The sequence below is a fragment of the Neovison vison genome, chromosome 9 (genome assembly GCF_020171115.1).
Source record: "Neovison vison isolate M4711 chromosome 9, ASM_NN_V1, whole genome shotgun sequence".
NCBI lineage: Eukaryota > Metazoa > Chordata > Mammalia > Carnivora > Mustelidae > Neogale > Neogale vison.
In genome coordinates, this window is record NC_058099.1 from 47,078,755 (window position 1) to 47,367,112 (window position 288,358).

General features: G+C 41.5%; 3 protein-coding genes and 2 long non-coding RNA genes across 8 annotated transcripts; 3 read left to right on the forward strand and 2 right to left on the reverse strand.

Moving 5' to 3' along the window:
• Positions 1 to 6,062: 6,062 nt before the first annotated feature.
• Positions 6,063 to 114,225, reverse strand: LOC122917559. Its single transcript, XR_006386403.1, has 3 exons — positions 114,095 to 114,225; positions 94,822 to 94,904; positions 6,063 to 7,131 (listed from the first exon to the last, which is right to left on the reverse strand). It is a non-coding gene; the product is annotated as an uncharacterized LOC122917559 (long non-coding RNA).
• CDKN2B (cyclin dependent kinase inhibitor 2B) lies at positions 113,519 to 118,489 on the forward strand. Its single transcript, XM_044265580.1, has 2 exons — positions 113,519 to 113,996; positions 116,488 to 118,489. Exons 1-2 carry the CDS (start codon positions 113,841 to 113,843, stop codon positions 116,746 to 116,748), a joined length of 417 nt encoding a protein of 138 aa, XP_044121515.1. The 5' UTR covers positions 113,519 to 113,840; the 3' UTR covers positions 116,749 to 118,489.
• A 9,335-nt stretch (positions 118,490 to 127,824) lies between these two features.
• Positions 127,825 to 155,958, forward strand: LOC122917560 (cyclin-dependent kinase inhibitor 2A-like). 4 transcript variants are annotated; one of them, XM_044265583.1, is made up of 3 exons: positions 127,985 to 128,007; positions 153,360 to 153,666; positions 155,820 to 155,958. In XM_044265583.1, the coding sequence occupies exons 2-3, from the start codon at positions 153,363 to 153,365 to the stop codon at positions 155,843 to 155,845; spliced, it is 330 nt and encodes a 109-aa protein (XP_044121518.1). In that variant the 5' UTR covers positions 127,985 to 128,007; positions 153,360 to 153,362; the 3' UTR covers positions 155,846 to 155,958. The 4 variants fall into 4 exon arrangements, with proteins under 4 accessions (XP_044121516.1, XP_044121518.1, XP_044121517.1 ...); XM_044265582.1 differs by lacking the exon at positions 127,985 to 128,007 and adding an exon at positions 128,047 to 128,106; XM_044265584.1 differs by lacking the exon at positions 127,985 to 128,007 and adding an exon at positions 149,713 to 149,913.
• Positions 155,959 to 177,760: 21,802 nt separating this feature from the next.
• On the reverse strand, positions 177,761 to 222,457 carry LOC122917561 (methylthioadenosine phosphorylase). The gene is made up of 8 exons (XM_044265585.1): positions 222,256 to 222,457; positions 210,525 to 210,611; positions 209,003 to 209,061; positions 205,683 to 205,850; positions 191,167 to 191,269; positions 186,468 to 186,707; positions 181,861 to 181,983; positions 177,761 to 179,257 (listed from the first exon to the last, which is right to left on the reverse strand). The coding sequence occupies exons 1-8, from the start codon at positions 222,286 to 222,288 to the stop codon at positions 179,219 to 179,221; spliced, it is 852 nt and encodes a 283-aa protein (XP_044121520.1). The 5' UTR covers positions 222,289 to 222,457; the 3' UTR covers positions 177,761 to 179,218.
• On the forward strand, positions 193,106 to 200,980 carry LOC122917562. Its single transcript, XR_006386404.1, has 3 exons — positions 193,106 to 193,488; positions 199,447 to 199,559; positions 200,445 to 200,980. It is a non-coding gene; the product is annotated as an uncharacterized LOC122917562 (long non-coding RNA).
• Positions 222,458 to 288,358: the final 65,901 nt, after the last annotated feature.

The following is a 288,358-nucleotide window of genomic DNA, read 5'->3' on the forward strand; positions in this document are numbered from 1 at the left end:
TTAATCCATAGGTTTCCATCTCTCATTGATTGAGGATTGCTCTCAAAGTTACCTTTCATAAATTTGGGGGCTCCATGTGGAGCTTTACAACTAGGATCTCATTACAAGCTGTAGCATGGATGAAGTCCGTGAGATACATGGTATTCATAAGAGATGAGACTCTGTTGTAATATGAGACAAATCTAGGCTAGAATCAGAGTTGAGACTTGAGAAGATATGGTTTTGGGTCTTAGAGGCTCTGATAGAGTCTACCTGAGTATCTAAGGAGTTTGGACTTAAATTGGTAAAACATAAGTAAATACCAAAGAGTTTTAAGAAAAAGACTGACATAATTAGGTTTGTATTGTAGGGAGATAACACCTGAGATGCTGAGGAGGATAAATTAGGCAGAGAAGGGGATGGCAAAGTAGTACAGGAGAACGTTCTGGAGATTCTGCCTATGGGTGATTGTACACGAGAACAGTGTCCATGAAGAAGGAGGAAGAAAGGAATTAATGAGCTACTTGAGATATTGAATCAATAGAGGGAAATTTGGGAAAAGCTTCCGACTGATAATTTGCTCAAAAATACTATTTTAACAAAGTATCAGCAACCAGACATTACCTGTCAGTTAGTAAGGAGTGGAGAGTTTGTTGACATAATCAATGTGGTTTCAAACTCAGATCAGTGAATGGATCATGATGCTAGACATAGGTATGTGCATAGGAAAAAGAGAAAAGAACTCATGTTAACTTTTTTTCCCAAGGGGGTGGGTAGAGGAGAAATTGATGTGATGTTTTATTTTCATTTTCTAAATTATCGTTTTTGTGGAATTTTTATCTTTCAACATGAGATAATAGTATTAGGTTCTAGAATCAGGGGCAGAGGGAATGAAGACATCAAAAATAAAAAAGAAATAGAACTTCTTCCATATACACACATGAAAAAAAAAAGATTGAGAGAGAGAGAAAATCTTGTCTCTTATGCCCAGAAAATTTAATGTTACATACTTGAAAGGGAGGTTTTTTCTTTAAATAAATAATATAAAAGAAAGTTCAAAAAATGTATGGAAAGAATAAACTGCAGGAACAAACCAAATGCCACCAAAATGTTGAAAGCACCAAAGTCTATCTATTCATATGATGTATGAATATATAAGTGATATAAGATGAAATAAGTAAAAAAAAAAACAAACCTTTAGTTTTGGGGTTTATCAGTTCCAGTGTGGTTTTGTGCTCTCCTCTGCATCTCTTCAGCTATTTTTGAACACTTAACAGATTCTATGCTACCTTTTTTTTTTCCCCTTTGTGGGATTTGTATTCCTTCAAAGACTAGCCCCATACTTTTCTATTTTATTTTTTTGTCAACGATATTTAATGAGCAGCTACTATATTATCACTGTGGTAGGGGCTGTGGATATTATCATCCCTACCATAGACATAGTACTTACCCTTCTGATAGTAATTACCTAGCTTTGTACCTGACTTTAGCACTTAGTTAACAGTATAACTTCAAGTAATTCACTTAATCTTTCTGAGCCTCAACTTTGTCATTGTTAAAGGGTGGGGAGAATATTGCATGTACAGGATAGCATTGAGATGGATATTATTCATTTATTCATGCATTCATTAATTCAATAAATATTTGTTAAGTGCTCTCTACATCTAATATGTATGTGTTTTGTGAACCAAAAATAGTATGTCTCTAGTGTAAATTTTTATTGTGTGTATGTAATAAACTGAACTAGCATTTTTTACTTTTACTTGCTGGTCTGTTTATTTTGTTTAAAAAATCTTTTTTAGCCATGATGTTCTATAAATTCAAGCACCAAAATGCGTCATCTTCTAGGTCAGAGTTGCTAACCATTTTCATGTCTAAATTCAACAAATCTGTGAATCTGATAATAGAGGATAACATTTTACTCAAAGTGGTCAGACACTCAGCCAACAAAACTGGAAAGTAAACAGAAGCAAGAAGAGAGCTAATGAATAATGAGAGCATAAAGGAAAGGAGGAAGTTTGAGGGATGGTTTTGAAATGTGCTTTCGTGAAATCACATGTGCTCCCTTTTTTCTATTAATATTTTGAATGTGAGGACTACAGGAAGAAAGGCAGATACCTCGCTGATAACCAAACTGCTTGTTGATTGGACTTCTGTGGACCATTTTATAAGGTGACTCAGCATGAGACGTCTGGAATATTTGTGTTCTGACATTCGCATTATTTGCTTTTGAGACTAAATCCCACACATATCTTTATAATATTTAATATAAGCAATAGTCATGGCAGAAAACCAATGGTACAGAAGCTTCCCTTACTTTGGTGAGAACATCAAACTTAAAGGAAGAGAAATATTTTATTGCAAAGCCCACAATTTTCACCCAACCTTACTTCTTGACAGATCCTGGTGGGATTAATTACACATAGACATTTTTCATACCATTTGCTACCTGCAATCTAATATTAGCTCTTCTGCTTGATCAAGGCTTCATCATACATATATGCACCTCCATATATATTTTATGACCTCAAGGAATTTGAGAATTCTCCCGTCTGCTGTCTGTTCCCTTTATCACTATGTCAACATCATAACTGATAACCAGGAACAAGAAGCAAACCTGGGTAGAAAATGTAGTAAAGGAAGAGTTAAAAGTCAGCAGACAGACTTAGTGACTTTGGAAATGAGGGGAGTCTCTGACTCACAGTAAAAAGTACAGCACATAAGTCCTTGACTCCAGATCAAAAGTTTTTCCACAGGAACAAGGATTCCCAATCCTGATACTGCTGTACATGGACCCTGGACTTGGCGGATGGTGGGAGCCCGTTGTCCCACTGGTGGTGTGGAAACATTCCAATAAGCAAGAGGGGGCTAAAATGATCCAAGGGGTGATGGATTGGAGTCAGAAACGTCAGTAGGAACTCACGTTTAGGTGGAAAAGCTAGTCTCGTCAGACAAATGCTGGTAAAAACGTCAGTGGTGCATAACCCTTTAGTATGTGTTCACAAGAGCCTTACATCGTTGTTCACATGTGACTTTAATAATCTACCCTCAGGGCTGCCAAGCTGTTTCTGTAAAGGCCTGAAAGCGAATATTTTAGGCTTTGTGGGCTCCATGGGCTCTGTAAAGACAATGCCATTCCGCCCCTTGTGGGACCTCCGCAGCCATCAACAAGCCTGTGGGTGAGAGAGCAGGTCTGTGCTCCACTCAGACAGGGCACCACACCTGACCTGTAGTCTGCCGACCCCTGATCTCTTCTACAGAATCAGAAAAGTGAAAGAAAATACTGCTGACCCCTGATCTCTTCTACAGAATCAGAAAAGTAAGAGAAAATACATGAACAGGACCACATGTGCTGTATGAGCTCAACACTGGAAGAAGTACTTGTAGAGAAAAATGTTAGCAGAAACTGCTCGGAAACATTAACCAGATTTTTCCCTGGGTGGTAGAATAAGAACTTTCCCCGCTCCTTATTCCTACCATTGCATTTTCATGTACTCAAAGTACGAAAAAGGAACCCAAAAGTCAGTCTCTGAATTCGTACTTTCATCAGAAAGCCAGAGATTCCCGGGTCAATTTAAGATTTGGAAATGTTCTTCTTGGTGACAGTTTTTTGAATATCCATTCAAAAAACAACAACAACAACAACAAAAAACTTGAGTTAATCTTCATCCAAGTCTCCATATTTGGACATTCAGAAGCCATCTTTTGCAATATTGCTTGCTTCCAGTCAACTCAGATTATGGTTTTGAATCTATCGTTAGTTATTCGTGAAATGTTTCACTTCTTCCAGAGCTTCTGAAGCTTTAGGAGGATCGCCTACAGGCACAATATTAGAAAATGTTGCCTGCACTCCTCAAGCTCTTCTTAATGACTCGTGTTCTTAATAGCCTCTGTTTAAGTGACAAAAGAACCAGTGTTGTTAGGAGGGATGTACAGTGCATTACACAAGTTTACCCTGGCAAGCCACAGGCCCTGATCTGGAATCCTGTGTCAGCACTTTTTAGTCCCACGAACATGGATACAGATGGGTGTGCAGGCTGCTCCCGGCTCTTCCCGGGGCCAACCAAAACATGAAAAACAAAGGCCTTTATAAGCTCAGTGCTGACCACAGTCCCTACAGCATTGCTAAAGTCACATTTTTCCTTTGACTTTCCATCTACAGAATACCTCTCACCTGAGAGAAATCAGATTGCATTCACAGGCCAGGACTCCAGCTTGTTCTAATGAGGGTATGTAATTGCTCCCTCTGGAAAAGGGAAAATGGAGCCTTTCTTGGTCTTTCTGTAAGAACTTAAAAAACAACCCAATGAGTCTCTGAACACAGGACACAAACCAAGGACAACTAGTTAGCCTGGAGGACAGGCACACAGTTGGCTGACACCATGCAAAGAACAGAAAATAAGGCCATTATCTGAGACCATTCAAGGGAGGGAAAGATACACTTTCTCAGCTTCACCAGCACCTCGAAGAGCCCCAACTTAGCCACCATAAAGTCATCCTCTCCTGTCTTTCACACCATCCATTATTCTCTCTCAGAAGGAATTTTGTGCTATTATAAGTAATCATCCTATTCTGGTTTAAACTTCTAGTTGCCTTACTAGAAACATGCTCTTTGTGAGGGCAGAGACCATAGTCCTTTTGTTTTTAGTTTTTGTTGTGTGTGCTGTTTTCTATAATAAATATGTGATAAACATTTGTTGAATGCATAGATGAATCACAGAATAATTGTAGAAAGACCCCAGATTACCAATCAGACAGTGTGTGTTCTAGTCTGGCTCTATCAACTGTGAGATATAATAATTAGGTTCCCAGCATGATGGGAACACCCACCCCAATCTTAGTAACTTACCTGGGAAAGCACTAACTTTTGCCCACATCACAAGTCTGCATGTTTGCTGAAGCTCTACTAGGCTTGGTTACAACCAGCCTTCAGGTTGGAGTCAGGCTGGCTCCCCACATCTCCGCATTCTGGGACAATCTTCTACTTGGAGCATGTTTTCATTGTGAATGGCAGAGGCATGAAGGGGAGAGAGGAAACACACATACCTCTTCAAGCCTCAGCTTGGACCTGACACACTGTCACTTCTGCCTACTTTCCATTGACCAAAGCAAAGCATATGGCCAAGCCCAACCTCAGAGAGCAGGGAAATAGACAACGTCACACAGTATTCCACAGCAAGGAAGAGGAGGGAAGGGAGAATTGTGGACAAATAATATTGCCTATAACATTAGACAAGCAAAACGCATAGTTTCAGTTTCTGGGGGAGGGGGAAGGGTGGGGAATGACAATTCTAGTCCTGATAAACACAGGGCTCTTCTGAGGGCCATATGTTCTTATGTAGACATTATGTAATTAAAATTGTTTAAGCAAGAGCCTGACATTGTGTTGGCACCAGATAATGATTGGAAATAACAAGTCATTTTCTTCTTCCTTTAGAAAAAAAGACGACAATCAAAATATAATACGATCGTTGCTTCACATAAGCTGTGTATAGAATATTGTGGGAACAGTAGATAGAGTTATAAAGTTGGCCTGAGTGATGTTCGTGATGTTCTTCAAGCTACTTTAAAATTAAGGAAGAACAGCCGTTGTGGAGAAGAGGGAAGTGGAAGTGTGTAGGAAGAGAGGAGGCGTTTGCTTTATCAGGAACATTTCCTTTTTAGAGTAAAGAGGAAAGATTTGAAACAAATTCGGCAAAAACCAAAGCTGTCATCTGATAAATCTAGATGTTGAAAAAATGGAGTCTGTTATGTTACTTTCAGTGTATGTGTGAACTATATGATAATCAAAAATTAGAATTTATAAATTATTATAAAATCAGTGCCTGGCAGACACACAAGGGAAGGAAGATATTCTGGGCAGAAAGAGGGCACGTGGTAGGAAAAATGACTTGGTCTTTTTTTTTTTTTTTTGAAGATTTTATTTATTTATTCAACAGACAGAGATCACAAGTAGGCAGAGAGGCAGGCAGAGAAAGAAGGGGAAACAGGTTCCCTGCTCAGCAGAGAGCCTGATATGGGGCTCAATCCCAGGACCCTGGGATCATGACCTGAGCCGAAGGCAGAGGCTTAACCCACTGAGCCACCGAGGGGCCCGGGACTTAATGGATAATAGAGCATGAGGGGAAACGGTGGGAGAGAATGAGACAGAGGAACAGGAAGGGACAGTATTAGTGTTATACAGCTGCGATACAAACACTGGGTGACTTAGAACAGAAAAAATTTATTGTTCCACCATCCTCTGTCTGAGGTCAAGGTATCAGCTGGGTTGTTTCCTTCTGAGGGCTCTGAGAGGAATCTGTTCCATGCTTCTGTCCTTGCTTCCAGTGAGGGCCAGTCATTCTTGGCATTCCTTGGCTCATACATACATCACCCCAATCTCTGTCTCCACCTTCACCTGGCATTCTCCTTGTGTGCCTCTGTCTTCACAGGGCCATCTCCCCACCGTACCCCCCTTTATGTCCAAATTCCCTCTTCACATAAGGACTTGTTGTCATGTTGGATTAAGTCGTGTTGGATTAAGAGCCCACCCTACTCCAGTTGAACCTCACCTTAATTTAACTAATGACATCAGCAACAACCCTATTTCTGAAAAAGATCACATTCTGAGGCACTGAAGATTAGGATCCCAACAGATCTTTTGGGGAGACACAATCTAACCCAGAAGAAATTGCTACTAATTTTTGGCTATTATCATCAGCAAATTTTTGTATTTCCTATGAAAATTCAAAGGAAGAGCATAGTATATTGTTAACCAATTGAAAGATCTCCTCAGGGAACCCATGTCTTAGCTGACTTGAAGGAAGGAAATCACCAGAAGGACGGTGCTTTCTGTGTTTCTTCCACTTTACTCTTCTTGTGCCTCCCAGACGAACCCCCACCAGGCTCTGCTTCGCAGAAGCTCACATGGGGTGACTCACCATCCTGCCCCATCAGTTCTGTCATCTGAAGAAAAAAGCCTCCGGCTACACCACCACTCTCTGGACTGCGGTGTTTGGCCCTGAAGTTAATTTTCAACCCTGGGCTCTACAGAAACGAAGTTGCACACCAAGATCCGGCAGCAAGATCTGCTTCCTGGTTTATCTCTGTTTTAGGAAACTTCCTAAATGGGCTCTTCATGACGCATGGACAGAATTTTCCATCCTTCATAATCTGTTTTCCGGTTTACAGCAAAAAAAAAAAAAAAAAAAAAAAAAAATGCCAGTGAGTTCCTTCAAATCAGTGCTTAGACCACTTGGCCCATCCCTCGTCCCAGCCAAATGCTTTTCCCCTCTAACTGAACTATGACTGAACTGTCTATCTCTCATCAACTTCTCTATCCCCCATTTCACTCCACTCTCTCCTTGGCTCCCTATTTTGTGAAAAACCACGTCCTTTTGTTCTTTGAGCATTCCCATGCCCTTTTTACCTCCAGGCCATTTCACAAGGTTCTTCCTCCAGCTTCTCAAATGTCAGCTCCCTCTGAAACTTCACTCTCATTCTCAATTAGCACTTCTTGGGAGAGGTCGTCTGTACCCTTCTTCTCCAGAATAGCTTCTTCAGATTCTCAGATTTCTCGTGTCATTTATTTCCTTTTAGAATTATTTGTTCATTTCATTAATTCCTGGCTGACTGTCTGTCTCCTTTAGAAAATGAGGAAATGTGTCCACCTAGTTCAATAATAGCCTCTGTACCTGGCACTTAATAAGGGCCTCATAAATGGAAATTAAATGAGAAAAATAAAACTTTGGGCTCAGGCCTTCTCCACCAAGTCTTCACAAGTTTAGGCTCTAAGCAGGAAAGGTAAGGCCACTTGCTTTAGCGGCCCGTTAGTGCCGGTGTCCCAGGTCTCTGGATTCTGTTTGCTGGGTTACTGATACCTTATTCTGAAGTCCCTAATCTTGGCTTTTGGATTTAGTTCCAAAATTCTGGATTCCAGACCCTGTTTACAAAAGACAGGACCCGAGGAGATCAGCTGGGCTTCTCCCTGCCTCTTCCTGCACTCAAGGTTTTGTGGGCTGGGAATGATACTTTCTGCTCCTACCTGGCTTAGTTAATAGCCACCGAACGGACCCCAAACCTCCGAAATCCCTCCTTGTCTGACTCGGTTCCTGTTCTCCCTCTCTCTCACGCCCATCTTTCCACTCTGAATCTTCCTTCTTTTTATTCCCACCCCAGTCAGACCATGACAACAAACATAAAGGTGTGGTTCCTACGAACACCACTTTTTAAAAGCTAATCATTCCAACTCCCAGCAACCTCTACTGGAGGCTTATGCAAAACTGCCAGTACACCGTTTCACTAAATACAACTAATCACCACATTAACAATTAGGATCGATGCATTTGCTGACTCCAGTACAGAAAGGGGTTACCCCTGTCACATTTTCAAGTTTGGGAACTTTTAGACAACTTTCAGATATGGATGAAACCATTTATAGCCTTGACAGTGGGGATGCCTTTAAGACTTCCCTCCACAAACTTAATTCTATCACTTTCTTTAAAATCCAGTGTCCGGAAGGCATTTGAGAAAAGCTACAGTGAGTTGCCTGGATATTGTCCAAGCTCTGGATACCATAGTTAGTCACACGGAATGTGGAATGGGCTAGACGTCTTGGAATTATTCTCGTTAAACGGGTGTAAGCGATTGACCCAAAAGCTTTAATAATCATTATTTGTTTAACAAGTTCCTGTGAGGAAAGCTATGCAGTTGTCTTGTGAAGTAGCTTCTTAAAAGGCTTTTATTTTGTCTGGATATGATAAGAATCATTACATGGTATGTCTAGCTGATGACTTAGTATTCTTGCAGCGCATAGAAACTTCTATGGGAAAAAGAATTAGACAATAAGCACCAATGACTTAATACATGCCATGTTTCCAATTCAATTTGCTTTGATAAAAATCAAATAATCCCCAGGAACACAAATATTTATCTACAGTGATTGGACAGTCTGTTAAAATTGGCATTCTCAGTCCCTCCAAAACATTCATTTGTCCTTTATACGACCCACACATTGTCAAGAGGTTAATAATGTTGAAAAATTCCTGTGGTGTTTCTAGTTTTTGTGCTATCTGGCAGAGAGCATCAGGATCCTTAATTTTGTTTTCAACATAGCATATTCTTTATTCACATTCAATGTTCCTCAGTCTTAATCAACAAAATAGGAAACAGATTGTTAAATTCTGAAGTCATTGTAAATTCATAGCATTTTTCCTCTGAGCAAAAATATTTTACATGACTACAATGAAATATGAAAAGAATCTGTATGATCAGGAAAAAAAAATTTGTATGGTCAGAAGGGTCAACAATTAAAAGAATAATAATGTGTCCTGAGTGAAACGGACCAAAATTCTAAAGGTAAACAGGTATTATTAAAGAGTTTAGTAAAGTGAGTTTTAAATGTGTTAGTGTTTATATTATAGAATATATTTCAGAATATGATCTAACCCTAAATATAATTATATACTACATTGCTTGTGCGCAAATATTATTCTTTCCTATTAGCATTGTTTTAGTTATGTTATTCTAAACACTTCAGCACCAAAGTAAAATATACCTTAAAAAAGATAAGTTAGGGGTGCCTGGGTGGCTCAGTGGGTTAAGCCTCTGTCTTCGGCTCAGGTCATGATCCCAGAGTCCTGGGATCAAGCCCCGCATCAGGGTCCCTGCTCAGCGAAAAGCCTGCTTCCTCCTCTCTCTCTCTGCCTGCCTCTCTGCCTCCTTGTGATCTCTGCCTGTCAAATAAATAAATAAGTAAAATCTTTTAAAAAAAAAGATAAGTTATCTACTCCAGTAAAATCATGGCAGATAAACCCTTTGATCAACTATGTCAACTATACGTTAAATCATAAAATCTCATAGGACTCACTATAGAGGACACCTTCATACTTTCAAGGTTACTATCTTCTTTAAAAGATTTTATTGATATAGAGAGAGAGACTACAAGTAGAGGGAGGGGCAAAGGGAGTGAGAGAGAGAATCCAAACCAGACTCTGAGCTGAGCACAGAGCCAGATAGATGCAGGGCTTGATTGATCTCAGGACCCAGAGAACCTGAGCCACAATCAAGAGTCGGACACTTAGCCAACTGGAGCCACTCAGGCATCCCTCATGGTTACTATCTTTTATACATTAGATTCCTAATGTGTTTCAAATAGGACTGGAAAAAGTAATTATTTATAGTGAGATATGGCAATAAATGATAGTCATCCAATTCAAAAGCATACATCGGCTTCACTTCCTTCAATAAATCTCAGGTGTTTAGAAGAAAAGTACAGTGAGAAGAAAATTCACATCAAAACAGCAGGTAGAGAAGTAAGACTCCCAATTTTAACCCGTCAGGGAGGTGGATGCCTCTAAAAACCGTAGGTTGTGTAGCTTCTTGTTAGTCTGTATGTTAAGCACATTGCTGTTAAAAAGCAAAGCAATAGACCACCATTTTTTCCTAAAGTGACATGTAGCTTGGAGATGTTCCCACTGTCCCCAACTTCTTTTTTGGACAATAATCTCCTCCACTACCTTTACTTACCTTATCCACTGACTCCTACCCCCATCTCTACCACTATTTTTCCATCTCCTTTGCCTCCTTCAGTCCCCTGAGCCCATCCTGACCAACCCCAACCAGCCTCATTCATGCCTATCTCCACCTTTATCCCTACAGCTTCACTCTCACGCATGGTCCCTCTGCTCTAGGCTATTTTGCCTTGGGTCCATGTTCAGTGGCTGGTGTGTGTGTGTGTGTGTGTGTGTGTGTGAGAGAGAGAGAGAGAGAGAGAGAGAGCACTTGTGTTTTGGAGTTATTCTCCCTGTGCTCAAACCCCAGCTCTGCTCTTAAACTGCTGTGAGGTGGGTCAGTAATGCCATTAAGTCACAGTGCCCCTTTCTGTAAAGTGAGGATTATAATGGAATTTACCTAATAGGGATATTGTGAGGCTAGAAGGAGATAATGGAAGTAAAGCACTCAATATAGTGCTGGTAAACAGTAAACACATAATAAATATGGGTTTTTATTATTTTTGTCATAGTTGTTATTTCACCCACACAGAGGTAATTCTCTTCAATGCAAGAGGAAAGTATTTTATATGACTTTGTAACACCCTGTAGGTATGACAACTGCACGTTTGAAATCAGGTCAAATGACCCAGCAAATCACACGCACTCATGCAGCAAAGAAACAGAAGCAGTGAAATAAAAACAGCCCCAGGTGATTCGGGATGGGAAAATCTCTGTGTCCGCAAGTCCTGTGCTTTGCTCTTTTCATAGCTTGAGTCCTCGAATGAAAGTATGCCTCGTTTACACAGTGAAGTTAATTACTTATTTGTTTGGGGTTGGATTCTGAATCCATAGGCAGATTAGAACAAGTTTTTTTTCCCCTCCCTGCATGAGATGCATAAACAGAGACAGCTATGCAGTTGTTGCTGTTAGAGAAAACCTTATCATCTCTTCCAACAATTTGTTGTGAGGACAATATCAGGAAAAAAAAAAAAACAAAAAAAAAAACCTTCCCAGTACTAGGGTGGGAGGGGTCAACAGACAGAACCCAGTGGGTGAAGCAGACGTGTTATCATGTGAAAACTGGTGCTGGGAGGAAGTTGCTGATAGAGCTGGAACCCCTGTTGACAAGGAGAATGGGCCAGAAGCTCTGTGATGTCCAAAGTCTTCAGTAATTGTCAGTAATTATATCTGAGAACAGACGGGATAAACACCTTCAAGTCTGTTAACTGGATTGTTTTGGAAAATCCCAGCTCCACTCTGAGAATCTCATCTGCCTAATTCCAATCTTGTCAATATTTTCAATGTGCATTTGAATATAAGAACCAGAGCCTTCTGAAACACTGCCATTTGGGTCAAACTAGGGAAGGACCAAGAGGGGAGTGGGGGAGGTGCGGGGCTGCAGATTGGTGGAACAAGAAAGCAGCTCCAGCAGAGACTGGCTGTCACAGAATGCCTTTCTATGGTTTTTAAAGGGAATTTCCAGGATGGACACACCTCATAGACAATGTAGGTAAGTATTGCAGTACATTCCAAAATCAAATACAAGTACTTTTTGTCATCTTCTATAATCCATGCCCCTGTTCCCAAGCATTTATGCAGATAACTGAAAAATGACAGCATAACACATTTCTTTCCTTGGCTCTCCATTTCTCTGAAGGCAGACAAGCTATGATACCGAAGGCAAACACACCACGTAACAAAGGAGATAATTGTGTCTCTCGGGTAATCCAGTGATTTTCTCCTGATGGTTGTGCCCTTTTGGTGCCCTTCCCAACATTGAAAGGAATCAACACACGTGCACCCACGGGAATAGAATGGCTCCAAATGGCCTTTTGTTCCCACATTCCTCACACTCTTCTCCTGGCCTTGCTACACTTTCAAAGTGAAATATATATATCCCTACTGTACCTTAGTTTGATAGCTGATCTATTGTTGTCTCTCACTGTGTTTTTTTAAGCCATCACTACTGATTATCCATTAACACTGTGTATTGGAGGGACAAATATCCATCCCGTACTGGGGTAAGAACAAGGGCCTGGAAGGTAAAAAAGCCTATGGGTCATTATCTAATCACCACCAAATGCAGACACACCATAATTTATGTCAGTGTGATATAAAGCATACAATTAAGGCAGAAATTATTAAGGCCAGGTGTAGACCCCAGTTTCTCCACATACTGTTTTCTCTACTTTGGTGTATGCTTGAAATTTTCCATCATAAAAAAAAGTCAAAAATTTATATGACATCAGAGAGACAAACTCAGAAAAGAAAAAAACAATGGGTCTGAACAATATTCTCTGACGTCAGATTACTGTAGGCATCATTCCTCTGCCCAGCAGACCTCCAGTGTTCCTCTTTGCAACCTTGGGAAGCTCGTGGGAGGAAGAGGGGTGTTTATTTTTAGTGTGAGTTACTTTAGTGAGTGCCCAGTTTTCTTGTTGAGGTGGCCCACACAGAAATGCTATGTATTTGATTTTTCAAACCACATGGAGGCAAGGAAATAAAAAGGGTAAAGACTTTGGCATTGGACAGAGTAGATTTAAATCCTCTTAGGGTTCAGCCTGGGGGAAGTTACTAATTTCTCTGACCTTTCATCCCTTGTAAAGTGGAGTTCATATCAGCCTCACAAGGTTATTATAAGAAAAGTGCCGACTCATACGTCTGGCAAATAATAGATTCCCAATGCATGTTCATTTCCTTCCTTCTTTTTAAAATATATTTTATTTAAAGATTTTTATATATTTATTTATTTGAGAGAGAGAGCTAGAGAAAGCATGAATGGTGGAGAGGGGCAGAGGGAGAAGGAGAAGCGGACTTCCCACCCAGTGGGGAGCTCAAACTGGGGCTTGATCCCAGAACCCTGAGATCATGTCCTGATCCAAAGGCAGACCCTTAACTGACTGAGCCACCCAGGTCCCTGTCCGTTCATCTTGTCATAGTTCAGTTGCTAATCATATAACAAGTGGAAGAAACTTCAAAGGCTTTCTAAGATATAACTCTGAAATCTTTTTAGTTCTCCAAAACACCAATAAAATCTTGGCCTATCCAGTCACTGCACATCATTAATAGCAGGGCTATTGACAGACAAGGATCCCATGTCTTTAGACAGATTGGACACCAGGTTGTGTGGCATTATTAGAAAGGACAATAAACTTTCAGTTAGGGACATGAATTCTCATCTCCACTTTCTCACTAAGAGATTTTGCCTTTAAAAGGGACACTTAACCATCTCTGCCCTTGGAGAGAAAATCTTTCAAAAGCATTTTTAAGCTCCCAACTTCCCAAGACACAGAGAATGAGAAGCCTAGAAACTGACTCAAATATATGAAATTAATAATTTGCTGTGCCATTATCCTAAATAGAGAGGCATTGGTTTGGTTGTCCTCAGCTATGAAAACCACCCTTATTAGAATTTGACAAAGTAAAAGCACTATACAAATATGAGGTTTTGACTCTGGATCAAACCACCTTCGCCAGAGGCCACTGCAAATAATAGTCGTGTTGTGTGATTATTATTGTTCTTACAATGATGAAAGCAGGATTAGGACTTTAATGCAATAAACAGGTGCAAATCAGCTAAAACCGAGGACAGAAAACAACTGACATTGTGGGACGTCAGGTGTCAGAGGCAGCGGGCCCCTGGCCTGGCCCTGTGCTTACCGCGGCCTTGGCAAGCTACTTCACGTCGAAGAGCCTCAGTAGCTTCATTGCTAGGATAAGGCATATCCGTCTTTAAAAGTTGTCAGAAGTTACATGAGAAAATGCTGGGAAAATGTCCCTGGCATGCTTAAGTGCTTAAGAATCTATTTTCTTTCTAGATTATGCTGAGTGAAATAAGTCAAGCAGAGAGAGTCAATTATCATATGGCTTCACTTATTTGTGGAGCATAACAAATAGCATGGAGGACAAGGGGAGATGGAGAGGAGAAGGGAGTTGAGGGAAATTGGAAGGGGAGGTGAACCATGAGAGACTATGGACTCTGAAAAACAATCTGAGGGGTTTTGAAGGGGCAGGGGGTGGGAGGTTGGGGGAACCAGGTGGTGGGTATTGGAGAGGGCACGGATTACATGGAGCACTGGGTGTGGTGCAAAAACAATGAAAACTGTTAAGCTGAAAATAAATTTTAAAAATTATTAAAAAAAAGAATCTATTTTCTTCCTGAATTTCTACTTTAGAAATAGAATACCAGCTCCTTGCCAATAACGTTAATTTTTCTGAGTTAAAATTAAAAAATTTTACATTTCATATTTACGAGTTACTCATTGTTATATGTGTATGTGTAAGAGAGAGACAGAGAAACAGAGATGACACCCTTATAGGGTTTCAAAAAACAGCAAAATCTTGACAGAAGATCAAGAGGACAGCAGTCAGCAGAGCCGAGCAATCACAAAGGCAACGTGGGACTCGTGGACAGACCAGACAGATTTAAGGATTAAATCACTCTCGGTAGGAAACTGTTTCCTTCCATCGAAAGTCACAGATGTCTCGGGGATGCCTAGGTGGCTCAGTCAATTAAGCATCTGCCTTTGGCTCAGGTCAGGATCCCAGGGTCCTGCGTTCAAGTCCCTCATTGGGCTCCCTCATTGGGCTCCTTCTTAGTGGGGAGTCTGTGTCTCCCCCTCCTTCTGCTGCTTCCCCTTGCCTGTGCACACATGTGCTCTTTCTCTCTCTTTCTCTGTGTCAAATAAATAAATAAATAAAGTCTTAAAAAAAAAAAAAAAAAAGCTATGGATGTCTCTCAAGTCCTTGCCGCCACAGCCCCAGTCACAGGCAACTTGTGCACGTATTTTGGTCAAGATGATTTGCAGAACTGAGTGAAATAAGTCAATCAGAGAAAGACAATTATCATACGATCTCATTCATATGTGGACTTTAAGAAATAAAACGGAGGATCATAGGGGAAGGGAGGGAAAAATGAAATAAGACGAAATCAGAGAGGGAGGGAGACAAACCAGAAGAAGCTCTTAACTATAGGAAACAAACTGAGGGCTGCAGGAAAGGAGGAGGAAGGAGATAGGGGGCTGGGGTAACTGGGTGAACGGCATTAAGGATGCACACGATGTGATGAGCACTGGGTGTTATATGCAACTGATGAATCCTGACCTCTATCTCGGAAACTAATAATACACTTGATTTAATACAGTAATACAGTAAATAATTATACATATATCATATGTTTTATATATATAATATAAATATTAATACAGTAAATAATACACTGGCACTTAAATAAAATAAAATTAAAAATAGATAGAAATAAAAAGTCACATGTCTGTAAAGCCTTTGCCACCATAGCCCCAGTCACAGGCAACTTGTGCACGTATGTTGGTCAAGACGATTTGCAAATCCCCCTTGAAAAACACAGGCCTCACACCTCCAGCGTATCCCATATCTGAAGAATTCAAAGCTAAGAGCGAGCCTGCACAGCGCATGTGAACACGGCTGAAGCATCTGCATTTGAGATGTTACGTTTTAAACAAGTGCCGGAGACAGAAGCCTCTTCAGTGGAAAATCAGCTTTGACTCAAGAAAGTGACCTGTAAAACCCTGGACAGTGCAGGATGTGACCCCAGCACTCATACTGACACAAATCAGCAGGTGACTCAAAACCCAGGGGACAGGAAGAAACAACCCCACAGACAGAACAACCCAGAAGACCAAGCATTCCCCAGACCGTATTTATCATCATCCTAATGGTTTGGACTAGGGGACAAGCCACTTCTGGTATCAAAACCACTCCATGGTGTGTGTTAGCTTTGCTCTATGTGAATTCAATATGCAGATGAATATATATATTTTTCCATTGTTTAGGCTGAGTTTTTCTCAAAGATGGCTGGCAGTTTTGTTTAAAAAAAAAAAAAAGATGGCCGGTGTGATACAACACCACATTTACAGAGAAATACCTATAACAAACGGTGCCAAGACACCCTAATCCTATTTGAGGACACCACCTTTTATGTGTACAGGATAGGTATTAACTCTGGCCCCTAGGATTTTCGGGCCTCACACCACAAGATGGGATTTAGGACACTTACATACGTTAGCTATCTTTCTGTAGTGGCTCACTATAATGGTTGGTGCTCCCAGGGCTTTCCTAATTTAGGACAAAAGATTATTTCACTGTGTCTCTGTGCCAAACTGAAAAAGCAACTGGTCTACCTCAACATTTCTTCAGCTCATACGTCCTTCCCAGTGCCTGACTCCTTTTTTCTTTTCTCTTTCTAGCCTCAGAGTTCCTTTCTCCAAAGCTACTCATCTTTTTCTCACCTCATATCAACAAGGAAATCATTTAGCTGATGAGATTGTTTGCCCCAGTTTACTCTGTGGTAAAGACAGACCTTCTGTATTGTGGAATCCCGGCCAGAAAGACAGCTCGGCTACAGCCACCGCCTCCTCATCCTTGGAGGGGGAGAACCCAGACATGTCTCGGGACCTGCAACTGCCCCAGCCTGAGGAGACAGGAACGTCCGAGACAAGAGAGGAAATGCTATGGACAACAGCAGAAGCCGCACAGTCCACCACACCCAGTGGTGGAATTTGTTCCCAGTAAACACACATTGCTCTAAGCACCATTATTTATTAGAGATGAAAGAGAAAGATCATCTGCTTCTCAATTCAGTTCCACTCTTCATAGGATACACATGGAAAGTGGGTATCTGCACTTCTGTGATCCAGAAACTAGACTGCGAAGCCCAGAGCTACCTAAAGTTTGCTCTGTTCCATGCACCTTGTGTACCATGTCTCCCTTGAAACTCCAAGATGGGCGGTGACTTCCGATCAGACCGGAAAATCATGAAACATGAATAACCTGTGGAACACTCTTTGGAAATCAAGTCAACATTCTTTAGGAATGATACAGCGTTGAGAATTAGCCTTATTAAACAACATTTAACCTAAGTGAAATGATAGTAAAGAGAATAAGGAAGAATAAAGAAAAAGAACAGTGGAAGTACCAGCCATAATCCACATCCTGAGGGGGTCCTTCCTGTCTTAGCCCAGCCTGTCTCCCCGTAGTTGAGGATGCTATAACAATCAGAACTTGCAGAAATCTCCCGGGTTCCTCTTCTTCTCTTACATAGTATCTCTCAGCTCAGTCCGAAATCTCCCGGGTTCCTCTTCTTCTCTTGCATAGTATCTCTGAGCTCAGTCCAAGAGCCATGTATCCACCTCTCTCCAGCTCCTAGCTCATGGTGAGCAAAGCATTTAGTCGTCCCTCCCAGCCCATATTCCAAACACCTTGCCATGCTTCCCTGGGTATGGTCTTCAGAGTCAGGACCCCATTTTTTTTTAAGCTCTTCAGGGATAACACCCTGTTCTTTCAATGATGGATCTGATTTTTCGGATCGTCAAGAGGTATTCACAGCCAGTCCCTCTAGGGAATAAAATTGGTCATCAAGCCAGATAAATCATTTTCTGTTAAAAATAAAGTGTGTGTGTGTGTGTGAGAGAGAGAGAGAGAGAGAGAAACTGGGCCAGAAAGATGTTTCCATTGAAACATTTAAATATGTTTTATGCCAGTATGTGTGAAAAATTTCCAAGGGTCACAGCTCTGAAGGACAATTCACATTTGGATATAGACATTGTGCTCTGTTTGCTTTAAAAGATTGATTATTTTATAGCTACAACTCATAAAGCCTGTGGTCATAAAACACCTCCCTCTATCTTGGAGGCAGACTACACTTGTATAAATAATGTTATCAGGTTCTAACTCAGCTAAGACCACTGCTGGCCCTAAACGTGGCTAGACTCCACGCCGCACTCATGTAGCCAGGACCACAGAATCTATTCCCAAGAACAAATATGACTTCTAGCTTACATGGGAAAATAAAAAAGGAAATTTCATCCCAAAAGAATAAATATTAAGAAGGATAAGAAGTGACTTAAAAAAATCAAAATAGCTTTAAAGATAGAAATAAGCATAATATTGGCTTGGGGGCATTTTTATCAGTTACAGAGGGCTTTTAAAGAGAGAAGCAGCAACTCTATCTTGATTCCACATCTGCTACTTGCCAAGGTGTGGTCATCCGTCTTCCACAGCCCTGCTCTGTCACCATTTAGCTCCAACCGACTTAACTGTGCCCTTTGTCACTTTACAGGCCTGCTCCCCAAATCTGTTGTTTGCTACTTTAGAAGCTCCTTATCTCCTACGGTTTAGTATTCTATGCCTACTACTTCCACATTTTGTTTACCTGTTCCCTTCTTAATCCCCTAAGAAGTGGGATTGTGGTTTTCTGAAATAAAGACTACACTTCCAGTCAGACAGAGATGGATTCAAATCCTGGCTTTTAGTGGTGACCTCAGAAAATGTAATTAATCTTTCTAAGTTCTCCAAATTAAAAAAAAGATTACTGTAGGTTGTCCTAAATTATTTAACATATGTTCCTTAAAAAATTTTTAAATGAATACATAAGCCAAGTATTTATGAGTTTGTTCAGTGTGTTTTGTTATTTTTTTTTTCCCCAAGATTTTATTTATTTATTTGACAGAGAAAGAGAAGGATCACAAGTAGGCAGAGAGACAGGCAGAGAAAGGGGAGGAGGGAAGCAGGCTCCTGCTGAGAAGAGAGCCCAAAGTGGGGCTTTACGCCAGGACCCTGGGATCATGACCTGAGCCACAGGCAGAGGCTTAATCCACTGAGGCACCAGGTGCCCCTGTTCGCTGTATTTTGTATGCCTACATCATATATATAAGTTTTATGAAGTGGGAACATAGTCTAATCTTTCTTGTTGTGCAGTCTGCTTTGTTTCCCTTTACATTACCAATAATGCCGCCTCTGCCTGTAGATCTTTGCAGGGACCAAGAGCCATATAATCGTAAGCATATGCCTTTCTGTTGTGGTTGCTGAAATGCTGGCATTGTGTCTGATACTGGAAGGTTCCTCTCCATTTTGGTTTCACATCTGCCTCCCTCTGCGTGCATATATTGGCCCTCCTGCTGTCCTCTAGAGCAACACTGATGAATCTAATCCCCTTGTCATAGGCAAGCCACCTACTCACTCTTCACCTCCACTGTCGTCCACCCCATGGGAGAGTATCTCAAAGCTATCTTTCAATTATTATGGTTGACATTAGCAGCTATTTCCTCTTTTTATATAACCAATACATTTTCTGTGCATCGTTTCGATCTCTGTAACATTGTCAAAAGCTGTCTTAGCTTTTGAAGTCAGACTGGTAGGGTTCAAATCGCAGTCACTTAACGGCTGCATGTCCTCTCTGAGCGTCTGTGTCTTCCTCTGTAAGACAGGGATGATAGAAACCACTTTGTAAGGTTGTTCCGAGGATTATATGATTCCCAGAATACCTACAAAGTGCCAAGCTCAGTAGCTGGCACGAGGCAAGCACGATGTTTGCTGCTGTGAGGAGGAAGATAAAGATGTATGTGCTCGGGAAAATCACTGTCGTCTTTCCATGTCTCAGTTTCCTAATCTGTGAGATGAAAAGGAAAATGGATAAACGCTGACAACAGCGGTAGTGATGATGACACAATCCTTGAGCCCTTGACACTTTTCAAAGCACATCCATACACAGTGGGTCCCTGGGGAGCACTCACTGGTATCCCTGCTCTCGGCATCTCCGACTTGCCGCACAGCCCAGCAATGTGCCGCAGAACATAAATGCTGACGCTGGCCCTGGGCCTCCATTTAGCAGAAAGATCCAAAGTCCTCACAGACCTTATCCCTCCACCAGTATCTGACTTGCTATCTGCAAAATAATTCAGGCCCATAAATTGGACTCCCAAATGACACCAAGAGACTGGAAAGAAAGAGACAGGCAAAGAATAAAACAAGGCAATCGTCTCTGTGGAGCAACTACACCATATCACACTACGCTGTTGATCATTGGTACCATATTACGTACCCTATAGACCATCAGAATGTCGATCCCATGGAGTCCTCACAACAACCTAGGTGGAAGTTTTTATTACCCATATTTCTGAGAATTCCCTCAGAGGAGTTCAATAGGCGTGCCAAGGTCACACAGCTACTGACTTTAAAACCAGGATGGAAGTCTGACCAAGCCCAAAGTTCAAGCTCATGCTAAAGTTCCATGCTGCCTCGTGGAGATTTGCAGTCTACTAGGATTGGGGTTGCCAATTTTTTTTTAAGTTTTTTTTTTTAATTTATTTGACAGAGAGAGATTACAAATAGGCAGAGGGGCAGGCAGAGAGAGAGGGGAAAGCGGGCTCTCTGCTCAGCAGAGAGCCCAATGCAGGGATCAATCCCAGGACCCTGAGATCATGACCTGAGCCGAAGGTCAGAGGCTCAACCCACTGATCCAGGTGCCCCTGTTGGTTGTCATTTTAACTTCTCCACTAAATCTCCAGCCCATTGAAAAGTTCTGCTCCTTAAATGGTGCCAAGAGCATGTGTTATTTTATCATACACAACTAGCCTATAGGTGGCGCTATTTTTCACTCATGAGTGATCCAATATGGCGCCTCTCCTGAAAGCTTCAAAGCAAAAATGTCACTGTATTTTGAGGGTACCCAGAGATGGCTCTGCCTCACAAGTCTATCAAGTTAAGTGATCAAGACAGCTATTGAGCAACGACATTTCTACCATATTTACAGAATAACAGAGAACAAACACGTCTGAAGCATGATCATTGTTCCATACAATAAATATTGTCATTGAGTGAGCTCAGGCCACTTATTTTGTTCTTGTTCTTCCTCATTTGTCACCAACACACTTCTTTGCTCCCTGATTTGACGGCGGCTAGCCCTGAGGGCACATGAAGGTGAAGTTAGCATAAAATCCATTGCTAAAAAAGTTTCCAGTCGGTCAACAGACTTGCTTTCCTGTTTAAAGGAAGCAGCATGAAAATGAGAGAGCAATGAAGTCACGGTCTGGAGACCCCAAGGATTTCACTGCTTTTGGCAAACTCCACTGATCTAGAATACTTGGCTTAAATGAGTGAAATTACAATTATATGTTAAGACCCATCTACGTTATCTTCATTGCCATTTCAGTAGACAGTGACTAGATGTCAGGCAGGGTACACTAACTATTATTGTATTGGGGCCTCACAGATAATCCCGAGAGGTAGGCACAAGTGTTATACCCACATTTAATGAGGAAGCTGAGGCACAAAAATGTTATGTAACTTTCCCATTGTCAGAGAACAAAACAATGGTAGCATGAGGATGCACACCCCAGCAGCCAGACTCCGACACCCATGCTTTCTCAAAGCAAGTTTCTGATTGCCTCTGGAGAATGGTGAGATACTCAGTTGCGTGCCCATAAACAGGAACTGTTTAGTTTAATAGTTTTCATGAGATTTCTCAGTCCATTTAAACAATCCTGTACTAATCAGTTGGTGTGATGAAAATGAACACGATCTCCGTGTGCTAAGCAAACCCTAACCACGGAGAGCACATGAATTTCCTCTGTGGGTCACTTGGTTTACCTGCTGAGTTGATCACACACAACACTTGAGTTGGAATTACACTCAAAATTTCTGGCATGGGTGGAGCTACCTGGTAGTAGGTGTACTTAAGGGATTACATTTGATTCTTACTGTGACTTTTACTGGAAGTCTCTGACAATGAGAGGAATAGCTGTTAGAAAGGAAAGGTAAAAAGAAAGCTGTCCGCCCGTGGAACAGTTTGTTATTGGTTTGTTTCAGAGCCTAGAGCTCATAAATCTTCCCCTCCTTTTGATTTCACAAAGGTCCTTCTCTTTCCAGAAAGTTCCTCTTCCCAAAGCCAAGGACCGATAAGGAATGAAGACAGAACAACAGGTGCCTTGTTGTCTCAAGTGGCTTATTGACATCGCTGAGATTTTTCAGACTGGGTAGTACCCATTCAGCTCATTATGCCCCTCACAGCTCTCTCTCTCTCATTCTCATTCTTTTCTCATTCTCTCTATTTTCAAGTTTAATGCAGCTCAATTTATGTTCCACAAGGGAAGATCCCATTACAGGAGCTATGTAGGTGGCCACAAGATACAACTGAAAGACATAGGGGCATAAAGGCTTGTAACAAGGCACCTAGGACACCCCACCCTGGGCAATGCTCCCTGTGTTAGAGCTATCTGCCAAGGACACGAGACAAATGGCACAGCCCTCACTAGGGGTCAGAAGGTCGAGATCCCAGCGTGGCTCACCCTGTAGTCTTGGGCAAGCTCCTTTTCCTGTTGAGGCTCCAATTGTCTCACTCATATAAGGGATAAAGCTTCACCAGAGGGTTAGTGGAAATTCATGAGATCTCGGGCAGGCAGACACGCTCTAGGTCACTCTAGGGGCCTGTGTCAACAATGGTTGTGGGCTGATTTTCCAGAGTTCTGGTCTTGCCTCTCACTCTCACCGGAAACTTGTCCTTGATCCTTCCACCTCTTCCCAAGCCCAGAAGAAGTCAAGATTTGCCATTGCCTTGGGTGTGATCTCAGTCAGTCTTACTAATCAACATGACTTCCTGTTTCCCTACAGTGAGAAAAGAGGAGGGAAGCAAGGTCTGAGGGGAGTGGCGGGGGGCCGCACCAAAAGAGGACCTCAGCAGGGACGAGAGCCTGCTCAAGCTGAGTCAGTCCCATGTTTTTTTCCTGTTAAATGATTCACAGGCCAAGGCAAATCAGCCGGAGATAGGTGCAAACTCTTCTCTGCCTTTCGTGAGCTTCAGATGAGTTGGTGATTTTTGTTTTTGTTTTCCTGTCTCACTGCACTTTCCTTGGAAACAGGATTGTGCTGTTTTCATTCCAGGTTGAGGTCCCCCCCTCCCCGTCATTACAGTGTCCTGGAGTGGAGGGGTTGTCATATCCAAAAAATACTGTGCTCATACACGACTTTGAAACTTACAGGGTTATTTGAAATGTTATTCATATTCCTTACATTTCTTGTGTTTTTTGGACTCAAGTAGATTAAATTATAAACAAAATTTCACAGCATATTATAAATAATGAAGTCTGAGTTTTGTAAAAATCAAGCTCTAGATGTATGAATTTCCTATATGTGTCTTAAAAGGTTTATTATTGTACATATTGTACATTATTATTGTACAAGACTTTTTTCAGTTATCTGGGTTTTTGTTTTTGTTTTTTAAGATTTTGAGAGAGAGGGGCCCCTGGGTGGCTCAGTGGGTTAAAGCTTCTGCCTTCGGCTCAGGTCATGATCCCAGGATCCTGGGATTGAGCCCTGCATCGGCTCTCTGCTCAGCGGGAAGCCTGCTTCTCTTCCTCTCTCTCTGCATGCCTCTCTGCCTACTTGTAATCTCTGGCTATCAAAAAAAAAAAAAAAGATTTTGAGAGAGAGACAGAATGAGTAGTGGGAAGGAGCAAAAGGAGAAAGAGAGAGAAGCAGACTCCCCGCTGAGCAGGAAGCCTGATGCGGGTCTTGATCCAGGACCCAAAGATCATGACCTAGGGTGAAGGCTGACACTTAAGCTTTTTTCAGTTATTTTGAATGGGAATTCCTTCTGAATATATAACAGATAAAATACGTCTCTTCATTCATTATTAAAAGTCATGGTCCCTAATCCTTTTAACACTCCCAGCCACCGTTTTGTCCTCTCGTGTTTAAGTGAGGTCAAGTTTCATTGAGGCCCTTCTTCCATGTTTTGCTTAATCTCCATGAGTATCCATAGCCACAGCATCCTTTTTAGCCAAGTTATTCAGGAAGAGATTGTTTTACTATTTGGTTAAATCTGGGCATTCCCCAGCTTAAGACACCCGGTAACTTCTGATTAGAGTTAGAATATTAGTCAAACTCCTTTTCATGACCTATAGAGCCCCATATGGCCTATTCCCTGCCTTTCTTTCCAACTAATCTCCCCCTCCTCCACTGTGGCCCACACACTGGCTTTCTCTCTGTCCCTCAAAAGGGCCAAGATGTCTCAGGTTCTTTGCACTTGGCATTGCTACTTCCTAAAAGAGTCTTCCCTCATTTCCATCTGACTGCCTCCTTCTCCCTATTTAGTTCTAAGGTCAAATGTCACTTCCTCACAGAAGCCATCAATGTCTCCCACACCAAATAGGTTTTAACTATTTTCCTGTTTTGTTTTCTCCCGAGCAGTTAAAGCACTATTGGAATGCTTTGTTTCCTCATTTTTTAGTTTTTGTCAATATTTGTTCTCTGTCAGGCCTGCCATACTTCAGGAGAAGAAGGCCTTTATCTGTCTTGTTCACTGTTTTATCACAGTTTCCAGAACAGTTCTTGACACACAGGAGGCACTCAATAAATGCTGCTGAAGGAAAAAAACCTTGGCTCATCTCCACACCTACTTAAAGCTCATCTCCATTTGCTATGGGGAGTTCTGGTTGCCTTGAGTCTTATTACACATTGGGTAATCCAGTCTGCATTATCAATTACAATGATATCCTCAGATGACTGTCACAACAGTAAAAAGATGGTAATGTCCATGTCATCCCATTCAATTTTGGAAAGACACAAAAGATCTAATAGAATGTTGATGGCACACCCTAATTTCTTCAGTAGTTCTTTTCAAACTTTTCCAAAAAGATGTACCTAATTGTTTAGAATAGTGAATAATCATATTCAGAAGGAGATCAGAAGAGGAGTACAAAATGGCCTTCAAGGACAATTTATCTTTGAAGTCACACATTATGTTTTTAAAATCCAGATGAATTTTGTATTCTAATAATCACATACCTGGGTTTGACATAGCATAAAAGAAAATTTCCCTCAAATTTGGTGGAAAAAATGTGCCCTCCAAGAAGATGCATCTTGTTTACCCTGGAAAATGACTGAAAACCCCCTAGGTACCTATTATTCAAGCTGATAATCATCTAGAAATAATTCTGGAGGAGCCTTGAAGGGAGGACAGCCCCTACTCACCCTTCATTATCCTCACCCCATCTTCACCCCAGTGAGGAAGAACTCAGGAATAAAGACACCTAAGTGAAACTTGAGTCCTAATGGGCGCCAAGTTTTGAGAAGCAAAAGAGAGAAAAAAGCTATATCTTTCTGCATCCCTCTCTTTTCAGACTTCTCTTTTAAAACATTTCGCTTGGTGAGGTGAGAGGTACAAGCTCTTCTTGCTCTTGGGAGGAGAGAACCTAGAGTGAGTCTGTAACGCACTTCGCCGAGGACCATCCTGGTTCTGACTATGTGGTTGTGGCAGTATTATCTGTTCACCCTTTCCACTTGTATAGTATATGGTCAGCCCAAGGGATGCCTTCCCCACTCTCCCTCCCACTTAAAAGAACAAGCAGGAACCACTATAAAGGAGTCTGAACAACACGATGTAAATCTCCTTCCAATCCAACATCAACCCACCGAGTAAAAGGAGTCCTTGTGACTCAGATGAATTGTCCATTTGATCCACTGAGAAAAGTCACAAAAGCATTTGGGGTCCAAACTTTGGTTTTAGCAATGATATTTTCTTTGTCTAATACATTTCTACACTTAGGAATTGGTGATTACTATGGGTTGCTCAATGAGGACTGGAGATTCAGGACCCAAGCCATCATATGTACATTACAATAATAATATTTAGAGGAAGAAGACAAAAGAAAAAACCGGGATGGTAAGAGTGAATTGAGTTCATTAGTAAAAGCATTTTAAAATAAAGTAAAATGTGATGAACAAAAAGTGTGCAGTCAGAGATGCCACATGAATTTGAATAATCAGCCCTTTCAATGACCTGACATTTGAAGGCATGAAAAAGAAGACCGACCGTTATCCCATGAATGTACCAAAAAAGATTGCTGGGATAGTAATTATGGTGGCCACTGTGGGAAGCAGAATAGACCCATGGTCCCAGCTGCTGCCCTCTGAAATCCATCACCACATTTGCTCTGAGGCTATGCTTTCTGTGACCACTCGCAGCCATGACTAAGCAGAGCAGGGCCTAACGCAGACCCATTCCTAAAAGATGCAGGACTCCTCTAATGGGCAGCATTTGTTTGAGGACTCCACGTTAGCCTTGCCAAAACTTCCTCAGAAATGAAATCTGAGGCAAAAAAAAAAAAAATTTTTTTTAGAGATGTTATTTATTTGTTTATTTTAGAGAAAGAGAGAGTTGGGCAGGGGAGAGGGAAGGACAGAGAAAAGGAGAGAGAGAATCTTAAGCAGAGCCCCCGCTCAGCACGACCCTGAGATCATGATATGAGTTGAAATCAACAGTCAGATGCATAAGTGACTGAGTCACCCAGGCCCCGCCAGAATTGAAATCTTGAGGCATTTCTTCCTTGCCTTCTTTCCCCCTCTCCTTCACGGGGCTCCATCCTGCATAGCGGCCTAACAGCTCTCCCAGCCTCCTGCAACATCCTTCCCATTTTTCTCCCACAAGGTTTTCCTCAACAAGTCTCTCGTATATCTATTCTCATCGGAGCTTCTGGTTCTCGGAAGACCTGAACCAACACAGTGACCCAAGTCGGGATCTATTTGAGGGCAGGAAGAATTAGGCCATTTGATGCATTTAGGCTAATTTGATCTAATACTAAGAGGAAGGGTAATGGGTGATCATAAAAGAAGTTTGAGGAGTTTAAGACTTAAAAGGGAAGTTTCAGAGAATAAGATGTGACAGAAGTGGTTACGATGGTGGGGGTGGAAGTGAGAATTGTCTGGGTTATTCATTTGCATATTTGATGCTACATTAGGTCCAAAGGCCTGTATGAGACCTTTTTGATGTAGAACTCAGGAAATGTTGACAGCAATGTTTCTTGCCATCTAGAAGAAGCCATTCTACACTGAAAGAGAAGAAAGTCAAAGCAGAGAGGGAAGCAGAAGCAAGAGCTGGAGGGAGATCCTGAAGGGAGTTTTTGACCCCTCAGTTCAGCTTTTCAGGAAGAACATCTGCATCCCTGTAGTTCCCATGGTTTGACTGTTCAGCATTTCTCATTTTACCTAAACTAGTTCAAGATGGGTTTAGTCACTTATGACCAACAGAGATGTGACTCACACAACAGAGAAATTTATTTTGTTTTCCCTTAAAAAACATCTATCGTTGTATAGTTTAAAAAACATCCAAGGCCACATTGTTCATAACAGAAAAAAAAAAAAGAAAAGAAAGAAAAGAAAACAACCCAAACACCTACCAATGGTAGAGTAAATTATAGCAAAGTCATCCAATGCAATATTACGAACTATGTAATGTATGAACTGCATATCAACTATAGCTAAACATGTCAATAATGGATAAATCTGAAAATAAAATATTGGAAACTAGTAAGTTCTAGAAGAATTCATACCATAAGTTCTCATTCACATCAAGTTTAAAAACAAGTACAAGTAAACCATGTATTATCTAGAGATATATACAGAGAGGGCAAAACTAAAGAAAAACAGATAATGGTTTACACGAAATTTAGGATAGTGGTTACTTCTAGAGGTAAGCGGAGGGTGTGACTATAGAGGACACACAAAGACATCTAAAGGACTGAAAAAGCTGAATTTCTTAAACTGAGACGTGTTTGTTATTCAACCTGTTTGTTTTCTAATTCTGTGCATATATATTTAATTCACTCACATATAATAATTTTAAAACTAAAATAATTATTACAATAACTAACTACCACATTTTGAGATGATTACATAAAACTCTAGATGTTTAACAACAGTCTCTAACATGTAGTAAGCTCTCAAGAAATAAGAGGAGCCATAACGCTAATATTATGACATGCAGATATTTGAACCACTTAGAAGAAGAAAATACCAAAATGTATGTCTTCATCTGTGTACACCATGTAGTCCAAGATGCCTGAAAATCTATGTTAGAACCACAGGCCTGTTAGAGGTTGAAACTTAATGGTTTTCAACCTCCACTCACCTAAGGGATAGTTACCAGAAGAGACTCTCAGATTCGCAGCCACAGACAATTTACTTGGTTAGTATCAGGCACCCCGTAGATAGCCATACTAATGAACATAAGGTGTTTAGTTACCTGATATCATATAATTAGCCCAACATTTAAAGAAAAGTGATTGATTAATATGTGCACCTTAGTAGAAAAAATAATAAACAATGGATCAAGTGTCAGCTTCAAGCTATTCTAACTTGGCCCTATTCGCAAAATAAGAGAATTATAGAATTCATAAAGTACATCATCTCATTCAACTATTTAGTTTACAGCTGAAGAAGAAAAAGCTCGGGAAGGTTATTTGGACTCTTCAAGGTCAACAGTGACTTTGTGGTAGAGTCAGGACTAGAACAGAAGTTAGGATGGAAGCTGCAGAAAATGTCTTGCTATTGGTGTTCACAGATCAATTAGAAGGGAAGACGGGACTAGGGAAGAAGGAAAAGCGAGTGAGATTAGGTATGGAAAATCCAGCACTAGTTTCCTTCCAAAGGAGCAGAGGAGCTAGAATCCACTGAAGCTCCCCATGGAGACAGGCCTAACACACCACTTTTCGAATAACACCTTTGAATGAACTCTTTTGGGGACAAATTCCTGGGAAGAAGATATACTCAGTTAATTCTCAGAGCAGAAAATAGGTCATATGCAATTTCAGGGAAATTTCTATCTCAAGCTCATTCTCAGCTCTGTCCCCTGCATCTAATACCCCTGATGGGCTTACAATCTAATACTTGCTCTTAGGTAACTAGCTTTCTCTTGAGTCATGGTTATCCCTAGCCAATCACCAATCTAAGGCTAGGTTCACTTTTATTCCTTCAATAAGTACCCCCAGAGATGTAGGCTCTGTACTAGGCACTATAAATTTGATGCAATCAAATTTAATCAAACTTTAATCAAACTCCATTTACCCTGTCCAATCATGGGAGAGAGTGAATTATTCAAAAAAAGAACATACCAACTGGAAGTAACTTGATACAGACAATGCCCCTCAACCCTTTTGTCACAAGACAATTAAATAAAAGCTCATAAAGAACCTTTGCTTCCTTTGGAACTTTATCAGCTTGAGCCCAGCTGATAGGGAAAGTAGGTCTTATGGCTGAACTCTTGAACCAGGAAAGGATCAGTCCAAAGTTTCTGTCAGGTGACGTGACCTACAAAAAATATTTCCACTCCTTGGCTTATCTTTATGACCGACAAATGATTGCCTCTTATTTGCTCTATGTGCTGGAAAATGTGGTTAAATTGCTGAAGCTGTCCCAAACAAGGAGTTTCCTTCTAGGGAAAAAAAATAATAATACATTCATCCCCTAATGCAAGATTTAATTAATGAAAAAGTAGCCTAGGTTATCAAACTATGCCCTTTCTTGAGGGAGGAAGGTCTGATGCCTCATGGTTTGGAAGCTTTGAACAAGCAAAAACACCTCTAAAGAGAAACCAGACCCTTCTCTAACTTCTATATTCTAACTTGTTGCCACTCTGCAGTGTTTGTAGCAGCTCATGAGAAGAAAGTATGACCTCATCCGTCATTCACTCACTCTCATCCACCAATTTAATGAGTTTCACTGGAAATTCCCATTTTGGGGGAAATTTCTAAATTTCAAAATCACTCCTTTTTGTTACTTATAAATGAAAAACTTGAGTTGTAATCAAAGAATAGTGGATAATTTCTCCAAAGGAAAAAATTCAGTGTGCGAAGCCAAATGTAAGCCTCCTGTTTATTAAAGGCAGCTGCATCTGAGATCCTAACACGGGACTGTGGGCATCCAGCGACTTCCTGTGTTGGCACAGCTTAACCAGCTGATGACTTCAGAGACCGCCAGCAGAAGGCGAAGTTAATGACCGGCTACCGAATGACCAAACAATGCGCACAGATAGAGCTCAAACAACTAGAGCAATACCCTCTTTTCAAGTGATTTATTGTCTGAAACATGGAGTTAAATGGAGCAGCCACTATATTTAAAGGCAACAGTCAGTAAACAAAAGCTATTTGATCAAATGTTAACCTCCATAGTCCACGGGGAGAGGCAGGGATTTACTCTAAATGTAGCATCAGAAGAAAGTTACTTTTCAAAAATGAACCCTTTTCTGAAGAAAACGTAGAAGGAAGGAAAAAGTACAAACAGGTAAATAACAGTAAATACACCTATCAGACAGGTCATAGCCATTTTTTAAAAATCTCAGAAATTGTTCCAGTTTAGATGAAATAATTTGAAAAGATAAATATTTTCATAGTCAGAAAAATTAAGTTTGGGGGGGGTTGTCTGTTGGTTTAGTTTTGCTCGTTTTAGTTAACTTCCCTGGAAGGACCAGTTTGTGACCCAGACCTTGACCTGGTAATAGATTCAAGTCCCTAATCAGAGATATGGAATGCTGTATCTCATGACATATTCTTTCTCTGTCCTTTAAAGCACATATTGTTCCCCGCAAGGAGACTTGACCATGAAACTAAATGACACAGTCAGTAAGGACCTCAGATGGAGACCCTCCCTCCCCAGGCTCCCTGAAGATCCTATCAGAGCCCCAGTCAGTGACCCTTTAGGACAACCAACAAACTGTATGTGTAGTTCCAGTGCTGGGTGGAGGAAGCAAGGACAGCAGAAAGCAGCCTTAGCTCATCCTCCTAAGGCCCCTGATGTGGAAGGAACAATCGCGGAGCACACACAAACGATCATTGTCATCCCCGGTATGAGGGCTTGGGGTGTGGGAAAGGAAGCGCGGCCCGGAATTTGAAAGCTAGAATAGCAAGGTAGGAGATCTGAGAGCTTCAAGAGGAGTCTGTTTTGTTTATTTTTAGTCTAGACTGAGAGTGCAAGGACTTAGGAAATATGCGTTAAGTTAGAAGACACCCTGGGGTTGTTTTCTTTCTCCATTTGGAGCCCTGAGTAATAGGGCACACGCCAGTGCCTGCACCAAGGCTGACTAATGGCTGTAGAAATGCCCTCCCTTTCTCGCCGCATCCAATCAGGAACCACGGACGACTGCCACTCGTTTCTCTGGACCTCCTCCACCTTTCCCACACTACCTGTGTCTGCAATAGATCAGATATCTCCATATTTCTCACCTGGCTTAGCGCCCCTGATCCCTATGCCATACCACTTTCAAAAGAACAGGTTCAAGACTGCCCTATTTAAAAATTCTTTAGTGGCTTCCAATAGCCTTCGGTTAAAATCCAAACTGTCCCAGCGGGCAGATTCTGATAAGACAATTACCTTGGTTCCTATCCTGTCATTGCTATTTACCAATCTGGGAAAGTTTCTTAACCTCTTTGATCCTCGATTTTGTCATCTATAAAACAGGAGAACAACCGTGATTCTTCATAGGTTTGTTGTTAAGATGAATGAGATACTCCTTTCAACAAGCTTAGCGTTGCCTAGTTCTCAGTCATTTTTGGCTATCATTGCTATTGTTATTTTACCAACTTCCTGTTAGCTACAAAAGCCCTCCCCACCTTGGCTCCTTCCTCCTCTCCAGTTATTCATCTTGCTAACAGCCCATCGTATCTAAAGGATCCACTTTGTGCCAGAACCCAATGCCAAAGGATTTACATATATTCTCTAACATTCACATCTCCACATGATCTTGGTACAGTTAGGGAAACAGAGACTCAAAAAAAAAAAAAAAAAGTTAAGGAGCGCCTGGCTGACTCAGTGGTTTAAGCTTCTGACTCTTGATTTTGGCTCAGGTCATGATCTCAGGGTCATGAGATGGAGCCCAGAGCTGAGCCCTGTGCTCAGCATGGAGTTTGCTTGAGAGTCTCTCCCTCTCCCTCTTCCCCTCCCCACACTGGTGCATGCACACGCAATCTATCAAATAAAGTAACCTTTAAAAAAAAGAAAAAAAAAGTCAAGCAACTTGGCCAAAGTAACCCTATATGAAGTGGTGGAGCCCACCACTCCAAATCTGTTTTTTTAATGACTACACTCTGCTGCATGTATCCCGTCTCATTTCCCCCCAAATTGCTAATCCTACATGCTCTTCCAGAACCTCACCACTTCTCCATCAAGAAGTAGAATCCAAGTCATCTTCCCTTGCACAGGGGTAGCACCTGTGGGTTGCTTCAGTTGAGTCTGGCATGAGTCAAGCTATACGATTTCTGAGACTCAGTCCTAAAAAGAAATGAAGTTTCTATCTGGCAGTCTCTTCTACTGCGTGCTCCTCTGGAGACCTAAGCTACCATTAAGAAGGTCAGCTGCCGGGGCACCTGGGTGGCTCAGTGGGTTAAGCCTCTGCCTTCAGCTCAGGTCATGATCTCAGGGTTCTGGGATCGAGTCCCACATCGGGCTCTCTGCTCGGCAGGGAGCCTGCTTCCTCCTCTCTCTCTCTCTGCCTGCCTCTCTGCCTACTTGTGATCTCTGTCTGTCAAATAAATAAAATTTAAAAAAAAAAAAAAAAGGTGGTCAGCTGCCGGCAGCCACCATGCTAGAGAGACTGAGAGAAGAGATCTCATAAAGATAGAAATGCATGAGGAGGGACACCTGGGTGGCTCAGTTGGTTAAGCCGCTGCCTTCAGCTCAGGTCATGCTCCCAGGGTCCTGTGATCGAGTCCTGCATCAGGCTCCTTGCTTAGCGGGGAGCCTGCTTCTGTCTCTGCCTGCTTATGCTCACTCTCTCTCTCTCTCTCTCTCTCTGACAAATAAATAAACAAATAAATAAAATCTTAAAAAAAAAAAAAAAGAAAGAAAGAAATGAATGAGGAGCCACCAGCCATATTTCAAGTGTCTCCAGTAGTCGTTGCGTGAAATGGCAGGGAGCTGTTGTCACCAAGCCCTGCCCAAATCGCAGATTTGTGAATTAAAGACATGGTTGTGATTATTGATGCCACTGAGTTTTGGAGTACTTTGTTATGCCCTAATAGAAAACCAGATCAGCCACGGAAACCTCCAATGCTATTTAATCAGTTTCATTTCCCCTGACAACACACCTCTCACAGACCTCACACAAGTGATCACTTTTGCCTACAAATCACCACCACCCCACAATGCCCCAGCCAGCATACACACACACACACACACATACACCCTCATTTAAAGAGTGACTTGGCTTTCAAGAGTCATTGTAGGTGTTGTAGTTTTAGTCATCTTTCCCAAATTTGGAAGTGAGTGGTTAAGGACTCAAACTTCTAGTCAAAATGTCTAGGCTTAGATGTTTTTTGTACACTGCTTCCAAGAAGTAGGACTTAATGTCTCCAAACCTGTTTCTACAAAAGGGAATGATAACCAAACCCCTATCTTGGTATTACAGGGATTGATTTATAGCTCCTAGGAAAGTTCCTGGTATTTAATAAGAGCTCAATACACGTTGCTGTAATTAGAGCATTAGTTATACTACATTGCAATTATCATTTGTTTGTTTGTTTGTTTCCTCTTCTGAACAAGAACAGTGTATGCTCAATGCCTTGGCACCAAAGATTTGCAAAAATATTTTTTTGCTAAATACGGAAACAAATGAATAAAGAAGCAAACAAAGGAAGGAGGAAATGAACAGGTATGTATAATCTAACCTCCTTTCAACTCTTCAGATGTAGCGTGTAAGAGGGGTAAAATGAGGGGCATGTATGTGGCTCAGTCAGTTAAGCATCTGCCTTTGGCTCAAGTTGTGATCTTGGGGTCCTGGGATCAAGTCCCACATCAGGACTGTTAAGTTCTCACTCACATTCCTGCTGAGCAGGGAACCTGATTCTCCCTCTTCCTCTGCCTGCTTGTGTTCTCCCTCTTTCTCTCTTTCTCTCAAATAAATAAAATTTTAAAATCTTTAACCAAAAAAAAAAAAAAGAGGGGGTAAAATGACCCCAATCTCCAGCCCTATGGGAAGAAGGTCTGGTTCTGGCTGCACACCCTTCCACGTGCTGGGACCAGTTCTCTTTTCCTAGTGGTAGGGTAGTACCACAGCCATTATTTCTGAGACGCCCTCCTACCCAAAGCCACGCAGAGAGCATCCTTTCTTGGCCAAGTGAAACATTTTGCTCCTAACACTCCAAACCAGATGCCAGGACTAAAGGAAAACCAGCACCCAAGTCTCAGATGGCCTCCAACTGTAGATTCTCTATCCTCCTCTATTTTATAACCTGCCATTAAGACGCCTGACCTTGCCAAGTAAAACCCAGTTAATCCTTGACAATGTCAGTCCCTTTTATGGGCTCCTCGATATGGCAATGCCATATGGTAGCAGTGCTCTGGGAGGGACTCTGCTCTTCCCTGACAGGCAGGTTTATGCTGCACTTAACAAATAAGGTCCCTCTTGCCTCGTGCATGGTATCTCCCCACTGATTCCCGCTCAACCTAGTGAAATTGAGAGGAATTACTAAACAGCAACACAGCTCCATTAATAAGGTGAGAAATTTACCCTTAATTTTTGTTTCCACTGTAGAATTTGCATATATGAATATTTACGCATGAAATTCTCACTGTAGCAGCTAACCGTCTTGGATATGGTGGTTCAGCTCCAACTATGGCTGTTGGAACTCAACGATCAAGTCTATTTCTTGATGGAGAAGTGGTGAAGTTCTGGAAGAACATGTAGGACCAAAACACCCTTTCAGTAATTTGGGGAGAAATAAGATGGGATACATGCAGCAGAATACCAATGTCATGCTGGAGCATCTTAATTTCAAGATCCAGAAAACCCCAATGCCCCAGGGAGTCCTTCACTGTGCCCTCTGGCCTCCACATAAAAGTGAAAGTTTAAATATTTATTAAATGAGTAAAATTCAGGGTGTTGAATGTCTATAGTCATACATTGCTTTAAAAACAAATGTGGACTTTATCTTACTATTGTTATTATTGCAGACTCTAAGCTTCTTATGAGCTTAATCATTTCTGCATTCTTTCTCCGAAAGGAGCTCTCTCGAGTGGGCTGAAAGTTAAAAAAGATTTCTGCCGTCTGCCGAAAGTTAGAGACTTCTGGGGCGTGGCCCCATATTCTCTGATTGGGCCGCTGCTCTCGAACGATGTGGGCCTTTTGCTGTTGACTCACCAGAGGGCAGCAGCTTTGCAGCTTGATGTCAGCACGCAAGAATGCCAGACACTTCTCTTTCCCAGCTGCCCCCCACCCAGCCTCCAGGAGTAGCCCAGAATCCAGCAAAGCTGTGTGGGTTAACCTCTGACCAGCCTCCTGGTTGGGCTTCTTGCTGCCCTGGTTACCATGCTCCAGCAAAGAAAATCCCCACCACATCTCGGCAGGGAAACAATGAACTTTTCCAGCTATGGGTCTCTGGGGATACCGATGTAATTGGCTGATTAAGGCTTGGATATTTGGGGGATTGGGTATATTTGAGGGTCTGGATATGGTTTTCTGGGTGTTCCTCTTCAACACACACACACACACACACACACACAGGCTTCTCTAGAAGGAAAACAGCGCAGTACAGAAAGAAAGCTGCAAACAGGCACTAGCAAAATTTCTAGATCTGAATGGATTATATCTTGTTTGTACTTCTGGTATTCGATCAACTCAGTTTCCCCCATATTTCTGACTATCTCAACTGAAGCCTCAGATCTAGCTCTAGCCTAGCTTGGACTATCCCCTAGGTCCTTTCTGCCCTGATGGTCTGTGTCTACATGAAATTAAACAACGAAGAGCTTTCTGAGAGGAGCAGCGTCTTGATGATACTCAAGACCCAGCCGGGTTGTCTGCCCACAGGGGGTACCCCTAGCTCCATGAGCCCCTATTTTTATGTGACCTACTTTCATATCTCATCACCCCTTTAGGAAAAGAGAGTCTTAGTCCTATGTTAATTAAAATGTTCATATTTGTTGCATGTTTTTGGTGGTTTGTGTGGTTTGGGGCAACTGAAAGTGGTCAACAGACAGGAGACTTAAAGTAATCATGGCAATTAAATCAGTAGTTAAGCCAAGGTGAAATGGATGGATCACAGAAACTTAAGTCTGCCCTAATTCCACTTGCTAAAGTGTGGGGATCCCAGAGCTTAAGGCCATTTGATTCCCTTGGTCCACAAATAGTTGAGGCAAAGCCATTCTCTTTGATCTTACTCTCATTCCATTTCTTTAACCTGATGAGTTGTACCAGCCTCCACTCCCCGTTCGACTTGAATGTCCTCCAGGATTCTCTGGTTCGCTTACTGTAGTTAGCTAAAGGGTGGTTCCTAAAAAGATATGTCCATGTCCTAATCCCCAGAACCTGGGAATATGACCTTATTGGGAAAAAGTTAAGGATCTGGAGATGAGATCATTCTGGATGATCCATGTGGGCCCTGAATCCAGTGACAAGTATCCTTATAAGAAACACAGAGGTTGGGGTGCCTGGGTGGGTGGCTCAGTCAGTCAAGCCTCCAGCTCTTGGTTTTGGAGCAGGTCTGGATCTCAGGGTCATGAGAGGGAACCCCATATCGGGTTCCAGGCTCAGCACAGAGTCTGCTTGAAGAGTCTCTCCCTCTGTCCCTCCCCCCACCCCCCACCCTACCTCTCTCTCTCTCTCGATCTCAAATAAATAAATCTTTTAAAAAAGAAACAAACAAAGACAGAGGAGAGACCTGGGGGAGAAGAGCATAATGCCATATAAAGATGGAGGCCGAAGTGGAGTCACAAGTCAAGGATCTCCTGGAGCCACCAGAAGCCAGAAGAGGTAAGGAGTCTCTGTGGGGAGCACCGTCTGGAGTCTCTGTAGGGAGCACCGTCACTGCCAGCATTTCGATTGTGAACTTCCTAACCCCAGAACTGTGAATACATTTCAATTGTTTTAAAGCAACCAAGTTTGTGTAAGCAGCCAAATACAGTTATAAACTCCAATGCCTTATAAGAATCATACAGGCAGTGAAAAGAGCACACTGTCTAGGTAGGGAAATCATGGTTTTAGCATCCCATATAATTTTTCATTAACTAAAACTGATACTCTCAAAGGCAGGGAAACAACAGAAAGTGCAAGCTGTCTTCAGCCAAAGTGAGAACAAATGTCTTAGCCAAAAGAAGTCTCCAGCACCCAGATCCACCTAATTGTTACCATATGAAAACATGAACCCAGCATTACATCTTCCCATTTTTACTGGATTTTTATTTTAAATCTCCGGCATTTTAAGCATTGGTTCAAAAACCAAATGGGCAAACTCCCACTGTGGCCCTAACCAAACGAATGTGAGGACTGAAGTATGACCATAAGTGGCCAGTTGCCGGGAGCTCGTTGACCCTTCCAACAGTATTTAAGGTAGGTGCCATTGACAGTTCATGACAAAATAAAAAACAGGGCCTTTTTTTTCTCCTCCTCAAACTGGTCTGGCACCCCAGGCCACTTCCGGTCAAAATCTTTCTCATCTTTGGTGTAGGCAGAGAGAAATATTCTATTGAACCCTGAGATCCTATATCTCCTTCCTCCTTCTAGGCCTCTCCTTTTAGTTTCTGTATGGTAGCTTAATTTGCACTGTGACCAGTTAGAGTCTAGAAGTCGTGTATATGTATTTTGAAGAGGATCATGGTACTACTTTGCAGTACTATGTGTGATTATTTTAGAAGGAAAATTAAAATAAAATTATTCACCAGGGAGAATTAAAATTCAAAAGCCACTTTTCTGTGCTCATTTTATCCCAAAACATTAAAATATATTTTACCAAAAGTTTGGTATTTAGGTCAGATAAAACTGAAGATATAAAACTGACACAGAATGTGGACACAATCTCGTATTTACTTTATTAAAGGTTGCTACTTCTGTGATCATTTATCAGATCTTTAGAGCTATCTATTTCCTACTTTCAGACAGTAAGTGTCCTGGAGAGCACTATAAAGTGAGACATAGTTCCACTAGGTTGAATTTTTCAGTCTGTCTATGAAGCTGATTAGGAAGATAGCTATGTTCTTTGAAAGTGCTACAAAAATAAATTTGATACAAAGATCTATATTGTAACCCTTGGTTGAGTCCATAGTAAGGAAAGAAAGCTATAATAAGTTTTTTTAATTGATCTCTGTGTTCTCATGGAAATACTCTAAAAATAAATAGGACACACTTCTTAAGATTCCCTCTAAAAGGTATAAGAATTTAAAAGATTTTCAGAAATAGAGAAATAAGTTTCCTTACTGGTGGAGACTTTTCCTTAATCAAATGAAAGTTAAGGACACAAAGAACTCTAACAACTCATTAATAAGGCAACCCCATTTTAAAACGGGAAAAAGACTTACATAGACATTTCACGAAATAAGATGTATAAATGGTTTATGAGCACATGACAATGTGCTGAACATCGTGAGTCATTAATGAACATCAAACCCATTATGAGGGACCACTTCACACCCTCTAGGATCAAGTCCGTCAAAAAGATAGACAATGACAAGTGTTGGTAAGGACATGCTTCTCGCAGGAACCCTCCTCCATATGTTGTTGATAAGGAGGTACAGCAATTCAACTACTTTGAGAAACAGTTTGACCATTTCTTGTAGAGTTAAATATTAATTTCCATTCAACATAGCAATCCCACTCCTCGGTGTCTACTGAAGAGAAATGAAAAAATACTTCCACACTAAGACTTGAACATGAATGTTCATAACAGCATTATTAATAATAGCCAAAGAGGAGGAACATCTGAAATGTCCATTAACTGGTGATGGATACACAAAATGTTGTATATCCATGCAATAGCTTATTATTATACCATAAAAAAAATAAAATACTGATATATACAACATTTATAAACCCAAAAAAACATTATACTAAATGAAAAAATCCAGACACAAAACACCACATTTTATATGATTTCACTTATATGAATTGTCCAAAAAAGATAAAGTCATAAAAACAGAAACTTGATTAGTGGTTGCCTCTGTTTCTGGGGTGAGAAGGGGAATAACTAAATGGGTGTAAGGGATCTGACTGTGATGATGAAAATGCCCTAAAACTATCATAATGCCCTAAAACTCAGTAAGTTTAATAGAAGTCATCAGATTGTGCATTTAAAATGGGTGAATTTATGGTGTGCAAGTTAAATTCCAATAGTTGTCTTAAAAAATTAGAGAATCATTAAAAAGAAAACCTGACATACAGAACATTCTCTTTTATCCCATAACTAATCTGTCAACAAATTTATCAATTGTTTCTACCAAATACCTCTTATCTTTTTAAATAATTTTATTTATTTCAAGTGCATGATAGTTCAAAATATAACATGTACAAAAATATATCAAAAATATAACATGTACAAAATAGAACACAATGAAAATTTTTTCTTCTACTATTTTCCCTCCGCCACCAAATGCCCCTCCTTGGAAGCAATCACTGTTACAGTTTCTTTTGTGTCTTTCTAGAAACATTTTATGCATTTCCAGAAATATATATGTGGGTGTGTGTATTCTACCCCCAACACACACACACACACACACACACACAACTTACTTTTCCCCCACAGCTTGCAGCATATTATACAGTGTTCTACACATTTTTTTTTACTTAATAATCGATAACATATCAGAATCTAAATATCGCTCAAATCTTTTCCCGCTTTACCATCCCACTGCCAGGGAACTGGGTGAGACACTGAACACCTCTTGCTTGGACCACTCTGTTGCATCTAATTTGAGATGTCATCAGTTATAATGCTGCCGATTAAATTATGACATAAAATTCATTGTAATATACACCCCAATTTCAGGGGGAAAAATGTAATTTTAAAAAGTACATATATATGCACAAACATGTAAACAATAAAATATGGTAACGTGGTCCCAACCCGTCCTCCAACATCATCCCTGGCCCCTTTTCAATTCATCGTCTCCTGCCAGAATGGTTTTGCTAATCTTAAAGTTTCACCGTTTCATGCCTCTACTAAAAATCATTTATAACTTCCCATTTTGCTATAGAATGAAGTCCAAATAACTCAGTGTGACAAGTGTCAGTGTTACAAGATCCTTCCCTTTCTTGGCCTTATTTCTTTCCACGCGCTATAGGCATGCCCGACTAATGACCCTTTCTCAAAAATGTAGTGTCCCTTCAGAACTCTGTGCTTTGGTACATCTTGTCCCTTCTTGCCTGGAATACACTTGACCCTCACTGGGAGGACCTAGCTAAATACCATCTGTCCTCTAAGACTCATCTCTGGGAAAACTGCCATGAACTTCCCCAGCTCAATGAAATGTCCTTTTCTGTCCTGCCTCCCTCCCTGTGCTTGATTTCATGCAAAGCACTCCCTGCCCAGCATCGGGCTTCGTTGCTCTCTTGCCTGTCTTCGCAACTCTTACTTTTCTCCCATCACCAAAGATTGCCACAGTGCCTCGTCCATGGCAGGTATTCAACAAATATTTATTGAATGGATGTGTACTTTGGCTCCTGGATATAATCAACACATCTGCAATCACAGAGGTGTGGTCAGCTTATTATAGGGGAAAGTACACTAGATCTGAAGTCAGAGGAAGTTGGTGGCAGGCTCTGATACTTCCAACGGCTGGTCTTAGTTTGGTCAGCTCTTGTTTCTAAGACTTGGTCTCCTCATCTGAAACCATGAACAGTACTACCTTCCTGGAAAGGTGACTGAAGGGATTAAGCTATGGAAGTCGGTGGCGTAGAGCTAGTGCTCAAAACACAGCAGCTTCAATGACAGTGACTGGAAGATCCAAGGCTGTGGGATGGATTTTGTATATCCTGAAAGCAAACACACCACTGAACACATACTGTAATACCAAATGGACTTTGTTTTCCTGCTCTTATTTTGTATTATTTAAAATAAAAAGTCATGCCTCTTGACAGACTTGAGAAGGTGATAGATACCATGTTTCAGAAATCCAGGTGACCAAAAAACACGTGGACCCAATTCTTGCTCAGAGCCTGACTCCAGACCCTTGTAGATAGCTTTTTAAATCCTTCCTGTGTTTTATTTGTAAGACAAATATGATCCCAGCCAAATATCTATTATATTCCCCTCCTTTTTACACAAAATGCGCCAGGTTCTATATATACTGTTCTGCACGTGGCTTTTTCCACTTAATATCAAAAGGGATTCTGTGATCTTCTAAGTTTGCCCTGAAGAATTCCCATCAAGTAGATAAGTCGTGGAGAGAGGGATGCTTGGGCATCACAGCTCTGAACTATAAGCAGTAGGCAAAAGCCTTGCTTGACTCACAGGCTCAACTACAAAGTTACTGCGTGACTAACACAACAAACTACCTGCCTGCTGTTGAGGGCCACAGGCAAAAAACACAAAGATCTCAAAATTATTTCCTCGAGATCCAAAGAACGCTGCAAACAGCACCAACACCTACTGTTTCCTACCTGTTCTTCGTCACGGAACCAATATTCGAATGCCCCAGTGAGCCTTCATCTTGGAAAGAAAAGATTATTTTCAGAATTGTAAATAGCCTCCATTTGGGGGCTGTGCCTCAGGTTCGGAATGAGCTCCTCCGCATTTTTCTGAAAGGCTCCGTCTGTTAGGAAATCAAGAGCTGGTAGTAAGAGGGGCCGGTTTGGGCTCTATAAATAGCCCTTATTTTTTCAGTTTTGTTGATCACATAAGGATAATGTTACAAGTACAAGAATAATAAACGTTTTGCAAAATGAAGATGTTAGAATAACAGACCTTCCTTTCCCTGGCACGTGTAATTATGGCTCAGGTTGCCCATGTCCTCTCTGCCTTCTGATTTCTTTCTCAGGCATCCATCACCTGAGTTGGTGACCTAAAGTTCCAAACTCTCATCTGAATGGCCCTTTTTCAATAAGATAAGATGTACAACTTACTCCTGCCAACTAGGACAGATGGGGAAAAAAAAATACTAGAAACAACAGGCAGTTTTCTCTAACATTAATCATTTTCCATTTTGCCATCTAATTGCTGCTGTCAAGGTTTAATAATGATTAGTATTGTAGCCAATACTTGTAGAATGCTAGAGTTACATCGGGCACTATTCTAAGTGATTTATATTATATTATATACATACAGTCATTTAATCCCCATGAAATCCAGATGAAATTCATAGCATTATTTTTTTTATTTAAAGATTTTTATTTATTCATTTGACGGACAGAGATCACAAGTAGGCAGAGAGGCAAGCAGAGAGAGAGGAAGGGAAGCAGGCTCCCTGCTGAGCAGAGAGCCTGATGCGGGACTCAATTCCAGGACTCTGGGATCATGACCTGAGCTGATGGCAAAGGCTTTAACCAACTGAGCCACCCAGGCACCCAATTCATAACATTATTATCTCTATTTTACAAATGAAGAAACGGAAGCACAAGGAACTGAGCTATTTGTTGATCACACAAATTCCAAAATTAGTATGTGGCAGAGCAGAGATTTAAACCTACGAGGTCTGACTCTCAGCCTACGGCTGGAGTTTGCCGGTCCGAAAGGGAGGAGGGGAAGCAAACAATTTTTATCTGAACCTTTCAACTATTAGCAGTGACTTTGGGTAAATATGTCAACTTGAGGAGCTTCCGTGGTTGATATCTGTAACATGAAGATAGAAATAGATACTTCACAGTCTGTTGAGAGTAGTAAATATAAACACACACGTAAATATCTGGTTTGACAGAAAGTACCTATCAAATGTCATTTCTCTGTCTCCTCCACCCAAGTAGTTCTCTATTACGAGATTATCACAAGCCTTTGAGAGTCACCATCAGGAACCACTGGGGTTACTTCCCAGCTCTGTCCTATACCAGGTGCGTGAACTGAAGCCCCCATTTCCTCTACTGTAACCTAGCAATCATAAAACCCATTGTGAGATTAAGTGGGATCATGTTTGAAGGGCTCCTAGCATGAAGCCTGCATACAGTAAATGCTCAGTAAATGACAGCAGCTGTAAGGACGGTGGGAATAAGGAAGAGGAGGGGACTCAGAGGAATGGAGGCAATGATGGTTTCAGCTTGATTCTTCTTTCCCACCTTAAAAAAACCCGCCATCTGCCCTCCAGGGCTGTAAGGAATAAACAATTTTGTCACTGTTACTTCCTGGAGGGAGGGAAATTATTTGAATCCTACCCCTCCCCCTCCCCCCAGTGACTACACTCAAACACAACAGTCTCAACCTTCTAGTGCATAAAATTATCTGGGACATTTATTAAAATTGCAGATACCAGAGAACTACCCACAAGTTCTGGTCAATAGGAAAGGCATGTGGCCCAGCTCGCACCCAGGTGATCCGTGTTGGTAGCCCTGGGATCACACTGACACTGCCTTGGGGTTAAATCAGCATATTTATTGCCTTGAGCCAAGACTATTCTAAGAATCTAATCTCTCTCTGTCAAGTAAATAAATAAAATCTTAAAAAAAAAAAAAAGAATGCACTTCACAAATTTCCTCCAATGAACAATTCCAGTATTAGGAAAGACGTTGTACCCATGGTTTGTGTCACTTTCTAGATTAATAAGTTGAGGGGAAAAGGTTACATATCCACGGACCACAAAGAAAGTCCACACGATGAACTGTCATCAAACTGATTCTGTGCCCAAATCACTAGACTTTGTCTGCCATCAACTACATTTAGCCAATCTTTGTTTGCTTTAACGAAAAAGAACTCTTGGGGCACCTGGGTGGCTCAGTGGGTTAAGCCTCTCTGCCTTCGGCTCAGGTCATGATCTCAGGGTCCTGGGATCCGGTCCTGTATCCGGCTCTCTGCTCAGCAGGGAGCCTGCGTCCCCCTCTCTCTGCCTGCTTCTCTGCCTACTTGTGCTCTCTCTCTCTCTCTGTCAAATAAATAAATGAAATCTTTAAAAAAAATTGTTTTAAATAAAAAAAGTAAAAGAACTCTTAAAGGTAAAAAATGAAATTTTCATATTTCACTTTTGGCTATAATTATGGCTTCCATGGTATTATTAAGGAATTAAATCTAAAGTCCTTTCAGAGACAAATTTAAGCTCATAACCCAATGAAGCAGATAAATTCATCGTTACTAATATTAAAAAAAATTTGGAACATTAGATAATTTTTAGTTGTTTCTGCCCAAAGCTTGAGTACATGAAAAACTAAAGAAAATTCAGAGGTAGTTCCTAATATAAACCAAGTAACTTCACTTGGGGATAATGAACATCTCACTTTCTATTAGATTTTTCAAGTATTTTTCAAACAATTATTATACAAAGAATTATATCAGGTGAATATCACCAATTTCAGATCTCTTCTTCAACATTAATTTGATCAAATACTTTTAATCCAAACATTTCTTGCAGTATTTGGGAGTAAAATGTTTTAATTAACCATTCACAAATGTCTGAAATTAACCATTGGCTCAATCTCATGCCAAATTTAAAGAAAAAAAATTTAAACGCTTAGTTTAGGATTTTTAAAATTTCATAGCCCACAAACATTTGTTCCAAAACCTGTTTGGGGACATATTTAACATCTTACCCCTGCAGTTGAGTGCTTTTAATATTATCTTTTAAAATTAGAGATTAAAACAGTCTATTAAACTTGCTATTTATCATACCCCCTTCAAGGGAAGAGTTATTTGTAAAAAAGTTGGAGGCTGTTTCTAAAGATTAATGGGCCACCATAAATTAGAATCGCATGGTATCTGACTCAGTTGACAATGCAGAAAACAGGTACCTATCGGGTTTCTCTTTGGTCTGGCAAACAGGTGTGTTGTAGGCTGCTGTTGCTGGTCCAGCCAGACACTCAAGTTCAGACAAAGGCAGTCCAGGGTTCCTAGTCATTTTTGTTTATTCTAGCTAAGGAATACTTGTGAACTCCCTCCAGTCCTGGGAGTCTTCTTGCTCAGGGACAATTTTACTGGGTACATGCAGTGGTGTTTCAAAGTTTACAAGGATAGATTTATAGGGTTGGCTGATTTTCTTTTCGTAGAGCCTGACCTCATCTCTTGAAGCTTCCTGGAAGGCAGTATCTGTGTAACCTATGTCTATTCAAAGTAGATGTTGAGGGGAAAGTAATTCTCCAGTTTAGTGCATTCAAATTAACCTATTACTCTTACTCATTTATAGACCTTTTTGAAATACCATGTCTTACACTCAATCAGCCACAGTTTGCAATCAACTGAATCCCACGGTAAGCTCCAGGAGGGCACATATAAAATACAAAGAACACTGGTTTTCAGTCTAGGTTCCCTGAGCCCTCTGATCCTGTGTGAAAATCTTCTGTGTGTGTGTGTGTGTGTGTGCACAATTGTGCATTTCCTGAGTAGAAGAACCTTGGTTTTACAGAATTCTCAATAAGGCACATGACTGCAAAAAGTTAAAGAAACAAAACAAAACAAAACACTGGTGTGGAGAGAATACATAATTACTTGACTTTGCTCTAGTATCAAGTATAATAGAACATTGCAACATTGGCTTCTTATGACTCTTGATAATTACATCAATCAAAGGCTCATTCTTGGGCCTTTCTCCCCTCCTTAGGGTTACCTTGAGCCTCACTTCAGTAGGTATTGCTCAGGGTGCCCGGGCCTCTGGGGGGGGGGGTTCTCTGGAGGATCAGTTCCAGGGGCCATCAGGGCACTGGAGGGAAACCAGATGATTTTAGCTGGCACAGGCAAGACACTTAGATAAATTCAGACAGTTAACAGATGTCTTCCTCTACGTTCTCTTTTAGTTCTTCTGATTATGGCAAAGAAATAGTCCCCATTGGTATTAGGATTATTTTACCATTTCTATAGCACTCCTTAGTATCTTTCTCAGAGAAAGTAAGTCTCAAGATCAGTCTTTTTTTTTTTTTTTAAGATTTTATTTATTTATTTGACACAGAGAGAGAGATCACAAGTAGGCAGAGAGCAGGCAAAGAGGGAGAGGGAGAAACAGGCTCCCTGCCAAGCAGAGAAACCCACTCAGGGCTCGATCTCAGGATCCTGAGACGATGACTTGAGCCAAAGGCGGAGGCTTAAACTCTGAGCCACCCAGGTGCCCCTCAAGCTCAGTCCCAACAGGAAACTGTATCTTGCAAAGTTTAGCTACATTTTTTGTTCAGGGTACTGCTTTTTATAATTACCTTCTCTTTTAAGCAAATAATATTGGTTTACAGTGTATAGTTGGTGAGAAAATTTATTTTTTTTTAAAAAGAGGAGCCAACTTAAAATCATAAACCTAAACGATGGAAATTTGGAAAACACTGGACTTAACAACTGCTAATCAAGTCATGCTTTTAATTAGATTGACTGTCTTTTGGAAAATTCAGTCTAGTTAGGACAAATCTTTTAACCAACGACAGAAATTTCTATAAAGCATTCCTGAGAAAATGTGAGGGATGCCTTTAACATGAGTTAGTTAGGGTGTTTTCAGATGCCTGTAATAGAAAACACAACTAAAATTTACCTTAAACAATAAGGACTGTCTCCTGGTAGTCCCAGAGGAGATTCAGTCCATGACTCGGTGACGTTATCAAAGACCCAGGCTCTTGCCATACTTTCCTCTGCCATTCTTAGCATGTCAGTGTTGTTTTCAGATTTACTCCCTCATGATCTCCAGATAGCTTCCAGAACATCAACCCTCTCATCTAACAATGACCAGATTCAGAAAAGTGTGAACCACTGTCTTTGGCCCTTTCAAGGGCAACAGAAACTTACCAAAAATTTCCCTTATTCACTTTCACATTTCATAAGCAATGTTCCACCCTGTGCCGATATCTAAATAAAACATTGCCAAGAAAAAGAAATTACCAGGATTGCTTTAGCCTAATCCCCATTTGCCCACCAGAGGGACTAATGAAGATACCAGGCCTAATAACAGAACAATACTGGGTTGTCTTGGCTGTGGGCAGGCAATCCACATTGTTTGCCATGAGCTTGCATAACACAAGATTTTAACAAGTCTTAGGGGTGCAAAGAGGCTAAAAATAACATTGGAGAAAAATCTCATTTCAGCATCACAAAGAATAGAAACCTGAGCCATCAATATACACACAGAAGATAGTTTGCAAAGTAGAAGATGGTAGTTTTTTTCAGGGTCCAGCTAAAGTAAACTCTCAAGAAAATATTAATCTCAGAGATTTAAAAAACATTAATTGGCTGATAATCCTTCTCCCCAATCCCAACTTACCCCTCAGATCTTATGAACAGGAAAAAGATATGTAAGGGCAATTCCACAGCAGTTTAAAAAAAAAAGTCATTATTCTTATTCTTAAAAATTTGATCTATTTTTTTAAAGCTGCACAATTGGCTACTACAAGAAAAAAAATAAGAACATTATTGGATTTCATGGGACACTTTCATTTTTTTGAAAAAATTCATTTACCTGTGGAATATGTCAATAGGCATCCTTATGTTACCTGTGCGTGAAACTCAAAAATGTTTTAATCCTCCCTGACAGGTAGCTTTAGTGACAGTAAATGAAATAAGATATAAACTTCCAGGTTATTTGTACTGTAAATATTTCCCAAGCATAATTCTTGGCTTTATTTCCTACTCCAGAATAAATGGACTTTCATACGTGGTTGAACTAGGATCTGGATGGAGACATGAGGGGACAGGAAAGACCATTCGACAAATATTGAGATATTGGTTGAACGCCTGAGGGATGTCAAGTTCCTTGTGTTTATTCTGATTCAAAACTCCACAATATAGACATTTTTGTCCAATTTTAAAGATGTGAAATTGACAACCAAAGAAAGGGAGTGATCTTCTGGAGTTTAAAAAGCTAGTAAATAGTGAACAAAGATTTGAACTCGGGTCTTTCGGAACCCAAATCCCATATATTCTTTCTGTTGAACTACCTTGCATCTGGAGGACTCGTGCAGCCAAATGCCAAAGGACAAAGTCAAGAAGTTATAAAATGGGATCAAAAGTACAGGTTATGAGATGTTGAGAAATAGATAACCATAAGTCAAAAACAAATCTAGGTGACAAATAGATATTTAACACCTATTGTGTCCCAAGCATGGAAAAGAGACTAGAAAACCTGTCTAAATGTGGTGGGGCAGGGAAGGACATCAAGTATCAATAGTGACTCCAAGATATTTTGAGATCTCAAGGGAGGGGCTTTTTATATGTTCCTTGGTGTGGAGCCAGAACAGGGAGTAGGTGTGGCTGGGACGTGGGGATAAACAGGCACACCTGGGGAACAAGGAATGTACTTTACAGGGTGGGGTTGGGGGAAACATACTTTATTATGAGGTTGCCTTTTCACCACTAGGTAAGATTTCCCTTACTTTACACTTCTATGGATCTGGGGGCAAAGTCTAGCTACCTAACTCTTAAATCAACTAACACTTTTTCTCCTTGATCACAGCCCAAATATTCGCATGTTTTATATGCTGGTTGAAGTTATTTTTATCATAAATTTTAGTAACCACAATTTATCAGGATTTATTAAAGCTATGAAAGTGTTACTATATTTGAGATCCCTCTGGAAAAATGATTTTAGCATTTCTTCTGTTCACATAACAAAAAGTGGGGGCTATTTTTATCTGAGATGTCATCTGAGTGTCAATGTTATCTAGATATCTGTCACTCAAAGAAACTAAATACTATTATTACTGTTGACGGTCCAAATAATACCTTGCAGTTTCAGCTGTATGACTCATCTGTAGAAAAGAATGCAATTTCTTTTAGTGTATCAGTTTTAGCCCACCAATCTTCACAATGGCCTGCATATTTTTCATTAGCCCTTTTCATAATTATCAGTGCTACCAAGAAGACTTGGCAGATGTCTGTATTTATCCAAACCTAAGGAAAAACAGTGTTGGTGCTAGGACATATTTTCAACATGGGCTTACCAAGAGTACATTCAGTTTCAACCCAAAGCTGGATATACCCTGAAAAGCAAGCTGGAAAAATCCCAGGAGGCCACACTATGCAACAGAATTTCAAGAGACAGAAAACCAACCATACCCCTTTCCCTCACCTTTCTCAGAGAGTACAAAAAAATGTCATCTACTCCACATGTTACATTGGTCAAAAGTCAAAAGTCTCTCTGATCAGTCTAATACTATTGATATCTAGAGAGTATACATAAATTCATTTTACCAAATATCACTTATGAAGCATTCCATTTCTCAAAAAGCATTAAACTCCTTTTTCTAAATGAGTTTTTCAGTATTTAAACGTACTTTGGAATTAACACACAAAATGGAATTAACATTACTGGTGGTAGATTGTATTGCTTCTTACACAAAGATGATATGTAGATTGTCAGCCTGACCAAAAGCTCTGAGCCTGGAGTCAGAAGGAGTCTTGGGTTTAAGTCCCAGCTCAACCATTAAATTCTCCATGACCTTGGGCAAGTTACAAAACCTCCCCAAATCTTTTCATCTACAGCATATAGATAATTTTATTTTAACAACTTGTTTGTCTCCAATGAGATGGTACGAATAAGTGGTTACAGTAGTGTATGACTCTCAAGGACCTATAAAGAAATGGTCACAAATTCCAAAAGCAGTAGACTCAGTCAAGGGGCAGAAAGGAAATATATTGAAGATATAGAGGGATTATTTGACTATTGAGAGAAAATTGAAGGTTTGGGTATTTTAAAAATTCCATGAAAAATATAGAGCAAGCACTCTCTAAATACCAACTGATCTCCACATCTTCATCTGCAGATTTGACCTCTACTCCATGTGGCAGACTCTGATGTCCAGCTCCCCAGAGGAACTTCAAAACTATTGTTATTTCATAACTTAGTGGAGGGTACCCATAATTCGCTCAGTCACAAAATTCAGAAACCTGGCTGTCATCCTAAAATCCTCCCTCTCTTATGTTCCACCCCAAACATCTAGATCAAGATCAACAGAGCTGTGGTTCTTGAACCTGGCAGGGCTTCAGAACTAGGGTGTTTTGGAAAAATACCAAGCCTACCCCAGAGATTCTGATTCAGAAGGCCTGGGAATGCCGTGGGAATCTGCATTCAAAAATAAATAAACAGGGGCGCCTGGCTGGCTCAGACAATAAAGCATAAACAACTCTGGGTCTCAGAGTTGTGAGTTCAAGCCCCACACTGGGAGTAGAGTTTACTTGAATGAATGAATGAATGAATGAATGAACAGGGACTCTGATGCTCACTGAGATTTAGGAGCCACTATTATAGGGCATCTGCTCACCAGATCTTGTATCAGAAACTTCTTCACATCTCTACTGCAACCCTCTTACTTCAGAACCTCATGTCCCTCTTCAATACTGAAATCAGTCCATTGGTGGTCACCCTGCATCTAGTACCCCTGACCCAAGACAGGGGTACTAGATTTCATCTATCCTTCTCAGTGCTGCCAGATTTATTTATCTGAACCTAAGCTTTAGAGAAGAACATATCTAAATTCAAATCCTTGCATTGCTAATTGACAGGCCTATAATCTTGAGCAAGTAATTCATTTCTCTATGACTCAATTTTCTCATCAGGGAAATGAGGATGACACTAATACATATTAAATAAGATTTGGATGGGCTAACATCATAAAGCTCTCAGTACAGGCATATAGCAGGGCTGTTAGAATTACCATCATTATTGTGTTTGTTATCAAGACAGGAATCTAACCATCTAATTCTTGTTTCATGTCTTTCTCCTGCTTCTAGTCTCTTTTTCAGTAAGCAAACCCCCCAAATAGAGCTTCTTGATTCCAACAGCCTGTCTCCAGCCTGGACTTCTGATTATAACCAGTCACGAAGCATCCTATGATACTGCATGTCTTTCCAGATTTCTTCCCATGGCTCACACCTGAAGCCTGCCCAGACTGCGTGGTTCAGCCAAATGGGAATATCTAGTCTGTGTGATTCGGGTCTTCGCCTGATCAGGCCTGACTCATCCTACTACCAACTAACCAGACTGAAGTGTCCTCACTCTAAATGAAGTTAAGGAACACAATCTTCTGTATGTTTTCTATAGCACCCGATTTACCACAGATATATGGTATGCATAATTAGACACGCCTTTCCAAACATAATGTTCTGAGTGATTCTTGCCTTAGCTAATAACTAAAGGTTAAGCTCAGGTCGAAGTAAAGAAGGCAGAAGCTCAGATAAGCTCAGAGGAGCAGTCTGGAGAGTTGTCCTTTTCTGGGGGTGAGAGAGTCTAGTGGTTAGATCAGCAAGAGGGCCATTATTCTTTACCGAGGGTGAAACTTCTTGATTTCAGAAAGGTACACTGTGGTTGAAGCAGTAACCCCCCCACAATGTGGCTGGGGTATCTGAAGGGCAAGAGGGAGGCAGAGTGAAGCCCTTGGGAAGGGAAATTTGTAGAACATACACAATGGTGATGATGATGATAGCTGACTTTTACCAAGTATCCACTGTGGATTGGGTGCTATGTTAATTCTTTTTTTTTTTTAATTTATTTTCAGCATAACAGTATTCATTGTTTTTGCACCACACCCAGTGCTCCATGCAATCCATGCCCTCTCTAATACCCACCACCTGGTACCCCGACCTCCCACCCCCCACCCCTTCAAACCCCTCAGATTGTTTTTCAGAGTCCATAGTCTCTCATGGTTCACCTCCCCTTCCTATTTCCCCCAACTCCCTTCTCCTCTCTAACTCCCCTTATCCTCCATGCTATTTGTTATGCTCCACAAATAAGTGAAACCATAAGATAATTGACTCTCTCTGCTTGACTTATTTCACTCAGCATAATCTCTTCGAGTCCCGTCCATGTTGCTACAAAAGTTGGGTATTCATCCTTTCTGATGGAGGCATAATACTCCATAGTGTATATGGACCACATCTTCCTTATCCATTCGTCCATTGAAGGGCATCTTGGTTCTTTCCACAGTTTGGCGACCGTGGCCATTGCTGCTATAAACATTGGGGTACGGATGGCCCTTCTTTTCACTACATCTGTATCTTTGGAGTAAATACCCAGTAGTACAATTGCAGGGTCATAGGGAAGCTCTATTTTTAATTTTTTGAGGAATCTCCACACTGTTCTCCAAAGTGGCTGCATCAACTTGCATTCCCACCAACAGTGTAAGAGGGTTCCCCTTTCTCCACATCCCCTCCAACACATGTTCTTTCCTGTCTTGCTAATTTTGGCCATTCTATAACAAACATTTTCTCTGTCACAACAACCGTATGAGAGGTTGAGTGCCAGATGGGAAAGCTGAGTCTCAGAGGAGGAGTTATGAGACTTGTGCGAGAATACGCAGCTAGTAAAATAACCCACCCCCCCAACCCCTCCCCACCTCCCACAGGAGCCCAGTCATAAAAACACTTGAATGAGACACTTTAGTTCACTGAGCACAGACACGGCCCAGGGACACTTGTGAATCAATTTGCATAGTGTGCTCAGAAGAGCAATTAGGGCCTGTTTCTTTAATCTCTAAGATTCTCCCCCCCTTTTTAATTTTAAATTTTTATTTAAATTCTAGTTAGTTAACATATATAGTAAAATTGGTTTCAGATATACAGTTCAGTGATTCATCACTGAAATAGAACACCCAGTGCTCATCACAACAAGTAGCCTTCTTAGTCCCCATCGCCCGTTTAGCCCATCCCCTGCGCATGCCCTCCATCAATCCTCAGTTTGTTCTCTTAGAGTCTCTTATGGTTTGCTTCTCTCTCTCTCTTTCTGTCTCTCTCTTTTTGTCCTCTATGTTGACTTGTTCTTTTTCTTAAATTCCACATATGAGCTTGGTTCAAGCCAGAGAGGGTTGAGTCTGCGGGTTGCAGGTGAGACTAGAGCACAGAATGACTTGGGTGTCTCTGATCCCACCTCGAAGTCGGCAAAATAGCTGCAGACACTGGCTTAGACAGCACTGCTCTTTGAATGCATGGAAGAGTTCACTCCACTAGACTCTGCCCATCACATAAAAGTAAATAATATCCCTGAGAATCAATTTTGGAGAAATAATCTAAAATATTCAAAGACAGCCTCATTAGGGGTGCCTGGGTGGCTCAGTGGGTTAAAGCCTCTGCCTTCGGCTCAGATCATGATCTCAGGGTCCTGGGGATGGAGTCCCGCATCGGGCTCTCTGCTCGGCGGGGAGCCTGCTTCCTCCTCCTCCTCTCTCTGCTTGCCTCTCTGCCTACTTGTGATCTCTGTCTGTCAAATAAATAAATAAAATCTTAAAAAAAAAAAAAACAGCCTCATTAGTCATAATCCAAAAAAAAGAAGGGGGGGTGGAGGAGAAGGAGAAAAAGAAGAAGGAGAAGGAGGAGGAGGAGGAGGAGGAGGAAGAAGACGGAGAAGTATTAGGGAGGGAGGGAGAGGGAAGGGAGGGAGGGAGGGAGGAAAAGAAAGAGGAAAAAAGAGAAAGAAAGAAAGAAAGAAAGAAAGAGAAAGAAAGAGAGAGAGAAAGAAAGAAAGAAAGAGAAAGGAAGGAAGGAAGAAAGGGAAAAGCCCAACAACACAGGAACAAATAAGTAATTTTTGGGGTAAACACACGAAACAGCCATTAAGACTTACATGACAAAATGTGCATGACAACTTTGAAACAGACTGATGGTATAAACTGAAGTTTTAAAAAGGAGTCAACATTGTATCTACCATATGGATATAATTATGTTTTTGTCCAAAGTGTAGGAAACAAAACAACAACAAAAAGAATGTACCACAGTCAGAAGGCGGGGGTGGGGTGGGGGTGGTTGACCCTAAGCAGCGAGAGCAGAGGTTATACTGTTTATTTTTCTGCTTGTTGGCATTTTTTATTTTTTAAGGAGCTTAATTCTCTATGTAAAACAAAAACAAAAAAACAACCAAAAAAAAAAAACCTCCCAAAACACTTTATTTAAAAATAAATATAAAAAGACTTTCCAGAACTCCTGGAAAGTCCTAGAGCATTTTGGAATTGTTTCTGAGTCTGGCTCAGCCTGCCCTCCTATTTTGGTCATCATGCCGGCGTGATCCCGTGACCCAAAAGCCTGGTGGCCTGCGGTAATCAGAGCGATGAAGTAACTTCCCTGGAGTTTTGAGAGTTTTGCCATTTTCTCCTGTACCTTAAAAAGAGCCGTCAACAGGTTTTTGGCTTCATAAATGATCAGCACTTCAGTCTTCCTCCCGGCAGTCCGTTTTCACAGTGATGTGGTGAAACACAGGACCACACAAGCAAAGACTGGTTTCAATTGTTAAACATTCCCTGTTGTGTTTGGTTTCTTTTTCTCCCTTACGGGTTCCCCTAGAACTCATCTGTAAACTACTGTTCCTACAGGATTCCCAATCCACAGAGCACCCCACCACCGCCACCACAGCGTATTCTGAAGAGAAGTAGCGGGGTCACAAGCTTGCATCGGCCACTGTTACCTCAGAATCCTCACCTAAGGGGACACGGGTGCCAGCTTCATCACAGCCAACACAAAAATACCAAAGGACTCTTGTGACCGTGTTCCAGTGGTCGGTACATACTTTTCAAGTTCTGTTCTAAAGTATCTTGGCAGCCATTTTACCACAAGGATCCAGAGAGGGCAAAAACTGTTCTTGCATCATGACCAACAGCTTGGGGAAAGCCCAGTCCCTTCATACACGCACAGGGCTGGCTCCATTTGTGTGCACAAAGCCAGACACACTGGGACTCCTTCATGTCTCCTGCCTTCTGTGGCTATTCCTTCAGCACTGCCTCAGAGATTTAGTGATGAGCACAGAACGCTCCAACGGTGCCTCTTTCAGACCTGTACGTGTGAGACACACCTGGTTTTTTCCAACTGCTGTCAGCTCTGCTTCAGTGAACAGACAGATTCAGTCAAATTCATTTCTGTAAAGCAATGCTGCTCTATATGATGATACCAAAACCACATTAAAAGTATCGACTGAGGGCTGTCTGGATTACTAGAAAGACACTTTGACCAAGGATTTCAAAAATGTGCCAATTGCAGTATGAAGCCAGATGAAGCCAAGAAGGTTAAGAAGAAAAAAAGCTGCAATAGTGGAGGAGAGACAGGGGTATCTAAGGGGAATATAGATCTAAGAATGATTAAAGAAATCAAGAGAAGAGTAAAAAAACAAACAAAACAAAACAAAAAAACAACCTGAAGCAAATTTCTATTCTGGGGGAAAAACAACAACTCAATTTTACTTTCTACCAGGACTAAATTCACATTTCCACAGATCGTTTACCTCACCTAGAACACAAACCACCACACCCTCTCTCAGCCATCCTTTCTCTTCCACCCTTAATGAAATTAAATAATATCCAGTATTCATGTTTTACATTGATTTTTTTAAATTTTAACAAAATGAATCAGAACTGAGGAAGATAAAGTTAAAATATGATACAAAAACAGTTGGAAAAATATATTCCAGAGGCACCTGGGGGGCTCAGTCAGTTAAGCCTCTGCCTTTGGCTCAGGTCATGATCCTGGAGTCCCAGGATCAAGTGTTATGTCTGGCTCCCTGTTCCTGGGAGGGTCTGCTTCTCCCTCTGCCCCTCCCCACTTGTGTTCTCTCACTCCCTCCCTCACTCTCTCTCTCTCTCAAATAAATAAATAAAATCTTTAAAAATATATATTCCCCAGAGATTGACAACGGCTTAGTGTTAGTTGCCGTGGCTTCCTTGGGTAAGCGTCCGTGATTATGGCCTTCCCCAGCTCTCATGGCGAAGCCAGACAAACTCAGTAAAAATTAACACTATTTATCAATAGTCTTCATTTTATCAAACTGTGAGGAAAGTCAAAAGAAGAGTGTACATGTCTCCTCTTCCCTTAAGGAGCTGAGAATTTCAAAGTTCTAAAAGGGTCCCTGAGGGGCGCCTGGGTGGCTCAGTGGGTTAAAGCCTCTGCCTTTGGCTCAGGTCGTGATCCCAGGGTCCTGGGATCGAGCCCCACATTGGGCTCTCTGCTTCGCAGGAAGCCTGCTTCCTCCCCCTCTCTCTCTGCCTGCCTCTCTGCCTGCTTGTGATCTCTGTCTGTCAAATAAATAAATAGAAAATCTTTTAAAAAAAGAAATAAAAAAAATAAAAGGGTCCCTGAGAGCTGTTTTACAGTGAAAATAATGTATTTTCATCTGATAATGAAGAAAATGTGAAAGGAGGATCGGTTGTTTAAAAAAAAAAAACACTACAACAACAAAGAACTTTCGGATACCCTGAGAATTTGTTATTCAAAATGTAATCCCTGGGAGCTTGCTAAAACTGTAAAATCTTGGACACTACCCCAGATCTACTGAATCAGAATTTGCATTTTAACAAGATCTACAGCACAGAGAGCGCTCCTTAAAGTTTGAGAGGTACTTACCTAGGACTTCTTAACCCCTTTAGACTCCCTCCTCCCCCCCCAACCCAGTTCAAATTGCATTGCATACAATATAGTTTAAAATGTTGGATGGGGTAAAAAAAAAAAAAGAAAGAAAGAAAGAAAGAAAGAGAAAAGAAAAGGTGTAACTGCCCCAAATAGTATAGAGGCTAGATCAACTTTCTTTTTTTATTTAAAAAAAAAAAATGGGGGTTTCAGTTACTGATAAGCTTGATATGAGTCAAGTGACTGTGGCTACCAAAAAAATTGAAAAGCAAGCAAATATAAAAGCTAGAGATTACATGAATAGAAGCATGTATCTAAATCGAGAAGATGACTGTACTACTCCACCTCGCACTGATCATTAAGTCCATTAATCTTAATCTTAAGTATAGTCGGTTCAAGCTGCCATAATTAAGGATACAGACAAACAAGAACATGTTCAGAAAAGAGGGTCCAGGACAGTGAAATTGAAGTCACGACCTGGAGTGGGGGGAGGAAGTCGATTTGGGGGGAGGAATTGGAGCTGTTAACCCCGTTGCAAAAAGACATGTTCAAAAAAGCTTAAAAATATAAAGGAATGTTATGCGGGAAGCACGTTTGGTCTGTGACAAGCATTTGGGAGCCACTGGTTAAGGTGTGTGAGGACCATTCAAGACCCATAAATCCATTACTTATGGGCTGAAATGAATCTCTACCAACAAGATAGAGAAGCAGTTACCATTCTTGAATTACGGGAGAGGAGAACCTGATCCTTGATGGATTTTGGTCTAGAATGAGGTTTTCTGAGCTTTTATCACCCAGTTTCCTATGAAATCCCTACTTTGGTAATCATTACAGAAGAAAGGGGGCTAAAAGTGACCCCCCCAAATTCCTTTTATTGTCTTTCTTCTATCCTATGATCCAACACATTTGTCACTTAGCCTCACGTGATACTGTGCACCTGAAACATGGCTAGTGGAACTGATGAAATAAAATTTCATTTTCATCTAACTTGTTAATTGAAATAATAAATATAATTATGTACACTGACATTCAGTTTGGTTATTGGAAACATTAAGCATGTTTGAAACATTTGGCATATGAATCTACCTTTTCAACAGCATATATTTTTAAATCTAAACATTTTTTCCAGGACGATTAAACACCTTAATTAACACATGCTATTAGTGGAAAATATGCCTCAGATAGAAAATATTTACATGAAAAAAATGAAAAATATTTCAGTGTTTTGTATATTAATTACACATTAAAATATTTTAGACATGAGTTAAAATATATCCTTAAAATTAATTTCCTATTAATTTTTATTTTGTAATATGTCTATTAAAAATAATAAATGTGGCTCACTTTATCACTTTATATTTCTATTAGACATCCCTGTGCTATGTTATTCTGAAATTATTTTTTTTATTCATATTCAAAAAAGAACTCAAGCCTCTCCAAGCTGAAGCCTCCAGTCATTGAGTTTTCTATCATGGAAGCCTGATTTAAGAAGGAAAGACAAAAACCGCCAAGAAGAGCAAGATCTCCAGCTTTGCTCCCTCCCCAGACCCCTCCAAGGATTGCAGAGGTTTAAGCAGAACCTTTCTTAAGAAAAACAGTTTCCCTGCTCCAAGATACTCCCAAACAATGAAACAGGACATTTCTGGAACATACTAAACATAAGAAGTAATCCCTTCCCCTTATCTGCCCTTCCTTCTGGTCAGAGGTGGTCCCACAGCTGGTTGCCCTATTTTGCTGTTGCCCTATTTGCCCTTGTGTAGGACGGGTCATGGAGAATACTCCTCTGTTCCTTCTGTCCTTCATGGAAGAAAGCAGTGAATACTAAGTTCCGTACCCCTGAAAGCCTGTGTCAGGAATGAAATTACAGCCTGTGTCCCTTCCTCCTGCCCCCAAATTAACCAAAAACTCAAAACTTGAGATTGTGGTTTTAGAAATGAGACTAGAATGCATCATTTCTTTCCTCTTCTTCTCCCCGCCGGGTAGCGCCAGCTCCTACCAGTTAAGGCTTCTTTCTTTCTCAAAACCTTCATGAATCCCAACAGTTCATTCACAATGACCTTTTCTCTACTTCTGTTAGTCCCTGTACCTGCCTTTTTTCCTATTCATCACCACCCTCTAGGTTAAAGGTCCTCTAGCACCTCCTGAGGTGTGCTTCCCCACCATTGCCAACATGCAAGCAAAGGCCAACATGCAAAGGGCATCCTGACTCTTGAGTCTAACTAATTTGTGGGCCTGGGAATAAGGAAAGAGCTAGCCTAGAATCTTACAGTGCTTCCCTAACCTCAACGATTCACACATCACCTTCGTGTTTGCTGCCATATCTGAGATCCTCCAGAATATTTTTAATATTGGCCTTTAAAGCAACTCACACTTTTAATTTAAATAAATGCATGTAAGGAAAAATTTAAATTAAAGAAACTTCACATCACTGCTATAGACGGAGAACTAATGTTTGTCATATGCATTAAAAATACACAATGATCAAAATAAAATATTCATCCATGCAGCACCTGAAATCCTCTCTTTTGGGGCACCTGGGTGGCTCAGTTGTTAAGTGTCTGCCTTTGGCTCAGGTCATGATCCTGGGTCCTGAAATCGAGCCCCAAATCGGGCTCCCAGCTCAGCGGGAAACCTGTTTCTCCCTCTCCCACTCGCCCAGCTTGTGTTCCTTCTCCCTCTCTCTGTCAAATAAATAAATAAAATCGTGGAAAAAATAAATTAAATAAATAAAGTCCTCTCTTTTACCACCAATAGTGTGCCATTGAAATGGAGGAATGATGTTCTAGAATGTCAGTCGCAAACCAGATTAAAGTCTAAAATGTGGACATGTGCGATGCCTGGATGGCTCAGTGGGTTAAGCATCCGCCTTCGGCTCACATCATGATCCCAGGGTCCTGAATCAAGCTCCACGGCAGGCTCCTTGCTCAATGGGGAGCCTGCTTCTCCCTCTGTCTCTGCCTGCCACTCCCTTTGCTTGTGTTCTCTCGACAAATAAATAAATAGAATGTTTAAAAAAAATTGGGGCGAAACAAAATTGGGGCATCTGAGTGGCTCAGTGGGTTAAAGCCTCTGCCTTTGGCTCAGGTCATGATCCCAGAGTCCTGGGATCGAGCCCTACATCGGGTTCTCTGCTAGGCAGCGAGCTTGCTTCCTCCTCTCTCTGCCTGTCTCTCTGCCTACTTGTGATCTCGGTCAAATAAACAAATAAAAAAACCTTTAAAAAATAAATAAAATAAAATGTGGACATGAGCCTATGAAAATTGCATGGCAATCCAATCCACATGGTTTAGGAGACCCGATGGAGTTTCTTTAGGACAAAGACTCTCCGAACCATGGTCCACAGATATGCCGATCCTCTCTCTGGACTCAGAGCTGAGGAGGGCTGGGGAGTAGGGAAAGCACAGAAATTTGGTCAAGTCCAAGAAAAGCCAAAACAATCCCCAAAACTCGTTCCCCACCCCCACTTCATGCTCAGCTTCTAGCTTTCAGCAATGGCATCTGAATGAGCAACACATCGAAAGTCTTGGGATGGAATAAAAACTTTAAAAGGGAGACAAAAAGAAACAAGGATGTAAAGGCTGAAGTTTACTCAGAGTGTGCTGGGTATCCCAAAGTGACCAGATGGGTCTCTCAAGGGCTTCTCCCCACCCCCCCAACTCCTTCATCAAAGACTGTATTTAGTGATTGTTTCAAAACCCCCCCTTAAACCAAGTTCTGCAGATAAAATAAATTCAGCTTGGCTTCTTCTTCTAAGTCCTCTTTCTTACTTCGGACTACTATTTTTACCAGTACGGTATAGTTGCTCTTTGGCCATGCCTGTGAAATGAAATGAAACAAAACTTTTCCTTTTGGAAATAAGATCTTAAAATTCCAAAACCTCTAATTTTATTAAAATCCCCTAGGTGCGTATAATGACTTTAGATTTAGACGACACTGTAGGTTTACACACATCATCCTACTTCAATCAACTCTCAAGTTGAAACAGAAAGAACAGGTTTAAAAGAAGAAACTCAAGTAAATAAACACAGATTTTATATGATATATCCGTAGAGATTTAGGCAGTTAGGATGATCAAGAAAGAGAATTTCTGATAACTGGATGGGTCAGAAAGAAACAAGCAGTTTCCTTTACACCAAATAAAACTAAGGGTGGTGCAAAGAGGTTATTTTAGAGGTAGATTTCCACGAACTGTTAACAGAAAATTACACCCATATATTCTTAGAAATTTCTCAGTTCTCTCCTCACTACATAGTGCTAGGGTGGTAATCTTCCTCTTTGAGGTGGTGTTTATTCAATTCACGTGGCTTGATCTGAAAATGCTAGGGGATTTTTGCATACTTTCCCAGCCTAGATGCACAAATACTATTAGAAATATTTAGCAGAAGAAAGTAAAGGTTTGAGACATGTTGCAGATAATCTCTTTGAATAGTGAAAATATTGCCCTAAAAAAAAGCAGTCCTTTAGAAGCAAGCGATTATTTTCTTGGTAGGAAAAAAATTATTGAAAATGGTTATCTGTTTTCAGTGGTATAGTGGTTCTCTTCTAATTCTTTTGCCTGAAAAATCTGACAAATATTGGTTTTCTAGGACCCTTTATAAAGTAAGAAGACAGTATTAGTTAGCCTCACAGAAATTAATAAACAGAGAAAATAATATTTTAGTAAGTGGCAGAGGCCACATAGATATAAAATAATGTGGACCGTGCAAAAAAAAGGGGGGGAGAATGGTCTATAATCGTATTAATTTTTAAGGTTAATTGTACTATCTTAACATGAACTTTCACATTCGTGTTTTCTATCACAAAGACTTTCAGGTTCATTATCTCCTTTCACTTTCTGTAAAATAAGATTGCAATATTATGCTCAACTCAGCTATGAAGACAAAGAAGTCTAGAGAGGTTAAATAGCACTCCCAAAGTTAAAAAGCAAAGTAGTAAGTTAACATTACCCTTAAACTGGGACTTTTCTCCTCTGGTCAAACGAAATGATCAAACTGTGGTACGTCTTCATTCTGTATATCGACCTTAAAAGTTAGACTATCTTGTGTTCCTGTCCTTTTTCTTCTTTGGAACCTAATGCATCACTTGAATATAGTTCAAATAAAACCTCACTAATACAGTGCTGTCTAATAACATTTACTTGGTTGATGCTGTAAATAACCAGTGTGTTGGGCAATACCATGAGAAAGATACCATGATTCCCATTCTACTGATGACAAAACCAAGGCTTAAAGTGCGGATGTCATGTGTGCAGGGTCACACAGTCCAAAATGGTGAGGGAGGAGACAGAATCTGGGGCTAGCAAACTGCAAGGCCAGCATCTTTGCCCCTCCAGGGTCACTTTCCAGCCAACAGAGCTGTTTGCAGACAGGCTAAGAAATAGACTGAAGCTGGTCTTCATCCAAGCTAGAAAATTACTTTGGTGAATCACATTAATTGCTATACTACAAAAAAATTATCCAATAGAGTTCATCAAGTAATTGATGCTTATAATACCATACAAAGAAAAATGTTAGCAAGCTGTTCCCAAACTTGAAGGCAATCACTCCGAAAGCACCCACAGATATTAGCAGTGACAACCGTGGCACCAATCTGAGAACTTATGATTCAAAGCCAATTCTGCGTGGGCGGAAACATGTTTTTGTATATGTATCTGGTTCCTGATCTGCCTGCGCTTCTCAGGACTCTGCTCTATGCTTCCCTCTGACTGCTGGACACTATTGCCTCACTTCTCCTACTGACGCATAGTGACAGCCTAGCCCTCTCTCTAACCCTCCCTTATTTGAGATCACACGTCCCCTGGATTAGAAGGCATCCTTTAATACTTTAGGACTACAAACAGTATCAAATTGAATCTCTGAATACAAAAATAAGTAATTAATATTAACTAGAAATAACGACTCACGGGGTGCCTGGGTGGCTCAGTGGGTTAAAGCCTCTGCCTTCGGCTCAGGTCATGCATGATCCCAGGGTCCTGGGATCCAGCCCTGCGTTGGGCTCTCTGCTCTGCAGGGAGCCTGTTTCCTCCCCTCTCTCTCTCTGCCTGCCTCTCTGCCTACTTGTGATTTCTCTCTCTCTGTCAAATAAATAAAATCTTAAAAAAAAAGAAAAAATAAAAATAAATAACGACTCACTTTTGCAGCACCTAACCTGTAATCAGGAAATATTTGTGGCCTTGAACCCAACAATATAAAAAACAATTCAAAGGCAAGATTTCCCCAGGATATGTAGGAATATGTAGGATCTACAATGGATGACTGAAAATTGAGTGTACTTTTCCTGCAAATCATAGAAATGGACAAGGAGTTAGAGATAATCACATCCCATGAACAACTCAGGCCCAGAGAGACACACCCAAGGTCACAATGATAATTAGTGGCCAGTGGGCCCAGACCCAATAATGCCAGATTATTGGTTGAATGATCTTTCCACAATACTGTCACTCAGAAATGTCATTTTTAAACTAAACTCAGTCACACTCTCAAACAGGTGGTTCCTCCAAAAGAGATTTCTAGATACATGTATATTGAGGCCCTCTCATACCGATGCTTTTAGAATGCTGGATATTCCTAAACCTGGTCTCTGAGTCAAGAGACCTGAGTTTTAGTCTCAGTTTTTAACTAACCACTTAATAGTGAGTCAATCTGGCATACAAGTTATTAGCCTCCTCAACTGTAAATGAGAAGGCCAGGTGTATCTGTTAGGTTACAACGGACCAAATAAATAAATAAATAAATTTTATATCTATATATAGACATAGATATAAATTATATATGATTTGTGGGGCGCCTGGGTGGCTCCGTGGTTTAAGCCTCTGCCTTCAGCTCGGGTCATGATCTCGGGGTCCTGGGATCGAGCCCCACGTCGGGCTCTCTGCTCAACGGGGAGCCTGCTTCCCCCTTCTCTCTCTCTGCCTGCCTCTCTGCCTACTTGTGATCTCTCTCTATCAAATAAATAAATAAATAATCTATAAAAAATCATTTAAATTATATATGATTTGTATACTTATATATAATTTTAATATATTTTATAATAAATATTTCTTCTTTTGTTAAAAAGATTCTATTTATTTATTTGACAGACAGAGATCACAAGTAAGCAGAGAGAGAGGAAGGGAAGCGGGCTCCCCACTGAGCAGAGAGCCTGATGGGGGGCTCGATCCCAGGATACCAGGATCATGACCTGAGCTGAAGGCAGAAGCTTTAACCCACTGAGCCACCCAGGCGTCCCTATAATCCCCTATAATAAATACTTCAAAGTGACTTAAGCAAAAAATGCAAACTGACTTATCTCTTATAAGAGTTCAGAAATACACATGTTTCAGGTGTGGCTTTTTTTTTAAGATTTTATTTATTTATTTGAGAGAGAGAGAGCACAGAGCAACAGGCAGAGGGAGAAGGAGAAGCAGGCTCCCTGCTGAGCAAGGAGCCCGATGGGAGACTCGATCGCAGGACCCTGGGATCATGACCTGAACTGAAGGCAGACACTTCACCGACTGAGCCACCCAGTCATCACTTAGGTGTGGCTTAATCCAGGGGCTTGAATGATGTCACCAGGATGTAATGCTCTCCTATCTCTCTGTTAGTCTTTGCTGTACATCGGCTCTGCTTTCGAGCCCCATGTGTCACAAGATGGCTGCCAGTTACGCTAGGTCTATATGCTCCCAGATCCAAGTCTTTTAGGTCAGACAAATCACCAATGATGCCCAACGAAACACTTTTAGGTCACTTACATATGCATTGATTTCTGGTTCTGTGAGCTTCTGTTAATGCCTCTCTTAGGTTATAAGAACAAATGAACTGTTTTAAGGAAACTGGGTAGCTCTCTGTGTCCCAGAGGTGGGCATTTGTTAGATTCCCTCCACCACTGCCACGACAAGTAACTGGTCTTTCATCCGGCGCTCCATGCTTTGGTCCTGCCTCATGGCAGTTTCCTCCGTGTACTCCCGTCATGTGTCACTCTTTGTATACACTCTTCCTCTGTCTTGGATGCCTCTATTCTTCCTTATCTCTCCGAAAAGTGTCTACTGCCTGAACGGAACATCACTTTCCTTGGGAAATCTTCCCTCATTACAGTCCTCCCCTCAGGTGAAATTAACCACCTTGTACTTAAACCTTCTTACCTCCCTCAACCAGCATACATGTCATATTAAGCAGTGTCCATATGTTTGCATAGCTTCTTTCTCTGAGGATAATTGGCACAGGGAAGGCAGGAACCATGCCTTATCCGGTGTTGCATCCCCAGGGCCAAATACAATGCTTGAGACATAGCAATCATTCAGTCACTCAATAAATTTTAATGAACTTTAGTTCATTAAACAATGAACTTTAGTTCCTCCAAAATAAAACATTACTGACTCCTATTTTGCCCCTAAAACATACAATTATGCTATGGAAACCCCACTTTTCAGGTTCCTTGACTGGACCACACTCTCAAATTCAGGCTTGTGCATACTGTCCCATCCGCCTAGAATACCCTTCTCTGAGCACAGGCCTGCCTGGCCGCTCCACCTCACGACCCTGAGATCATGACCTGAACCGAAACCAAGAATCGGACACTTAACCAACTGAGCCACCCGGGCATCCCAGAAATACAGATGTGGAACACTTGCCAACCTCACTGACTCCTTTTACCTTCTTCACTGTACCCCAACATACAGCCTGCTTTTGGACTTGTGTTTTGTAGCTGAATAGGAAATATAAAAGACGGCTTCCTTGTTTTATTTTTTTTAAGATTCCATTTTATTTATTTATTTGACAGAGAGAGCTCACAAGTAGGCAGAGAGGCAGGCAGAGAGAGAAGGGGAAGCAGGCTCCCTGCTGAGCAGAGAGCCCGATGTGGGGCTCGATCCCACGACTCCGGGATCCTGGCCTGAGCCAAAGGCAGAGACTTTAACCCACTGAGCCACCCAGGCACTCCAGCTTCCTTGTTTTAAAAAATAATAATATATTTATTTGAGGGAGAGAGAGAGAGCAGGGGAAGAGGATGAGGGAGAAGGAGAGAATCTCAAGCAGACTCCACAACAAGCGTGGAGCCCATTGTCAGCACCGATCTCATGAGATCGCGACCTGAGCTGAAATCAAGAGTCAGAAGCTTAACCGATGGAGCTACCCAGGGGCCTCTTAAAGCCCGCTTCTTAAAATTTCAGGTTCCTTGGTCTGCATATCACTGTAGTCTTTCAAAAAACAATTCAATCAACAAACATCATGGAAGTCTGGCTATGTGTTTGGCACTGTGCCAATCACTGTAGGCTGTGCACCTTAAGAGAGGCAGACACTTTGTCCTGCCTTCATATGTCACCTCTCCACATCCTTCCTAGACACAGAGATGCTTGTGTGTGTGTGTGTTTATCCTTTTCAATTTCCTCTTAAATCAGCACTCTGTGACCACGGTCACACACTTCGGTGCTGTGTTAGGTGAGAAAGCTGAGATGGTTGCTTATATGACTCAACCCAGATCATGTTCCCTGCAGAGCGTCAATTATTTGACATCCCACCCTCATTCTGACCACACGGCCTTGGCAGCACCACTAAGTCCTGATGATGGCAGTGATTAACTCCAGCCTCCTAAATAAAAGATGCATGATAAATCTATTTGCTTGCAGTAAGAAATATCATGCTAGTCTCTGGCTGCACATTAGAGCCAGTGCCATTCTACCAAAAAAACACACATGTTACATTTTCACTGGCCTACAAAAAAGAAAAGGATGTCATTAAAAAATGTGTTTGTCCTTGGCAACTGGGGCCTTTCTTCCAGAAGCTGATTCTGGAGAAGGATTGTAACAAAAATCTTCACCTCCCAAATCCCTAAGCTTTGAGGGGGACGCCCCATGGAGTTTGGACTGATGTGATAAAGGATTAGCATAAAGTTTGGGAAATTCTCAAGAAGCCAGGAAAGCAACATTACCAAGGTAGAAAATGTAAGTTGACTAAGAATTTTCTTACTCAAATTAATGTTTACCTAGTAAATGTCAACTCTTTGTCACCCAGATGGTGCTAATTCTAGAGATGTCAGGGAAATCGGTGGGGGGAGATCCAAATGGACAAAATCAGAGAGCTGGAGAGGATTCAGTATGAGAGATCTGAGAAAAAAGACCCTGGGAGGTAATCAGCCTTCCAGGCAAGCATTCAAAGCCTCAAACAAAATCAATGACAGTTCAAAGAACTTCTGTCTCTAGGCGATTCTCCAAGGCAGCTTCTACATGAGGACTCAAAATGGCACTTATGCCCAGAATGAAGAGGCAGGAGTACAAACTGACCCTGAACAGAATATATCGCATGATGTTGTAAGCTAAGACAGTAAAGGGAACATACAGCCTCGTTTTTCTCCCAAGACAAAAATCGCATTTTGCTGCCAATAATCTGTGCGCCTCTTAATTGTTTACCAAATGTGTTGTGTTGCACTCAGCAACTGAGGTAGGTATACCCTGTTACTCTGAGGCACGTGGTTTCTGCAGAAAAACAATCTCCATGTCCCAAGCCATGAAAGGAAACCAATCACCATTGGTAGAAAGGTGATGACAGAACGAATCTAATGAACCTGCTTAGAAATTAGCCTTTAAAATTAAAGTTTCTTCCATCACAGAAGCCTCTGCGTCCCTTCCGAGAATATCTAACATCTCAAAACTCAAGTACAGTCTCAGTTAAATTTCAAAGGGCGGTAGGAAGTACTAATAAAGGAATGCTTTTTTTTTTTTTGAATTATCTCTGCCTCTCTCCACAAGAGGCTGCAAGATTTTAGACAGTTTAAAACTGCAATTCTCAGAGTCTAGTACCACTTTCCTGTGGCTATCTTCTGTCAAATCATCCAGGGGAACCTGCCAATCTTGGCTTAAGGCGTGCCAACCGGCTCAGCTCTGCAAGCGAGCCAGGAGCTGGAGGCGTCCTTAAGCTTGGGGCGAGGAACTTAGTGGGTGGTCTAGAAGGGAATCTGGGCTTTGTAACAGAAAGATACAGAGATGGAGCTTCTGGCCAGAAGAAGCTGCTGAGGGAGACATTCAAACTCCAGGGAAAGATGCCAGTCCACATCAAAACTACACAATCCCAAAGAGAATCACCCAGGTGCCAGCCTCACGCTATAAATAAAGCATCTTGGCTCTGTCCACGGGAAGCCCTTATTATCCTAGGGAGATGTTGCACATACACAGATGAGCACACAAAGCAATACATCAAAGGTGTGGGTAACAATGAAACTTAGCATACGTCTAGCGATCAGAGTTTTTCAAGTGCTTTTCCACGGATGACTTCATTGAATCTTCACAACCCCAGGGGTGGAAGACAGGCAGATATTTTATTATCATGATCATTGTGACTGCCTTTCAGCTTTATTATGAGGCTAGGGATGAGAGGTTAATGGAAGCTCTCTTGCATGTGGTCACTCATCACATCACAAGACCACCCCAGGGATAAGAGGCCTGATCCCTCCACCCTTCACACAGGAGACAGCCCATGCTCAGTGACTTGGTGACCCCAGTTCCCACACAGTGAGCCCACCCACACATGACTAGGCCAGATCCCACCTCAGACCTTCAGACATTGTCACCAAATGATTCACTCATCTTTGGAATAGCTGTGGTCAATTAATTTCAATTAAGGATTCCATTCCTATAATCCTCAAACGCCAGAGGAGAGCCAATTCCTCTCCCCTGTCCTTAACCTCTTACTGCTCTACACTTCCTCTCTGGCTTCTCTCTTCAAAACACTATGCCTTCTGGAATCCTCTTTCTTTTTGTCAAAAAAAAAAAAGAAAGAAAGAAAGAAAGAAAGACAATAGAACAAAGAAACAAACCAAAAAACCAATAAGCATCTCCCCACATTATGCTGTGTATTTCACCTACCATAGACTAAGGGTAGGGGTAACAATCCATGAGCTCCTTAATGACACTTAAGAACAACCACACTTCTACCCTGGTACCAATCCCATCGGCTCATACCTACCATGTACAGTTCTATGTTTCTATCATCTACTGACCTCCTGGTCACATTCTTTAGGACATGACACTCTTCTCTCTTTCTCAACCCCACCTCTGCCCACATCTAGAAAACATGAGTATCTTTGTGGGCAATCCACCCAACACCTTCAAGCTACTATTCCTTGACCTCAAATATACAATAACAAATCTCACCTTCACTCAACTTAGACTCCCCCACACTCCAGTGAAAACCTCCTGAACTTTGTCATCACCAAGAACGGTTCCACACGCAAAATCTTAACTGCAAACATTGCGTCTTCTGACCCAGATGGCTTTCCTTCTGTGTTCTCAGGACCTTCCCTTGCATGCACCTGCTCCTCAAACTCACTGAGTCCTACAGCTCCTGGGTTTTCATTTCCCCCACCGTCCATCAGCCTTTCTCTAAACAAACTATAGGTAGTAGAGTATCTGAACTACCCACTACCAGCACACTCAAATCCATGCATGTCTCTTTCTACACTTTCTACACTGCATTCATAACTCCCAACATAAGGTTAACGTCATCTTGGTACCTAGAAGTTGAATATTCTTTAGGAAAATGTTATAACCATTTGGATTATCGTTATAACAAACATATGGTCTCTGATTTTAGGACTTCAGCACACCTCCCCAATCCTTTCCCTTGATCAACTCTCTTTCCTACTTTCCTTGGTCATTGTTTTAAACCTTGACATCTCTATTGAGGACCCCTACCAGAGCCTATTCCCCTACTGTAAGCAGACATTATCCTTTTTGCCACTGGAAAAAAAAATGATGTCCAGAAATGTAAGAGGAAAATTTTAGTTTCATAAAAGCAAACTCTTTTTTTTTTTTTAAGAATCTTCTACCATCTTTGTGAGACTACTATTTTTTTTAAAGATTTTATTTATTTAATAGAGAGAGATCACAAGTAGGCAGAGAGGCAGGCAGAGAGAGAGAAGGGGAAGCAGGCTTCTTGCTGAGCAGAGAGCCCGATGCGGGGCTCCATCCCAGGACCCTGAGATCATGATCTGAGCTGAAGGCAGAGGCTTAAACCACTGAGCCACCCAGCTGCCCCGTGAGACTACTATTCAACAGAAAATTTCTCAAGCCTCATCCTGGGTTCTCTTGTCTTTTCATTTTCAGAAGCACATCTCATCTACTCCTATACTTCAATTATCTCCTTTATGCAAAGGATTTTTAGTTTCTGTTAACAATTCAGACCTCCCTCCTATGTACCATTAAAACTTCAACCCAACATTTCCACATATATACATATTGACAAAGTCCCTCAAATCCTCACGTCCAAAATTAACATCTCTTTTTCTCTAAGTCTCTCTCTCCATGCACTCGGGTTCTCTCCCTTCCTCTCTCTCACTCACACCCACACCCACAACCCCCCACATACACACACACAAATTGATTCTCCTATCTCCTGCTCAGTAAAAGTCATCACCACCAGTTGCTTGAGAGAGAAACCTCATAGTCATCCTTGCCTCCTCCCTCTGCCTCACCCAATTCATCAACGATTTCTACTAATATTATCTTTCCTCAAATCCAACCACTTTTCCCTGTTCAAATAATGAACAACAACCTAGTTCAAACAAGGAAACTAAAGCTAAGAGAGAACTTGAGACATTGCACAATGTCATGTAACTAGTAAGCAGCAAAGCCACTTCAGATTCCCATCTGCTTTCAAAGCCCATGCTTGAAATTAGATACACTACTACTTTTCTCACTTGGAGGAACTCTCTGAGTGAAAGATATCTCCGAGAAATACATATTAGACTATTTCAACTGCAGGATGTTCCAAAACCCAACCAAAGAAGACACTGGGGGTGATCAGCTATCCTAGGAAGCATTTAGAGCCTAAAACAAAATCAATAATAGTTCAAAGAACTTTTATGTTCAAAAGAGTCTTCTGAGGTAGTTTCTACATAAAGACCAAAAAAAAAAAAAAAAAAAAAGTGGACCTATGACCAGAGTGAGAGATAGGGGTACAAACTGATGCTGAATAAAAGAAGCCATTGATGTGACCATTGGTGAGCATGTGTCATGAATGAGAATAATCTTTTACTTTTTAAGCCACAGAGATTTTGTGGTTCTAGTTACCATAGCATAACCTGGCTTATCCTGACTCATTCAGTCTCCTTCGTACTGTTTTCAGTCAGGTTTATACGGTGCTCTATCAAATCCAACAAGAAATAAATATTGAGGGCCCCTGGGTGGCTCAGTTGGTTAAGCATCTGCCTTTGGCTCAGGTCATGATCCTGGGATCGAGTTCAGCATCAGGTTCTGTGGAAAGCCTGTTTCTCCCTCTGCCTCTGCTTCTCTCCCCTGCTTGTGCTTAGTCCCATGCTCTTTCTCTCTCAAATAAACAAATAAATAAATAAATAAATAATCTTTTTAAAAGAAAGAAAAAAAGATGAGGCGCCTATGTGGCTCAGTGGGTTGAGCCTCTGCCTTTGGCTCAGATCATGATCTCAGGGTCTTGAGATCAAGCCCTGGGTTGGGTTCTCCACTTGGCAGGCAGCCTGCTTCCCCCTCTCTCTCTGGCCTGCCTCTCTGCCTACTTCTGATCTCTCTCTCTGTCAAATAAATAAATAAAAATCTTCTTAAAATAAATAAATAATGAAAGAAAGAAAGACTGAAAGGCTTGCAAAGTATTGTTCTCTCCTGGAAATCTTTTCAAATAATTTCATTTTTTTTTCTTACTAGGTTCATGTGTCTCCCTGATTTCTCTTTCTATACTTCTGATGTCAGTGAAGGTGTCCACTGGAGGGACTGAGAAGAAATGAATGTTAGGGCATAAAAAAACCTAAATAAATGGCTATTTTTCTGGAAGCCTCCCAAATAAAATTACCTTGAAAATTACATAAAGAATACACCCTGCAAACCTATGGAAGATGATGTAACCAGGGTCTATTCTTTCTACTACTCCGTCTTTCTCGAGCTACATCTTTACGTCTTCCTGAGTGTGGCGAGCCAAAATATTCTTTTCCCTGGAAGCTGCATCTACCTTTATTCAGTGATTCAGAATTCTAAATTACATTTGGTAAAAACATTTGGAGTCTAGCAGGAAAAAATTAATGTCTTGATTCTCTGCCACTTCCCAGCAAAGTGACCTTAGGCAGGCCTACAATGAAGGCAATGACGTATCACCCCAGAGGGGCATTGTGAGGTTTAAAACCCCAGAGGACATTACAGGGCATGGCAGGGCTTAGCAGGTGCCTTGAGTACTGCTAGGACCACTATCTGGTACTAAGTACCACTATCATTTGCATCCTTATTGCTATTTTCACTACACAACAGATATAGGGGGACATAACATTTGTTCGTCTATCAGGACATATTTTTGTGTATCCAATCCATCGCCACTGGGCCTGAAAGCCAAGAGAAGGTGAACATTCTTTTGAAACTTGGGAGAAATAAATTCCAATGTAGATGTAAACTGAGGAACACGTAGCTCCTGTGGACAATTCAGTCATTAATTTCTGGAAGGGAATCAGAGAAATCTCTGTAAAATTAATCTTCTTTATTTTTTTAAGATTTTATTTATTGATTTGACAGACAGAGATCACAAGTAGGCAGAGAGGAGGCAGAGAGAGAGAGGAGGAAACAGGCTCCCCACAGAGTAGAGAGCCCGATGCAGGACTCGATCCCAGGACCCTGAGATCATGACCTGAGCCAAAGGCAGAGGCCTAACCCACTGAGTCACTCTGGCACCCCCAAAATTAATCTTCTTTAAACTTAATATTTATTTTTATCAGAGTGATTCATATGCATTTGGAGGCAAGAATTACTACCATAGGCTTATAACAAAAAATAACAGTTGTTTGTTTGGGTGAGGTAGAGGGGAACTCAAAATATGTGTTATTAAATGGTAAGGGTGAGAGGAAGGCCATATCTAGACTACCTCCAAGGTTGGGGGCCTAAGCAACTAGGTAGGTGGCAGTCCTATTAACTCAGACGGGGAAGCCTGGTGGAAGAGGAGGATTTCCAGGAGCAAAGTAGAGGGGGTGTGGGAGCAGAGAATCAGGAGTTCTAATTTGGGGCTAGAAATTTAGAAGTCAAAGTGGAATTTTCAATAGACAATGTGATGTAAAGCCTAGACGTCAGGGCATGGGGCTGGGGAGACTTAACCAAGTTAGAGACCACTAGCATATAGAGGTTAAATATTGAATATTTAAGTGATAACAATTTAGGAACAATTGGATGCTGAAGCTCTTCGATAGCCCTTCAGGTGAGGTGACCAAGAAGCACTGGCCAGCTAAGACTGGTGAAGAGCCAAGAGGTGCCATGATTCTGGAGCAAACCATGGTTCAAAGAAGGCTGCACAGCCAGCTGTGTGCATGAGGCTCAGACAGCCGGCCTTCATTTCCCTGCCTCCACCCAGTATGGCAATACTCACAGCTCCCTTCCCCTTTCTTACAACCGTGTGCTTCTGCTCTTATTCTCTTGCATTGGGATTGCCTCCCTCACCTGCCAGCATCCTAGACTTTTGACCTAGCAAGAACGCCATGACCTTGAAAATGCATTTCCTGACTCCACTAATAAAATATGCCCTCTTCCACCATAATCTCTCATAGCCCTTTGTACACTGTATTTTATTTTGTTTTCTGCTTTAAGTATATGTATTCTCTCTCCATTCTACCTGTATCCCATCTGGACTATAGTAAAGGCCTCACAACCCCTCACAATGTAGCGGAATATTTGGCATGCATTAAGTGCTCAATGAAGATTTTCAATGAGTCAAATCCAAAAATACAAAACTCAAGTCTGGAGAAGTATCTACAAAGGACAAAAATCTTTTATCACTTTAGGTTTCTGTTTGCCAGCACAAGCATCATCTTCACCCAAGCCCAGGAATTTTTTACGCATTTCCTGACCCTCTATAACAAAACAGTAGGAGTGATCATTCCCAGAAAACAAATCTTTTTTTAAATATCTTTTTTTTTAAGACCATGTGATGAAAACACAGGGTATTGCAGACAAAGGTCTTGCCACAGTCCTTGTCTTCATAGATCCTGAACTAATGCCCATTTTAAAAATCATTTTTTAAAAGATTTATTATTTATTTAAGAGAGAGAGAAAGAGAGAGCCAGATAGAGCGCAAACAGGCACTGAGCAGGAGGGAGGAGCAGAGGGATAGGGAGGAGCAGATTCCCTCTGAGCAAGAAGCCTGACATGGGGCTCGATCCCAGTACCCCGAGATCGCAGCCTGAGCCAAAGACAGATGCTTAACCGACTGACCCACCCAGGCGCCCCTTTAAAAACCATTTGACTGATGTTCCTCAAGATCTCAGGTATGAAAATAACAACGTGAAAAAGTCTTGTGGATGAAACAACGTTTGTGATCCCTGAACCTCACTCTAAAAAGCTAAAAAAAGACTGTACCAATCCAAGCCTTGGGTTATAAGTCGCGCAACAATTCTTGAGTGTTCTTCCTTCCAACATCAGCATGTACTTGCATTCTCTGATACACGGGGGAGGATGAGTGTGTTAGAAAGAAGTCATCTGGAAGGTAGCTCTGGTCCAGAGTTGGAAGAACAGGAGAGAGAAAAACAGGTTATTGATGGGAAACACAGTCAAAGCTTCATGAACCAAATAGAATTTCCACAGGCCTAACGATGAATGAGAATCACCTGCCAAGCTTCTATGTGCAACCTGCCATAAAAATGGCTGGGATTTATGGCAAGAACGTCAATATGATTCCCTTTATGCCCTCTTCTATGGCGTGCTACGTTCCACCTCAATTGTCTTCCAGACTTACCGCTCTTTCAAGGTCAATGGCAATTCAGAAATACAGATCCTTATACTTTCACTAAAAAGTCCAGGTCCTTCCAGATCTTTGCAGATGGACAAACAGCCCAGTGATTAAGGATATTCCTCCTTTTTAGGTTGTATTCCAGACCCACCACAAAGTAATGCTGTGATCATCCAAACTGGGCGTTTGTGCTACAATTCCTCCTTCCTGCACTTTCAGACCCGCATATTACGAATCAGAGAGATTTCCGAGGGTGTGAGGTGAGCGAGGTGACACCTATCACCAGTGCCCAGGAGTAGATTGCCCAATTATAAATAATCAACCCAACCTCTTTGCTGGCTAACATTTTCTCACAAGACTAAAAAGTCCCGTAACCTCCTTTTCTTAATGGTGGCGCCACTTCAACCACACTCTGGAAGGTATTGGTTTCCTTAAGTACAATATGGACACATCAGAATAAAAGGGCAGCATGAGGGGAAAGGACAGTATGAGGCTTTGTGGCCTATCGACTCAGTTGCTCATACAAGAATCTGGGAGGGGGAAACCCCCCGAAAGATTAGTCACTTCATTTTGTGTTGCAGAGCTCAATTCAGGTTAACAAAGCATTTGCCAACAAAGGAGATGGGAGAATGGCAGTATTCACTTGCTCTGGACTGAATAAACAAATGTGGGATTTGTGGGCTGACTAATGTCCTGGGATAAACCAGGCAGTCAGCCAGATTCTAGGAGTTTTGATGAAAAGACCGGCAAGCCCACACTTTTCTTCTTGGAAAGTGCTCCATGGGAGTATTGATGTCCACAGGGCCGCCCGGGCCTTCAGCTTGCCTTAAAGTTTCATCCATATTCAGTCACGGGGAATTCTCAGTGGCTCTGTAATCAAAGACCTAGATCAAGCGATAGAAGCTGGATTCTGTCTTCTTGGGAAGTGTTAAATATGCCATTCATCTCCTTTTAGAGATGTGTTATCTCTGTCCCCTTTTAAATACGCCATTTTCCCTGAAAACATACAGGTAGGCCACTAAAATGTGACTCTGGTTCTATCTTTCCTTTCATTCATTCATTTCATTCATTGGTCACTTTCCATATGGTGCTCCAGGCACCAAGTAAGTGCCTGTGGGTAAAATGGTGACTGACTCAGACACAGTCCATGCCCTCAGGAAGCTCCCAGACCAAACTTTAAATCTTTAAGAGCACTGGAAAAATAATAAGGTCCTGTAATTTTATTTTTGGTTGAAGGCAAGTGTTAAAATTTGCAATGATTTTTATTGGACAAGGCAAGAAGTCCTTCAATTAAGGTCACAATATAAACTTTAGGGATGTCAGAAAGAAGACTAGGGCTTGCTCTTTCTTTCTACTGTACTATTAGGACCATATAGCCATGTTTGAGATGAAAGTTGATTTTATTACAAACTGCAGCTAGTGAAACGTCAAGGGTTAAGTTTCACAGGTTCTTAACTGACTCAGGAAAAACTTCCCGGCAGCAGCTGATACAATCTTCTTTAAATCTATAAATGTGGTTTATCTACCCAGATCAAAAAAATGCAGGGGTGCCTGGGCGGCTCAGTCGGTTAAGTATCTGCCTTTAGCTTGGGTCATGATCTCAGGGTCCTGGGACAGAGCCAGTGTTGGGCTCCCTGATCAATAGGGAATCTGCTTCTCCCTCACCCTCTTCCCTTCCCCTGCTCTTGCTCTTTCTCTCTCTCACAAATAAATGAATAAAATTTAAAAATATATATATATATGGTACACACATGGAACAAGTCAATGTGAACATAATACAAACTAGAAGAAGAAAGCTCATGGTGGTAACTGACAACCTGAGCATTTTAAGTGTCTCCACAAAAATATCCAACCTTCCTTGATATTTAGAGTCTTAGGTGGTTTTTACTTACATGGAGGCTTTCATACTTCCCTTCTGAAGACCCAGTCTTCAGGACTCCTTAGCCCTCCAGAGTGCCAGCAGGAGGTTGCCAAATGGCAAATATAGAGAATTAGTTTTTGTTTTTAAGATTTTATTTATTTATTTGAGAGACAGAGAGAGAAAGAGAGCGTGCACAAGCAGAGGGAGGGGCAGAAGTAGAGGGAGAAGCAGTATCTCCACCTAGTAGGGAGCAAGAGGTGAGACTTGATCCCAGAACTCCGGGATCATGACCTGAGCCAAAGGCACCCCTAGAGAATTAGTTTTAAGAGGCAGTATTTGTAACAGTATTTAGGAGGAAATTCAAGCAGATTAGCAAAGATTTTAAGCCGGCTCTTTCACAAAACACACACACACACACACACAAACCAAGGCAAAAAACCAAAAACCTGGCAAGGAATCTTTATGAAGCCATCAAATGCACTCAAGTTGAACATATTTCGGTTAGTCTTCTAAACATCATTCTGCAGAAATGTAGGTATTCGAAAATCAAGGTTTGGGAAAGGAGCCTAGTTCCTGCTTACCCACTGTGAGGGCGGGAGGGAGAGTTGAAAGGGAATGCTACGGACGAACAGCAAGAGAGCTATTTCAGGTTTTAGAACTGGGAAAAGGGACCTGAGCCCGGGGCTGGATGAAGCCACCCACAAAAACTCGGAGCAGGGGCTCAGAGAGCGCCTCGAAGGACCGAGCCGCAGCGCGCAGCCCGCAGCCCACAAACCAGAGGAAGGCCTGCGCAGGAAGCGGAGAGGAGCGCGCGGGGCTCTGGGGTCCGGACAGGATGAAGCCAGTGCATGTGAGGTTCAAGAAAACCGAGCAGGCAATACAGGCGTCAAAGTGTTTCCTGATGTCATTAATCCGGGACCACATCCTGATTTCAGACAGCAGGGAACCACGGACGGGAAAGCCGCACGAACCGGGGTCGCTGTCTTCGGACTGTGTCGGAGGCAGTCAGACCCCTCTCGGAGCGCTCTGCCGGGCACGCGCTGGGTCCCACGGGGCTGAGCGATCCGACGGGCGGTGTCCGCTGTGCCGGCAAAATGAGACAAGCGGCTTGACTTGACGAGCAGCGTCAAGGAGCATAAAGAGCTTCCCTAGACAGTGCCAGGGCGTTAGGTGCCAAAGCCTGGGGTGGTTATTAGAAAAGGTTACCGCCCCTGATCTTCTGACTACAGCCCATTCCTGCGCGGCGAATAGCCAGGGCAGAATCCGCCGGAGCAGTCCGCGCTCCCTCGGGAAGCCTGCGCGGGTCACCCCGAGCTCACGCGAGCGTCCCTGCGGCTCGCAAAGCGGTTAGACCGCACTGTTGACAGCAACTCCTGTCGTCAGCTAAGGAGAGACTGCCTGGTGGGATTTTAACTTTTAATTGGATGTCAGCCACGCTGTTTCCTTTGGTGACCTCTCCACTGGGCCTTCTTTGGCAGCCAAGTTCTAGTGCAGTTCACTTCCACAGTCATCAGAGCCGTAGGGAGGACGAAAAACTGCCCAGGGCTCCAAAGCCCCCAGCTCTAGCCCTAATCCGCTGCAAGGCTTTTTTGACTCAGCCCAGGTGCCTTTCTGTGTTTCCTTTTCCTTTAATTATAAATCGGAGATATAAAACCCACCTCACATACTCTGGAAGCCATAGGAGAGGACAGATGAGCTAAAGGTTATGGAAGGCATATTCCTATCTACACACTTAAGTGTGGGCATGTACATACAACTCTTTTAATGTTTTCCAACGCATAAAAGAGAAGCGTGGACTGACCAAGCACCTGAGTAAGTTAAGTGATAAAGATGATCTAGATATTTTAGAACAAAATCACCACCCTTCCTTGTAGGGTAAAAGACAGTTGTCCAGATGGTTCAGACCATTTTTCTCTCCAGGTCTCTGTCGTGGAATCTACAGAAGACTGCCTTTCATGACAGCTAGGAGGCCAGAGAGAAAGTATTTTGAGGGAAAAGCAGGAAGAGCAACTGATTATTGTTTACTATATGCCAACCAATCTACGAAGCACTGTATGGTATTATTTCACTCCCTCTTCATTACAATGACCGTCGCGTGACGTGTGTATTATTTAATAACGTTATACAGTATGCCTAAGTTTCTGAACAAATTTATTGTCTAAATGATACTGAAATTCAAATCTGTCTGGCTTTGGGGCCCTCAATCTTAATTAGAGCTTAGTTCTAGCTCTGTGAAGGAAACTGGGCTTCTCTTCTGTCCCTGCTTGAAGCTTGTGCATTTTGCCTTGCTATTAAAAGTTGGGCCGTGGGGCGCCTGGGTGACTCAGTGGGGTAAGCATCTGCCTTGGGCTCAGGTCATGATTCCAGGGTCCTGGGATGGAGCCCAGCGCCAGGATCTCTGCTCGGCAGGGAGCCTGCTTCCCTGCCCCCCCTCTCTGCCTGCCTCTCTGCCTACTTGTGATCTCTCTGTCAAATAAATAAATAAAATCTTTAAAAATAAAAAAATAAAATTTGGGCATGTGTTCTGGTTGGTCTGTAGGCCAGCCCCACTGTGGCCCCTCACATAGGAGGGACAATTACTAGAAGGGGACATGGGGGTGAGGTGTGAAAGAAGAGTTCCTAAAGAAGCAGACAAAAAAGATTCATAAGTAAAGCACCTATAGGACCCAGTTCTGAAGGGCTACATTTCTTGGGTAAATGCCATAGAACAGGAAGAAATTTTCTTATATTCTATGGTTATTCCATTTAGAGAAAAAAAAAAACTACTCTTCAGATGTAGCACTGAGCTATTTGGGAATTTTATTCAGTTAGGATGAATGTCTAAAAAGTGATTTCCTATCCTCCCCTGCTACCTCAGGTGGTTGCTTTGGAGTTAGGTACGTTCCAAACAGGCATTCAGATGTGGTCCTAAAAAGTTGTACTGACTCAGGAAAGCTGTCTAATATGCTTCACCCGAATGCTCTAACCCTAGAAGAACAACATAGCATATTAGCTTAGTTATTAGAAATTATCTAGAAACACCCACTGGGAAGGTCTAAACAATAGCATTTTTAAAGCGGGAGTAATAATCATATCTGAATGGCTGGCATTTGTTGGGCCCTTGCACAATGGAAAGCATAGTGCTATGCCTCTTACACAAGTTACTGCATTTGGATTTTGCAATATCCTTCTGAGGCAAGCACTGTTATGATTCTCATTTTCAAATGAGAAGACTAAGTTTGTCATCAGTATTTCTTACTGTCAAAATGGCCACCAAAACGACAAAGGAGGGTAGAGTTGAGGCTAGAATCCTGGAACGTTTTTACGTATCCACCCCTTTTGGCCTCCCCACTTCTCCCGTGTCCTCCCAAATATCTTCTTCCTTCACCCAAGGCAGTCTAAAAATCCATTCATTTGTCCTACTTCTTCACTGAAAGGGATTGCTGACTCAGTATATTCCATGAAATAATCTCCTCCTCCCAAAAAACAATAGAACCTTAAGAGAAGCAATTAAAGACATTTAACTTAAAAGGACTTAAGAATGAACTCTGACAGGAAAAAAAAAAAAAGAATGAATTCTGACTCCAAGAAAAGAGTACATGAAATTTATGCAAGTGATTGTGAAACCTACTACTCCAATGGAGAACCCTAACTGCCACTAGCCCCATAAATAGTCTCTTCTGTGAAATTCAATAAAATTATTTCATTGGAATTATACAAAAGAGAAGGAAAAAAAAAAGAGATCTTGTTGAGAAATGGAAGATCAGGAGAGGAAGGTCAATATGATGAGGATCTTTGGTTGGTATGCATCTTTTGCCCAGCTCCCTCACTCCTACAGCCTGCCCCCCGTTGAGAGATTTCCCGTCAGCCTCAATATTAGAGGTCCATGACCTGGGGCAGCAAGGTTAGTACAGAAAGACATTCACAGGATAATATTGACAAGCTGGTTGTTGATGAGATCTAGCTCTAAAATATCCCCAGTGGTCTACATCATCCTTGGGTTTCCAACTTAGTATTTGTTCTAGTATGTAACCACAGAAAAGTTGGATCTCAAAATCCCCATAAAGGGAAAATACTTAGGAGGAAGCTATATGGTATGTCCTTGTTTCTTTATAGTTGTTGTCGTTGTTGTTAATTAGCTCTGTTTTAAAATATATTTTCTTTAGAATCATAAAATGATATAAGGAATTCTGTGCAATTGACCTTGAACTGTAAGCATCAGAATAAGTAATAGCTATGATACATTTTAGCACCTGTAACACAGGGCAGCATTAGAGGCTGCTTTGCTGGGTTCAGACTTGCTGCTTGGCTAACCGATCACAAGTGCTAAGGGCTTCAGCTCAGCAGTTCTCGGAAGCATGGAGTTGCAACAGTGATGAAAGAATGTCTCTGATGCCTGAGTCAAAGTTAAATCTCAGAAACAACTGCTTCTTTCTCACCAGTTCACCAGCATCCAGACTTGCCTTCTAAAACTTGTGAGGATGAAATATTTTTATCAGCCTATAACTGAAGGCAAACATTCAGTTTCTCCTTTGTACACGGTTGCTACAATAAGACACAACACAGAGTTTGTAGAGCTGGTGCAAAACTTGGGTACAGACAAAAATAAGGAAAAGAGAAGAAAAGGGAAGAAAAGAGGGAGGAGAGTGGAGGGGAGAAGAGGAAGGGAGGGGAGAGGGGCTTGTGCAAGGACAGGAGATAAAAAGATTTTTTTCCCATCCAGGTTGCTTCCTGTCTATCAGTGTCACAAATTTACCAGCATTACTTGCATTTTACCTTTATGATAACTCTGGAGTAATCTGAATAACACTCATTTTTCAGAAAAAGAAACTGGTGCTCACCATAGTGAAGAGGCCACACTACTAAAAAGTATCAACCCCAGGATTCCATCCTAGGTCTCTAGGATTTAAAAAAAATACCCATTCTCTTTCATCGAATCTCATACATTCTCTTCCCAAGAGAAGCCCCCGGGGACCCTGGGGATGTGTGCTTTCAGTTCTGTAAGTGTAGATAACATATATCTGGTGCCAAGATGACAGAAGCCTGTTCGTTGGTCAATATGACCGACCAAGAATGAGTTTTCTTCTCATCAAAAGAGAGACTGGAGGGGCACCTGGGTGGCTCGGTGGGCTAAAGCCTCTGCCTTTGGCTCAGGTCATGATCCCAGGGTCCTGGGATCGAGCCCCGCCTTGGGATCTCTGCTCAGTGGGGAGCCTGCTTCCCTTCCTTTCTCTCTGCTACTTGTGATCTCTGTCTCTCAAATAAATAAAAATAAAAATAAAATAAAATATTTTTAAAAAGAGGGAGAGAGAGACTGGATGTTGGAGAAAGAAGAGGCAAGTGTTAAAACTGCTAAACCTAGCAGATATACCCTAATCCCCCTTCCTAGACACCTTTATCGCCTTGGAGAGAGTACAGAGTGGAAAAATAAATGGAACATGATAGCCCTCTACTTGATAAATAGAATACAATAGTTGTACCTTTTAATCGAGCACAGATGTCTACTTGAAACCTATGCACCAGACCCTCCTGCATTTTTCCTCCTCTTGCAGCAACTCTCTATACAGAGTCAGGTCTCCATGACAACCTTAAGGGTTCCTTGCAGGCACAGGCAGCATAGCATCCTATCTGGATTCAAATTCAGGGTCCATCATAAATGTGGCCTTGGAAGCATACATTATTTTATTTCTCTGATCTTTATGTGGTTCCTCAGTCTCTAAAAAGGAGGATAATATTATCTCCTGGAGCTGCTATGAGAATTAAACAAAATGAAAAAAAAATTTAAACAAGATGATGTGCATGAAATTCCTATCATGGTGTGAAGACATAATAAGAGTCAGAACATTCTTCTCAAATCATTGCTCTGCTAGCTCAATAAACTACTTTCAGGTTGCTCTGAGGTGTAGGGAATCATTCTGATAGGTCCTATTTTCTACAAGGAAAATTTATCTGGAAGAAAAGAAGCTGTTCAAAGAAGCTGAGAATTTTCTCAAGAGACCTGAGCTATTTAAGTTGTCCCAAATTTGTTTCCTATGTTCTGAGGCCAGGGCAAACAAAATTTCAGCCTATTAAATATTTAATGTTTAATACAGCCAATATATTAATTTTAGGTCCAATTTATGAAACTACAATACGTTATTGTACTATTGTGTGTATGTATGAAGTATTGTTAAATGAATGTCATGGTAATTTATGAAGATTTTAAAGAGCCTGAACACAATTTTGAGGAATTTACATCGTGGCAGAACTTTATACTGTTGTATCTTCACTTTTGTAACGTATTGTTAAGTCTATATGGCTTATCTAACACCAAGATCTTTTTTTAAAAAGATTTTATTTATTTATTTGTCTGAGAGAGAGAGAAAGAGCACAAGCAGGGGGGAGCAGCAGGCAGAGGGAGAAGCAGGCTCCTCACTGAGCAAGGAGCCCAAGGCAGGACTCGATCCCAGGATCTTGGGATCATGACCCAAGCCGAAGGCAGACGCTTAACCAACTGAGTCACCCAGGCATCCCCTAACACCAAGACCTTGGTAAAGAATACAACCTCCAAAAGTAACTTCAGACTTAAAGTGAACTGCTTTCTGGCCTGCATTATGACAAAGACCAGGGACAGCCTATGTATTTTACTACTTCCTCCATCAAAACCACAGCTACCACCAGCACCCAACAAGTACCACTCCCCAAACCTATTCCACTTATTAAGCACTGACAGGTGAAAAAAATAATTGACTAATTTAATGAAGCTAAGTTATTTGTACATTTTCTGAGACAGTTCTATGAATTATCATTAATAACACATACTTACGTCAAAAAGCAAGCTATAGAGGTTATAGCAGTGACTCGGTGAGATTACCAGAGGGTTCAAGTCCAATGCACACCCCCACTAATTTAGCAGTGGAGTTGAATGAATTAAAGTCTCTAAGCCTCAATTTCTACACCTACAAAATCTAAACAAATTCAATACACTATGTCATTCAATTAGATTAGATATGTTGATTAGTGTTTTACCTAATATGTAAGAAATACTCAATACAGTAGTTACAGTATGCTAGAATACAAACAATTCATTTTCAGTTTATAAATCTGCCCGCTTTCCCCCTTTTTAAAAAAATCCACATATTTTTTCTTTCACTCTTTTTTTTAAGATTTTATTTATTTATTTGACACATAAACACACACACAAGCAGAGAGAGCAGCAGAGGGAGAGGGAGAAGCAGACTCCCCACTGAGCAGGGAGCGCAACACAGGGTTCAATCCCAGGACCCTGATCATGACCTATGCGGAAAGCAGATGCTTAACCGACTGAGCCACCCAGGCGCCCCTCACTCTTAATCCTGCTATATTATTTGTTTTGTAAAACTCCCTTAAATCCCTTCTGGAGGGAGATGAGACATTAATAAAAAAAGCACACACAAATAAATAAATAATATTTTTCTATTTCTTTCTTCAAAGAACAACTTTCTGAGCACTGAGTTTGGGAAAGATATGTTCAGTAGATGATCATCTGGCTCTTTCTACCTTGAATCCAGAGCAGGGTTCTCAGGAGAGGGTCAGGAGGGCCATGTGAGTTTCCTCACATTTTGCCTTCAACCTCTTTTCCCAGCCAAGATTTAAAAAAAAAAAATGTGTGTTCAACATTTCCAATCTTACTGACTCATCTGGCAGAAAAAAGAAGTCCAGATGCCAGGAGGAATCGGAAGGGGGAAGAAAAAAAAAAACACAAAAAAAAACTGGTGGAGGAAAAAGGTACCGGAAGGAGGGGGAGGTAGGAGAAGCCTGTCATATCTCATCAAGCTATAAAAAACCAATCTTGAGGATTAAAAAGGAGGAAGCACTGACCTTCACAAGTAAAAACAGGGCCCTGGAAATAGAACAATTCTTAAAGTATAATTCACACCAAAAAGTGCTAACAATCACAGTGTTTTTTTTTTTTTAAATAAATGACTATGTTGTAATTCAGTTAAACTCAAGGTACTAACAAAAATAGGCATGAACCTTCATGGGAAAGCCAGGGGTAAAACTTCTGAAACATTCATGTTCAAATATACTAACAAATCCAAAGCTGAACTTTAATTAGACTACTATGAAAAATAATCAGAGTATGGTTAACGCAAGTATATACATATGTCCAAAATCATCAATTATATGCATTATGTGCAGTTTTTGTATATCTATATTTCAATAAAGCTTGAGGAAAAAAGAAGGTCAGAGTAATTGTTTGATAGTTTAATTATGTGAAATAACTAGTGTATTTTAATCTTTTTCTTATAATTTTTAGCTAATTTTTCCACAATAACTGCTGAAGATAAATTCATTATTTCTTACAGCTCCCACCATTTATGTATATGTCCAATGAAAATATCTCATCGACATAGTCCATGCACCGTTAAATGTTTCAGCTTTCTAGTTTTGACCATTCTGAAATCTATTACCTATGCCCAGAACACATAAACATGACAATGGACAGCATACCATTCCTTCTTCTATTTAAGTATTATTCACCAAATTATCTCTTAAATACACTGTCTTCGACATTTTTACAGGGAAGATAAACAACGGAATATTAAATGAGGTCTAAGTATCCAGAAAGTTCATGTCAAAGAAGAATTAAAAGGCTGGTTTATGGGGTATAGAATACTATTTAGTTAGTTGGAAAATGATGATTCAGCACCAAGTTAATGACACTCTGCTAAAAACTCGAAATGAGAAAAAATAAGACAGGGTTTGTACTTGGAGCTCAGCATTTGCTGGAAGCAAAACTCAGGCATGCAAAAAAAAAACAAGTACATATCATAAAATTTGTGATGAAAATATCAACTATGAAAACACAGGGAAATTTTTCATAATTATAGCTGTGACTCAACTTTTTTCCCTCTGTAAAGTGAGGGAGCTGTCTTAGGTCCTGTATGTCTTTTCCAGCATTCATGTTTTGGGATGCTATGTTTAGAACAATGTTTATTTTACTAAAAAAAAATTTTTTTTTTTTTTGCCTTTAATAAGTTAGGCACTTGTACCAGAGAGTGCAAAAGCCTTTTGAACAAATGCTGTGGGTCAGTAGGACAAAGATTAACAACAGGAGAAACAAAAAACCAGTAACTAAAGAAATGAAAACGTGTTTTAATCTGATTTCTCTAATCTGATCCTGCATTCCTAGAATGCGTTTAATTACACTAACATCCTTTTTCTGGGGTTATTATTTTGTTTGATTAACAAATATATGTGATTTTAAAAGTTTTTTAATCTGCCACCATCACTTCCAGTTTACATAAAATAATCAGTTGTGGAAGCTCAGTCAACTAAAGAAAAGAATAAACTGAAAACATAATGACGTGAGTTCGTTCCGGCTGCCCTAGGCATGAGGAAGTCCCATTACTACTCTTCCCTCTTTCCCGCCCCTTTGTCTCCCAGCTCTGTGACATGCAGGCCTGTGAGAGAGCAAAGATTAAATAAGATAAAATTAAATGACACACGTAAAGCCTTCAATAAGTCATAGCTCTCGTGACTTGCTTATTATTACCACCACTTACGCATTTTATTTTTTCTGCCATTCTTCACTCTCAAACGTGGGCCTTAACTTTGTCAAGCCTCCCAAAGTGTGATATATGTCATACTTGAGAGCACTTGAGCACTTCAGAAGATCTGGGAATGCCTACCGACAAATATATGTGTCTATGTGTGTGTATACATACGTATATGTATGTATTTGCATTATAAATGACTAATTTAGCACTGATTTATACTGATTTGTACTGATTTGTGCTACTATATGACTACTAAGTCAAATATGTATGTTTAATACGTTAACATATATAGTTTTATATATTTACTTTACTTTATTTATATGTATATTTTATCATTTGTTATTTATATTTATTTTATATAATTTATTTTATTTATATATTTAACATATATTGAAATATATAATATATATTTAATTTAGTAGTCATATATTTATATTAGAGTATATTTGAAAATGTTATAGCTAGCAATCAACCTAGTGATTTAAAAGATAGTACTATTAAATAAATTTAATTAAGTTAAAAATAGCAGTATAGGGGTGCCTGGGTGGCTTAGTGGGTTAAAGCATCTGCCTCCGGCTCAGGTCATGATTTCAGGGTCCTGGAATCGAGCCCCACATTAGGCTCTCTACTCAGCGGGGAGCCTACATTCCCCTCTCTGCCTGCCTCTCTGCCTACTTGTGATTTCTCTGTAAAATAAATAAATAAAATACTTTTTAAAAATAGCAGCGTATTCACAGAGGCATAACAGCACAGGTGATATGTGACTATAGAAAAATTATGAAGATGGTCCATAAACAACTGAAGTTTGGGAAACCATTAGCTAAAGCAACCAATGACTGTTTTCACAGTCTAAGGAGTGGGGAAGTAGTGTCACATTTGGAAAGAGGCAAATGTCTTACTTTCTAAATTATAAATTATTTCCTTGAGGGGAAATTCAGTCTCCACCCAGGTGATTACATTAATATGTGCTCGACAACTGATTGCTGCATCTATTTGAGGACAATTGAAGGTGTGTGTGTGTGTGTGTGTGTGTGTGTGTATGAGTGTGTAGTGTGTGTGTGTAACTGCAGGGGTGCTTCTGGACACAGTGGAGTCAGGGTACAGCAGTGGGGGTGGGAATAACTCTGAACTCACAAGGATAGATGAACCAATCTTCACTTGTTCACTAATTTTACATGTTGAAATCTACAAATAAGTTCCTATGCCATATCTTCCCAAAAAGCATTTGTGCACTTCCTGCTCTTTTTTTTTAAAAAAGATTTTATTTATTTATTTGACAGAAATCACAAGTAGACAGAGAGAGAGGGGGAAGCAGGCTCCCTGCTGAGCAGAGAGCCCCATGCAATGCGGGGCTTGATCCCAGGACTCTGGGACCATGACCTGAGCCAAAGGCAGAGGCTTTAACCCACTGAGTCACCCAGATGCCCCATTCTTCCTGCTCTTTAAAGACAGAAATAATAATGATTTGCATTACTGAGCTCTGTCAATTGTAAAATTTTCCACTGAATATCATAATTATTCATTTATAAGTCCTTGAAGGTAGAAAATATCTAGTTCATAAGTTTATTTCTAGAGCCCAGTTCAGTGCCTGACACAGTAGAGGTGTTCAGTAAATATTTGTCAAATGAATGAAGTTATAAATTAATGCTTCAGTTCAAGAGAGCTGGCAGGAGCAGGGCTTTGGGAGAGGAAATAGGAAAGAGAAGCTTCAAGCCACAAAATCAAGCCATTTATTTCATGGCCTCTTCTGCCTACTAGGTCTAGCAAGGAGACGCCCAGCAGTGATCTCACCTGTAGAACCTGCTGGGCAAGGCCAGCCAGCAAGCGAGGTGGGTCCCACCACTCAGGTGTCAAACACAGTCAACCTGGCTATTAGAGTCCCAGAAGTGCAGTGTGATTGCTCTCTCTCTCTCTCCATCCAGATCTGCCCGGGTAAACTTGATCTAATTGCCCACCGTGGAATTTGGCCAGTACACTGAGATTATAGTATGTTGAGAAATTTGAACTTTAACCACATATAAATAAAAGCACAGGGATCAGGGCCACTCCCTCTTACTTCTGGGTTTTATTATTTTTTTTTCCCCAAAAGAAAACAGTTGCTTAGGAGTCTGTGAATTTTCTCTCTTTTTTTTTTTTGTTTATTTTTAAAAGATTTTATTTATTTATTTTAGAGAGAGTGTGCATATGTGAGCGGGGGGAGGGGCAGAGGGAGAAGAAGACGGGAACTCTCCAGCAGACTCCCCACTGAGCACAGAGCCCAACTCGGGGCTGGATCTCACCACCCCGAGATCATGACCTGAACCAAAATCAAGAGTCAGATGCTTAACTGACAGAGTCACACAGGTGCCCTGGGAGTCTAGGAGTTTTCAGTGAGAGGGAAATATAAGTCTAACTGATTCAATTTTTTAATATAAATTCTTCCTAATGTCTTTAAAATAACTAAAATCTATTGAATACTTATATCTGGAATCTAAATAAAAAGCAGTACCGTTTATTAGTCCTCAAAAAAATCTGTTTGATGCAGAGAAAGATACAAAATAAGTAAGATTCAGTCCCTGGGGCTGCCTTTTCAATCAGATGTCAACTGAAGTAGTTTAAAGCCCTAAGAAAATATTCTCCTTTATCCCTCAGCAATCGATGCAGAAAGGTTAAGTCTTTCAAGTTTACAGTAGAAGGTCACCATGCACATAATCACATGTCCATGCAGTAGAATTAAACAGATTTTAATGTTCCTTTTTAAGCAAATTTTCCTGGCCAAGAAAAATTGTCTCAGGGTTATGCTTGTATGGTATTCTCAAGCTTTCTGGGTGCAGCTGGGCAAAGTCCTCTCCATAAACAAACTAGAGGTGGATCAGCGTTTTCTTCACTTTAAAGAATGGTTTACAGGAGGATCCCAACAGCTAGACAGTTTCCACAGTGCATTACACTTGTGTCCATGCTAGCGACAAATCTTCAGGATCACACCCAGTGAAGAGCCTCAGTTACACGGGTAAGAGTTATTCTCTTCACAAACGCAGCACTGACTGCCTGTCATTTCTCCTGTTTCCTTTCCCCCAATATAGCCTTCTTTCTTGTATTGGAGGACACCACTTTGCAATACACCTTCTCATCTCTGTTTTATCTCCTATACCATCAACATCTCTGGTACAGTTGTTTTCTGGTTTCACGGCTATTTCTTGACAGAAAGTTACTTAGTGAGAGAGCAGGAGTGGTATAAAACCACAGGAGTGACTAGAAACATCACGCAAGCAAAGCCAAGCTTACTGGCAGTGAGCAAGGATAGAGAGAATGCTGGATTGAAATCAGAAAATCTAGGGATTGGTGCTGGCACCGAGGATTGCCTGGTGGCCCTGGAATTCGGGGAACCTCATGAGTAGTTCAGTTTCTTCCTTTACCTCAGGAGTATGCTCACGGCCCTGGGTGCTTGACAGAAATGACAGTTCAACTGAAACAGACTGCAGGAGTTCTATGTTGTACTAAATTATAAATTGTACGTCTCTGTATCCCATGATGAAGTGGTGGGTGATGATGTTAGGAGAAGGAAGCCACGCACCCCAGCTGCCCCCAGCCCTCTGTCTGCTCTCACCCGGACAGGACTAATTCAGGGAAATTACGGAGTTTGTTCCTCCGGGTACGAGGAATCCATACGTATGAACAATCCTACCATCTTTTGTAGACTCTGTCCAGTTGGATGGCTTCATCAAGCTCTTCCCAAGCCTACTTTATGCTTTATGGTGCTACTGGCCATGATCTCCTTTCAACCTGTAAGCACTGTCCACACCCCGACCTGCAGGCTGGCTGTTAGTGAGCATCGGGACTAGACCAGATCTGAGCAGGGTGATGGCTCTGGGGCTAGACTGGCATAGGTTCAGACACCGGCACTATCATGAAGTAGTTGTGACACCTGAAACTTGTTATTTAATTTCCCCGAGACTCCATTTCCCAATTGGTATAGAGAAGACCCGAATAGCTACACTGCAAATGGGTAGAACAAATTTAAAAAAAAAAAAACAAAAACAAAACAAACAAACAAACAAAAAACGGGCTTTATTATAGCTCAAGAGCTGAAAGTAATAGACATCAGAAATATATTTAGAATTGTCCAGATATTTGAGTTACAGTCTTTTAAAAATAAAAGAGTTTAAGGAGAGGCAGCTGCGGGGCACTTGGATGGCTCAGTCAGTTAAGTGCCTGACTCTCAATTTCACCTCGGGGCATGATCTCAGGGTTGTGAGATTGAGCCCCGTGTCAGGTTCCACACTCAGCAGGGAGTCTGCTTAAGATTCTCTCCCTCACCCTCTCCTTCTCCTCCCTCCTCCCACTCTGCTTTCTCTAAAACAGATAAATAAATCTTCAAATAAATAAATAGAGGCAGCTGTGCAAGTAAAAGGAGATACACTTAATGCTTTCTTTGAGCTCATAGCTCTTGGTTAGATTATCAAATTTGCACTGGTACAAAACTAAGCCTAATAAGTATTTAATTGTTTTTAAATAATTAAATAAGTACATAACTTAATGAATGAATGAGTGAGTGAATGAATAAATGAATGAATCAATCCCACTAAAGCTGTTTGGAGAAATATGGAATTCTACATACCTCCTCTAGGTGGCGAACTGATACCTCCTACCGTGTGTTGCATTTCCTGTGTCTGCCACAATTGATAGGAAAACAGTACTAGAGAAATCTATAACTTTATGTCTGTCATAGTCTAGAAGTAAGAAACCATTAATGTCTTTTCTGCCAAAGTTACCTCTTTATTTTTACGACTGTATGCTTCTTGTCAAAAAAATTGTTTATAGAAAGTCATTAAGAAATATGATTGTGGGGGCGCCTGGGTGGCTCAGTGGGTTAAAACCTCTGCCTCGGGCTCAGTTCATGATCCCAGGGTCCTGGAATGGAGCCCCGCATGGGGCTCTCTGCTCAGCGGGGAGCCTGCTTCCTCCTCTCTCTCTGCCTGCCTCTCTGCCTACTTGTGATCTCTGTCTGTCAAATAAATAAATAAAATCTTAAAAAAAAAAAAAAAGAAATGTGATTGTGTAAGTACTATAAAGAAACAGAGTTGTGCAAGAGACTTTTCAGAGCACTTCTGCAAGCTTGCTGTGAGGACTTTCCATTTCATGGTGTACTCAGCAAAACATTGTTTTGCCCCAAGCTCATTATTATTTTCCTAGGATGTTCATTCTCTTCTTAATATGGGAAAAAATAAAATTCTACTAACAATGACTTCTTCAAAACTAAGCCTCAGCTATATTTTTTTTCTCCTAGATTCCCCTTGACAGTAACAGATAAAACTGAATAAGAGCTAAATGCATTATCCTGTCAGTTGACTAGAGAAGAACTATCCAAGGAGATAAATGAATCCAAATTCATTGCTTTAATTTTCCTTCAAGCCAGGATATGAGGTCCCTGGATGATTTAAAGAATTCCCACCAAGCTCCATTTCCCTTCATATTGACATAGTCTATATGTTCTTATAAAGGAAACATGACTCAAAAATATCTTGGAGTGCCATGAGAGCTGAAGGACAGAGCTAAAATCCGTCTAGGAGCACACCAAACAGGAACAACGAGAACCGAAGATGCCTGTCCTGATTCCAAAAGCGAGGGGAGGAGGTGAATAAAAAGAACAATGACATGTTCTAGCCCAAGAGCTAAAATTAAATGCATGTAAATAATTCTTGTTGAAACTAGAAGCCAGGGTAGATTAGGCAAACCAGGTAGAGAGTCCTTTCTTGCCAAAACATGTCAGGCTAAGAGTCACCTAGCATTGAGACATGGCTACTGACAGAAGTGAGGTTAATACTGGACAGTCATGGGGTATTCTGAACTCGCATAGCAGCCCTTAAATGCCAGTACATACCTAAAGCCCATAGATTCCATTTTATCCTATCCAGAAAGCTGAACGCCCGTTGTCCAAACACAGGAATCTGAACGAGAATTTCTAGCGTACATGTCAATATCTCTCTAATGCCCATTTCTTAAGCAACCACTCTGGGCCAGGCTCCTGAATAATACAAAGATGAATAAGGCATGGTCCCTGCCCTCAGACATGCACACACATAATTATATGAGATTAATCTAGGGAGAGGGAGAGAAAAAAAAAAAAAAGGAGCTAAGGCCAGACAGGTACGCTGATGCGAGAGTGTGGAAGATCCCATCCCACAGCTGGGTTCGTGGCAACTTGTCCGACCAGAATTCAGCCATAGTAGTAGTTTCTGCCGAATGTTGAACTGAGCCTATACTGCTGGGTCTCTGAAGCAGCTAAAGCCATGGAAATAGACCTGGAAAGGGAGGTATGAACATCTAAAATACCTTTCCAAAGGCATTTTGGGCTAGTTTCATTACGTCCTTCCCAAAGGTATGCAAGAAGCCCAAGGAGTTACAGAAGAAAACACCCCCCATTAAATCAAAGTGTTATTCCTAACTCTGTCATGAGAACACAACCCCAAACATTCCTAACTAAATGAATAAACCAGCTAAATAATCATTAATAGGGGAATATAAGTAAACCACAAACTCTCCCATATCACAATTTTAAAGGAATAATGTAGCTCTAGGAGAGAAACATCTCCATACATACAGAAGTAAAAGAAAACAGCCAGAAGGAAAGAATTTGGGCTACAAACTTACCTTGGTATTTGATACAATTTAAAGACTTTTTCTAAAGGTGAAGTAAAAGCAGAAAATGGCACAAATATGTTAATAAAGTATGAGATATGATGCACTCTTTCCTCATTACTATCACGTTATACTTCCAGAATTATGATTCAAAGTGGATTTTTTTAATTTAAAAATGTTGGGGTGTTTGGATTGTTATCTCACCTACAAAAAAACACTGTATCTTGAAAGGCAGTGTGTGAAATTTTTTAATATTTTCCCTAAATATTACTAGGTTGTTTTAGGCCTTTTCTCTGTAGCCAGTTTTGCAAGCTAACACATGTTTAAAGCCTTCAATCCAACTCACCCATGCACACTCTAATTTCAGTTCATAGAGAGATACGTACATTTTGACCCAACTTCTATTATTAAGTTGATATCCTATCCCCCTACCAGCCCAAGGCAGATCAGTTGGCATTTGTCTTGACTCTTCTTTACAAGAAAAAAAAAAAAGAAAAGAAAAGAAGAAAAGGGAAAGGGGACTCAATAAAAGAAAGGGACCGACCACCCCATCTAATAGCAGGAACTGAAAGTCGCCTGTTAACTGTAGCCCTTCCATTTATGGTAAGTCAACAACCCAGGCCCTGTGGCTTCTGCTTTATTGTGATTGTATAATTTTCTCCCTCAGTGAAAAATTCTCTTTTCGGTAAATTTTCTACAATGACTCACGACCCTTGGATGAGATAGCCTTGTCTCCTTCTAAGGAAATTCAGAAATACAAAAAGCTAGAGTCTCCGTTCTGTGAGTCAAAGTAGCCCCTAGAAATGAGGCAGGATGCTACCGAAAGAAAGCCAGTGCAACACACAGAGGATGTGGGGTGCAGCCCCATAGCTCAAATCAGCCACCTTTTACAAATCAGTGACCTTTTACAAAGGCTAATACACAGAGAAGCACCACTGTATTGACGCCAAGGTTCCGCAAGTTGATCAGGTGTGTCCACCCTCTCCGGGTGCCACAGCCCAAGCTAGACACACCCAGACTGTCCCACTCACAGGGCCACCAGGGCTGGTCTCAGTTCAAGTGGGTGGAAGCTTACTGCCATGGGGTTTACGTGAGAGCTGTGTTGGATGCCAGTCCACATAGGCGTGATTACCCAACAAGGAAAAGAAAGAGGTAAAGCAAACAGATGCACACATGTCTGCACAATTTCTTTGAAAAGGGCTTGATGTACAAAAATGAAGCCTAAGAGAAAATGGTATTAGCTCAATTCGTATGAAATACGCACCGACCCTCTCTAAAACAATTTTCTAATTCCAGCAGAAGTTGTTTCAGTAGTGAACCAGCAAAACCCCATTTCAGCTGCCCTTAGTAGCACTTACTGGTTTACTGTAAAAAACACATGAGCTAGACTAAATAAGCAACAAAAACAAAAACAAAACAAAACCCTAAAAGAATTTAAAGTAATATTGCTGTAATGATGATAATAATAATTACAGTTACCATTTACCTTTGGTCTCCTGGCTTTTTCTTTACCATTTCCTTTCACCAACACTGGCCAGCTTGGTCCTCCTCTCCAAGTCAACCTCATAGGAAGGTACCCACCCCCGCCCCCACCACCCCCTCTGTCTGCCCAGAACATGCATCCAGGGCCAGAGCTCAGTCCTGCTGACTGGGTCGGTGCCTCCTCTGCCTTAGGCGCATGGGAGCTGGGGAAGGGACTTTTAAGAAATAATAAAAGGAACAAAACAAGAAAGTCTTGGGGAGTTGCCACCTACTCAGATCCTTGAAGGCTGCATGGTTTTGATGATCCGGATTCACTAGGAATGCCTCCTTGCCAGCCAGCCAGGGCCAAGGCCCAACCCCTGACCTGCTGAGGGCACAGGCCTTCCCAGTCCGCAGGCTGCCACCAGCCCAGAGGCCCTTGTCTTAAGAGGCCCAGGCCTGAGGCTGCAGAAATCTGGGGCAGCCACTATCAAGAAGCCCATCCCAGGGGCCAGAATTCCTTTACCAGTATGGATTCACTTTGGGACTACCTAAGTAAAGCAATTGTGGTTTTTGTGTTTTTTACAGTTTTTTTTCCCCCTAACAATGATTTGCAGTTGTGTGTGAAGCACTTTGCCCTGATATGTATGTTCTACAATAAAAAACAAATTTAAAAAAATTGTTTTAGAGCAAGCCGGTTTGCTCTAGTTAGCTATATAACTTCATCTTCCTAAAAGCCTGATGAGGTAGCTTTCTTATCACCATTTTACAGATAATGAAGTTGTATAAATCTAAAATGAATATCTTCTCCCAAAATACCCAGCTAGAGTAAAAGAGTCATCATCAACTCCAACTGAATTTTTTCCACTCTACTAAGGGTCAGCAAACTACGCCCCTTGCGTCTTATCTGTCCCGCTAACTGTTTTTGCAAATAAAGTTACTTTGGCATTCAGATATTCTCATTCATTTCTGTATTATCTGTGGCAGCGTTGGTGTTGGGACAAGAGTTGAGTAGTCCCATGAAAGAAACCATATGGTCTCACAGAAGCTAAACAATTTCCTATTGGGCCCTTTAGAGAAAAATTTTGTCAACATCTACTCTTCAAAGTGCCATGAAGAATTTTTATGGGGCTCCTGGGTGACTCGTGGGTTAAGCCTCTGCCTTCCGCTCATGTCATGATCTCAAGGACCTGGGATTGAGCCCCGCATCCGGCCCTCTGCTCAGCGGGGATCCTGCTTCCTCCTCTCTCTGCCTGCTTCTCTGCCTACTTCTGATCTCTCTCCCTCTGTCAAATAAATAAATAATATCTTTAAAATAAAAATAAATTTTTAAAATAAAAAAAATTTAGAAGTTTGAGTCTAAAGACTCTCTAAAGACTCAGAGAATTAGGAAATTCTAACCAAGTGGGAGTCCACCATCATCAATTTCTTTGTGAACAGCTACCCTAGGACATTTTGCCCATGCAGGGAGCTTTTTTCCAGTCCCTAAAAACCCAGGGAAACAGTATTTGTTTTAGAAAACAAGAATTGAATTTCACTGACCCACTCATTCAAGTCCTTCCCAATTCTACCTCTGGCTTCCCCTCGCCTCAGCTTCTCACGGGACAGCTCTTCCAACCGTGTACCTAAGAGAAAAGGAAGGAGAGGAACACAGTGAAAAAGTGTTGCTATTGCTTCATGGAACTTCCATTCTATTTTCAGACCCTGCTCCTATGCCAGAGGGGAAATTTGAAGGAAACATGACAAATACCAGGGTTTACCTCGTTTAGGCTTGTCAGATTGATGCAAGCCTGAGGGGGTAAATTTATAGACTAGGATAATATAATTTTAATATGGAAGGCACGTCAGATAATAGCCAATTGAAATGATTCAGTTTATCAAAAACAAGAACAACAAGAAAAACAAAAAATAAAAAACAAGTACCCAGCAAAGCCGGGTGACTGACTTCTCCCAAGGTAGCAAGAGAGAAGAGGCTTCTCATCCATTCTACCACACATTCAGCAGGATCTGGTTTCAGGCCACAACTGTATCCTATTCCACATATCCATTAATTTCATGTCCTTTCTCAAGGCCACACCTTTGGTGGAAAGAGTACCTTTGGGGAATCAAGCCAGTTCAGGTTCAAACCCTCTTTTGATCCTTTACTCCTTGTGCAAACTTAGGAAAGCCAGTAAACTAGTGGAAGCCCCTGTTTTATAGAAGTAAAATATAGTTAATAGTTCCCTGAGTGGAAAGAAGAGAAAATGGGACATTCAGTGCCAAACAAGGTGCCTAGCACATTGGAGGCACTTTCTCAATACATGGCAAACACAACTATTGGTCTCAAGAGACAAGCAAAACTACATCCCTTCAGTCTTTTACTAGGCCAAGGTCAGCAGGTATTAGCAGTTGGACAAAGAAACATCTCACGGTTCAGGGCAAGATGATAACCTGCTGGCCATATATTACAGAGGCATTTCCACTTTGAGGGAAATTTAGAGTTTTCACCTGAGAAAGCAAAATGTTAATTTTCTAATCAAGTCTTGTACCAGTTGCATATAATTGTTATTATATGTTATGATTTATGGACAGCCTTGTTTTTAATTATGAGGTTTTTATTGGAGAGACAGGTTTCGGGGTGAGTTTGCCATATAACTTGCCAGCACTTGTTAAAAGTTTTTATAGTGTGACTCATTTACGTGTGTGTGTGTGTGTGTGTGTGTGTGTGTGTTTAGGAGTGCTATTATTAAATTTTGCTGGCATATAGTGAAAAATTTGTGACTCAAATTTGTCCATATATTTACCTCCCCACTACCTACTCTACCCTTTCACATACCTCCCCCTCCCCCATCTATCAAGGCTAGCTTCAGATGATTCTCAAGGTTGCCTACAGATCAGATCACTTAGAATGCTCCTTGCCCAATTCCCTTTAGCTCTTTGTGTATGTGAAACAGAAGAAAACCCTGCTCAAAAGCGAAAATCTTTCATGCAGTACGGTGTATGGAAAAACTAGAAGAAATCAGTAAGTCAACGTAAAAGCATGAGTGCTGTATCTTTATGCTCAAGATTTTAAATTTATTTTAAAGATTTTTAATTCACTTATTTGAGAGAGAGGGAGAGAGGGAGGGAGAGAGAGAGCATGATCAAGGGGTAGGAGCAGAGGGAGAAGCAGACTCCCTCTGAGCAGAGAGTCTGATGGGGAGGACTCCATCCCAGGACCCCACGATCATGACCTGAGCTGAAGGTAGATGACGCTTAACAGAATGACCCACCCAGGTGCCCCCTTAATGTTTTTAATTTTGTAGAAAGAGCATCTGCAGGAAAAATCACCTTCACATTGAAGTCAGCGAGATCAGTCTAGATCAGTGTAGATCAGTGCTTTAGATCAGTACAGATCACTGTAGGTCAGTGCTATAAATTGCCTACAAAGGAAAAGAGAGAGAACATGAGTACACAAAGCCCACAGAAGAATAAAGATATTTCCATAAGTAGAAAAATGAAAACAAAATGGAATGGATAGCATTGATTTCACTCCATGGTGATTCAATAATACCAACAGGTACACTTTTGTTAGATGTGTGCATGTGTACTAGGAAGCCAACATATGAAGCCTGGCACAGGCCATTGTGGAAAGATACAGGTGATAACATTTTGCACAGGCAGGAGTTTTCTTTTGTACTGTTACTGACTTTAAGTTTCCAACTGTTCTGTTAATTAAAAGTATGAAAGATTAGGAGAAATAAAGGGAAGGCGTGAAAGAGAGAAGGTCGGGAGGAAAGAATTGGAAAAATAAGAGAAAGAAAAAGCATCCAGTGTTAGCTGTCACAGTTCAATAGAACTGCAAACACTTGGGGCCCATGTCCAGCAGTGATAACTCGGTTCCAGCCGCCCTGAATCACTTCTGGAATTGAGTCCTGCAGACTTGTGTTATATATTGCTGAATATCAAATTAATCCTTCCAACTCAATCTGCAAAAGTGAATAGCTTAACATGCCTATGGTCAAGGCTCTGGAGTTGGCTTCACTGGGTCTTCTGCTTCACAGTCTCCCACAGGGCTGCAGACAAGATGTCCATCAAAGCTGGGTCTCATCTGAAGACTCGCCTAGGGAAGGATCTGTGTCCCAATTAACCACATGAAATTGTTGGCAGGATTCATTTCCTTGAGGGATGTTGAACTGAGGGCTTCAGTTCCCTATAGTTCTTGGGTCCCCCCTCCTATGGAAGCTTGCTTCTTCAAAATCAGTGTGAGAGAGAGACAGAGAGAGACAAAGAGAGAGAGACCTCTAGCAATACAGAAGTCACAATCTTTTGCAAACCAAGCAGGGAAATGACATCTCCCCTAGGTTACCATATTCTATTGGTTAGAAAACAGTTTCTCAAGTGGGATTACACAAGACATGAATACTAGAAGGTGAAGTAATCAGGGGCTGTCTTAGAGGCTGCCTACCACAACTTGGCAATCTACTCTCCTTTTCTTTGCTAACTTTTTCCTGTTTCATCTCTATTCGGATTACCACATCATTCCAAAATAGTCCAGTCTAAAAAGACAAAGGTTTACTTTTAGGTCTAAGTATGCATTCTTCAGAAGAGTTAGTAGTATAGTAGAAGCAGTGGGTTGATAAGAAGGTATGAGCACCAGGCCCAGTTCTGGAAATTTACTGGTGACAAGAGTTTATCCATGAGCCTGATTCTTCTCATCTTTGAAATGGGGATAATTATGTCTTCTGTATTTACCTCACATAACTATTATGAGGACCAACCAATACCATGTGTAGCAGTGTTTTCCAAAACGCAGTAACATAGCACTGGAGGTACTTCTGATGACTATAAGTGGTAAATGGACTACAGGTGGAACTTTTTAAAGTGCATTAGAAAAATATAACTTGCACAAAAAAACCACAATTTTCATAGCTAATGTCGCTCAAATGAGACTTAAATGAAGTTGGGAAAAAGGTGAGCCAATCTGAAGAAACCTATTAAGAGAGTAAAGACAGATGGTCTGAGAATAGGGCAAACGTTATGATAGTGATATAGAAATGATTGCATAAAATATAAAATGCTCCACAAAGGCATCCAATCCTGTTCATTGACTCATGCTCCATGACTCTGGTTTAAGAAGGAAACTAGATAAATTCTTTGCTATCAACAGAGCAAACCTAAGTACAATGGTGAAAGAGATGACCATTTGAAAATCCAATCCTGGGGGCGCCTGGGTGGCTCAGTGGGTTAAAGCCTCTGCCTTCGGCTCGGGTCATGATCCCGGGGTCCTGGGATCAAGACCCACATCAGGTTCTCTGCTTGGTGGAGAGCCTTCTTCCCCCTCTCTCTCTCTGCCTGCCTCTCTGCCTACTTGTGATCTCTGTCAAATAAATAAATAAAATTTTAAAAAAAAGAAAGAAAATCCAATCCTAAAAGTTTTGCCCACAAAGAGTCCTTCCCCTATTACTTCTTTTTCTTTGTCTCATTTATCACTTTATCATTTAAAGTGTCCCCACAGAGTGCCTTGAACATATTAATCAAGCCTATGAAAGTTTACTGACTTGGTTTTATTTTATTTATTTATTTATTTTTATTTAAGCTCTAGTTAGTTGACATAGAGTTCAATATCAGTTTCAGGAGTAGAGTTCAGTGGTTCATCATTTACATATAACATATACATATAGTATAATATACTAAGTATATAGTATAATACATTTATTTCATTTAATGTAATATATAATCTAGCTCCGCCTACATCATCATTGCAAATGGCATGACCTCTTTCTTGTCGATGGCTGAGTAGTATTCCTTTGTGTATATGTATATATGTGTGTGTATGTATATGTAATATACACATACTGTATCTTCTTTATCTACTCATAATTTGATGGCATTTAGGCTCTATTATTAATAAAACACTTATACCATTTGTTCTCTGATGCCCTTTCTTTCCTAGCAATATATTGATAATAATTTGAATTTATTAGGGGCTTACTGAGGGCTAAAATATACATATACTATTTCAAGGAATACTTCTCCTATGAGGAAGGTTGTGTTATCATCCCTTACAAACAAGGAAACTGAAGTCTAAAGATAAATTACTTGACCAAAATCACTAGATTTCTAGACTAGAAATCGCTAGAAAGTAACACTTTTACATTTCAGCCTTTTTTCTCTGGAATGTAGGAAAATACATCGATACCAGATCATTCGAAACAAGGTCAGAGAATGAGTCACTTTTTGCCAAATACTACTCACCCAAACTCTCACCCCACTCATTCCCAGAGGCAGAGGAGCAAACAGAAAGACAAGGTTCAGACCCTGCCTAGGGTTCTTCCGAGGCAGAGATGTCACACTCATCACCCCCTGAATGACCTCCCAACCAAGGAAAGTCTACAAGCAAAGAAGAAGTGCATTACCGATGGGCTAAACACCTGTCGAGCTGTTTGACTTCAAAGTCTCTCCTTAAAAGAAGACAACATCTCACTTTTGCTTTTTTTAGAATGATATGTAAATTTTGGCTGAAACCAGATATTCCAAGTGATAAGGATAACTGAAATGTGTTTCATTCTTTTTCAAAAACAGATTTGAGCTTCATATCTTTAGAGCTAGAAAAATAGACCTTAAAAAAAAAGGTATTTTGAAAAAATTGATTGCTAAAGCTATAGCTCACTAACCAGGAAGTGGAATTCAACAAATTGCAGAAGGTAGAATGGTCCCATAAAGGAAATATTACTTTCTATACTCAGATTATCTTCTATCCATTTTGTAACACAAAACAAGTTATTGCTCACTTGAATCATGGAATATTAATATGGCAATGCTTTTACATTGATTACGTTTTGCTAACTCTTTAATTTGTTTTGAAACTTTCATTTCAACACTGCCTAGGTTTATAACCACATCAAATACAATTTGAGCCTAGAGTGTCAAAGTTAAAATTCAAAAGCTGCTGTCATAATGATACTAAATTTTGGCTTATGATACTTTTTTCTAAACTTTCATTTCAACTATGCTTTGGTTTATAACCTAACCAGTTTTTCAGCACTGAATTATGAGTATGCATTTAGTATGGGAACAGCAAAATTAAAAATCTAAACCTAAGGGTGCCTGGGTGGCTCAGTCAGTTAAGGGTCTCCCTTCTGCATTTGGCTCAGGTCATGATCCCAGGGTCCTGGGATTCAGTCCTGCTTCCGGCTCCTTGCTCAGTGGCACCTGCTTCTCCCTCTCCTTCTGCCTGCAGCTTCCCCCTGCTTGTGCACTCTCTATATATATATGTGTGTGTGTGTGTGTGTGTGTGTGTGTGTGTGTGTGAAACAAATAAATAAAATCTTTTTAAAAAGTCTAAACCTGGGGTGACTGGGTGGCTCAGTGGATTAAAGCCTTTGCCTTCAGCTCAGGTCGTGATCCCAGGGTCCTGGGATTAAGCCCCGCATCAGGCTCTCTGCTCAGCAGGGAGCCTGCTTCCTCCTCTCTCTGTCTGCCTCTTTGCCTACTTGGGATCTCTGTCTGTCAAATAAGTAAAATCTTTAAAATAAATAAATCTATAAAAAATAAAAAAATTTAAACCTAACGTGCCTTATTTTGGTACCAAAGTCTACTTCTTGAAACTGTGCCAAGGTTTCTCTGAGATGAACAATCACTTTGAAATCAGTTTATGGTTACTGAGGAAATGGTTTTATTATTGATTCATTCATATAACACAAATTATTTTAGAAGTCTTCTTGTAATGTGGGTATTGATTTTTCATAATCCAGAGCTTGTATGTTTGATCATGTAATATAAAAATATGAAGCACTCTTTTAGCAAGAAACAACAAATGTTGGAGAGGATGTAGAGAAAGGGGAACCCTCTTACACTGTTGGTAGGAATGCAAGTTGACGCAGCCTCTTTGGAAAACATTGTGAAGAATCCTCAAAAAATTAAAAATAGAGCTACCCTATGACCTGGCAGTTGCACTACTGGGTATTTACCCCAAAGATACAGATGTAGTGAAAAGAAGAGCTGTATGTACCCCAGTGTTCAGAGCAGCAATGTCCACAATAGCCAAAATGCAGCAAGAACCAAGATGCCGTTCAACAGATGAATGGATAAAGAAGATGTGTTCCATATATACAATGAAATATTACTCAGCCATCAGAAAGGATGAATACCCAACTTTTGCATCAACATGGGTGGAACTGGAGGAGATTATGCTGAGTTAAATAAGTCAAGCAGAGAAAGTCAATTATCATATGGTTTCACTTACTTGTGGAACATAGGAATAACATGGAGGACATTAGAAGAAGAAAGGGAAAAGTGAATTGGGGCAAAGCGGAGGGGGAGACGAACCATGAGAGACTGTGAACTCTGAGAAATAAACTGAGGGTTTTGGAGGGGGGATGGGTGAGCCTGGTGGTGGGTATTAAGGAGGGCACGTATTACATGGAGCACCAGGTGTTGTATATAAACAATGAATCTTGGAACACTGCATCAAAAACTAATGATGTATTTTATGAGGACTAACATAACACAATAAAAAACAAAACATGAAGCACTCTTTCAAGTGCTATGCCTATAATGCCTATAATGTGATTGGCTCTACAACAGAAACTGTTGCCCCTGCATTAATATAAGAGCCATAAGACAGGCATCTTTTATTATTTTGTCACTAATGTGTTTTAAGGGTCTAGAAGAGTGCCTGGTACATAACAGATGCTAAATAAATATTCGTTGAATAGCTACTAGGTGAATGGAATAATCAACATAGTTTGTACATAGAAAAAAACAACCATGAAAAAAATTCTTCATTCAGAAAGGGTGTTATTTTTAGGTGATTTTCTGATAATATTGTTCTGCTCATTTTTCTCTCATTTTGGTAAGAATGAATAAAGAGAGAAATTTTAGAAGAAATTCTTATCAGGAACATTATGTAGTAAATGCTTTATCCTATTTGGTTTTTTTTTTCCATTTAGTTCTCTGAATTTTTTTCAGTAGATTATTCTAAGTTTGAATTTGAATTATGTTTATGTCTTGGAAACTGGTCCTTATATATAAGTAATCAAAGAAAATGCTGAACATGCAATTTTTAAAATAGAACAGGATTAACAATGAATAGGTTGATGAAAAATGTCTTCAGAATGAGGAAGTTTAGAGACAGAAGAGGTGAAACCAACATAATATTATCAAATATTTTTGGTAAAATATTTTCAGAATTAGTTGAAAAGTAAACTAACCTTCTATGCTAAACTGTGCCAGATATTTTCATTTCTTCATTTAGCAGCATAAATTAATCCATATTAGGAATATGCACTCCTCTCTGAGCTACAGCCCCATCCTTCTAACATTAAACATTTCTGTCTAGATAAGTCACCATATCTCAAGTTCAAGCTCTCTGAACCTGAACCCATGATCTTCACCTCAAACTGCATTCTCATCCAGTGTTCCCTATTTTGGTAACCATAAACACCAACCTCTCTGGTTGTACAAACCTGCCTAACACATTCTTCCTCATCTGTTATCTCAAGTTACTTGCTGAACTCTGTTTAAATTATTTCTTAAATATATCTTAAAGAATCCTCCTTCTTTCCATCTTAGGTACAAATAAATACTTTAGTCCAAACTACCATAATCTATCCTCTGAGCTACTGGTCCACCAGTATCCACTCTAGTTTCTCCTCCAAACCATTCTCCAAAGCACGTGCAAAGTGGTGTTTTTTTTTTAATTTAACTGAAAATCTGATCATATCACTTCTCTGCTCAAACCCATCTCTCTTAAGATCTATTTATTTGAACAAGAGAGAGAGAGAACGTGTGCACGTGCATCCACATAGCCAGTGAGGGAGGGGCAGAGGGAGAGCAAGAGAGAGAATCCTCAAGCAGACTTCCCACTGAGCAAGAGCCAGATTGAGAGGCTCAATCCCAGGATCCCAAGATCATAACCTGAACTGAAATCGAGAGTTAGCTGCTTAACTGACTGAGCCATCCAGGTGTCCCAGCCTTCTTTTTTATAAGATAAAGATAAAAATGCTTCAAATGGCCTCTTCACCCCTACAAGATTTTGCAGTGTTTATGTCTCCAACTACAGCCAACCATATTCTCCTCCTCCATCCCTATGTTCAACCACAATTCCTTCAGTATGCACAGGCTTTGTCCTACCTCAGAGGTTGCCACATGCATTTCCTTCAACCTGGAATGTTCCTCCTTGCAACTACGGCCCCATACCTTTGATTACTTAGTACCAACATAACCCTGCTGATCTCAACACCCTTGATCTCTTTGACCACCAGACCTTCATTACGCATTCAAGTAGCACCCAGGACTTTTATTTCATGGAAGTTACCTAATCTTTTGTAATTAATAGTTTCTGACTTGCTCATCACTTGGACCAAGCAGATAGTATCTGATATTTAGTAGAGTTTCAATATCCAATATTTAGGACTCGAAATCCAATATCCCATTTTTAATGGATAAGTAAATATTTTACTAGTTAATATTTCAAGATTTTATTTTAGCATTGTTACTCAAAATATGGATGAACTAAATGTAGATTAAGAATATATTTCTAAGGGCACCTAGGAGGCTCAGTGGGTTAAGTCACTCCAGGTCATGATCCCGGAGTCCTGGGATCGAGTCCCCTATCGGGCTTCCCCTGCTCTGTAGGGAACCTGCTTCTCCCTCTCCCTCTGCCTCTCCCCCAGCTTGTGCTCTCTTTCTCTCTCTCTATGTCAAATAAATAATAAAATCTTTTTAAAAAAATTTTTAAAAGAATGTATTTTTAGGAGGATATAAACGTGTTGGTATTATTTACATCACATACATGGCATATGTGATCAGAAGAAAGTTAAGAACAACAAGAAAAAACGGTTCATCAGGATCCAAAGTTGCACAGAAGAAACTGCAAAAGATGAAGTATGGGATTATTGGGTCTAAAAACAAGAAAGTCATTGGTTACCTTGGCAATTAGTTACTTGATTTTGTGTAAAATTGGTTACTAATTCTGTGTGAAAGCCAGCTCACTGAAGGTTGAAGAGTGAATGAAAATAGAGATAACGTTCCTCTTCCAAGGATCTTAACATCTGATTATGTAGTTTCTTGGGCCATGCAAAAGTTAATTTTTGATTGGGTATGTGCTGTATGGTTGGATCTACACAAAAGCAGCAATTTCAGATGAGAAAAAAATCAGGTTCCAATTCACAATGACTCATAAAGATGAAAGCTTGAATGCAGGACTGGATCCATTGCATATCAGATTACCAAATCTTCAAGCCAATTGATTCTGCTGAGATATGTGTATAGGGGTGTGTGTGTGTGTGTGTGTGTGTGTGTGTATGTGTCTTTTTTTTCCTTAACAATGCCTCCTAAAATTTAAAAAAGGTCCCCCCAAATCACTACATTTTATAGAATGCAGGAGTCCCAGAAAAAATATATACTTTATCAGAAATGTATCAATTATCTCTAATAAAAGAGTACTCAACATAGGGACACTGGGGTGGCTCAGTCAGTTGAGCAGCTGACTCTTGATTTCAGTTTAGGTCATGATCTTGGGGACCTGGGATCAAGCCCCATATCTGGCTCTGTTCTCAGCGAGGAGTCTGCCTAAGGATTCTCTTTCTCCTTCTCCCTCTGCTCCTACCCTCTCAACTCATGTGCACACACGCTCTCTCTTTCTCTCAAATAAATAAATAAATCTTTTTTTAAAAAAGAGTATTCAGCACAGTTCAGAAGTAATAAATTTCTGAGGGAAAAAAGCAAATTGTGTAACTTATGCTAAATAACAATCTTCAAAAGAAAATTAAGATAAAGTAAAATTCTCGATTTGTTGATCTTTTCAGCATATTTTCTTTTTTTAAGATTTTATTTTATTTGAGAGAGAGAGAGCATGAGGGGAGGGGAGGGGCAAAGGGAGAGGGAAAAGCCAACTCCCTGCTGAACAAGGAGCCCCACACGGGGATGGATCCCAGGACCCCAGATCATGACCGGAGCCAAAGGCAGATGCTTAACTGACTGAGCTGTCCAGGTACCCCTCAGCATATTTTCAAGCCATTAAGCTCCCAGAGTCTCTCTCTACTTTAAAAACATGTTTTCCACTAACTCAACCTCTCTCTCCCCCTCTCAGCATTCCACTTACAATAGTAAGATTTGTGAGATGTACTTGATCCTAATATTAAGGCTATACCTCCAAAATAAGAGAGAGAGAAGTCTGGGTACACAACTTAGTTTCACAAATAATTACGGACCCCTATATCACTGTGTTGTTCAACATACCTAACTTTAACATAAAGTCACATCAGTAGTAAGGTAATATCTGGATACTGATACTGTCCCCCTTGACATGCGATGGCCTACTGAGTTCTCTTCAACCTGAGAAGGCTCCTTCATCACGAAATTTCTGGCAAACAAGAACTGTACATTACTGGTATTATAAGGTACACAAGTGGGCCACCTGGGTGGCTCAGGGGTTGAAGCCTCTGCCTTCAGCTTAGGTCATGATTCCAGTGTCCTGGGATCAAGCCCTGAATGGGGCTCTCTGCTCAGTGGGGAGCCTGCTTCCTCCTCTCTCTGCCTGCCTCTCTGCCTGTTTGTGATCTCTGTCTGTCAGATAAATAAATAAAATCTGGAAAAAAAAAATAAGGTACACAAGCCAAGATTGGCCTAATGTTTTAAAGTGGGGTCTCTGCCATGATTAAATAGTAAAGGAAAACTTTATTCACGGACAATCTTCAATGAGAAGATAAAATTTAATAAAATGAGAAAATAAACAATTTTATACCTGAACTGAGTTCCATATACTTCTATGAGTACCCCTGAAGAAGTTCAAACTTGCCTAGTACACACAAAGTCTGAACATTCAGTTGGGGGTGTGTGGAAGGGAGATAGACAAATCATAGAAGCAGAAGATTTCTGATTTTATAATGAAATCATCCCTTTGATCTCATCTCCCTCTATCCATATGTCATTTTTTTGTAAAGTCTTTTACTTATTTGTTGGAGAGAGAGGGTGAGAGCGAGAAAGACCGCACAAGCAGGGGGAGTGGAGGCAGAGGGAAAAGCAGGCTCTCCTCCTTGAGCAAGGAACCCCATGTGGGACTCGATTCCAGGATGCTGGGATCATGACCTGAGCAGAAGGTAGACACTTAACAGACTGAGCCACCCAGGCGTCCCATCCATGTGTTATTTAAATCAGTGATTTTTTCTAAGGGAGCCACCCTATTTTGGATATTCTTAGTGGCATTTTTGGTTGTAACAAATGACTTGGGGGCCCTCTGGACTCAAAGTCAGGCCCAAAGGCCCACCCCATTGAACTTTCAGTAATCCCCTGGACATTCATGTAGGTGAAAAATGTGTGTAAATATTCTGAGCTAAGAAGCTAAAGTTATGTTTTATATGTGAACATAAGGGCCTTGAAATATAATGGCCTCCTGGTTAGCAATAAGGTCCTCAGCATTGACGATGTACTTTTTCAATACCATTGTCTCGGGAAACAAACTGAGGGTTGCTAGAGGGGAGGGGGCGAGAGGGATGGGGTGGCTGGGTGATGGACATTGGGGAGTGTATGTGCTATGGAGAGTGCTATGAAATGTGTAAGACTGATGAATCACAGACCTGTACCCCTGAAACAAATAATACATTATATGTTAATTTAAAAATTAAAGAATAGGGCGCCTGGGTGGCTCAGTGGGTTGAGCCGCTGTCTTCGGCTCAGGTCATGATCTCAGGGTCCTGGGATCGAGTCCCGCATCAGGCTCTCTGCTCAGCGGGGAGCTTGCTTCCTCCTCTCTCTCTCTCTCTGCCTGCCTCTCTGCCTGCTTGTGATCTCTGTCTCTGTCAAATAAAATCTTGGAAAAAAATTTTAAAAATAAAAATAAATTAATACCATTCTCCACTAAAAAGAATCGATGCTCCTTGGAGAAATGGTTGGTTCTATACATAGCACATGAAATGTACAAGATAAAACTGAAATACATTGTCATACCAAAAATCAAGGATTCTGTCAAAGATTACTGGAGTCACATTAAAAAGACTCAGGAATTGACTTGCAGAGGCTCTCACTGGCCAAAGATGGGCCTTGAGCATCAATAGGAATGATAATTATAGTGGACGAAAACACATCAATTATGTTCAAATTCACAAGTTGACAATAAGTCAAAAATCATTAGTCACCTTTGAAAGATGCTGAAGCTCAAATCATTAGTTTTAAAACCTATAAATAAATTTGAAAAGAAAGTACTTACCTTGTCTTTCTTATATACACCCGAGGGCAAACAAGTAGATAGCAAAAAAAGCTTTCTCTTTATAGAAGCTTTCCCTTTATTTTTAAAGATATTAATATATCTTTATATTATTAATTATCTTTATATTTAAATATATTAATATATCTTTAAAAATAAATAAAATATAAAAGAGACACAAGAAGACTGCTATCAATATCAACAAATTTCAATATGTTGACATTATTTTCATCCTTATTCAAATAAATTATTAATAAAAACGAAATGTGTAAAAATTTGGAAAGACTCCATTATAGACTGAACTGTGTCCCCCCTGAAATTCCTACTTGAATCTTTAGCCTTCAGTATCTCAGAATGCTACTATATTTGAAGGTAATGAGAAATGATTAAGTTAAAATGAGGCTGTTGGAGTGAGTCCCAATGAAATCCGAGTACCGTCCTATGAGAAGAGGGAGTTTGGATACATAGGGAGATTACCAGGGACTTACATGCACACAGGATGGCTATGTGAAGCAGCAGCAGGAATGAGACCCCTGTGAACCAAGGAGAGAGACCTCAGGAGGTGACGTCTGTGAGAAAATAAATTTCTATTACTTAAGCCAATTAATCTATGGCAGCCTTGAAAAACTAATACAGATGCTAAAATATCCATTCAGTTAAACTTAAATAAATATGGGAGGGGTGCCTGGGTGGCTCAGTTGGTTGAGTGTCTGCCTTCAGCTCAGGTTGTGACCTTGGGTCCTGGGATCAAGTTCTCCCTGGGGCTCCCTGCTGAACAGGGAGTCTGCCTCTCCCTCTGTCCCTCTCCCTCTCTCTATCTCTCTCTCAAATAAATAAATAAAATATTTTCTTAAAAAAGGAAAAAAGAAAGAAATATCGGAATACAGAAAGTGATATACTATGAATCTTGAAGCATAAATCTCAACTGAGGAAATGGAAAAGAATCAAGCCTCCTGATGGGAGGTGGGTCATATGTAGTTTGAAAAAGTCCCCCAAATTATTTTGAATTACATTCTCTCCCTACTTAGAAGTCTTGGCTCCAATCATATGCAAAATTATGTCCCCATTTCTTTTGGTCACTCAACTGATGTGTACTCACACTTTCATAGTGAGTTCATACATAGTTTTACCAGCTATAGAATATGAACATTATCACTGGGAATTTGTATAATTTATAATATTGAAACTGATTCTACTCCTTCCCTTCCTTTTTTTTTAAAAAGATTTATTTATTTATTTGTCAGAGGGAGAGAGAGAGGGAGGGAGGGAGGAAGGGAGGGCATGAACAGAGGGAGCAGCACACAGAGAGTTAGGCTCCCCACTGAGCAAGGAGCCTGATGTGAGACTCGATCGCAGGACCCTGAAATCATGACCTGAGATGAAGGCAGAAACTTAACTGACTGAGCCACCCAGACATCTCTCTATTCATTCCCTTCTATATACCTCCAAAATTCTATGCCAATTTACCATTTACTTTTTCTCTTTTCTCTCTTATAAATTAAATGGCATAGCTGTGACAATTCTAAGTTTCAGCTTCCCAATATGTTCCCATCCACTTCATCTCTTAAATGTGTTTAAAGCATTAACAATAGGTTGTGTTTCCTCCTAGAGACAGCTGGGTTTCAGGGAGAGGCAAATGTTTCATTATCTCACCCTATTGTCCAAGACAAATGTGCTATTGTATTATATGTGAAATGTCATCTTTGAAGTCTATTAAGGGTGTGCTGTGAGGTGAACCATCTGGAAAACACAATGTAGGCTGGAAAATAATTATAAGCCAGTTCATCGCACTTTTTTTTCCAGTAGGCCTACCATGACAGCTGCTAAAAACACTATGTAGTGTTAAGGGTAGAGGCTCTGAAGCTACACAGGTAAGACCTTATCTCCATCAATGCTTAACCAGTATGTAAGTTACTGGGTTTCTTTGATCCTTTGGTCTTGTCTGTAAAATTGAGAAACTGATACATTTTGCACAGGAGTTTTACGAGACTTAAATGAAATAATAGTTGTAAATCACTTGGAACAGAGTAGACATTAAGTGTATGTCTCCTCTCTTCTTTTAAATATAGAGACTATTTCATGTTCTTTATATAGAGAATATTAAATAATCCAGTAATATTTGGAAATCAGGTTGAGCAGTCCATTGTAAAGATGTTTTGTAAAGAAGTCCATTGAGCTTCCATGTGGTTCTTTGGATTTCCAGAGAGAAAAGGGGTTTGAAAGATCAAGTGTGAATTTTCTTGGGAATTCTCAGTCTGGAGTGGGTTAGGACCATCGAGACACGCTTACTAGGAAGGCGCTGTCCGTGGTGCTAGTAAGCGCGCATATCGCTGGCAGCATTTCCCCTGCCCAAAATTCTTTTCCAATCAGCTTACTTAGTGAAGCTCACATATCTGCCTCGTGGAAGATTCTCAGTCATTTGGCTAATTGCCTTTTTCCCTCAGTCATTTGGCTAATTGTCTTTTCTTTTATCTCTTTATCAACTCCAAATAATTTTCATTTTTCAGACACTTGGGCCATGGTTACCACTTAAGAAGGTGGCTCAAAAATTGGCTCAAGCTGGCTTTGTTAGTTTCAGAGAAATACAAAGCTCAAATCTAGAACATAGGAAACAATTTCTGATGGATTCTTTAGAGACTCTTCATCTGGTAACTCCTCTAAGAAACCCTTTGCATCTCCATCTTGATTTAAGTTCCCCTCTTCTTACTCCCTATAGATACATCCTCAGTAATGTTATTGCATTAAGTTGAAACTCTCTATTTATTAGTTTGGGTGACACTACACAGACTTTCTTAAAAGCCAGCACCCATATTTTAATTCAATTGTGTACTCCTAGATTATAGGACGTACTGAGCTAAATTTTGTTGAACTAATTTAATTACTGGATCCATTAGAAGACCCCAACAATACTCCTTTATTTTTTTTAAATTATTTTTATCAACATATAATGTTATTTGCCCCAGGGGTACAGGACTGTGAATCATCAGGCTTACACATTTCACAGCACTCACCATAGCACATACCCTCCCCAATGTCCATAGCCCAGCCATCCTATCCCAACCCCCTCCACCCCCCAACAACCCTCAGTTTGTTTTGTGAGATTAAGAGTCTCTTACGGTTTGTCTCCCTCCTGATCCCATCTTATTTCATTTTTTCCTTCCATACCCCCCACGCCTCTCAACTTCCTCATATCAGAGAGATCATGTGATAATTGTCTTTCTCTGATTGACTTATTTCACTCAGCATAATACCCTGTACTTCCATCCATGTCATGGCAAATGGCAATATTTCATTTTCTTTTGATGGCTGCATAGTATTCCATTGTATATATATACACCACATTTTCTTTATCCATTCATCTATTAATGGAAATATAGGTTCTTTCCATTGTTTAGTTATTGTGGACATTGCTGCTATAAACATTCAGGTGCACATGCCCCTTCAGATCACTACATTTGTATCTTTACGGTAAATACCCAGTAGTGCCACTGCTGGGTTGTAGGGTAACTCTGTTTTCAACTTTTTGAGGAACATCCATGATGTTTTCCAGAGTGGCTGCACCAGCTTGCATTCCCACCAACAGTGTAGGAGGGTTCCCCTTTCTCCACAACCTCACCAACACCTGTCATTTCCAGACTTGTTAATTTTAGCCATTCTGACTGGTGTGAGGTGGTATCTCATTGTGGTTTTTATTTGTATTTCCCTGATGCTGAGTGATAACAGCACTCCTTTAAAAGGCAACCTGCCTTGTTATGTTTGGCCAAGCACTAAATTTCAGGGTAGCTAGGCTGTTCTGATTAAGATACTCTGGACTAAGTCCATTCGTTACCACACCCACCACTATCAGTCTGATGACTCAAACCCTCAGAGTGACTGCCAAAGAAACAATGCCATCCATTTCAAAACTCTGGCTTCCCACTGTCCATATTTCCTCTCCCTTCTTCCATTCTGCACACACACCTGTAATAGCCAATACACCATCAATGGGGATTGACCCCAAATACTGGTCAAAAACAGCTCATCTGGGGCACCTCCTGGGTGGCTCAGTGGGTTAAGTCGCTGCCTTCGGCTCAGGTCATGATCAGCAGGGAGCCTCCTCGCCCCCCCCCCACCGCCCTGCCCTCTCTTCCTGCCTCTCTGCCTGCTTGTGATCTGTGTCTGTCAAATAAATAAATAAAACTTAAAAAAAGAAACCAGCTCATCTATGCTTTTCCTTTTTTTTTTAATTTATGTATTTGACAGAGAGAGAGATCACAAGTAGGCAGAGAGGCAGGTAGAGGGGGAGGGGGAAGCAGGCTCCCTGCTGAGCAGAGAGCCCGATGCGGGGCTCGATCCCAGGACCCTGAGACCATGACCCCAGCCAAAGGCAGAGCCTTAACTCACTGAGCCACCCAGGTGCCCCTATGCTTTTCAACCAGAAGTAGACTTCTATTCCTCTGGCCAGACCAAGGAACGGAGCCACCATCAACAAATAAAAGGACTTTTCTTTTTCAGGTAAGAGTAGAGGTTCAAATAAGAGGGAAAGATAGAGAAATTAAGAAACTGAAAACTAAGAAATGAGGGTAAGATAAGAGGAAAAAATGGTTATTAATGCTGCCTCCTTCCCTTCCCTATCCGGATGGATTTCAACTGTGTCTCAGTCAGTAGATCTTCATCCCTAACCACCACTTCTACGGGCTTCCCTATCTTTGAAGAGTGCTTCCTTATTCTTCAATGGAATGGGAAGGGGGAGTCCAAGCTAAGGTATGCTAGAAGAAACATGTGAAACAAACTCTCATTTATGAGTAAGCAAGCAATTGCTCTTCCTTAGGCACTCCTCTGCACTCTGAACCAAAATTAATTTGTAAATAAGAACTGTTCCATGTTAGAAGAAGCTCAGTCTAATATAGTTCCACACCAAAGCTTTCATGCAACAGATACATAACTTGTGGTTCCCTTCCTATTTTAATCAAACATCTGTTGTAGTTTTTTAAATCTTTAAAGCAATGCATATGTTAATTCAAACTCACCTAGGAAGATTGGGAAGAAAAGCAATTGGCCTTTAAATCTTCAGAAGAGGATTTAATGACAGGTTCGGCCTGTTTAATGACAGGCCGAGCACCACACCTCTGTTTTATTATGCTTCATTATTACCGCATAAATTTCCTTTATTACTCATGATAAGTAAAAATCAAATACTTGCGAAGTGGGTTTAAATAGGTAAGAGTGCAAACAAAAATAATATTATTCAAATATCATGAAACTGGAATCTCAGATTCTTAAAATATGTATTTCTATTTTTTAAATGTCTCACATGTACCAGTTTGACATTGTCATTCTCAAACTAGGTTCGTTTTTTGGTGTTGTGTATGTGTGTATCCATTATTCAAAGATGAAAAGAATAAAAAACACATTCAAAACAGGATTCTCAGGGTTTTTCACTGTGACTGACTTTTCACTAATTCAACTAAGAAAACACACCCAAAAGAGAAGTGCTAAACTTGATGCAAGATGCGAAGCTAGTGAAATTCAAATACTCCCTGGGGATGAATTTAACCGGCATGACAGGTGCAAAACTGTCACTTTCAGAAATCTTAAGGGAGACAAAGTTACTTTAAATGCCTTTCTCTTAGCCACTCATTCAATTGCACAAGGAACGACTAACGTTTCCAGAGTGAAACCACCTGGCACCGGGTTGAAGAAATCCTCTGCTCCGCCTGCTGGAGGGAGGGGATTAGGAGCCGAGTGCATTGATTCAACTTTTCCAAAACCTTGGCTAAGGCCTTCGCTGGACGCTGGGCGAGCAGGACTGCCGGCTCGGCGCGCCCGTGTCTGGCGCATGCGTCCCAGGACCGTCTGGCCGGGTTCCCGTCCCCCTCCCGCCCCTCCCATCTGGCCCCCGCCGCGTCCCCACCCCTCTGCCGCCTGCCACAGCCTCGTCCCGGTAACGTCATCTGCGGGCCCGGCCTCCCTTCCCGCACAGTGGGAAGTGCCAGCGCTGGCCGGCCGGACGGGAGGCGGAGCCTAAGGGGGTGGGGAATGCCCTGCCCCGCCGCCCGCCTGGAAACGGGTTCATTCCTAGCCGGCTCTCCACCTAGCCGGAGCAGGCTCCGCGGAGAGGACGCTGCGACGCGCCCGCGCTCGGCGGCCGGAGGCGCCCTACGCTCGGCTGCGGCCACGGGAGGCGCTTTTTCCCGGGAGCCAGCCGGGAAAAGCCCAGTTTAACCACGAGTGGCTAGGCCATTGCACGGGCCTCCCAGCGACAGAAGGGCAGCGAAAGAGGGCTGAAGCTGACCTGAGCTTTCCCACGCAGGGGAGAAGGCGCCAGGGCGAGGTGGGGAACAAGGGAGGAGTGTGGCGAAGCTCACGGCCAGCGGTGGATTATCCGGGCCGGTCTGCGTTTGCGGGCTGCGAAATGCGCGAGGAAGACAAGGGCATGCTGGGTGGTGGCGGCGACGACGCGGGCCTGGCCAGCGCCTCCGCCAAGGGGCAAGTGGAGACCGTGCGGCAGCTCCTGGAAGCCGGTGCGGATCCCAACGGAGTCAACCGCTTCGGGAGGCGGCCGATCCAGGTAGCTGGGGCCCTGGGGCCTTGCCGGCAGGGGGCGCATGAACAAAGGGGAGAGGCCTCCGTGGGACGCGGCTGGGACCGAGACCTTCACCAACGTACCTGTGTCTCTCTTCCTTGAGGTGTGGAGCCCAGGTGTAAAGCAGGTTCTCCCCACCAAGGATCCTAAAGAAAGGGATTGAAAGAAACCGCTTCTTCAGTTTGGTTTTCTTTTTAGTAGCGGAAAAAATGTCCATATTCTCTCTCCCATCTCATGATCACAGACGCAAGGGAGAGGTTCAACTGGGTAGAAAAGGAGAGGTTATTTGGGGAGGAAACCGTTGGTCTTCGCTGTCCTTCAATAAATATTCTGTCAACTTCCATTGAGAGAGATAATCAAATGACAAATTACACAATCTGGATTAGATTTGAGGAATCACGCAGAATCATAGTTTATCAAAAAAATTACCGTGCACTTCTCGGCTGCAATATGAAATTCTTTGTATTCTTTTCTCATAGAGGCAAACTGAATACAAAGAGATAAGTCAGGATTCCTCGACCACAGTACTTAATCCTTCCTACGTTAGCAGTGTCTCAAGTGTTACATGAGAAAAAATATGCTTCTATAGATTTTTGCTTATTTATCAGCGATTAGGTTACAAAAGCATGCTGCAGCAACTGTTAGGTCCTTTTTAAATGGCAGAGGGTCTACATACGTAATTAGCCTCTTAATTATTAAAATCCTTTATTCAATATATTTATGAGTCCCTTTAATTAGTACTGGCATTTTTTAATTCTTTTAAAACCCAAGGTAATATTTTGTGCTTCATTTTTGAGTATAATGGTTAGTATTCATCTCAATGTCACATTCTAGAACCAAGCTGTTATTAAGGAATCTTATTATGTAGATTTTTAAAGAAATATATGTTCATTTCTTTCGCATTCTTAGAAAAGTGTTATAAGAAATGAGGGACAGCTTGGGGTGCTTGGGTGTCTCAGTCGGTAAAGCATCTGACTTCTCCTGGGGTCATGATCTTAGGGTCTTAAAATCAAGCCCTGCCTCCGCTCCCTTCTCAGCGAATGTCTGGTTCTTACTCTCCCTCTGTCTCTACCCCTCTCCAGCCTCCCCTGCATATGTGTGTGTGTGTGTGTGTGTGTGTTCCAGTGCACACCCACAAGTCCTCACTCACTCTCTGAAATAAGTTGATAAAATCTTAAAAAAAAAATGAGGAATAGTTTAAAGCAGCATAAATATTGTAAAGTAGTTCTTAAAGACTTCAAATGATATTAATAATTTCAAAAGAGATTTTAATTATAGTTTTAATTCATCATTCTCTGAGATACTAAGAACAACTTTTTCTTCCCTCTATATGTGAAATATCTGATACACATCACTAGTGGAAATGATAACATATCACGGTTTTTAAGGGAGGAAATGGATGTTTCTAATATTCATGAAACAAAAAGTACTGTCTTAAATTACATGGCACATTTTTAAATACATAAGCTCACAAGAATAAATAACTCCATTTTGGATATTTAGTTATCAAAAACTGTTTTATTGTTAAAATAAGAAAGTAAATGCTTGTATAATGTATATATACACAAGTGGATGCTACAGGTTTACAGCTCCAAAACATCTTTTTTTCTAAATAATGTATTGCTCTGATTTGACTGACATCTGAGCTCTTTTTTACATAGCAAATTATTTAGTATCTAACATTATAAAATCCTATTACATTATAAAATCCTGTACAATGTAAATATAGTGTTTATGTTACATGTTTGTTTACAAGGAAAAACTAAACAACTTAAAACATTGTTTCTACTCTAAAGCATTATTCTCTTAAAAATATCAGCTCACTGCCCTCCTAAATATTTTTAGATCCAGATTATGACTGATGTGGAAGAGACATCAAGGGAAATAATCTAATTCTGTAAAAACTTTTTCTTTCTTTCTTTTTTTTTTTAACATTTCATTTATTTGACAGAGACACAGCTAGAGAGAGAACACAAGTAGGGGGAGTGAGAGAGGGAGAAGCAGGCCTCCACCGATCAAGGAGCCCAATGCAGGCCCAAATCCAGGACCCCACTACTTTGGCCCCAGCCAAAGGCAGAAATTCAACGACTGAGCCACCCAGGCGCCCCGTAAAAGCTTTTAAACTTAACTCCGCCCATAAATTATTTAACAAAATGGATTCCCCTGTTCCGCCGGAAATCAAAATTTTCTTTTTCACACAACAACTATTAGCGCTCTATTATCAGCTCTTGCTTGTCCCTGCAACTTGGAGAATAAAATGAAACCCAATTAGGGCTGAGTAAAGAGTTATAAGGGCGGGGTTGGGGACGGTGTCGGGATTTCATCAAAACAGGAAGCATAACCAGACTCCTGAGACTTGTAAGTGCCCCTGCATTAGGTGGCTACTTCGTGAACAGGTATTTATTTGACATGGTTCTACCTGTCCCGGCCCAGGCCTGCATCTCACTGCCCTGACCACTCTGCTCTCTCTCTGCAGGTCATGATGATGGGCAGCACCCGCGTGGCCGAGCTGCTGCTGCTCTACGGCGCGGAGCCCAACTGCGCGGACCCCGTCACTCTCACCCGACCTGTGCACGACGCGGCCCGGGAGGGCTTCCTGGACACGCTCGTGGTACTGCACCGAGCCGGGGCGCAGCTGGACGTGCGCGACGCCTGGGGCCGCCTGCCCGTGGACCTGGCTGAGGAGCGGGGCCACCGCGCTGTCGCCCGGTACCTGCGCGCAGCTGCAGGAGACTGATGGCAGGTACCCCCAGCCGCCCACAACATTTCTTTTCTCCCCTGTTCCCCACCCCCAACTTAGTGCATGGGAGGCTACAAATGTGGAGCGGCGGAAAGCCTGAAAGCCTTCCAGGAGACTTGACTCACCGTCCGGGAGGAGAAGCAGACAGTGAATACAACTTTTTTTTTTTTTTTTTTGTCTTTCTTCTTTTCCTCTGGATCCTGCCCTCACTCTCACGGCGCAGCCAAACGCAGAGGTGATGCAAATGGACTTCCAGAGAGATTCAAGAGCTGAATGTGAAGCTCCCGGGTGTCGTTTACTTTTCAGGGTTTTCTGGCAAAAAGCGGCCCATTAAGTCCCTAACGACCCCAGGTGTTTGCCAAACTTCACTGGAAAGACGCTGGCGGCAGAGTCGGAGGCGGCCATGATAGGCATTTGAGCGCGAGGCAGAAGACACGTTTGTCCCACTGACCTTGAAGGAGGGTACTGGAAGCCCCTACTTTAGGTTTGAGGCGCCTGGGGCTAGAAGGAGAACTCTGAAGACGGAGGAGATGACAACGAAGATGCTGAAGACGAGTTCGACAGTAGACAGCATCAGCAGGTGCCCCGGGCTTTACAGGCTGTGTGTTGCCATCCAAGTCACCTGCGAAGCCCTGGGGACTTGCACCCAGCTCCACCGGATAGTGACGGGAAAGGAGGATTCCAGAGCCACCTGGAATTTGCCCACAGGTTCTAGGATCCCTGGGTCAAGAAGACACAGAACAGCTCTGGAGAGGGGCGCGTGCCAGCTGGTGCCAGCTGTTTGTTACTCAATCCACGGGAGATTCTTGGAGAGTTCAGAAGTCAGCGCACAGGGTGATGTGGTGGATTGCAGGAAGAGCGACTGTCACGATTAACTGTAACGATTTGCTCCATCTATATAAGATAGGATAAAGGACTTCCCTCCCCCATGAGATGAAAAGATTTTGCAATATTTTGTATTTATGAGTTGTTCTTCAGTAGCAATCTTACTGGGGAGGCTTTAAATAACAAAGTAACTTGCGCGGGGTGGGGGGGGGTAAAGAACTATAGCTTTTAAATCAAGCTCTGGCACAGTGCCAAAGCTTAGACCCTTTCATCCTTAACCTATTTATTTCTTTGTTAAATTTTCTGACTGTATCCTTTACTAGAGTGTGTCAGAGGATCAAACTATGAAATATTCCAATTATCTTGTAGAAAACCGATGCACTTACCCATTAAACTCTCTTGGGGTATTTCCCAAAATGTTGCTGAAAGAGTAAATTGAATATAAAACTGTTGAAAATAGATGATGATGGCTCACAGAATGTCTTCATATCTGCAGAACAAACTAAAGTGCACGGCTTTGAGATTTAATGTCCAGTGTTGCTTGATTCCTTACGGCATTGGAACAACTGATACATCAATGCTTTAATAAACAAAAACAATACTAAGATGTGGATAAACAAAAAACAATTCTAAGATGTGGATATTTTGGTTTAAAAATGTATGATCATGGACTTACCACTAATTCCTGAGAAATGTTAAAGACTCAAAGAGGTTCATTTCTCTCACTCTTTGTAATAATTATTGATAAATGATACCAGCAACAATTGATTTTAAAACACTGCTATATATACTAGGAAAAGATTTATGAAGTGTGGGAGAGAGAAAGAGAGAGAAACAGAAGAAAAAATAACTAATTTGAGAGACCAAAAGAAGGGGATTCATTAAATTGAATTAAAAAATCTTTACTTCCCCATCAATCTTTATACCCAGATGAACACATTACTGGGGAAAGTTAGTTGAGAATCAGAGCATTTCTTATTGGGAAAAATGTGGAAGCACTTATTGATGCTAACTTGTTCCAGGCATATATTAAAATACATTTGTTCATCTAATATTTAAACCTGATAGATGTCATTTTCCAGATGAGAACAAGATAGAGAAATATTAGTCGGTAATTTTTTATAATAGGGTATAATTTTTCCAATGTTCAAGACATGGTTCAAGATTCTACCTGAAGAAGAACAAGTAGAATTGGTGATCTGGAAAAATGATAGAAGTCATCTGAAGAAGCAATTCTGTGGACTGCCTTATGTAGAAAATACAAAAGTCATTGTCACTTAAAATACAAAAGGTCTGGGGTGCCTCATTGGCTCAGTTGGTAGAGCATGTGACTCTTGATCTTGGGTCATGAGTTCAAGCACCACACTGGATGCAGAGATTTGATTTAATTTATTTATTTTTAAAACTGAAATAAAAGAGTTCTGCTTCGGTGTATATGTTAGCAGCTAATTACTCCAAATTCTGACATCCAAAGTTTTCATTATTAACAACCTATTGAGTCTTCTGTGAAAACTTGAATAATTTGAGGGTTGGTATAATTTCTTAGTGTTCAATTCACTAAGCTGCAAATAGACATGAACATGGAGATGACAGATGATAGATCATATGTAAGAAGATACAATTTTAATTTTAAAAATTAGTTGAAGGACCAACAATGTCACAATACTTTCCATGATCTTCTCCTGTTCTGCTTATAATGCCAGGGAAGAAAGAGGGAATGAAGTTAGGACCTGATTGGAAAATGGAAGACCTGGGTCCCAGTATTAGTTCTCCAACTACACAACCTGAGTCCTGTGACTTAGATTAGTCTCAATTTCCCTCATTTATAAAAGATAGGCACTAGACTAGATTACTCCAAAGTTCCCTACCATCACTAAGGCTTTACCCCTTTATGAATTTGTGGCATAGATGCCTGAGTGAGGTCTTATATTTTATTAGTAATAATTGTGCCGTATCACAAGTCGAGGAAAGATATATAGAAGAATAGAGAGGAAAGACATATTTTAAAATTCTGGAGCCCTGGGAGGGGGGAAAAATCTTATTTAAGCACCACCTCCACCAGTTGTTTGAAAAATTACAGATAAATTTGTAAGAACTAGGAGCAGAAAGAATGCTTTGCAAATTAACAGTTTGAAAGTTAATGTCTTTCTCACTTTGATTTCACCTCTCATTTTCCCTGTTGCTTTCTGCATTTCTCTTATACCAATGGAAACCACTAGAGGAATTAATTTATTAAAATGAGATAAGCAAGTAGAACAAATAGATTTATAAAGTAATACTGAAGTAGGCAATACAAACTAATATAAATGTTCTGAAAGAAAAAGTGGTTTTGAAGTGAGCACGTAACAAGGGATTCTGGCCTAGAATGGGTTGGTTTAGGAGTTAGAACCAAGAGAAAAGGTTCGGCTGGGGGACCTAGCTGGATCAGTCAGTAGAGCATGTGAATCTTGATTTCTTTCTTTTTTTTTTTTTTTAAGATTTCATTTATTTATTTGACAGAGATCACAAGTGGGCAGAGAGGCAGGCAGAGAGAGAGGAAGGGAAGCAGGCTCCCTGCTGAGCAGAGAGCGATGTGGGGCTCTATCCCAGGACCGTGAGACCATGACCTGAGCTGAAGGCAGAGGCTTAACACTGAGTTACCCAGGCACCCCTCTCTTTTTTTTTTTTTAAGATTTATTATTTATTTGACAGATCACAAGTAGGCAGAGGCAGGCAGAGAGAGAGGAGAAAGCAGGCTCCCTGCTGAGCAGAGAGTCGAATTCGGGGCTTGATCCCAGGACCCTGGGATCAGGACCCTGGGATCACGACAGTCTTTAACCCACTGAGCCACCCAGGTACCTCTTGATTCTGAGTCTTGATCTTGGGGTGGTGAGTTCAAGCCCCAGGCTGGGCTGTAGAGCTTACTTTAAAAAAGGGAGAGAGAGAGTGTGTGTGCATGTGTGTGTTTGTGTGTGTGTGTGTGTGAGAGAGAGAGAGAGAGAGAGTTGGGGGTACCAGAAAGAATAAAGTGCTAAAGGTGAGAAAATGCTAAAATATGTAGTCATTAGAAAGATAAGTAACTCCGGAAACAGCTGTCATGGATCTGACAGACCCATTTCTCAGGATTTGTACTTTTTCTGGTTTGTTTCTCTTGGATTCCTTGAAACTTTAGGTCCTTAAATTTTGCCTAGGAAATTGTAGAAACCAGCTGGTTGGGGAAGACGTCTCTATCACCTACATGTGCACCTGCCAGCTCTCCAGGAGGGCAGAGAAGGAGATGAAAGCAACAAAAGGAATAAAAGGAGGAACTGCCCGGTGGTGTTTTGTGGAAGAAGGGCCAGTAATTCAACAGAATTAATCAAATCAAAACAAAACAAACTTGTTTGATCTACATATTGATGGGAATTGTGAAATGATCCCAGGCCTAAAATAATGAGAATCTGCTCATTGCCTACTGCCTTGGTTTCCTATAAAACTTGTCTCAAGTTCAGCTATGACAAATAGGATGGCTCCTTTCTTGCCTCTTGACTCCTGTACTCAGATTTTACTATCATTCCTTGTATAAGGAAAAGAATTACTTTACTTTTAGAAGTGGTACAATTTATATGTCATTTATATTTAATTATAGAATTATGCATAATATGTATCATGTATAATATATATAGCTCTAAATTTAAGTATTTAAATTTATATGTATTTAATTTTAAATTTTTAATTTAACTATAAATTTAAATATTTAAATTTACATATATTTATCATTTCATTATTAATTTTATCACAAATTTGCCTTGAAACTAGGGCTGCTCGTGAAATGATACGTGCCTAGCATGGATTACATACTAAGCTCACTAATATAAGTCAACATGTACCTCAAAACTGAGCATCCAACTCGGATTCACTAATTTAAAGTTTGAGATAAATAGAAACCAAAGATTTTGCTGGGGAAAAAACCCTGAGAGATGCATGAAGATGACATGCCTACTCACAGCTATCCGTGTTATAGTGGAGGTGTACAAGGGAACCCCAAACACCTGTTAATCCCTTTTCCACTCAGAAGCCCTGGGCATTAGATTTCCAGCGCCTGTGGGTCTGAGTTGCTGGGTTCCACCTCCTCTCCTCGGACACAGGAGAAACCTCTGTAGCCCCTGCATCTCCTCCCAAAATGCCACCTGGAGTTATAAACACTAACCTTGCCTAAAATATTTGGCCATCTTTAAAAAAAAAATATTTGGCCATCTTTGATTACTCTCTAATCTCTGGACTGCCTTTAATAGAGTTACCACAGACAGATCTATCCAGGATTGCAGGAGCCTTTTGATCTCCCGAAATCTCACCATATACAACAACAACAACAAAAGTTATGTCGTCCCCTCTCTAGAGAAAAATTAAATGACATTTCATTTTACATTCACCTCAGGTATTATTTATATCTTTACAAAGATAGTGCTGTCCCCGCCAGTCATTGGAGACCTGTAAAGATAGGCACGTGGTTCTCAGTCTTGGCTCCATTTGAGAATCATCTACATAGAGAAATGTTTTAAAATTTAGATGTACTAACCATCAGGTCTACAGAATTAGCATCTCTAGGTGTGAGCTGTCCTTGGTGGTTACTTTAAAATGTTTGCTTGTGGTACACTTTCAAACAGTACCAAAAAAAAATAAACTTAAGCAAAAATCTCCTAAAATCTCATTACCCCTCCCCATTCTCACTACCAAGGGGTAATGACTATTTTTAAATTTTTTAAATTAACCTTCCAGAAATATACGTACATACAATTGCAAACACCTCTCACCCAATGCACACATTTGGAAAACATAAATGGGACCATACTATTCCACAACTTGTGTTTTTTTTAATTAGTAATACATCTTTGACAACTTCCATTATCAGTACAGATAGATGCACTTCATTTTTTATGGCTGTATAATTTTATATTTTATGGATGAAACCCAGTTTAAAAAAGAAATTTATTGAGAAACACATAATTTATCTCCTTTTTCCTTTCTTGCTTTTTTTTTTTTTGCTACTATATATGGCGCTATAAGGAATATTTTTGGCATCCTTGCATGAACAATCTACAGAAATTTATAGGAGACAAACTTCAAGGGTTAAGAATACATCTCTCAAAAAAAAAAAAAAAAAGAATACATCTCTCTCCAAAAAAAAAAATACATCTCTCTCTTACACACCCATGCACACAAAGTGTGTGCATATGTGTGTCTTTGTGTCAAATCTTTCCAAACTTCTATGTGCATGTGTATATGTGTATGTCTGTATATCTTCAATATTACATATGAGTGTGTGTGTCTATATATATGTATACATACATACTGGTATGAGTTATTGAAGTGCTGAGTTAAAGGGACATAAATCTTTATATGTGTGTATAAACATTTATCCATATATATAAAAATACAAATATAAATACAAATACATGCATGCATGCATATCCCTTTCCATACATATATATCACTGTACATATATGATATATCTATTTCTATACATATGTTTATGTATGTGTATCTTTGCATACTTACATGAGTTATAGGAGAGGAATTGCTAAGTCAAAGGGACATATATGCATGTTCAATTTTTATAAATACTCTGAAGTTGCCTTCCAAAACAATCACACCAAGTTACAATAGTGTGTGTGATTGTTTCCTGATGACTTTACCAACATTAACACTCCTTTTAAAATTTTGCCACACCCATAGATACCTCACTGTTTCTGTTACCTTTCTTTAATGAGTAAAACTGAGTATCTTTTCATATATTTTTCTAACCATTCGTATATGCTCCATTATAAGCTACCCATTGTATTCTTTGCTCATTTTTCTACTGGTTTACCTTTTTGTTCCTATATGTATTTATTTATATATTCTAAAACTTAATCTTTTGTCATACGTTCAATGATAGTTTTTAAATCTTGCTTATGGTGACTTTTGTCTTTTATCTTTGGGGTGTTCAGTTTGAACATGTGCAATATTATGGAAGTTTCTCATGAACCTGATCATCAGGAGTTACCTGAGAGAAGAAATTAATATACTGTACACGATGCAAAGGGGAGGCAAGTGGTACAAAACAAGTCACATTAAGTAAAATATCCTCTTCTATCTCTGCCTGTGGGATGAATTTGCTGATCCAAAATAGAAAATAATTTTCCTCCATTAAAAAAAACTAAGATCTATGCCTTAAACTTATGAATAAGAAAAAAACTAAGAAAGATCCATTTTTTAGGCCAAAGGAAAAGAGCAAAGAAAATCAATCACATTCAGTGATTCTCTATTTGCACAAAGGACCCACTGATAGCTCAGTCCCTATTGACTCCAGCCTTTAGTACAACAGAAAGAACACAAGGCGTGTAGTCCAAAAACCTTCTTGATGATTCCAGCCCTAGCACTTGCTGGCCATAGACTGTCCAAGATTTGAGCCCCTCTGGGCCTCAGTTTTCTCACCTGTAAAATGGAAGTAGTAATCCCAAATTCAAAGGGCCACTGTGAGGATACAATAAGTAATACTGGTAAAAGTGTGTGTACATACTAATGCTCAGTCCTTGATCCTACATTTTTTGAAGAGCACACAGCCAAAAGTCATTTGGAATTCCAAAAGTCTTTGTAATGCCACAAATTGGTTGTTTTGCTAAAGATTCATCTTCATAATTGTATTCTCCTTAGTCTACTATTAAAACTGCAGAGAATTGCCCCTGCATTCCACAACTTACAAAACACAGGTGTTGGGCAGCAGGGGAAAATCAAGATGGAATGTAAGTTTAAATTTTAAAACTTATATTCATTGAACGTGGAGCTTATTATAATGACCTTACTTAATGCTCTTACTCAAACGGCATTCCTCTGAAGTGGGCAACTTCCCTATGCCCAGAACAAGTCTGGGTGGAGATGATAGGGCTACAGGCTTTGCATCAACATGGGACTGGAGGAGATTATGCTAAGAGAAATAAGTCAAACAGACAAAGTCAATTATATGATTTCACTTATTTGAGGAGCATAAGGAATAACACGGAGGACATCAGGAGAAGGGAGGGGAAAATGAAGGAGGAGAAATCGGAGTGGGAGAGGAACCATAAGAGACTATGGTCTCTGGGAGACAAAATGAGGGTTTTAGAAGGGAGGGGGTCGGGGGGTGAGTGAGCCTGGTGATGGGTATTAAGGAGGGCACGGATCGCATGGAGCACTGGGCCTTATAGCAAACAATGAATCATGGAACACTACATCAAAAACTAACGATGTACTGTATGGGGACTAACATAACATAATTTCTTTTCAAAGTTATACAGGCCCAATCAATACAGACAGATTCCTGAATTTAAACTTGTCAGCAGCCCCCACAGACATAATGGGATTATATGATATTTAATATTCAGGTGTCACCTGGGCTAGGTTACAGTACCAGCTGTTTTGTCAAACACCAGTCAAGATGTTGCTGGGAAGGTACTTTTTAGGTATAATTGACATTTAAATCCATAGACTTTGAAGAAGGCAGATTACCCTCCATAATGTGTGCAGAACTGACCAAGGCCTTGAGTGAAAAGACAGGCTTTCCAAAGAAGAAACAATTCTTTCTCCAGGCGGCTTGACTCAAAACTGCCTCAGCTCCTCCCTGGGTCTCCTGCCTCACCAGCCTGCCCTGCAGATTTCAGACTTGCCAGCCCCTATAAACAGGTTTGCTAGTTCCTTAGAATAAATCATACACACAGGCACACGCACACCCATCCTATTGGTTATGTTTCTCTGGAGAACACTAATAGTTTCAAGAGATGTGCAACACATGTCTTCTTCCATGGTTTACTGCCACAGATAATCCCCTGCCTGGAAACCCTCATTCTTTCACTTCTCCAAGGTTCCTTCAACCTTGGGAGTTCCTTCCCAATGCTCCCCTGTTCCAGTCCTACCTGGAACTGGAACAGGGCTGGGCTGGAACAGGGGAGCATTTTTCCTCTAAGATGCTTTCTCTGAACTACCCACCCTCTAAAGTGCCCCTTCTCTGGGCCATAAAATAAAATCCCCTCACTATGATTGTATATTTTTACTAATTCATCTCTCCTCTTAAGTATTTTGGGGGGCGTATTTTTTGGTATATTTGGTATATTTGGGGGGTATTCAGAGTATTTTGGGGGGTAGGGTCGTCGGTGTGGCGCAAGAGCGCAGGATTTGCTTCCTATGGAGTTTACAGACTACTGTAGGAGACAAAACCACAAACAAGTAAACAATTACATAGGATAATTTCTGTCCACTAAATACAGGAAAAACAAAACCCATGATGATAATATGGGCCCTGATAGAGGGAGAGTCTCGAAGCAGGGAAACTTGAGAAGAGATCTGAAGGAGAAAGAGCTAGCCTTATGAAGAGCGAGAGAGGGGGTTCACTCCGGACCCAGGAGGGCCGAGTAGCCCCAGCAAGGAGCACGGTGTTCGGGAAATCCCGAGTGAATCCTATAGAAGAGCGGAGAGGTGCGTTTGTAAGATCTAGACATTTAGAACAGCTATTTAAAACTGTACCTAAGTCTCACTTCGTCCAGCCGGCCTGATCGTCGGCTAAGTCCTGCGATGTGGGGAGGGATGGGGAACGGGAAGAAGCCTGTCGCCAGACCCGGCCTCTCGGGAGTGTGCGGCGGCTCGGGCAACGCAAACCTCCCTTTCTTCACGTACCGCGGGGCTTGGCACCTGATCCCCAAGGCCCTGTCTGCTCTGGCGCTGCGGGTCCTCGTCTGCAACTCAGCCACCAGGCCCGGGCACAAGTAGACGCCGCAGCGCGGCAGGCCACCGTTAAGGTTCCGCGAAGGCTGGGCCTAGCTAGTCCCACATCCTCTGCCACACGCCCAGCCGGCCAGGCCGCGCCGGCAGCCAGCGACGCTCTAGATCGATCGCGACTGACTGCAGGCCGGGGAGGTTGGGGCACCGGGTCAGCGCCGCCCGCCTGAAAGCCGCGTCCTGCGCTCGACCTCCCGCCTTCGGGGAGCCAGCGAGCCCGCGTCCGAGCTCCATCCAGCCCGGCAGCCGGGGACCTGCCGCACTGCGCTCGGGAGCTGAGCTCCGCGTCCTCAGGCCGCCTCTGTATCCTCGACTCACCCCTCCTTTATGCTGCCGCTTCCTTTCCTTCCCCCGCTTTTCCTGTGCAGAGTGGACCACGGCGGGGAAGGGGGAGGAGGAGGAGAGACGGTGGCGGGCAGTAAATAATCCGCGCTCTGGAAGACGAGAGGCGGCGGCGGAGCAGGGGAGGAGCGGGGGGAGCGACCACGCTGAGGAGTCTGGCGGCGAAAGCGAACGGAGTCGGAGCGCCGGGAGGATGGCGGAGGAGGAGGAGGGCCGCCGGCCGGGAAACCGGGACTGCGGGGAAACCGGGAAAAGCGGGGAGCAGCCCGTGGGGGAGGGGAGTGCCGCGGGCGGAGGAAAGAGGAAGAAGCGTTCTGATGTTGCGCTGTTGTCTAAGGTTAAAACCGAAAATAAAAACTGCCTGGCTTCTCCGCCCAGCCCCGCGCCCTCGGCGACGCGGGGAGCAGAGAGTGGAAGGGGCGCCCCCGACCCAGCAGGGACCCCGGCGTTGGGGTTCGGCTCCACCTACCTGGTGGGGCGCCCGGCCCGCTTGCTCCCGCGGCGCCAGCGCCACTCAGTGTCCAGATGTCGCTTCGGCTGCAGGCAGCGGTTTCCTTTAATTTCGCTCGTTTCCCAAATGTAGAAGTGGAGCTTAGCGCCATTTCTTTCAAAACCAACATCCAGCCTCCTGAATGGCTGATGCGGCGCGGAGATGACCTTGCTTTTCCTTTCTTTTTCTCTTTTAAGTAATCCGGTTTGGAGAGATGGAAGAGCCTTAGCCAGGGGCGCGAGGGATAAAAGAAGGCGGGTAGGGGAACCGGGGCGCGAGCAGGACTGGGAGCCGCCGCGTCGCGGTGGTTCCTGCTTACGACCATGTCAGGTGACAAATGTTGCGAGGGGGCGGGGGCCTGGAGATGGGTTCTGGCGACAGGCCCTTGAGCTGTCACCTCGTGGGGCGCCGGCGCGGAGGGTGGGAAGGTGGGGGAGAGCGCGGATCGGGCGGGAAAGAGGAGGAGGAGGGGAGGCGAGCCTTGGGTGCTTGCGGCCCGCGCGCGCGCAGCCCTCGGGCTCCACCGCCGGCTTTTCCCGCGCGCGCCGGGCACAGAACGGTTCTGAGCCCGGGGGAGGTCGGGGGGCGCGCGAGGGCGCGCAGGGAACGCGGGGGCGCGCCTGCGGGGCGGGGAGGGGCGGGGGGCGGTGCGTGGGTCCCGTAGGCGATCGGGGGGCGGACGCGGCTCTGCCTACCTCTGATGCCAAAAGGCGGCGCAGCTGTCGCGGAGCACAGCGGAGGTGGCGGCAGCGAGAGTATGGTGCGCGCGTTTTTGATCACAGTGCGGATTCGGCGCGCTGGTGGCCCGCCGCGAGTGAGGGCTTTCGTGGTGCGGATCACGCGGCCAGCGGGTGAGTGGGCAGAGCCGGGTGTGCGGGCCGCTGCGGCCCTGGTGTTAAAGCTAGTGAGGAGCCGTCGCCGAGCGCAGCAGCCGCATCCTGGAAGAGCAGGTAAGAAAGGCCTCGAAAAGTCCCGGGCGCAGTCGGCCCTTGGAAGGATTTGTTTGTTATGATTTAATACAGATAAACCATCTTCCGGACCAGGATAGGAGGAGGAGGTTTTTAGGGGTGGAAGCTCTCTCCCCTCTTTCTCCATTTACAGTTACAGTTATAGTTACTTAGGGGTGTATGGCTCCCGGTATATTGAGCCCAGAGCCCCCTTCACACGCCTCCTCAATCCCATGAAAACTCCGGGGAGAACCGGGAGATTCTATTCCACCCTAGAAGTCAGGCACTCCTGAATTTCCTGGGTGGGAGTCAGTACACACACACACACACACACACACACACTGAAGATGTATTTCTAGGGCGCTTTACTTCGCCCTAGAGGAAAGTATTACTAACGGTCTCGGTTTTATGGGGGCCACCTGTTTACTCCCCAGCCAGGTTAACCCTCTCGGCTTACAGTAGATGGAGGATGTTTTTTTGGGGGGGGGGGGTCGCACATGGTTTGACTTCCCTAAATAGCAACACTGATCGGAGGAGCAAACACTTGCCTTTGAGGTCAGTAGAGAGTTGGGCTTTGGTAGTAAGGTGGAGATCATATTTGGAGCCCTAACATATTCAGACTGCTTGGGATGATATTTAGCAAAATGTTTAGCAAAAAATAGACCTGCAGTGGTGAACACGAGAAATCACAACCCATCACGTTTTAATCATCTCAGGCCACAATTAACACTTTTTTAAAAATGAGGCCTACTTCTTGAAAAACAAAATCCTAGGTAGTTTTGTCCTCACATAGACAAATCTTTACTCCGTGTAATTTCCTATGACCAGAATAATTGAAAATACATATTGCTACAATATCCAGACTCTTAGTTAGAATCTGGATATAAATCTAAAAGCAGCTTAATGAGGTTTCATTTTTGTGACCTTACTTGGGGCATCCATTTTCCCGGGAATAGATGTTTTGAAAAAACAAAGGCCAGGGGAAGGGGAATTATTTTTTTATTGTAACGTTAATAGGCCTTTGTCATGTAAATGTAAAGCTTAAAACTGGGGGGTGTTTAGTTAGGTGCCTCAATTTACAAAAATTTCCAAGCAGGGGCACGTGGCTGGCTCTGTCCATAGAGCAGGCAACTCTTGATCTGGGGGTTGTAAGTTCGAGCCCCATGTTTGTGTAAAAATTACTTAAAAATAAATCTTTTAGAACATTTACAAACAACTTATAGAGTAAATACTTTCTTTTTCATATTATTATGAAACTTCAGGTTTTTTTAAGAATTAGTAAGAGCTTGAAAGGAGCTTGAAAAACATGCTATGTTGCTGGACTTCATTTTATTATTTTTTAAAAGATTTTATTTATTTATTTGACAGAGAGAGAGATCACAAGTAGGCAGAGAGGCAGGCAGAGAGAGAGAGGAGGAAGCAGGCTCCCTGCTGAGCAGAGAGCCTGATGGGGCTCAATCCCAGGACCCTGAGATCATGACCTAAGCTGAAGGCAGAGGCTTAACACACTGAGCCACCCAGATGCCCCTTCACTTCATTTTAAAACATTAACAAGACTTTGTTTGTTTGTTTGTTTGTTTTATGGTGCTTTATTCTGACCAGCAAACGTTTAGCCACCGTATTTTTTTAATATCAGAGTTGTTACTCTTACTCTCTACTTAAAGCTATGTTACTTAAACTGTTAGGTTGCTTCTTGAAATCTGTAATAACAAAGTAGAAAATTTTAATCTATGTAATCTTAGTTATGTGTTTTCTATTTTTAGGAATACACAATGTAATAGAACTACTTTAAGTTAGATACAGTATTCATTTTATATTTTTTTGAGATGTTAAAAATAGAAAAATAATAGGTTCATTGAAAGTATCCATTTATTTCTTGTTACTTGAGTATAAATCAATTTTCAAGGATAACATGTGAAATTATTTTAAAAATGCATTGGCTATTTAAAAAGCCCAATTTTTAGGAAATATCTGGCCCAATTTTTAGTTAGGTGCCTCAATTTACAAAAATTGGAACTTAGAGTGCAACTTAGAATAGAATATGTCTTAAAAAGATGTGCAGGGCACCTGGGTGGCTCAGATGGTTGGGCATATGCCTTTGGCTCAGGTCATGTTTCCAGGGTCCTCAGATCAAGCCCCACACAGGGCTTCCCTGCTTTGTGGGAAGGCTACTTCTGTCTCTCCTCCCCTTGCTTGTCTTCCTGCCTTCGCTGTCTTTCTATCAAATAAATAAATAAAATCTTTTTTAAAAAGTTGTGCAATTACCCAACTTTATTTGTGAAATTATACACTATATGTGACATATGGAATTATTAATTATAAATGTTTGATTATATATTTCAATAAATATATATTATGCCTCTGGTTATACTGACTTAAAAATATATATGGATGGTAATTACGTTGGGACTCATTCAGTTTCTTAAGAACAATGCTAAAAATTATTTGTATGAATTAATATTAATACAAATATATAAGGTGTAATTATTTTTTATTTTTAAGGTTTCTGCAACTATGTTAATTATGACTTTTTATTTTTATTTTTGTGACTAGAAAATGTATATAATAAAATTATATTATATATAATATATATAACTAGTTTCTTATTCACACATGCCTGATGAATTACATTAATTGATTTGTTACTTCTATCTTGGTGTGTTTACAAAACAGTCATATTTTTGTGGCATGAAGTATTTATTTGTTTACTCCTATTTGGGACCCCTTAGGGTGTTTTTTTTTAATCACCTTGAACAGCATAGAGTTCTCTCAAGGTAGGCACTGTACAGCTAGCATAAACCATTATTCCCAATGTGTTCATGATCCCCAGGTTGTATGATGTTCTAAAGAAACAATGACACTTTCAGTAACCAAAATTGCATATCCATATACTTCTTTGGGGACTCTTGAATTTTAAAAAGTCCATTGTCATCCTAAGATAGAGAGGACATAACTTTGTCTATGTCCATAACATTTTATATGTCTCTTTAATTACATGTTAGTTCATCATTTGTAACGACTATGCTAGAGTTAAGCTAAACCATTTTTCCAACATGTGAATGACTCCTGTTAGTAGAGTGATCCAAACTATCTCAAAAATACTTTCTTAAATAAGGCTGAACATTTGACCCAGTATTTTTATTCTTTTTAGTTTTCATCCTTTTTGAGAAGCTTAACAATCTCACATCCCCCTACATATTAAAACACCTTAGGCCAGAGAATCCTTCTGTCTGCTACAAAATCTAACTTGAGAACTATTATTTCTACATGAGAACTATTATTTCTACATGAGAACTATTATTTCTACAGTTTAAGTTATGTAAACAATGGGTATACTTTCACTTTCTAAATATAAAATTATAGTATTGAATAGCTTTTCTTTAAAAAGCTACACATTTCAAAATTCTCATTCTCACATCATGATCACTAATATTGTATCTGTTTATTGACTAATGAGCTTCATGCACTTGTTAAACACCCTACTGGCAAGGACAGTCTTATTGTAGGTATGGGGAACTTTTAAAATATCCATACATTTTTGGAGGCACTGTGATTGGCTCAGTCCCAAGGACACAGGACTCTTGATCTTGGGGTCCCATAAATTCAAGCTCCACATAGGGCATAGAGTTTACTTTAAAAAAATATTTTTAATCAGAAAAAAATTCAAACATTTTATTCAGTTACTCTCTGGGTAGGTATTATCCAACAAAAGAAAGATTATGACAAAGATCGATGGACAAATAGTAGCAAGAATTTTAAAATCCCTTGAATACTAGCAATAAGATGTTAAATTGCGGCACAAAACTAAGCACTGGAATAATGGTCTGGAATATTCTAGACTCTGGACTATTATGGACAATCATTTTTGAAGAATGTTTAATGGACTGTGAAATGATGGCATTAAAAAGTAGGTGATTTTCAAGATTCAAAACAGTAAACAATTCTTAGTTTTGCTTTTCTTCTTTTTCTCTCTCGGAACACACACACACTCACACACACACACCCTGTTTATGTACGAAAATATTTTGCTACAGTGCTTTCCTTAGGATGGGGAGGGGACTGGGAATGGTAATCTATAATTTCTTCGTTATACTTTTCGAGTTTTCCAAAGTGTCCTGACCATCACCAGTAAAAAAAAAAAATATATATATATATATAGGTCATTTTCAAAGCCTGAAATGATCCGTGTATCACAGATGAACTAGAGCCTGCTTAGCGTTAGATTGGGGGAGGCAGTAAGGAAACTTGAGTTGTGCAAGTATCATGTGTAAGAAGGTTCTTGTAAAGTCTGGAGACAAAGCTGTGGCTTCAGACTGACGCACGCCGTTTACAAGCTTCGTTTTTACCTAGACGTTAGATGCATAGCTGTGCCTTTTTTCCCAAGGGCCTGGGTGTTAGGCCTCCTGTCCCATACTTCAGCCCGCTTCTAGGACTCCCTCTCACGAGTCCTCTCCCGACCACTTCACGCCGAGGCTCACCGCCTCCCAGAGCCGGGTGAGGGTTGCAGCGGGCCTCCCGAGGACCTGCTGGGGAGAAATGGCCCGCCAGCCAGCAGGAAGCGAGACTCGAGTCGAAGCTGCTGCGACCTCGCCTCCTCTGCCTCCGGGCTGCAACCAGCCTCCCGGACCTTACCTCCTCCCCACCCGCTCAATTCCTAGGGACGCTGCGGATGCCGGAAATTTCATTGGCAGCTGGGGTAGGGCCCTCGAAACAAGAGTTGAGAGGCGGAGCCCACTGATCACCCCACTCCGCGAATGCACCCCTTCTACATGAGAACTATTATTTCTACAGCCGCCCATGGGCCTCGTCTCACACCCCAATATTTCCTCAAGTAGGATTTGGTCATTATAACACAAGGGATTACACGTAGAGCGGGAATGGGGCTTCACTAGGTGAAGGAGGAAGTGGGGGCAGGCAGAGGCTGAGGTGGTCTCCTGGTCTTGCACCAGGAGAGGCGCTAGGTAGGACAGAGGATGTCTCTTGGTCACCTCTCCAGCTAGGAACTGGCTAGCCCTTTCTTCTGGAAGGGAAGATCAGGGAGTGGGTCAGGTTGATTCTGAGACGCCGTGGGGAAAATGTCCTAAACTCTCGGCAGCCAATCCCTTCTGTGCCAGGTGGCGCCCAAAGAGTACTGAAAAACTCCCTCTTCTTGTTACTCTGTCTGCGGTACAAGACGGTAAGGAGAATGACCCCTAGTATTTTTCCAGTGATGAAGAATTTGCCTCAAATTCTTCTCTCAACTGTTTTTTTCTCATACTGCAGCTGTCCTCCTGTTTGAGAACTTTCCCTCCGTTAAAAAAAAAAAAAGTATTAATACAAGATCAACTTCTATGACGGTAAGCCAACGAATGGAGAAAACCTTGGGAATAAATAAAGGCTTTGTTCAGTAAGGGAAAGAAGGCCTCTCTATAAGGCTCTCCTCCAGCCTGGAAAATGCCCACCGACTCGGGACCTGCACAGATTCACCAGGTCCTACTTCATGCTATTTCAATGTATTCAGCAAAAGCACTTACGTTGACAATTGTTGAACTTACTAAGGGTCAGTAGCATTTGTTTTTTAGAGAAAGGAAAATTGAAGAAAATCTTTGCTTCTCACTGCAGGCTTTATAAAAAAGAAAATATAAAAATTTTATCACAAGTGACTTAATTCTTCAACAAGATCATAGTTTTTCCCTTCACCTCAAAAAACAAAAACAAAAACAAACCTCAGAATTTAAATAGTTTTAAAGCCAGTAAGAAGAAAGGTTTTGTAGTGGTTCAGAACTACATGAACAAAGATATGTAATCTCTTAAACAAACTGAAACTAATAAAATTGTGCAATCAGAGTGGTGTAAATAAATATCCCTTTACTTTCTCAATTTAAGCATGAGATTAGTGAGAAGTCAAGGAACTAAGGCAAGGCTTATTAACAGCATCATTACCTGAACTGCTGTTTAAAATATACACTTCTGGGGCTCACTCCCAGAAAATCTGATATAGCATATTTGATGTAAGTCTCAAGAATCTGCATTTTATTTTATTTTTTTAAGATTTTATTTTTATGTATTTGACAGATGAGAGGCAGGCAGAGAGAGAGGGAGAAGCAGGCTCCCCACTTAGCAGAAATCCAGAAATCTGGATCCCAGGACCCAGAGAACATGACCTGAGCCAAGGCAAAGGCTTAACCCACTGAGTACCCAGGCACCCAAGAATCTGCATTTTAAGAAGCACTTGAGGGGGAGTCTGTTACAGGTGCCCTTTCTGCAACATCATTGGCAAATATGGACAGTGTTGCTTTTTAAACCTTATTTTTGCTTATTTATTTTTAAATCAAGGCTCTGGCCTTTTAGGTAAGATTTAAATTTTAGAATTGGTCAAGTCACACTTTGAGTCCCAGGAAGGATACTGAGAGCCTGAGTAATCAATGAAGGAGCTAATTTCCTAAATAAAGGAGACTTTTTATTATTATGTGATCATCTGAATTGGAAGATTATCTCTTAGATGCCAGATTTTTACTGTCAGAACATATTCTGGGGCAAAGGATTAGTAGGATATACTTATACTTGTGTGTTAAAGCCCTAGGCAGAAAATTTCCACATAAACATTTATGATATTTTATTTTTTTGAAACACTATACATACTTACCCTTGCTTACATTGTTGAGTAGTTCAAGATGGATAGGTAGATAGATAGAATATAAGGGGTTTCTTTCAGTTCATTTTATTATCCAAACAGAAACCAGGCTGGTAAAACCAACAACCTAAAATTATGTAAGAGAGGAAAAACAAAACAGATGTTTCACAGGTTTAAATGACATTTATTGATCACAGCAAAATCACAGTAAAATGTAGCTGTAACAGAATAAAGCACTTGTGGATGCAGAAATTAGGGGTCTCTGTATCTGTGTAACAGCACAATGACCAGAGAAGAAATATATGTAACTAATGCAAGCTAAAAAAATCATTAGCCATTATAAGAAAAACTAAATTGTTATGCCTTCCAAATTATAATTTTTCTGCCTCTAAAATACATTTTGTCTAATGTCATACCTGGTGTATTAGGGAAGCTTCTGTTTTGCTTTCTTTTCTTTTCTCTTTTTTTTTTTTTTTTGAATGCCACCATTTTCTTGCTCTGAAATCTCGAAGCTGCCAGATGAACTGACTCAGCAACCGTACAACTCTTTCACCCAATTTAAAGAAACAGCAGCCATCCAAAGAACAATGACTCCCCCCAGATGCAAATCTTTCTTACCTGTGGAAGAAATAGTATATTTTAACTTCGAAATGATTGTTAAATGTCCACAGAACATGGGACACCTTGAATTTCACTCCATTCGGTTTACATGCTGAATAACTGAAGCTGAATATATTTTATCTAACATATGATTTTTAAAAGAAGTTTATTGAAACTTTCTTCCAAAGGTTTGCTTCCTCTATTCCTTCAAAATAATTATAAAGAGCTTAACAGTAATAGAGCACATCAACTCACATCATCTCCTTCAATTGTCACATTATCCTTCTGTTTTAGAGATTTTTATTTTCTCATTTTATACACTGGAGACTGGGGTTCAGATAAGTTGTTTTATGATCTGCTAAAAGTCATCCACTAGTAATTTGCGTACAGTTGGACTGGGTTTGCTTCTTGTCCCCAAATGCCTCCACTTACAACTTTAAAATTTATATATATGTATATATATATATAAAGTATACATTATTTCCACTTTGATTCAAGAGCAATAAATGGGAAACCTGTGCACAAGCATAGGAATCACTTAAAGCATGTGGTAGAAAAGTCACTTCCTTGGAATACAAGACCTGGGATTAGATTGTTTCCTTTACTTACTAGTTGCACAGTGTTAAATACTCCATGTTTCCATTTCCTCATCTGTAAACCTGAGATTGTAGCCTATAGCATTCATCTAATAAAAACTAGATGTAATAGTATATGTAAAGATACATTAAGAACTTTCAGTTGGCATGTATTTGCCAGTTGTTGTTAAAGTGCCAAATGAAACTATGCCCTTAAAAGCATATTAGTTTACTTTTACAGTAAGTGCCTACTTAATTTGACTTTAATTATCCAGATTAGCTGGAAATTTCTGAACTCCACTTTAAAGAATGTACATATTATAATAAAAAATATACTTATTAATTCAAATCCCTGCCATGTGAAATCAGTGTAAATTTGCCTACTTTTTTAAAACCCATACCTGTACAGAAGCCCTATATTATGGCCTTTATAGTAGGACTCTGAACTATAGTATTCATGAGCATTAAGTAGATATTTTTTTAAAAAGATTTTATTTATTTATTTGACAGAGAGAAATCACAAGTAAACGGAGAGGCAGGCAGAGAGAGAGAGAGGGAAGCAGGCTCCCTGCTGAGCAGGGAGCCCGATGCAGGACTCCATCCCAGGACCCTGAGATCATGACCTGAGCGGAAGGTAGCGGCCCAACCCACTGAGCCACCCAGGCGCCCCAGTAGCTATTAAACAATATTCATGAAGCTCTGTTTTCTAAGATGAGATATCAAATTAATTTTAAAAAGCTGAAAAAAATTTATTGATCTGCCTTCAATTATCAAAAAAAACTCAATATAATAATAATTTCTGGAGGGAGCACTGAGATAGTAGACTCTTAATTCCTCCAGAAGGTTGCCACCAGTCTGACATCTGAATCAATAGTCTTTGCATAGTGTTTTGTAAAAAGAAAAAAAAATAATATAAAGAATTCTGTGTGTGAGAGGGAAAGAGAATGCAAGGAAAGAGGAATAGAAACATTAAAGTCATCCTCAGAACCTTCAGCATCTCTGCCTTGGAAGGTGGCATGCAGTTATTTAAATTTAGAAGGATATCAAAAAGGTTAAATATATTATGTTAACTTCTTTAAGGCAAAATTGACTTAGGTGTATAAAATTGTTGCAAAGTAACATAAAATGTATTATGTTGTCATTACCAATTTATTTATTTTGTTTTATTTTTTAAAAGATTTTATTTATTTATTTGACAGAGAGAGCAAGAGACACAAATAGGCAGAGCAGCAGAAGGAGAAGGAGAAGCAGGCTCCCCACTGAGCAGAGAGCCAGATGCGGGGACTCAATCCCAGGACCCTGAGACCATTGAGCTGAAGGCAGACGCTCAAGCAACTAAGCCACCCAGGCACTCCTCACTGCCATTTTAAAAATGGAGTTTAGAGGTTATCATCTCACCCATAAGAAAGAAAAATGTAAGGCTGTACTTTTAACCCAAAGACTCAAAGGAGAACTTGAGTGGAGATGTTACATCTGTAAGTAAAAGGTGCTAAACATGAACAGGAATCATTTCCTGCTTTATTCAGAATTCATACATATGCATTATGAGGTTAATTCCTCCTAAAGGACTTTAATCACATATCAGGTGAAGAATGTCACTTGAGGAAGAGTGATCCCCCAAACAGGAATTATTTCTTATAATCATTTATAATATCAGGTGACATTTTGGCTTCAGAAATCCAGGGAAAGCAAAAAAAAAAAAAAAAAATGTTTGAACATAACAGTAGGACTATAGATTCCCCAAGAAAGCAGGCTACTCTTAAAGAGGGCAACCAGTTCTCCGTTGGAAGAAGAAAGCTTCAACTTAGATGATTCCCCTTGAAATTAGAATATCCGAAGTCACTGTTAAACCCAATCAACCATGAACAATCAATTCCCACCCCCAAGAGTGAAAAATTTAATACAATATTATTTCTCTGTGAGTTTCAATAGCACATCCATAACATCAGCAGCATAAGCAAAAATAGAGTAGTATATGTGTCCAAGCTTATCAACTAAGAGAGCAACATGTGTTTGAAAGGAGAAAATCTATCCCATCAGTAGGAAAAAGAGGGGGGTTAGGAACAGAGGTTTAGAGAAGGAAACTTTATATCCCTCAGTTTTGCCTGTATTGTCCCCACTGTACCTGGTCTTGGACCTGCACACCAAGGAGTGCCAGTGGGTGGTACTGAGTGAAAGGAAAGCACTGAACACTCACACACTTTATTGTTACTTCCCATGATTTAATGAAGGTTTTGTGCAAGTTTTAACACAGCTCTGTTCTCAGGGGGTTAGAATTCAAAGAAGACGAAATTAATCATCCCTTGTGGAAGGGAGTTGGCTTGTTCAAACCACAGGTACCCACCAGAATGTATAGTAACAACGACAGAAATACCCCAGAAGAAATTGACTTCGATGGCCTAAATCAGTAACATGAGATAGTAAATGTCATCTAGTGTCCAAGAAAGGAGGTTCTATTTATTAAGAGTCTACTGTATGCTTAGATTTTTATATATCTGACATTCTTTATTCTTTATAATAGATTTATATATAATATAGATTTATATCTATAAATCTATAAAATAGGTTTATATATACTATATAATGTAATATATTATATTATGATATAATATAATACCCTATGAGGTAAGCTTTGTTTTCCCCACTTTTGAGAGGTGGAAAGATAGAATCTCATGATATATGAGCATTGGGTGTTATATACAACTGATGAATCACTGAACTCTACCTCTGAAACTACTAATACATTATATGTTTATTAACCGAACTTAAATTTTAAAAAAGTTTCCATAATTGTTCAAGCCCACAGAGCTGGTAAAGGAAAGGTCAGGTCTATGAGGGTATTGAGACAGATTGTCTCATTATCATGCTTCATTTGTGTTCACTTCCAAGACAATTAAGGATATGTTGGACATTCTCACCAACCATGTCTGTCCAAGTCAGAGTAAGTAGCTGTAGCCACAGAAGAATTATGGAGAGAGGATTAATTTCAAAACCTGCAACTAATATTTATTAACTGTGCAACAATGGTAATGTACCACCCTTCCATTTTCTTATTTATAAATCAAGGGAGTAACTTTTTGAAAAGCAAATTTGCAATATGTGGCAAGAGCTCTTATACTTTTGGAAAAACTGCAATACTCTTTATTGTAGCAATTAGAAACCCCTAAAATATCTGATATCACTAAGTAAACTATAATACTATCTCAATAGAATGTGTTGCAACTGTTAAAAGTAATGTTTATGAAGTGATTTTTTTAAATATTTTATTTATTTATTTGACAGAGAGAGAGATCACAGGTAAGCAGAGAGGCTGGCAGAGAGAGAGAGAGAGAGAGAGAGAGAGAGGAGCAGGTTCCCCGCTGAGCAGAAAGCCCGATGTGGGACTCGATCCCAGGACCCTGAGATCATGACCTGAGCTGAAGGCAGCGGCTTAACCCACTGAGCCACCCAGGCACCCCTATGAAGTGATTTTTTAAGAGAATTTAGGGAAATGTTTTAATGATAGGTGAGAGGAAAAGCTTATTTCAGAGTTGTACTATATCTGCAAGAACTAATCAAGGAAAAAAAGAAAATATTTCAAAATTTTAACAGTCATGGCTTCTGCGCAGTGTAATTTTTCATTTTCTTTATTTATCTCATTCCTTTAAAAATTATGATACATGGGAACTATAATCAGGAAAGAATTATTTAAAAATCATGGAGTGACTTTGAAAGGACATGAAAGTCCAAATTTCTATCATTATATGTATTATTAACCACCAATACATCACTCAGAAACACAGTAGTTCCTGAAATGGAGATCCTGTCACCTTAGTCCAGGATTTGCCACCTGCTGGTGGGCAAAATTCTCAAAGAAAAGAAAACATTGCTCAGTTGCCCACCCCATACTCTACAAATCAATCAACAGGGAGACATATCAGGAAGAGTGTGGACCACTCAGACACAACTGCTGACCTTGAGTTCGAATTCCATCTCCTTGTGCATTGTTCCTTAAGCACTCTGGGCTTTTTTTTTTTTTTTTAAGATTTTATTTATTTATTTGACACACACAGAGATTACAAATAGGCAGGCAGAGAGAGAGGGGGAAGCAGGCTTCCTGCCAATCAGAGAGCCCCGATGCAAGGCTCCATCCCAGGACCCTCAGATCATGACCTGAGCCAAAGGCAGAGGCTCAATCCACTGAGCCACCCAGGTGCCCCTGGGCTTTTCTTTTCTGATCTATGAAGGAGGGATAATACTCTCTATCCTACAGGACAGTTTTGGGATTAGAATTGATATATGTAAAGCTGTTTAATGCTTGTCACATAGTTGGAGTTCAATAAATGGTAGCCATTGTGATTTTCTTGGTAATTGTGAATGAATTTCCTACTGTCCCTATTTCTCTTAATTATATGCCTTATTACTTATTTTATTCCTCAGGATGAGGCTAATTCTCAAAATCTGTGCAAGTAAATAAATTATACACACAAATACATAGTATAGATAGATGTACATATACACACAAACTATGTTAATGTTTTAGTTTTCTTAACTGGCCAAATAGCAACAGATAGATATAAGTAATTCACTTCAGAAACTTCTCAATATGCAAAAGCAGACATTTATAAAACAGCTGAATTCTGGAATGATTGTTTTCATGAGCTGCAAAGATTCCTCATTTCATAAGAACCCAATCTATAGATTCTTTTAACAGTTAACTCCCTACATGGATTTAAAGTCACATTTGTTTTGCACACAATTGGGAAAAGACATCTGCTATATAATATTTACTACACTTCTAAGCCGTCCTCAAAATAATCTTGGGAAGATGACAGATACTGCAGATTCTATACCCAGCTAATACTTTGGAAACTAAAGTTGAAAAATTGTGACTTACCTATAATTATGGATCAAGTTCATTATAAGTGAAGTCATTTTGAGTTTCGTGTTCCTTGACAAAGTCCTGTCTGAGCAAAAAGAGAAAAATTATAGTAATTCTGAGTGGATGGAGATGTCATGGAGTCCCTAAAAGAATGCCTTACTCATAGCAAATATTCAGTAGTTGTGCTATATTGAATTCAATTAGAGAATATTACAAGGGAGAAGGAAATATCTTCCATCTTGGGTCTTCCATAGATCCATCCTGGATCCCCTTTTCTCAGCAAACTTGTTGGAGGTCTGCTCTGTTTTCTCAGGGGTGTCGCTTTCATGTTAATGGTGCCTTTTCTTCTTGTGGCAAAATAAATAAAGGAAAACCTAGTCTTTAATTCTTTACCGTTTTTCGTGTAAGGAAAGCCTTGCTTCCCATTTAAAATATCCAGATTGGACACTGAAACCTCAGAATTCTTATGCAAGGGTTCTTCAAGGAAGGAGCATGTTTCTTGGTTGAACAGTAATCTTTTGAGGCACTGGCATTAATATACTAGCTTTGTAAATGGGGATATTGAAGCCAGTATAATGTATGGCCTGCTCAAGGAGATAGGTGGTAGAGCTAGGCCCGGGGCTCTCTTTTCCTTACATTATTAATTTCTTCTAAATTAAAGGGGCACATGACATTATTCTCCCATTGCCTTAGTCTTCAAATAATCCTGTCACACCCAGCATTCAATCCTAGAGCCCATCTCTAAAGACTTAACCCAGCTGTGTCCAGAAGCTCTTTTACGGAGCTTACCTTGCTCTGATAAGCTATTTCCTAAGAACCTCTCCTTAATAATGGGATCCTCTCCAGAACCTGAAATACAACATCTTTTCTCTGGTACCAAAGGTCTGAGGTGTCAGTTACCAGAGTACATTTTCCTTCTCCTCTATCTTGATGGTAGACTCCCCTCAAGAGCTCATCCCATTTCAAAAGCACCTTCCCCCTCCAAAGAAGCAAACATGTTCATGGTTGTTACCAATACACCCTCTTGACTAAGGACCCTACTTTTGCACACCCAGCTTAAAGCCAAGCGCCTGACATACAGTATCTGTCTTCAGTTACTCTTTGTCAAAGTTATGAATGATGGTTTTCAGAAAGGCAACTCTTGTTTAATAAATTTATCATATTCATTTAATTAATTAGAATGGCTAATGTATGCACATAGTACAAAATTCAAGCATTACAAGTTGCAGAATGTGAAAAAGAAAGTCTCAGGTCCATTCCAGTTCCTCATTTCTTTCCCCCACAGCTAACAGATTTTTCTGTATCTTTCCAGAGATGTTCTATGTATATTTTATTTTTAACCTCAAACTGTATTTTGGGCAACCATTTAATGGCAATATTAATATTGAATATGGTAAAGAGATACATGCTTTTAAACACAGCTTTTGTGTATGTTTCCCTGATATCATAACTTCAAGAAGTACAAAGAATAGAGCAAGATAGATCTCATTTTAAAGATATGGACATCGAAGCTAAAAATAGTCTTGAAGGAGTTCAGAGTCAAAAAAGCAGTTCACTAGTAGTACATCAGGACTGTCACTTGGTCTCAATTCAGAGCTACTTCTCCAACAACTTTTATTTTCCAAATAAAGTAATATTATATTATATGTTCTCACACAATGCATATCATACCTTGCCAATCCTGCAATGCCTTGTCAGAATCAGAACCCAATTTCAAGATATTACCTTCTCAAATATCTTTGTATCTCTTTCTGGTGATGTGTTAAAGTGATAGTCACATCTAGAATGACAATCTGAGCAGCCCCTTCCAGGCTCCTCTGAAGGCTTTTTTTTTTTTTTTTTTAAGATTTTATTTATTTGACAGAGAGACATAGCAAAAGAGGAAACACCAGCAGGGGGAGTGGGAGTGGGAGAAGAAGCAGGCTTCCCGACTAGCAGGGAGCCTGATGCGGGGATCCATCCCTGGACCCTGAGACCATGACCTGAGCCAAAGGCAGCCACTTAATGACTGAGCCACCCAGATGCCCCGAAGGCTATTTTTCCATTTTATTTTCCAACTTCTCCCCATACATCCCAGTGAATTCTTTTCTTTTCTTTTTTTTAAATTAATTTATTTATTTTCAGCATAACAGTATTCATTATTTTTTCACCACACCCAGTGCTCCATGAAATCCGTGCCCTCTATAATACCCACCACCTGGTACCCCCAACCTCCCACCCCCCCCGCCCCTTCAAACCCCTCAGATTGTTTTTCAGAGTCCATAGTCTCTCGTGATTCACCTCCCCTTCCAATTTACCCCAACTCCCTTCTCCTCTCTAACTCCCCATGTCCTCCATGCTATTTGTTATGCTCCACAAATAAGTGAAACCATATGATAATTGACTCTCTCTGCTTGACTTATTTCACTCAGCATAATCTCTTCCAGTCCCATCCATGTTGCTACAAAAGTTGGGTATTCGTCCTTTCTGATGGAGGCATAATACTCCATAGTGTATATGGACCACATCTTCCTTATCCGTTCGTCCGTTGAAGGGCATCTTGGTTCTTTCCATAGTTTGGCGACCGTGGCCATTTCAGTGAATTATTTTCAGTGTTCCCAAACTTCCCCACCCTTTCCACCAAATCCTTTGATTTGTAGGGTTACTGGGGCAGCACCATTGAGAGGCTTTCTTTAAGTAAAATAGGTTCTCTTGTTGTGTCATGATCTCCACCCTCAGCTGGGTTCTCCAGCCTAATGAAATATTTCTATAAATCCTACTCCTCATCACAGATATTCTAAATCTTCACCACTCTCACTTCCTTTTTTAAACGTAATTTTCATTTAAGTTCCAGTTAGTTAACATACAGTGTAATATTAGTTGCAGGTGTACATCTTAGCGATTCACTAATATTAATATTAGTTTTGCGTGTACATTTAGTGATCGTATGATTGCTTATATACAATACCTGGTGCCCATAACAACTGCCCTCCTTAATCCCCATCACCCGTTTCATCCATCCCCCACCGCCCTCCCCCTGGTAACCATCAGTTTGTTCTCTATACTTAAGAGTCTGTTTCTCTTGGTTTGACTCTCTTTTATTTCCCCTAAGATCATTTTTTTTGTTTCTTAAATTCCACATATGAGTGAAATATATGGTATTTGTCTTTCTCAGACCAACTTATTTCCCTTAGTGTAATACTCTCAAATTCCATCCACATCATTACAAATGCCAAGATTTCATTCTTTTTGATGGATGAGTAATATTCCAGTGTATGTGTCTGTCTGTGTGTCTTCTTTATCCATTCATCAGTTGCTGGACACTTGGCCTCTTTCCATAATTGGCTTTTGCAGATAACACCACTGTAAACATCAGGGTACATGTATCCCTTTGAATTAGAATTTTGTATTCTTTGGGTAAATACCTAGTAGTATGATTGCTGGATCAAAGGGTAATTCATCCTTTCTTTCTTTCTTTCTTTCTTTTCTTTTCTTTTTTTTTTTAAAGAGGAAGGGACAGAGGGAGAGAGAGAATCTCAAAGCAGACCCTGGAGCCCCATGCAGGGCTCAGTCTCACAGCCCTGAGATCATGAACTGAACTGAAATCAAGAGTCCGACATTTAACCAACTGAGCCACCCAGGCACCCCAGGGTAGCTCTATTTTTAACTTTTTGAGGAACCTCCATACTGTTTTCCAGAGCGGCTGCACCAGTTTGCATTCCCACCAACAGTGTAAGAGGGTTCCCCTTTCTCCACATCCTCACCAATACATGTTGTTTCTTGTGTTAATTTTAGCCATTTTGGGGTACCTGGGTGGCTCAGTCAGTTAAGCATCTGCCTTCAGCTCAGGTTATGATCCTGGGATCCAGGCACCAAGTCCCACATCAGGCTCCCTGCTCAGCAGGGAGTCTGCTTCTCTTGCCCTCTGCTCTTCTCTCTGTCAAATACATAAAATCTTTTTAAAATTTTTAGTCATTCTGACAGGTGTGAGATGATATCTCATTGTAGTTTTGATTTGCATTTCCGTGATGATGAATGATGTTGAGCATCTTTTCATGTGTCTGTTGGCCATCCATACGTCTTCTTTGGAGAAATGGCTATTCAAGTCTTCTGCCCATTTTTTAAGTGGATTATTTGGTTTTTTTGTTGGGGGGTAATTGCATTTGCTAAGTTCTTTATATATTTTGGATACTAGCCCTGATAAAGATATGCCATTTACTCTCACTTCCTAACCCACCATCTTATCCTCACTGCAAACAAGCCAGCCTCTTCGTTCATGAAAGGAAGTGCTTCAACTTCCTCCCTGCCCTGACCTTTTCTCCTTTCTCAAATCTAGCTATATCTTCTGTGTCCAAATTTATGACCACTCCCTGTGCCTTGTATTCCTTTTCTTCTTGACTTTTTAGGGACCTGGGGTCCTCAGAAACACCTTATCTTTCCTGGGTCCTTCTAGCTGTCCTTCTCTTCACCTGGCACCTTTCCTTGTGAGTGCTTAGGTTCTCTCCACTCTTCCACCTACCTCCTGTCACACTATATTGCTATGAACTATCAAGGCTAAGCTGGGGAAAAACAGTCCACATAGTGTCCCCACTTCCTTGCCATCCCATACATCCCTGGTTTTCCTTCTGGCAATCTGAACTGCCCTTCCCAGGCTCCTTTGAAAGGCTCTTTTTCCACGAGTTTATATCTCTAGCTTCTTACCATATTCCAGTGAATGATTTTCAGTGGTCCCAAATTTTATGCCTTTTCACATGCTCTCACCTCTGCTTGGAACATCTTTCTCCTCCTTTTATTGTCTTCTTACTCCTAGGCCTCTCTCCAAGGCTTGGGTCTGCTTTCAGCATCCATGCAGCCTCTGCCCAAGCCATCAGAAGTTTGGTTCCCTTTTCATTTTCTTGTGTCATCCTCTGCTTCCCTTTGCTCTTCAACACACATTACATGTAATGCCAATTTAATACCTACAACAACTGTTTGAAGCAAGTACTATTATTATCTCATGTATACGGATGGGAAAACAAACCTAGATGCAATAACTTTGCTCAAAGTTATAGAGCCTTAAATGAAAAGTACAGCTTTGAACTCAAGCAGCCCTACTCTAGAACCCATATGTTTAACACCCCACTGCCACCACGCCCCACCCTTAGCCTCTGAGTTTGTTGAATGAATGAACGAGTGTTACACTTTTTCTTAAAAAACAGATCAAAATTGAACTAAGTTAAAAATTCATAGCATAGATTTGCAAAACTGCCAAGGGAGCACAAACCTAAATAAGGTCATGACATTCTCAAGGAGGAGGAAAATTAAGTTTGGGAATGATAATATGGAACAAAGTTTAGGATTCATAAAGCTCTTTGGCTTCATCATCTCATTTAATCAACCTGTGAAATACATTATGAGTCCTGGGCAATCTGAGGCTGAAAAACCAGTACCAGGATCCTGGGATTTATATTTTATTTCTTCTAAGGTACTGGCCCTCAGGTCTGAGCTGATATGGAAGAGTAAGTTGGGAGTATGGTAGGTTCTTTAAAAGAAAAACCAAGAAAGTTTTACACTACTATTTTTTTTTAAAGATTTTTATTTATTTATCGGGGGGGGGGGGAGAGCGAGCACAGGCAGACAGAATGGCAGGCAGAGGCAGAGGGAGAAGCAGGCTCCCCGCCGAGCAAGGAGATCATGACCTGAGCCGAAGGCAGCTGCTCAACCAACTGAGCCACCCAGGCATCCCAAGTTTTACACTACTATTAACCACTTACTTACACAAGATTTCTAATGCAGTGTGGGATCAATTTCTAGAACTAAGGGGCTACACCCAAGGATGCCATAACCTTTTGGGAGCTCTACTGCAGGTGTCAGAGCTAGGATATACCTGTCTAAAACCTGTTGTTGAAAAAAGTCAGCCTCCATGTCTGTATATAATTCATCCAAGGGTGGTTTTATTTGGTTCCCTCATGCATTTCCTTCAACAACAGTAAATATATTGCATAAGCGTTTAATGAGTTCTCAAATAGGAATCAATAGGTGAGTTTTAGAAGAGCTTCTGAATTCTCTGAAAGTTATATTCAGAAATACATGTGCAGATAGGGTTGCCTCGGTGGCTCAGTCAGTCCAGCATCTGACTCTTGATTTCAGCTCAAATCATGATCTTAGGGTCATGAGATCAAGCACATCTCTCCTCAGCTCAACAAGGAAACTGCTTGAGATTCTCTCTCTCCCTCTCCCTGTGCCCCACCTCACCCTTTGCTTGCCTGTGCTGGAAGGAGCTCTTTCTCTCTAAAATAAACATATAAATCTTTTTAAAAATACATATGCAACTGAACACACTAGTTTAAAAAATTATGGCATACTTTATTTTTTGAGGAGACGGTCTATAGCTTCCAACAGATTATCAAAAACCTACTCCCCCTGCTCCAAGATTAAGAGCCATTATTTTAGTGATGGAAACTAATATTGATATGGGTCTTAAAGCCAGACACATTATAAGGGAAATCTGTTCCCTCCTTCCCAATACCACAACCACTATTTCCCCCTTCCCTGTCATACCATACCTTAAGCTATGTTAAAGAATTTTATGTTCTCAATCACAGTTTGAATTTCCATATATATGGTTCCAACATACCATTGTTGCCCAGATTACTGGGAGGTGTCTGGAAGAAAATGTAGAAAGTACAACAATTCGTATTTTTAGAACAGATTTTACATCCCATAAGTGTTTTAACTGGCATCATTTAATTTTCTTAAAGTAATCTCTAAGCCCAATGGGGGCTCAAACTCATAAGCTAGCAATCAACAATCATATTCTCTACCGACAGAGGCAGCCAGATGTCTCTTAAGTGGCATCATTTTATTTATTTATTTATTTTTAAAGATTTATTTATTTATTTGACAGACAGAGATCACAAGTAGGCTGAGAGGCAAGCAGAGAGAGAGAGGACGAATCAGGCTCCCTGATGAGCAGACAGCCTGATGCGGGGCTTGATCTCCGGACCTTGAGATCATGACCTGAGCTGAAGGCAGAGGCTTTAACCCACTGAGCCAACCAGGTGCCCCTCATTTTATTTTTTAAAAGGTTTTATTTATTTATTTGAAAGAGAGAGCACAAGCAAGCAGGGTGAGGGGCAGAGCAGGGTGAGGCAGACTCCCCACTAAGCAGAAAGCCCGACTGGACTTGGGGCTCTATCCCATGACCCTGGGATCATGACCTGAGCTGAGGGCAGACACTTAATTGGCTGAGCCACCCAGGTCCCCCAGTAGCTATCATTTTAAAACTCCATGTTTTGCTTAAACTAACAGCAACTGAAAGTGTTTTGGGGGCTTGAAGAGAAGTCAACCAGGGATTGAAACATAAATTTTGAGTAGACTGTGTTATCTTGTAAAGATTAAGCATGTGCTTTAGGCATCAGCAAAGCCTGAGCGATCCAATTTTTAAAAATAATATATTTTTAAAAATATATTAGCCACAGGAAAAACTAATAACCACAGGTAAAATTAGAACCATGCTGGATTTTCTTTTGCTCTTAGTTCTGTTGAACTTTTCATTAAATATGAGGGCGGTGGAGGTGTCCTTTATCTTTTCAGTGATTAGGGTCTTCTTGGCCTTCCCTTTCATATAATATTCATAATTCTATCCAAAGCATTTTATTCTCTGTGCCTCACAGCAAGACTATAAGAGAATCCTCAAAATATAAAATTTAAGAGCTAAGGTATTAGCTTAAGATGTGCACGCTGTTCTAAATATGTTCATCAATTCATTTAAAACTCACAACAGCCCAATGAAGTAGGGACGATTCGTAGCCTCCCATTTAATAACTAAGATAACTGTGAGGTTTTTCCAGTAGGAAAAAGAGATGGCGTGGTTGGGGGTGTGCGGGAGAGAAGCGGGAGTCTTTCCAATGGGGGAGCGCGCCTTTCCGCTGTTCTCCCGGGAGGCTCTGGACACGAAGTGAATATGAGAGACTCTGACTCACTAAGCAACTCTGTTTGTAGAGTTCTGAGCACCTTTTTTCTTGTCTAGAAGTAATTATTTATTAAGAGCGGAGTCTGTCAGCCCAATAACTCTCTCTCGCCAGCTTCCTATCTGCTTGTTGGCAGAAATCTCCATCATCTCTGTTAAAATAGACCTTATCTTCTCTGAACCAGCCCCTGTACAAAGCACTAGTACTGGGCATTGCACAAGTTTGGGAAACCTTCGCCTTCGTCATCCGTTTCACAGGGGTGTGTGTGTGTGTGTGTGTGTGTGTGTGTGTGTGTGTGTGTGTGTGTAGTGAGGACAGGCTGCTGGCAGGTGGGCAAACTCCCCCAAATGAATGTTTGAGCAAGAATTTTTAGCATGGTGGACTCAGCACGTGAACCTAGGTGTTGAACGGTAGAAGGCGGAGAGTTGTCTAAGAGTAGGGACGGCAGGGCCCAGATCACCAGGACTTTGCTGTTTCTCCTGATGAAAAGAGGAAGCAATGCTTCGCCTACGACATCAAACACCCTGGTTGGAAATAAGCGGTTAGGAATCCTGTGCGGCTTTCAAATGCGAGAGGTTGTGCAGGGGAGGAAGGAAACAGGAGAGCAAAGTCGCCTTAACCCACTGAACTCGCTCTGAAACCTCGAGCGAGTCTCAGCTGGGGGCAGGGGGAGCACAGCGCCGGGAGGAGGGCGGGCGACGCGGGCGGGGGCCACGGGGTGGGGGCGGCGGCGGCGGCGGGCCCCGGGCTCCCTCCCCCAACGGCCTTGTCACGCTCCCGGCGCCAGCCTCCCGGGCAAGCCCGGACATCAGAGGCCCCGCGTGGGGCGACTTCGGGCGGCGGGGCGGGCTTCACGTTCACAGCGAGTTCAGAGCGAAGGGCGCCGCCTCGGGGAAGCAGAACGGCGCTCTCCGAGTGGGAAGACTCCCGCAGGACTCCTCCAGGGGGCAAGAGTCTGGGGGTGGCTTCCGCCGGTCCCGGAGGTGGAGAGAGGAGGGGCGGGCTGGTCACGCGAGGCTGGGGCGGGCCACTGGCGCCCGAGTGCGGCGGAGGGGAGGGAAGGAGGGAAGGAGCCAGCCAGGGGGGCCCGCGCTGGGGAGCCGCATGGAGCCCTCCGCAGACAGGCTAGCCACGGCCGCAGCCCGGGGCCAGGCTGACGAGGTGCGGGCGCTGCTCGCGGCTGGGGTGCAGCCCAACGCTCTGAACCGCCAGGGTCGGAGCCCGATTCAGGTGGGTGAGCCAGCCGCCCTGCCGGAGGAGGGGGAAAGGCGGGCGACTTTGGAGCGCAAGGTTTGTAAGAGTCGGAACCAGGCCGGCGTTTCGATTCTCCGTGAAGGGGTGACTCCTTGGTGAGTTCTCAGGTGGACTTTGGAGCCGAGACCTCTCCGTGTCCACGTCCTGGGGGCTTAGGAAGCCACAGAGCAAAACGAGGAGGCACGTGGGGTTAAGATCCCTAGAGAGGTATGGAGATGGGGGGGGGGGCGGTGAACCTACTCGTGTTAATACAGTCCGAGGTATGTTCTTTATCTGATACACGGTTGCGAAAGTTTGCGGTAAAAAGCAAGATTTTAAAGAATGGAAGGTTTGTTTGGCCCACTAGCCCGGAACTCAAAGATCCCCGAAGGGAGCTGATCATCTGCCTTTGGTGGTGGGGGTGGGGGTGGGGGGGATTGCAATGGAAACCTTCTGCCGTGTAAATTGAATAAATACCAGTTGAAATTATCCAGAAGCAACTATATATTATTGTGTTTATTTTTACTTTAACCGAGTAAGGAAAATACATGCTTGTTCTAAGAATTTTGGTAACACAGATATATATGAAGAAAAACATTTGTGTGATCTTGCCTGAAATAATGTCAACTTAGTTACCATTTTGAAGGTATCTCCTATTATTTTTCTTATTTTTTACTTTCTTGCTATAGATTAACTTATTTGGGACAGAGTTTTCCATTCCTCACTGTTCAAAAATGTCGATTCTCCCCTCCTCACTTCAGTTGTGTGTAGGAGTGGAGGTGAGGGGGTGTTTATTATTTGTGGTGGTTGTTTGCCTTCACTAACTTCCTAAATCCAGGCTAAAAAAACGATTTCTTCTTGGCAGTCACCACCCTAGTTTTATTCCCAGTGTCGATAGTGATTTCTGATTCTGAAAAATTAAATGTATGTGAAACAAAGGCTTACTGCACAAATTCCAACATAACAAGACAAAGGAAAGTAACTGTACCTGCAACTTCACGGATTTCACAAGTCAACCTTCCCTTTCCTGAAACTATGCTACATAGGATAAATTTTATACTTTAAAATACAGATATAAAAATAAACCAAAATGCCTTAAAGTCTGAGATTATTTGGGATTTAAAGTGTGAAAAGATTTTGAGAGGAGAGAGATCGTGTGATGGTAGAAGAAAAGCATGAGTCCTTTAAAAAGAATGCATGCATGATTCCTAATTTCCCTAAAATTTTGCTTGGTGACTGAGAGTTTAACCTTGAAGTTCTGGAATATGTTAGAAGAGACTTCATGTGTTTAAATACAAAAAGAAAAAAAAAAGAGAATTGGATAATTAGTTTTAACAATTTTTTTTTAAACTAGGGAAGATAAGAACATAGAGAAAAGGGGTCATGATTTTGGTTTAGAATCCTAACCAAACTTGTGTTTAATATAAAACTAATTAGTTCATAGAAAATTTTAATAAAGGTTAATATCTTACCAAATGGATTTAAGCACTCTACAAAAATTCATTTAATTGATTTTTTTCTTTTTGCTTTGGATTGCTATTAAAATATTTAAATGTTAGGTTTCCTTTCATACTTCAATACTGCAAAAATATAATGAAAACCTGTAAAATCAGTTAAATGATGAAGTATTTCATTGGATTCAAAAAATGTTTCATCTATTATATTTTCATCTGCATTATACATAGACATGGAGGTTGACTTCTAAGAAGAGATTTTAGACATGAGTTTTCTAACTCTGGCACTTGCCTTACAGCTCCCAAGATTATGGCATCCTTGGGTGTGGTCCCTTTGTTCTAGAAACTGACACCATAATCTATTAGAAGTCTTGCATAAATAAGTAATGGACTAAGTTTTTCTTTTAAAACACTGAATTGTTCTAACCCACCGCAAGTTTTTATTTTTGTAGCTGTAATTTGGTTCACTTATATTTTCTATCTTTTTGAAAATTAAATCAGTTTCACTTTCTCCAGGACAAGAATCAACCACTATAGTATAACTTAATATGTTTCCTTGGTTTAGAGAAATTAAATAATTCATGTTTAATGTAGAATGTAGTTAAAAATAAGGAATTTTTCTTTATACAGTCACTGTTGTCTAGCTAATATCTAATAATGGTTGACCTAAAAAGAATTGTCTTTACTCTCCACCATGCAACACTCAAATCTTAAGGTTGCTGTGATTGTGGATACTATTTAAAAATTCCCTTTGGTAATGACTTTGTTTCAAAGACGATTTATGAACAAAATGAGGGGAGCATCTCCTGTTTGATCTCAGAGTTAAACTTGGGAAGTTTCTTAGTTTCCTATTTCTGCTGTAACAAATTACCACAACTTTCGTGTCTCAAACCAACATAAATTTATCATCTTATAGTTCTGGAGGTCAATAGTCTAAAATGGATCCATAGGGCTGCATTTTTTTTTCTTTGAAGTTCTAGAGGGAAATCTGTTTCCCTGTCTTTTCCAACTTCTAGTGACCATCAGCATTCCTTGGCCCATGGCCCCTGCATCTTCTCTCTGACCTCCATTCTTAGTTCTTTTTTCTGTAACCTTCTTATAAGGAAACTTATGATTACATTGGGCCCATCCTGACAATTCACATTAATCTTCTTCAAAATACTTAATTTAATTACACCTGCCAAGTCTCTTTTCCCATGTAAGGTAATATAGTCACAGCTTTCAAGTGTGAGTTAGTAGACTTCTTTGAGAGCATCATTTAGCTTACCACAAGAAGGAATTTGGGGGCTGGTCAGAATTCAACGTTTTGGGAAGCTAAGTGTAAATTAAAAATTTTATAAGAATTTAAAGATCTGTTGTTGTTTTCATTTTCACTTTTTAACATTTACCATGTTCTGGGCTTGGATATACAGCAGAAAACCATATATAATCTCTGGGCCTTACATAATTTTGTATCAAAATGAGAGGGGAAATACAGGAGGTTAGGCTTAGAAGCCAGTTTGTCTCTCACCCTTTTGTTATTGTCTTTGACTCTGGCAATGTTGTGTGTGTGGCTGGAACTCCGCAAAAGTTTGGAGGATATAATGGAATTCAGTGTGTAGAGAAAAATGGAATCAGTAGAACTGGCTAAGGGAGTTGGTAACTGAAAGCAAATAGAGTAACTAGATACCTGTGGCTTGTACTGGGCATCTGCACGGCGTGGAGGCTTCACAAATAGCTTCTTTATTCTTTTTTTTTTAAGATTTTATTTATTTATTTATTTGATATAGAGAGAGATCACAAGTAGGCAGAGCAGCAGGCAGAGAGAGAGGGGGAAGCAGGTTCCCTGCTGAGCAGAGAGCCCTATGCGGTTCTTGATTCCTGGACCCTGAGATAATGACCTGGGCAGAAGGCAGAGGCTTAACCCACTGAGCCACTCAGGCACCCTAGCTTCTTTTTTCTTGCCCCTGCCACCCGTCCCTGCCCTGACCACTCTGCTCTCTCTGGCAGGTCATGATGATGGGCAGCACCCGGGTGGCCGAGCTGCTGCTGCTCCACGGCGCCGATCCCAACTGCGCGGACCCCGTCACTCTCACCCGACCTGTGCACGACGCGGCCTGGGAGGGCTTCCTGGACACGCTCGTCGTGTTGCACCGAGCCGGGGCGCGGCTGGACGTGCGAGATGCCTGGGGCCGCCTGCCCGTGGACCTGGCTGAGGAGCGGGGCCACCGCGCTGTCGCCCAGTACCTGGGCGCAGCTGCGGGGGCCACCGAAGGTGGTAGCCACTCCCATACGGAGGTTACGGAAGGTCCTGCAGGTGAGGTGGCAGATTTAAGAGTTGAAACTCAGAGAGCTTCTGCAGCCCACTGCACACTTCTTTTTCAGAAAAGAACCTTGGCTCCGGGAGAGCAAGGTCTTGGGTCTCGCCTCAGCTCTCACGCTGCCACCTTGTAAGACAATTCCACTGTCCCAAAGGACTGCCTCGCTTGGGTTGCGGACAGGAAATGCCTAGATGGATCCACAAGTTTAAGCCTATCCCACAAACCGTGCCCCTATTCCCGCAAACACTCACAGTCTCCCGAGCTCAAGCCCTAGACTGTGTAATATTGACGACTCAGGAGGCTAGGGTCTAGTGGCCCCTCTTCCTCCAAATTAGCAGGCAGCAGCATCCATTCAGCTACCCTCGGTTTCCACATTAGCATACCCAGGTAGCTGGACCAACCCCACAAGCATTTGCACGTGGCATCGTCTGGCAGAAACCCATCGCCCCCAATTTGACTAAATCTGACCCTCTACTCTATGCGGTGGTGTTTTCCACAGCTGCCCAAGGGAGAGTCCTCTCCAACCCTGGCAGTCTGTACACGGGGATTTGCTACATTCTCTGAGAAAGACCCTCTCTTGGGCTTTATCTTCTCTTCGAGAGAGATCGCTGAGAAAGGGAGATGGCCATGTGATCCTCTTTGCCTTCTTCTACAACCACAAAGCCGCCTTCTTCTCTTGCCGCACCGCTTCTCCACCTCCACTCCTACTTGCCCGAAATACCAACTTTACTGATTTTTTCTGAAAGGAGAACTATTTTATATATGTGAAATTAACATGATATTTAAGGTAAACCGTGACTTTGAAGATTCCAAGATCAATCCCATTTAGGCTCAGAACTGGGGCACTAGACCCTCTGGGCCTTAGTGGGGCCTGAGAATTCACAGAGGAGAAGCTCGCTCTGAACCCTAGACCAGAGATGCAGCGAGTTTTGCGCTTTCGGCGTGGGAAGTTCGACCTCCTTTGGCCTGCCCACCCTCCCTCTCCACCAACCGCAGTTCGCGTCGGAACACAGCGCAGGGCAAGGAACCAATCATAGCGCCGGTTGCGCGGAGCAAGAAGGGGAGGAGCTGAAGAGCGGAGAAGGATTGGAGGACTAACTGGGCCGTAGGCAGAGAGAGTAACCCTTTATAAGCAAAACTAGGAGATCTGACCCAAGCACACAAGTCCTTCCACTCCTTTCTTCCTCCCCTCCCCTCCCTCCCTCCTTCCTCCGCTTTATCCAACTACATAATCAGCTCCATTTTAGATGGGACTTAAAGTAAATGAGACAAAACAGGAGTCCTGCCCTCATAGAGCTTACATTCTGGGAAACCTACTTTAAGCAATAAACGTATTTTCAGAGATTTAGTTTGTTAAGACCAATGTGACGGATACGAGTGAAGCCTGATCGGGAAGAGGGGCTCAGAGTGTCAGAGAGCCTGAATGATGAAAAGAGATTCGCTACTGGAAGCCTACACACTCTCAAGGGCAAAGCCTGGCGGTTTGGGAGGACAAAAAGGAGGGCTGGAGGTGCACGCAGCGCCATCAGAGAGGAAGGTCAAAGAAAGGATGTTGGGTCCAAAGGTGGATTTTGTTTGAGAAACTTTAGAAAGCCATTAGCGGGTTCGGGCGGAGGACCCTGGGGGGAAAGACGACAGGACTGGAGCCCAATGTTCCTGTACTGCCCCGCTCCTCGGGCGCCTCAGGGACCCCCAGCTTACGCGTGTCGCTGAGTCGCTCCGCGCCAGGTGCTAGAGACGCCTGCCCATAGGCGCAAAGCCAGGCGGCATTTTCATGGCCGGCGCCTGGCACTGAGTGTGGCATGCCCTAGGCACGCCTTATTATACCTGGGTTTCCCTGTCGCCGGCCCCGCGTGGCCGCGCCCAGCCTGCCCGCGCCTGGCGGGCTCGGAGCTCGGCGAGCTTCGCCAGCCGCGCAGTGGATGCGATGCGTTATTGGCGGGGCTGGGGAGGCGGGCGGCTGGCAAGGTCCAGCCTTCATGGACAGACCTGTGCTGAGGGGTGGTAGACCTGGATTAGAGGCCAGCGAAGCCGGCTGAGAACCTTGCTCATAAGCGTCGGAATACCGGGTGGGGGAGACCAAGAGGGGAAGGAGGGATAGGTCGCACTTTCTAGTTTCTAATGTGTTTTTTCTTTCTGCCATCTGCAGACAGCCAGGACTTCAAGAATGATTGAGATCTAAAGACACCTCAAAAACGGTCTGATCTTCAATCAATCAAAGTGAATTATCCCACCCCACCCTTGCTGGCTTTAATTGGCATTTATCAAATAAAGCTTTTTAAACTGTAGACTGCTTCAGATAAATCTGCCTAATTCGCTCCCTAAATTTCCATTTGTATTTCCATTTATACATTGTTATAAAAGGAAAAAAATCACTGTTTCTGCCTTTTTATTATTGGGCTGGAATCTTCTGGAACAAGTCCTTTTTTTTTTTTTTTTTAAAGATCTCACTTATCTATTTGACAGAGATCCCAAGTAGGAAGAGAGGCGGCGGGGGGGGGGGCAGGATCCCCACCAAGCGGAGAGCTCGATGCGGGGGTTTGATCCCAGAGCCCTGAGATCATGACCTGAGCCCAAGGCTGAGGCTTTAACCCACTGAGCCACCCAGGCGCCCCTGGAACAAGTCCTTTAGGCCTCTGTGGGCAGTTCCTCTTTCCAGCCTCGCACCCCGCAGGACACTGTTGTTAACAGACATTTAGCGAACTACGGATCCGAAACTTAAATGGGTTACATGGCCTTTCCTGTGTCAAACGGCCATCAAGTGGTAGTGCCAAGGTTCACTTTAAAAAAAAAAGAAAAGAAAAGAAAAGGTGTTATTTTGTTTACTCATTTATTCAGCCAACATTTATGGAGCACCCCTTATGGAACCTCACCAGGAGGAGGGAGGAGAAAGACATCAATTAACACATGACTACACATTTTAACACCAGTTTCACTGATTGGAAGCTAGTATTTTTTCCCCAAAAGACACATGTAGGCTGCAGTAAGAGTACACAGCATGGACTGTTATGACTTCTGGATTTCAGATGATAAAATGTCAAGAGCTGGGTCTTAAGATGGATGAAATGGGGTAAAAATTTGGTGAAGAGAAACTCTATGGAGACCTCAGACTGACAGGCTCACACTACTTACCTGGCTGTAGGAGCTGAGCCTCTCAAGGTTTGGGATATTTTGCCCTAAGCTCTGCAGCAAGCATGTGACAGAGCCAGCACAGCGTGGTCCACAACCACAGAGCCAGGCTCTGCAGCCTGCTTGGGGGTTTGACTAACTGCCCCCAACCATGTCCAGTCCAGCTTTTGTAAACTCCCCCACAGTGGCTCCAGAGGGCTGTGAAGTAGCTACTGAATACCACCCAAACCAAAAGCAGCTCCAGCTTCTCTACCACAACAGGGAGAGAGACATGGCTCCAACTTCAGCTGAGAACCAGCTGAGGTCATGCTGCCTCCTCTGCAGTAGAGGTACCATAACTCCATGACTTATTTTTCAAGGTGCAATTCATATAACATAAAATTAACAATTTTAAACTGTACAATTTGGTGGCATTTAACAAACTCACAATGTTGTGCAGCCATCACCATTTATCTAGTTCCAAAACATTTCGATCACTTCCAAAGGAGACCCTACACCTGTTAAGCATATTCATTAAATCCTCTCTGTCCTCAAGACCTGGGCACCACTAATCTTTTTTCTCTATGGATTTATCTATTCTGGACATTTCATATAAGTGGAAGCATACAATATGTTGCCTTTTGTGTCTGGCTTCTTTCATTTAGCGTAATGTGTTTGCTGTTCTTCCATGTTGTAGCATGTACCAGGACTTCATTCCTTTTTATGGCTGACTAGTATTCCATTACTTACTTCATCTCATAATGAATATTTGGGTCATTTCCACCTTTTAGCTGTTGTGACCAGTACTATATTCATATACAAGTGTTTGTTTGAATACTTGTTTTCAATTATTTGGGGCATATCCCTAGGAGCAGAATGACTGGCTCATGTAATAGTACTGTGCTTAACTTTTTGAGGAACTGTGAAACTGTTTTCCACAGGAGCTGCACCATTAAATATTCCCACAACAATATACCAAGGTTCCAATACCTCCATATCCTCAATAACATTTGTTATTTTGTTGTTGTTGGGTTTTGTTTTTGTTTTTGTTTTTTTTTACGAAGCCATTCTAGTGGGTATAAAGTGGGATCTAATTGTGGGTTTAATTTGCATTTCTTTAATGACCATAGATGTTGAACATCTTTTCATGTGTTTATTGGTCATTCACATATTTTCTCAGGAGAAATGTCTACTCAAGTCCTTTACCCATTTTTAAATTGAGTTGTTTTTCTTTTTGTTCTTAAGTTGTAAGTGTTCTTTGTATATTATGGATATTAGACCTTTATCAAACATATGATTTATAAATATTTTCTCTCATTCTATGTGCTGTCATTTCACTTTCTTGATAGTGTCCTTTGATGCACAAAAAACTTTAATTTTGATTGAGTATGTATGTATGAGGTAGAACTCTAACTTCATTCTTTTTCACATGGATATCCAATTGTCCTAGCACCATTTGTTAAAGAAGCTATTCTTTGCCAATTGAATGATCTAGGAGCCTTGTCAAAAATCAAATGCTATAGAGGTATTATTGGCTTATATCTAGACTCTCAGTTCTATTCCATGAAATGTATGTCTGTCTTTATATCAGTTCTACACTATTTTACTTTAGCTTTCTAGTATGCTTTGAAAAGGAGAACTGTGAGTACTCCAACTTTGTTCTTTTTCAAAATTATTTTAATCCGTTTTAAGCTTGTATCTAGGGTCCCTTGCAATTCTATATACATTTATGGATCAGGTTTCCCATTTCTACCAAAAAAAAAAAAAAAGGTCACTGGATTTTCATGGAGACTGCATTGTATGTGTAGATCATTTTGGGTTTTCCATCTTTCAATATTAAGTCTTCCAAGTCATGAACATAGGATGTTTTCCCATTCATTTAGTCTTTAATTCCAGCAATGTTTCATATTTTCAGTGCACAGGTATTGCACGTTTGGTTAAATTTATTCCTATTTTATTCTTTTTGATGGTACTGAAAACTGAATTGTTTTCTTAATCTTTTTGGATGGTTCATTGCTAATGTATAGAAATACAATTGATTCTGGAGTGTTGGTCTTTTATCCTGCAGTCTCACTAAAACTGCTTATTAACCCTAATAGTTTTTTAGTGGATTCTTTAGGATATTCTACATAGAAGATCATGATACCTGCAAAGAAAGAGAGATTTACTTATTTCTTTCCAATGTGGAAGCCTCATTTCTTTTTTTCCTTGCCTGATTTCTCAGGTTTAAAACTTTCAGGATAATGTTGCTTGTAAAACTTTGAACAGAAGAAACAAAAGCAGGCAGGCATTCTTTTCTTGTTGCCTGATATTAGCAGGAAATCTCTATCTTTCATCATTATGATGTTAGCCTACAGTTTTTTCAAAAGTGCCCTTAATCAGATTGAACAAATTCTGTTCATTCTTATTTTGTTGAATTTTTTTTTAATCACGAAAGAGTGTTGGATTTTCTCAAATTCTTTTTCTGTATTGACATGATGGTATTTTTTTCTTCATTCTATTAATATATTACATTGATTGACCTCTATATGTAAAAGCCTTGCATTTCTGGGATAAATTTCACTTGATCATGGTGTGTAATTATTTTAACATTCTGTTGGGTTTGGTTTGCAAAGACTTTGTTAAGGGTTTTTTTTTTTTTTTTAAATCTATATTCACAAGGGATATTGGTCTGTAGCTTTCTTTTCTTGTAATGTTTTCGCCCAGTTTTGGTATCAGGGTAATGTTGGCCCCATCAAATGAGTTAGGAATTGTTCAATATTCTATTTCTTAGGAGAGCTAGAGAAGGACTGGTGTTAACTGTTCTTTAAACATTTGATACAAGTCACTAGTGAAGCCATCTGGTCCTGGACTTTTCTTCAGTCAGGAAGTTTTGAGGACTGATTCAATCTTTTGTTATAAGTCTGTTCGCATTCCCCCCCCCTTTTTTTCTTTGAGTTTAGGTAGGTTGTGTGTTTCTAAGGAATTTGTCTGTTTTATTTAGGTTTGTTAGCATTCATTGTTCATAGTTTTATGATCTCTTTTATTCCTTTAAGATTGCTAGTGATGTACTCATTATGCTGTGTATAAGTCCTCTCTTTCTTGATCAAGAGTTCCTTGCTTGCTGCAAACCTGCAACTACTTTCTAGAGTTCCCACAAAGTCAATTCTGACGCTGATCTTTTTGGTGCTTCTGTTTAAGGATGGGCTCTTGGCGCTTCCAACCCTTCTATCTGCACTGATGTCACTTCTATTTTTTGTTTTCTATTAGAGTATAAAGGCCAACTGCTTCTGATCCGCCAAGTTCCTTCCCCCATACCCCGCCTGTGATTCAGTGCCCCACTACTGACCTTACCACCATGTGGGTATCTGTCCCTCACCACTTCTCTGAATATATCTAGCTCTGATACTAAGCTATGTCCCTTCAAATGTTTCCCACATTTCCTTCTCCTCTCCACCCCTCTCCGGATTGTGGGAGCTCACTCCTCCTTACTCAACTGTCCTGCGCGTGCGTGCGCGTCCGCCAGTCCCCACACCCACACCCACACACTCACACACAGTCACTCTCCTACCCTTAGCCAGCAGGCTCCGCTGTGGCGTGGGCACCTCAGGAACTGCACTGGCGCCTACTTGGAAGCCCCGGGGGCCCTCTGGTCAGGCGGCGCTTCCCTCCGAGGCCCGCTGGGGCCGCGAGCTCGCCGAGGCTCCACGTGCGCGTCTCCCCGCACGCCACCCGCGCGCACGCCGTCCCGCGCGCACGCCCACGCCCGCGCGCCCGCCCGCGCCTTCGCGGAGGGATCTGGGAGTGAAGCTTCTGCATGGGCCTGGGTCGCATAGGTGCGTTTGAGAAACGCGAGGTCAGCTTTCCATGGATAGAAAAGGAAAGGGGGAAAGAGAGGAAGGTGCGAGAACGGGAGAGGAAGAAAAAAGAGCGAGGCGCGGCAGCAAGACCGCAGCTCCGCGCTGAGACAGGGGCTTTCCCGTGGTAACCGACCAAATGTCCGAGCCAACCAGCCGTGGGGTGTGTAGGGGTGAGGGGAGCGGGCGGGCGGGCGGGCAGGGAACAAAGATAAAACAGAAAAGGCGGTGCTCGACTGCAGCATTTTTAAGCTAAGGCTGGAGCGCAGCCTGGCCCCGGCGAACTGGGAACCGGGAAGCGGTCCTGGACGCGGCCACGCCTCTAAGACGTAAGGCGGCGGTGATCTAACCTGGGCCCGCGCACCCCCAAGCGGCCGGACGCGAAGGGTTGGCTCCCCACCTCTTGCATCTCCGTTTCAGGTCTCACAGCCCTGGTTTAAGCCCTAACACTCAAGTAAATAAGCAAATAAACATATTTTTTTAAAAAATTTTAAAAACATTTTATTTATTTGACAGAGAAATCACAAGCAGGCAGAGAGGCAGGCTCCCCGCGGAGCAGAGACCCTGGGATCATAACCTGAGCTGAAGGCAGAGGCTTTAACCCACTGAGCCACTCAGGCGCCCCGCAAATAAACATATTTTTAAGTGAATACTTCATTAGCATAAGCCACCTTTTTTCCTATTCGAGCTTTTCTTTAAATGAATTGTCTGAAGGACCGTTTTCTGAATTCTGAATCGTCTTTTCCTCAAATAGCGGACACAATACTTGGGCGTTGCCACAGTCCTATCTGTAGATAATTTGGTCTTAGAAAACTGTTTCTCTTGAGAGGTTGCAGCCAAAGAACAAGTCTGAGAAAATAGCTCTTAAATGTTTTCTCTTTGGACTACTCTTTTGAAATTAAGTTATCTTTAAAGTTTCTCTGAACAGTTTTTCTGAGAACAGTCTATCCCTAACTTCTGTCTCCATTTAGATGGATGATGTAGCCGCTCCAGATCGTACTTGCACTCCTGTTTACTAGGAAAAAAAAATGTGAGATCTGAAGGAGAGATAGTGAAGAATTCTCACTGTAAGTAATTTTCCCATTCACTAATTCATTCCAGAAATAATTACTGAGTATCTGTTGTATGTCAGACACTGTGTTAGGCAATAGGAGTAAAGGGCTCATAATCTCAAAAGAAAGATTAAAAACAAAACAGGAGGTATATGTGGTGGTTATAAGTCTTCCTATGTTCTGTTCTAGTTCTCCCCTGAGAGAGTCCTTTCTCCTTATTGCAGGGGAAAAAATTATTAACAGACTAAAACCATACCTGTTCCCCAACCAAGCTGAGCCTTCTTGATTTCATAAAGATCACCCAAGATAATTTTTAATGAGCAAGAAAACAAATCAACATGTTCTACCCAGAAGACGCTAGTGATAGTATTTTTTCTTTCTTTCTTTTTCAAAGATTTTATTTATTTGTCAGAGAGAGAGAGAGAGAGCGCGTGCGCACAAGTAGGAGGAGCGGTAGGCAGAGGGAGAACCAGGCTTCTTGCTGAGCAAGGAGCCCCATGTGGGCCTTGGTCCCATGCCCCTGGGATGCCAGGACCTGAGCCCAAAGCTGACACTTAACAGGCTAAGCCACCCAAGCACCCAGTGCTTTCTCTTTATTGGAGATGAAGAAAGAGAAAGACAGAGAGAAATCGTGTTCCTCTCATTATAAATCATTTAATGGACTGATTTTTTTTATTGTTTTCACTGGCTTAGGTGTGAAAACTGTTGTTACAGATGAAACACGAAGTTAGCAACCCAGGAAATAAATCTGAGGATTCTTCTAACCCAACTTCTAAGTAACCAAGTCTGATAAATCTCTATACTATTTTAAAGCTATTTTAATATGTAAAAAGTTTTTTTTTAAGATTTTATTTATTTATTTGACAGAGAGAGATCACAAGTAGGCGGAGAGGCAGGCAGAGAGAGAGAGAGAGGAGGAAGCAGGCTCCCTGCTGAGCAGAGAGCCCGATGCGGGACTCGATCCCAGACCCTGAGATCATGACCTGAGTCGAAGGCAGCGGCTTAACCCATTGAGCCACCCAGGCGCCCGTAAAAAGTTTTGGTTTTTTTTTTTTTTTTTTTTTTTTTTGTTAAAGATTTTATTTATCCATTTGCCAGAGAGAGAGAAAGCACAAGCAGGCAGAATGGCAGGCAGAGGCAAAGAGAGAAGCAGGCTCGCCGCCGAGCAGGGATCCCAACGCAGGGCTGGCACCCAGGACCCTGGGATCATGACCCGAGCAGAAGGCAGCCGCTTAAATGAGCCACCTAGACATCCCTAACATGTAAAAAGTTTTTATTAGTTGCCATACTGTCAAGCTTTAGATAGGAGCAGTAAGGCAAAATAAAATTTGGCCTTACACATCAAGGAATCTATATAGATGGGAAACTGAGAAAACTACTTTGCATTAAGCTAAACAGTAATCAAATAAAATGTTTTCCTAAGGATCTTTGAAATAAGATTGATGAAAGGAGGGAAGAGAGAAATGGGAGACTGTGTATCTTGTTTTGCCAGGGAAAGTACCTCAAATAAATAGTTCTCAGAAAGGGGCAGATGTCCACTGGGTCCACCACTGAACTAAAGGTGGATACTTCTGGAATGTGCAATCAGAAAGTGATCCAGTGCAATCAGAAAGTGAGGGACCAGTCAGCCCCCAAGCAGAGTTTTCTGCTTTATGGAAGAATAGAATTAATAATTTCTATGACCATCCTGAATGAAGTAGATCAATCATGTATAAAGTAAAAGAAAGAGAAGGGACTCGATTTCACAATTTCAGTTAGAAGGTAGTACTGTCCCAGGAAATGGGTCTTTGATGCAATTGTGTTACCAACCCCTGGGCAAGGTTAAAAATAAGCCTATATGCAAATAAGACCAATTTTCTTTTCATTCTTTTTCTCTTGTGCAAAGTGTTTTTGTAGTGTCAGAGTGTGGATAATATTGCTGAAGGGGATAAATTTATATAACAACCACAGAGAAAAATCAGCAGTGCTGATGAAAAATTTACAGGGACATCTCTTTGATTCAGAAATTCTATTTCTAGAAATTATTCTGAAGACACATTTATATGTGTGCAAAATGGTCCATGTGTAAGAATAGTAACTATAGTTTTGTAATAACAAAACACGTAAGACAATTTCAAGGGCCATAAATGGGGAGGGATTAATGAATTTATGAGGCTTCCCTAATATTCATAATATATAGCTATTAAACAGAACGCAACAGATCTAGCAAAAATGTAGTGATTTTCAAGATACATTGTGAGAGTAAAAAAAGAGAGTGGTAGAGGTAAAAGTATGTAAAGTAGTTCAAATTAAATTTTAGAAATATTTGTATAAGTGCTATTCATACATAAAATATTTCTGGAAATACATGCAAAATATTGTTGAGTGTTACTTCAGGGGAAGGACATGGATAGCTGGGGGCCGTGTGGAAGGAGATTTATTTTGTACAGAATATAATTTGCTACCAGTTTTAAAATCAAGTGTTTGAACTACCTAATACAAATAAATAACTATTAAAGTAAGCCAAGCACTGGTAGCAGGAAGTTTTTCTAGAACTGACCACATTCTATTTCACAAGAATTCTGCAACTGTCAACATTGCATTAACAGGAAGATAAAAAAAGAAGAGACATCAGGGTATTTCAGTTAGTGAGGCCTTATCTAAGCCTTAGTTTCCTCATTTGTAAAATGGGTACAAGGGTGACTATTTTGCAGAGTTGTTGCCTGGATTAGACATAAAAATTATTATACATATTAGTACACACACACACACACTCTCTCTCTCTCTCTCTCTCCCCCCTGGCTCCAGCCTTCAGTTTACCCAAAATAGTTCCCAGAGAAAGATCAAGCTGGACTTGAAGCAGGAAGAATTTAAGCATACCACCCAACTTCTCACCAGCATAGGATTTAGCATTAGCAGTTAAGTCCCACCCCCTTGGACTTCTGTTATTAAACAAACATTACCTTTGCAGTACTGAGCTAGGTACTTAGATAAAATGATGAGCAAGAAAAAACTCTGCGCTTTAAACTATATTAGGCAGTTTATACATGAGTGAATGTGCATTCGAGTCATACAGAACAAAACTACTGTTTCCTTTTGCTGCTCCACAGGGGGATCTGCTGATGCTCTCATAAAGGTGGGGGAGATCCTTTAAGACTTGTGGTTTTGTTTGGTGCATGTTGCTTCTCCCCTTATATGATATGCATCATAAAGTCTGCACTGTTCTGTAGCTGGCTAAAATATCAGTATGTCTTGGAGATTTTTACAAGTCATAAAGATTCTCCCCTATTCTTTTAAACTGCTGAAGATAGCCTATCATATGGAAAAGTGTACCAATTACTTAATCATTCCCCTACTGATGGACATTTGTTTTCAATTTTTACAAGTATAGGATGCCCTAAAGAACATAGTTATACATGCATCTGTTTCATTTATTCAGACACTTACTTTTTCTTTCTTCCTTTTCCTCTGAGGCTATTAGTCCTTGGTTATATACATTACAAATGTCTGCCAGCTTGGTGCATGTATTATTACTCTGTGTATGGTATTATATACATTGAACAATATATATTCAACCTACAGAATTTAAATTTTTTTGATGGAAACAAATGTGCCAACCAACCTTTAAAAAAGATAAGTTTGTTGTCATGTTTAAGGTGATTTACACACCCAGGATTATACGCACACATTCTCCTATATAAACAGTTATTATTTGACATTTACATATTTTATCCACCTAGAATTTACTTTCCATGTACGTCAAGTTGTGGTAAGCAGTATAATGCTTTTCCCCACAAGATGTGTGTGTACTAATCTCTAGAACCTGTGAATATATTGGGTTTCAAGGCAAAATGAAATTAAAGTGACAGATGGAATTAAGGTTGATAATCAGCAGATTTCAGATGATGTATTAGTTTCCTATTGCTGCTATGACAAATCACCACACATTTAGTAGCTTAAAACAGCACAGTTTTTATACACTTAAAGTTCTGGAGTTCAAAAGACTGAATGAAATAAGTTTTACTGGGTTAGATTGAAAAATGAGGGGGAAAGTCCCATACCTTGCTTTTTTCAGCAAGTGGCTACTTGTATTGCATGACTTCCTCTGCCTTCAAAGCACATCTCTCTAATCTCTGCTTCTGTCATCATATCTCCTTCACCTTCCTGTTGTCAAATCTCCTTGGCCTCTCTCTTATAAAGATGCTTGTGATTATATTTAAGGATTATATTTAAGGATGCTTATGATTCTAGCTCACCTAGATAATCCAGGATAATTTCCTCATTCCAGGACCCTTAACTTAATTACATATGCAAAGTCCCCTTTTTTCCATAAAAGTAACAAGCATAGGTTCCAGGAATTCCAGGTATTTGGGGGGGACACTAATCAGTCTGCCATATATAGAGAGTTTATTCTGGATTATCCAGATGGACCCAACATATTACAATTCTTAGGAATAAAAGAGGGAGCCAGAACAAAGAGAACCAGAGAGATAGCAGTGTGAAAAGGACACAGCTTAATGTTACTGGCTTTCAAAATGGAAGGAGGATGCAATAAAACGGAATGGGGGTGACCTCTAGAGAGTCACCCATAAAGACAAGAAACAAATTATACCTAGAGTCTCAAAAGGGAACACAGCCATGTTAACACATTAATTCTAACCCAGTAGAATTATCTTAGCATTCTTTTTAAAAACTTTAATTTTAGGAGAAGCCTGGGTGACTCAGTCAGTTGACCACCCAGCTCTTGCTTTTGGCTCGGGTCATGGTCACAGGGTCTCATCTCAACCTACATCAGATTCTTTTCTCAGCGGGAACTCTGCTTGGGATTCTCTCTCTCTCTCCCTCTGTCTCCCCTTGTGTGTGTGTTTTCTCTCTCTAGAATAAACAAATCTTTTAAAAAATTATTTATTTATTTTTAAAGATTTTACTTATTTATTTATTTGTCAGAGAGAAAGAGAGAGAGAGGGAGCACACAAGCAGGCAGAGAGGCAGGCAGAGGCGGAGAAAGAAGCAGGCTCCCTGCTGAGCAGAGCCCAATGTGGGGCTCGATCCCGGGACCCTGGAATCATGACCTGAGCCAAAGGCAGTGACTTAATCCACTGAGCCACCTAGATGTCCCAATAAATCATTTTTTAAAAAGCTTTAATTTTAATAAGAACACTTAACACGAGATTTACCCTCTTAACAGTGTTTTTTAAAGATTTATTTATTAGGGTGCCTTGGACGGCTCAGTTGGGTAAGCAGTCTGACATTGACTCAGGTCATGATCTCAGGGTCCTAGGATCAAGCTCTATGTCAGGCTCCCCACTCAGTGCAGAGTCTGTTTGTCCCTCTGCTCCTTCCCCAGCTTGTGCTCGTCCTCTTTCTCAAATAAATAAAATCTTTAAAAAATTTTATTTATATATAGGGACACCTGGGTGGCTCAGTTGGTTGGATGACTGCCTTCGGCTCAGGGCGTGATCCCGGAGTCCCGGGATCGAGTCCCACATCAGGCTCCCAGCTCCATGGGGGAGTCTGCTTCGCTCTCTGACCTTCTCCTCGCTCATGCTCTCTCTCACTGTCCCTCTCTCTCTCAAATAAATAAATAAAATCTTTAAAAAAAATTTTTATTTATATATAGAGAGAGCTCACGCATGCGGCAGGTGTGGGGAGAGAAACAGAGGGAGAGGGTGAGAGAGAATATCAAGCAGACTCCTGGCTGAGTGTAGCGCTCCACGTGGGGCTTTCCCCCACAAATTTCAGCTCATGACCTGAACCAAAATCAAGAGTTAGATGCTTAACTGACTGAGCCATCCAAGCACTCCTCTTAACAATATTTTAAGCACACAATATGGTATTACTGACTGTAGTGTTGTAGAGGAAATCTCTAGAACTTACTCATCTTGTGATTACTGAAACTTTACAGCTGTTGATTAATAATTACATTTCCCCTTTCTCCAGTCCCTGGCAACCACAGTTACACATTTTGATTTTATGAATTTAACTATTTTAGATACCTCATGTAAGTAAAATCATACAGTATTTTGTCTTTCTGTGACTGGTTTATTCCACATAGCATAATGTCTTCAAGGTTCATTTATGTTGTTGATTATGGCAGAACTGCCTTCTTTTTTTTTTTTATTAACATATATTACTTGTTTCAGGGGTATAGGTCTGTGAGTCATCAGTCTTTTTTTTTTTTTAAGATTTTATTTATTTAACAGAAAGAGACACATTAAGAGAGGGAACACAGCAGGGGGAGTGGGAAAAGGAGAAGCAGGCTCCCGGCTGAGCAGGAAGCCTGATGTGGGCTCAACCCCAGGACCCTGGGATCATGACCTAAGGCGAAGGCAGACACTTTACCAACTGAGCCACGCAGGTGTCCCTGTGATTCATCAGTCTTACATAATTCACAGCACTCACCATAGCGCATACCCTCCCCAGTGTCCATCACCCAGCCACCCCATGCCCTCCACCCTCCTCCACTCCAGCAGCCCTCAGTTTGTTTCCTGAGATTAAGAATCTCCTATGGTTTGTCTCCCTCTCTGGTTTCATCTTGTTTCATTTTACCCTCCCTTCCCCTACGATCCTCTGTCTTGTTTCTCAAATTCCTCAAAATAGTGAGATCATGTAATTGTCTTACTCTGATTGACTTAGCATAATGCTCTGATTCGCTTAGCATAATACCCTCTAGTTCCACCCACGTCCTTGCAAATGGCAAGATTTCATTTTTTGATGGCTGCATAATATTCCATTATATATATATATATATATATATATATATATCACATCTTCTTTATCCATTCTTCTGTTGATGGACACCTAAGTTCATTCCATAGTTTGGCTATTGTGGACACTGCTGCTATAAATATTTGGGTGTACATGTCCCTTCACATCAGTACATTTATATCTCTACGGTAAATACCCAGCAATTGCCCTACTGGGTATTTACCCCAAAGAATTGCTTTCTTTTTAAAGGCTTCTTTTCCATTGTATGTGTATACCACAATTGCTTTATCCATTTACTGTTGATGAGTATCTATGCTGTTTCCACATCTTGGTTATTGTGCATGGTGTTACAATGAATATGGGAATGCTAATATTTTTTAAGATCTTCTTTCAATTCTTTTGGAAATATCCAGAAGTGGGATTGCTGGATCATGTAGTTTAATTTTTAATTTTAATCTTCATTCTATTTGCCATAGTGGTTACACCATTCTGCATTCCCACCACCAGTGCACAAGTGTTCCACATTCCCTATATCCTCACCCACACTTGTGGGTTTTTGTTTTGTTTTGTTTATAATAGCCACCCTGACAAAGTGAAGTGATATTTCATTGTTGTTTTAATTTATGTTCCCTCGTAATTAGTGATGTTGGAGCATTTTTTCATATACCTGATAACCATTTACATGTCTTCTTTAGAGAAATGTCCATTCACTCTTTAGCTCTTTTTTTAAAAAAGATTTTATTTATTTATCCAGCAGAGAGATCACAAGGAGGCAGAGAGGCAGGCAGAGAGAAAAGGGGAAGCAGGCTCCCTGCTGAGCAGAGAGCCCGATGTGGGGCTCGATGTGGGGCTCGATCCCAGGACCCTGGGATCATGACCTGAGCTGAAGGCAGAGGCTTTAACCCACTGAGCCACTCAGGTGCCCCTATTTAATCTCTTACTATAGGTCTACTCAAATTGTCTTTTTATTCTCAAGTCAATTTAGAAATTTGTGTGTTTCCAGGACTTTGCCTATTTTATTTTGAGTATCTAATTTGTTGCATAGAATTATTCATAGTACTCTTTTATAATCCTCTTTATTTCTTTGACAACAGTAGGATGTCTCATTTTTCATTTCTAATTCCAGCAATTTGAATGCCATCTCTTTCGTCTTGATTAATCAAGCTAAAGTTTTGTGAATTTTGTTGTTCTTTTCAGAGAATCAGCTTTTTAATTCATTTTCTGTATTTTTTCCTATTCTCTGTTTTATTAATTTCCATTCTGATCTATTTCCTTTCATCTTGCTGTAGGTTTATTTTGCTCTGAAGCGCTCTTCATTTTTCTTTGTTCTTTTATCTCTGCTCTTCAGGTTGTATAATCTCTATTGAACTTTATTAAAATTTGCTAGTTATTTCTTCTAAATCAAATCTACTGTTGCTGCCTCTTTAGTGAATTTTTCACGTTAGTCATTGTACTTTTCTACTCTAGAATTTCCTTTTTTAAAAAATAATTCATATCCCTTTATTGGTATCTTCTATTTGCTGCAATGTGTTCATCATACCGTCTTAACTCTTTAATCATGGTTCCCTTCAGTTCTTTGAACATGTTTATAATGGCTACTTTGAAAACTTTGTTAAACTTGACATCTGATGGCTCTACAGGCAGTTTCTGTTGTCTGCTTTTTTCCAGCGTATGGGTCATACTTTCCTGTTTCCTTGCATGACTAATCGTTTTTATTGGAATCAGGACACTTTAGATAATATATTGCAGCAAACTTACTGGTGTCTCCCCTCTGCTGCTCCTTATTGTTCTTTATTTGTTTGGTAACACCTTATTTTATTGGAGTCTATTTGTCTCTTGCACCAGTAAGCTTCTGATATTGTTCTTTAGAGAGCATATCCTTGGGTTATGGGCACAGTCACCCTGGGTTAATAGTGGTTGTTTGTTTGTTTCTTAAGATTTTATTTATTTGACAGCGAGAGACAGGGAGAGAGGGAACACAAGCAGGGGGAGTGGAAGAGGGGGAAGCAGCCCCCCATTGGGCTCTCTGCTTCCCGATGAGCAGGGAGCCCAATGTGGGGCTCAATCCCAGGACTCTGGGTTCATGACCTGAGCTGAAGGCAGACGCTTGACTGAGCCACCCAGGCGTCCCCAACAGTGTTTTTTTCCAAGGTTCTCTATGGTTGTCCCTTTCCCTGGTCATACCCAGCTGTTAAAACTAATTGCTGGGTGATTTTTTTTTTTTTAAATTGCTTACAGCAATACGCTGGAGCATAAATGCTTATAAACTATACCAATGAAATTGGGACTCCTTCGAAAGAGTAGTTCTGAAGTCAGTTACTGATGTTTGTTCTGATCCCAGACAGTCTTCTGTCAGCAATGTTTTTCCTGGACCATAAGCTGGTCCATTTTAGCTTATATGCCAAATGATTCTACCAATATCATCCAAGTTTCCCTTCCCTATCATTCAAATTGCCCTTTACTACTACCTTCACTGTTTTGGGGGAGCACCCTTAGGCCTGAACTTCTCCACACTCTGTTGCAAATGAAGGCAGTTCCTTTAGGTAAAGAACTGGAGTTCTCTCGTTTATTACTTACTCTCCTTCAAGGCAAAATCTCTTAAGTTATGGCTATGGGGTTGGAAGTAAGAATAATGTCAAGCTTCTCTCTGAATGACACTCCCAGCTGAGGAGCTGAATGCCAGTGGTGGTGCTTGGTTGTGGGGATGGGAGGGCAGTAGCTTCAGCTTTTTTTTTTTTTTTTTTTTTTTTTTTTGCTTGACTCTCCCCAAGTTACAGGCTGAGGGAAGGATGGTTAGTGTCCCTGTATTCTCAGTAACACCACATACAAAGTAGAGTTCCTCAGGGGCTGGATCATCTCTCACTGACACTTGCCTTTAACAGAGCCTCAGTTGTAGACAGGTGGGGGACAGGATGAGAAATACTGACATCCTGCCCCTCCTGGGATGATAATCTGGAAACTAGGGAAGATGAAACTCTGTGTTCTTGGCTGCACCTGTCTAAAGTAAAGTTTCCATCTTGCTGAACTGGAAGGGAGGAAAGGGGAAGGAGATTTTTCAGTTCAAATACTAAGGATGGCCATCCTTCCTAGTATGTTCTAGTAAATTCTCTTGGATGCGTGTTTATTTTGTTGCCAAGTGTTCTTCAGCCATATCCAGAGATTTTGATTAGTTGTTCTGAAATAATTTTCACTGATTTTGCTGGTGAGGTTGTCCACAGAATTCCTTATGCTATTATGCTGAGAGTCAGAGGAATGCCACCCATCTTCTTCGTTTCCTCTTTCTGGAACATGTATCCTCTCCAGTAAGATTTATATTGGGACTTCTGCTGTGTCTTCCATCTCAATTTCTCTCTATATTCTGAATTTATTTTTAGTTTATAATCCAGCTAACCAATTTTCTCTCCAACTCTAATGTTCTGAATTACTCTTTTGAGTTTTTAATTGTATTGACTGTATTTTAAATTTCCTTTAGTACTGTTTTTTGTTTGTTTTTAAAGATTTTATTTATTTATTTGGCAGAGAGAGAGACAGTGAGAGAGGGATCACAAGTGGTGGGAATGGGAGAGGGAAAAGCAGACTCCCCACTGAGCAGGGAACCCAATGTGGGGCTCGATCCCAGGACCCTGGGATCATGACCTGAGCTGAAGGCAGATGCCTAACGACTAAGCCACCCAGGTGCTCGCTTAGTTTTTTTTAAATCTACCTGATATTTTAAGATAGAGTCTCACTGTTTCCTTATATTTTCTTTTCTTATAGCTCTGTTTCTAACCATTTATCCAGTATGTATTTCATAGTATATATCCAATCTATTCTTAAATTCTAAAGAATTTCTTATTTACTAAACTTGTTTGCCATGACTGACTACTAAATTTTATGAAATGTTTTCTGTGTATGTATTAAGATATATATAATTAAATTTTATTTATTTATTTGAGTGGGGATGGGACAGAGGGAGAGGGAGATAAAGAATCTCAAGCACGCACCACACTCAGTGCAGAGCCTCTCGAGGGCTCGATCTCATGCCCCTGAGATCATGACCTGAGCCGAAATCACAAGCCAAACACTTAACTGAATGAGCCAGCCAGGCACCCCAGGATATTTGAACTTTGAATATTCACTGCATATTTGGTGCCATGAGAGAATTTTAATTTATTTTCAAATGTGTACTAATGAAATTGCGGCTCCCTTAAAAATAGTTACCCCTTAGAAGTAACATGGAAATACTCATGGAAGAAATTATATGGTGTATGTGAAATGCTTCAAAATCACATGGGAGGAGTATAGGGGGTGGGAATATAGAAGAAGCACATTGGCTATGAGATGATAATTCTTGAAGCTGGGTAATAGATAAAGGTTCATCACTATTCTTTGTATTTGTGTATACATTTGGAATTGACTTTCCTGTTCCTTTCTGCTTCAACCTTGTGATCTTGATTCTTACAGGGAGGGAATTTGTAAACTAAAATGAGGTAAAAAAGAGCAGTTAATGAATGCATCATCACATTCCCATGTGTAGACTTTTTAAACCTGAATCATCTATAAAGCTGAGGGCATCGTTTGAAAATACTGACAACTTCCTGTTAATTTTCCCTAAATGAAATCATCAAATACTTTTGTTTTTATTTTCAAAAAAATGTGCTCTGCAACAAAATACCTAAGAAATCAAGCACACATTTTTGTAATTACATGCTGAATTCGAAAACACTTAGGTATTGTACTTTTTCAAAAATTATTTCCTCAAGATCCTGCTGATTATGATCAGCTGTTCAATTTCTGTGTGTGTTCAGCTTACTGAGTGAGGTAAAACCAACAACTTTTTATTGATTGCTCATTCTTTTTTTTTTTTTTAAAGATTTTATTTATTTATTTGACAGAGAGAAATCACAAGTAGATGGAGAGGCAGGCAGAGAGAGAGAGGGAAGCAGGCTCCCCGCTGAGCAGAGAGCCTGATGCGGGACTCGATCCCAGGACCCTGAGATCATGACCTGAGCCGAAGGCAGTGGCTTAACCCACTGAGCCACCCAGGCGCCCTTGACTGCTCATTCTTAAAAAAGATTTTATTTATTCATTTGAGAGAGAGAGAGGCAGAGAGAGCACAAGCAGGGGGAGAGGCAGAGGGTGAGGGAAAAGCAGAATCCCCACTGAGCTGGGAGCCAGACATGGGGCTTGACCCCAGGATTTGGAGATCATGACCTGAGCCGAAGGCTGACGCTTAACCATGTGAGCTACCAAGGCACCCTTACTGGTTGCTCATTAAATGTAAGGCATTGGCCAGGCCCTTAGAAATCAGTCTACCATTTATAGAAATAATACAGTTTCTAGGGGCAGCTGGGTGGCTCAGTTTTTAAGTGTCTGCCTTCGATTCAGGTCATGATCCCAGAGTCGTGAGATCGAGCCCCTCATCAGGCTCCCTGCTCAGCAGGATGCCTGCTTCTCCCTCTTCCACTCCCTCTGCTTGTGTTTCCTCTCTCGCTGTGTCAAATAAATAAATAAAACAAAATCTAAAAAAAAAAAAAAAAAAAAGAAACCTATAGTCTCCTTGGGAAGACAAATTACGTGACAAGATGAACAAGGGAAGGATGTAAGTAATTGTCAAGGCATCAGAATAAATTTTATATGCCTTTTTTGTTAACTCAAAATTCGGTACCCAGAATTCCTAATTCCTTCCATTTTAGTAATCTTAAACCCTGAAGTAGTAGTAGTAATCTTAAACCCTTAAGTAATATTAAACCCTGATTAATCCCTACCTCTAAGATAGCAAGGGGACATAAATTGGGAAATTAGAAGAGAATGGGTAGAGGGCTCTAGTAACATTCATTAAGGCACCAACATAATATCTGTAAATATATTCATTTCCTTCTTGGTAAACATGGACTTTTGGTTTCTGCCATGCCAGGACGCTATGATACTTATCATGAATTGAACTGTTACAAGGACCCAAACTCTAGGCTTAGGGAGAAGTGATTTGGAAATGGAAGCATGACTAAAATTTCCACAGGCAGAAGTGTCATGGATTTATATATTTAACCAATATATATAGTAATGTTTATGTGTCAGTTACTATGCTAATTAGACAATGAATCAAGCAATTCTAGTGTGACAAGTACTACAATAGAACTTTAATAGACAAATACTGTAACAAAACAGGGTGTTTGGGGAACACAGAGAAAGGCCAGCCAGCCAGTGAGCCAGAAGAAGGAGGGTGGTGGTGGACCAGAGTCTTTCAGGTGGAGACACAACAAAGGGCAGAAGCAAGAGGGAGACCAGCCGGCTTGGACCTGAGGTCTAAGAGCTGCTCTGTCCCATACTGGAGCCATTTAGACATGTGTGACTGTCAACCACTTGAAATGTAGCTAATTGAGAAACTGAATTTATAATTTTATTTTTTAAAAGATTTTACTTATTTGAGAGACAAGAGAGTGAGCGGGGGATGGGAGAAGGACAAGCAGACTTCCTGCTGGGCTCCCATTCCACAACCCTGAGATCATGCCCTGGGCTGAAATGAAGAGCTGGCTGCTTGACTGACTAAGCCCCCCAGGCACCCCTGAATTTATAATTTTAGTATATGATTTTAATTCAACTGAAATTTAAAAATTGGTGTTTCAGTATACTTGCAATGACTTGTGTATATGGATCTACCTTTCCTTTTTTTTTTTTTCTTCAATAGATTCTAGGAGTGCCTGGGTGGCTAAGTTGGTGAAGCGTCTGCCTTCAGCTCAGGTCATAATCCTGGTATGCTGGGAGACCTGCATTAGGCTCCCAGCTCAGCAGGGAGTCTGCTTCTCCCTCTCTCTCTCCCCCCATCTCCCTCTCTCTCTCTGTTTCCCCTGTTTGTGGTCTCTCGCACTGTCAAATAAAGAATTTAAAAAATTATTAAAAAAATAGATTTTATTAAGTCCAGAGTAGAAACCACTTTTTTTCTTGACACAGAGAGAGAGCATGCACGAGAGAGCACAAGCAGGGGGAGCAGGAGAGGGAGAAGCAGATTCCCCACTAAGCAGGGATCCTAATGTGGGCCTGGATCCCAGGACACTGGGATCATGACCTGAGCAGAAGGCAGAGGCTTAACTGAGCTATGCAGGCACCCCTGGATCTACCTTTCATAGTAAAATTTATAAAATTTAATACAGATCAGATTATTGCTGATAAAAATTAAGCATCTGATTTGAGATGTGCTGTGATTCCTAGTGTGAATGTGGGTTTTGAAGAGTCAACAGTAAATCTATGTTTTTGGTCTGAAGGATTGGAAGGATGAAACTGCCAACAACCAAGATGAGGGAGTGCTGAGAGAGATTGGGGGTGGGGGTGGGAGGTTGGGGACTGGAACAAGTCACTGAGGAATGAGGGAAGATGGAGAAGTCCAAGACTTGAGGCCTGGACCAGGTAACTTTAAAAGATCTGAGAGAACAGCAAGAACCAGAAAAGACTGAGTAGCAACCTCTGAGGTAGAAAGAAAATGGAGTGTGGTGTCCTTGGAAGCAATGTGAAGAGTATTTATCAAGGAGAAGGGAGGGATTAAATAAATGTATCATATGCTGCTGATAGGAAAAGAAAGATGAAGCCTCAGAACTGACCAGAAGATTTAGTTAAGGCGGTGACCTTGAGGGTGGTGGTGGCGATGTTGAAAGTGGGGTGCTGGCAAAATCTGGATTGAAGTGAACTGAAGAAACAAGGAAGAGGAACTGGAGACAGAAGAGATCTTTGGGAGCTATATCCCAATGAAAGGCAAAGCAGTAAGACAAACAGCACACTGATTTGTGGCCAAGAATTTTTTTTTAATGGGGTAGGTACAAATTAAAATTTTTTTAAACTTGTGCACTGGAAGAAATGATACAATGAGGGAAAATTTGAGCATGGAGAGATAGGCAACCACTAGAGTGAGGTCTTGGACCAGGTGAGAGTCACAGAGGAAAGACAGGATTTGATTCTCATGTACACAAATATTCGTTGAACTTGTGCTGAGTACAAGGAACTGAAGATCCCAAGTGAAAAAGATGAAGTTCCTGCTTTTATGGAGGTCTATCAAATAGGGAGATGGGGAAGTCCTTAACTGAGAGCCCTTTCAAATATTTGAAATTGTTTTCCTTTCAATGGTTAGAGATACTCAATTTATTTAACCATTACTTATGTGTTATGATCTTCCCAGTGCTCACACCCTTCATATCTCAGAGATTATCACTATGCTTTTTTTTTTTTTTTTTAAAAGATTTATTTATTTGAGAGAAAGAGAAAATGAGAGGGAGGGAGGGACAGAGGAAGAGGGAGAAGCAGACTTCCCACTGAGCAAGAAGCCTGCCTGGGCTTAACCCAGGACCTGGAATCCTCACCTAAGCAGAAGGCAGATGCTTAACTGATTGAGCCACCCAGCAGCCCCTATTACTAAGTTTCTTATTAGAAACTTTCTAGGAAAATAAAGCATAAATATGCTATCCACACATCTGAACTGCATTCTTATTTTACTCCACATATTTTTCTGATTTCCACTTTAACCAGACATGATTCCATACTATTGCATAAAGATAATGCATCATTTATTTGAATTGATGTGCCTTATTTAGATGCCACCATTGAGAATTTTAGCCATTCCTAAGCTTTTGCCTATTACAAACAACTCCAGAATGACTGGGGCTGATGTGCAAAACATTTCAGGTCTGAAATATAACCTTGGTATTCCAGCCTTCTCCATCTTTTTTGGTTACACGCTACATATGAACTATTCTGTTTCATCCATAAAATTATGAAAAAAACAGTGCAAAACAATGCATTACCAATAAAGTTTTCTAAGTAGATGCAAATGCACTTCTCAATAACTTGGCACTATTCCAAAGGGCTAAGTCACTAAGCTACAACTTTTCCATTATGCCCATAATCCACTGGGGAAACTGAAATACTCAAACCAATTGCCGTGTTCCCTTAATTTTATAGCTTAAAAAAGAAAAGTTAAAGATGATGTAAGTAAAACACAATCCAGGAAGAAATGCTCAGCCAAGTCCTCAAGAAAAGAGGTATCCAGATGATTATATTGGCTTTGTTTAAGGAGTGGCTGATGGGTAAAAACAGCAAAACAGAAATATACTCCATATGAGAAGTCTGAAAATTAGGTTGCTAGAAAAGGCTACTGAATCAAGAAAGACATCCCTGAAAGCCATCAGGGAGACCTGTACTTTCTGAAGGCAGCAAGAAAAATGCCCACATGTTTTTGCCTTGACATCCTCAGAAATGTACTAAGAACGAAGGAAAGAAGGTACATATGGTATTACAGAGTAGTGCAGGGCTTACAGCGACGGAGCCCTGGGTTCAGGCCTGTTCTATCATCTGTGTATCTCTAATGTGCGACCAGGGTTGGATGCCTGCGTTGGGGAGTGCAAGACTCATAATCCCATGTAACCCAAACAGCTCAATATCAATGCTGGGGAGTAACTGGTTTATTTTGTTGTTTACAATTAGCAGCTTATTATCTCAAAGACAGTCTCCTAGACACAAACACATTGACTTTACAGACTCTTTAAACAGACAGGCTATATGATTAAAGGACCAGTAATAGACCACAGTGAATAGTAGTTAACTCTGAGGGAAAAAAAGGATCTCCCTGTGAGAGAAAACAAAACACAATCCTATAAAATGAACAACAAAAAGCAGAGGAAGAAGAAAAATTCATTTTATGAAACACTCCAAACCACTACCGCATGTAAAATAACTCACTAACGCATAAAAAGTAGAAACAAAGGTCAAATATTAATTTAAAAAATACCTGACACACTAGCATGTATGTCTAGTCTCTTATAGTTTCAGACTCTCTGAGGATTAAACACCCAGCTTTTCTCAAGTTGTTGCAGCCCCAAGTATCGTTCTCACTCTACAGTTATTAATGATCCTCTTTTTTAAGACAATCTGAAGACGGAACTCAAACAGAACTCTTCTTAGAATTACCATCTTAAATTCTGCTTCACATCAGTATGTTTTCAAGAACTGGACCTTTTTATTTTTAAGACAACTTTATTATTTGATTATATTCATTGTAGAAAAATGTGAAGACACAGAAAAATATAAAGAAAATTAAAATGATTCAGTGTCCCAACCCCAAGTACAGTAACAAAAGATTATATATCCATTTCTGGTATTTTTCTGATTTATGTAGAACTTTAAAACAAAATTAGCAATGCAAAATGTGTGCACATTCCTTTTTTTCATTTTGTATTATAGAGCAACCATTTCTTTAGGACATTAAATATTATGTGAAAACATGATCTTCAGTTGGCTGCTTCACAACCCAATTAGAGCTATGCTGTAATGTACTTCCAACTATTGGATATTCAGATTGTTCTGAATATTTACTATTATAACTAATGGTATATTAGACGTCCTTCCCTATACATAATTCTTTGTACCTCTGATAATTTTTTAAAGATAAATTCCTAGAGTAACCAGCACAAAGGGTATAAGTATTTTTAAGCCTTTCAATACATTTTAGCAAACAGCCCTCCAAAAAGACTACAAATTTATAGTAACACCAATAAATAGCCTAAGAATTCCCATTTCTTCTTTGTATTTTCTTGGCAACTTTGGAACTGGATATTACTTCCCAACCTTATTCTTACAAATTTACTGGGGGAAGGGTTGGTGGGGTCTTATCTTTTTTTTTTCTGAAGGGTCAGAATTTTTCCACATTTACCGATCATTTCCGAAGCAGTCTAAGCCTTCGAGAAGGCTTCTCTGATACATGCATGTCTTCTTATCATGTTCTTCCTTAGCAGGCAAGGGTATGAGGGCTGCATGCCTTTTCCATGTTTTTTCCAAGTTAAGCCGAAATTTCTCAAATGACTAGAATTAGGAAGTCTTCCTGTCACCTAGGCAGCCATGCTGGTTTAATGTCTTGGTAATAAAACAGAAAACTGGGCCATATTCTAAAAGGAAGAAAACAGGCACAGGTCACATTTAACCAAGCATTTGCTGTAGGTAGTGATTCTGAAGATCAGGATAATCGCCAGGAGTATTTAATTAAAAATCATATTTTGATTTCACAGACTGAGGAGTCATGGTATACACACGTTCAATAAACTCCCCAGGAAATTCTCAAGTTCACCAAACTTTAAAAGCAACCAACCACATGTGGGACTAGTGATAGCCCCTAACTCTTAGTTCCTCTCTCTCCTTTCCTGTAGAGTGAGGTGTGCTTATTTCAAGAGGGCTGTTCAGATTCTCATGGACCTCCACCTCCTTTCACCTCACTAGGATATGTTTCATACACCAACCTCCAGTCTGGATTAATGTAAATCAACCTCTGTCATTCACCTTATCCCAGTGGATAAAAATCCTTAAAATTTTAGTACATTAGTATCTCCAAACATAACAGGATCTTCTTCATCACTCCAAGTCTTATATATCTTTGTAAACCATGGCTGACCATATAGTGGGTGCTCACTAAGTGTTTCTGAAATGAGTGAGTGAATGGATAATACACATTTCAGTGTAGAGGGGACTGAACATGCTACCCCAGAATACCCCAGAATAAGGGATTATTAGAAGGGTGTTCCTTAATGCAACAGAATGGAGGCCATGAGTCTCAGTATTGTCTAGAGCAGCAATTCTTCATTTTCTTTCTTTGGATCATATATGTCTTTGAGAATCTGATGAAAGCTATACACATTAACCCTCTTTAAAAATACATACATACATAAACACATTATTTTTACATACTTTCAGAAACTTCACAGGAAAGGAGAACATGAATTTCTACCATTCAAGCATTTTATTTTTTTTAAAGGTTTTATTTATTTATTTGATAGACAAGATCACAACTAAGCAGAGAGGCAGGCAGAGAGAGAAGAGGAAGCAGGCTCCCCGCTGAGCAGAGAGCCCGAGGCGGGGCTTGATCCCAGGACCCTGGGATTATGACCTGAGCCGAAGGCAGAGGCTTTAACCCACTGAGCCACCCAGGCACCCCATTCAAGCATTTTTTACTTAAAAATGAAGCTGAAACAATAAATTTATTGCTTGAGAAATTATCTTTAAATTCAAAAAAGACCGTGGTTAAAATGGGGTCAGTTGAAAAACTTAAAAAACAAAAAAAACCACAACAGCCCATCACAACTTGCAGGTGACAATTGCCTTTGCAGTAGCAAAGTATGAGTCACAGTTCCTATAATCAATAGCTTGCTTATTTAGACAGGCTAACGTTCTGCTGTTTCTATTATACTGTACTCAGGGCAATGTAACAGTTCGCAGTTTAAACTGACTTTCCTTGGTTCTTAGAAATTAATTTATTTCCCCTTTCTTCATAATTATAATAAGGCTTGCCTGTATTTCAGTTACGATGAAACACTTCATGGGGGAAAGAGGGGTTATCGTTTACTCATTAAAAAACATTTAGCTTCTAGGTCTATAGGCTGAAACCAAACATGTGTTTCCTGTCCCTTAAGGACTTTAAGTCTAGTGGGAAGAGATGGAATACAAGTTCCAATATTCTGGACTTGGCCAGGGCATAGAGCTGAGAGATACCTTGTTAAATGGATGAATACTGCAGCCTGCTCTAACTGCTTGTGACAACCGGCTCTTTGTATCTATCAGTGGTTTTGTATTGATAGTCTGAAATTAGCTGGGCTGCAGCACTTCCACTAGGCATTTGATATCAATTAAAATCATGGCTCCTCAGTGCCCAGCAGCTGTCAATCACTGACCATCACACAGTGTCTTCATCATACTAAAATTGTGGCTCTCATTCCACGGCTCCTTGGTGGTTAGCAGTTCAGGCAAGGGAGGGCTTTTATGAATTTTTCAAATCATCTCTCAACTACTTGTCATAAGACCCAAGTGTCTAGGTGTGTTCTAGACTTTAGGACAGGCTGGCTACCTTCCGTGGATACTAGGGGAATGTAATATCTAACTGGCCTGAGGCAACACCTTATCCAACGTGGTTAATCAATAGAGTCACAAAATATCCAAATAAAAATCATGCACCTCTGAGCTTTAGCACTCAGTTTAAATTATATTCTGGGAATTAATACTAGAGTTGAAAAGCTACCAATCTACAACCCATCCCGTGTTTATCATTAATCACTGTCTTAGTCTGATACAATGTCAACACTAAGCAGACATTCCTTGGCACCGTTTTGGTATTCCTATTAGTGCTTTGGCTTTAAAGGCTGCCTACACTTTGCCAAAGAGCAAACAGTTTTGTCAGCAATGTAAGCCATGTACAGAACAAGCACTCTCAACCTCCTGAAGCATTACTTAGGGATGCCCTGCAAAGCAGGACAATGTTAAGAGGTTGGCAGACTAGATAGTAAAACTCTCACCACCTCAACTTTCAAGTCTTGCATTACTTGCCCAAATATGTAACTACTCAATTTCACACTGGTTAGTATGGTGGTTAAGAGCATGAAAACTTGTAGAGAACTTCTAGATTAGTAGAAAATACAAGATGAGTGGCCCAAGGGTGAAATGCAAGTAAGAGAGAAAGAAAGAAAGCTGTGCAGGTGTCTGCTTGCAGATGGCCAAGGGTACTTACCTTCAGGTTATGGAGGGTTTCTGACCATTCCATGGACCCTATCTGAGGTATGGTAGTGAGGAGCAGACTTTTGGCTTTATTGGCATTTTCTTTCAGGGTCTTTAAGACCCGGTCCACCGAAACCTAGAGAAACAACAGCACAGGACGTTACTGGCAATTTATCATCCTACCGTTCTCCACAGAACACTTTCCTGAGCTCATTCCTGATCTATAAAGTCAGTTCATGCCAAGTCCAATCCCCTGAACACCAGTTCTGCATTTTTCAAGGCAGACTTGGTCCCAGCCGGGGAGGTCTTGGGAGAAACCCAATGACATCTCTGAAGAGACACTGTCTCAGATGTATAATGTGTTAGCATGGTCTGGAAAGATGTGGCCAATTCTCCTCCTGTCCATAGTAAAATGGATTCCAGTCTTAAAATTGTTCCTACACTGGCTAACCAATCATAAGATAAGCACATGGCTCTTCTTCTTCTTCTTTTTTTTTTTAAGATTTTATTTATTTGACAGAGATCACAAGTAGAAAAAGAGGCAGGCAGGCAGAGAGAGAGAGAGAGAGAGGAGGAGGAAGCAGGCTCCCTGCTGAGTAGAGAGCCCGATGTGGGGCTCGATCCCAGGACCCTGGGATCACGACCCGAGCTGAAGGCAGAGGCTTTAACCCACTGAGCCACCAGGCGCCCCCTAGCACATGGCTCTTCTTGAGAAGACTTTGAGTTAATGAAGAGAAATGCTGGAATCAGAGTATTATCATTTCTACAGCTCCCACTGAATTAATGGATGGGCGGCTAACAACACAGAACAACAAAAATCTCAAACCAAACAAAAAATCCACTTTAATGAGCTTCCTGACAGGAAAACTGAACACCAGTTTTGACATCTAAATTGGATCAAATCTCTGAAACCAGCTGTCAATTTACAAAGAATACAGAGGACTGAGAAATCTGTCAAACTACCCCAAGGAGATGAGTTCAGTGATCCAGAAGGTTTCCTGTGGGAAACTCTAGAGGACGTTTCTTTTCAGAACACTTGGAAGTAAAAAACTGTGATACTTGAGATAACTAGAAACATTAACTATGCTTCGATGTATTAAGGAATTACTGCTGGTATGTGACAATGATGATGTGGTTAGATGTATATGGCTAAAATCATGGATCAGAGTCCAGATGAAATATAACTGGCCCTAAGCTGATATGTTCACAGTTGAAGCTGGATGTTGATTTATAAAAGCTCATACTGTCCATTGACTTTTTGTATGTGACTGAAATTGCTTCATAAGGATGTCGAAAAAAGTTGTGAATATAAAATCAATGATCAGAGGTGGAGTACTTGCCACACCTCAAGGGTATCTGAGGTTGAGGGGCACAAAGATTACACCTTTCTGTTTCCTGGAGTTTATATAAAGTCCAGATCCGTCCCACAAACACCGAGGTGTGTTTAAAAAAAACTGATGAGCAGTGGAGCAGGTGGGAGTCCCATCACTGTGGGAATACAATGCAGTCACCAGATGGGAGCTGCCAGGTACATGCAGAGGCTTGCTTGAAGCAGTCTTCCAGGCTCATGAAGCACTCAAGAAATTTACCTTGTATTTATTTTTTTCCTTACACTTTTCACACTTTTCTTTTGACTGATATTTCTTTTCTTTTTTTTTTTTAAAGACTTTATTTATTTGAGAGCAAGCGAGAGAGAGTGCAAGAGTTGGGGGGGGGGTAGAAGGAGAGGGAGAAGCAGACTCCACTGAGCAGGAAGCCCGATTTGGGACTCGATCCCAGGACCGTGGGAAAATACCTGACCTGAGATCATGACCTGAGCTGAAGGCAGACGCTTAACCAATTGAGCCACCCAGGCACCCCTTCCTTTGACTGGTATTTCTGTACAGATTCTGATCTCTTTTTCTTGTCTTTATTCCAGGTGTTGGGCTCTACCCAAAATGCCTGTTGTACTAACCTCCTCACAATAAAATCTAAACCCTCTGTTGAAAGTCCAGTTCACATGTCAAGTTCTCAAACATTTCCGCACACCCTCCCCCCCATCCATCATAGTGGCCATGTGAACTACAGAAGCTATAGGGGCTGCTCTACATACAGGATTTGGTCCCATTCTCCCAGAAATCCTGCAAGGTCAGAACTGTAAGTAAACAACCTCCACCCCTCACCTCAGGCTCCATCCCATCGAAGAGTAAATGGATCAAAGAATGTGCCCAGTGTTCCAAGTAAATGGAGCAACAGAAATCTGAAGGTGGGGGTCATCAAAATCTTTGTACCGCCTCAAGCTGCACATCTGGTTTAAAGCACAGTGACATGCATGGCTGGTTGATGACGCCACCTGCGTCTGTGCTTTCCTTGTGGCACTTAGCATCATTATCTGCCTTCATGCCTTACTGCTGACACACAGCTCAGTCTCTCTGCTTTCAACTCAGGTGGCTCCAACTGACAGCTTTCCAAACCTCACGTAGTAAAGGAAGCACCATGTGCTCTGCAGAGGAGACAGGTGTCATCAGACTGAGCAGAAAGCCACAGGCAGGAAGCAACCTGCTCTCAGGCAGTGGCAGAGGCTGGAGTCTCCTGCTAACTGGAAGCAGCTTCTCAACACCATGAAGCTGAGCTGTCCCTTAGGTAACCAGAGCTGCCAAGTTAAGACCAGATGCTGCTGTGTCAGGATCTGGAAGTTTCTTACACACAAAATACCCCATTAGTCAGCAACGATTTATTATACTGGGGAGTCGGTACACGGTATTCACACAAAACAAAGAACTGTGTTCAAGTCCAACCAAACTCCATACACACAGATGGACTGACAATAAGGATATCTTACTGTTTTATAGGAAAACAGTGCAACAAGCCACTCTGAGACGGTGGGAAGGAGAAGAGGTCACCTCCCATAAATGTGCTCACAACAGACAACCCCACACTTGTTCTTTACTTTAAAACCTCTTGACTGTAATTTTGGCCCTTTCTCTATTTTATTTCTTTTTTTTTTTTAAAGATTTTATTTATCCATTTGACAGAGAGAGATCACAAGTAGGCAGAGAGGCAGGCAGAGAGAGAGGAAGGGAAGCAGGCACCCTGCTGAGCAGAGAGCCCGATGCGGGACTCGATCCCAGGACCCGAGATCATGACCTGAGCCGAAGGCAGCGGCTTAACCCACTGAGCCACCCAGGTGCCCCTCTATTTTATTTCTTAAAGATTTTTAGTTATTTGAGAGAATGTGCGTGTGTGCGCGCACGCACAAGCAGAAGGCAGGGCAGAGAGCCAGGAAGAGAGGGAATCTCTAGCAGACTCCCTGCTGAGTGGTGAGCCGGACATGGAGCTCAGTCCCATGACCCTGAAATTAAGAGTCAGGTGCTCAACCAACTGAGCCACCCCGGTGCCACCCCCCTCCCCGGACAAGACAAATGATCCAGTTTCTTCAAGTGAAATGCAAGGAGTGAAGAGACAGGGGAATCTTAGATGAAAGGAGATTTAAGAGGCAGCTCGTTTAAATGCAATATGTGGATTATAAGGAGTACGAGGTTATGTCAGACAAGAAGGAAAATGTAAACAGTCTGGATTTGGTTACACTAAGGAAGTAATATCTATATTTTTTGGTACAGTAGTGGTATTGTAGTTATTATTTAATTTTTTAATAAAGGCCTTCTGGAAAAAAATTTTTTTTTCTGGAAAAATACATCAAAATCATGACGGCAGGGGAGAGAGAAGTGAGTAGGAGCATATATAGGACATAAGACTGGCTGTGGCTGGTAATGTTGTATGATGGGTACTGGGAGTTCCTTATACTAGCCTTTCTCCTTTTACTGACGTTTGAAGTTTTCCACAGTGAACATATTTATTTTGGAAGCCTGACTGAAGTGGTCCATTGTCTTCACATACCAGCTAGACATCGGTATCTTTCCAGCCCAGAACCCCTAACTGACCTCCCCTGTGAAATACTTACATAGTCCACACAGTGCTGTCTCCCTCCCTCCTCTCCACCCCACCCAAGTGTGCCTGTCTTTCCCACCACCCTTCCACCGGAAAGGCTTCCCAGACTTCAAATATGTGGTTGGGTCGACTGGCTATGTGCTTCTCACCATACTAACTCTCTATAACCCTGAGCTTTCTTACAATGGTTGGCTTATCTCTGCCCTTCCCCACGAACCCCCCAAAAGCCCCAGAACAGTCATTCCTCACAGGCTTGTCTCTCTGCTGTCATAGTCCCACACCAACATCATGCAGTCACGGTAGGTTAAATAGAGAGTACTCTTACCAGGCAGAGGTAATGAAAACACACACAATAACCAGTAGCACATGATAAGGAAATTATAACCAAAACACACTTTCATCCTTAAAGTAAGGCCCAATCTCACTATGATTCCCGTCACACCTACATGTTCACGATATACTGTTTATCTGTGGATAAAAGTGTCTTTTTCTTCTCTGTGGAGATCTTTGTATCTTTAAAAGAGAACTATAAAGAAAATACCTGACCATATATACAGGGCTGACTTTAAAACCTGGCAGAAAGGCACTTTCTGGAACTAATACAAGAGAACAAATGGCGAAGACACTCTCTCAACAGCTCCCACAGGGCCCGGAAACCCAAGCCGTACATGTTGGGAAGAGAATTCCACCTACCGCTTCCTCATGCTCCTTCCAGCAGTCATAATCTGTCGCCATGGCGATACTTGCATAGCAAATCCCAGCCTCCTTAGCGAGAACCACCTCTGGAACTGTGGTCATGTTGATAACATCTGCTCCCCAGGTGCGGAACATGAAGCTTTCTGCCCGGGAGCTAAAACGAGGTCCCTCGATTGTGACCATCGTCCCTTTTGAGTGGCATCGGAGTCCCAACTTTTTAGCAGTTTCTATGAGGACCTAGAAAACAAAGAACCACAAACTCAAAACATACAAACATAAGTTAACAGCTTACTATTTTGCTGTTTTTTTAAAAAGATTTATTTATTGGACAGAGAGAGAGAGAGATAGCAAGAGAGGGAACACAAGCAGGGGGAATGGGGCAGGGAGAAGCAGGCTTTCCGCTGCGCAAGAAGCCCGATGGGGGCTCAATCCCAGGACCCTGGGATCATGACCTGAGCGGAAGGCAGACACTTAACAACTGAATTACCCAGGCACCCCAACTATTTTGGTTTTTTTCCCCTCATGTTCGACTACAAATGGCTAGTACCTGCAGTTCCTCAGATAGCCTAGAAGATCACGGAAGGGTGTTTCCTAGATCCTCACCCCATCATATAACCCTGTTCCCCTGACCCCTTGCACACACAGCTTACAGCTACAAGAGCAAACAGTGATTTCTCAGCAGCTTGAAGAGACTAAGCTGGGTTGGGAACATGGACTTGAGTCTGAGTCATTCACCCCACAGGCTGAGCTTATAAGGTGCCAATCCTATTCACATCTCCTCAAAGACACGTTAAGAATGATTTCCAAGCTCCTGACTGGTCTTTCACACAAAATCTAAAGACTTTTATTGAAGCTATTTTTTTAAAAAATTTATTTATTTTAGAAAAACAGTATTCATTATTTTTTCACCACACCCAGTGCTCCATGCAAGCCGTGCCCTCGAGCTATTTTTTAAATTAGAAAATGACTTTGGGGGTTCCTGGGTGGCTCAGCTGGTTAGTGTCTAACTCTTAATTTTGGCTCAGGTTATGATCTCAGGGGTATGAGATCAAGCTTTGTGGCTAGCTCCGAACTGGGTGTGGAGCCTGCTTACGATTCTCTCTCCTCTCTCCAATCTCCCCACCTCCAGAACAAAGAAACTGATTTGTTCATAATCTCTTTGCCTGTTGTCTCTCCCAAAGGCAAAAACAGAATGGGACTGTGCTGGTTTTTTCTCTGTAGGGATAAACTTATCATGGCATCTTACTTTAATGGCAAGGCCACGCATGGGTTTTAAAAACATTATTTAAAAGTTTGATCATGGGCGCCTGGGTGGCTCAGTGGGTTATGATCGGCTCGGGTCATGATCCCAGGGTCCCAGGATCGAGTCCCACATTGGGCTCTCTGCTGGGCGGAGAGCCAGCTTCTCTCTCTCTCTCTCTGCCTGTCTCTCTGCCTACTTGTGATCTGTTTCTCTATCAAATAAATAAATAATCTTTAAAAAAATAAAAAAAAAATAAAAGTTTGAACACTTCTCTAGTGACTAATTAATAACACACATCTAATTCTCAGGTTTTAATTTCTAGCCTGTGCTTTAATATTCCTTTATAATTAAAAAAAAAATTTAACTGTTAACCCACTTAAGCACTGCCAAAAATTCACTTAATCTTTGTATGTTTTCATTTTCTCATCTGTAAAATGGGAATGAGATTGTATTAGAGAAGTACTGTGAGGATTAAATAAGCTAAAGAATAATACAGCTAAGGATTGTGTCAGGCACACTGTAAACACTGGATAAAAGCTAAACCACTCTTCTAACAATTACTAATCCTGGCACCTTCTACACTTGTTTGCCAAATAACTGGGAAAGATTCCTGAAGTACTTTATATATAAAATGGTGTGACTCAACATCAATAAAAGGCTCCAATTTAGGCCAAAGTCTAGCCTGCACATGTTGGAACCACATAAGCAAATTAACCTATTTTTTTAAAAATAATTTTCAGTATGATACAGCAATGTGAGAAACAGTTTTAATAAGAGCCTTGGCAACACCAAATTTAGAAGTGTGACAAATCACAGACAATGTATAAGTTGATATTATATCATGTTTATTTATACTATGTATGCTGAAAATAAGATTATGCTTAATAAAAACTTTCCCCCTGAGTACAGGTTATAAATTCAAGGGCCTAAATCACTCCTCTTTCACCTCTCCCTCCCCCACCCCCAAATTAAAATACAGCCAGCCCAGTCTCATCTTCATTCAATGTCTTTTAAAATCCTGAATAACCAAGCTGTATATTTTGGCCAAAATTTGACCAATGACTCCAGAAATGACTGGAGGAATACCACAACCACCTTGTACACTGGGCTGTGGCACGTTCCGTTCTCACATCCCCCAGCTGGGGGTGCCATGATGGTGAGGAAAAGGAAGTGAAGGATTATGGATGTGGACCAATCACATCCGTAAGACATGGGGTCTTATCACTTGAACCGGCACTTTGCACCCCCACAACCACAAGAACAGACAGCTCCAACATCATGTTATCAATAATACAAACCACAGGCTGAGAGATCTGTGGGTCTGAGGCAAACATGCTTTCATTTGCACGTTTTGAGCAATAATAATGGAGCTCCTGAGTCTACCACCATCCTTCAAATATATTAATAATATGAGACCACCAAGCTATATATATTTTATGTGTGTAGACTCTGAAAGACTTTGCTTCCAATTACCTCCTAAAATGATTAGAGGTGAAAATATTTTGGGGGTAGAAGTGACAGGGACAAAATATTAACCCCACATATGTGACAAATGTTTTTTCTACCCAGGCTCTGGGGAACCATTTCACCTCCCCAAGGGAAACCACAAGCTTCTTTGAGTAAATTTTCTAAAAACACTCTATCTGCATGTGGATGTTGTCATATTTACCTCTTTATATATAACATAAGTGGCAGAAATCTTGTTCACCGTTTGACAATTCACCTTGACAATCCTTCCTCATCCGTACACAAAAGGTCATGTGAATGTTTTAAGTTAAAGTGATCATCGCCAAGGGGCAGCACCATCTACTCTACATTTCTGGACAATATTTATAAATCTCTTTCAGAGTATGTAGGAATAAAGTTCTATTCCGAAGGCTTATTTTCCCCATTTTTATTTGACAGAGAGACAGAGCACAAGCACAAGCAAGGGGAGTGGCAAAGGGAGAAACAGACTCCCCGCTGACCAAGGAGCCCAATGTGGGGCTCAATCCCAGGATCCTGGGATCATGACCTGAGCTGAGGGCAGACCCTTAACCAACTGAGTCACCCAGGCGCCCCATTTCTCATTTCCCACCCAGGTGTCCCACTTCTTAAATCGCCTTTGCTAACATTCTTTTAGTCTTACATGGAGGGGGGGTCCCCCCTGGCTTGGCTAGACCAAGAATAGCTGAGTTAATATGGTCTCAAGGGAGGCCAACTGCTATTGGAAATGATCCCCAATTGCCAAGCCACCACATTTGCATGTTTCCGCATACATCATTAGTATTTCCCCTCCCTCCCTTCTACTGCTGGTACCTGAATTCAGTGTTTTCTATGGTACATGATCTCAGGCCTATTCTTAGGCCACCCCCATTTAGAAATGGACAAGAATCTTATACACATCTAATTACCCCCGGAAAGCAAATGTATTACGTGGACAGATCTGCGTTCCAGAGGAAAGACAAGCAGCAATGTTCTGATATATTCTGTTGATAATTACCTAGAAACATATATATCCCGAATACCCAAATACAAACTTAACCTGCCATTTAAAAAAAATAAATAAAAATGATTTTCACACAAATCAGAGAGAATCAATAAGCAGTAGTCTATTAAAAAGGCTCCCCCTAAGTCCTGGCTTCAGATTCTAGATTTTTGTTTACCACCGTGAGGTTAAGAAGCCCTTGTTGTTAACTACTTTTACATAATTACACAAGGCTGAACACAAAAGCTGCAATAAATCATCTACTTTCCATATGCAGTGTTTAAAACTATCTGAATGAGTACAATGCTTAGATAATTCCACTAAAGGGCTATCCCCTTAGTTCAAAGATTTTACTGTAATCCTGGAGTTTAGAATACTGGAGAGTAATAGCCAAACACAGCTCAAAGGCCAATGATGCCAATCTGACAATTCACACTTTATCAAAAACTGAATTCTTAAAAGCAGTTAGCAGTTGCTGATGTCTCATAGCTGGCAGGTACAGCTCAAAGCACTTTATAAATCACAAATCACTCACTCATCCTTCACACAGTGCTGTGAAGTATACATTCTCATTACCTTCATTTTCCAAATGAGGAAACTGAGGCCCAGTGGCATTAAATAACTTATCCAACAAGACACAACTATTAAGAACAAGAGTAGAGATTTGATCCCAAGTAATCTGGCTCCAGACTGTCCACTCTTGACTAATAGGCTGTCCTACACTAAATGATATAAAAAGTATCCTGACAGCAAAATCAAAACCTATGAGAAAGATAGGCTGCAACTTGGAGTGGCTCAGCTTATCAACGACTGAGAGTAGTGGAGGCAGTACTAACAAAGGGAAAGTCTTCTAAAAACCTTGTAGAAGAAGCAAGCTGGAGTGGGGAAGAGGGCCACTTGCTTGTTAGCCAATTAACTGAACTCTCTAGATGCCACCCCAAGCCCTTATGACTTATTTTGGCACACCTTCCAGAAAGACTACGAACCTCTCTCGTTTTGGGGCAGAACGGCTCAGCCATGGGAATATGGCACACTCCTCTGGTACAGGAATGACTTCCATCATAGAAGGTCTGAGGCCTTTTAGTGGTCCTACAAAATAAAGTGAAAAGGTTTTGTTTTTTAAAAAAGCCCTCAGTCCATCCTGTGGGGGCTGGTGAATCCACAGTACCTAGGTCAACACCTTGGTCCTTGCTCTAGAATCAACAGCTCTGGATAAGCTGAAGGCAACTGCTGGAAAAGCCGCTTACAGGATGGTGTCCGGCTTTTCTGGCTCTGGGTTGGTAGCAACATGCTTTCCAACAGGAATTCAAGTGTGTGGTCCGGTGACCGACAGGACAACCACAGCAGATTGTAGGTACAACTCAACTTTGGGCTCGGGAGGCCCAAAGAAGTCACAATCACTGTAGACGTAGAGGGGTTGTGCAGTGAACCCCATAGATATCCACCACTTAGATTCAACAATGCAAACTTTGTCACACTTGCTTCATCTGTTAGCTTTTCCATGGTTGCAAATCTCAGACTTTGTTGTTTCACGCCAACTTCAGAAGAACCAAAATATGTGGATTTTTCACTGTAATGTCATGATCACATTTGATAAAAATCAATTCCTCAATCCCAACTAACAGAGGAGATGCAAATTTCCCTGATGGCCTCAAAAATGTCTTTTTTTTTTTAACTTATTTTTAATTTTTTAACTAATACTTTTTTAGTTTCAAGTTCCAAACAAGGATCTAACCTTACATTTGATGGGCCTGTCTCTCATGAGGGTAGTTCCTGCCCTCTATCCCTGACCTTTGGCCCACTGACGAAAAGAGCCATTTGTCCTGCTCCACTTTCAGGAATCTCGTTGCCACCTCATTTAGCTTATTCCTCTACCCACTGTAATTAGTTCTGAAACCTTAGTTCAAATTCTTGGTGAAACATTTTTGAATCCAAAAAAGGCTAAAATTAACCCACAGCCAAGTCACCCTGCAATTTTTCACCTGAAGTTTTCAGAATAAAGCACTTTCTGTGTCCTTTATATTGTTCTCAACTTGAACTCATGAGTAATACAGGAAAGAAAGTCTTCCTCTTTCCTATAGAGGGGAGGGCCGTGGAGGGACAGACCAAGGGAAAGCAGGGGAAGCTGGATCACTTCATGTCTCCTTCTGGGAGTGGGAGGGAAGGGAAGAGCATGGAGAAATATAATGGTTCGATTTATAAAGCTGGTGCATCCACTTACCAGAATTCATCTGTTACTTCCATCCTGTCACAGAGAAAACAGTGACTCTTAGCTGGCACCAAAGCCACCTGGCTCCATAATGAAGCCTCCATGCTCTGCAGGGATGAAAACCTGCCTGTGTTCCTCCCAGCCCTCTGTCCTCTGTCTTTGGGGAAGGCCCAGTTGACCCTCAAGCAATTCCAGATGGGGTTGAAGAACAGGTCAAATGGCTGTCCTATTCCCCATGAACAGAGGCTTTCCTCTTTTGGTGAAACTAACCAATAAAATGGTGCCACGTACTCTAGTCCTGGCTTGGTATCAGCCTTCTGTGAGTCAGGTATTAGCAATATCCCCATTTACAACTGTGATGAAGTAGGAAAACGGAGCCACAAAAACCTCCAGCAACTATATCCCCATAAATGTTCATGCAACAACACCCCCACCTTCTGTTCCTCTCTCTTCTCTTTCTACTCCTTCTTTGCCTGATCATTCCTCTTTGTTCTGACCTTCGACCTTAAGACAAAACATGAATTAGTTATGCTTTATGTTATGTCACATACACACACTGCTAATTAACTACAGTTCGTTCCCTCTGTCAAGTGGAACATCTTACACTTTTCTCTTTAAGCAAAGCTCTTTAACTACTAGCTACAACTGCTGTATCTGTTTGATTCTCTATTTCCAATCATAAAATGTAGTTCATCCACCCATATGCACAGGCATTGTGACATGGAGTCAACCAAGATGTCCAGAAGACCGCCAGCAGCTCGGAAGCAAGGTTGGAAGCTAGAGACAAACGAGGAGCCAGCCCCAAGGAGAATCTACAGTTGAGGCCAGAGCCTCAGAGAACTCAGCCCTGCAGGGGCAAGTGAAGGGCTGCGCCCTGAGGAAGACATGAACACTTTAATACCAATATTTCTAATGGTTTCAGGGCTGTGCTGTCAAGATCCAGGAGAAGGAGCGTGTGAGAAAATACCTCTTCACACAGCCTGCCCACCTATCTGTCCTGTTCACATAACTAACTTAAGTGTCAACACATTCAATGAAAGATTTAATGGCTTAAACTGAAATCACTGTAAACAGCAATACTCCTGTCCAGCATAAAATGGTAAGGCATGATTGATGCTGAATGCAATTCTGACCAAGAGTAATGGGATTTACAATCATGGAGGGGCAGGGGGAATGGAGCACATTTTTTTCCCCATAAAAAGTACAGTGTATAAATATATTTTCTCTTCCTTATGATTTTCTTAATAACACCTTTTCTGTAGCATACTTTATCATAAGAATATAGGACACAATGCATGTAACAAAGTATGTAAATCAACTATTTATGTTATCAGTAAGGCTTCTGGTTGACAGGAGGCTATCAGCAGTTAAGTTTTTGGGAGGTCAAAAGTTACACATGGATTTTCAACTGAATAGGGCTCAGCACCCCTATCCCCATGATGTATAAGGGTCAACAGTAATTTGTTACAGCAGAAACAGGACACTAATACATGTGCTTATGTGGTTTAAGATACAGCCAACCCCAGCTATGGCTTCCACCAGTTATAAAGAAGTGATGCTGAAGGTTGGCCCCAACTCTAGCTTCATTAGCAAACCTTCCCAGCGAGGCAAGGGGACTGCGAATTTCACTTCCCTGTTAGCTTGGGACCCCAAGGGAAAACACTCTGGGACTGACTGATTTGGCTGGGTTTATCGCTCACTCAGTAACTCCGTGCCTCAGAGAAAAGTCAGTCTGATCTCTCTGTACCTCAATTTGTATCCATTTCCTCATATTTAAAATGGGGGAATAAAGACTACCACCTACCTTCTTTTTTTTTTTTTTTAATTTTTTTTTTTTAAAAGATTTTATTTATTTATTTGACAGAGAGAGATCACAAGTAGACAGAGAGGCAGGCAGAGAGAGAGAGAGAGAGAGAGAGAGAGAGGGAAGCAGGCTCCCTGCTGAGCAGAGAGCCTGATGGGGCCTCGATCCCAGGACCCTGAGATCATGACCTGAGCCGAAGGCAGAGGCTTTAACCTACTGAGCCACCCAGGCGCCCTACCACCTACCTTCTAAAGGTCAATGTGAAGACACGGAAAGCAAGTGCTCAGCACTAGCAACCACCATTTATGGAAAATCTGCTTCTGTACTTCTGAAGTGCCCACCTTAGGACTTGACACATGTATGGACCTCAAGTTGAAGGTCCACAAAAAAACAGTCTGAGGCTCTCAAACAGGGACACACACTAAGGGAACTGAAGTGTGCACACGAACAAAAAACTGTGCATGGAAGAGTGAAGGGAGGCAAAACTGTGTTGTGTACTGGCAAGAGAAGTGAGTTCAAGACTTCCAAGGAGAGAACACTGAGCACTTTTCACACACAGAACAGCGAAATGCCCCAAAAAAGAAAGACTGGTAGGTTGTTGAATCGGCTGATAACTGACTAGTAGACTTGAGTCGGCTCTCGGACAGCCATTTGTTAGTAATTTTCCCCTGAGGAAAAGTGGAGCTGCAAATAACAAGAACACTTGTCCTACAGCAGAAGCAAACACAACTGCACATCTGTGAGGCAGCACATGTCCCCAACAAGCCTCAACATGCAGGAACATGACTCAATTAATCTACTGTCAAAGCAGGGCCAACGGCTGATTATAAGTAGCATGGTTTTGGGGAAATGATTCCACCTACATTTTTAGATACCACATTAAAAGGTATCTAAATAGTAATGCGCATGGACAAACTCAAACTCAGTTTCTAAGAAACCAAAATGAAACAAAAAAAAATCCTCCCAATCCCTCTTTTCTTTTTTTAAAGACTTATTTATCCCAAAGACAAGGAGAGGGAGAAAGAGAGAATGTGAGCAGGGGGAGGAGAGAGACAATTTTCAAGCAGACTCCCCACTGAGCTCAGAGTCTGAAGCAGAGTTTGATCCCACAACCCTGAGAGCATGACCTGAACCAAAATCAAGACTCGAACCCCCAACTGACTGAGCCACCCAGACGCCCCCACACCCTCTTTTTATTAAAGCCTGAGTTCTGAGGGAAAGTGGAAGTGTTCTATATAGCAAGGCGTCATGGCCATCTTGATGCCCAGTAGTACCGCTAGCAATTTATCCCACGAGGACGTTCATACAAACACAAAGATAACTGGGCATACCAACGTTAACCGACTCAAGTTAATACAAACAGGAAACTGAAAACAACCCACTTTCACTCAGAAAGCAGCTTAAATGAACCACACTGCCAACAATGGAAGAGAGTATGTAAGGAGGAACACAGTGGCATCTGACAACACGTGTGGGAAGCTGAGAGAGATGGTTTAAAGGGAAGACACACATTGTGAGCTAGGATAGAAGAAAAAGACAAACTGTTCTTTTTCTAGAATTCCTACAGAGTCACACAAACATTTTTTTGTGTGTGTTAAAAAATATATAAATGGTAGGTAATATGGACAATATGCCCAATTTAGTGATGATAGATCTTTAAGACATTTCTGTATCAGCACATAGAAATTTATTTAAGGTTCTGAATAGAAGGCCATGGATATATCAGTATATTTAAGTTATTATACAAAAAACAGGCAATTAAAAATGGTACAACTTATATCTCTGAATGAGCTACCTTATACATGTTCCTCAAAAACCGTCAAGGAACTGGTACAAAGGCCTCCCACATTTTCAAGTTTAATGGACAGATTTCACCCAATTTCCCTTCAAAGGGCTATGGTAAGGCACACACCCACTGGAAACAGAGGAGGGTTTCACTTTTTACCATATACCCTCCTGTACTATTTTCATTTTATCTCATTACAAGTATATATTACTTGTAAATGCTCTAAAACACAGGTTAGGTTGGACAGCATTTTAGTTTTAACATACACTGTAACACCAAAGACAATTTAACTTAAAAAATTTTAAAGTATACAAATAGAAGATAGCAAAAAAAAAAAAAAAAAGCCAAGTCACCAACCAGTAAGATCAAAAGGATATTTATATTCTAGGAAATATGCATAATTTTAAGATCAATATGATTAAGAATAAGCTTTCTAAATTTCCAGGTGTATATATATATATGTGTGGGTATGCACACTTGGACAGCACTATTGTAAGCATGTTTACTTATCTATTTATTTAAATAGATTTTATTTTATTTAAATTTTATTTATTTACTTGACAGAGACACAGAGAGAGAGGGAACACAAGCAGGGGGAGTGGGAGAGGGAGAAGCAGGCTCCCCGCTGAGCAGGGAGCCTGATTCAGGACTTGATCAGGACCTGAGCCGAAGGCAGACACTTAATGACTGAGCCACCCAGGCATCCCTGTTTATTTACTTATTTACTTATCTGAGAGAGCGTAAGCATAAGTGGGAGGGGCAGAGGGAGAGGGAAAGAGAATCTCAAGTAGATTCCATACTGAGTGCAGAGCCCAACACCGGGCTCCATCTCACATCCCCGAGATCATGACCTGAGCCCAAACCAAGAATCAGAAGATGCTCAGCCAACCACACCACCCCGGTGCCCCTGTTGTGAGCATATGTATAAGTGAAGGGTCAAATCCTAGAAGATTTAGGTCATGGAGTTAGGGTACAAAGGGTTCCCATCTGGAGGAGAAAGGTAGAGTGCTGAGGGAGAAGAAGAGAGTTTAACACTGCAGTGGGGAGGGAAGCCTGGGTGACTCAGTGTGTTAAGCATCTGACTCGATTTCAGCTCAGGTCATGATCTCAGGGTCCTGAGATCGAGCCCCATGTCTGGGTTCTCAGCCAAGAATGGAGTCTGTTTAAGATTCTGTTTCTCCCTTTCCATCCTACCCCTCTTGCCTCATCCTGCTTGTACTCCCTCTCTCTTAAATAAATAAATAAATAAAAATAAAACTATAGGGGCGCCTACGTGGCTCAGTGGGTTAAAGCCTCTGCCTTCGGCTCAGGTCATGATCCCAGGGTCCTGGGATCGAGCCCAGCATTGGGCTCTCTGCTCAGCAGGGAGCCCACTTCCCCCCCCCCTCTGCCTGCCTCTCTGCCTACTTGTGATCTCTGTCTGTCAAATAAATAAATAAAATCTTAAAAAAAAAAAAAAACCAGTAAAACTATAGTGGGGAAAAGTACTGGAAATTTTGACACGAACAACATGAATGGCAACCCATTATGACATGGAATGAATCCGTTCTCTTCACCAGAAGGGACTGAGAGCTTCTAAATTTGGACACGTAATGAAGATCCCTCCATTGCTCTGACCTAATGAGAGCTTACAGTGCCACAGGAAATGAGAAAAACCTGTACTTATATCCCAGTGAGGAGGCAAGACTGTTTAATAAACATGTACAGTTTTCTCCTCCCATTTCATACTTTTCATGAGGACTTGCGAAACAGGGCATGCAGACCAGCAACATAATAGTAAAATCCTGGCTCTGACATACATGCTGAGTAAAATCTCTATGGGCCTCAGTTTTCTCATCTGTACAAGGGGGGCCATAAAAGGTATATCCACGACGTTTCCTAGTGCTGTGATAGTTTGCAGCACCAGGAGCACAGGACCACAGAAGCAGCTTTGCTTCACCGTGAAGTATCATGGACATGGCTCCAGGTCAGTGTTATGTAACTTGAACAAATCCTGTTTACAACTTCATCGCATTCCACAGGATAGCTGTTCAACCACTGCCTTAGGCTGCTCTTAAGAAACAACACAAACACATCCTGGTTACATGTGTCTAGAAAAATACACCATTTGGCGCTTTTATTCTTAGAACTATAAACCACAAAAGGAAGGCTCGTTGGAAAGGCATAAATATTTTAAACCTTACTGAGTCACATGGCCTTTTAAAAAAGGGGCACCTAGGTGGCTAAGTTGGGACACTCAGTTGGACACTCAGTTAAGTGTCCAACTCTTGACCGTGACTCAGGTCATGCTCTCATGGGCGGTGAGATGGAGCCCCGTGCCGGGCTCCGAGCTCAGCACAAAGTCTGCTTGAAGATTCGCTCCCTCTGCCCCTGACTCGCATGCTCTCGCTCTCTAAAAATAAATAAATCTTGGAAAGAAAATAAAAAAGAGGGGCGCCTGGGTGGCTCAGTGGGTTAAAGCCTCTGCCTTCAGCTCAGGTCATGGTCCCAGGGTCCTGGGATCGGGCCCCTCATAGGGCTCTCTGCTTGGCAGGGAGCCTGTTTCCTCCTCTCTCTCTGCCTGTCTCTCTGCCTACTTGTGATCTCTGTCAAATAAATAAATAATATCTTAAAAAAAAAAAAAAAAAAGAGTTGTAACTATCTCTACCAGCAATAGGTATGTGAAGGTTAATTACCCAGGACCTAAGAGCATCTGACATATGGGAAGAGCTTAATATTTTCTTTCACTTCAAAATTATCCAGAAATAACAACTTCACGTTCAAAAGAATAGATGTAACCAGATAATAAACATTAATACTTCACTGGGGAGAGGGAAATGGGCAGTACAAAGGCAATGGAAGAAACTACAGCGGAGGTGACAAGATATTTCTAAGTACATGTCAAAGATCATCAGCATTGATGAGAAAAGGAAATAGGAAAAAATGACATCGTATTACAGTTAAGTGCTGAGGTGCATACAGAGCTTGTTAGGACATTCCTTCCCCCTGGACTGTGATGTGAAGTCTGGGCTGGTACTCACCACTGCTTGGTAAAACCCCAACCAATGGGGCACCTGGGAGGCTCAGTGGGTTAAGCATCTGCCTTCTGCTCAGGTCATGATCTCAAGGTCCTGGGATCGAGCCCCCCACCTGGCTTTCTGCTCAGCAGGGAGATTGCTTCACCCTGTACCCCTGCCTGCCTCTCTGCCTCCTTGTGATCTCTGTCAAATAAAATCTTAAAAAAAAAAACCCCAACCAAATAAAGGTTCTGAGGCAAGCCCTCCCAGAGACATGTGGATGCTCCATTTTCAGCACTTTTTTTTTTTCCTTAAGTGGGTTCCATGCTGGGCATGGAGCACAATGTAGGTCTTGAACTCACAACCCTGAGATCAAGACCTGAGCCGAGATTAACAGTCGGACACTCAATGGATGGAGCCACCCAGGTGCTCCAGCACTTTCCTGATCATGTCTTTCTCTTATGTTTCCAGGGAGTAATGTCAAAATTGGCTTTGCAGGAGGCAAAGGAGGGTTGGGAAGAAAAGCACTGACCAGATGAAAGCAGTGGGGATGGAGAACAGAAGGTGGTTCAAAGCAAGCACAGGTATGACCCAAAGATGGACTCTGTGCACCGGCGATGCAGGGCCACGGCAGCAGCCACCAAGTGGACAGCAGCACCGCTGTATCAACCTAGCAACTTTCCAAGTAGGGAACAGGAAACCAGGGTGGGGTGAGAGTGAGAGTATGGGGTTGGAAGATATCCAAGGAGGAGAATCTATTTTTTTATTTTTTTAAAAATATTTTATTTATTTGACAGAGCGAGTGAGCATGCACATGAGCAGGGGTAGCAGCAGGCAGAGGCAGAGGGAGAAACAAACTCCCCAGTAAGTGGAGAGCCGATGTGGGGCTCGATCTCAGGACCCTGGGATCGTGACCTGAGCTGAAGGCAGATGTTTAACTGACTGAGCCACCCAGGCACCCCCCAAGGATAATTTAATTTTGAATTCTAAAGCATGAGGTATCTATGAGACCCTGTCCTGGATCCAGGGGTCAGTGTGATTGTGAAGGGGGAGGGCAGGACTGGAAGCCCGTGTGTGAGGGGTGGGTGAGGTCACAGGCTTTGGACATTAACAGAATTCAACATCCACAGGTCCCACCTATTAGCAAATGACCGGTATTTTTGAGTCTTAAGTTTCCTTGACTATAACCCAGGAAAACTACCCTCGTATGTGGTGAGCAGGATTAAGTGATTTGTGGCACTTAGTAGTAGTTCAAAATTTCTGAGCTTATCAGCAGTTTTATTAAGAGAAAGGACATAAAGTCAGCCTGCAGAGCAGAATGCGGGAAGTCCCGGGAACATGGGAGTAGCCGCCTGGCTCCCAGGGACAGGTGCAGGCAGGAAGATGACAGAGCGCAGGCATGCAAGTAAACTGGTGAGAGGGAAGAAGGAACACGGTCAGTTTAGGCCAAACAGCTTCTGTTTTCACAGAAAGAAGAGACATTTTCAACCAAGAGTGAAGGAGATGGGGAGGACGCCGTGAGAACAGTAAAGATTTTCAAATAGCTGCTAAGAGGAACGGGAAAAGAGCCAAAGGAGGACTTCCTGGGCAACTGCTTACCATAACTGCAGCGAGTGTGGATAAAAATCCACACCCTGCCCCAGAGGTCCAAAGACTGGTGATTAATGGACATCAGAGCACACCCCAACCTTCAGGCCAGTCCGCGACAGGGGCGGGGAACAGCAATCTTACATCATGGCACTGAGACGGAGAGGGGAAGCCCAGAACTTTGGGAGCGGAAACAAAATGACATCATCCTTTACTACCATGTTTACAGTGGGGACTTTCCTGTGAATAAACCAGCAAGTATTGCCCCCACACTTAGTCAAAGCTTTCCCTAATGGAGCAAGTGCAGGATTCTCTGAAAAGGGAAGACATCACAGCTCAGACATCAGAGCACAGCACCCTCACCTAGCAGCAAGGACGCTAGTGACCAAAGAATCTGGGGGCAAAGCCAGGAAACAATTCTGGATGTTCACACTTCCACATTGGGGCTTCTCCCACTGCATTCTTCTAGCAGAATCTAACTGGGGGCCTCAGGCACGTCAGGCCAACGTGGGAACAGCATTAGGCAGAAAACATCTGCCGGCAGGGATCACACCCTGATGTTTTTCATTGTAATTTTTTGGTTGTATTTGTCTCATTGTTAAAAAAAAAAAAAAAAAAAAAAGTTCTTATCTGTAAAACATTCCTGATAAAGACCACTATTAGAAAGTAAGAATCTGGGCACCTGGGTGGCTCAGTCGTTAAGTGTCTGCCTTTGGCTCAGGTCATGATTCCAGGGTCCTGGGTTGGAGCCCTGCATTGTGCTCCCTGCTTGGCAGGCGGGAAGCCTGCTTCTCGCGCTCCCATCCCCCTGCTTGTGCTGTGCTCCCTCTCTCACTGTGTCTGTCAGATAAATAAATAAAATCATAAATAAATAAATAGATAAATAAAAACAAACAAATAAATAAATGTAAGAATCCTATCCTTGTCCTTAACAGATATGTTTGCTGGGCACAGCCTGAGAGAGTTCACACAGCCCTCGTGGGGTGAATGGGTCCTACTAAACTGCAAAAAAAACAATTTAATAGAATGTGGGCATCTTTTCCAAGAGCTTGTAGATATCTGGTGAATTCAATTCCTTTCCACAGTAACAATCAGGACAGATGGTGAGGGGGTCGGTCACATGTGGAACTGCCGGAATCCTCTACCCATGGCTACCTTGCACAGTGTGGAGAGTATTTGGGGTGACAGGAACACGCTGCACATACAAAGGTTTGTACCCCAGAAGAAGCTCCAAATTATGAATCCTGGAGCATCTCCGTTGTAAGATCCTTTTAAAGTATAAACGGTCTCTTGGGACAGACAAAAGGTCAGACAAATTCTTTCCCGGGTTCAGATGGATTGTGGAATGACCAACCGGAAGAGAAACAAGTCCCACTTTTAATCAGGTTTGATCCTGAATTGTCAAATGACCTGTGGCTCTAAAATAAGGACCTCCACTGAGGCAAAAGAAATGGATTCATCAAACCCCATTCATCAGGAGGTATGAGGCACCAAAGACACTGTGGGCGAGCATCCTCCAAGTTCTTGGTTATCAGGTGCTATTTTTAACTTTGGTTTGTGAGGAACATCGCCCAAGGAGCCCCGGACCCGGGGCCTGGGCACAATCAAGTAACCTATCCCTCTCCAGTAAGAATGGGAAAATCACAAAACCAACAACACATTTCTGGTATTTAAATTCTAGAGCAAGATCCGTTTTGCTTTCTACAGCTGCCCTAATCACAAACACAAGGAGATTATTTTGACTTTAAATATTAAGTAAGGCATTTCCTTGTGTGTCTGAGGAGGAGATGCACAAGGGCACACACCCCAAAAATACCTGGAGCCACTCCCCTCCCCACCGGTCTGTTGTCCTGCTCTCTCCAGGTCAGCCACACCCAATTCCCCTTCTCTCAGGCCCAGACTTTCAGCTCTTCACAGGCAGGAACACAGCAGAGAGAAAACCAAATTATTTTCAGAAGACAATGAGCTTATTAAAAGAGTTTCCAGCCCATCAGACTCCTTTAAAGGTATATTCCGTTTTTAGAGTAGAAATCCAAATGTTTTTTAAAACAACTATGAAGTCAGAGCCACCTGTCACTCTTCAACCTAGATGGCCTCTCAGGTACACACGGCAAGGCTGAGGGACCAGGTCGGTGGAGGTCTTCCCTACTCTGGGCACCAAGGGCAGAGGAAGTAATGTGCTTTAGTTCTGCCGTCTATTAAGCGAGAACAGCCACACTACTCCATCTTGAATTTTTTTTTTTTTTAAAATATTTTATTTGAGAGAGCAGTGAGAGAGCACACAAGCAGGGGGAGCTGTAGGCAGAGGCAGAGGGAGAAGCAGACTCCCCGCCGAGCAGGGAACCCAATGCGGGGCTTGAACCCAGGACCCCAGGATCATGACCTGAGCTGAAGGCAGGAGCTTAACCGACTTGAGCCACCCTGGAGCCCCCCCCCCACCCCAATCCTGACTCTTTATCACACATTTATGTTAGGGAGAGTAAAAAGATCCCTCTCAACCTCTGAAGGCCCTGTTAGCACAAGGATATTTGTTCCAGGAGAATGTGCCAGAAGAGTGCAGCAATAAGCAAATGTGTGTTTCCAGATCAGAAACACAGAAACTCCTGGAGAACGGAGCTCAACTTTGGATTCTGAAGAGAGGGCCACGGGCCACCGATGTGTCTGAGGCTAAACAGAGCCAAGACAAAACCTGATCCAGGGCTCCCGTACCCGTGGCTTTAATCCACTGGGCGGCTTCACAGAATGCTGGGGTTTCGCTCCCCAAGCTGGGGCGGGGTGTTTGGCTACAGGCAGCTCAGCCTCTAGCTCAGCATGGGGCACCGAGAGGACATATGGGGTGCCTGCCTGAACCTGATTCACCTTCAACAAAGCGCCATTATTAGTACAACACAAGAAGGCCACTACTCATAAGGCAAAAAGTGCTGATTCTCTTCTCTTATGAGACACACATACAGTAAATCACATATGCGCCCAAGCCTGGTGAACTAACTCAGCCAGCAGCAGTTATCATTCAGAAACAGCGACCAGCAGCAACTGACCACAAGCCACCCAGTACAATCTTAAATTTTCCAACAGATGCATTAAAAAAAGGAAAAGAGGTAAAATTAGCTTCAATATAAAAAAAAAAATTAGCTTCAATATCACATCTGGGCCAATAAATCCAAAATGTTACCATTGCAATATGTCATCAATATAAAATTTGAGATTTCTTCTAAATGACATTCCCTTAGGGTTCCTCCTCTTAAGAGACCGTTTCTTCTGGGGTGCCTGGGTGGCTCAGTGGGTTAAAGCCTCTGCCTTCAGCTCAGGTCATGAACCCAGGGTCCTGGAATGGAGCCCCGCATCGGGCTCTCTGCTCAGCAGGGAGCCTGCTTCCTCCTCTCTCTCTGCCTGCCTCTCTGCCTACTTGTGATCTCCGTCTGTCAAATAAATAAACAAAATCTTTAAAACAAAACAAAACAAAAAAACAAGTATCATAAAAATACTAACCGAGCAACTACAGGCATGTGTGTGTGTTAGGGGTAAAGTGGCAAATAGGGTCTTTGCCCTCACATGACCTATGTTCTAGAGGGAAAGATGAACAATACATACATGGTGTCAGGTGCTGAAATAGTAACAGGAAAAATGACAGGTGAAGGGCATGTACGAATTTCAGTCTGCCCCCATTATTTATTAGGCTGAACCACAAGAAACTGCTGATATTCAACCATTTCTAACCTGGAGAATGGTCAGTTTCATACACTTCCACCTAACAGTTTCACTCCACCAGAAACCATCAGGAATGCTTCTGATGGACTCTAACTTAGAACAGTTCCCTGACGGACAGAAAACACAGAGAACTGGACTGAATAAACTTCCCTCCTGTGGAAGAGGTGGGAGCAGTGCTTGGGTGGAAAAAACTCAGCAACAGCACATGGGGAGGGTGGGATGGACAGAGGCGATCGTCTGGGGACCGCAGCAGGAGCCACTGGATGGCTTAAACTCGGCGCTCTTTCTCCCCGCCACCGATTCAAGGCGCAGAGTGTAGTTACCTGTCTCCCTCTGGAATACCACTCTGGGAGGTGGTTCCTTTCACCAGGAATTGTGGACTGGGGTCAATGGAAAGGGACCCCTAGGAGACCACTCACTTCACTTGTGATTTCTTCAACTACTTTATTATTATTTTTTTAAGATTTTATTTGTTTCTTTTGGAAAAAGGGAGCAGGGGGAAAGTGGGGAGAGAGCGAGAGACTCTCAAACAGACCCCATTCTGAGGGTGGAGATCAATGCGGGGCTTGATCTCGCGACCCTGAGCTCACGACCTAAGCTCATATCAAGAGTCGGGATACTTAACCAATGGGACCCACTCTTCAACAATTTCTAAATTCAGAAAAAGTCTAGGATTGTGGCAGTTTATTACTGCTGAATTTTTTTTTTTTTTTGGTAAAGGAATGTTATATATTACTTATACAATTAAATAATAAAAAAGCCCCTAGCTCTTGAACCAACTGGTCGATCGCCAACACCATGTAAAGACAACCAGACATGACGAGGCTGCCGATATAATGCAGAAGGGAGGGTTCTTGCCGAGAATGTGGACCTGGCTCTCCTCAGGTCCAGATTTACCGGCTGGTTTATAGCAAACACGGGGGACAGGAGAAGACACGGACACTTAAGGAAGCAATCTATAAAATCTGCTATAGGGATGCTACAGGACACGAGAAAGAGTAAAAGGTGGTGGCTGAAACATTATTAGCTCACACATGTCACGAGTGGACCCCCTCTGGAATCTTACTTGAAAAAAACAACTTAAAGAAAGTCCCGGGGACAACCGGGAGAAGGGGAGTGGAGTCCAGACAGAGGGTACTAAGGAAACATGAAGCCATTTGCTTGTGTCTACGGGCGTTCTTATCTATTCACATTACAGACCACAGCGAACTGAGGAATGGCAGAGCCGGGAACTGGTCACCGGACAGCTGATTCTTCCTCTGGTCTGCAGCTGTTTAACAACTTCCCACAATGCAAAACTTCAAGCACATCTGTGGGCCTGCCCTCCGCTCCTTCCCAGGCCCCCATACAATCTCCATTTGAACTGGGAATGATCTCCCCCGAGCCTTAAGTACCTTAGAGGGCCTGCTCACCTGTCGATGAACTGATCAATAATGACGATATCACCGGGCTGAATCTCCTCCCTCAAGGAGCCACAGGCCGTGGTCACTACGATGTGTGTACAGCCCTCCTCCTTCAGAGCCCAGATGTTTGCCTGGTAGTTGACTTTTGAAGGCATAATGGTATGCTGTCTCCCATGCCTGTGGGAAGGAGCACATGCAGCCGGTGAGTGAGAGGGGAACTCGAATGCTGTTAGAAAACTCAGTTTATGGCGGCGCCTTCCAGTCCTTTCCAACAAAGCACTTTTATGGGCCGAGGCCAGGGCATAACTAGCCTACTGTAAATACAAACCACTTGGTCTTCATATGCAGGCCACCTTTATGTGGTATGTGTTTATTTTCCTATCAAGAGCCCGTATGGAAGATGTACTGTGTCTGTCCTCTAGCATCCCAACACCCCAGAATCTGAGGCAGATGGTTTCACACAAGCCACATCATGGAAAACAAGAGGTGCCAGTGAAGAAAGACACAAAATCGAAGGAGAAACTCAAGCCTCCAGCTGACTCTCTTCATTCCTTTGTCTGATCACCCAAATAAGTTAGTAAATAAACTCAAAATTAAGAGCTCCCAGCTATTAGGACACAAGCAGGTTTTGTCCAAGAACTAGTCCACCTCACGCATGACCACTGTTAGTGGCTGAATGGTGCCCCCTCCCCCTGCCAGAGTTCATATTTTAAAGTCCTAATCCCCAGAATGCAAATGTGCTTGCAGAGAGGGTCTTTCATATGATGATGAGGTTAAAACGAGGTCCTTAGGGTGGACCCCAATCCAGTGTCCTTATAAAAGGAGGAAATCTGGACACAGACTTGCACACTGGGGAGAAGGTCTGACAACCCAGGGAGAAGATGGTCATCCATGAGCCAAAACAAGAGAGGCCTGGAATAGTTCCTTCCCTACTCCCCGCCCCCAAGCCCTCAGAAGAAACCCATCCTGCTGACACCTTGATCTTGGAATTCTAGCCTCCAGAACTGTGAGCAAATCTGTGTGTCCACCCAGTCTGTGTCGGCTTGAGCAAACTAACACAACCACCAACGGTTTCCTACCACACTTCAAATACAACCCAAACCCCTAACCACGGCGCTCATGGTACTCGGGCACCGGTGTCCTAACACAGCCTCAGCTCTTATCCCGTCAGCCCCACCGGTCTTCTCGCTCCTTCCTGCTCAGGTCTCGGGCCCGCCGAGGTCTCCACTCCACACAGGGAAGTGCCTTCCACGACCACGGAGTCGAAGTCACACCACCATCCCCTTTTCTTTCTAGCCTCTGATGGTAACTCAAACTACAGCTCCTTTTCCGTGTCTGTCTTTCCTGCTAGAATCAGTCTGAGGCTGAGGCCCTCGTCTGTGCTCCTCTCTGGGACGCAGAACACGACCGGGAGCATCAGTAAATGGCCAGTTAAGGGAACCCAATTTCTAAAATTATTTTTAAAAATTCACATGTTAGGTGACAGGCTTTAATATAAGCAGTATTTCATCGAGTTAAAATCATTCTGGTCTGCTTGAAAAACTACCAATATAATGGTGTAATTGTCCACCACGGAAAGGCCAACTGTCAAGTCCAGTGTCCTTCACGTGTGATAATGCAGAAACAGGCTTTCAGGAAGTAGGTAAATACACAAAAATCTCACTTTCTACAATGACAATTAAGTTTGGGCTTTGCAGTAAAAGCACCTGAGTTCAATCCTAGTTTTACCGTTTACTAGTGGTGTGACCTCCTCATAGCCACTCCACGCTCTCCATCCAATTTTTTCCAACTAGAAAATGGTTAATCGTATTACCTACACCATAGGGTTGTTATTAAATATCTCTTGCATCATCCCATGTAGAAGGAAAACTTTATTAGTCTTTTCTGTTCCCCAACAGAATTGGGAAAGACATCAAAACAGTTTGACCGTAATTTCAGACAGGTACAGCCCGTCAGGATTCTTACCGCGAGCGCACAGACGACCTCTCAGAAGGCGGAGGTCCATGAATGCACACAGAGTGTCTGCATTTTCCTAAGGCTGGTCTCCAAAACACTAATAAGAATTTTCAAAAGAAATTCAAAAACCCAAAGTCATTAAGAAACACTTGCATTCGAGGGACAAACAGTTCACAGTCCAACACAGTTCAGTTCAACAGGCAGGAGTGTGACAAAACCCTCACTGGAGGGCCACACCACCAGGTGCTTTCTGTTGGGATCCTGGAAAAAACATGAATCAACCCCCTAGCAATGACCACGGACCAACAAAGAAGGCTGCCTGACTTGACCCCATGAGACCATCTGAAACTAAAACTTAGTTTCCCTGGATTCAGCAAATCACTTTTGTTTCCAAAATGTAGTGTGGCAGACAGACTCTAGGCTGATCCCCATTTTTGTGCTCAGTGTTGTCGTTCCCTCCTCCCCCACTGCAGGTGCACCTGTGATTTGCTTCCCGCCAATGGGCTCCACCAAAGGTGCCGGAGGGGTCACTCCCATGATCAGGGGCCACCTCGCCAGCTGGCCCCAGAGAGCCCCTCCTGCTGGCCTCTGGGAAACAAGCCACTGTCACAGGAAGGCACCGTATGACAGGGACCGTGGACAAGCCTACAAGAGCTGAAGGCCTCAGGCCTACAACTATGAGGAACTGAATCCTGCCCACACGCGAGTAAGCCTGACTGAGAACCTGTGGCTCCAGAAGAGAACAAGTCCCTGAGGAAACCTTGTGTGACCTTGCGTAACCCTGAGCAGGGGTCCTAGCTAAAGTCCTATCCCACACTCCCCATGCTGAGAAAATGTGGGACACCGTGTTCAAAGCGGCTCAACCTGTGGTAATTTGTGCACAGCATGAGGAAACGAATGTCTGAGTGCCAACACTCCCTCCCCGCCAGTCACAGTGGAATGGCACTGGTCTTGTCAAGGACACAGAGTGTGGATACCACCGGGAACGCGCTCCCTGCAAACCTGTAGCTATTACCACACAAGGGGTCGTGAATAAAGCAGTTTATCTTGTTAATTAGAAGAAAAATAATAAACTAGGGAAAGCACCTCTCCTCTCACAGAACTGAAACCAGAAGCTTCAATTTTGGTCAGACCCTTTCTATTGCCTCCTGATTAGTCCAACCGCTTTCCCAGGCTAAGGGGAGCGGGGTGAGCTCTCTGACCTCCAAAATCACTATAATTTACCCCAAACCTATAAGCAGTAAATAAAGGTGACAAGATGCTCTAAGTCTACCATCCCTAAAAACTCAAGAGCACACCACCACTCTCTCTAGGATCTCAGTTAAATTTAAACCCTGTTAGTAGCAACATTCAAAAAGCTTAAAATATCTTACCTTGCAAGGAGGACGCAATCAACATTCTTGATCTTCCCCAAAATTAAGGCATCAGAAGGCTGAACGTAAGGAAGAATGATTACAACCCAATGACTTGAAAACATTCACATATAAACAATTTTAAAAACTGCCATTTCAATCGTTGGGCCATAACAAGATCCACAGAAACCTGGAAGATACACTTGAAAGAAGTAAGGGAGTCCAGATTTGACTGACATAATCCCCCCATAAACACCGAGCCCTCTGCAGGCATGGGGTTTACGGGAGCAGGAGGGGGCCTCAGGTGCGTGGGAAGGTACCACTTAGTAAGATCTATTTGTAACAAGCACCCCAGGGGACTCTGGTGTCACGCTGGTCAAATACAGATGTGTCGAGGGTATCTGGCAGGTCCGAGAACCGGTGTGAGAACGCAATGCGGTAAGGAGGGAACTGTCACAGAAGGTAAGAACTCAGCCGCAGAACCGCTTGCCACGTTCACCAAGTCTAAGGTGGCCACGGGATGACCTGAGGTAATGGAGGGGGAGGTCCTGAGAACTGGAGAGGGGTCAGAAAACACTAGGCCAGGAGATGAGCTAAGCTGAGAGCAGGACGTAGAGAACATGAGGTCAGTCGAAGACCTGGCTGGAAAGGAGGGCTGGGTGGCAACTGCCGGATACAGGGATCCTCGGAGAAGGGCCAGAACCACTGTGTCTGGAAGCAGCACTATGGAATGAGGGGAAGGCAGACATCTCATCCTAGCTGGGAGAAGCAGCAGCCCCATTTTAATAGAAAAGGAAAAGTGTCTTCTTTCCAGTTTGGTCACGCTATTGCTTTCTGGATTCTCAGGAAATCCCCCCACCCCGCACTCAGCTGCCCCTTGGGCCAGACTTACTAAGAAAAGGCCACTTTGCATTATTTGTTCCTGCTTGCTGTATGTCTGCATAATTAAGATGGAAGACCTATAGGCCCCGAATTAGAAGCTAATTTGAATGCCAGTGATCTGAAGACGCATAGTCGCTATCTCAGAAAGGAGTCTCTGGCTTCTAGAGATTAAAAACTGAGAAGTTATGTGTGCATGTTCTCAATCCTGTGAGGTCCCAGGCATTCTTAGGGACTCTGTCTCAGCTGGCAGAACCAATGACAGGACTGCTGGGCCCTCAGCCTGGGGCAGACAGCCCTGCACTGCCAAGACAAATATATATATATATTTGTATTTTTACAAATATTTGTAAATAAATTTATATAAACATATTTATTTGTTTATATGTATGTATATATATATATATATATATATATATATATATATATATATATATGTATGACTTTATTTATGTGTAAGAGAAAGAGAGAGGGCACTAGGAGGGAGAGTGGCAGGCTGAGGGAGAAGCAGGCTCCCCGATGAGCAAGAAGCCCCATGTGGGACTTGATCCCAGGACCCCGGGATCATGACCTGAGCCAAAGGCAGACGTTCAACCGACTGAACCAAACCAGCAAGAAGAAAGGGAAAAGCTGGCACATTTCCCCGAAATGGATGGATATTAACCTTGCCAAAGGGAGTATCCACGTATTTTTCAGTTCTTCCTTCTAAGATTTCTGGATCATCCAGGCCTGTTCCACCAATTATTCCAATCTGAAGGAGACAATAAAAAGACAATATATTTGGTCATTTTTCACTAGAAACAAAATCATTAATTCAAGCAAATCCGTTTATTCACATACATAGACTCATCTCCATTCCTGCTAAACCCTATTGCTTTTTTTTTTTTTTTAAATTAGTTTCAGGGTAGAATTTAGGGATTCATCAGTTGCATATAACACCCAGTGGTCATTACATCAACCTGCCCTCCTTAACAACCCTCACCCAGTTACCCCAGCCCCCTACCCCTCTCCTGAAACACTCAGTTTCCAAGAGTTCAAAGTCTCTCATGGTTTGCCTCCCTCTCTATTTTCATCTTATTTTGTTTTTCCTTCCCTTCCCCTATGTTCATCTCTTTTGTTTCTTAAATTCCACATATGAGTGAAATCACAAGGTATTTGTCTTTCTCTGACTGACTTATCTCATTTAATGTCATACCCTCTAGGTCCACACACATCATTGCAAATGGCAAGATTTCCTGGGGTTTTTTGATGGCTGAGTAATATCCCTTATCCATTCATCTGTCAGTGGACATCTGGGCTCTTTTCATAGTTTGACTATTGTGGACATTGCTGCTATAAACATTTGGGTGCACGTGGCCCTTCAGATCACTACATTTGTATCTTTAGGGTAAATACCCAGGAGTGCGATTGCTGGGTCGTAGTGCAGCTCTATTCTCAACTTTTTGAGGAACCTCCATACTGTTTTCCAGAGTGGCTGCACCAGCTTGCATTCCCACCAACAGGGTAGGAGGGTTCTTCTTTCTCTGCATCCTCACCAACATCTGTCCTTTCCTGACTGGCTAATTCTAGCCATTCTGACTGGTGAGAGGTGGTCTCTCACTGTGGTTTTGATTTATATTTCCCTGAAGCGAAGTGATGTTGAACACTTTTTCATGTGTCTATTGGCCATTTGGATGTCTTCTTTACAGAAATATCTGTTCATGTCTTCTGTCCATTTCCTGACTGATTATTTTTGTTTTTTTTTTGTGGGGGGTATTGAGTTTGCTAAGTTCTTTATAGATTTGGAAAATAGTCCTTTGTCTGATAAGACATTTGCAAATATCTTCTTCCATTCTGTAGGTTGCCTTTTAGTTTTGCTGACTGTTTCCTTTGCTGGGTAAAAGCTTTTTTTAAAAGATTTTATTTATTTATTTGACAGACAGAGATCACAAGTAGGCAGAGAAGCAGGCAGAGAGAGGAGGAAGCAGGCTCTCTGCTGAGCAGAGAGCTGGATGTGGGCCTCGATCCCAGGACCCTGGGATCATGACCTGAGCCGAAGGCAGAGGCTTTAACTCACTGAGCCACCCACGCGCCACTGTGTAAAAGCTTTTGATCTTGATGGAGTCCCAGTAGTTCATTTTTACCCTTGCTTCCCTTGCCTTTGGCGATGTTTCTAGGAAGAAGTTGCTGCAGCGTTGCTGCCTGTGTTCTCCTCAAGGATTTTGATGGATTCCTGTCTCACATTGAGATCTTTCATCCATTTTGAGTCTATTTTTGTGTGTGGTGTAAGGAAATGGTCCAGTTTCATTTTTCTGCATGTGGCTGTCCAATTTTCTCAACAACTGTTTGTTGAAGACCTGTCTTTTTGCCATTGGACATTCTTTCCTGCTTTGTCGAAGATTAGTTGACCATAGAGTTGGGGACCCATTTCTGGGCTCTCTATTCTGTTCTCTTGTTCAATGTGTCTGTGTTTGTGCCAGTACCATATTGTCTTGATGATAACAGCTTTGTAATAGAGCTTGAAGTCTGGAATGGTGATACTGCCCACTTTGGTTTTCTTTTTCAACATTCCTTTGGCTATTCAGGGTCTTTTCTGGTTCCATACAAATTTTAGGACTGTTTGTTCTAACTCTATGAAACATGCTGACGGTATTCTAATAGGGATTGAACTGAATTTGTAGCTTGCTTTGGGTAGTGTAGACATTTTAACAGATTTTGTTCTTCCATGAGCATGGAATGTGTTTCCATCCTCAATTTCTTTCATGAGTCACATCCTTTACCTCTTTGGTTGGGTTTATTCCTAGGTATCCTATGGTTTGGGGTGCAATTGTAAATGGGACTGATTCCTTGATTTCTCTTTCTTCTGCCTCATTGTTAGTGTATAGAAATGCGATTGACTTCTGTGCATTGGTTTTATATCTTGACACGTCACTGAATTCCTGTTTGAGTTCTAGCAGTTTTAGGATGGAGTCTTTTGGGCTTTCTACGTAGAGTGTCCTGGCGTCTGTGAAGAATGAGTATGGCTTCTTTGCCAATTTGGATGCTCTTATTTTCTTTCTGTTGTCGGACTGCTGAGGCTAGGGCTTATAGTGCTATGTTGAACAGCAGTGGTGATAGTGGACATCCCTGTCGTGTTCCTAACCTCAGGGGAAAAGCTCTCAGTTATTCCCCCATTGAGGAGGATATTAGCTGTGGGGTTTTTGTAGATGGCTTCTGTGATACTGAGGTATGTTCCCTCTACCCCTACACTGCAGAGAGAGGGGGTTCCTGCCGGTTCTGCTGCTGGTTGGGCAACTGCTTGCAGAGCGGTGGCCTGATCCTGCCGTGCTTCTGTTTATTACAATCCCAAGCTGAGAGCCACTCCTGGGCTCTGATGGCAGCCGGCTTCCCCACTCTGATGCCTGGGAGCTCTGCTGCCCTCAGTACCTCAGTACCAAGTACCTTTCAGGCAGGAAGTCCCTCACCAGACCGGACTTCTGAAAGTTCGAATTTTTGTGCTCTGCTGCTCTATCACCTGCCAGTAGCCGGTAGCCGGCCGACAGAGGCTCCCTCTGCGCCCCGCCCCCATCGCACTTATCTTCCCTTATAACACTCAGATTCCCATCTGTGCACCTCCTGTCTTGCAGAAAGCGGTTGCTTTTCTATTTGCAGAGTCGCAGCTACTCTTCGATCTCCAGTTGAGTTAGCAGGTGTTCAGAATGATGTGAGAGCTGTCTACCTGAACTCTTGGGACCACACGAACTTGGGATCCTCTACTTCTCCACCATCTTAACCCCTCCCAGCCCCAGGCGTTTTTAAAAACTGCACTTTACTGAACAACAATCACCCATTCAATAAACATCTGAGGGCCCTCAAACTTCAGAATTAACCAAAGCAGGGATCATGTTTTGCTTACCATACAAATAACAAATTAGCACAGAAAGATACTTTAGCTAGCTTAAGTTACAAAACTAAACCTAAAATACAGGCAGTGGTTGCAGATAGTACTTTCTAACCAATTTTATTTTCTCTACTAAATGGAACAAGGAATGTTCAAAAGACTTCCAGGACAGAAAATATTCTGTATGCCCAGCTGGTCATGTGTCTTCCTCATTATACCATTTGATAAAGAAAGGAGAAAGATTTCTTTCCTATGCCACTAAAATCAGAGTTGTAAGAGTTCATGGATAGAAGAGTCTGGAAGAGCATGGAAAGTTGGTCTCGTGAATATTTATACATCAAACTCTTCTTCCTAGCCATGTAAATATAAATAAGTAATGCAGAGGCAGTTCTGAATTTTTTTTTTAAGTTCAAGAGTTGTGTTGTATTTTCCAGAGATGAACTCATCAGCCCTTGTCTTCCAGGAGCTAATCTGAGTTACAGGAACCTGGTTCTGCAACTCCAGAGTTAATCTGATTTGGTGACTAAGAAACACAAACAAGAGCAATTACAAAGACAGCTAAATATTAACTGAATGTTAACTAAAAAATTAAATGATGGAAATAATTAAGGCTTCTTTGAGCTGATACTTCCTAAAGGAAAATTAGTATTTAAACTATCAGTGACAGGTTAGAGAGAGGACACTTTCTTAGAAACCAAATGGAAAGTGACCTGAGCATTTTTTTTTTTCAATGCAAAGCTTTAAATCTATTACCACTTGAGCAAAATTTCTACTCATGAAAGACAGCAGCTCCTTGAGAAAAAATTCCAGGTTAAGAAGTCACTAACACCTGAATAATTTTTAGATCAGGTTACACAAGTTGATTTTCTAAGTATTATGAATGGCTACCTCTCTGCCTCCCTCCACCCCCATTTTCTGGAAACAAACAAACAAACAAAAAACAGGAGGGACAATTTATTGAGATCTCACTGAAGAACTGCTAGTGACAGGATTCAGGACCTTAAAAGCGTCCCCACCACTTCCTAAAGCGACTAAACCAGTTTTTGAAGTTGGTGCCACCTTGTGGCATGTTGTTGAAACCACAGCAGGTTACACCGGGCCAACCCCACCTCTCTCCTACCTTGCCACCACAGATCATCCTAAAACCAGCCAGTATGACGGCTTTTAAGCCAACAGAAGTGTTCACTTAAGTCAGTACACTTAAATCATGCCCATCCACTAGAAAAAAATTGTAAACTGGTTTTATACAATCCTAACCCTTCTTCCAGCTGCCTTCTCCAGTTTATTGTTCATCTCATACATCTCTGTACCATCACCGCAGGTCACAAAACCAAACTGCTGACTCTGAAATTATTCTCAGCCTAATCTTGGGGGATTCTGTTGCTCTTGAAAACCTCTGCCTACCCCCCCCCCCGCAAGGCTTTATTACCAATTGGACTTGGCTGTTTCTGGATGCACCCTGGGCCATGGCATCTCACACTCTGGATTCAACACTGGACTCTCAGACCTGTACATACACAACAAAACTGACTCTGTTGAACCACCTCTCGGTTTGGGGCAAGCTAGCCCAGCACTGTAGCAGTATATTAAGAAATGCCGACCAGGGGTCCTGCCCAAGTTCAGTGCCCTTGAGTCCACGGTCAGCAGCCACAAGCTTCAGTCACAGCACCTCAACTGCATGACTGTGTTAGGTAGCTGGTACCTCAGCCCTCGAGAGGAACATGCACTGGGCATGAAAGCAAGAGCTGCTGCTGCGCCCCCCAGAGGCTGGGATGGGGTCTCTGGCACTGGAATTATCTGTAGGCGAGCATGTCCAGTCACCCAAATGGCTCCAGAAAATCGTATCTTGCAAGGCACACAGGACAAGTGTAGCACACCAGGAAAAGGACCTCTATAACCAGTTTCCTGCAGCAGAGGGAGGCCATCCGTGTCAGGATGGGGCAATGTCGCCACCTGCTGGCTCCACAGCAAAGTACAACTACGATGGAACTCCCAAGCACCCTGGCCTATTATGAGTCACCTTGCAGCCTCTAAATGCAATAGCTGATCAGTACCTGCCTTGCTAATCAAGTCACTGTGTCTGAGTACTTAGATGTCCCAGGCACTGTGGTAAGTGCTCCAGCCACTTTACCTCATTTGATCTTCACAACCACCCCGTAAGATACGCCCTCCAGTATTATACCCATTTTCCCAAAGACAAAGGAAAAGCATCAAATTAAGAAACTTGAAGAACAAATCATCAGAAGGCAAGCTGGACTAGGAACCCATGTCACACTCAACTGCTATGATGAACTGTCTCCCAATATCCCCTTTATTACAAATAAATAACTTGTAATAAATAAAAAAGGAGTCCTTTATTACATCACACCCCATCAAGAAAGTTTTACTCTCTCCATGTACTGAGGAAACATGCTCAGAGAGGTGAAGTTCTGGGCTAAGGTCACAGAGCGAGAGATCTAAGCAAACACCTCAAAAGAGAGGGGCCTCTCCATCAATGACCTCATACACACTCGGGAAGCAACGACATGACCTTATCAGGCCTCCTGGGCCAGAAGCTTCAGCCCCTTAGTCCAGGTTATCCTAGACTGCCTAGAAATATATTTGAGGACTGGGATGGAATTTCTGGTCCAATCCTGCCCAGCCAGGACTTCCTTACATGAGATAAAGTTCTGAAACAGAGAACCCCTGGTCAGTCACGGTCACTGCCAACTTCTAACAGCTACTGGTTCATCCCATACTTTCTCCCTGACAGACCACTGAGTCAATTTCCTTTAAAAGAGAAGAGGGTTTGACTTCCTCCCTTAGAGTGCAAAAGCACTTTTATCTAAATGTTGGCTTAACCTGGCCAGAATGGTTATGTCCAGCAAGGCTGAAAGGGCTCCTATGAACCCCTACCCTGTGTCTATTTCCCCTAGTACCTGGACCCAGGAGACCTCACATATCCCAATTGGTTTCAGTAACCCCTCATCATCACTTTGAGGCCCAGATACACTACCTTAAAGAACCTAGCACTCCATGATGGCATTCTCAAAACACAGAAGCCCAAGCAGTTGAGGCTAGCTCATGCCAGGGAGGTGGGCTGCCTCTAAGGGCCTCACTCACAATGAGGCGCAAGGACCAGAGCTCAAGCTGGCAGCGATCCCTGAGCACTTCAGGCCTTCGGCTCTGGTGCCACGGACATATCTGGCAAGCCAACAGACAAATGTTCTTCTTTTACTGAGCCAACCTGGCTTCAAAGCCTCCCAGGAGGATTTGTAAAATCCCGGAAGCCCAGCTGTGTGGGGAGAGACTGGCCAAATGTCTCAGTCTGGGTGGCCTGTTCCAAACCTGCAGTACGGTCCACAGAGATTTCTGGTGGCTTGATTTCTGACAAGACACGCCTCTCTGTGAGCCGCCCCTGTAGGTGCTGCTTACAGGCTGCACCGTCCCCACCCCAAATCCTACGTTGAAGCCCCAACACCCAATACCTCAGAATGTAACGATTTTTAGAAAGAGGATCTTTGATAATTAAGGTTAAATGAACTCCCAAGGGAGAGCCCTAATCCACTCTGAATGGTGGCCCCTACCTTGATCTTGGCCCTCCTACCACCTCCAGGCTCCAGAGAAAGCCATTTCTGTTGGTTAATCCACCCAGAGTGTGGTACTTTGTTTGTTAGCACGGCTCTGGCACACTAACACAGGAATATGATATTCTGGTCAGAGAAAACCTTAGGGCTCAGAACTCCATTGCTTTTACTTAACAGACCTCCAGACCTCCCCTCGCAAAGTCAGGATGTTACTCTAATGGACACCCTCTTGAAGATACAGTTCGTCTCCTGAAATTGCCAGTTTTGGAGAAGGCGTTTCCTCAACACTTCCTGTATTCTGTAGAGCTTTCCACTTGCCGGACAGCAGGAATCTTCCCAGGGCTCCCCCTAGGGCAGTTCCTGGATCTAAGAGTCTCTTGGGGAGCTTTCCATACCAAAGCTCAGGTCCCAGATTTTAGAGACTCCATAAATCAGGCAGGGCAAGATTTGTTTTCTTAAAGCTCCTTAGGTAGTTCAAACATGTTCCCGGCACTGAGTACCCTGATCCCAGGGCCTAGACCATGAACTTCCACGGTCTGGGCTAGCTGAGCGTCACAGGCTAAAGAATGCTCCCGAGAGAGGTCCTGTCTGTGTCCTAATTCCCAGAACCTGGACGTGTTATCTCACCTGAGGAAGTCAAAGGTCTGGGGAGAGGGAGATCACCCTGGATTATCCGGGTCAGCCCTAAATGTAACTGTAAGTGTCCTTATAAGACAGTCACGTAAGGAAGAAGGCAACGTGATTTCTAGAAGCTGGAAAAGCAAAGAAACAGACGCTCCCTTGGATCTTCCAAGAGAAGGTGCCCGAGCACCCAGGCTTGAGTCCAGCAGGGCTCATTCTGTACTTCTAACTTCGAGAACTGTGACAGAACATCTGGGCAGGCTTTTAAGCCACCCAGTCTGTGGTGACTGTTACAGCAGCCACAGAAATTCATGTGCCAAGAATCACCTGATAAGGCTGCTAAAAAATGCAGATGCCTGGGGTGCCTGGGTGGCTCAGTTGGTTAAGCATCCGCCTTGGGCTCAGGTCAGGATCCCGAGGTCCTGGGATGGAGTCCTGCGCATCGGGCTCCTTGCTCAGCGGGGAGCCTGCTTCTCCCTCTGCCTCTACAGCTCCCCCTGCTTGTATTCTCTCTCTCTCTGGTACATAAATAAATAAATAATCTTAAAAAAAAATTAAAAAAAAAAAAAGCAGATGCCTCACCCCTTCAAAGCTCTCTAGGTTGGCAGCGGTCACACTCTCGCGGACATCTGAATATACTGAGGCTCTTAAAACCCAGACTGCAGGGCTTCCCCCCTGGACCCCCGATTCGGCAGGACTGGGATGGAGCCTGAGAATGTGCATTTCTAACACATCCCCAGGTGGGACCCCAGATGCATCACACACTTTGACCAATACTGCCTCAGATGCTTCTGAGACACAGACTAGAATACCGCCATCACAATCCCAGTGAAGGACGACGGTCCACTGCACCCAAAAATTTCTATCTCCTGTTTGCTCATCTGTACTGGAAAGGTTAGGATTTTTCCTTACTCCGTGGAATGGTGAGAATCAAATGAAATGACACATGAGCATCTGTCACTGTTTCCGTCTATGCTCCCACATCCAGCATAAACAAAATAAAAATAAAGATCCCTCCAGGCAACAACAGAAGGCCCCTTGTCTCCTCTTTCTCTGCCACTCAGGACACACACCAGGCTGCTCTCCCGTCCCCTCACCAGGCAGTCTCTGTCTCAGGGATCTGGCCCAGGTCCCTCACCCGGGCATGTACCGGCTCTCCTGGGAGTGTCTGGGAACCCATGGGGACATTTCTGGCTGCCACGAGGACTGGGGGGAGGGCTACCGGCACTTTGTGGGAAGGGGGGCAGGATGCACCACAGGTCCGGCAATGCTGTCCTGCCCAAAACGCCACCGTGGCCCTAAGCATAAAAATGAAGGCTCGCTGGTCCTCTGGCTTCCAACAGGGACCAATGGGTCAGCTGTCCCCTGGTTTCTGAGGGTCACTCAAGGACTTCCTGCATGAAGGCCTTTGCCAACCACTCTTAGGCATCAAAAGGAGAGCTGAAAAGGCCCATTCATCCCAGTTTAGACGCCATGACTTATCTGTCTCTCTTCATACCATTTTGTTAATAGCCCACTACCCACTTCTGATGGGACCATATGTCCTCCTTGTTTTAACAACCATGATTAATAAGGCTTATGTTTAATCCACCAGAGCAAAGGCTGGGCAGCTGCCTGGGGGAGTCATAGGCCACTGAAAGAGCCCTTCAGAATGTTCTGTCAGGGTGCCAAAGACCTGTTTGGCCCTCTGCATGATCATGCAGACCACCTGCCCGTGGCTGACGCTGGGGCACGCTGTCTCCCCGAGGTCCTCCCAGACAATAGCTGTCATTAACACCACGGGAGAGCATCCAGGAAGCAGGGGGTGGGGAGGCTGCATGATCTCCCTATTCACACAATAAAACAGGGCCCAGAGACCGTATGTCCAATTTCAGAACCGCCTCATAGCATCTGGTTGGTGGAAGGCCAGGCTCTAGGCCCCATTTTGTCACTATCCAGGTCCAGCAGGGTTGTTCTGGACACCTCCGTCGACCTCTCCAGGCCCCAGCTTGAGGTCTACGAAAAGGGGTTTGTGCAGCTATGTGGTCTTCAGAATGTTCCAGCTCTCCAGTCTATGACCTGGGGACAGAGTATGGTTTTTATGACCCTGGTTTGCTCTGTGCACTAGCACCTGCTGTCCCCTGTACTGGATGCCCCCTCAGCAGTCTGGGGCATTTGGTGTTGCCATCAGCCAGCCGTCACCTTTCTAAGCTCAAAGAGTAATCAGCAGGGGCGCCTGGGTGGCTCAGTGGGTTAAGCCTCTGCATTCGGCCTAGGTCATGATCTCAGGGTCCTGGGATTGAGCCCCGCATTGGGCTCTCTGCTCAGTGGGGAGCCTGCTTCCCCCTCTCTCTCTGCCTACTTGTGATCTCTGTCAAATAAATAAATAAATAAAATCTTAAAAAAAATAAAAATAAAAAGAGCAATCAGCAGGCAGGCCTAGCACTGTTTGTCCCTCTTAATTTTACACTCAGCAGCTCGCCAAGACCAAAAATATACGTCATTCAATATTTACAGCAGGGCCCTAATCAGCGCCCATTCTGCAGTTAAATGCACCGCGCTAATTTGCCCTGGAAGCTACGCCGCTGAAGAATGCCAAACAAGACTGAAGTGAGACCATGTTCAACATCATCCCTCTGTGAGCCAGACAAAGCATAAAAGATTCCTCTAACTCTAGGGAAAGAACAGAGGGTCGCTGGAGGGGAGGCGGATGGGGGATAGGGTAACTGGGTGATGGGCACTCAGGAGGGCACAGGATGCAATGAGCACTGGGTATTACATGCAAACGATAAATTGCTGAATTCTCCCTCTGAAACTAATACAGCATATGATCATTAAATCGAATTTAAATAAAAAAATTTTGAAAAATCATCCCTCTCTGCTTTTAATGTCACTTTAAGTATATTCCTGCAAGGAAAAGGTGATCACCTCCTGCTTACCCATTGGAAGGGGCGGCCTAATAAGACCTATGACAACAGCAGCTGGAGAAAAGACAGGGAAAATTAATTTCTGCTTCCCCTCCCCCTTAGAAGCACTGACATTTAGTAAGTTTCAGTCATGTAATAGAGGGACCACTGTAACCAGCCCCGCAGACCCTGCAGGAAAATCCCCACTTAGAGAAGGACCCCTAAGCTGCACATAAGCATCATAACAGCATTCTGCCTTGTACTCTGCTACTGATAAGGGAGAGGTGTTCTGCCAGTATTTGTTAAATCCAAGATTCTTTTCAAAATGGAAAAACGAATTTCATGTCTCTGAGTAAGAAAGCAACACTCTCCACCCTACCTTCTCCGTGTTAAGTGTCTCATTAAGAGCCACAAGAGCCTGATAAACCCATCATTCTGGCTGAATACACAGGGCAGAGATCTGCCTGCTCCCAGAAGAGACGAACACAGAGGCGGGAATCGGGAGCTGATTCATCAGGAAGAATGAAGACGGATCTACCCCAGACATTTCTATCCCACCCACCAAGAATTTCGAAAGTCAAACAAATTAACTGAGTTCTTGGCCAATCAACAACCTAGAAGAGATCTTGAGTTTTAGCATCAATTTTTCCATTGCACTGTAATACTACACACTCTCTCCCAAGACACCAACCAGGATGTAAGTGTTTAAAAGCCTCAGGGAAGCTCGCTGCACCCTTCAGAACTCGTGCACTCCTCTGGCCAAAGCTCCCACCGAACAATGACGCCTTGTACAGAGACCTGTGCGATCCGAGGGCACAAGGAAACTGATCTCTAACTTTCAAGGTTGCAAACAATGCAGTTTAAATCCAGAGGCCTCCAATCAGGGAGCGGCCCTGTGCTCCATTTCCGTGAGGTCCCAAAGTCTCAGAATTCCCCAAGCGTTGCGCTGCAGGCAAAACTTCAGGCCAGAAAAGCCCTACGTTTGGAAGAATAAGAAAAAAAGCCGGAAGCTTGCAAAAAAAGCAAGCACCCAGTTCACGTGGGCTCAGCGAGCCGAGTCGGAGCGGAAGACTTGAGTCCCGCAGGCACTAGGAGTTGGTCTCAGCGGCTTCAGGCGACCACCCCGCGCGGGCCCGGGGGAAAGGAGTAGTGCAGGGGAAGGCCGGGGGGCGGGCGCAGCCTCCGCCCCCTGCTCTTCTCCAAAGGGGCTTGCCCATTCTCGGCGCGGCGCGGGTTCGCTGAGCCCAAGGTGGTGGTGCTGGTGGGCGGTGGGGGGAGACTGCAAGCGTTCCCTCTCCCCCAACCCCCGCCCCTGGGCAAGCGACCCCGGGGCCGGGCCCCAGACCCTGGCCGCGGTGGTGGGGGCGCACAGGCCAGGCGCGTGGCCCTGGGGCGCGGTCCCCCGGGGCGGGAGCGAGCGCACAGAGCAGGGCGGACCGCAGCCGCCGGGGCGGCTCCTCTCACCTTCACTGTCGTGGGGGTGGCACCCGAGGCCATGTCTGCGTGGGGTGGCGGCTGCGGTGGCGGACTCGCGGGGCCCAGCAGCGGAGGAGGTTGGAGCGGCAGCGCGGGACGAAGCAGCGCGGAGTCCCGCGGATGGCCCTGGCTCCTCCTCTTCCTCCCCGGGACAGCTGGATTGGCTGCTAGCGTGGGATCGCCCCCGCCACCCCCTTACTCAATTCGAGGTTCCCGCGTCCCGCCCCTTTTGCAGACCTTTCCGGTTCTCCGTGGTTTCTTTCTCCAGCTCGGTTCCAAGTAACGGGTTCACGACTAGGATAGTAACGGAGGCCGTTGGTTAGCCTTCGTGTTGGCCCACGCTCTGTGCGTGCCCTTGAGCCAGATCCGTTAACTTTTGCGAGATCCCTACGAGGAAGAGCGCCACCCCGCACTCTGCACACCGGTAGCTGCGTTCTCGGCCTCCCGGGGGAAATCAGGCCGGTCAGCCTTCCAGAAGTTCTCGCGGGAGGGAGACTCCTCCGGAGGGAACTGGCTGTGCGCCGACCTTCCTTCCAGCTGCGGACGCCCGGCGGCCGCGCCCTGCTCTTCCCGCCACCGCCACCAGGGGTTTGCTGCTGTCCCTAATTGCAGGGGGACGGAGCGGAGATTGGGGTACCCCAAACTCGGGCATGACAAAAAGGAAAGAAACAGAGTAACCTGCTACCGGGTAACCTTTCTGATGTGCTTAGTCATCTTAAATTTGTGAGGAGGAGGCTTTTAAGAGGGTGAGACACTGCCAACCCCCCAGTTTGGCTTGAGGCGGCCAAGGCCATGTTTGACCTCTCCCACCCCGGCGGATGTCCGGGACACCTAGATTCAAACTCCAGACGCGTGGGTTCATCGCTCCACACTCATCGTTCCCGCCCCCTCGAGCGCACCGCACCAGCTCTCCCCTTGGATAATCCCTTCTCAAAGTCCCCACCCCTTCCCTGCTGGGATAATCCAGTTCACCATCCTCCCTTGATGAATTAAGCTCTCCAAAACGAAATGCTGGATGGCAGTCGTGTTCTGAGACGCACTAATACTGCACATCACCCGGGGGTAGGAGGATGGCTGTGGGAGCATATACTGCCCTCTTTCCCTCCAGCAGCGAAACACGGACACCAGGCACGAGCACAATTTCATTTAAAATATCACTGGGGCGGGGGGGCGACTGGGTGGCTCAGTGGGTTAAGCCGCTGCCTTCTGCTCAGGTCATCATGATCTCAGGATCCTGGGATCGAGTCCCGCATCGGGCTCTCTGCTCAGCAGGGAGCCTGCTTCTCTCTCTCTCTCTCTCTCTCTCTGTCTGCCTCTCCGTCTACTTGTGATTTCTCTCTGTCAAATAAATAAATAAAATCTTTAAAAAAAAAAATCACTGGGGGCCGGGGGCGCCCATACAACCTGTTTACCGAAATAGTAAAGACTTTCACACCCTTGTTATATTTTGATCTAGGTCTAACTTTTCCTACAGTGTAAAGTTGTTGTGTGTGTGTGTGTGTGTGTTTTTTAATTTCTCTTAAGTTATAAAATGAAATGGCTGAGGAATAGAAAGTAGAAGATTGGGGCGTTCTTTTGAAAGGGCAGAAGGCTGGAAGTCCCTCAAATGTGTTTTTTTAGGAGCCTTTCTGCTGATTGTTCTACTGAGGAGCAGGAAGCCCACTGATCAGCAGGTAACTATTGGGGAGACCTGCTACCCTCGGGTTTACGGGGTCTTGGTGATTAAGAGCCCTTGATCAGTTTCTGTGCTGTGATGTGACCAGCAAGTCCAGTTTCTACTCAGTATGGTGTCTCTAACAAACGTTTGACCCTGTAAACAGTTTACATCCTGGAAACATTAGGAGACCCTCGGATAAGGAGGTGGAAACTCGGAAGGGGGTAAACTGGACTTCCGGACTTTTCTACTGTAACTTGCAGGTCTGCGCTCAATCATTTGCTCTTGAACATGGGATGTCTGTGAAGGGAAAATTGTCCCAAATCTGTTTTTTTTTTTTTTTTAAGGGATGTAATTAATAAGCCATTACTACGGGGAAATTAGCAATTCTAGACAAAATTTAAGCAATTTTCTAATCTCTTGTAAGAAACCAGGCACCCACCCACCAGCTGGTTGTCAGGCACTGTGTGTGTGTGTGTGTGTGTGTGTGTGTGTGACAGGTAGTTCAAGACAAATTCACCCACCTCCCAAGGGGACTCCTGCACTTTTCATCCTTATGTATTATGAGAAAAAAAGCATGCAAATACTTAGGAGCACGGGACTGGTAAATTACAGGTGATTTGAACCTGCAACAGCCATTACAGTTTTGTTTTTTTTTAAGATTTTATTTATTTATTTGAGAGTGAAGGTGAGAGAGAACATGAAAGTGGGGTGAGGGGCAGATGGAGAAGCCGACTCCCCGCTAAGCAGGGAGATCAACATAGGGCTGAATCCCAGGATCATGACTCGGGCTGAAGACAGATGCTTAACCAACTGAGCCACCCATGTGCCCCTACAGGGTTTTTTCATAAGAATTCATTTTAGAAGAATGTGTCAAAATAAGTTGTCAGAAAGTTAAAAACAGGGCGCCTGGGTGGCTCAGTGGGTTAAGCCGCTGCCTTCGGCTCAGGTCATGATCTCAGGGTCCTGGGATCGAGTCCCGCATCGGGCTCTCTGCTCTGCAGGGAGCCTGCTTCCTCCTCTCTCTCTCTGCCTGCCTCTCTGCCTACTTGTAATCTCTCTCTGTCAAATAAATAAATAAAATCTTTAAAAAAAAAAAAAAGAAAGTTAAAAACATAGTAAATAAATACAGAGTCAGCCTGTGTCAGAAGACGTACTTAGCGGGATGGCAAAGCTAATTCAAAGGAGGATGTAAGAAGCTGAAACAACAGAAAAGAGAATGTTCGAATAAGATAGCAAAATTAGATACAAAACTGATTTATGTTTTACAAAAAAATAAAACTGCAGCCTTTAGGGTTGCCTTGTCTACCAACAGATACCATTTTCAGCTTTGCAAAAAAAAAAAAAGGCAATCAATCATAACAAATAGTAATGTATTCAGAATCTGAACACTATTCAATAAGAAAAATAAAACAAAGTTAGAGCCCTTAAGTTAGGGGTCTGCAAACCTTGTCCATTAATAGGCAAAAATCAAGGAATGTGATGCTTGAAAACGTAGACAAGGTCTAATTAAATAAACATAGCTATATTCTAATACAGCTTTATGGAAACTAAAATTTGAATTTTATATATTGTTTACATATGACAAAATATTATTCTTCTTTAGATTCTCCCCACAACCACTTATGATTGTAAAAATCATTCTTAGTTTGAATCTATGCAGAAACAGAGAGCTGATTTGGCTAAGGGTGAGGGCCATTGTTTGCCACCCACCCTGGAAGCAGATGACCCTTGGGCAGACTTGTTGGATAGGCCTTAATGTGTCTTTGAAAAGATAGACAGCAATCTTTTTGGCTTATTTCCCTTTTAGATAATTTCTCCTTAACAGGTCCTAGAATCAATGGAAGACAAAATTTTTAATTGTTTGTGGTCTCTTTTTGATCAGTGTGGGGAATTCTCAATAGGACAAGTATCTCAAGAGTCTTTCTATGAAAGTAACATCTTGCTCTGCCCTAATGCTCTTGCCCCATAAATTCCCTCTGTTCACCTGTACCCTTGTTTTTCTAAGATAATCCTAAAGGAATACCCAGGCCACCTCACAACAATTCTGATTACGACACTGGACAGATGTTTCAATAGCTTCTTCCTTTCTGGGTAGTCCCTCATGCACACCTCCCCAGCTTCTAGCTCCTAGCCAGCAATGTACGGAGATGGTGTTGCCCATAGATGTCCATACCACGTCTTGAGCAATGGTTCTTCACTGTCCCACGGTCACTTTGTAGGGGGAGAACCTCCACTAATTTGTGTCTTTAATTTTATTTATTTATTTGAGAGAGAGAGACAGTGAGAAAGAGCATGAGCGAGGTGAAGGTCAGAGGGAGAAGCAGACTCCCTATGGAGCTGGGAGCCTGATGCGGGACTCGATCCCGGAACTCCGGGATCATGACCTGAGCCGAAGGCAGTAGTCCAACCAACCGAGCCACCCAGGCGTCCCTAATTTGTGTCTTTAAATATGACTATACGACATGCTATTTTTTAAAGACTTTTGAAAGATTTTTAAGCATCCCAGGATCACCAAATATCCAAGAGGAAATTTCACACAAATTCGTGCAGTGTATCATCTCAGTCAACCATATCAGCTTTCCCATCGAATAATCACATCTCTTGCTCCTGCCCAGCATGTCCGTGCTGGATGGGGACTCCTCAAGTGGGCGTGTTAAAGCTGTCGAATTGTGATTGCTGAAACAACTCACAAAATAACAATTCTAAATAACCAGAGAGTGCCCCTGCAGAGCCCTGATTTCTTGCGGGTTCGATCTTTTTTACAGTATTCCTGTATCACAGGTACTATGGGTAGGAAGGTTTCGGCCATTCCAGGCTGGCACTGGAAGCTAGGGAAAGCTACTCTGGATGTAGCAGGACATTGTCAACAAAATATCTTCAGAGGGCAACAAGAAAATTAATAGTAATAATAATACATTTTAACAATTGTTGCCTCTTCGGATTTCCAGCTGGGCAAGCCCTTGATGAAGGCACAAAGACTCCCAGAGATGTCTGAATTGGTAGAGATTTAGGTTCAGAAACCTTAATGTCATCATTGTATACAGTGTGGCCACTGAAAAAAAATTAACCCCAAATAGACATGGCAAACCTTAACAAAATTGTGTTCAGAGAAACTTTTCCATAGGCAGTGTTCAAAATAATTAACTTCTCTTTCCCCTGCCATGGGGAGTAGTGGTTCGTGTTTATTAGGAAAAAAGGAAAAGGTATGTAAATATGTACAAAACCAGCCTTCAGGTAATGTTTTGTAAAAAAATTAAAAAAATATATATATAAAATTTGGTATGTAAATAAAATATTTATCTATAATTAAAGTTCTTTAACACTCCTGATTGTAGGAAATAACTGAATGAATTAAACTATTTTATTAGTTTCTTAAAAATACAGTTATGTATCTTCTCTCTGACACCATTCAGTGTAGGCCGTAATACCATTTAACATGAACATTTTAGTACTAGAGACTGGGGTTTATTTTGTCACAGAAGGCTTAACTAATTTGATCTTTCTAAATTGCTTATACTTCTCTTATAGGTCAGTGATTATTACTTAGACTGAAATTTTGAGAAAAAAATAAAGAAAAATGCTTCATGCTCCTATGGTCAGAGTAAAGAAGCATAGGTTTAAGTCACAAGAGAAGAAAATAGTGCTTAAATCTAATATTTATAATGCATTTATTGCAGGACACTTTGTAAAAGGAATTAGAAATTAACTTCCTCAAAAAATAGCTGTAACACATTTTAGGTAGCAATCCCTAAGAATGAACTTTAATGAAAGCAGAGTGTCCAACAATAAATACAACTTGGCGTCTGTATTTCTGGTTGAAGGAAGAACCACATGCTTTGAAATGAGACAAGCAAGTCAATTCCAACGGTCTCTGTTTAACTCGGTGTGCTGGAGACAGCTGGCCGTGCCCCACTGTTGAACTGTCTTGCTGCAACCCAGTCAAGTACTACTCACCCAGTTTTCTCCATCCCTTCCTTCTGTTCCAAGTCCATTTGACCCCAGAAATGGCTAGAAATAGCTTTCATTCCAACTCATCTTATCTCTTCTTCAGTGTTCACTATCCTCTCATTTCTGGAGACCCTATGGAAGGTGACTCAAGCTGCATATAATTTGGATTTATGGAAGAAAAATCATGTCTAGTTTTCCACTGTCCCTAGAATAATGCTCATCAAGAACATACTCTGATTACCGGAATGATCCTCTATCTTGGAATCCCAGGAGCCTCACATCGTGTGAGGCAGATATTATTATTTCTGTACTAGGATAAGCAGGCTACAACCTGACGCACCTCCCTTGGTGAGGGAGAGGATGTTTGATCTTGTTCTAAGGAGGCAAGAACCTTCCTGTGCTCCATATAGGAAAGGAGCAGGAAGTTGTAATGTTCGGATATATTTTAATACTGCAGTTGCAACACAATCTGTTCTGATCAGTGTTTCACAGTCAGAACTATGACAAGTATTATGCAGGGAATCTTTGTGTCCTTTCAAAATTTGTGTGTCAAAATCGTGACAACCCCCCCACCCCCACCCTGGTGCTGAGGGTATTAGGAGGTGAGATCCTTAGGAGGTGATTAGGTCATAAGGGTGGAGCCCTCATAAGTGAGATTAGTGCTTGTATTTTATTTTTTTTAATTTTTAAAAATTCTAAAAAGATTTATTTATTTACTTATTTTAGAGAGAGAGTGTGCAAGTCGGGGTAGGGTCAGAGGGAGAGAATCATCAAGCAGACTCCCTGCTGAGCACAGAGCCTGAGGACTTGGGGCTCCATCTTATGACCCAGGAGATCATGACCTGAGTTGGAAGCTTAACGGACTGAGCCACCAAGGCTCCCCAGGGGACCAGTGCTTTTGCAGAAGAGACCCAAGAGAGCTCCCCAGCCCCTTCTGCCATGTGAGGACACAATGAGAAGATGACCATCTGTAAGCCAGGAAGCAAGCCCTCAACAGGAACTGAATTCGTCAGCACCTTCGTCTTAAACTTCCCAGCCTCCATAATTGCAAGGAACATTTGCTTAAGCCACCCAGTCCGTGGCGTTTTTGTTATAGCAGCCCAAACTAAGGCAGTGAGAGACTCAGAGATTGGGTCCTTGAATGGTTTCTGCTCTTCATTCTGCTTTTAGAACTTAAAGCATGCCTAGGGGCAGCCGAGAAAAATTAAATTATTGGAAATTAATAGCATATCTTTCTTTCACTGCTAAATCCATGTATTTTCTAGAAATATAGTCTTTTTTAAAAAAATAAACTGGGAGTGGGGTCCTTTTTGTCTTCTGTGTATCTTCAAAAGCAGCAATAAAATAGTTAATCTTTATTGAAAACAATCTGTTCTTCATTTAATCCTCACACGCTGTTCTAACCTCCATTCCACAGATAAGATTAAGAGACATTGGTTTACCCTGACCTTTTTCTTTCTTTCTTTTTTTGGGGGCCCGATCTGCCTTTAGCAAAAGCTTCCTTGATTGTTTGGGGCCTTCAGGTCTTCCCTGCCCCATCGAGAAGTCAATCAAATCTATTATTCCTGTTAAGCTGTAAATGTCCAATAGCGGTTTAAAATGTACCTCTCGGGCACCTGGGAGGCTCAGTGGGTTAAAGCCTCTCCCTTTGGCTCAGGTCATGATCCCAGGGTCTTGGGATCAAGCCCCATGTCAGGCTCTCTGCTCAGCAGGAAGACTGCTTCCCCGTCTCTGCCTGCCTCTCTGCCTACTTGTGATCTCTCTCTCTCTCTGTCAAATAAATAAATAAAATCTTAAAGAAAATAAATAAAATGTTACCTCTCCCGGGGCCTATGGATCGTACAAGATTAAAGCAAACTAGCATAATAAAACTCTGGATGGGATGTGAAGTTGGAGAAAGCACAAGGACGGGAGTTAGTATCACTATTGTCACATGAAGTTTTCTCAAATTTTTATGACTGGGGTAACTGGGACTCAGTCCTAAATCTGTCGTAACAGCAAAGTCTGAACTTTTGATTCCTACATTATGCTTCCCACCGTGCACTGGTTTTTAGCTAAGTTCTGAAGATAGAAAGATGCGTGACTTCTACACTCTCAGCCCATAAGAAACTCCAGTCTGGCTGCAGGCACCAGAGATTATAAGACGGAGTGGTACAGTGAGGTTTGAGACGGCCTATTCCGTCCCTTGAAAGTACAGAGCAGGGCTCATTACCTCCTCTTCCTGGAGAAAGTGATATTCGAGCTGGGTCTTAAGGGATGAGCCCAGAATTATGGAAGTGATGGGTGTGTGTGTGTGTGTGCGCGTGCGTGTGTGTGCATGTGTGAGGGTGTGTGTGTGTGTGTGTGTGTGTATGTGAGGGTGGGTATGAAAGGAACGGAAGTTGCTAGAGAGAGTGGTTCAGGTGATTAACTACCATGTGGCCCATTAAGATCTGGAATGACAATGATTGATTTGATTTGATTGTTTGATTATTAGGAAGTTGTTGGTGACCTTTATCCTTAGTATGAACAAAAATCTGTGGTTTCAGATCAAAGCCAAAAGAAAAAAAGAAAGGAAGGAAAAGCCAAAGCCAATGAGATGACATTATAACTTTACAGAGTTGTGGCTGGTTGGAAACATTAAAAGCAATTTATGCTGGTGGTGGTAGGAAACTCGGCCTACTCAAATCAGGAAATAAAAAGGAGTAAGAAAGAATTAAATAAGAACCTGAGAGGTATAAATTGCAAAATCATTACGAAGCATATCAACTTGAAGGCCCTGACTGATGCAGCCGTTGTAAAAAGACTTCGGGGTCTACCTGTAGCACTGATAGAACCATGTAGAAAGCAGGTAAAACTCAGGTCCTGGGACCTGGTCTGAACTCTGACCTCTCTAACTATATGTGGTCATAAACACATGATCCAGGAAGGTCTGCTCACCCGAATAGTGAACTATTCCCTATACTTGGGTAAATATGGGATGACCTGGTTTGCTTGGGACAATTGCAGTTGATCTCTGATATAAACCAATTAATGCATTTTAATTCTTGTTATTATTACCACTTTCCTTCACCTAAGTGTCCCAGTTTAAAAAATAAATTTTATGATATCCCTAAGTAAGTGCCTTGCAATCCCAGGGAAAGTTTTAGATGAAATTTAGAAACGAAATAAACATTATATTAATACCTTCATGTTAAATTTCTGTTTCTTATTTAAACTTTGTAAAGTGTATCAAATGCATAGAATGTCACAGATTAGCCTTATAATTCAAATTTATTTATTTATTTATAAAAGATTTTATTTATTTATTTGACAGACAGAGATCACAAGTAGGCAGAGGCAGGCAGAGAGAGAGGAGGAAGCAGGCTGAGTTGATCCCAGAACCCTGGGATCGTGACCTGAGCCAAAGGCAGAGGCTGTAACCCACTGAGCCACCCAGGTGCTCCTATTATTCTAATTTAATGTACAATTGATTTTAAGCTAAAAGATAAAGATAATTTCACTATACATTTTTATGCAATATTGGATTATAAAAGATACTTTGTGTAGCCAATTAATTAATCAATATTTCCTTTAATTGGATGTTTGTGTTATTTCTATTTTATATAAATATTTGTTTAAATGTAATTTTTTTCTCAAGGATAAATTTCTAGAAGTGGGAGTGGGGAATCAAAAGGAGTGGGCATTTGCAAGCACTTCATAGAGTCAAATCATCTTAGAGAAAACTACTGCCACCTTACACTGCTGGGAAGAAAGTGAAATTGTTTCCTGCACACTCACCAATAATAAGCATTATATTTATATATATAAAATCCATTTTGTGGTTAATTTGTATTTATTTAATTCCTTGTAAGTTTGAGCCATTCATATTTCAGCATTTTGACTTGACCCGTATTCTGAAATTAAAACACATTAAGCAGGGGCTCCTGGGTGGCTCAGTGGGTTAAAGCCTCTGCTTTTGGCTCCAGTCAAGCCCCGCATCAGGCTTTCTGCTCAGCAGGGAGCCTGCTTCCCACCCACCCTGCCCACCTTGTGATCTCTCTCTCTGTCAAATAAATAAATAAAATCTTTAAAAAAAACCCACATTAAACAGATAGATACATGTATAAATACTTTCCTTCTAACTCCCCATTTTACATTCTAATTCTAAGGAAATAGTCAGCTATCCTTTCGAACTGGAACTAGCAAGAAAACTCACTATCTGAAAAAACATTTACTGAAATAATATCTACCATGTCAATTATATTAATTATGTGTCAATTACATTCAATGATTTAATCTCCTAAGAAAATCGATAAGGTAGATATTATTGTTCCCATTTTATAAAGAAGAAAATTCAGATTAAGGAATGTCAGGTCATTTTCCATTTTCCAAAAAGATGAGACACTGGGTCACGATAAGATGTACATAGATTTATATATGATGATATATATGTGCATACGTGTATATGTATGATGTATACACATATATGCATATGACACATATACCTATATATGTATATATACATAATATATATCTGATGATGGGGCTAGGGGATTTTCCATTTTGAATAGTCGAATTCCTTAGTGTGTCTTCTTTTTTTTTTTTTTTTTTTAAAGATTTTATTTATTTATTTGACAGAGAGAAATCACAAGTAGATGGAGAGGCAGGCAGAGAGAGAGAGAGGGAAGCAGGCTCCCTGCTGAGCAGAGAGCCTGATGCGGGACTCGATCCCAGGACCTGAGATCATGACCTGAGCCGAAGGCAGCGGCTTAACCCACTGAGCCACCCAGGCGCCCCTTAGTGTGTCTTCTTAAAACGGTGAAATTTGACTTCATACCTACTTGAAAAAGCTGAATGGTCTCTGATGTTTCTTAATTTTTCTAGAAAGTGACATACTTCGAACTAGTGAATTTGCAGTGCAGGGTTGGGGCAGCTGGATGAGGAGGACTTGGGGTGAAGAGTGATGGTCGAGGAAAGGAATGCCAAGTGAATCCCCGAGTCTTGGTGTCATTGGCTCCAAGCAGGTTTTTGTAGGTTCAAGATGCTCAGATCTAAGCAATAAGTTAGTAACTGAATCACGTGAGCACTTTACTTTAAATGTGGTAATTTACAATTCAAATAACAAGACTGCACATTTTAAAGGAAATGTTGACAGAATGCTTTCCATAAATATTTGGTTTTCTCTCATGACCCTTGGTTCCCTTTTGTGTTGGGGAACAGTCTGGGGCTGTTGCATTCAGTTGGTTGAGAGCCTTGACTTTTCGGTGGTGACCATACTATTTTTTTTTTTTAAAGATTTTATTTATTTGAAATAAAGGCAGAGAAAGCACAAGCAGGGGGAGGGACAGAGAGAGAAGAAGAGAGAAAATCTCAAGAAGACCCCTGAGTTTAGTGCAGAGCCTGACGCAGGGCTCGATGCCAGGACCCTGAGATCATGACCTGAGCCAACGTCAGATGCTTAATGGACTGAACCCCCTAAGGGACCTCGTGATTATACTATTTTTGATAACATTTATCAGATAATCAAATTTCCTAAGAAATAATCTCAAGTAAGATAAGCCATGATCAACTTTCTTCCCTGGACAAAACTTACAAAATGCCATTATGAGCCTTTGTGATTGCTGGTTATAAATTAGAGAGAATTCAGTGGTTCTTGCAACTATTCATGGTGCAGAAGTAATGATTTCTGATGGTATGAATAGACAAAGTTGGGAAATATCTGAATGTAAAAGAAGCTGCTGCTATTGAAATCTTTGCATTTCATTTCTGGCCTGATGACAGTAAGCTGTGGATAACTGCCTCCTCCCCAAAACCCCCCAAAATTGATTTACTATATTTCTGAGTAATATAGGTAATTCTATAAGTACTTAAATAATATCATTTAAAAATATTTGTGTTCTTGGAAATTCTTTGCTTATAGGTGTTATAAATTTGTCCTATCAGGAATGTGAAATGCTTCAACATGAAATAAAATATGTAAAATTTTTGAAAAATGTTTAAAATACTGAATTGAATATAATTGTAAAAGAGAATTGAGGAAAATTATTCTGTTTATTATGGAAATATTAACCAATAATAGTTAATACAATCATCAGTGAAAAACCAAAGATAATATTTCTCATTGTACCCAATATAGAAATAGAACAACAATTTGTAAATCGAACATAAATGTTTAAGAAACACTTATGACTTGTTTTTTATTTTGTGGGCCTAATAAATTGAATATTAATTTTAAAAGCAAATAAGCACTTCTTTAAACATACCAAGCTCCAGACTCCATCTGACTCCAGAATATGAAACATAAAAACAACACACAGTGATTTTCCATCCAGAGCAGAAACTGACCAGATTGAAGAGCATCAGGAATGGTCTGGAAGTGAGGAAAAGAGACAACAGATACCTCCTTCATGAAGTTTGGATGAAAAAGGAGAGACCCTGAAACATAAGGATAGGAAGTCAATATTGGTTCTCTTCCTCTTTTCTTTCATGATGAGGGAGTTTTGAATATGTTTGTAAGCAGAGGGAGAGAAGTTCACACAGAAGGAAAAAATGAAAGATACGAATGAGAGGGACGTCTAATGAGGCAGGTTCCCAGAGTATCCCAGAGGAATGGGATCAGACGTTACTGATGGGGAGCATAGTCCTGTATCAGAGGAAGGAGACATGGGTCTAAAAAAAGAAGGTAAGACTGGGGGCTCAAGATGGGTGTTGTGAACCTATAGGAGATCCCTCCTGATGGTCTAATATTCTCAACAAAGTGAGAGATAGGGTTACAAATTGACTTTGAAGATAGATGGCATACTTTTGGCATGGTTGAGAGACCATGTCAAATTATGAGCCACAAATTTGAAATGGTACCGGTCTGCAGGGGTGTATAATTTCCCCTGGTAGGCCCCTATCGTCCGACTTGATAGAGTCTCAAGTAATGGAGGGTATTGGGATGACTTTGCATTTTCAATCATGGGAATCCAGCTTTACAGGGAGCAGAAGCCAAGAAGGAGCTCAGTGATGCTGAATGAACACCTCAAAGAAGTCTCAGCTTCTTTGAGGTGGTAGAATGAAGGGTGTGAAAGATGGAAAGAGGGCAGGTCTTGAAGGGAGATATTGAAACTCCAGGTTTTCAAAGAACTGTAACCCCAGGGCATGGCAAGATCCAAAAAGTGAGCAACTGAATCAAGTCATCAGATAGGACAGAAAGTGTTTTTGGTGTCCATTGTCTGAGATCATTTTGCAGCTCCTGGAACGATGACAGATCTTGGGAAAGGGGAAGGTGGTGAGCCAGGATCCAGTTGCTGGAGGGGCTGGCAAGAGACAGCCACAAGGCTGGTCAGAGACCTCTCAACAGTATTAGTTTTACAGACATCAGGAAGCAAGCCAATCTGGAGTTGGCAGCGAGGAACCAGCAGTCCCATGATATATGGGGAATGCTACAACGTTTGGCCTCCCCTGGAGAGAGTCATGGAGGGAAATGGTTGACTAGGTTTCCATAAAGGCAAGGAGGTGGAAAGGGCCATCCAGAAGGAGGGTGAGGCCGTAGAAGAGCTTATTAATAATTAAATAATCATTTTACAGAGTGCAGTGAAAAAATGTATTTATAAAGTGCTGAGGGAAAATGGAAGACAGGATTTCTTAATCAGACTGGTCAAGCTCAGGAAGAATCAGGACGAAGTTCCCAGAAGAGGTGATGAAAGACAACCCCTAGTGAGCTAGGTAAAGTGCGGAGGGAGGAGGTAAGGGGGGAGGAGGTGCCAAGTTTCAAGTCCATGGATACTATTTCCCAGAGATATGGCAGCTCTGTGGTACTGCCATAGATTCCAAGTGGCCGAATTGAAGGGTAGGTAATGAGCTTCGGCCATCGCTGACGTAACTTCTCGTCAAACTGAAAATGTCTCTTTTTGGCCAAATGGAGCACAGGAGAGTAAAAGGAAACATGGTGTTGGTGAGAATTCCAGAGAGCTCCCCACAGATTTTATACCAGACATAATATTTTATTCTAGACCATCTGCCCATAACAGCCAGAAATAAATTAAGACGTTAGACACAAATCTTGCTCCAAAAGGAACACACTCCTGTTAAGTTCATTCAGCTTTTTATTGAAAAGTTTTACGGTTATAATGCACTTAAAGTAAAAAGGAAGCAAAGGGTTGTTCCAGGGTGCGGCCGCGACTGGGTCACAGTCATGCTCAAGGTGCCCGTCCACTCTCTACTCCCCCTCTTTCTCCCGCCCCCTTCCCTTCCCTGTCCCTCTCTTCCTCAGACTATTATTAAGGCAGGGGTCACAGATTTGATACAACTGAATTTATGGACTAGATCTAGGGACACTTTAAAACAGATCCTTATGTCATTTGCCTTGAAATTCTTCGTTTTTCTTTGCTTGTTTCATTGGTCAGGTTTGTGTCCCAGTCATCTTGCACAAATCATGGGGCATAGGTGCAGAGTACGGCTTCTACTCAGTCATTAAACGAATAACCGACTGAAAGGCTATTTGAATAAATAAGTAGAAGAACAAACATTAATTATGCTTTTAGTTTCAGCAAGAATGAAAGCTCAGAAATGCTGGCACTTGAACAGCAGGGGGCAGCAAAACTTAGCTTTTTTTTTTAAACTTAGCAAGTCAATATTGTCTTACTGACTTTCTATGAGAAAGACAAACGTACACACATACACACAGAGGTGCTATAAAGTCAATTCTAAAGTGACAAGTGGACTCTACGTGGGTTGCTTCTAACAACGCAAGTGCTTTTTCCACAGTCCTTTCTTCAAGGACCTCAAACTTCATACTGCACTATATATCAATGGCCAGCAGATGGCAGTACTTCTCAGGCTCAGGATTACAGAACAAGATTCTGAATTAAAAATAAAGCATTTAGAGGGCACGAAGTCTTTATTTTTTAGATTGCATGCATGTATGTATGTGTGTGTGTGTGTGTGTGTGTGTGTGTGTGTGCGCGCGTGTGTGTAGTTATTTGACAGAGGGAGCAGGGGAAGGAGGGGGTGGGATGGAGAAAGAATCTCAAACTGAGCACAGAGCAGGGCAGGAAATCTTTATTTTAAAAACTAGAGAAGTAAAATCAGTAGGAAGTAGAGGATGAAATCTTCTAGGTCTGAAAGAAAGGTAGAATTTTAACCATAGGTACATTGTTCATTTGGAAGCAAGGCGATAACGAAAACGTTTTAAAATGTCAAGTGTAAGTCTTACAAAAGGTGAACTGTAATTGATGGGAATCGTTTGGATTTCACTGTGTGCTTTTAGAATGTTCCTTTATCAGATTTTTCAATGTTCAGTTCATAGATGTTAGCCAGGGGAAAGACACTCGCACACCTACACAATGCTGCCAGATTACTGATTAATAGCACTAAATGGCTTCCTGCGTTGTCCCTTGGCTACCTTATTTGAGTGTCAATAGAATACTCAGAGGCTTTTGCTTTTACATTTTATCAGGTCTTCACCTTTTTTAAACATTTAAGTACTTTAGTTGGCTTTTAATAATTAGGTTGAAAGTAGGAACAACGTCTGTAGTTGGAGCACTTGAACCACGGCGCTTGCCCGGACTCTGCACACGGGATGGGAGACTTGCATCTGGGTGAAGGAGCAGGGGCCGGTCTAGCACTTGGCTGCTTTTTCGATTCTCCATTCCTTAGCCGTGCAGATAAACAATAACTGCTTGGATGGGAATAAAAAGCATTCTGTTGCATTTCTGCATGTAATGAAAAGTGCCCCTGTCTTAGGCTGTTTGATTTCCCACATGAAGCCCAATTTGGATTTTACTACAATAACAAAGGGCACTAGAAAAAACAGAAGGGCATATTTGCTTAAATTGCTGTTTGCACCGAAAGAAACTCCCTAATGGGGTTATCACTGGGTCAGGCTGCACTCTGTTTTTTCACCAGGGCTGAATCGAGGGAAAATGGGTTCAGAAAGCAAGGCGGGTTTAGAGTTTTTGAACACCACTATTTTAATAAAGTTTGGCCTTTTTGGCAAAACAGGCTCTGAGCTCTTCTGTTTGATTAGCAACTGAAACATACATTGAAAAGGGTTCGCAATCCTGAAGAATGGTCGGCTACCAGGAAATGACCTTCAGATTTCAATTTGTTTCCAAAGAATAACACTGCTCCCTACGGGAGGAAATATGGTCTGGAAGCGTGGCCTCTGACCCTACGCTATTTTGGTGTTGAATATTGTCACACTCTCTGCTTTAATTTCCTCATCTGTAGAATGAGGAGGATAATAGCTAGATAATAGATTGGGGTGAGAGTTCAAGTTAACACTTGTAAAACCTTGGGAATGCAGTAAGAACTACGTGTGTTAAGGGTGATAATGATCTACCAGGCACTGCTTGAGGTGCTGAGAAAACAGAAGGATAAGACGGGAAGCAGGCTGGTCTGGGCGTCGGGGGCTGGAGAGAGAAAGCCCACTGTGCCACTGAGCTATGCTCATCTCTGAAACCAAGTTGCAACTTCTGAGTTACATCTAATATTCACTGAACAAATGTAGGAAGCCTGTTACGTGGGAAGTTCTGGAAAATTCTACCCTTTAGGGAGTCTCTTGGCTATCTTCAGTACCTGGAGGAAGGGGACACTTGAATGAAGAAGACACCACTTTTGGCCCCCAAGGAGCTTATAACTTAGTGGAGGAAATCAGTCTGCAAATAAATAACTGTAGTTCAGCGCAGAGGCACATGAGCAAACTCAAGGGGCAGAGTAGGCCGCTCCGGGCCCAGAAGAAGCAGCCATGAATTCTGATCTGGGGGGAGGCTCAAACAATTAGGTTTTGGAAAGAAGGAAATGAGAGTTCATCCCCCCCCCCACCAAATTTTCTGTGAGAATGCCTAGGAATAATTCCTAGAAAAGAGATACTATCTTATAGCTGGACAGGACCAAGTAGAGATGAATACATTCTAACCTTCCACTTTATATAGAAATTAAATCCTAGCAAAACTCCCATAGCTTGAAGGAAGTAAATTTTCATTCCCGTACCAGGTAGCAGATGCTCATTCATTTCATTTCAAGATCACTTTGAGGAAAACCAAACATACTGACTGAAGAAAATGTATCTTAACGTTAAAATTGAGAGCTGTGAGATCCTTCCTCTACCTTTGTTCAAATTAAGTTACAAATCTTACACCAACTCATAATGTATTTACAAAACATCTTCTAAACAACCTTACTTTTTAAAAAATAAATTTAAGACACTATTTTTTTTAAGGGAAGTCCCAACCAGCATCGGATAATATATGTCATGTATATTATGTATACATTTTCTTCCTCAATATAGCAGTGCTTCTTTAAATACATATACATAAAAGTTTCCCCCTTAGTATAGCATTAAAGATAGTAAATGTAATTAAGTGTTTTGCCCTTTGTAGGAAAAAAAAAAATCCCATTAGGAGAATCTTAAAATGCTTCATAAAAATGCCCCGGAGTAAATTTTAACCATTGTTCTCTTCCTCATCTGGCCACTCAGAGAAAGCAAGACTGAGAGTTGAAATGACTTAATGCCAACTTGAGAAGCATCAGCAAAGCTTCAACTCTGTCTGTCGACACCATTCTGTCCCAGAGGCCACACTGTCTAACTGCTGGTCACTCATTCAGAAGGCAGTTCTAGAGCCTCTAAATGGATTTGCTTGGCGTTGGTACAACGGGGAGGATAAATCAGTGATTTCCTCCTACTTGCTGAACAACTTGCTGGACATTTTATACACTATCCGGGTCACTGAGATGAGAATCTTGGGGGGGGGGGGAATCTGCCAAGTCCAAATAGTTGTGAGCACTCCCAGAGAATAAAAGCAATTTCTGGGACGCCTGGGTGGCTCATTCATTAAGCCTCTGCCTTCAGCTCAGCTCATGATCTCAGGGTCCTGGGATGGAGCCCCACATCGGGCTCTCTGCTCTGCGGGGAGCCTGCTTCCCCTTCTCTCCGTCTGCCTGCCTCTCTGCCTACTTGTAATCTCTGTCAAATAAATAAATGAAATCTTAAAAAAAAAAAACCAATTTCTAACCCAAAGGTAATTCTATGGGGCTTTATTTTAGCTGAAAATTAATATTTATGTCTTCATTTTTTCCTTCTTTTCCTGTCTCAGATTTTTGTTGTCATAGCTTAGGACTTGTAGGAAAAATCCCTGAAATATTTAAATCTGAATATTTTAAAAGTTTAAAAAAATACTGATTTGTAGGAATGAGCTAGTGGAAAGGATTAGTTTGGAGTAATGAATCCATATTTTAGGTCTGCTAAAAATTCACCGCATCCTGCAAGAGAAATCATTGGATTCTGTCACTAAAAAGGAATTTAAACTGTACTTACGCAGGATGGTGCTCAGATTTAGCTTTGGTTATTGAGCAAAAGTAGAAAGAGAATGCTACGGAACGCCTGGGTGGCTCAGTTGGTTAAGCGTCTGCCTTCAGCTCAGGTCATAATCCCAGCATCCTGGGATCGAGCCCCACATCAGGCTCCCTGCCCAGTGAGGAGCCTGCTTCTTCCTCTACTCCTCCCCTCTGCTTGTGCCCGCTCTCAAACAAATAAATAAAATCTTAAAAGATAAAGAGAGAATGCTATGACATCCAGCAAAAATGTTCAAGGCAGGATTTCCTGTAGGATTTTATTTATGATAAGTGAAAAAAAAATACCCAGTTGTTGTAAGACCTTGTCTCTAGCCGGTTCCTCTGCACTTATCCACATAGGAAACATAATTTTCTGTGATTTAATTGCTGTTCTTTCTCCAGCATGGAAGCATTCACCTGTGGTGGAGTGCAGTGCTCACCGGGTAAGTGAGAGCATGTGAATATCGTCTTTACCCCAGCATGGACGGTGGGGCTGATTGTTCCAGAGAACAGAGAGCAAGACAGCTCTGTTATCGCTGCCTAAATCAAGCTATAGCGGAGACTAGTCTATTGTATCACATCTTCACTGGCATGTGGATTACTAATAAACAAGTTTGGCTCATCTGACAGGCTTAAACTAATATTTTGATTGTTGTTTTTTGTTAATTCTCTTTACAATTTATATCTCCTTCTGTGTGAAAGTCGCTGCTCATATCCTCTGAATACTTATTAGGATTTTTTTCTTATACACTTGAATATGGATATCAATCATTCTTCTCATTTGATGAAAATATTTTTCCTTTCAATTATTTTTTTGTGATTTACAAATTTGTGATTTTATAAATTTCTTTCTAAATTTTCCTTTTAATTTCTACTGTTGCATCTAGGTTGCATCAAGGTAGAATTATCTTGTATTTTTTTTTAAATATTTTATTTATCCACATGAGAGAGAGAGAGAAAGAGAGAGAATAAAGTGGCAGGGAGAGCCAGAGAGAGAGGGAGAAGCAGACTCCCTGCTGGGCAGGGAGCCCAACTCGAGGCTTGATTCCAGGACCCTGAGATTATGACCTGAGCCAAAGCAGAGGCTTAACCGACTGAACCACCCAGACACCCCAGAATTACCTTGTTCTTCATTTTTCTTTTTTATCCTCACATGTAGATTCTTAACTTTGGGGTTTATTTTGATATAGAACATAAGGAAGATTTTTAGAAAAATAACATTCTAGCAAACTACCACATTAAACAACTATTATTTGTGTTTTCGAGATAAGGTATTATAAATAAGAGAGAACTACAGCAGGATTCTATTCATAGTCTGAGAACAGTTAGCTCATCCTTTGAGTAGAGAGCAAAGAGTTTAGAACCGAAGAGCATGTTGAGGTCTCATTGTCTCCTTGGCTTAGCTGATCTAATTTATATTTTCTTTTTATGAAATTAATCTTAAGTGCAGACACTGTTCATGCTCCTGAATTAAGGATGCTTAATGTACTTAGTGCAAGCTAGAAATATTGATTTCTTAATGTATTACTTAAACACATATATTATGGCACCAATTCCTGGCAGAAACTGTTTTAATTTAATTCTTTTAATGAGTAAAAAATAAAAGTGCTGTTTGCGGTTAGAAATATAAGTGTACTTAGCAATAGGTCCAGCCTGGTAAGGTTATGATCCAGAAATTCTAGCAAAATACGTGTCTCCCTTGGTTATTTCACTCTAGACACAGAAAGACCTTGTCTTTGGCTTTTTAATCATTTCATTTTAGTACATCAAACATTTATTAAGTAACCCCTCTGTGCCAGGAATTGATGCTAGGGTGCTGGGGATAAAAAGATAAATAAGAAAAAGATTTTGCTGAGGCAGTTGAAAGCCTACTTGTAGACAGGCACATAAACAGATAATTGCAATGTAGTTCAAGTCCTGAGATTCAAAGCATTTAACTGTTTGTGTCCAGGATTTTAAGGGAGGCCCATCCTTTATTCTTTGTAGGACTATCCTCCTACCCTCTTGGATACTGTCTCCAGTCTGACAGAAGAGGGCTTTAGAGACACACGGGCTCTCCTCCCACTACCTTAGCCACCCAATTCCTCCATCTGCTTCATCATCACCTACTACCTAAGCACTCTATCCCAGGAAGGAAGCTGCACTTAGAATTAATTTCCCCCTTTCCTTAAGAGGCTGTGGGACTAATGATCGTGTCTCATACCCTCACTGGCTGTCGCTCTCGACCCACAAGGACGACAAGAAGCCCCGGTTCAGATGTATTTTCTCTCACTTTATTTCCCCAAGTCTACACACTTATATACGTTTACATGACCAATCAGTGAGCAGGGTGACCAATAAGGGGCCAAACAATGGGGAGAGCCAATGAGAGTCCTGTTACTATGCTGATTAAATTTGAAACAGCCAATGACTATGTCCTCCTTTAGGTGGGCTTCACCAGAAAGTTCGGTGTTCACTTGCAGCGTATTTTGCTGGCAGTGAGCCAAGCGCCATCTTGTAATGGCGGGGACTTTCCCGGCCAGAGGCGGTCCCCGGCAATTGGCCTTAGTCACCACAAGTGCAAGCCTCTCAGACCAACACAGGGCCTCTCATCCATACATTTCTGGATAGTCCTTTATCTGAGCCACTCTCCTGTTCCTTCCCAAACTGCTGTCCTTTCCAGTGTGGCCTTTGGAACTCAGAGCTTGAAGAGCAACCTCTCTCTTCCCTTCCAACCCTTCTCTGAATCCTCTTTCCACACTCTTCTTCGAATACCTTCACCTTCTCGCTCTAAGACCTGGCGGCCATGTTTGCTTCCACACCCCGCGTGTCCGTGTCCCGGGGGTGGGAATGAAAAATAGGTATTCTTGTTTCTCATCCCTGCTTCTCCTTCAGACACTCCAGCTCTCTTGTGGTGGTATTAGACTATTAGACTATTAGACTATTCCTACCCACCTGTCATTCTGCTTCATGCCTGGCAGATTTTAACATTTCCAACCATGACTGCATTTCCAACCATGACTGCTCCTGACATCATTTTTGGTGATTCAATGTCTGTGTTGTTGGTTGGTCCCCAAATCAGCTTGCATATTTGAATCACTTGAGGATGTTATAAAAGATGACCCGTGCTCAGGCCTGCCCCAAACCCCAGAAATACTGACTGAATTGGTCAAGATGGGATGCAGGCACTAGATTGGTTGGTTGGTTTGTTCAGCTCACTGGTTGATCTGAATGTGCAGGCAGGATTCCAAACCCCTTACTTAGGGCATCAATTCCAGTATCTTAACCTCACGCCAATGGCTCCTCCCCACCCACCTCCCGCCCACACCCACCTGCTCTGGCCAGTTACACCTTAGATCTTATTATTACATAAGCAACCTCCAAAATGTGATTTTCCATCACCCCACTCTGTGATATCCACAGCATCTCTTCCTCACCCCCAAACACCATTCTAGTAATTCAGGGATCCACTTCATGACCTCTCCCCTGCCCAATTCTCCCCTCTTGACTTACTTTCTCACCTAGCTTAGGTGCCACAGAATGTCACCACAATGTCCTTGGATGCCTCCTCAACTCTTTCGACTGTCTCCACCTCCGCTGTACTTCCCTGGCAAAACCCAGACCCTGGTGATATTCCACTCTGTCTTCCGCACACCTGCATGCAAGCAGCCCAGTAGATGGGATAGGAGAAAGGACATTTTCTTTGCATGCATCGCCACACAATCCACCAGCCTACTTGTGCCACACCCTTATCTTCTGTCCTCCCATTGGTCCAAAGAATGAGCAGCTCCTGCTCTTCCTAAGGACCGTCTCTCCACTCTGAGCCCATTCCCTGCACCTTTACTTCTCTGCCTCACGGGACCATCCTCATGGGTACAGACAGACCTCCCATCTCAATAGCGCAATAGCAAACCTTTCCTAGACCTATTCTCACGCTCTGGTTCCCTTCCTGGGCTCCTCTTTGCACAAAACTTAATAGACTTTCCTGTATTCCCTGTCACACTCTCTGACCTCACGGCTCTAACTCACTTCAGTAGGGATTGGTCCTCACTGCTTCCCTAAATTTGCTCTGCGAACATCACCAGCCATCTCCATATTGCCAAAAGCAGTGGTCCGTTTCCTTCTTCTTCTCCTTCCCCTCCCTGCCCCCATTCTCTCCTCCTCCTCCTCCTCCTCCTCCTCCTCCTCCTCCTCCTCCTGCAGCATAAGTGATTCAATGTCTCTGTAGTTATGCTGTGCTCACAAGTGTAGCTCCTCCCCTCGGTCACCACACAATGCTATTACAACACCGTTGACTCTATTCCCTGTGCTGTGCCTTTTATTCCTGGGATGTATATCATTTCATAACTGGAAGCCTGTATCTCCCACTCCCCTTCACCAATTTTGGCCGCCCCCACCCCCTCCCCCTTGGCAAGCATCAGCCGTCAATTTTTAATCTTTGTGTTATGCAACTTCCCAGCATATCTGGCACATACATCATCCCCTGGGAAACACTCCCCTCAGCCCTCCCTGCACACGATACTCTCTGGGCCACCCTCCGGTCTAACCTTTGCTTCCTTCCCAGCCTCCAGAGCCGTCCATGTTGGAGTGGTCCAGCTGCAAGCTCTTGGTCCTGCCCTCCTCACAGGCTGTAATCACTCCCCAGCTAAGCTCATCCAGGCACCTGGCTTTAAGGAGCATCTTTTTGCTGCTGAGAATCCTTCTCCGTCCTTCCCCCTCAGATTCAGACTCGAAAATCTCACTACCTACGGGATACTTGCACTTATATGCTAAAAAGCATAACCTGTTAAAGCCAAAGTGATTGAATTTTTCTTCTCCCATCTGCACTTTACATAGATTCTCTTTTTCGGTAAATGGCATCACCCTTGCCTGAGGCACACAGTCAAAGGTCTCATCTCGATGTCACCCTGGGGCGCCTGGGTGGTGCGGTCGGTTGGGCTTCTGACACTTGGTTTCTGCTTGGGTCATGATCTCAGGGTCTTGGGTTGGAGCCCCGCATCGGGCTCCCTGCTCAGTGGGGAGCCTGCTTCTCCCTCTCCCTCTGCCCCTCCTCCTGCTCGTGCTCCCCCCCAATAAATAAATACATCTTAAAAAAAAACAAACTCAAAACAAAACAAAACAAAAGCCAGTGACTCCTCATGGGAGTCTGTGCCATCTAAAACCATCTCACCTGCCTATGAACGCGGCTGCAGTCACCATAGCGGCGCTGACTTGTCCACCTTGTGAACACAGGATCTTTGCTGACCCTGGCTGGTTGAACCAGGGGTGGGACCCTGGAGAAAGAAGCAACAATCTGTTGGTTGATTACTGACCAACTGGTTGGCTGGACTTATAAATCTGATGAAAAAGGGCACGAGGACTCAGGTTGAAGCCTGCTGCTGGATGCGATGAGGCAGCTGGAAGCAGAGCATCATTACTGTCTGGTTTGGAGCCTTAGAACATTTAGAACACCTTGAAGTTCCAACAGGAGAGGGCCGGGTAAATACACAGTATAGAATGTTATACTAAAGTTACTAAAATGATATCAGTAAAAACCTTTGAACGATGCTGTCTGTATACGGTGTGTTGTTGAGTGAAAGAAGCCGAGAACGAAGTTGTTGATGCTGTGTGACTCCAATTTTGTTAATTTTCCCGTGCCCCATCTCTCCTTCCTCCTCCCTCCCTCTCTCTCCCTCTGTGTGTGTGTGTCTGTGTGTGTATCTTTGTATCTCTCTCTTTGTGTATATATCTATATATAGATATATACACATATATATCTATATATAGATATATCTATATATAGATATAGATATATATATCTTCATATCTATCTGTCTGTCTATATGTTCTCAAGGAAAAAAAACCCAAATACACCAAAAATTTAATAGGGCTTCTTTTTTCCTGGATGGTGACAAAAAAGATGATAGGAATATCCCCCTTATTGGTGATTTTACTTTTTCTTTATAGTTTTATGAACTTTTTCAAATTAAATTAATTATAATAAAAATCCATGTTACCTAGAAACCTTTCCATGAAAAGAACACTCCAAGATTTAATGCACTATTTGAAACTACATTTATACTTCTGCATTATATACACATTACATATGAAACTATATGATTAAATATTATATATAGCTATGTGTTATATATGTATTTATACCACCTGACAAATTATAGTATATTGCACTTATTATATTTATACACACACATATACAACTTCATAGATTAGTGAATTCCTTGGAAGCTTTGAACTGCTAGTACTTTAGTTCAAATTCTGAAGTATGATTTTATGATAATTCCTTTAAATGACTGTCAAACATTTTTTTTTTTAAATTCTAAAGAAAGTACAATAAAGATAAATAAGTCCCAGGGCAATTATATCATTTAATGAAAATTAAAAATTTTTTTTAAGATTTTATTTATTTATTTGACAGAGATCACAAGTAGGCAGAGAGGCAGGCAGAAAGTGAGGAGGTAGCAGTCTTCCTGCCAAGCAGAGAGGCCCATGCAGGGCTCGATCCCGGGACCCTGAGATCATGACCTGAGCTGACGGCAGAGGCTTAACCACTGAGTCACCCAGGTGCCTCCATTTAACAAGAATTAAAAAGTTGAAGACCAATTGTTTAAAGACTGAAGTGTGGAATAATGGGAGCTTCCTTTTAACATTATTATTCATTTTATAAATTCAAATATATCCCAGGTAGATTATAATGGCCTCCTCTTTAACCCCTAAATGCTGCATGCACGCAAAGTAGAAAATTGAGCTAGTCCACAGTAAATCTCAAAGATTAGCCTAGGACTAACCGTGATTTGAAATAACAGTTTAAAGACAATATGAAAAAGAGTAGTAAAAATACATTTGGAGTTGAGAAATGAAACTAATGGATTTAGTTTCTTTTTAATTAGGAAATCCTTCTGCTTATTTAAAATTAAGGTTTAGGCATTAATTGTTTTATTTGCTTATTTGGTAAGTATTTATAGAACATCCACAGTGTCAAGGGCTAAGAACACAGTGGTGAGGAAAAGATGAACCACAGCTTCTTGAAACATATATTAGTCTACTGATTGTACAATTTGTCAGGGAGTTGAAATGATGATGTCTATTAGGAAGCTGAAGTGAGGCTGAATATTAAATTGGAGGTGAAGTATAGGATCTCAAGAGATCCTTTCTTCTAAAGAAATATTTAAAGCTTCTAAACCCTATTCACCCAAAACCCCCTGCCAGGGGGTGAAATCCGTTTTTCTTTGTGGCCTAGATGAAAACTGATTGTATAATTAGTCACTGACATGCCTTGAAATTCTGTACTTAACATTTCCCCAAAGATATCCCACAGGAATGACAGCAAAGCCAGATATTTGCCAGCCTCCAGATGGTGTGTTTCTAATACCACCCTCCCCTTGCCCCCCCACCAATGTTAGGGTCCAAATTATTTGTCTAGTGATAAATGGTCAAATGTCCACTGGTCATACTGAACCAACAAACACATTTCTGTGGTTGATGCTGGATAATAGGACAGGGAAAAGGGAGAAAGGCTAAGGAAAAGATAAGAAAATCAGTGGCCCATTTTTAGATCCCTACTATGGGCCAGAAGGATTGCAGGTTTTTATCGAATCCTCCCAAGAACTCTACAGCACAGATATTATCCTAATTTAGAGATGACAAAATTGAGGTTAAGAAACACAGAAGGATTCATTCAGGGACACTTAGCAAATCCACAGTAGATCTGTGATTCAAATTCAGCTCTTCCAAACTCCAGAGCTAGGATTGCTTTAAAACACTTCAGTGCTAACAGCAGAGTGTCTTCACAGGTAGGAAACAGAGTAACAGGAGAAGGTGTGGATATATTGTAATTACCCTACAAACGCAAGAATGAAGGATGCTAGCAAACACAATTTATGACTTTATAACTGCCTACTCTGATTTATTGCCATTTTAACTGCAGTTTGTTTTTTTAACTCTCCTCTACCCCAGCCCTGCCAAGAACCATTTCACCATCTGCCCTACGCAGATGGGTCGTTGAGGGTAGGTAGAGTTTGGGGTCTCAATTCTTCATTCTGTCATGGCAGATTTGTATCATTCCCCCCTTGCCTTGCTCCCATAGGAATAAAGTGTATTTTTCCAACTCTTCAACTTTGGGCTTGGACATGTATGTAACCCACTTTGGTGACGGAACGATGGTGACAAAAGCAGACACCAGAAACACACCTGAATGGTTGTGGTTGCCCTTTGGTGCTCCAGAGTTCCACCTCAACGCCTCACCTGGATAGCTGTTTCTCTGCCCGCCCAGCCCCTGAACAAAGACACTTAGGACAGACTTGAACCTTCCCCGCAGCCAGGAGCCAAGGCCAGCCTGCCCCCAGCCTGAAATTAGCCTGGAGGAACCAGCCCCTATCTTGTAAAGATCCCCACGGGTAAGTTGAATAAACGTTTATTGCTGTAAGCCACTGAGTTTAGGGATCATTTGTTATGCAGCAATGTCGTGGCTCTATCTAGGTGACTAACAGAGCCAATCAGGAGCACATAAAATTCTGGAGGGAGAAGAAAGATACTTTTCCTGATTTTAATTCTTTCTGAATCAATAAGACAGAAAGCCAGAAATGAAGGACCATGAGTAGGGGGACTTGAATTCATGGTCCGAGCACATGGGAGAACAGTTCCTGCATGTTTATTTGCATGAGCAGGGTAGAGCTAGGTGAGGGATGAAGGGGAGCCCCAGCAAGGGAGAAAGCTGTTCCCCAGCCAGACTCCTAAGCTTTGCCCTGGGAGCCAAGCGACTGTTGACTGTCAGAGGGAGAAACATGATAAGGAAAGAAGGATTAAAGCATTGTCTCAGCTCTCAGCTCTGCAGCCTTACCAATGAAATTAATAAATCGCCGAAAGTCCTTTTTATGTTACTAGGTGCCTTCATAATAGTAACCACATCTTATTTCCCTAGAGAATGATATCTTAAGCCAACTAGGGCTTAGAACTCCTTAGATATATTGGCGTAAACTTTGCTCATGAAGTAAACTATAGATTAAAGTCACTGGAACAAAGCACTAAAACTGAAGGTGCTCGCGGCAATTTTAGTCTCAGTATAGATCATCGCCCGCTGAAGGATTTACCACAGAAATATATTATTCAGATCCATGCAGGTGAGGATTTACAGTAATATTTAGTAAAAACAGGCATGGGGCTTATCATGAAATAGACCATGTGATATGTCTGACATGCCTAAGGAATTCGGCACGAACACTAAAGCTCGGCTACATGGTGCCAGAGACACCAATATGAGGTGGTTTTCTTCCAGAGACACAACTGTTTGATTTATAGAGAGAAAAACAAACGAACAACCCCCCCCAAAACCCCCAAACCCACAAAAAAAAACCAAAAACTAAAACAACCCCCAAAACAAAAAACAAAAACCACTTTAGCTCCATTAAAAACATCCAGATGCTGTCCCCAGTTTTAAGCCATTTTCTGATAGATTTAAACCATTTTCTGATGGATTTCTTTACTCGGCTAATTCCTTTTTACTGCCTTTTGTTGTTGTTGTTCTTGGACTTCGTGCATGGAAAACAGTTCTAGAGCTAAGAGGATGCTTTTGCCACTTGAGTTCTATGAAGAATTTATCCCACGATTGTGAGATGAAGATTTTCCAGAAAAACGCCTTTAATATGAGCAGATCAATTTTCTAGTTTTTGAAGTCATGTGCTATGCGCTATCCAACTGTCAAGCCCAGTCAGCCAATGCTTCACATCCCGTTTTCGGTAGGAGTGGCAAGAAGAACAATGTCATTAAAGAAAACAAACAGAAGTTTCATTTTTTTGTCTTCTTCATAGTCCAAAAGTAAGACTATCTTACAGCAAAGTATTTCTGTATTCAGGTAATTAGCACCCTTTGGTTGGGACTCAACATTTTTCGTCTAAAATTCAGGGGAGTAATAGTATCTCCTTGTATTGGTTTCCTATTGCTACTGCAACGAAGTATCACAAACTCAGTGGCTAGAAACAACACACACTTATTTTTCAGTTTTGTAGGTCAGAAGCCTGATGTGGGTCTCACTGGATTAAAATTAAGATGTTGGCAGGGCTGCATTCTTTCTGGAGATCTTGGGGAGGATCCAGGTTGTTTTTTTGTTTTTGTTTTTGTTTTTTGTTTGTTTGTTTTTTGCTGTTAGTTTGTTTTGTTTTGTTTTGCCTTTTCCAGCTTCTAGAAGCAACCACTCTTTGGCTTGTGCCCCCCTTCCCTTCTCAAAGCCAGCAAGGGCCAATGAAATATTTTTCACATTGCATCACTCTGGCACTGACTCCTCTGCCTCTCTGTTCCGTGTTTAAGAACTCTTGTGACTGGGGTACCTGGTTGGCTCTAGTCAGTGGAGCCCACAACTCCTTTTCTTTCTTTCTTTCTTTCTTTTTTTTTTTTTTTAAGACTTTGTCAGAGAAAAAGAGAGGGAGAGGGAGGGCACGAGCAGGGGAAATGGCAGGTAGAGGAAGAAGAAGTCTCCTCACTGAGCAGGGAGCCTGATGTGGGACTGGATCCCAGGACTTCAAATTCACTATGTGTCCCTCTAGTAATGCTGGGTTTCTTGACTATATTCCCAGCATATTGATATTGAGCAGGACAGAATTCTAATGTTTATTTTCAGTATTTTTTATTTCTTTCCCTCTTCTACAACATTCATTATACTTCTGATGGGAACTCTTGGTAGGTGGCTGTTTTCCAGTAACTTTCCTCATCAACAATTTCCATAGATATAGAATACGGAATAAATATTTTAAAAGAATCATGTATTTTTGAAAATCTCCCATGCCGTGAGTGGATCAATATTCTGTATTCTTTTAGTAATCCTTTAAAATGGAATCTAATAATGGGATCTATTAAGATTTGCTTGTTTCAATTATTTTTACATGAAGAATATGTTAATTCTTCATATTTCTTAAGAGACTACTGGATAATGTCATATAGAAAATATGCTTTACTGGGGCGCCTAGGTGCCTCATTGGGTTAAGCCTCATTGGTTAAGTCCCTTCAGCTCAGGTCATGATCCCAGGGTCCTCGGTTCAAGCCTCGCATCGGGGCGTCTCTGCTCAGTGGGGAGTCTGCTTCCCCCTCTCTCTCTGCCTGCCTCTCTGCCTACTTGTGATCTCTGTCAAATAAATAAATAAAATCTTTTTTAAAAAAAAAGAAAATATGCTTTATTGCTGTGTAACTCAAACTACTTTATATCAAAATTTTCCCAATCTGTACTTTTTAAAATTATGCTAAGTTGATCAATATTTACACACATATATTTTATAGTGTTAAAAGTGTGAACATTGGATTTCTTCCGACATATGGGGGTAGCTAGCTGGTCTGAATGAAAATCATTGTTTCACAGATAGTACTGTGGATTTAACGTACAGCTAGGGATGACTTGAAAAAAAAATAAAATTGCCTCTTAGCACTGCATGACTAAGAGATACTTACAGAACTGTTGAACAAGGCTGTGAATCAAATTACTTTTAGTCTTTGATGAAAACAGAGCTCTATGCTTAAATTCCTGGAATCATATTTTCGAGCTCAGTAATAGCATCATTTTTCAAGCTATTATCTTGATTCTTTCTTATTCATTTCCCATCTTCCTGCCTTCTTCTCCTTCACCCTTCCCTTCCAATCAATCAGTTGGACTTTCTAAAACTCTCCTGACTCCATCCATTTCTTTTTATTCACTCTGCCACTAGCCTAATCCAAGTCACCATTAACCTTTCACAGCCTCTTACCTGGTTTCCTACATCCTGACTTACCCCTAATCCAGTGGCCACATTGTTGCCAGTGACATTTTTTTTCCCCTAAAATAAGAATTCCTTCAGTAGTTTCTATATTCTTTAGGGAAAAAAATTCCTAATACGGTTTCCAGTTTTCTCCCTCTCATCTTTGGGGTTCAGCCTCGTCTTGCACCTTCTACTCTCTCCCTTTGAATTCTAGGAACTCTGAATTTCTGTGGGTTCTATGTTCTCACTGTGTTTACATTTGCAGAAACAAACAAATGCTCTGGAAAGTGTTTCAAACATCTTTCTACCCCTATTCCTGTTCTTAACTCCCACCCACCCTTTGAGTATGTTTTTAGGTAGCACATCTTCAAGAAAGTCTTTTCTCAACTTCTCCTTGATGCTAGAGTACTCTGAATATCCTCTGTCATAAAATACATCAAACTTTATCATAACTTCTTGGTTAGTTAGCTGCCTTGCTTCTATATTGCCAGCTCCATGGGAACTAGGATGGCATCTTACTGGTTCTTGTTACTTGGTATTTAGTATGTTTTCAACAAATACTTAACAAAAAATGGCCTTGTCTGTTTCTTGTAAAGATTTATTTATTTATTATTTGAGAAGGAGGTGGGGAGATGTAGAGGGAGAGGGAGAGAGAGAATCTCAAGCCAACTCTCCACTGAGTGCAGATCCCAATGTGGGGCTCTGCCCCTTGACCCCGAGATCATGACCTGAGGTCATGACCTGAACTAAAATGAAGAGGCAGATACTTAACTGACTGAGCCACCTAGGGACCCCTGTCTTGTCTGTTCTGAAACTTCTCAAAGAACACATGAAACTATTCATTATTCTACTAAGTTTAAAACCTTCAAGTTGGGAATTAAACCCTTAGGTTTAACTTGAACCCCATTTGTAGCAATTTCAGACTCTTCTGAATTCCTCTGTCTTCAGTGGAAAAAGAAGCTTTCTGATATCCCACTATCATTATCCATTTTAATGCTATCTAAAAGGGTTTAGAAACTTGGGGGTATTTTTTAGGTAAGTTGGAGGATGTAGACTATTTTTCTCATTGAACAGTTAATCAGCATCTTTCAAAAATGTCATTGAGGGCTATCAGCTGGTGAAAGAGCCAAGTCATGGTAGACTTGTCCAAGATCTACATCAAGAGTGTGTCTTACAATGTTAGATGTCAATTATAGCTAAACAAAGCTAGGAAGAAAAATAGTGCCTTAGTAGTAATCAAAAAATGATCCCATTTGAAATTCAACACAAATGGGGGCACCTGGGTGGCTCAGTGGGTTAAAGCCTCTGCCTTCAGCTCAGGTCATGATCTCAGGGTCCTGGGATTGAGCCCCATATCAGGCTCTCTAGTCCACGGAGAGCCTGCTTCCTCCTCTCTCTCTCTCTGCCTGCCTCTCTGCCTACTTGTGATCCCTGTCTGTCGAATAAATAAATAAAATTAAAAAAAAAAGAAATTCAACACCAATGGAGACTTTGAGGACAGTAGTTGAGTAAGAGCAGGACTTATGGTTTTTGGGTCTTACATTTAAATCTTTTATTCACTTTGAGTTGATTTTTGTGCATGGTATAAGATAATGGTCCAATTTCATTTTTTGCATGTGGAGATTCAGTTTTCCCCAAACCATTCTTGTCACCTTTGTTAAAATTAGTTAATTATTTATGTGTGGGTTCTCTACTCTGTTCTGTTGGTCTATGCGTCTGTTTTTATGCCAACACAATACTGTTTGTGTTACTCTATCCTTTTACTTCTAGATTGATATCAGGAAGTGTGATGTCTCCAATTTTGTTCTTCTTGTTCAAGATTGCTTTGAATATTTGGGGTCTTTTGTGGCTCCATATGAATTTTAGTATTGTTTTTCTATTTCTGTGAAAAATGTATTGGAGTTTTCATTGGGCTTTCATTGAATCTCTAGATCATTTTGGGAAGAAGTCACCTTTCAACCCTGTTAAACATTTATCTGTGTCTTCTTCAATTATTTCATCAGTATTTTATAGTTTCCAATTTATACACCTTTCTTTGGCTACATTTATTCTTGACATTTTATTCCTTCTTTTGCCAATCTAGATGGGTTTGTTTCCTTAATGTCTCTTTTAGATAGATTGATGTTAGTATTTAGAAATGTAACTGATTTTTGTAGGTTGATTTTGTACCCTGCAACTTTACTGAATTCATTTATTCATTTTTTTTAAAGATTTTATTTATTTATTTATTTATTTGAGAAAGAGAGAGAGAGAGCATGAGAGGGGAGAATATCAGAGGGAGAAGCAGACTCCCCGTGGAGCTGGGAGCCCGATATGGGACTTGACCCCATGACTCTGGGATCTGTGCCAAAGGCAGTTGCTTAACCAACTGTGCCACCCAGGCATCCATCATTTATTAGTTTTAACAGTTTTTCGTTTTTTTTTAAGTAGCGTCTGCAGTATTTTCAGTATGTAAGACTATGTTATGTGTAAATAGAGACAACAATTTTACTTTTTTCTTTCCAATTTGGATGTGTTTAATTTCTTTTTCTTGCTTAATTGTTCTAAGACTTCCAGTACTATACTGAATAGAAGTGATGGCAGCAGGCAGCCTTGTCTTATTCCTGATCTTAGAGAAAATGCTTTCATTTTTCAGCATTGAGTATGATGGGACCTGTAGGTTTGTCATATATGGCCTCTATTAATGTTTAGATACATTACCTCTATACCCAGTTTGGTGAGAGATTCGGTCCTGAAAAGATGTTATTTGTCAAATGCTTTTGTTGTTGTTGTTGCATCTATTGAGATGATCATATGATTTTTATCTTTTATTCTGTTAATGTGGTGTGTCATATTTATTGATTTGTATATGTCAAATTATTCCTTTTAAAAAAAGATTTATTTTTTTTTTTTATTTTGGGGAGGGGTAAGGGGAAGAGGAAGAGGCAGAGGGAGAGAGAGAGAATCCTAAGCAGACTTCATGCTGAGTGTGGAGCCGGGCATGGGCTCAATCCCACAACCCTGAGATCATGACCTGATCCAAAACCAATAGTTGGTGTCTTAACCAACTGAGCTACCCAGGTGCCCCATATTTTTTTTTTTTTTTTTTTAAGTAGACTCCATGCTCAGCATGGAAACCAAGGCAGGGTTTGAATTCACTGAGATCAAGACCTAAGCTGAGATTAAGAGTCAGACACTTAACTTACTGAGCCACTAGGTACCCCTATTTTGAATCATTTTAGATATCCAGGGAGATGATCCAACTTCATCATGGTAACTGATCCTTTTAATGTGCTGTTGAATTAAGTTTGTCAGTATTTTATTGAGGATTTTTGCATTTATGTCCATCAGGGATACTGGCATGCAATTTTCATTTCTTATAGTATCCTTGCTTGGCTTTGGTATCAGGATAATGCTGGCTTCATTAAAGGAGTTGGTTAGTGTTCCCTTCCCTCTTCAGTATTTTAGAAGAATTTGAGAAAGATTAGTATTAATTTTTCTTTAAATGATTGGTAGAATTTGCTAGTGAAGCTCTCCAGTCTTGGACTTTTGTTGTTGGGAGGTTTATGATCATGAACCAATCACTTACTAACCATTGGTCTGTTCAGATTTTCTATATTTATTTCTTCATAATTCAGTCTTGGTAGGTGATTCTAGGAATTTTCTCATTTCTTCTAGGTTGTCTATTTTGTTGATGTATAATCGTTAATTATAAGTTCTTATGATCCTTTGTGTTTTTGTGGTTATTGACTGTAATATTTCTGCTTTCATTTCTATTTTTTTTGAAGATCTTATTTATTTATTTTGAGAGAGAGAGGGAGAGAGGGAAAGTGAAAGAGAGACCACAATTGGGAGGGGACAGACAGAGAGGGAGAAGGGCCCCCCCACTGAGCAGCAGGCCCAATGTGGGGCTTGAACCCAGGACCCTGGGATCATGACCTGAGCTGAAGGCAGGCACTTAACTGACTGAGCCACCCAGGCACCCCTCATTTCTTTTTAAAAAAAAATTTTTTTTTCCCTAAAGATTCTGTTTATTTACATGACAGAGAGAGACACAGTGAGAGAGGGAACACAAGCAGAGGGAGTGGGAGAGGGAGAAGCAGGTTTCCTGTCAAGCAAGAAGCCCGACGTGGGGCTTGATCCCAGGACCCTGGGCTCATGACCCGAGCTGAAGGCAGATGCTTAATGCCTGAACCACCCAGGCGCCAAGGCACCCCTCATTTCTAATTTTGATTCTTCCCTTTTTTTTCCTTATTCCAGTTTTGTTTATCTTTTCAAAAAAACCAGTTTTCAGTTTTATTGATCTTCTCTATTGTTTCCTAGACTTTTAAAAATTTATTTTGGTTTTGATGTTTATTACATCATCTTTCCACTAACTTTAGCTTAGTTTGTTCTTTTTCTAGTTTGTTGAGGCATAAAATTAAGTTACTTAAAATCTTTCTTTTTCCTTAAAGTAGGAGTTTATTGCTATAAATCTCCTTCTTAGAACTTTTTTGCTGTATTACACAAGTTTTGCTACATAGCATTTCCATTTCAGTTTCTCTCCAAATATTTTCCGATTTCCTTTCTGATTTCTTCTTTGACCCATTGGTTGTTCAAGAATGTGTTGTTCAATCTCCAGATATTTGTTAATTTTCCAGTTTTTTTCCTTTCATTGATTTCTAGTTTCAGACATCATAGTTGGAAAAGATACTTGAAATGATTTCAATCTTTTTCGATTTATAAAGACTTATGTTGTTGTCTAATAGTTAATTTATCCTGGAGAAGTGTGTGCTTTGGAAGAATGTGTATTCTATTGCTGTTGGGTGGAATGTGCTGTAGATTTTTGTTAGGCTCGTTTGTTCTAAAGCATAGGTTAAATCCAGTGTTTTCTTATTGATTTTCTGTCCAGATGATCTATCCATTGTTGATAGTGAGGTTTTGAAGTTCCTTTCTGTTATTGTATTGCTGTCTAGGACTCCTTTCAGATCTGCTTTGTATGTTTTGTGTATTTATGTGCTTTAAGTTTGGGTGCATATATATTTACAAAGTTATTTCCTCTTGAGGAATTGGCTCTCTTAATGTAATGACCTTCTTTGTCTTTTATTATAGTTTTCAGCTTGAAATCTATCTCATATAGATACAGCTGCCTTTGTTCTCCATTTAAATGGGGTATTTTTTCCATCCCTTGATTAGAGAATTTTGTCCATTATATTTAAAGTAATTATTGATAAGTAAAGCCTTACTCCTCTTCCTCTCCAGTCATTTTCTGTTTTGATGTCACCATTTGCATATTTATTTATTTATTTATTTGACAGACAGAGATCACAAGTAGGAGAGATGCAGGCAGAGAGAGAAAGGAGGAAGCAGGCTCCCCACCAAGCAGAGAGCCCGATGCGGGACTCGATGCAAGGACCCCGGGACCATGACCTGAACTGAAAGCAGAGGCTTTAACCCACTGAGCCACCCAGGCACTCCACAATTTACATCTTTTTTATTGTGTATCCATTCACAAATTATTATAATTATCTTTGCTACTTTTTCCTTTAAACTCTATGCTTTCATATGTGATTTAAACACCACCATTATAATATTAGCGTATTTTGAATTTGACTATATTAAATAATTGCCTTTGTCAATGAGTTTTATACTTTCATATGATTTTTATGGTACCAGTTAGAACCCTTTCTGTTTGAAGAGCTTTTTTTTTTTTAGACTAATTATGGATGCCAACTCACAGAAACTATTACCTTACTCAGTCATTTACTCACTCATTCACTCACTAGTTCCTTGAGCAAACATTTATTGAGCACTTACTATGTATGAGGGCTGGTACTGAGGGGAAGAGACACAATGACTATAAAGGTGAATAGTGCCATGTAGTACAGAGAAAGAGGCATAAACCAATTTGCACAGAGTGTTGCAACAAGAAGAATAATTGGAGTGGTGATTAGCTGTTGAATTGGAAGTGGAAAACTAGAATTTCTGATGAGTAGGGCGGGGGAAATGTGGGTGTTTCAAATTACACTCATATCCTGGAAGTTTCGGCCCCACAGGAAAGACACATTGTCCCCCTACCCTCAACCCTGTCACTCCTTTCTCAGATAGAATCCCACTGAGCCACCATTACTAATAGGATCATGCTAGATCCCTGGTGTGCTAAAGCACAAAGAAGGTTGAAGGCCATTGAGTTAAGAGGATATGCAAACTGCTAGGGGACACTGAGGGGATCCTGGAGGACTTCATTAAGAAGGTAGTATTTTTGCTGCATTTTGAAGAAGAAGAAATTTGTCAAAGAAAGCTATGCTGGGCAAAGAATACAATGGGTAAAGGCCAGAAGCAGAAGACAGTTTTTTTTTGTTTTGTTCTGTTTTGTTTTCTGTTTAGGAAACATTACAGAAAGGATTTGTATAACTGCAGCATAGATGTGGGGTGTGTGTGTGTTTGTGTGTGTGTGTGTGTGTGTGTGTGTAAATAGGCTGGGCATAATTGGAACTATATTTTGATGAGTGGGGTGTACTCTGCTGGAAAGTCTTTACCGTATTTTGTTTTTTTAGAGAATGAACATTAATTGTCTCCACAGCCAACACCTTCTCTATAGTCATATTCAGATTTCAGGAAGAGCCTGGATTATAATCACATTTCTCTGGCCTCTCTTCTGCCCCTATCTCTTCTTTTCTAGACAACTGCATTTGCAGATTTAATATGAACCAGTGGCTGAAAAAAAATTCCTTCTGTCAAGTAGTTTATCTTGTTACTGACATGAATAATCAGATTCAATTGGATTAAACAAGCTGTAACACACTGTCAAAACCCATTAGCAATATAAGAGCTTCGAGCCATAAAGAACTCTTTCTGTATATCTTAGAGTTTTCCTCATGAAAGGAAAAATCCGAACTAAAAGAAACAATGTGTTTCATTTACAAGCTCAGAGTGTCCCAGAGTCTTCTCTAGGTTTGATTGGCTCTCCGGTTTGATTTTTTTCCTTTTCTTTTTTTCTGGAAATGAAGAGCAGAGTTATCTTCTTGGCAATCTCGTGTGTGTGTGTGTGTGTGTGTGTGTGTGTGATGTTTCCTTGACAGGATTAAAAACCTGGATACATCAAACTTTGCATGTTATCCAGATTTTCAAAAGGGAGAAAAATGAGGGGCTATAACCAAAACCAAGGAGGAGCATGGTATCTCCTCCTGTCTTTTGGGACAGTATTTCATACAATTCTGGAACTGCTATTGTATTTTGCCTGAGTCAGTGGCATACATCTCCTAAATTCACGTGTCTACAAACTCCCTCTAGATACACAGGTAGAGAGGTTGGCTATTGTAATTGACAAGATGGCAGCAACTCATGGGAGTGTCAGAGGTGGAAACTTAACTGCATTGCAAATGGACCCACAATCTTAGTGCCCTATTTTTAACTTTTTGAGGAGCCTCCACACTGTTTTCCCGAGTGACTGTACCAACTTGCATTCCCACCAGCAGTGTAAGAGGGTTCCCCTTTCTTTCCATCCTCTCCAACATTTGTTGTTTCTTGTTTTGCCAATTTTTGCCATTCTAACTCGTGTAAGGTGGTATCTCAATGTGGATTTGATTTGAATTTCCCTGATGGCTAATGATGTTGAACATTTTTTCATGCGTCTGTCCATTTAAATATCTTCTTTACAGAATTGTCTGTTCACGTCTTCTGCCCATTTTTTTGACTTGTTTTTTTGTTTTCTGGGTGTTGAGTTTGAGAAGTTCTTTATAGATCTTAGATGCCAGCCCTTTATCTGTAATGTCATTTGCAATTATCTTTTCTCTTTTTGTGGTTTGTCTTTTTGTTTTGTTGACTGTTTTGTTTGCTGTGCAGAAGATTTTTATCTTGATGAAGTCCCAAAAGTTCATTTTCGCTTTTGTTTCCCTTGCCTTTGGAGACATTTTTTTTTTTTTAAGATTTTATTTATTTATTTGACAGACAGAGATCACAAGTAGGTAGAGAGGCAGGCAGAGAGAGAGGGAGAAGCAGGCTCCCTGCTGAGCAGAGAGCCTTATGTGGGGCTCGATCCCAAGACCCTGAGATCATGATTTGAGCTGAGGGCAGAGGCTTAACCCACTGAGCCACCCAGGTGCCCCTGGAGACATGTTTTGAAAGAAGTTGCTGTGGCCAATGTTGAAAAAGGTTACTGCCTATGTTGTCCTCTAGGATTTTGATGGATTCCTGTCTCACAATGAGATCTTTTATTTACCATGAAGATAAAGATGTAGTGAAAAGAAGGATCATATGCACCCCAATGTTCATAATAGCAATATGTCCACAATAGCCAAACTGTGGAGCTGAGATGCTCTTCAATAGACCAATGGATAAAGATGTGGTCCATATATATATTCGAATATTACCCATCAGAAAGGTTGAATACCCAACATTTCCATCAACATGGATGGGACTGGAGGAGATTATGCTAAGTGATAGAAGTCAAACAGAGAGAGACAATTATCATATGGTTTCACTTACTTGTGGAACATAAAGACAGCATGGAGGACATTAGGAGAAGGAAGGGAAAAATGAAGGGAGGGTAATCAGAGGGGGAATGAGCCACGAGAGACTATGGCTCCAGGAATCAAACTGAGGGTTTTAGAGGGAAGGCGGGTGGGCGGATGTGTGAGCCTGGTGATAGGTATGCTCCTGTGCATACCTGGAAACAATGCAAACAATGAATGGAAACATATGCAAACAATGAATCATGGAACACTACATCAAAAACAATGTTGTACTGTATGGTGACTAACATATCTTAATAAAAAAACAATGCAAACATATCATAATAAAAATTATAAAATAAACAAAAACAAAAAACAATCTTAGTCATTTCCCACTGATCATTACCCCTTAAAGAAAATACATTTGCAGGCAAAAGCAGTATCTGATGCCTTTCTACGTAATAATTGCATTAAAATGCTAAGTGAATAGAGATTACTCATGCCTGCCTTTACAGACATTTGCAATTATACAAGATGAAATATAAGTGCACACCACTATTTTCCCTTTTCTTCTGGAATCATCTCAGTCACATGATGATTCTGGGTTGAAGTAAACAAAATGAAAGCAGAAAGAAAAATGGAGGCATTTTAATGCTTCCTGTCGATTCATTTTCACCAAGTCCTAGAGGGCAATATTATAAATAACACTTTCGTGCATCAGGCATACTTGCCCCCCAGAGCCTCAGACAGACTTCATCTTTTCTGAATTTAGGCAGGAGTTGAGCTCCAGTCTTAACTGAATCCTCTTGCATTGAAGATTTAGCTAAATCCTTTAAGCTTAATCTTGACCTTTGTTTAGAAAATAAATGGTTGATCTCCAATGGTAAGCTCTGGGAGTACAGTTTGAAAGGCATGTTGCCAAGGACCCCTACACACTACTCACACATTTCTTGTAAGAACATGCCTTGAAGAAGCATAGAGGTATTCAGTTGCTCATAGGCCTCCTTATTCCAATATCACTGGCATGGGAGCAGACTCACAGAGGAACCAGCCTGGCTAAGAGGGCTCTACTTATCTTCCCTGTCCTACTGGGCACTAATATATAATTGCAATGGTCAGCTGGGATTCCCTTGACCTGGTTTCCCATCTTCGATACCTAGAAGGGTGTCTCTAGATTTTTATCCAGATTTTTTTGAAATCTCTAGATTTTATCTCTAGATTTTTTCGGGGGGAAAGGGAAGATTAGTTAAAATAATTGAAACTACACTTTTGAAACTATAGTTTACAATCCTTTAACTTAAGTATAATTACTCATTATAAATTATGAGTAGAATATGTAGGTTTCTGCCAGAATTTCAAATCCTTTCTTTCTGAGACTGAGGCAAATAAATATAGGTTGGCTAATTGTCTTTGATTTGAACTCATTCTGATTTCTTTTCCTTTGTTATCCAGATCCTGTTTATTCTCATTGGTATGACCCTTGTGGTCCCCTGCTGACCTTCACTAAGATGGTCATTTCTTTCTTTCTTTCCTTTCTTTCTTTCTTTCTTTTTTCTTTTTTTAAAGAGAGACAAAGTGAGAGAGCATGAGAGGGGAGGTCAGAGGGAGAAGCAGACTCCCTATGGAGCTGGAAGCCTGATGTGGGACTCGATCCCAGGACTCTGGGATCATGACCTGAGCCGAAGGCAGTCACTTAACCAACTGAGCCACCCAGGTGCCCAGATGGTCATTTCTTTATATGCCAGCATTATAGTAATAGCAGAAACTTCTGGATCATTGAATTGTTTCATTTATGTTCTTTACCAAGTGTATAGATATTTCCCCACACCACTGGCCTCTGGGTATCCTTCTGGAACGATTTCTCTATTTGCCTGCATCTACTACTTTCTGCCACTCTTGGGCACTGTCCAATTACTATCTTTCATTTAGTCTGTTCCTTCCACATTGTCCTTAATAGTAGATCTGGAAGGACTTATAATATTTGCACCTTTCAGAAAGAAGAATAACTTTTAGACTGAGTTTGAGTTAAACTGGAAAATTAACATGTCCTATTTTGTTTAATCTTCACAACTGCTCCCTAAGGTTGGTACAATTGTTATTCCATTTTACACATAAAATTATTGAGGCCAGGTGAATATGTGTGATTTGAAAAGGTTAAACCTAACTAGTAGAAGAGTGGATTTAGAGCTGAGGTGATTTGATTTCAGAGTTGATCACTCTGCTGGGATGCTTCCATCAGGTGTAAAAACAGTTTATCCCTGACCTGCACTAACCCAACTTATGTTGATCCATGGTAAGAGTATTACCAGGTAAACTGAGTCAAAGTCATCACAGTACCCAGTGTCAGTTTTGCTAAAGGACATACTGTATGTCTTAAACTTTAGTCTCTGCTTAGGGTTGACATGGAAGGATCCTATCAATCAACATCGTTTCCCTATTAAACCTGTCCTCTGTGTTTATAGAAACTGAAGTTGATTATGTGGTAAGCCCCAGAAAGTTGTGCCTACTTTGATGTGCCTAGAGACTTCCCAGGTGTTCAAATGAGAAATGACAGACTGGTCTTAACTTTCCACTGAAATGTTTCACCAGAACAGTCTTTGGGTCTGAGCCTTTCCTCTTTGGTGTGACAGAGGAAAGAGTAGACAGAATGTCTGCCTACTTGCCATTCCTCCAAACACCACTTTCATGTCCCTGGGCCCTTCCTCCAGCTGTTCCCTCCCCCCAGAATTCCTTCAACTTCCTTCCCTAGCTGACCTAATCCTTTCATCCTTAATATCTGGGTTCAAAACTCACTTTTTCTGTGGAAACTCCCCAACCCCTTTCCTTTGCGCAATCACCGACCATATTCTTATGGAGAGAATGAATGACTTCTGTGTTTCCGATTCTAGATTCTTCCATCATGTATATGGTTTATGCATACCCTATGCATATATGCACATGCCCAAGTATATGCACATACTAGATTGTTTGTTCTTTGATGGCAAGGACCATCTATTTTAATTATTCTTGAACTTGTTTTTCCTAGCATAGTGTCTGGCACATACACGTACGTACCCAGTGTATAGATTGGTATTTAAGAATTTGAGAATATTCAAAGGCATTCGAAGGGCATTAGTTATCTAACCAGATTCTACAGGGCTAAAATTTCCAGTAGCAGTGTCAGGAACAACTCACTCATCCCCAGTGAATAACCTTGTCTGGAATAGTGGAAGGCAGGGACCATGTTCATCTTATTTCACAATAGCACATCTGGCATGTGGCATGATGTCTGGCACATAGTAAGTGCTCCGCTTGCAATACAGTTGCCGAACCAACATTGTGAGACCATTATTCTTACAAGCCTGCCGCAGAGATACAACATACACTCCTACTGTATATTATTACTAAGAATGAGCAATGGGTGTTATATGCAACTAATGAGTCATTGAACACTACTACATCAAAAACTAATGATGTACTATATGCTGGCTAACTGAACATAATTAAAAAAAAAAAGAAAGAAAATGCCTTTATCTTAAAAACTGTAGTCCCATGCCAAAAATTGTTGGGGTGAGGTGTGGGGAGCCCTTAGTCAAAACAGGCAGTTGGTGACCTGCTCTATCAGTACACTCAAAAATGTCTTCTTTCAGAGGCTCCATGACATAATTTAGCTACAATCCAGACTCCTGTGACTTTCCCACAGTTTACTGCACATTATAACTAATGGTTAAGCAGCGTTCTGGTAGATCACGTCTTTTTTTTTTTTTTAATCACATCTTTATGTGAGCCTGAAGAACAGTCCGATGAGCTAATGGGCCAGATGTACCGCACCTCACTCCAACGCCTCTCCTTTCTTTTTGGCAGAGCTTCAACCACTGCCTTTAATTCTAACACGATTTGGCCAGCCCTTCCACACCTGGGGAGACCTTTCCTGCTTCTGAACACAAACACAGCCCTTCACATCTACACCCACCCACCCACTCACCCACACGTCTTTTCCCAGCCTGAGTTTCATAAAGGACGCAATGCTTCATTTACAGTGACACTTTCATTGTCCCCTGAGGGTCCTCGTATATTCTTCAGGAAACGCAATGCCATGTAGTTGTTGAACAAACAGACCCTGAGTCAGCCAGTGAAAGCCGATGATGATAGTGTGTTTAAAATAAGAACAAAGGGAGGGCCAGAAGGAAAATAAGAGAGGTGGAAATTTGCCAGAAATCTGCTCGGGAAAATAGAAGTTTTTGAGACTATGTCCATTTAGAACAGGTTTCAGCCTTAATAAAATATAAGGTTTTTCCTTTCATAAAGAAATTTTCTGCATGAATGTTTATAGTTGCATTATTCATAATAACCAAAAGGTGGAAAATGACCCAAATGTCCACCATGTGATAAATGGATAAACAAAATGTTTATATTGGAATATTCGTATCATAATAATCCCACATATATTCATATAATAGAATAGCACTTGACCGTAAAAAAGGGATGTATTACTCATACATGCTTCAGTGATGAATCTTAAAAACATGCTAAGTGAAAAAAGCCAGTCACAAAACACCACACCTGTGATTCCATTGATATGAAGTGTCCAGAATAGGTAAGTCTATAAAGGGTAGATTCATACTAGGATGGCCAGGTGATAGGGTGTTCATAGCCAAAGGAAAAATGGTGTCTTTTTGAGGTAATAAAAATGTTTTAAAATTGCTGTAGTGATGGTTGATGACTTAGCATATTTAGGAATTAACTAAAATCCACTGAGTTAGGCACTTTAAATGGATGAATTGTATGGTGCATTATTTTGCTAAGGCTATTGCAGCAAAGAACCACAGTTTGGGTGGATTCAACAACAGAAAGGAATTTTCTTACAGTTCTGAAGTCTAGAACTCTGAGGTCAAGGTGTTAATAGGGTTGTGTAGAAAGGATCTGTTCCAGGTGTCTCTCTTTGACTTGTGGATCCCTGTCTTTTCCCTGTGTCCCCACATAATCTTCTTTCTGTATGTGTCTGTGTCCACATTTCCTATTCTTTTTTTTATTAAATTTTAAAATTTTTTAATAAATATATAATGTATTTTTAGCCCCAGGGGTACAGGTCTGTGAATCGCCAGGTTTACACACTTCACAGCACACATTTCCTATTCTTATATGGACACTAGTCATTGGATTGGGGCCCACTCTAATGACCTCATTTTAACTTCATTACCTTGATAAAGACCCTATCTCCAAATATGGTCACATTCTGAGACATTAGAAATTTTGACTTCAATATACATATTTTGAGGGAATACAATCTGGCCTATAACATATGGTATGTGAATTTTATCTCAATAAAAGTGTTAACAAAAAAAGATTTCCCCCTAGACATTGAGCCTGCTTCTCAGAGTTCACCTGGGTAGAGGAAGTTAAACGAAAAACACATTTGTTTGTCACAGAGCAGTCCTTTGCTCTTTCTGTGACTGGTCTGGGCTCACTCTAGCCCCAAGTCTACAAGTGTGAAACTACAGCAATGTAGTAGGAATAAACCAAAGTTCATAAAAAAAGGCTCATAATTTGAATCCAATAACTGACATGTTTTATTTAGCCTGCATAGTGTTTTCACAATTTTTGAATTTATATCTTTGAATTCTATTTTTTTTTTAAGATTTTACTTATTTGACACAGAAAGAGAGAGCACAAGTAGGGGGAACAGCAGGCAGAAGGAAAGGGAGAAGCAGGCTCCCTGCTGAGCAGAGCCTGACACAGGGCTCAATCCCAGGCCCTTGGGATCCCTTGAGATGATGACCTGAACCAAAGGCAGACACTTAACTGACTGAGCCAACCAGGCACCCCAATCCAAGGCATGCACATACTACCATTTGCTGCAGTCGTCACCATTCCCTATGGTCTGACACATGGCATGCCTCATTCATTTACTAACCACCTGAACATTTTGGCATTTGAACCCTCAGGAAAAACCACATCAACAGATCTCAGTATCTTGTAGCACATCTAACACATAGCATTATTGTAAAAACAAACAAACAAACAAACAAACAAAACAGATTTCTTAAATTTCTGATTAAAAGTTCTAGTGCAGAAGGACACTTACATGACAGTTTGGATTCAGACTTACTGTATAGACTATGTTTTGTTGGACTGTGCACGGCAGTTATAAGGATAGGCAAAATTTAAATTTAACAGATTCTGATATCAAGGGAGCATTGGATAGGTGGAGGAGGTCTCAGACATAAGCAAATAATTTTCATTTGATATATAAAATTTAGGTCCTTAAAATACATACACGCTTTTAAGACATTTTCTTCTTAGCTTAGTAAATCATGTATAAAAGCAAGTAGTCTAAAACTCTGTTATGGGGGGGATCTGGGTGGCTCAGTGGGTTCTGGGTGGCTCAGTGGGTTAAGCCTCTGCCTTCGGCTCAGGTCATGATCTCAGGGTCCTGGGATCGAGCCCCACATCAGGCTCTCTGCTCAGCAGGAAGCCTGCTCCCCCCACCCCCAAATAGCCTTTCTCTCTGCCTACTTGTGATTTCTGTCAAGTAAATAAATAAAAAATTTTTTTAAAAAGACTGTGTTGTGGTATAGTTACATATATGTGGATATACCAGATGTTCTGTTATTTCCTCCTATTTCATATGATAAAGACTTACCTAACAGGGTTACTTTACACCAAGTGTCTTTCAAAGCTTAGAGGGCATCATCCAGAAAGCTTGTTAAAACAGACTTCTGGACTCCATTTCCAGGGTTTCTGATCCAGTAGGTTTGGAGTGGGGTCTTAGAATCTGCATTTTAAAGAAGTTTCCAGAGGATACTGCTGGTCCAGGAACCACACTTTGAGAACCACTGGCCTTAAAGAATGTGAGCCTGTCTCTCCATTTCAGCTCAAACATGGCCTCACCCTAGCTTTTAAAACCTTTGAGAAATTCTGGGAAGTGAGTCTAACTGACCAGCTCATAAGAGCCTGACCTTCCAGTCAGTGAGGCAGGTAGAGTCTATTTGTAGAAAGACATAGGGAAGACATGCCGAGTGAGCTAACACAAACCATGTCCCTACCCTGATTAGCAGAGAATGGAGTTTTAAAGGAAACATTTTCTTGAGTATTATAAAATCATCAGCTTATTTTCTTTAAGACGTTATCTTTTTTTTTTTTTTTTAAGATTTTATTCATTTATCTGACAGAGAGAGAGAGTAGGCAGAGGCATGCAGAGAGAGAGAGGAGGAAGCAGGCCCCCAGCTCGAGCAGAGAGCTTGACACAGGACTTGATCCCAGGACCCTGAGATCATGCCCCAAGCCGAAGGCAGAGGCTTAACCCACTGAGCCACCCAGGTGCCCCTAGGATGTTGTCTTTTTAGATGGTCAGATTCAAAGGCTTGAACAGATAATTAGTGTTCAGTAGACTTTCATGTTTGACTAGCAAACAAAATTTAGATGATGTTTGTGAAATGTACAGTGCCCTGCTTGGGTCATAAAGATGAGAGGAAGAAGTGGGAAATATGAAATAATGGGCATTCATTTTTTCTTAGAAGCTAGACCTTGTTTTACGATAGAGTAAAATATCTTTTTATCAACCTGAGCTTATCTCAAAATTGGATTTCTTCAAAATGTGACCATGTCCCTTCAGGTTTTATTTCTATACTTACTGAAAATGCTGACAGTAATCATTGTTTCTGTTAAATCCATACTTTTCGCATAGGTGCTTTGTACATGTTAATTAATTTGAGACTTATCATAACCCTATCAGATATTATTATCCATTACAGAATTGAGGCTTAGTGTTTTAATCACTTGCCTGTGGTCACAATTCCACAGTCTATTTGCTTTAGGACCTTGACTTCTCTGCATTCAAAACTTCCTCCCTGATTTAAAGGGCTACCGCAGACGTTCACAGCAAGACACTGATCAAGGGCGTGAGCAGAGTAAGGCAAAATGGTGATTCTTAGAGCGCCCAGAGGTTTTTCTCCCTTGAAAATCAAATTGAATATTGGAATTGTTTTTGGAAAGTGTCACTGGTTGAAAAAAAATACAGAATATAATTTATATATTTTGTTACATTTGCCCAATGTTTTCAAGTCCATTTTTCATTACCTTGCTCAAATTTTGAGAGGAAAAGAGTGCTCAGAACTATGAGGAAGAAAAATACATTCTGAAAGAAAAGATCTTATGACCCAAATATTACAACAGGATAACAGAACTATCTGTATGCCCTAAGTCTTCAACTTTAGAGTATTCTACTGTATAAGTTCATTTTCTGCTCGTGCATCTAAAGTTTGTCTTTTTCTCTTTCACAGCTCCTGATTGTAGATTAGGTAAAAGCCCACATGATTTTCTTAAGGCTCAGAAAACTCAGCAGCCCCCTCCCTGCAGGACTCAACCACAGGCCGGTGGAGGGTGATGTCAGCTTCCAATTAACGAGACAGGAATAGTATTTACTGTCATGAAACTTAAATATGTGCAGACCATATCCTGTCCTTTAATGACACACCCCAGTAGTTAATTTATGGTGGAATAACGAAAGACATAGGAAAATAGTCACCTATTTTACTTTTGCATGTGAGCATAAATGTATAGATCTATCTTCTTGAACCTGGCTTGATTTCCTCTCCAGGTGATTCTACTTACTATTAGGAGTCCAGCCTTCCGGTTGCTTAGTCCAAAAACACGAGGATGTTGCTCGACTCCTCTCATTCTCTCCCACTCCTCATCCTATCCATCAGCATTTGCTGTCAGCATTAGCTGCCAAATATATTTGAAATCTGGCCATTTCTCACCACTTCCCTGGCTTTTAACCCTGGTCCGACCACCAGCATCTCTCATTTGGATCACTGCAAGGACCTCCTCCCTGAATTCTCTGCCTCTACCTAATTCCCCAGCAATCAATCCCAACAAAGCAGCTGGTGTGGTTCTAACAGGGTGATCATACAATATATATTTTTAAAAAACTCATTAGTGAGCTAAAAATCTTCTAATGGTTTCTCACCTCTACCCAGGGTAAAAAGCCTCAGGGGCTTGCAATAGCCTGCATGCTGGCTTCTCTTCTCCTGAGCTCATCTGTCTACACCAACTACACTATTGCCCTCCCCTGCCCCCCACCCCGAAGGTGTGGCCTTACCCTCACCTTCTTCAGGTCCTTGTCTATGTATTAACTTTCTCTGTAAAGCCTTTGACTACCTTAGTTAAAATTGACACCTGCCTGCTTCCCCACCCCTCTTTTCCTAATTTACATACTTTATACATGTAAAGTATTCAAATTTAAGTATCTCCTTCTTTCCTCTGGAATGCAGCCTTCAGGAGGGCAGGGATTTTGTGTGTTTATGTTCATTGTTGTATCCGCAGTGCTTACAACAGCGCTGGATATGTAATGCGGTCCCAACAAAGACTTGTGATATTGAATGCTTTCCAGACAATAGTTACTTCCAACTGCAATTATGATATCTCAAGTGAATATTTATTTGGGAGCAAAGTCGGAGAGGAGAACCGTCTTCCTCCTTTCTGCTCCCTAGTAGCCAGGAATTCGACAGGATGCGTCACAGTAGGGTAAGGTCCGCTATGGTATGATAGCAGGGAACACTTTCTTGAAGGGACTGTACCAGTCCAACTTCTGTCTCATCTCTGCACTTTGCTTGTGAGGAAAGATAGCTGAAAATTTGAAAGGACTGAGCCATATTCTTGCCTCTGGAGAACTTTTTTTTTTCACTAAGCAAGTCAATCAGCCACTTCTACCATTGATTTCTAGGTGGTTTGAAACCCTGGGTATCTAATCCAGATCTAGAGGAGCCAAGAAGGAGCGATCCCCAGCAAGGCAATGGCATGTGAGTAAAAGTAGCGCTGTGATTTCCCTGGGTAGACACCTGCATGTCAGTTTCATGGGAAACCCTGGGCTGTGAAATCTCTACTCCCACCTTCCAAGGTCCTGCGCTGTCAGTGTGGCCAATGATGGCTAAGTGCCAGCCTTCTTGCCCTTGTAAGTTGTGCCAATCACTAAATAGGCTCTTTTTTTTTTCTTTGAAAAGAGACATGAGCTTTTGTGCTTCATAACCCCTAACAAACATGCCAAGCAGCTTAAGAAATTCTGCTGAATCAGAAGCAATACAGGCTGCCAATTCACACATGCCAAAAGTTTCTTAGCACCACTCAAAGTTTGCTTTGACTACCAAAGCCTATGATGGTAGGTCTGAGTCTCCAGCAGGTCTGGAAGGAAGGATCTGGCAGAACGTTTTATGTTATTTTTCCCTTGACAAATTTCCCTCTACATTGTCCTGACTCTCCTGATGCCCATTATGTATGTCATGCCTCATCATGTTAGGCCAAGCAACAGCCCACAGCGTGGTAGAAAACGATTTTAAGAAAACGAGGGGGTTAGGTGTCTGTGTAGCGCATGCTTTAGAGCCTCAAGTACATAGCTCCTGGGTACACAGTTTATATGGGCAAAGGTGCCAGCACCTGAGACTTTGGGAGTGTTCACTCCGTAGGGCTATTCATCCAGTCGTGAAGTGAGGCAGTAAGTCAAATTGATCTGAGTTGATGAAATACAGGCCAAAACCTAGAACTAGGGAGAAAACAAGCACATGTTAGAAAGAATTATGTCTGTCTGTCTGTCTATCTACCTACAGAAGAGTGGCAGAACCAGTGGGAAGTCCTTAATATAAATATGTTTTCAACGGGCTATGTTTCCATGGATTTTAATATGTACTCTTTAACTTGTCCTAATTATAAATACAATTTCTTCATAAAGTAGAGTTCTTGAAATAAAGGTAGTAATAATTCCAGTGTTTGGAAATTGTTCCTTGTTCAGTGTTTCGTCTCATCAACCCTTTCTGTCCTCCCTTCCCCACCCCTATCCAAGTTGCATTATCTGCTTTCTCTAACTGGCTCTGTGCCTACATTTCCTTGCTAGGCCTCTGGCCGGTAGTGTACTTAGTACCAAGAGTAGTCTCAAGAAACAGACCTTCTGGGGGCACCTGGGTGGCTCAGTCATTAAGGGTCTGCCTTTGGTTCAGGTCATGATCCCAGGGTCCTGGGATCAAGCCCCACATCGGGCTCCCTGCTCTGCAGGAAGCCTGCTTCTCCCTCTCCCACTCCCCCTGCTGGTTCTCTCTCTCTCTCTCTCATGTCTCTCTGTGTCAAATAAATAAATAAAGTCTTAAAAAAAAAAAAAAGAAAGAAACAGATCTTCTGGAGAGAATTCTGAAACAAGGTTTATTCACATATTTTATGAACCCGTGAATGACCTCCTTGCTAGGTAGAAACTGTACTGTGGTAATGGGTGGAATCTAGTGATGTCATGATTCCTCAAATTATCACTGATGATGGTGTGAGCAGGGTGAGCTGGTGGAAAGCAAAATTTTGAGTGGTCAAATAGTGGTTACATCTGATAGCTATGCAACAACGATGATTACAATGATTAGAGCATGTGTTAACTGCATCTCATTGTGTTAGCGAGCTTATAAAAAAGGAAGACAATAAGCTTAGAGCCTTGAACTCCCAACTCAAAGCAGAAGCAAAGAATCAGAAAACTTTTTTAATGGTAGCAATATGTCTATGTGTGAGCTCAGCAACGTGGAATTCCCATCATCAACGTTATTTTGACTATGGCCATCAGAGACCAACAGTGAGACCCTGAGATATCATTATTTCTAGGGAAGATAGCTAGCTACCTGGAGAAGGCAGAGGTATGTCCTTATGGAGAAGGTATGTGTTCTAGAATTCAAATTTGCTTTCCATGGGTGCAAAGCTTTCCCGAGACCACCATTCCTTTCTGGAGCAGGGCTTTTCTTTTTGTGTTGTTGTTAGAATTTTTTTAATTCCAACATAATCGACATACAGTGTTACATTCATTTAAGGCATAGAGTATCATGATTGAAGAATTCTATACATTACTCAGTGCTCGTCACAACAAGTGTTCTCCTTAATCCCCTTCACCTGTTTCAGCCATCCCGCCATCCCCACCTGCCGTCTGGTACCCGTCAGTTTGTTCTCCATACTTAAGAGTCCATTTCTTGCTTTGTCTCTTTTTCTTTTCTTTGTTCATTGGTTTTGTTTCTTAAATCCTCCCGTATTTCTCTTTTCCTGACTGACTTATTTCGCTTAGCATGATATCTCTAGAATGATCCATGTGTTTGCAAATGACAAGATTTTATTTTTTGTGGCTAAGAAACATTCCATTGTATGGATATACTACATCTTCTTCACCCATGTATCGATGGACACTTGGGCTGCTTCTATATTTTGGCTATTGTAAATAATGTTGCAATAAACATAGGGGTACGTATATTTTTCCTAATTGTATTTTTGTATCCTTGGGGAAATACTCAGTAGTAGAATTACTGAATCATATGGTAATTCTATTTTTAATTTTTTGAGAAATCTCCATACTGTTTTCCACAGTGGCTATACCACTTTGCAAACCACCAATTTGCATACCATCAATAGTGCACGAGGGTTTCTTTTCTGAAGCAGGGGTTTTCAAAAAGTTTTTTGGTAGAGTCTCTCTCCCATCAAGGAATAGTCTCTTACATTCTTTTCAGTTTGAAGTAGAAAGCTTTAATCTGTACCTGAGCTTTGCACTTTATAAGAATTAGAGTGCAAGCATCATGCTATTAAAAGGATCTTGGGATCTCTTCAGTTGGATTCAGATCATTAAATAAGAGAGAGGGGCCTCTGGGTGCTCAGTCAGTAAGTGTCCAACTCTTGGTTTTAGCTCAGGTCATGATCTCAGGGTCATGGGATTGATCCCCGCTTTGGGTTCTGCAGTTTGGTGCAGACTCTGCTTGAGACTTTTTCTCTCTCCCTATGCCCTTCCCCCTGCTATATATCTCTCTCTCTCAAATAAATAAATAAATCTGTGTGAAACAAATAAAAAAATAAGAGAGAGAACAACTCAAAGCTAAATTATTAGGAACCATTGTTGAGTAAGAACCCATCAGAAAATAAGACACGTAAATACGAAATTATACAAATGAAGATAGATAAATCATTAAAACAAATTGTTTCTTTCATTTTACCAGATAAGATGCTGAAACATTCATCTACTCTGTTTACTTCTGGAGACTTAGCAGATTCTTTAAGTATACCAGATACCACAAACCGCTCTCCGAAGTTCTTGGGCTAAATGTGGAAAGGAGAAGATAAAGATGGGATTAAATTGGGCAAAAGAGGAGACCTCTTGGCAGGCCTGTTATGTGCCAGAAACCATGTGGATTTCAAGACTTATTTCATCTCTTATGTGCTCCAGGCATGGTGCTCAGGATCTTCCAACCCCAGTTACACCAGACAGACACTACTTGTCCTGCCCAGATGCCTTCCTCCCAATCCCTCTCATCGATGCTGTGCTCCTGTCCCCCAGTCCCTGCATTCTATGCTGCTAAAGGCTCCATTGTCTCTCAGAGAACTGTCCTTGGCCACATCAGCTGCTTTATCAGCAAGGCAAGTGCCTGAGAATATTCCCGTCCTCTGACTGTCAGCCAGTGACTTACTGATGTGAGGCTACACAAGCCTGCTTCTCTGCCTGGGAAGTCAGAACAAACCCTGCTGTGTGATTTACGTTCCAGAGCTCCCCACAGGTTCACTCTGAGGCGGATCACACCCCTGACTGGCTTCTTCCTCTTCCGTGTCTCGTCCCCGCCCCCTTCTCCCAACTCCTGGAAGCTCTTCAGTAACAGATCACCTGCAGGTGAATCCTCACCAGGCTGCGTTTCTCAGGGGTGTGAACCAAGACAACTAATAGAAATATTTGACAGCTAAAAACAAATCGACACCAAAATAAAAAACTACCAGATAGAAGTAAATAAATGTGTATTCATGTATAATACATACACAAACACATACATAAAACTACCGAATGAGACAAATTCCCATAAAATTTGGCAATGTATCAATGAGTCCATTGCAACTGAATTTAGTAGACATAATTACACATAATGTGTTTAATCTATAATGTGAGTATATGTTAATATATTAACTATGTTCTTCTAATTTGTCATCTTCGAGGTAAGAGAGCCATGGCCATGCCTGATTTCAGAAGCTGGTGAGGCAGAGCACTGCTGTTTAACTACATCACTTATAGTATGAATTCTGCTCAGGAAGCAGGGGCCCATCTGGGCGGGGAGGACCACAGATTTTACTTGAAAGAAAGTCCCTCCCCTCTCAGATGAGATAAATCTAGCATGACTTGCAGTTGTCTGAAGTCTACTGAAGAGGGAAAAAAAAGCCTGACAATTCTAGAACAGGGCAGAGAGTGGAGATGCAAATACCTCTCAAGTAGTGCATACACTGACAGTCATACGAAAGTATAAACCAAAGTTTAACCCATTAATTTGGGTAGATAACCCATGTCAGAACCTTCCCATTTTGATTGGAGTTGAGACCAAGTTTGGCAGGTGCATTGAAGGCAATTGGGACGTTGAGGACGGGATGGTGGTTAAGAGTGTGATACAAAGGTACTCCCAGGGAGGCTCTGGGACACAAGACAAACTCAAGACAATTATGTTTAAGCACAATATAACCTTTCTTCAGTTGAGCAGTGACAGAGACACCTTATTTTAGAAACCAGCTTCAAGGAGATTCAACATGATCTCCAAAGTAGTTCAGTATAATGAAAAATCATGGCAGCTCTCTTCCATTTCCTAACTTAGGTCTTATTTTGTTAGCATAATGGTGTTAGGTTAGTTTTTAGAGATCCTCTCAGCGGGATACTCAGCCAGAAACTTAATTAAATATTAATAGTAATAATATTCACCCACTTAGTGCCAGAACCACTTCAGGCATCCCAGCTTGTGTGAGCTCTCTCTAGGGAACAGTACTCAATTTGTGGTTATTCAAATGTGGTCTACAATTTTTTTTCATTGGTCTTTGGACTGGAAAAGACTGAGCAAGACCCAATATTTGCGGCAGGTATTACAAAGTATACATGAATGCTGATGGTTTGCTAGGGATTTTCCTGTCTTGAAAAGAACAGAAACACATGGGACACATTGTACTGATTGCTGATATAAGCTTTTTTAATATTATGAAACACTTTCTTTTCAGTTTTTCTTGAAATAGAGCCATTCTCCAACCAATCCTCTTTACATCAGCCACTTCAGGATAATGTTCCTTTTGATGTGTCTTCTCCTTATCCAGTAGATCTCCTTATCTTGTAGATGCTTTAGGGCTTCTCACTCCATGAAACAATGGGTTTCAGTGCTTTGGGGGAAGGTGTCAGAACACAGTCCCCAACTGAACACAGGGAGTCTATGCAACTTTGTCAAATTAAATTTCAGCGTGCCTCTGCAACTTGAAAATAAGCTCCACAGGTAGGTTTTGTCAAGAAAAAAAAAGATGTCATAAATTTCTTTAGTGTATCCAAGCTCAAGTCTGGTAGACCCACCTCACTTTTCTCTCAGAGCACAGAGAGGATGCCCCTTCCATCTGGGATCCCAGGGATGAAGCTTGCTAATAAAAAGTAGATATGATGAGGAGCAGGGCCTTTCAAACCTCAGAGGAAGGACAATTTTTTAAAGGTTTCCAAGATATTTTGCTCCTATAATTTTGTAAAGTATAATAAAAATGAATTCTGAGAAAAATCAAATAGAAAAATAAAGACATATAGAATAAAAGCCCCACATTTTTATTAGATTCAACATATATAACATTACTCTGTCAAATTGCTATAAGTGTATCAAAAATTTACCCTCAATTTCTGTGTATTTTGTTGTGAGCCAATAATAGCCCATGGCTTGGCATCCATCTGAATAGCACTGGTGTAGAGGGGTTGGAAAGCCAAAAATTTACTTTGTGACCGCACCCCCCAGTCCTAGAGATTTTAAGGAAGAGGGGAGAGAAGCAGAGTGAGAAGATAGAATACAAGGCTCTTAAAGTTCTTCCTATTCCTCTATCCCTCACATGGGCTTTGCAGAATTCTGTCCCATTGGCATCTACTTCCATCATGACCAAGGCCATGGCATATCTCATTGGCAGAATATAGCAAGGGAGGCAGAGAAGGGACTCAAGAGATGCCTGCATGGCCCTTGGCCATTGCTGAAGGAAGCTCAGTTGTGAGTTAGGGATCTACTCCAGGTCCCCAAGGCAAGGCATCAAGTGACTGTGCCATAGAGGATTTGGGTCGGGTAGCTTCTGCCAAGGTATAAATGGAGAACATGCCAGGGTCTCACAGGGGTCTACAGCATGACCCACAGCAAGGCCAAGTCACTCAGGGATAGCAGAATGTGTAAACTGAGAGATCCAGCTGCAAACTTCAGCAGCAGAAGCCTGCAAACTCAGGGCTGGGAGCAGTCATGCCTGGTGGTTCCTAAGAGCCACCAGACTACAGCTCAAAGCAGCTACTCCTGAGCAAAGAAAGGACAACACAAAGTATGAATCCATACAACCAGGACCTTCTTGGAGAGGGCCTGGGTAGGGGCAGAACCTCTAGGCCTGAGCCTTTGACCGGGAAAAGATAAGCATTTAACCTAAGAGACTATTGTATCACACTACACAGACGAGGTTGAACCAGAGCCGCCCTACTACCTAGAAGCCTGCTTTTAGGTATTAGGAAAAATCCAATAGATTACAGAGAAAGTGAAGAAACTGTATTTTCTCTGTACATCAGGCTGTAAGTTTTAAAACTGCAGTCACTACTCCTGAGGAATGTTCCTATCTGTGGACAGGAAGAATGAACCCTTGGTGAATGAACACTGTGTCTACCCTAACATCTGTCTTTGAAGAAGTGTAGAGACAATAAGTTCACCCACAGTTGTATCATTTCTGGGATAGGCATGGTTAGCAGAAAGAGCTCCAATTATCTAACCTTGTTACAATTCATTTTCTTTAGGAATGTCTGAAAATGACTGCAAAATGGATCATCTCCCTCCAATCAAGTCATTTGGCCTTTCTTCATGCCGTTCATCCGGAAGTTTTCTACAGATATTGACTACACTTAATCATGGTTGAGTATTGCATAATATGTAGAATTGTTGAATCACCGTGTTGTGCACCTGAAACTAATAGAACATCGTATGTCAACTCTATTTCAGTAACAAAAATTTTTTAAAAAGAGAGTATATTGGCAAAAAGGATAAAAGGATGGTTCAAATCCCCATGGCTAGTAGGCTCTTAGATACACAGATAAAGCTTCACCTTGAGATAGATAACAAAAGTATTACTAAAGGGACCAATTTCTGGATTTAGTAAATGCAATTCCAAATGAATGGCACTTCAGGATAATGAAGTGGGAAGGGGAAGAAAAGGGGACTCTTTCATCTGTCACTTTATCTCAAGATTATTTTTCTAACAGAATCCTGGAACAAAATAGTGTGGAAAAGAAAAATTGCATGAAAGACTTTCTAAAAAATTATTTGCTACCTAGAATTTAGAGAACTCATAATCCCTGGATAAATTATTAATAAAAAGATTGACAGACCAAAGGGAAAAGACGTTTTCTGCTGTCTGGCTTGACTTGCATATAGCTAAATAACTACTCAAACATCAAGACAGACAATACTTGAAAATGCCTTCCAGCACAGTGTACCTCAAACTTTAATAAGTACAAAAGCACTTGAATCAATAGTCCAAAGTGGAGGCCAAGATTCAGCTTTACTACAAGCTCCCAGTTGATGTTCACGCTGCTGGTCCAGGAGCTTGGCCTTAAGTAGAGAAGTCTGTGAGCCTTCTATAATGCAGAGCTTTCTGTAACACAGAGTTACTTCTGTTTCTGAAGTAAAAAACTGACCAGTAGAGTCAGTCTGAACTTTCATTCAGAACAAAAAAGTTCTTGAATAGAGAAGGGGAGACACTTCATTTCCCTATCTGTCAATGTTGGCATGTTCCTTGGAGACTTTTCTGAAGGACGAAGTGTTGAACTTCCACTGCCCCACTGCATTTCCTCTGCTTCTGCATTCCCTGTTGGCCTAGGATTGATTCTACTGATTTTCTCCATTGGCAGGATCAACTCCCTCTCCATTTCTGACCTAGGTGATTGCAGGAAAGAGGATAATTTGAGTAGGTCCAATTCTATAGTCTCACTGCCTCTTCATGCAGGACGTCGGCGTTCCTAAGGATCTATGCCTCACTGACAGATCTTGGATAGGACAGTGACTCCTTTTGATTTTTCCAAATGTGTATTCTAGGACTCGTGATGCCCACTAATCTATTTTAAATTGGGGTAATACTGCTTGCCATGTGCTTGGTATTGTTTTTTGCACTTTCTAGGCATTTCAAACACATGTTGCCATGAATAGTGAAATGGTTGTTTAGTATGATTTCTTAGTTCATTCATTCATGCCTATTTTATTGAGAAAACACGGTGTGTTAAGTAGTTGAGGGTAGAAACTTACAAGAAATGGATCATGCTCTTAGGATTAAATTTCAGCCAAATGTTACCAAAACCCTTTAATTTGGGTGTTTAAAAAAAACCCCACATGTTTATTTTTCTCACAGACATCTGAAGGTGTGCAATTGCTAGCATTGGTTCCACACCCTGAGAAATCAAAACAGAGGTCTTCACAGCTCTCTTGGCCTTTTCTTCCAGTTACCTAATATCTGTTGCAGCTGTAGCTCTAGTCTCTATGTTCATATTTCAGGGAAGTGGACAGAAAGGGAGAGTAATGTGTGTTCAAAAAGCCAAAACAGTGAGAAATTGATAGGTAATTTCTGCTTCCATTTCAATGACCAGACCATATGTCACATGACCTATCCTTAGCTTCAAGAAAGACTATCATTTTTGTTTGTTTAGTTTGTTTCATTTTTAAGCTGAGCACATTGAAATCTCCCACAGCATCATGAATGTCAGGAAGGAGTGGAGAATGGATGTTAGATAGTTATTTATTTATTTATTAAGATTTTGTTTATTCAGGGGCGCCTGGGTGGCTCAGTGGGTTAAGCCCCTGCCTTCATTCAGCTCAGGTGATGATCTCAGGATCCTGGGATGGAGACCTACAGCAGGCTCTGCTCAGCAGGGAGTCTGCTTCCCCCTCTCTCTCTGCCTGCCTTGCTGCCTACTTGTGATCTCTCTCTCTCTGTCAAATGAATAAATAAAATCTTTATTAAAAAAATATTTTGTTTATTCATTTGACAGAGAGGGAGTATACAAGCAGGGGAATGGCAGGCAGAGGGAGACGGACAAGTAGGCTCCCGGCTAAGCAAGGAGCCCATGCTGGGGCTCGACCCCAGGACCCTGGGATCATGACCTGAGCCAAAGCAGATGCTTAAGCGACTGAGCCACCCAGGCTACCCAAGATCAAAAGTTCTTAAAGGAAGGAATAGAATCCTAATAGAAAAGATGATATAAACACACATTCCTGTTATAAAAGAGATCATTGCATTTTGGGTTGGAGTGTCAGGGATGGCTAGTGGTGTGTGACCACGGTAGTCGTAAAAGGGATAGAGGCACCGATGTTCAAACCTGAAAGACTTGAACATATGGAGATTGGGAAGTGAGGTGGAGAGGATGTTTGCATTTCAGTCCGAGAACAGCAAAAGCAAACATCCTAAGCAAAGAAACAGTAGGTTATGTATAAGAAACTGTGGTCTGTTAAATTTGTCAGGAGTAAAGAATTTTTGAAGTGGAGTAATCAGAGGTAATTTATACCTGTTGCTATCTCAGGAGATCTTAGTTCTGTGTCCCCAAGGACACAGAATGCCTTTGTCCTGTCTTCTCGCAGTGCCTTGTGCTTATGTCCGTCAGACCCAAACACTAAAATAATGGCTCAAAGGTCTGGTGGGGCAGGGCTTTTCAGACGGCAGCGTTTTTCATACTTTGGATCATTTTATTTACTTTATCTATTTTTATATTTAATAATCATTTAGGTTTACTCATCTATTTATTCTTTCTCATGCTCTTCATTTCTTCTTGTACGATTAACCTTCCATCTGGGATCACTTTCCTTTTGCCTGAAGAATTCCATTAAGCATTGCAATAGTAGCAACAAAATTCAGTTTTTGCTTGTCTAAAAACATATTCACTTTGTGTTCATTTTAGAAGGCTATTTTCCCTTGACATAGAATTGTAAGTTGGAGGTTATTTTGTTCAGCCCTTAAAGATACCATTTCCAATAAATAAATAAATAAATAAATAAATAAATAAAGATATCATGTAATTTTCTTCCAGATTCTAACATTTCTATTGAAATTTTTGAAAAGTCAGCTGCTGATCTTTTGTTACCTCTTTGAAGGCAATGTCTTTTTTCCTCTGAGTGCTTCTCAGACTTTCTCTTTCAGTTGTTTTATTATGATGTATATAAGCATCGTTTTCTAAAGTTTCAAAATTTGTACCTCTGCTCAGGGTACAAAGTTTTTGTTAAGTTTCTGGTGTCTTTCATTAGTTTGGTAACATTTTTGGCCAGTTATTTCTTCCCTTCTATTTTAGGAAGTTCAGTTACACATACGTTAGCTCTTTTCTCTGAGTCCCAGGTGTTTCTTATGTTCTTTTTAGTATTTTAAAAATCTTTTTGTCTTGGTGGGTACCAAGTTTGGATGTTTTCTATTGAACACGATTCCAGGTCATGAATCTTGTATTTTGCTGTCTATGATATTAAACCCATTTATTGAACTTGACTTTTAAATAGTGGTTGTGTATTTTTAAGTTCCATAATTTCAATTAGATGCTTTTTGTAGTAGATTAAATTCGCTGGTGAAATTCCCTTTTTTAAAACATCTTTTCTTGAAAATATTAATCATGGTTGTTTTAAAGTCTGTGTTGGGTAACTACAGACAGTATCTTGATCATTTATTGATTTATTTCCATTTTTTATTTTTGCTCTCGGCTTTAAGTAATTTGATTCTTCGTATATGTATGCCTGTTAATTTTGGACTGGGTGTTGGATATTGTCCATGAAAAATTTTAGGAGATGTTAATTTACTCCAAAGAAATTTTAGGTTTCTTTTGGTAGAAAGATACAGTACCAGCAAGATACCCTGACTCAATTAGGGACTGAAATGATTTGAAGTTTTAATTTAGCATTTCTGAACACTGGTAGATCCAAAGATTTTAAGGTTATTAAATGAAATCCTGGCATATTTACCAGGCTCTACCTCCTTAACAGGCTATGAACTCCAATTTCTGTCTATCACCAGTGTAAGGCTTGGGACTGGCAAATGTTTTAGGACTAAAATTCATGCAGAACGTTGGGCTTATTTTTCTTCAGAATATTGTCTTTCAAGCAATAACTGTCTTTGCTATCCTGAACTCTAATTTTTGCCTAGTGCGGCAGCCAGCCACATACTTTAGAATACAATATCTCTGGCACTGGTGCCCTGAGCTGTGAATTAGCAAAGTCTAAGAGGAAAAAGTAGCAGGAAATACAGGATCATTGCAATGCACTTTCCTTCTCTTTGCATCTTATATTTCTGGCTGGTTTGGCTGTTCTTTAATATTTTCAAACCTATAATGAAGGTTTGATTACCAGCTAATTGTTAACGTGAGTGAATGAGCTATGCGTACTTCCTAGGGCTAGAGAAACAGGAAATCTACTCTGTTTCCTGATATATGACCCCATGGCACCTGGCATCTTCTGCTTGTACACTTTGAAATGTTCTGATCAGGAAAATACTACCACGTGACAATGTTTCTAATATATCTGGAGGTATTTCCCATACAACCAGAAGGAAGTGAATAAGAATTCCTTTCTTTGATTGTTTTCTACCACTTTTTCATTTAAAAAAAATTTGAGAAATTCATTTAAAACAAAAATGAGGGCAAAAAGCAAAATTCAATTGTGATAAATAAAGAAGGAATTCTTCAATTTGGGGCTATACTTTTTCTTTTTCACTTTTAAATGGATTCGTATTGTTTTTGGTGTCCTCACTTGATGATAAAGGGCGAGAGTCCTTATTGATTTTCAAACCCAAGAATTACTTTTTGAAAATTCCGGAGACTTCTATCAATTTAGCTAGCACATTAAGTTTGTAATTTATTTTCAGAATATGTTTTGCTATGAGGTGTTTAAACTTTTGCCCAATTTGGGAGGACAATTTTTTTTATGTTAGTATTATGTTGTTTTGATCCCAAGGTTAGTATGATAGCTCCAAACATATAGGAATACAAATTCAATTTGGCCCCATTTAAAAGTCAGTACTTTCTTGAAAGGGGTCAATTTGTATTATAAACCATCCCTAAATGGAGATGACAATTGTTTTTTTCAGACTTGTCATTGCTATAAATGCCAGCTGCTATAATTGTAGGTATTCCCACATGGGGAACTTTTTACCAACTGTTAAAAAAATATTTTAAAAGGAGCACACAACAGTCTGAAAGTATGAATCAAATGCATACAATGCCCATAAAGTACAGAAATTTTAGGCCATCTATAGCTCACAATTTATACTTGTTTCCGTCTGATAACTTTGGACTTTCAGTTTCTCTTTTGTGATTTTGTAATTTTGTAATATTGAAAACACACTTAAAACCAGAAGAGTCAGGGTGATACACAGCAGCAGTTAAAGATTAGAAATAATATATTTTTAGAAAAGGAGTAACGAGGGCGCCTGGGTGGCTCAGTGGGTTAAGCCGCTGCCTTCGTCTCAGGTCATGATCTCAGGGTCCTGGGATCGAGTACCGCATCGGGCTCTCTGCTCAGCGGGGAGCCTGCTTCCCTCTCTCTCTCTCTCTCTGCCTGCCTCTCTGTCTACTTGTGATCTCTCTCTGTCAAATAAATAAATAAAATATTAAAAAAAAAAAAGAAAAGGAGTAACGAATTTTTTTTTTTTAATATTTTATTCATTTATTTGACAGAGAGAGAGAGAGAGATCACAATTAGGCAGAGAGGCAGGTGGGGGAGGCGGGGAGAGCAGGCTCCCCGCTGAGCAGAGAGCCCGATGCAGGCCTCAATCCCCAAACCCCGAAATCATGACCTAAGCTGAAGGCAGGGGCTTAACCCACTGAGCCACACAGGCGCCCAAGAATGTTTTCAAATTGTACTAGTTTATGCCAAAGTAATTCTCTACTATTATATTCCCTGCTGCTGTGTCACTATAATATGACAGTGTAACATAGACATAAATACGGTTTCAATATACATTTCACAATTGGCTTATACAGAGTGTTAACTTAAGAAATATATCTTAGTAGTCTCTTCTTAGCATATCTGTTAAATACTCTTACTTCCCCTCCATTAAATCTGTTCCTGCTGAGGTCCTTATTCCGTGGGTTATCCTACCCAGCTCATCCTTCACTTGCTTTGTCTCTCAGCTCTCCCAACATACCAAGCACCAAATCCTGTTACTCCACTTGGGAATGCTCTCTGCTTCTCCCTGTCCATGCTGCTGCTCCCTTAGTATGGCCGTCATTACCCCTGGTAGGATAATTGCAACTGTCTTCCACCTCTTCTTGATGGCCAGCTGCACCACAACCAGGCTTTGCAAATGCAAAACACTTCTTTAAACGTTCCAGTGGTTCTTACTTTGGTCTTTGTAATAACCCAGGATGGGATTAGTGTCCTTCCAAGAGTCACTAGAGAGTTTTACTTCCTCTCTCTCTCTTATCCACAAGTGAGGATACAACAAGAAGTTAGCCACTGAGAAGAGGGTTCTCCCCAGAACCTACCATGGTGACATCAGGATCCTGGACTGTGAGAAGTTAATTCCTATTGTTGATAATGCTACCCAGTTTGTGGTATTTTGTTATAGCAGCCTGAACTAAGACAGAAATTGGTACCAAGAAGTGGGGTGCTGCTGTAATAAATTCCTAGGAATGTGGAAGTGGTTTTTGAGCTGGATAGATAAGTAGAGGCTAGGAGGGCTTTAATGCTGGAAAAAAGGTGCACTGCTGCAAGTGGACCACTAAGGTCATTTCTGGTGAGATCTCAGGAAAAAAAAAAAAAAGAAAAAGGAATGTTATCAGCAAAATTCCAGTCATCTTAGAGAACACATACGTAATCATGAGCAGAATGTTGGTAGGAACAGGGATGGTAAAGATCATTCTGATGAGGTCTCAGATGGAAATGAGGGACTTTTTATTGAGAAATGGAAGAAAATAGATCTTTGTCATAAATTGGCAAAAAACTTGGCTAAATTGTACTCGCATTCTAGTGTTTTGTGGAAGTTAGAACTTGTGAGCGGTGAAATTAGATATTTTGCTGAAGAGATATCCAAGCAAAGTATTGAAGATGTGGCTTGGCTCTTTCGGACTCTGCTTATAGTAAAATTTGAGAAGAGAGAAATTACTTGAAGAGGAATTGATTCAGCAAAAAGAAACTGGAACTATAAGATTTGGAAAATTCTCACCCCATCCCTATTACAGAAAACGAGAAAGTGTGGTTTGGAAGGGGGCACTAAGGGAATGACCAAGCATCACTTTGATAAAGAATAAGGTAGTAAAGCCCAGACTTAATTAGCCACCCGAGCAGGAAAATGCCAGTTTAAACTGAAGAGGAAAGAGGTGGAAAATCATGAATGATGAACATCAGTTTTTGGATTTTATAGGACAGGACTGTAGAGCAATATGGCTACAGACTAATGTGAGCTATCTTTTTTTTTTTTTTTTTTAAGATTTTATTTATTTGATAGACAGAGATCACAAGTAGGCAGAGAGGCAGGCAGAGAGAGAGGAGGAAGCAGGCTCCCCGCTGAGCAGAGAGCCTGATTCGGGGCTTGATCCCAGGACCCTGAGACCATGACCTGAGCCGAAAGCAGAGGCTTTAACCCACTGAGCCACCCAGGCGCGCCGTGTGTGCTATTCTTAAAAACAAGAGAGAATGAATTCAGAGATCATGATGGTTGCTTCCGTGGCTTCAAAACAGGGCATCATTGCCCGGCTTTCAACAAGTCAGACAACCTCTGTCCAAAGAGGGACCTCCCAGAGCTCTGGGGTCCACCCCTGCCCAGCAGAGCTTTGGGGGCAAGACCACCACTTCAGAGGGTCTAGACGGTGGGACCCCTGCCCCAGTGAGTGCAGGAGGTGGGGTACTGTACCTGTCCCTGTGGAGCGTGGAGAACAGAGTTCATGAAGTTTGCCTGGTTGGGTTTTGAATCTACGTGGACATGGCCTCCTTCCTTCTTTCCTATTTCTCCTTTTTGGATCAAGAATGTCTATCCTATGCCTGTTCTACCAAGGTATTTTGGAAGCAGTTATTTTGTCTCATCTTAAAGTTTCACAGCTGAGGAGGAATTTTGCCTCAGAATGAATCTTTTTTTTTTTAATAGTATTTCACCTTGTTTTTAAAATTTTTTTTGAAGATTTTATTTATTTATTTATTTGACACAAATTGAGAGAGAGGGAGAGAGATCACAAGTAGGCAGAGAGGCAGGCAGAGAGAGGGGGAAGCAGGCTCCCCGCTGAGCAGAGAGTCCGACGTGGGGCTTGATCCCAAGACTCTGAGATCACCCAGGTGCCCCTTCACCTTGTTTTTAAAAAATTTTATTTATTTACTTGAGAAAGAGCAAGAGAGAGAGAAAATGAGAAAGAGAGAGCACAAAGGGAGAGGGAGAAGAAGATTCCCCACTGAGCAGAGAGACCAATGTGGGGCCCTCTACCAGGACCCTGAGATCATGACACCTCAGAACTCTTGAGTCTCACCCACGTCTGATTGACCTGTTATATGCGGTCTATTGACTATTAGAACCAAGAAAGGGGGTGGCTAGATGCACAAAGATATTGAAAACTTGAGTGTGAGAGAAAGGACACAAGTGTTCTTGTCAGCCATGTATCTGAGCGAGTCTAGGCAAGCCACTACTGCTTTCTACAGCCTGTTCACCCCTTCTGTAAACGAGGGTCGTATTAGTTGCCAAAGCATATTCCACAAAATACAGATCCCAAAGAGTGCTTAGGAATAAAATTTCTGTGACCACATTCATTTGGGAAATGCTGTGTTCTTTAAGCCTCTATGAAATAACAACTCTGTTAGCATGTTAAGGGCTCTCAGGATTCCTACGGTAAAGCAATCTTTTTTTCTGCCAAATGCCTAAAAATAATCTGTATAACATACTTTTGAAAACACCAGACTGGGAATCTTTAACATGAATTTAAATTTTCTATAGACATAAGAGTCTGGGTTCAGGGCTGTGGAACATGATGAGAGAATTCAAACATTTTCCCTCATGCTCCATTAGCATAAAAATGGGAGTTGGGGGAAATGTTCAGATAAGCATACACATTTCACAAAGGGATCATGAGTGGTAAACAGTGAATGTGCCTGAGAGATCGTTAAAAACAGAGGAATGTGCTAGTATTGACAGGTGTGTGGCAAGATGGAGGAAGAGAGGTGCCCAGCTGCCCAGAGTTGAAGTAGTTATCAGTAAAGCTATGAGCTAGAGTAAAGGTCGTAGCCTGGAACTTTGGTAGGTCCCCTGTGGTGCCTGAAACCTGAGCATTGATGTCACTCCATAAGATATCTGGGGGAAGGAGAAGTGGAAAAATGAGTTTTATTGGAGGGTACCCCAATAGAGGGTATCTCTTCTATCATAAGAGATGGAGAGAACGTTGTCAGTTCTTTCAGCCAGTGTAAAAAATGATTTGAAGCTATGTAAACATGCAGACTTTTATACAATGTAGTCATCATTAAATTTCAACTTCAGAATGGGCTGATAGCTCTCTGTCCAAAGACCAAAGTTAGGGTGGACAAATGCTGCTAAAAACAGTCTTAACATATCTTCTTTATGGAATATTTTTTCTATTTCTATTTCTTCTCCTTATAAAGAAAACTTTTAGACATTACCAAAAAAAAAAAAAAAAAAGGCAAAAGTGTATAATAACTCCCTCAGGTCCATTAATCTTCCTGAAGATAAAATAAAAGAATTCTTGAGACATCTTTGGTGCAAAATGGTGGTTTATTAAAGCACAGGGACAGCACTGTGGGCCAAAAGAGCTGTTGCCCTGGGGTTATGAGGAGGGCAGGGTCTGTACACGGGGTTGGGGGTTAGAAAAAGGGAGGACTCAATAGAACTTTGATGTGCTAAAGACGACTTACAAGATACTGGATCCCTTGAGGCCTTGTCACCGTCAAGGTTTTTCCCTCTTGCAAGGTATTAACATTAAGGTAGTTGGGAGATTCCTAAAGAATGTCACATAAGTCCCACCCAGGAGTGGGGGTGGGGGAAGTTTGCAGGGTGTCAGCTTTTGCTCTGTCCTCAGCCAGCCTTCTGTTCCCCCATCATATGGACTGAGCCAGCCAGGTGACTTGTTGTCAGTCTTTCTTACATTAATTAATACATTAATTAATTAAATAGTTACAACATTACCTGCTTACATATCAGTGTTCTTGTTCTTTGCTATTCAAAACATGCTGTACAGGGGCACCTGGGTGGCTCAGTGGGTTAAGCCTCTGCCTTCAGCTCAGGTCATGATCCCAGGGTCCGGATCGAGCCCTGAATCGGGCTCTCTGATCAGCAGGGAGCCTGCTTCCCTTCCTCTCTCTGCCTGCCTCTCTGCCTACTTGTGATCTCTGTCTGTCAAATAAATAAATAAAATCTTAAAAAAAAAAAAAAAGTACGTAATGAAAGTATAATGTGACTCTGGCCAGTATTTGCAACCAATAAAGTAATCTCTGAGCTCCCCTTCAGATCACTCATTCTAAGTTTACAAGTTTATCTTTTTTTATTTATTTTTTTTACAAGTTTATTTTTTAATCTACAAGCTTCCTTTGTGGGTCCACATTATTGAGTTTAAACTATGACTTCTTTAACTGGAAGAAAATATCAGAAAAATTGACATGGCCTCATAAACTCAGCATATAAAAGAAATTTGAAAAAAGAAAAAAATTAAAAAATTAACTTAATCTGAAAGGGAATTATATTACTCAGGATTTTCCATAGAAACATTATATATAATATTATATATTATATGTATGTGATATAATTCTATATAATATGATTACATAATATAATATTTATAATATCATATAGACATGATCTGCATAATGAGGAATTTGTTCATGTTATTATGGAGATTAAGAAGTCCCGTGATCTGCCATCAGCAAGCTGAGGACCCAGGAACTGGTATAATTCAGTCCAAGTCTGAAGGGCTGAGAACCAGAGGAACTGATGGTATAAATCCCAGTTCAAAGGGATAAAAAGATGTCCTAGCTCAAGCAAGTGTACAGGAAGGGAACAAATCTTTCTTTCCTCTTCTTTTTGCTCTGTTCAGGCCCTCAATGGATAGAAAGATGCCTACTCACATTGAGGGTGGCAGGGGTGGGGGCAAACTACAGTACTGGGTCTACTGATTC

Bases quoted from the DNA above. Each gene is read 5' to 3' on its own strand.
- CDKN2B (XM_044265580.1), top strand. From the start codon at position 113,841: ATGCGCGAGGAAGACAAGGGCATGCTGGGTGGTGGCGGCGACGACGCG. The intron at 113,997-116,487 runs GTAGCTGGGGCC...CTCTCTCTGCAG, and splicing joins TCGGGAGGCGGCCGATCCAG to GTCATGATGATGGGCAGCAC.
- LOC122917561 (XM_044265585.1), bottom strand. From the start codon at position 222,288: ATGGCCTCGGGTGCCACCCCCACGACAGTGAAG. The intron at 209,062-210,524 runs GTTAATATCCAT...CCTTACGTTCAG, and splicing joins TGGATACTCCCTTTGGCAAG to CCTTCTGATGCCTTAATTTT. The intron at 191,270-205,682 runs GTGAGCAGGCCC...TTTATTTTGTAG, and splicing joins ATTGATCAGTTCATCGACAG to GACCACTAAAAGGCCTCAGA.
- LOC122917560 (XM_044265584.1), top strand. From the start codon at position 149,788: ATGGAGCCCTCCGCAGACAGGCTAGCCACGGCCGCAGCCCGGGGCCAG. The intron at 149,914-153,359 runs GTGGGTGAGCCA...TCTCTCTGGCAG, and splicing joins AGGGTCGGAGCCCGATTCAG to GTCATGATGATGGGCAGCAC. The intron at 153,667-155,819 runs GTGAGGTGGCAG...TGCCATCTGCAG, and splicing joins GGTTACGGAAGGTCCTGCAG to ACAGCCAGGACTTCAAGAAT.